The sequence below is a fragment of the Wyeomyia smithii genome, chromosome 1 (genome assembly GCF_029784165.1).
Source record: "Wyeomyia smithii strain HCP4-BCI-WySm-NY-G18 chromosome 1, ASM2978416v1, whole genome shotgun sequence".
NCBI lineage: Eukaryota > Metazoa > Arthropoda > Insecta > Diptera > Culicidae > Wyeomyia > Wyeomyia smithii.
In genome coordinates this window covers 81,620,398-81,868,789 of record NC_073694.1, presented here as the reverse complement: position 1 = coordinate 81,868,789, position 248,392 = coordinate 81,620,398, and the positions used below count along the sequence as shown (strand labels likewise).

Sequence of the window (248,392 nt, the reverse complement as noted above, 5' to 3'; positions counted from 1 at the left end):
AAAAAAATCAACTTTCGAATTTCGTGTAGTGGTAGGAGTCGAAAGTCTCCATGCCAAATTTCAGCTCGATCGGACATCGGGAACACGTGCCTCAAAGCGGTTTTAAGCCTCCCAGCTTAAACATTTAAAAATGTGATATAATCACATACATAAGACAAACGCCAGTGTTACGTATGTCTTATGCATGTGGTTATATTGTCAAAATATCTATTTAGCAGTGTGAAATTAACTTGTTCATAATTAGTAATCAGACTGTTTCGAGCAATATGAATTCAGTCAAATTTAGTCAGATTTGTCGTGGAAACAAAGACATGATGACATAAAACATATTTACATGCACATATGTTCTTACATGGGTACATAAAATTTTGCAGTCCCGTTAGGATAAGCTTTGCCGTGTTGAAAATTTTTGAATATGAAATTTTATTTTAGGGTTTCACACTTTTTTTGTACGGACTCACTGCGGCCAGAATCATTGATCTATCGTAAGATATGCCCGAGTGTCTGCTGTATTCCGCACTTTATTATTAGCGCGTTTTTGAGAAGTGGCATACTTATTATTATTTTATCCGTGCCTGTGTGTAATATGACTTTACCACATACATAAGACATACGTAACACTCAGGAAGAAATCTTCCAAAAAAGTTGGTACAAAATGAACTACTCGAAAGTACCAACCTTTGTAAAAAAACCTCTGTTTGAGTAGTTTATGGAGGTTCTGTACCTGCGCGGCCCTGCATTTGTCTCGTTCCCACTCGAAAAATGCAGCATTGATTTTGTAAACAACTTTTTGACAGTTTCGTTAGGGATTTTGTTGAGGGCTCGAGTAGAGCCGCTATGAAGAAAATTCATTCCGTTCGTTTCGTCGAGCAGTTCATACTGGTGTTGGTACCGGGTGATGTGGGGCAAAGAGTTAGTTTTACGTATGTCTAAGTATGTGACTTTACCCTTTCTATTACACGATTACTGCTCTACTATACCAAGCCTTGTTCCTCATGCCAAATATCGCCACTTATAATCCCCTAGAAAAGTTTTGTTGGGCGTTCTTCTGGCCGATTTAATTGGGTTGTTTGGCTATATCAGCTTTTTTATTTCATCTGAAAAAGCTGCATTTTCTAAGCAAACGTGATTTTCAAAATAAAATCTATCGTTGTCATTCAATTTTTAAATCATGAATTGAAACTGCTCGAAATCTGCCCGAAATCGCTACAATGACAGTTCAACCACATACATAAGACATACTAAGACATACGTAAAACTGGCGTTTTTTTTCTGGTACACGTTGCCCCATAGTACTCCGTACCTCGTCCTGTCCAACTGCTCGACAAATCTAGATAAACATTTCAAAAGGTCCTATCTGCTTTCATCGTTTTTCCGGAGAGTCTTTTCATTTTGGTAATGGTTCAGCTTTAGTAATTCTCCCAAGCGTGGTTTTCGTTCAGAAGGTTAGTGTGATCCCTCCGCTATCAACTTGTGCAAATAACGTGTCATAAAATGTGTTTAATCTGTTGTGGTGATTGAATGAAAGTCATCGATCGAAAAATCGATCAAAGCAGATAGGACCTTTTGAAATGTTTCTCTAGAAATAATGAACGAAATGAATAATTCATTCTATTTTTCTCGGCTTTATCGAGCCCCAATAAAAAATCCATAAAGAACTGTCAAAAAGTTATTTACAAAGCCAATGCAGCATTTTTCGAGTAGGAACGCTCGAGTAGTTCATTTTGTACCAACTTTTTTGGAAGATTTGTTCCTGAGTGTCTTATGTATGTGGTTCACCCATGTACCAACAGGGGCGGACGAACAGAAAACGGCAGCAAACTTAGAGGTTTCTTCATTTGCATTTCTATGAATGTGCGTAATTTAAATTCAAATAACATATTTTAAAGCAAATATTTCTTTGATTGTATGGAACCAAATTCATCATCTAATTTCAAAAACCGTATGTATATTTTGTTCATTGGCCCAGAGAACCATCTATGCAAAATTTTAGCTAAATCGGACATGATTCAGGAGTGCCTCAAAGCGCTCAAAAATCTACCAAGGGAGGAGGAGTACATGAAATTGGAAAAATCGCAACTTTTTTTTTCGATGCCAAATGTCTTAAAAATACTTGAAACGTTGAGATCTAGTGTTATCTCGAACAAATTTTTTTGGTCAAAAATCGACCTTCTGGGACTGTTTTTTGGGCAACCGAGGGCTTAATATGAAATATTCTAAAACTGGCTTCTGGTCATTTGCAAAACTCGTTCCAAACCAGAAATAAAGTATTTTAATGTTGATTAGGTTGAGATACCATTAGGGTGGTTTGTAGCTAACCAAAATAAAAATGAGACAAATCGCGGTCATTTACCTATGGTCGAATCGACCATTTTTGATTTGAATGAAACTTTGCACACGTATTTGGCTCAGCAAACTGAGCATTTTTCACAGATGGAGAGATTTTTTACACCCATGAGTTATATTCTAAAAGGGCGTATGCCCTTTTTTGTTTTATACGAAGCATTGTAGCCCAGAAACCGTTATCACTTAAGCCTGTAGTACACTCTTTGTCTCAAATATTTGACCTTCTGACATAATGGTCAAATTTATTTGACATCATGGTTGTTGCTTGCCCGTGTTTGCCCCATGTTAAAATTGGAGAGAGACAAATAATTATCTTTGACAAAATTTTTATCTGTCAAAAAGTGACAAATATTTGACGCTCGGTCAAAGAGTGTACTACAGGCTTTAACTGCACAATGATTTCACGGTAAAGTAAAATACCGAACTACGTGAAAACTTTTTAGTTTACCGTTGTTCCGTAGAAAAATATTGAAAAATCGGAAACTGAACATGTTTACCGGAATACCGTAAATTTGTTCACCGAAAAAATCCGTAAAACAGAGAATTTACGAGTTCAGTAAACTAAAATACCGAAACTCGGAACCCTGACTTCATTTAACCGAGATTTCGTCGAACAAAAAAGCTCTTACCGAGATTCCGCCAGATGTTATTTAAAACTTAGGGGCAACCCTGCACAGGAGAGTCAGCTGACGCTGATAACTCTCATAGACCTGTGTGATCGAGACCAAAGCCAGTCTGACTCAGACTGTGTGAGTCATGCCTGCGAGTGCGACACAACAACGGAAGGTGCTCCGTAGAGCTAAATTTTTTCGAACTAATTTCTATCTTTAACAACGGCTTTTACCCGTTAACATTCAAGTTCATTAAAGGCAGACAGTATGTGCAGCCGGGGAAGCGAAAAATAAGCGAACTGAAAATATGATACAGATTTGGAAAAATACACCGCATCCAGTTGGGACTTAAACCCGCAATCTCCCTGACTACTTCACTGGTTGCCGGAATACATCCTAAAGTGGCCAAATTTTACCTAATCTGGGTAAAGTACAACATCAAATTTGAAAAATGTTGAGGCCACATATCAATTCGTTGCTATAGTTTTGAACAGTCTCCAGGATACGTTTCTTTCCATAACTTTTAAACCACATGTTTAAACATTATGAAGTACATTGGATAAGGTTTTTAAAAGCAAGTTTATTTTGTCATTTGAATCCTACTTTGTTCAGATCGGTTGTGTAGTTTCTGTGGTAATTAAGTTTCGTGATTTTTACAATTTGATACATAACGGACAAAGTTGAAGTCAGTGTAATTAAATAGGGTTTTATGCGGAACTAGATCTTTTACTTGAAAATCGGTCCAACCATGCTGGAAAAATTGAGTGAACTTAAGCAGTCTTTGGAATATGTTTCTTTTCAAAACGTGATTTCCTTCGTTTATACATATCTTTTAAAAATAATTTAGAAAAAGTTGATTCAGCTAATCTGCCGGTAACCGCAAGTCAGTCCCATCTGTAAAAATATGAAATCGAGAAAACAGCTTCGAAAGATATTTTATTCACGCTCAGTTATCACTTATTTAACATGAAATATTTTGACAATATTTATGCTAAAATATAGTTCGCATACTAGCCTACACTGATTACGTTGTAAAAATCACTGGAATCATTGATTTAATGATAAAAACCTTGAGTGTTACTGACTTGCCGTTACATTCTACATCGAAGAAAAAAGTAACCACAAGTCAGTCACACTGCCATGTTGATGCTATAGTGCGTGTCGACGTGTTGTTATTCGTTGCCGTGGAAATCCGTCAATCCTTCCAGTGCGGAAGTGTATGTTCATGTGAACATTTCCAAAAATGTCGATGTTGAAAAATCTCATGATGCACGGAACCGATGAAACTTCATCTGGTGAGGATTCGGATGAGCTTTCATCGGTTCCGTTCATCATGAGGGACTGCAGTTGGTTCATCCGACAACAAATGTCAAGATGATCAAAATCCGTTTGAGGTTCGAGCATCACCTTTGGCGATATCTTGGAACGATTTCCTAGATTCTGATGGATGCTTTTTCGATACTGAAGATTTTCCAGATAGATCCATTGAGAAGCGAACCAAGAAAAAAAATAGACTTGAACTCATATTAGCAGGAAGCTGCTGCACATTAACTCATCACCATTTCAAACTAAAAATAATCACAATAATTGATAATTGTTACTAGATAACTTATTTTCATATAAACGGTCATATCGAACTTATTTTCCCCACTCCCAAATCCCCATTCATTTTATTTTTTTTAATTGGGACTGACTTTCGGTTATTTTTCCTCTGGGACTGACTTGCGGTTACTTTTGTTGAACAAACCATTATTTTTTATCGGTACATTGTAACCCTTTAATAATGAAACCCTTTGATGATAGCAGCGATACCGAAAGTAGAGCGGCGGGTATGCTAACTAAAATTATAAAAACAAGTATCGCTGCAATGATAACTCCCGCAGATTAGCCTCCTAGCGGACTAATTCTTTGTAAGCCTTAAGCGGTTATAGCGCCACGACTTCAAAATACCGAAATGCTTATCGAACCATAAATTATACCACTCCCAATTAAAGCTTCCGTAGACGGGGTTCGAAACTAGGCAATTTTTCGAAAACAGTAAGTCATCGATAGAACCATTTTTAACAGGAGGCAGAATGAGCTTTCATCTCAACCAATCAGGGCAAGACACGTAAGCCGTTACTTCGTGCCGAGCGAGCCAAAAAAAGGAGCTCTAAATAGATAGCGATAGCGGAGTATCGGTCGATTACGGATAAATCACACACGCGCCAGAATGAGCTTTCGAGTAAAGCGACCAATCAGAGCACGACACATAAAGCGGGACTTCGTGCCGCGCGAGCCAAAGACAGGGCTTCGAGTAGATAACGATAGGAGAACATCGTGCTATTACTTGGGAACCTTTCCAAAAGACAGCCGAGCAAGTGAAGTTAAGCTAAAAGTGGAGATAGATTTTTGAGTGGACGCAACGTGACTAAAAGAAAGAAAAGTTTGTAATTATAAAATTATAAGTGTTTTGACAAGCGAAGTATACCTAACGAGTTTCGAGAAAAGATAAAGTTGCTAGCCACGTGAGGCTACGAAAAGAAGCAAGGAAGTGATATTAATACAGTTAACATAAAAATATAAAGAAACCTTCAGGCGAAGGTTTTTATTTCCCGCTAGAAAAACCCGGGAGTCGACCGGAGTCTTCCCCAGCGCCCGTCGGCAACGTGGAGTACCAGGCGCATCCAGTTCGTCCAACACGTGCGTGGAGTCCACCACGGCCCCGTCGGCAACGCTAACTGCTTGGCGCCCCCATTTTGTTCAACGCGTGCAGCCAACACCGAGGTACACGCTAGACAGCTCCTCGGTGACGACCGGGTGGTAGCTAAGCGTGACTCTTTCGTCGTAGAACCCGCAGCGCAACGTCGTAACAGGTCAGACTTAGAATAATAAGCACGTGCGAAAGTAGGGTGAAAGCAGGGAAAACGTGAATAAACAACTGTACTACCGTGTAGTTTTTCAGTAAGAAACCTACCGTTCCGCTATCGTTCCAATTCCGTAGTTTGTTTCCGCTTTGAGAGTTAGTCGCGTTCCTTACATGACCTGCCCTGAGAGGAGTAGCCGGGCCGGTACAAAACACGCTTCCTCGCAGTACAGACATTTGTCGGTACTGGCGCTTAAGCGAGGAGGTTTCGAAGGGTAGTCGTAGGAGGAGAGCCTATCGTTTTGCGGGCAGAGCGACAATTACCACTGGGTAATCGCGGTCCGACCAGGTTTCGGTACTTTGAGGCGATCCTGAGCGACTGGCAAATCGTTTTGTGCTAGTACAGTAAAGCTGGTGATCCCGTCTGGCGCGGCTTTACTGTTACAACATCTGAAAATACACTCAATGATAGGCCAAAATCCGATGATAACTCAGAATTGACAAAATTACAGATGCGACTGACTTGCGGTTACCGGCAGTAATTCTAAGAAAACTGAGTGAGCTTCGAAGCCTCCGAACACGTTTCTTTTAAAAGCTTTTGAACCACATGTTTAGTCATAAGTTAAGAATTTTCAAGACAGCCCATTCATTCGGCACCAGTTTTGTTTAAATTGGTTGTGTAGTTTCTGAGATAATGAAATTTCGCGATTTGCATATTTTGAAACACGGTGCCTAAACTAAAAATCTGATTACAATGAAATTCAAAAGGGTATTATGAGGCCACTAGACCTTTCATTTGCAACTGATTTCGTGAAAACCTGTCTAACCATTTCTGAGAAAAGTGAGTGAGTTTTAGCAGTCTCTGGTATATGCTTTGCTTTTATAACGTGATTTGACATTTTTATAAATAACAGACAAAGTTATTAACCGATTACAATGAAATTCAATAGCAACCTATGGGACAACTAGGCCTTTCATTCGAGACTAATTTTGTGAATATCGGTCCAGCCATCTCTGGGAAAAATGAGTGAGTTTAAACAGCCTCTGGAAAACATTTCTTTACATAACTTTTGAACCATGGTTCTCTGCTGAAAATTCAACAGCCTGGCAGGATTGCCAATGTGAATAATCCGGAAACCAAAGTAAGAATAAAAACAAATTGCGAATGACCTCTTACATTGTATTAATTAGTTGACCCTAATCCAAAAACAGCAAGAGTTTGTATTTGTATGTTGGTCGATTCATCCGACTATTTAATATAATCTATATGAAAATCTTGAATCTAAAACTATTGCAACATCCCTGACCTTGAGATTATTTTGCCAAAAGCACGTGAGGAAACACTTCCAAAATCGAATAAATCTTCGACCAACGAGTAGGTACGGATGCATGACGTCAGTGGTTCAAAAAAGCCGTACAAGGTCCGATAAGACCTAGTTGTCAGTAAGTTTGACTAACGAAGCAGTCTACTTGGTGCTCGAAAATCAAGGTGAAAAAGCAAAACCGGGGCATCAAGTTCATTGTTCAGCAGCTTGGCTACGAAGGTACGAAGATCGTTGATCTGATCTACGCGTTCAAAAACACATCCATTTATCTGGTAATTAAAAGAAATGGGCGCATGACAACGATGGGATGTTATGACCATACATTTTGCGATGCTTATTGTGAGCTTGTTTCTGTTACACCATTTAGCAAACGTGTCCAACAGTGCTTGCAGACGTTGGCAGTCCTGGACAGAATTCACAACAAGGTAGATCTTCAGATCGTCGGCATATACCAATACGCACCCGGCTCCTAGCAAAATGGCAATGTCATTGAAGCATAAAGCAAACAGCAGTGGACCAAGATTACTGCCCTGAGGGAATTCGGAAGTGTTGCTAAATGTCCGTGAAACTGCGGAATCCAGCTTAATACTCAAGTTACGGCCTAAAAGATACGAGCTCAGCCAAGAGGTTAGTCTTTCAGACATATCGAGTTTAGAAAGCTTATGAAAAGTATTCGATGATCTACTGTGTCAAAAGCGGTCTTAATATCTGTATAAACAGCGTCAATTTGCAATCCAGCTTCCATCTGTGAGATACAGCCCAGCAAACAATTTGGTTGATTAACAGCTTGTTAAGCTGCTATTAGGCGGATTTCAGCTGAACTAAAGCTTAACGAGCTGTTATACAACAAAATTGTTTGTTGGGAGGTGCTTGTGAATTCGATCAAGTTGGTCGACATTGAACGACCCGGCATAAAACCATGCTGATCAACTGAAATATAGCTTCTAGTGCAGTTTAGAATCACACTGTGGACGATGATTTCGAAGAGCTTAGATCCGGCAGAAAGGCTGGTTATTCCTTTATAGTTCCTTACGTCACGTTTGTCTCCCTTCTTGTGCATCGGAAACATGAAAGATTGTTTCCACAGCGCTGGAAACTTTTGTTGTTCAAACGATTTAGTAAAAATCCGACTGAGGGGCACGGCAAGAGCAGCAGCGCAGCGACACAAAATAATAGCTGGAACACCGTCGGGACCAGGAGAGTAGGAGCTTTTCAACTTCTTGGTACCAGCAATGACCATAGCAGGGGTGATTTCGAAAATATCCATGTCAACAGCACCAACAGGTACATCAGCTGCCGCTAATTCAGCTTCAGACTGTGTTGTACAGCCATTGGCAAACACAGAAGAAAAATAATCAGCAAACAATTCGCAAGGTTCCATGACAGTCTGTGCTGCCCAAGAACACACTAGAAGGAATTGAAGAGCTTTTCCTCTTTGAGTTCACAAATGTCCAAAAGCTTTTAGGGTTAGATCGCAAACTGAATTGCGTCCGCAATACATAGGATTTGTAGAGAGAACTATTCAGCCTACGGTACGCATCACTTGCATATTTAAAAGCACGTCTATTGAAGAGTGGTCGTTGTTTGCGGAGCAGTCTCTGTCTTGCATTACGATATCGTTTCAACCTTCGCAGTTCACCATTACCCCAAGCAGGAACTGGAGGAGGTCTAGTTCTCGGCAGATTATCGTCTAACCAACTGCAGATAGCATCGCAAAAACGCAATGTCATATCATCAACGTCCAATTCGTCCAACAAGGCTAACCAATCCAATGCAGAAAAATATACAGCAAGTGCATCAAAGTTGATTCGACGATAGTTAAGAGGTGCCATACCAACAGAAGCCGCAGGAACATCAACGGAACAAGCCGGTATTGGTAGAAGTAACTCCAGTGGCGGGTGGGGAGGATCAACGGGAAGCAGCGGAGCAATAGCTAAATGTACTGAGATTTCTTGTTCTGGCAGGCAGTAAACAAGGTCGAGTATACGCCCCCGATTATTACGCATTGTATTAACTTGTTCAGGTTCAGGAATTCGAATCTATCGATGACGGCAGCACTAGCAACATGAAGCGGAAGAGAACTATCACATTGCACTCCATTCTCTCCATTAAACCAGGAAATTTGCGGCTGGTTGTAATCACCGCAAATGAGAACTCTGTCGTTCAAAGAACCTTCGTCACATAATTCGCACATTGACAAAATATGCTCGTCAATGAATCCAACAATTTTGCTTCTATCGGTAGGAATGTAGACTGCAGTAAGCAAGAACTTCGTGCCTCTTATAACAGCAGAAACACAGACTTGTTCAAGACAACTACCACGGCCTTAATTTATCGCTGAACTACAGAACTTTTGAACAACGGCAATCAGTACTCCACCAAAACTACTTCCGTTGCTATTACTCGCGCTACGATCACATCGATAGACGTTATAAGCAGATCCGAACAGTTGAAGGGAATCGATACAGTAATCTAAACCGGTTTCTGTTAGCATGATTATATCATAATTGCAGTCACTAGATGCAAGCAACAGGTCATCTAGTTTAGTCTTTAAACCTCGCACGTTCTGGTAGTAGGCGTGAATAATATTCGCGTCAATGTCGTGTGTAATAAGTTCCGGTATTGAGTGATTCTGACATGAACTATCGGGCTCAGGAACACTGCTGATAGTCGGTTCGTCGCTGCTAAAACGTGAAAAAGAATCAGGCAGATGGACTGTACTAGGGAGCGAATACTTGCCTGAGAAAGGTCCACGGGAGATCCCATCGCCAACCACAACCGAAGGACCAAGACGACTCTGTTGGCAGGAACAATCTGGAGCTGAGCGAACACGTCGACAAAATGTTTCGGGAAGCAGAACTTGGTTGGGTGGCTCAGGGACTCCCTTAGTACTGTGGGCAGTGCGTCCTGGTGGATAAGCTACGCGAACTAACTCTACTGAGTGAAACACCTCCTCCGTTATGGCAGCGGGTCTAGTTAATTGCTAGACGGAATAGACGAGTTACTACTGACTGCGATTAAAGTGTGCTTATATAAAATATTCTATAATTCTGGATTGGTTGGGTGGCTCAGGGACTCCCTTAGTACTGTGGGCAGTGCGTCCTGGTGGATGAGCTACGCGAACTAACTCTACTGAGTGAAACACCTCCTCCGATATGGCAGCGGGTCTAGTTAATTGCTAGACGGAATAGTCGAGTTACTACTGACTGCGATTAAAGTGTGCTTATATAAAATATTCTATAATTCTGGATTGGTTGGGTGGCTCAGGGACTCTCTTAGTATTGTGGGCAGTGCGTCCTGGTGGATGAGCTACGCGAACTAACTCTACTGAGTGAAACACCTCCTCCGATATGGCAGCGGGTCTAGTTAATTGCTAGACGGAATAGTCGAGTTACTACAGACTGCGATTAAAGTGTGCTTATATAAAATATTCTATAATTCTGGATTTTCTACGTGCCAGTATTCCGTTGAGTGTATATAGTTTCTGAGATATTCTGGTGTCCGCTTCTCTCTGGCGATTGTGGCGTTTCAATTAGTGTTACATCGGGCTCCCCAGTGTTAGGTGCGGGAGGTTGAGTGGTATCATGGTTTCTGCTTGACCGATCAGGACATGTTGAATCTGTCATTCCTGATGGGTTACCTTCGTGAGCGACAGTAAGAGTTTTTCGGCGGAAATTTTCTGGAATAACTGCGCAACCAGTTTTCACTAAGATCCCTCTTCTCACGACTAAATCATTGCTCAGAGTTTCAAACCGCTTTAGATGCGTTGGCCAAATTCCCTTCTCGACAGCATCCATAATCTGTAAAAGTAGTGTAGACACAATTTTCTGTTATTAATCTTGTTAGTATCTTTGTATGAATATACCTCTTGAAGAAGTGGATCTACAACGGTCGCTGCTCGAACCTCCTCTTCTGTTAAGAAGCTCACTTGGTTTGCTTCGATTGAGGCTATCCCCCAAGGGCTCACGTCTTCCTCGAAAGGTTCATCTTGCCCTTCGTACAGCCGCGATTGTTGTAGAAATTTACTGCTATTCTAATTTGGAAAAGAATGTTGCTTATACCATTGCTTACTATGCTTTTATTACAGATTTGGTAGTTGTTGCTTTATTAAACCAAACGAAATGTCGACCGGTGGAGAATATGTTCTTGCCTCCAAATACCATAGCGATTCGAACGAGGTTGATTCCCACGAAGAATGGCCATTGAATGAGACGAGTTGCAATGAGCAAAAGGTACAGATTAGCCCCAAGGCGCACTACAACAAACGCGAAGAGAGACACCGGTGAGAATGCCTCGGCAGGCAGGAAAGCGAGACAATCAATCCACGAAGAAAATCGAGAATACATACATAAAATAGAGGAGATGCAGAGAAGACTGGATTAGTTAGCCAAGGATATGAGCTCATATCAGCTCTGGAGTACAACTAGTTTGCTACCGCTTGACCGCGTTCGCCATGACGACGACAGCTGGAACTGTAGAAGCGACAATCTTGGGCCTTCCTCTAACACCGGAAGCACGCGTTTGGAAAATATCCAGCCTTTTCCCGGTTCATCGATCGTTTCAGATCGCAGCGTCATTGTACAATATCAACGACCCCGTGAAACTAACGCAGACGTTGCACTTGCCCTTGGGGGAGACGCTATAGGGCATAACCAGAGCAACCAATCTCCGTCGGAGCCTCAGAGACCCAAACTGTTACAGTGTATTCATTAAAAACATCGTGAGCTACCTTCAATCCATGGTTGATCTAACCGCTGAACACGACACGTTCTTAAACCTTAAACAAGGGGCCGACGAACCGACAATAACATTCCATGGAGAAGGTGCGCCTCTGTCGGTATAGTTCTGCTGATGAAAATCGGTTTGTTCGTATGCAGCTGCTAAAAGATATGCGGAATAGGGAGGTGGCGAAAACTGCAAGGATGTTCGGATATAATTCTACGGTACCGGCGGGACCCCCTCAAACCTTCGCGGTAGCAAAGGAAAGACCGTCAACAAGCAATCGGTTACAAGGAAAACACCGAAACACTAGTGACACAAGTGGTTGGACGGATTCGTAAGTACGATGCTTCGTATCGCACGAGCAATGCGGTTGCTGCGATGTCTCAGGTATGTGCATACAGAGTGAGATTAAAGAGTAACGCGTGCCAAAGCAACTGTGATGCCACACAGTTATATTTTCTACTCTGTTACTACGATTAAAAATTAACTGATCTACAGAAAACGTCAAAATAGACTGCGTGTACTGTCGGCGATTGGCCCTGACACAAGTAAAAGAAATTTTGACGGCTGTTCGCACCTACCCGAATTCTCATATGCAATAGTCAATTTATGTGAAAACAAAAGCAAAAATATTTCCCTCCTTCACTTTCGCAAGTAAAACCCGAGCCAATATCAACAGAGTCGTCAGGGCCAATTACCGCTCGTAGAAAGCTGGATAAAGAACCGTCAAGCCGACGCATATATAGATATATAGTTAAAAGAAAGATTAAAAAGAAAACATATTACTTACAATATTGAATATTTATTTGTTTTTCGTCCTGATTGACATTGATTTACAACAGTAGGTTAGACTTGTACACACTGCCGGCTTTTGTGCTCTAAATCACCAAACAAATTTTCACGATGTTTATTGATACTATATCTTTCATCGCGCTTCGTTATCCTATTTTAGGTAGTAAAATAACATATCTAACATATCTTTTCCATCTACCTGTAATTTCAGAACATACGGTAGTGTAATATGTCAAACATGGGTCTATTTTTGTGACTGTGTTGCTGTAAGCTAAATTGCAAACCCATTAAGTGGCTTGATATTCCATCTCTTTAATATAAAAAGGCATTTATTCTGACGCGGCTTATACTTTGAAAAAATAAAAAATAAAATGAAACTTTGTTTTAAAAGGCACGTAGTTTAACTCGCATTTTTACAGGAGGAAAAATATAGGATTTTTTATCATCTCTGCATTTTTCATTATATTTTTCAATTGCCCCGAGAACTGTACCTTTGTGTGTTTGTCTTTTTGTCATTGTGCACAACGATGTTTCGAAGCGATGAGTATGTAAACCGTGTAAATTATTGTATTTACAATTATTTTATATAATAATTTTAAACTGTTATATGTTACAGTTTTATACTACAAATATATCTTTCAGATTGCTACCAAAACAGTGTTAAGCAAAAATCTACTGCGCGTGATGGCCTTTGAAACCTTTTTTAGTGTACGCGTGGCCACAATACTATGCTAACTAATTTGTAACATGGCATAACGTCCGATGCTTTTCTTATTCTATCGGCTTTACTTAGAAAACTGTTTTATTTCATTTATTGTTATGCATGTACATTTTCATTTTTACTGTATTTTTAATGTTGTATGCATCAAATATAATTTCATTCCAATCAATACTTTTTAGTTTCTGAATCACATCAATAGCATGTTTTTATTTATTATATAGGTATTTTCGACTACCAGCAATTTCCATATAATTTTAAGTTGACTTAACACGTCCTTCCCGTATTTTTTTAAACATCTCTTACAAATATAAGTGAGCTTTGTTCTGTTTATCAGAAGTTAAACTGAATTCACCATGAATGTAACTCCTCAGGTTGAAGAACACTGGGAGTTGTTATTGGCTGTTGTCATGGTGTCCGACCAGTCTTTTCATGAATTTTTTTTTTCAAGATTCAAAATTATTTAGTTTATATCTCTGATAATTTTATCCTCTGATTTTTAGTACACATCAGTAGAAACAACTTGCAAAAAAAATTGTAATTTTGAAATATATATATAAACACACACACATATCATCCCCTTGATGCTAGAACTAGATAACTCGAAATTTGTCGATTTTGAGTTAAGTATGGCATCATATTTATCGCGTCGAGCTTTATAACATATCCTAAAATCATCGAAACACGAAAAAATGTTATTTATCAATTACAAAACTAGTCATCGCAATGTAGAACAAGTATGCTCTGTGGTAAAACTAAATAATTCGACTCTTTGTAAATTTGTTCGTTGCTACAACAGGCCTGAATTGATATGAATGCGTTTCATAAAATATGAAATCATCATCACCAAAATAAGTCAAATTTCAAAAATCGTTTTTCTCAAAACGTCAATTTTCGAGCTATCTAGTTCTAGCATATATATATATAAATATATATATATATATATATATATATATATATATATATATATATATATATATATATATATATATATATATATATATATATATATATATATATATATATATATATATATATATAAACGTTAAATTTATTCAGAAACCTCGTATCAGAAGAAGTAATGAATCTGTACGAGCAATCAATTATAAACAAGATTGATGGAAGGGCCCGCGATACCATTTGCGTAAACGGTAACCCAACAACCTTTGAAGGTGTTGCCGAAATTCTGGAAAGTGTTAATGGCGACAAAAGTGACATCGCTACGTATCAGACGCAGCTCTGGTCACTGAAAATGAATGACAACAGCGCCTAAAGCGAAGTCGCTATATATATAATATATATATATATATATATATATATATATATATATATATATATATATATATATATATATATATATATATATATATATATATATATATATATATATATATATATATATATATATATATATATATATATATATATATATATATATATATATATATATATATATATATATATATATATATATATATATATATATATATATATATATATATATATATATATATATATATATATATATATATATATATATATATATATATATATATATATATATATATATATATATATATATATATATATATATATATAAACGTTAAATTTATTCAGAAACCTCGTATCAGAAGAAGTAATGAATCTGTACGAGCAATCAATTATAAACAAGATTGATGGAAGGGCCCGCGATACCATTTGCGTAAACGGTAACCCAACAACCTTTGAAGGTGTTGCCGAAATTCTGGAAAGTGTTAATGGCGACAAAAGTGACATCGCTACGTATCAGACGCAGCTCTGGTCACTGAAAATGAATGACAACATTCTGGTCACTGAAAATGAATGACAACAGCGCCTAAAGCGACGTCGCTAGCATCTGTTTCCAAAATGAATTTTTTATTGAAATCTGGATATTTCAATATTGGATCTGTTGTCAAAAGATGTTTACAATCATTAAAACAACTGACAAACTCTTCATCATGGATAATTTTTGCATCTTTTTTCAAGCATTTTGTAAGAGGCTTGGTCAATTTCGCGAAGTCTCGAATAAATTTTCTATAATAACCAAGAATTCCTAAAAAACCCTTGATCTGTGTGGTGGTTTTCGGTATTGGCCAGTTTAGGATTTTTTCAATTTTGTTTGGGTTGGTTCTTATACCTTCTTGGGTAACTATATGCCCTAAAAATTCACATTCTGTTTTTAAAAACTCGCATTTATCGAGTTGGACTTTCAAATTCGATTTTATAAGTCTTTCCAACACCTTGTTAAGGTTTTCCAAGTGTTGCTGGAGAGAACTGCCAAAAATGATGATGTCGTCTAAGTAGACAAGGCAACATCTTCCAATTAAATCTCCGAGGATATGATTCATGGCACGTTGAAACGTTGCCGGTGCGTTCTTTAACCCAAAGGGCATTCTGATGAATTCAAAATGTCCCTTGTCTGTACTAAACGCGGTTTTTTGTCTGTCAGTTTTTTCAACTTCAATCTGGTGGAAACCAGATTTTAAATCAATTGTAGTAAAATAGACACTTCTTCCTAATTTGTCTAAAATTTCATCGATGTTCGGGATGGGAAATTTGTCGTCGACTGTCTTCTCATTCAGTTTTCTATAGTCGACCACGATTCTTCATTTTTTCTTGCCACTTGCATCGGACTTTTTTGGAACAATCCATATAGGAGAGGTCCAAGGAGAGATAGAATGCTGGATAATGCCGTCAGCTAGCATCTCATTAATTTGCCTTTCTACTTCTGCTTTGTGGATGTTGGGATGTCTGTATGTTTTGGTGTGTATAGGAAGATCGTCTTTTGTTTTGATACTATGCTTAATAGCAGTAGTGCAAGAGAGTTTTTCATCTTCACGATGAATGATATTGGAATTCAGCCGGAGTATTTTAAGAAGTTTTTCCTTTTCTTCCATATTCAAATGCTGTGTTCGTATAAGGTTTTACAGATTATCTAATTGATTTGAGCGTTCAGAGCACACTGTAGAACTCGAATGATTTATCTCAATTAATTCAGAGACTGGCAATGTTTCGGCTGGAGTTTTCCAAAAAAATGTTACGGAGTCGCCTAAATTTGAGGCAAGAGCGCTAATGTAGCCATTTTTCGCCTGGTATAAGCCAGAGGGTACGATAGCATCTCTAATTTTGCTGTCTTTTCGTAAAAATACGTTACCGTTTTTTTGAGAGACTGGTATTTTAATAATTGTAGCTGTGTGTGCACTCAAAGTTACTTCTGGTGGTCCCATTTGTCTGACTTGTAAATTAATGGTTTTCTGCGGGAGTATTAATTTGTGGTTTGTTACGTCAAGTAAAGCTTCTAGCTCTGAAAGCGTTTCGTACCCGAGAATACCATCAAAAAATTTATGAAATTTAAACAAATAGAATGCAACATTTTTTCCGAGACCAAAAATTTTTGTTATAAATTTAAATTCAGTTCTATGTTTACCTTTATTATTTTGAGTGGTGAGTGGTTCACATGGTGTTCTTTTGGAAGTTGGAATAAGATCCGGGGAAATAAAGTTCTTATTTGACCCACTGTCTATTAGAATTTCAGCTGTTTTCCCGTGGGATAAAGTTATTGTGACGAAGGGGAGACCGTTAACAGCGTTTATTTCAGAATTTTGTCTGTAATTGCCACCTGAAAATTTGACTCTTCTACTTCGCTGTCGGAATCATCGCTATTGATAACTTCTGTGTCATTTTCCTCTTCATTTTGAGCATCGTGATTGTAGATTCTATTTTGGCGTGATCTAATTGACGGATCAACTTCCATCGGTGTCACTTTTTGTCTGTCTGATTGAGCTTTGAATCTTTGTGAGCCACTAGCGTTTTTATTGGAATCCTCCTGTGGTTTAGAATTTTGTCTGTTATGTTCTGAATTATTCCCAAAATTATTTTTTGAAATTTGTTTGCCAGATTGGGGAGTTTCAGTAGATTTCCTGGTATTTTCTGCGTTCTGGAATTTACACAAGAACGCATAAGCTGTTTCAACGTCAGAAAGCTGAGCAGCTTGTGCATGTCCAAAATAGTATCTGTTTAGACCGTTTATGAAGGCGGCTAAACATTCTTTTTCTAGGAAATGATTTATTCCTTCCCAATGCCTTTCGTAAATTTGCTCCCTTCTAGCGAGACCCTTCATATTTTGGAGAATCTCTTTTGTTTTTTTGTAGTGAAGATGAATGTTGTCATTCATTTTCAGTGACCAGAGCTGCGTCTGATACGTAGCGATGTCACTTTTGTCGCCATTAACACTTTCCAGAATTTCGGCAACACCTTCAAAGGTTGTTGGGTTACCGTTTACGCAAATGGTATCGCGGGCCCTTCCATCAATCTTGTTTATAATTGATTGCTCGTACAGATTCATTACTTCTTCTGATACGAGGTTTCTGAATAAATTTAACGTTTATATATATATATATATATATATATATATATATATATATATATATATATATATATATATATATATATATATATATATATATATAATATATATATATATATATATACATATATATATAAAGATATATATATATATATATATATATATATATATATATATATATATATATATATATATATATATATATATATATATATATATATATATATATATATAAACGTTAAATTTATTCAGAAACCTCGTATCAGAAGAAGTAATGAATCTGTACGAGCAATCAATTATAAACAAGATTGATGGAAGGGCCCGCGATACCATTTGCGTAAACGGTAACCCAACAACCTTTGAAGGTGTTGCCGAAATTCTGGAAAGTGTTAATGGCGACAAAAGTGACATCGCTACGTATCAGACGCAGCTCTGGTCACTGAAAATGAATGACAACATTCATCTTCACTACAAAAAAACAAAAGAGATTCTCCAAAATATGAAGGGTCTCGCTAGAAGGGAGCAAATTTACGAAAGGCATTGGGAAGGAATAAATCATTTCCTAGAAAAAGAATGTTTAGCCGCCTTCATAAACGGTCTAAACAGATACTATTTTGGACATGCACAAGCTGCTCAGCTTTCTGACGTTGAAACAGCTTATGCGTTCTTGTGTAAATTCCAGAACGCAGAAAATACCAGGAAATCTACTGAAACTCCCCAATATGGCAAACAAATTTCAAAAAATAATTTTGGGAATAATTCAGAACATAACAGACAAAATTCTAAACCACAGGAGGATTCCAATAAAAACGCTAGTGGCTCACAAAGATTCAAAGCTCAATCAGACAGACAAAAAGTGACACCGATGGAAGTTGATCCGTCAATTAGATCACGCCAAAATAGAATCTACAATCACGATGCTCAAAATGAAGAGGAAAATGACACAGAAGTTATCAATAGTGATGATTCCGACAGCGAAGTAGAAGAGTCAAATTTTCAGGTGGCAATTACAGACAAAATTCTGAAATAAACGCTGTTAACGGTCTCCCCTTCGTCACAATAACTTTATCCCACGGGAAAACAGCTAAAATTCTAATAGACAGTGGGTCAAATAAGAACTTTATTTCCCCGGATCTTATTCCAACTTCCAAAAGAACACCATGTGAACCACTCACCACTCAAAATAATAAAGGTAAACATAGAACTGAATTTAAATTTATAACAAAAATTTTTGGTCTCGGAAAAAATGTTGCATTCTATTTGTTTAAATTTCATAAATTTTTTGATGGTATTCTCGGGTACGAAACGCTTTCAGAGCTAGAAGCTTTACTTGACGTAACAAACCACAAATTAATACTCCCGCAGAAAACCATTAATTTACAAGTCAGACAAATGGGACCACCAGAAGTAACTTTGAGTGCACACACAGCTACAATTATTAAAATACCAGTCTCTCAAAAAAACGGTAACGTATTTTTACGAAAAGACAGCAAAATTAGAGATGCTATCGTACCCTCTGGCTTATACCAGGCGAAAAATGGCTACATTAGCGCTCTTGCCTCAAATTTAGGCGACTCCGTAACATTTTTTTGGAAAACTCCAGTCGAAACATTGCCAGTCTCTGAATTAATTGAGATAAATCATTCGAGTTCTACAGTGTGCTCTGAACGCTCAAATCAATTAGATAATCTGTAAAACCTTATACGAACACAGCATTTGAATATGGAAGAAAAGGAAAAACTTCTTAAAATACTCCGGCTGAATTCCAATATCATTCATCGTGAAGATGAAAAACTCTCTTGCACTACTGCTATTAAGCATAGTATCAAAACAAAAGACGATCTTCCTATACACACCAAAACATACAGACATCCCAACATCCACAAAGCAGAAGTAGAAAGGCAAATTAATGAGATGCTAGCTGACGGCATTATCCAGCATTCTATCTCTCCTTGGACCTCTCCTATATGGATTGTTCCAAAAAAGTCCGATGCAAGTGGCAAGAAAAAATGGAGAATCGTGGTCGACTATAGAAAACTGAATGAGAAGACAGTCGACGACAAATTTCCCATCCCGAACATCGATGAAATTTTAGACAAATTAGGAAGAAGTGTCTATTTTACTACAATTGATTTAAAATCTGGTTTCCACCAGATTGAAGTTGAAAAAATTGACAGACAAAAAACCGCGTTTAGTACAGACAAGGGACATTTTGAATTCATCAGAATGCCCTTTGGGTTAAAGAACGCACCGGCAACGTTTCAACGTGCCATGAATCATATCCTCGGAGATTTAATTGGAAGATGTTGCCTTGTCTACTTAGACGACATCATCATTTTTGGCAGTTCTCTCCAGCAACACTTGGAAAACCTTAACAAGGTGTTGGAAAGACTTATAAAATCGAATTTGAAAGTCCAACTCGATAAATGCGAGTTTTTAAAAACAGAATGTGAATTTTTAGGGCATATAGTTACCCAAGAAGGTATAAGACCCAACCCAAACAAAATTGAAAAAATCCTAAACTGGCCAATACCGAAAACCACCACACAGATCAAGGGTTTTTTAGGAATTCTTGGTTATTATAGAAAATTTATTCGAGACTTCGCGAAATTGACCAAGCCTCTTACAAAATGCTTGAAAAAAGATGCAAAAATTATCCATGATGAAGAGTTTGTCAGTTGTTTTAATGATTGTAAACATCTTTTGACAACAGATCCAATATTGAAATATCCAGATTTCAATAAAAAATTCATTTTGGAAACAGATGCTAGCGACTTCGCTTTAGGCGCTGTTTTATCCCAAAAATTTGAAGACGGCAAGGAACACCCTATTGCCTATGCATCTAGGACGTTAAATGAAACTGAGTGTAATTATTCGGCTACAGAGAAAGAACTTCTCGCAATTGTGTGGGCAACGAAACATTTCAGGCCTTACATTTTTGGCACTCATTTCGAGATCCGAACTGACCACAAACCTTTGGTGTGGTTAAGACAGAAAAATGATTTGAACAGAAGGCTACTTCATTGGAAATTAGCCCTCGAAGAGTTAGAATTTGATATCAAATATAAGAAAGGTACCCTAAACGGAAACGCAGATGCAATCTCTCGAATAACTTTAGAATCAGAAAAAATCGAACTTAATGCCAATTCAGCGACAGACGATGACATGACTCAACATTCAGCGGACACAGACGACAATGACTTTATTCCATCAACAGAAAGACCTCTGAACGAATTTAGGAACCAACTAATTCTCGAAGAAAGTAACGAAGACAGTAGACAATCTGAAACCATTTTTAGAAATTATCACAGAATTACAATCAGGAAAATGAACTGCGGACCTGCAGTACTGATAAATATTTTGAAAGAATACACATCTACGAAACACACTACTGGACTTTATTGCAACGAACGAATCTTAGGAAATTTACAAACAATTTACAAAAATTATTTCTCAAGAGCGAAGACTTTAAAAATATTCTGGACTCAAAAATTGTTACAAGACGTAACCGACGATTTAGAACAAGACCAGATCATACAGAATCAGCATAATGGAAACCACCGAGGAATAAACGAAACCAAGTCCCATATCTCACGAACTTATTTTTTCCCTGGTATGAAAGAAAAAATCACTAGATTTATAAATATATGTAAACTCTGTCAGAAATCGAAATATGAGAGACACCCGTATAAACAGAAATACCAACTTACAGAAATTCCCTCAAAACCATTGCAGATCGTGCATATGGATATATTCATAATAAACAACAAAAACTATCTTACGGTATGTGACAAATTCTCCAAAATGTCAATGGCTATTCCTTTAAAATCACGAAATGTTATACACATATTAAAGGCATTAACACATTTCTTTTCTAATTTAGGAAAACCTTCTCTTTTAGTAATGGACCAGGAAGCTTCATTTACTTCAACAGCCGTTGAAGAGTTCTTAGAGGAAAATAACGTACAGTACCATTATACCAGCGTGGGTCAGTCTTCCTCAAATGGAACTATAGAAATAGTTCACAGGACCTTGAGAGAGCTTCACAACATACTATCCAATAAGGAATCCACGAAAAATCTGACCGAAACTGCGAAAATAAACCTGGCAGTATCAATCTATAACGATTCGATCCACTCACAAACGAAATTGACACCCAAGGAATTATTTTTTGGTATAAAAGATGGAGACTCAGTCCCAACAGACCTTGACGAAAGGATAAGACAAAAGGAAGCTCTATACAGGATCTATGCAGCCAAGCAAATAGAGGACAAAAAGAGATTTTTGGCCAAAGCAAACAAAAATAGAGAAGACCCCGATCGTTTCCATGAAAACGAGACAGTTTACGAGCGAAAAAGGAACAATCTAAAACACGAAGAGCGATACAAAGAAAACAAGATCATGGAAAACAAAGAGACTAATGTTTTAGACACAAATAATAGGAAAATTCACAAGTCTAAATTTAAAAGAAAACGAAAAACTTAACTTTTTACTAATACCAATTTTATAATCTCATTTTAGCAACACCAAAATGACCAAGACGATCAACCCTTCCATAATCATCATCATCATCATATCCATTGGAATTCCTTTCATCTGTACTTTCAACCCCAACCCTACACAACACCTAGAGATAACAGACCTAAACAATCACCCTGGACTATTCGCTTTGAGAATCGGTAAAGTATTCATTAAGGAGGGCTACCATACCCTTATCCATGAATTTAAGCTATTTGCATTCCATACTATTCTAAAGCAATACGAGACAACCATAAATGAATTAGAACAAAACCCACAAGTTAGTGAAATTACCGAACTCTTAAAACAAAAGGTTAGGCAAGCTAAAGTAGTATTTCAAAATTTGACTCCAAGACAAAGACATAAACGAAGTATTGAAATTTTAGGATCGATAGTGAAATCCATAACAGGAAATCTAGATAGCCAAGATTTTATAACTTTGAGCAATCAAATTAATACGTTGAAGAATTCAAATAACGTTTTAATTACAGAAGATAATGAACAAGTGAAGATTAACGATCTTTTTGAAAAACGACTAAATAATTTGACAAAACAAGCATTTAATCAAGCGATAGAAGTTGACAGATTCATTAGACAGGCTAGACTAAATTTAGATAGGGCAATAGACTGGCAACACATGCTACATCTTCAGAACATCATTTTTAATATGGACAACGTCCGCTATCAACTAGAAACCATCTTCGAGTCCATTCAACTTTCCAGGCTGGGCGTAATATCAAAAGCATTACTATACCCCACTGAATTGGATTTTGCAACAGAACTCTTAACCTCACAAGGCATTGAAATCAGTAGTTATGATCAGACTTACGAGTATTTAGAACCTTCAGCCTTCCATAATGGTTCATCTATCATACTCGCGGTAAAAATCCCAAAATTTAAAATCGGAAATTATCAACTACTCCGAGTTGAAACCGTCCCAATTGACCAAAAAGTCATACAGGTCAATGGAACGTACGCTATAATCAGCGAGTCGGAATCATCTCTAACAAACGAGAAATGCATTCAAATCGAGAAAAACATTTTATGCAACAGTCAAAACTTGGTTAACGTTACGAAAAACCAATGCTATCATCAATTATTGCGGGGAAACCCTGGCAGATGTCCATTTATCAGCAATAGCTTCAAAGAACCAGAAATAAGAGTCTTAGAAAACAATGGCATTCTATTAACGAACGTCATAAAACCAATAACACTCCAAAACAGTTGTGGCTACGGACCAAAGAACCTAACAGGATCGTTCTTCATTACATTTTTCAACTGTTCCATTAACATTGGAGGTACCCACTACGATAGCAAGACACTTAGGTTCGAAACTAAATTGGACGTTATCCCACTTCATTTCGTCGAAGTCAACAAAACCTCAACAAAGACGGACCCGGTGGAAGAAATGCAATTATTGCAAACAAATGACCGGCACAGAATCAACCTTTTGGAGACTACTAATCATCAATACAATTCGATTAATCTTGGGAGCCTTATCATATTATCCTTGATCATAATTACTATTTACATTTGCATAAGTAGAAAAATACGAGGTATTAGAGATTTCATCCATATCCAGACACCTAGCAGCACATCATAACAAGTTGACCCGAGACGTCTCAATCTAAGGCGAGGGAAGTTATGGACATTACTGTACACCAACACCGGACGCACCATTCCTGACACAGCAAATCCTTGCACATGGCATTTCTGATGCAACAACTGGACGCCCGACATTCCTGACGCAGCAAGTGAACGACCGGCATCCAGAACGACTCCAGCATAGCAACACGGCGACATCGACAACTCCACCAACGGACGTTGTACCCCTGATACCCCTGACGCAGCAGAACCGAGCTGGTAGCAGCAACGACGACAACGACAGCAGCGACGGCAGCAGAGCGGAGCCAACAATCCTTACGCAGCAGTAATCCAGTCCATCGATGAGTAGGGAACTTATATTAATTTTTCAGGAGCTTCAGTTCCAGTGAAACGTTTGAAGTGTGTAGAGGTTGTTCTCGTCTTAGGACGTAAGTAGTTTAAAATACTTAGTAAAAATCAATGTGTTAAGAATCCAAGTGTTTTTTTGAAAAACCTTAGAAGGAAAGAACTTACATAAGTATATATATAAAAATCGAAGCCAATCTACACTGACATTTGAAGCACATATTTATCATTCTCGTATTTTAACAACAATATACCAAGTACAACGGTAACATTCAATATAACCATATAGAATACGTTACATTTGAAAAAGAGGTTTTTCATTATCACTCTCAGCATTGAGATTACGTTTTAATTGATTCGGAAACCATATTAATTTTGTTGGAATCTGAAAACGGATACTTCTTATTCGAAAGCAAACAGTCTTGCGAATTTATTTTTTTCGAACAAAAATCACTCAACAAATCTCTTTAGAAACTTTTTGTTGGAATCGTAAATCGGATACTTCTTATTTGAAAGCAAATGGTCTTGCGTGTTCAAATTTTTGAGTAAAAATCGCTCAACAAATCTCTTAAAAAATACAAAAAACATTGAAAAGTTTTTCTAGTGAACGCGACCTATTTCAGACATGTTAATCGGTGTGCGCATTCATTTTGTTGAACATGCTGTGGTACATAATAAAATAGCCGTCGGCTGAAACCAGTAAAACCCATTCTAGAAAAAAAATCAGTGAAAACGTAATTTATAGCGGAATCTTGACGATTGCATGGTTATATTTTCTTGAGCTTGGACTTAAGATATAAATAATAAAAGCTTGAAAACCTGCATACTTAATAAAATGTTCGCACGTTTGCAGATTCTGCCGACAAAAATGCACATCAAATTTCATTGGAAATGGATCCTGGCGATGGTTATCTGAGCGTAAATTCTACCTGCAGATACTTCAGTAACTTTGATTCCTGGCCCTCAGTAGTGAAACAATTCTTGAAAAGTTGAATTTTTCTTGTTGTTAGTGTGTTGAGATAAATCTATGAAACCACCTACAAACAGCGCTTGATTTTAACGAGGAATAATAAAGGTTTTATTTGAAGTAAGTGATCAAAATTATGGTCGCCATCCTAGATTTCAGCTTGAGCGTGAGAGTTTGATCAACTGCACATTTCATAATTGCTACTCCGTGATGGATATTGGCCTTGGCCCCTGACACAATAAAAGAGATTTTTAAGGCTGTTCGTATCTACGCGAGTTCTCATATGCAATTGTCGAATTTTGTGTGGAAACAAAAGCAGAAATTTTCCCATCCTTTTTTTTGTTAGGGAATTAGAATTACGTTGTCCATTGATGTAAACTTTTGTAATATATCCCAGTCAATTGCTATACGTGTCCCCTTACCCTTCCATCCCTTTACTTTTGCAAGTAAAAACCAAACTAATATCAACAAAGTCGTCGGAGCCAATGAGCTAGTGAAGTTGCACAAAGAACCACGGCGCCGGCTACGCTCTTACGATCTTAGGTAAAGAAAGAAGGAAGTGTTACAATCATTGTTGCCATAGACTAAGCTTACTTTGCCACCGTAGCAAGTGAAGCATTTTTGACCTCTTACCCTTCGCTCTACATGCTTATCAGAGATGCCAGATATACAGACAAATCTGTATTATACAGACTTTCTGTGTTGCAATACAGACACGCATAAGCCTACAGATTTTATACAGACATTTAGTATAATACAGATATTACACAGATATCTGATATTCTACATAATGGTTTTACCAGTATACACAAAAAAACGAACACAGAAACCAAAAGTCACTGTAGCCGTTGCTGGAAAAAGTGAACTAGGAACTGAACACTTTGCTGAACATATTAATCTTGCGTTTTTGAGAGTGAAATCATGACAACGGGAATCGAGTCAGGCTTTCGGGGTTTTTATCGGCCCCGTGGGCACTAATCTGCCTGTTTCGCCCCCAGTAACAAACAGCTGATTGTCTCGATCGATTGCCATGCAGGTTATATTGGTGAAAAGACCGTTTGTTCCATTCGGAGCAATATCCAACGTTGAAGAATTGCTTAAAATGTCCCAAACCTTGAAGGTACTATTTTTATAACCGCGAGACTTCTGCCATCATGTATCAGTTTAGCTACATTACGACGAACGACGATTTTTATCACGGGAAAGACTCTTACTTCTATGTGTTACTTAGATTTAAAAGATAAATTAGTTATCGATTAATCTACCAACTATGATAGCCTCGAAAAAGAACAATCAAAACAAGCAATAAAACAAAACAATCTGACAGGTCGACAAATAATTAGGTATCAATGTATCGGTAACTTTTTTTCGCAGCGGTATACAGACTTATACAGACATTTTTATGGATTATACAGACTTGCCAAAAAAAAGTCTGGTATCTCTGATGCTTATATACAGATTGTACAGCTCTTTTTCAGCCTCGTTAATTGTCCTGCCAGCAATTGGGTTGTTTAGCTATTCACGGATTTCTGATTTTTATGTATCAGCTAAAACAGTGTAATTTTCTGAGATAAGCGTAATTTTTTTAAATTTTGTATCATTGTCCTTAAACTTTTAAATGAAAAAAAAAATCGCTACAATGACAGTTGGTATATGGGCGAACTGTCATTGTAGCGAATTCGAGCAGTTTTAATTCCTGAATTAAAAATTAAATGACAACGATAGAAAATTTTTGAAAATCAAGTTTTGTTTAGAAAATGTAGCTTCTTCAGATGATATAAAAAACTGATATAGCTAAACAACCCAATTATAAGTACATTCATCTTTCTGACATTTTTTAAAATTATGCGAAATGGAAGGGTCAAAGGGGGGGATGGGGGAGCCTGAAATGAATCAATGCGTAAAAATCCTTCTTGACACCGTATCAGGGCTCAACATTTTCGAAACAAAACAATGAAACTGATTATTCCGCGCTGTCACTTCGATTCGAACAGTTTCATTTCCACTTGATTCCTTCCGGTTGCTGTCATCGAATCACTTCATTCGCTCTTTCCCGTCTGTTGTTCGCCGGATCCTTTCAAATGAAACTGATGACTATTTCAATTGACGGAGTGACGGAGAAAGAGACTCTTTCCTTTTCTTCAGCGTCTCAATTGAAACTAGCACCGCATCGCGTCGTTTGATGATAGTTTTCTAATACCGCAAACCACAGTCAAAACGGCAACGGCATCCAATAAATACGTCACACAAATTTCGATCAAAATTTCGGTTTTTTTTTCGCTTTTGATCACTGCGTAACCACTTCGGATTGTGAAACTGGTTTTGATGTTCTCCGTTTCATACCCTTACGGTTTTCTTTTCTCCCTCGTCCATATATTTGCGCAAAGTACTGTGTGAAAACCCCCTGTCTCCGTTACCGCTCATTGCAATTTCCATTGAGAATCGTCATGTGAGAGTGACGGTGATAATCTTTTCTTTCAATTGAAACGGATTTGTATCAGTTTCTAGCCCTTCAGTTGTCAAACTCAAAGCAAGAGCTTTAGAGTAGTTTTCATGTGACTCACGAAGAGCTTGAGAATGATACAAAAGCTTTTCAATTGAAAGTGACGGGTCAAAGCGTCACTATAACCTGATAATTTTCAATTGAAAATGACTTTGTCAGGCTCTGCACCGTATGGTCTGATTTTACTAAGACTCGATCTCATGACCATTCTCTAATCAAATCGGATTCTGTAACCCTCATTGGCCGCCATCTTAATGTCGAATTCGTTTTCGTGGTGTAGCTACACATGGACTACACTTTTCACCCCGAAATTATTTTTCACTTTCCGGACTACACTTTTTCTGTCTCTGACTTCACTTTTTTTGTCCCGGGCTACACCCTAAAGAAGCAGAGTGTACTTTTGGTAGTTTATTTTGGTTCTCGTTCCACGTGGTAAAGTGTCAGGTAAATTTTTTTCAGCACATTTGCGAGATGGTTATATGAAATGGAAATAAGACAAAAAGATAATGGCGATAATGACCAAAACAAAACAAATTGACAGCTTTCTTTATTATTACGCACACCAGTGCAATTACCCTGAAAATATTTTTTTTTAAGCTGAAAAGTTTAGTCCGGGACGGTGTAGCTACACCGCGAAAACGAATTCGAAGTAAATTTCATTATTTTAAAATTCTTTTTTTCCATTTTCGTTACCATCGATTTTAAATTTAGGACCTCTATTGAAAAGCTAAGAAAAAATTATTTAAAATTGGTTTATAAAATTATAAGTAAACAATCAAGTTTAGAGCCTTATTAACAAAAGTCAAATAGACTCGACTCGACCATGTACTTAAAATAAAATGAGTTGTAACTCGTCGGAGATTCTGTTATATGGCCCTTAGTTAACCCTTCTGCTAATATAAACGTTTATCGGTAACAAGGTCATCCTGTGGTGCCGCCTGTGGTAAATATAACCACAGACAGACATCCGAGCTGAGTTATGAACTTGTGTGAAGATTTTTGTAGTAGCAATTCGTAACCAGATAGCGCTATCAGTACACCAGCGAATATATATTGTGGCAATAAGGTCACCATGCGGGGCTAGTGTACAAGTGATTTATAACGCAATACTCTTTTAAAATTCCCACAAAATTTTCGATCAATGTTGATCTTGGACGTCTGTCTGTGATATAACTTTGTAGGTATGTGTGTGCGTATATGTTTACGTGTAATGTGTGTACGAGGGCTACATCCGAACCCTTCTGTATATTCGACACAGACTTCGCATCCAACTATTAGTGTTAGCACAGACAAACAGACGTGCCTCTTCGAAGAAAAATCTTAAAAAATCTTCGTCCTTATTCGAAACGTTACACCCTTGCACCACCATTCGAGTCGTCAACTGGGATTTATCTCATAAATAGCTTAGGATTTTTCCGATTCCCACTGTTTTAAGGCACTATATTGTGCTCTGGTTCGTCCCTTTTTTGGAAACTGCTGCTGTAGTGTCCACATCAAACCTCGTGGAGTATAAGAATCGAGCGCATACGCATATTTTTTTGGTCGATGAAATCGTCATCGAGTGGCACGTTTGTTTGTCTATGGTGTTAGTATAGAACCAATTGCAGGGCTAGCGCTACGATCCTATTGACTATAACTATCTTCCGTAGCTGAGATTCGAGCATACGACAACTGACTTGCGATCTTGCCTCGAGAACAACTGAAAGGTTGTACAATACAGTGAATTTTATATTGGTTCAAAAACCGGCTTATTGAAAGAAAAATTGTGTTGAGTTTCAGAAATTTGTCAGTAAAATCGGGGACGTTAGCCGAAGTTAACACGTACTATCGATTTATTGTCAGCTTGAATAGTGATACAGATATTACAAAAAGAATACCACGCCCATTGTGCTTAGATTCAAAGCACTTTCACATGCAGTGATGCAACATACACAGATTAATCTGTATTTATATAGATTTTCATACAGATATCTGTATATGAGCAATTCCCGCTGAGACTGTCCCACTATTTGCATGATGGTATTCAAAACGACTCAAGTTATGTTTTTTTGGAAGCCCATGTTGAACAAGTAAAGAAACTGCATTTGGTTATTTAAATTGATGGACCCCCGTTAACTAAAAATCGAAACTTTTTAAAAATTTTCGTTTTTCTTCAAAACTTGGCTCACCAAAATTGCTCTAAATCTTATGTTTCTCTATAAAATTACCTAAGCCAACATATCATTATAAAGAGAAAAGATGGGACCTTCTTTGGCAAGTATCGCCATACTGGATTTGTCCGCCATATTGTTTTCGTTCAGGAAAATTGATTTTTGATTAGGTGCACACCCACCTACCTCAAATTTTATTATTCCATTCGAAAGATTATGCTTTTTTACATAAATTATGTGAAAATTAGAGATGTATGTTGGTTTGAATAAAAACAATAATAAAATTACCAAAACCTGTTCGACTCGACCGTTCGAATTTTCGTTAAATCTTCTCTCACTAAAAATGCTGTAACACATGATATTCTTCATAAAATGTTCTCAACCCACCTCTCATCAGAAAGGAGATGAAAAGACTTTCTTTTGCATATATATACAGAGACATGTATATTTATGTCAGTGTGTAAAGTTTTGATTTGATTAATATAGAGGGTAATATTCCCCTTGCGGTGTGAAAGAATGAAGGGAGTGTGTCCTCTGTTTCGTCTGGACGTGCTTAATTCTTGGTTTTAGTTGGCCTGCAGCTTCTTCAAAATTGAGATTACTTACGTACTCGAATTGCATTACAGTAGTGTATTTGATACAAAACAGTCAATGAATTCGATTTCGTAAAATTAACACGATTTAATAATTTTAATAAAATTAAATTTAATAAAATTAACACGATGAAAACTGTACCTATATGGTGCACTTTTGATTGTACCTCTAACCACATCGCGAAGTTAAATTTATTTTTATATTGCAGACCTGCTTCGTTGAATAAAATTATTTTTAATTAAAAGCGAAAGCAAACAGTGTCACAATCGCCTGACAATTTTCAATTGAATATCTTTTGAATCCCCTTTTTAGATGTTTTAGACAACATGCATACATATTGGAAATATTCTATGAAGAATATAATGTGTTACAGCTTTATCAGTGAGGTAAGATTTAGCGAGAAACCAAACGGTTGAGTCGAACGTGTTTTGGTAATTTTATTATTATTTTCGTTTTAGACAACATACATCTCTAATTTTCACATATTTTATGTAGAAAAACATGATCAAACGTAATAATAAAATTAGAGGTAGGTGGGTGGGCACCTATTCAAAAAACAATTTTTCTGAACGAAAACAATATTGCGGCCGAATCCAATATGGCAACTACCCACTTTGATATTTGCAAGAGAAGGCCCTATCTTTTCCCTATCTAATGATTTGTTGGCTTAGGTAATTTCATAAAGGGATTCAAGAGTTAGAGCAATTTTGGTGAGCCAAGTTTTGAAGAAAAACGGAATATATTAAAAAAGTATTGATTTCCAGTTAACAACAACAATTAACAATTTGATCAACCAAATGCAGTTTCTTTACTTGTTCAACATAGGCTTCCAAAAACATTACTTGAATCGTTTTCAATACCATCATGTGAATAGTGGGCCAGTCTCAGCGGGAATTGCTCATATACAGATTACAGATTTTCTGGAAATAATATAGAAATACACAGATTTTTCTGGTTTTCATGAGGTCACGAATTAAACTCCTTGATTTAGTTGGAAAAGGAAAATGAACTCAAATGCTGTTGAGCGTGTTGGAGGGTTTATTATATTTATATGTTACGCGTAAGCGTGTGCATGAATGAGTCGCCGAAATTATGTTAAACAAACTATTTTGCGTTTTTTCTAAAGAGGAACATGTCCAGAAGAACACGGTTATATGGGAAAAAAGCGATGGTGTTATTTTTTCGCTCCCATGCACTTTTCGTGTTTCTTATGGATCCTATAACAACTGTGTAACTTTTCAGATCGATCGGTGAAACGCCCGATTTGCGCCCGATTTTTAAAGTTTCCATAGGATATTATATGGGAAATTTCACTTTTTTAAAACTTATTCTCTATAAATTTCCAGTTGGGTCCTAAAAATATATCGATACATGATAATTGTAGGAAATTTTCCTGGGAAAAACTCTTCTGAAGACCGTAAGGCGCTACAATGCTTGTAGAAACGCTATTCACCCCAAACCGATTGAATGTCTGAAGGACGGCTCACCATTGAATTTTACTAGCAATACTGCTGCAGCATGCTGCTGTTGCAAATTCAACCATGTGATGAGAAATGATATCGCTTAAATTTATCTTGGAGGCTTCCCCGAAGATACTATGAGCAAAAATCACACTTTGAAAATTAATTCCACGCGAAATTATTTCCCATACTTAAGCAAGTCTGCAATAGCAGCAGTGTTGCTGGAAAATTTCAATTGTGAGCCGTCCGTCAGACATTCAATCAGTTTGGGGTGAATAGCTGTTTCTACAAGCATCGTAGCGCCTTTCGGTCTTCAGAAGAGTTTTTCCCAGGAAAATTTCCTACAAATATCATGTATCGATATATTTTTAGGACCCAACTGGGAATTTCTAGAGAATAAGTTTTGTAAAAGTGAATTTTCCCATATAAAATCGTATGGAAACTTTAAAAATCTGGCGCAAAACGGGCGTTTCACCGATCGATCTGAAAAGTTACACAGTTGTTATGGGACCCATAAGGAAAAGTGCATGGGAGGTAACATTTATTTTTTGTCCCACCCTAATGTCCAGTACATATGCAGATTTTAATGCAGATTTTTTGAAATTTCATCAAGGTAACGTTTTCTGAGCTTCGAAGTACAGATGAAAATGTGGCATCACTGCTTACATGTTTACGCACACAAACACGTAAAGACTTAAACACACAATTCAAACTTACACGCACATATGCACATAAAGCCGCATATACCACATGAATGAAAAACGAACTCAGTATTTTTCGATCAGCTGATGTCGATCGCGTGGGATGAGTTGAAAATTACGGATTTGTTACATTAGCATTGTATTAGGTAGGTTATCTTAGGTTGTATTAGCAGGTTGACTTCGTTACTCGTCTAATTTTATAAATGCATCTTGCAAGATTTGTTTGACAGTCTCATATTTGAAATCAGTGGTTGCATACGTAATGAAAAGCGTGCTTTTTCGGTACAACTCAATATGGTGGCCCTCCTAGCTGATCCCGAGATACGATGCTGGCCTGACAAGCCAGTCGTCGTAGGTTCGAGTCTCAGCTCGAGAGAGATCAACCCCAATGGTTTCGCGTCATATTTTTAAGGGCTAACATCTCATCGTATGTGTAAACGAGATAGCACATGACCATCACTTCACATACACCTTTGTATAACAGCTGACAGCGGGCACAAATGAGATTTAGCCCAGGACATGAGTTCATTGTTATTTCATGTTATTCGGTATAGCAGCGGTTCTCAACCTTTTTTTGTCCGCGTACCCCTTGGCGATATTTACAAAATCAATTGTACCTAGGGTTACCATTTGGTCGGGGTTAAAAATCAGGACAACTTTTTCCGGTACAAATCTGATATGAGGTGTTTTCTTTTTGAGGTATCAATAAATAAAACACGTAATTTGAGATTGGACTTCAAAATACGCCAAAACACTCATTTATTTATCTAAGGTATTTCTCAGACGATCCAATTTTGCCACTTTGATTCATTAGGCGTTAATAGATAAAGTTTTACACAGTTTTCTGATTTTTATATATCAGTTAAAAGAGTGCAGTTTCCTGAGCAAAACGTGATTTTTGAAAAATGTTTATCGTTGTCTTTCGATTTCTAAATGGAGAATAACAAACTGCTCGAAATACCTTAAATGACAGTTTTTCCATATACCCGTGCGAAATGTAATTTAGGGTGTTTCGAGCAGTTTTTTTATTCTTCATTTAAAAATCGAAGGAAAACGATAAACATTTTTTTTAAATCACGTTTTGCTAGAAAACGCGGCTTTTTCAAATGATATGTAAAAACTAGTATGCAGCTTTTTACGCACCATAGTGGCGGCCGCTAAAATGCAAAGTAAGTATCAAAAGAGAAATAAATCTGGCAACATATCTAGATAAACATTTCAAAAGGTCCTATTTGCTTTCATCGTTTTTCCGAAGCGTATTTTAATTTCGGTAATGGTTCAACTTTAGTAGCTCTCCCAAGCGTAGTTTTCGTTCAGAAGGCTAGAGTATCCCTCCGCTATCAACTTGTGCAAATAACGTGTCATGAAAGGTGTTTGATGAGTTGTGGTGATTGAATGAAAGTGATCGTTTGAAAAATCTTTTGAAATGTTTATCTAAGTATGTGTCGCCAATTCCTCAGAAATCCCAAAACTGACGTAAGCAGAGAGGTTCGCATAGCTAAATTTCTACGCACATCATAGACAACTTCGAAATCGAAATACGTTTGCCACCAATCATTAACACACAAATTATGCAAAATTCGGACCCTTGAATCGCATGATGGCCACTTACAATCAATACTGCGAAACCATTGACTTTATAATGTCTCGGCATGAACTTAAACACTTTTTTAGCTCAATACGCAATCGCAACGCTTATTGAAAAAAATAGTTTGTAAGTAAACATTGTATTAGAATATTAGAATATTGTATATTGTCTACTTCTGATTGACGAAATGAATAAAGATATAACGAACACGCATTATAGCGACCGCCATTATGATGCGTAAAAAGCTCGATAGCGTTAGGACTTAAAAATCAGATAGTTGAGGGTTGCAACGACTAAACAATTTCTCTCGTCAGAATTCAACCAAAAAAAATCGATCAAAACGAGTCCGTTTCGTACTGGAGTCAAAGTAAAAGTACTGAACAATCTTCAACATTTCTGAACATCTGGCATCATTCAGAAAAATCAGGACAAATGCTATAATATGAAAAATAAATCGGGACGCTCCAAACGGGTCTCAATATCAGAACATGTCCTGCTAAATCAGGACGGATGGTATCCCTAATTGGAATGTTCTCGCTGAGTGGGATTGAGTAGTGGTAGATCATGTTTTCGTAGTCTAATTCAGGTTTCAAATTGAACAATGGTTTGATTGATTGCTACAATCATGTTTTAAGAGTAAGTTTAAACAAAAAAAGAAGTATTATAAAGAAAAATTGCTTTGTCCGCCATTACTGATTTTTCTTTCGCGTATCCCCTAAAAGCTTCCGCGTACCCCAGGTTGAGAACCGCTGCGGTATAGGGTTGTCAATGGCCTGGGAGAAACTGTTAGTGTCAGTAGGATCGTAATGTAAACTAAACAGTTAGCTGCGTGAAGTCTGTGTATAATAAACAAAGCGTTAAGTTTCGAATAGGAATGTAGCACCAAGGTTCCTCTTTTAATATGGCAGCCAAACTAATGATGGTGAATCATGTTTTGATCACCTCAAAAGAAAGCCTTATCATTTCTACCTATAGCAAAGTTAACATCGAGAGTTGATAAAAAAACCCTACTTTTTGGCAATTCCAGCAAAAAAAGTATCCTTTTTTCATTTTCAATCAATTGATTTTAAATTTTGTTCAACTAAGGAAAAATAAACTTTTCGTGGAATTTTTGAAATTAAGCTTTTTCATTTTTTAACATTAGTTGCTAACCTACTCGAATATGCCAAAGGCACATAGTTTCCTACTTGTATCAATTCATAACTCAAAAAATATTTAAATTTAAAATAAAAAAACTGTACTATTACAAACAAAATAACAAGTTACTTGCAACATTATTTCTCTAGTTTAGAAAAAATGTGAAACAGTCCAATATAGATCTGTTGGAAATTGTTGGAAAATGTTGGAAACATGGTAAATTTATGTTGGAGGGCTTATGGGCTAATATCAACTGAAAAAACCAAACTTCGAACGTTACTTTCGTTTTGTTTCGAAAGAAAACTGAATCTTTTGATGGTTAGAAACGTGTTCCTAAAATTTAAAATTGCGAATATTTTAAAATGATTAGGATGTTCCAAAGATGATAATCGTAGAATATTTATTCCGATCATAATAATACCGTAACATAAATTTATGATTTATATTTCCGCATTTTTAATCTCGGGAAATAACGTGATCCAAACCACTAGTCGACGAAAGCGATGCAAATAGCTGCCCTAAAGCTCAAAAAAACGACCTTAAAAACATAAGAGCTTTTGAACAATTTTCATAAATTTTGGTAATTGCTCGCCAGCTTTGCCGCTTCTACGTTTGTTTATCGAAAAACTAATTTGAGTCTCTGAAAAAAGTTATTTTTGCTAGGAGCACAAAAATTCACAAACATGGTTAAAAGGGGACAATCTTTCATTTTTTCCAGTTGAACTTTAGGGCAAAACCTATGTTCACCAGTGTACCTAGAACCTCATCGAACGCGGAATGCGACAGCTGTTTTCCCAATGTCATGTAAATGTAATTACAGAAACCGCGGTTAAATGTAAATTTCTACCTAGAACTGTACAGAACCAACAGCAAAGTGATTATGGACGTAACACGTTACACCCTTACGATGGCATTTCTCTAGTGCATTCATGAAAAATTACCACAAAGTAACAAATAGCAGTACCTATTTTTCACTGAACTTCGCTTTTTCATTTTTCACATCTCCAGCTCAATGCAGAATGAACATGATTTTACTAGTCTAACTTCCTTTGAAAATTTTTGTTTAATATTGTTTTTTTGCCGATATCCAAAAAATAACTAGCAAAAATAAACAGCAAAGGCATTCTGTATCCTTTTCTGGAACATTAAAATCATCAAGTTTTGGTTTGACTCTAAACACAAAGATGATTAAAGAATAGTTTTGATTGAATTCGTTCAAAAGAACATTAAAATTTTCAGCAAACCCAGCAATAAAGCTAAAACAGAACTCTAAAGTTTACAATTCAACTACAACAAGCTCTGTTAAGGATATTGAAGTTTTTGCAGTATAAATCAAAATAACCAAAAAATGGACACCGATATTCAACTAAAAAACGTTGTTATAACTCAACAACAGCTTATAATATTCAGAACAATTCCGAAGAGAGCAAATCGAATCCCAATTATTCTGAACAATCGCCCTATCATCTGAAATGCAGTGATGTTTAATTACCATGAGACATTTTGCCGGAAGGAACCTTGGTTGAATTTTCTACCGAGGATTCTGATGGTACTACTTGTTCATACGTTGTTTCTCCAGCTTCCTCACACATGTCTGGTGCGGACCAGCGTCGTTTTCGAGATAGTGATGCATCGATAATACCATCATCATCAGTATCGTTTGCAAAATTAATAGGCGGTAGTGATGTACTGCTCGTTACAACTCTATTTGCGCTTAAAATGGATGACGGTACTGATGTTGAGGTTATGATTGTGCTCACAGAGGAAGTATATGGAGTCGTTGATGAGGAATTTGGAAGAGTACATCGATTCATAAACATCGCAACCGGTTGATCGTTTGACTCGCGAAAGTTATCCGAATTGGTTCTCGACGACTTGGAATTCAGAAGTTGTGAATCGAATGATGTTTTTGGCTGTAACCGCGTAGGCTCGTAAGGTTTGCTTAAATTGGCAGCAGAAAATGGCATTGAAAAAACCGGCACTGTTGGAAAGCTGCTGAACGGAGGCACTGCGGGTGAACGGGAAGAAAGGGAAGTAACTGATGTTATCGGAACCGAACCGACCAAAGAGGGCGGGAGCGTTTTCCGTGAAAGGTTTTGAGGTAGATACTGCTGTTTCTGTTTTTCGTCCTGGTCGTAGTTATGCTCATTTTTTTCTCTGGTCAATCGCAAATGTTCCGCTGGATAAGAAATCTGATATGAAGTCTGATGTTGCAGGCTTGATTGATGATTACCATTGATATCGTGTTGATGTAACTGTTGCATCGACGATTGATGTTGTTCTATATGTGGCTGAGAGAGTGCCGTATATGATGTGCACGAAGATGAGGAAGAGAAAAGGCCTATTTTTGGTTTATCACGAGAAATAAGAGAGAGACAAATGTCGCCAACTTGTAGCCTTTGGCACTTCAAGCCGAATTGCTGCAGAGACTTATCTGGACTACACGAGGCCCAGCCCTGTCCATATACGAAAAATGGATGCTCTATTGCTGCTTCGATGTCAATCTGCAATTAGAAAACCACAATTTAAGTTTATTAATCATGAAAATACATGTGTTTCGTATGAAGGTTAAAAAAATGAACATAATTTACTATCTCTAACTGTGTTGCAACAAAAGTACGAAGTTTGACTTCGCACTCGCATACAAGTGATCCAACATTATCAAATTGTAAGTTTTATATTCAGGAAGTTTTGAGCGCATGATTCTGTACCTTTCGGTCTATATTACCATCATTTCTTAACGAAATCTTCACAAAACAATAAGCCAGTCATCAAACAATACTCTCTGCCGAGTTAATGCATGATGTACGAAAAGTGTGCAAGCGATTGAGAATAGGTAATTAGAAAGGCCGAGTAATACGTCCTGCGGTGGTGTAGCGGAAACGTTAGAAGTTGTGGGTTCGCGTCCCACCTGCTGTGTGTAGGAGTTATTAATGACCACCTTTCTGTATAACATACGCCCAGCGTGTTGCCCCATGTACGATCGAGCCTGTTGGTGACCACTAACACCACAACGAGCGGCGAACTACCGAAGTAGTTCGCCACCGCCATCATAATTTTGTTTCCTTACTCATTCGTAAAGTTCCACTCTTGTAGAGCAGAAAATAAAACACTTTTTTTCTCGCATACTTTTAATTAGCCGCGCTTTCTTTCTAAAGAAGATATATCACGGACTTTCTCGCTAAACGTTTCCGATTTTTCCTGTAAGTCTCATTATACAACAGGTTATGGTGTCCAGTACGTGAAAACCGCGAAAAATCCGCAAGTGCAGTGAAATTTTGAGCTTGAATATTATTTTCTTTTGTTTGTGAAGACTGTCGATACTACGCGGTTTGAGTCCAGAACAAAATGGTTGATGCCACGAGGGTTTCTTTTCCCAAGCTGAGCCAGCACAATTGGCCGTCCTGGAAACAACGGATGGAATGGCTGCTTGAAAAAGATGAGTTGTGGGCTACTGTCAGTGATGCGAAGCCGGAACCGGTCACGCCGGAGTGGCTGAGTATGGATCGGAAGGCTCGAGCAAACATTGGACTATTCTTGGAAGATAGTCAGTTCAAGTTGGTCAAAAGTGTTACTTCTGCTAAGGAAATGTGGAATGCACTCAAAAAATGGCATGAGAGTGCAACGATGTCCACCGTTGTACATTACATAGGCTTGTGTTGTAGTGCCACTATGAGTGAAAGTGATAGTATGGAGGAGCATTTGAATTCCATGGAAGAACTATTCGATAAGTTGGCCGCCGCCGGACAGAATTTGGACGTACCGTTACAAATTGCGATGATTTTCCGCAGTGTCCCACCGTCGTACCGGTCGCTCGTGCAGAATCTGAAAACTCAGCCGGATGCAAACTGGACAGTCGTGTCAGTTAAAGCAAGTTTGTTAGACGAGTACAATCAGCGCATTGAACGCGGTGAACGGGAAACGCGTGATCTGAAAGCATTGAGATCGGACGCGAGTGGCGAACGGAAAGAAAAGTTGTGTTTCTTTTGTAAACAACCGGGACACTTTAAGAAGGACTGTAAGAAGTGGTTGTCTATGAAAAGTAATTCGAGCAAACGCCGGGATGGAACTTCTAAGAACAAAAGCGCGAGAGACAAACAGCCTCACGGTGCTGCAAGTGCGGTTTGCTTTATGGCGGGCGGTGGTCTATCGGGGTGGATTATCGATAGCGGCGCGACGTGCCATATGACAGGCGACCGGCTGTTTTTTGCGTCACTGGAAAAGTGTGCGGTTTCGAGTGTGACTCTCGCGGACGGCAAGAAGACCAGCGTTCGCGGTACTGGCGATGGTATCGTGTTCGGTGTTAACGGACAAGGTGAAACCGTCGAGATTACACTAAAGAACGTGTTACACGTGCCGGAACTCGATGGAGGACTGATTTCGGTTAGCCAGTTGGTGGCGAAGAAATTTGTTGTAGAGTTCAACGAAGGTACATGTGAAGTGAAAAATCAAGCAGGTGAGACTGTCGTCGTTGGCGATAAGATCGGTTCCCTCTACCGTTTGCGATCGGAACACGGTGTCAGGAAGATCGAGAGCGGTCACGGTAATTGTCAGCATCTGTGGCATAGAAGGATTGGTCACCGTAGCCCCGATGTCTTGCGTATCATGGAGAAGTCTGTAAGTGGATTTAAATTTAACGATTGCGGCATCAGTACTACCTGTGAGTGCTGCCTGAAGGGTAAATCAGCTGTAATGCCGTTCCCTGCCAAACCTGAGAGGCGCACATCACGTCCGTTGGAAATAATTCATACCGATCTATGCGGTCCCATGGAAACCGTTACACCTTCTGGGAACCGCTACATAATGACTTTAATCGATGATTTTAGCCGTTAAACGGTGGTCCATTTGCTTCGGAAGAAAAGCGAGGCTGCCTCCAAGATAAAGCAATATGTTCGTTGGGTAGAAAATATTTTCGGTAGAAAGCCTCTCGCGATTCGCTCTGATGGAGGAGGCAAGTTTCTCAACCGAGAGCTGCAATCATTCTACGAAAGCGAAGGCATAAGGGCACAGTTCACGACACCGTATTCGCCGCAACAAAACGGGGTCGCCGAACGAAAAAATAGATCGCTGCAGGAGATGGCGATTTGTTTGCTGGCGGATGCAAACATGGCAAAGTTATACTGGGGTGAAGCAGTAATGACGGCAGCGTACCTGCAGAACCGGCCACCATCCCGAGTGATTCCAACAACACCGTTTGAGCTGTGGACAAGACGTAAAGCGGACATTAGACATTTTCGTGTTTTCGGCTGCGGAGCCTATGAGCACATTCCTAATATGAAACGGTTTAAGCTAGACCCAAAATCAGTTAAGCTACGTTTCGTCGGATACAGTGAAGACCACAAGGGTTATCGTTTTCTCGACCAAACCACGAATCGGATAACCATCAGTCGAGACGCTCGTTTCCTCGAGCACGGATATAAGTTGAAGCAGCAGCAGCAGGATGTAAGCCCTGGAAACCACGAACAGGAGATTGAGATCTCGTGTAGTCAAATGGAACCGGAAGCAGAACAGCGTAGTGAAAGCAGCTTCGAAGGCTGGGACGATGCGAATGACGGGTCGAATCAAGAGGATTTTATTGGATTTGACACCGAAGTCGAAGCGGAAGAAGCCGAAGATGAAGCAGAACCAGACGACGCAGGCGAAGAGAATCATGAGCTACGTCGTGAAGATCGCAGATCGCGTGGTGTACTGCCAAGGCGGTATAATGATTTCACGGTAGGTGTAGCCGAGTGTTCTCCGGAAGAGCCGGTGACTTACCGGGATGCTATGAAAACTGCTGAATGGAAGAACGCGATGGATGCGGAAATGCAATCACATTTTGAAAACCAAACGTGGGAGTTGATTCAGCTTCAGCAGTGGATATTTAAACTGAAGCGAAATGAAATAGACGAGGTTGTCAAGCATAAGGCGCGCTTGGTGGCCCAAGGATTCAATCAGCGGTTCGGTATAGACTATTTGGCGTTTTTGCTCCAGTTACCCGTTTAGCAACGCTTCGTACAGTTCTAGCAATCGCTGGGAAACGGCAGATGTTTCTGCACCACTTTGACATCAAGACCGCTTACCTCAATGGAACGTTGGAGGAGGAGGTATATATGCGTCAACCTCCCGGGTATGAAGCTACAGGCAAGGAGGCTTTTGTTTGCTGTCTCAAGAAGAGCATTTATGGGCTCAAACAGAGTGCTCGCTGCTGGAATCGCGCGCTGCATCAAGTTCTAACTCGTTTGAAGTTCAAACAGTGCCAGTCCGACCCTTGCTTGTATCTACGAAAAGACGGAGGCAAGACGGTTATTCTGCTGGTGTATGTAGACGACCTACTGGTAGGTTGTAATATTGAGAGCGTTATACGCGCCGTTTATGCCGCCCTTCGTGACGCATTTGAAGCAACCAATCTAGGACCAGTTCGTCAGTTCCTGGGATTGGAAGTTCTGCGCGATAAGGGGTACTACAGTATTCGTTTGACTGGCTATATCGAGACGCTGCTGACCAAGTTTGAGATGAGCGAATGTAACGCATCGAAAACACCTATGGAATCAGGATATATGCGCGAAACCGAAGACAGTGATCAGTTCACGGATACAACAAGATATCGAAGTCTAGTTGGTGGCCTTTTGTACGTCGCAGTAAATGCCAGACCGGACATCGCGGCGTGCGTTTCTATTCTTGGAAGATGCGTAAGTCGACCAACAGAAAAAGATTGGAAAGCTGCTAAACGCGTCGCAAGGTACTTAAAGGGGACCAAACAGTTTCAACTCAAATTCGGACCAGGAAGTGATTGGAATCTTGTCGGATACTCCGACGCCGACTGGGCCGGCGATCAAGTGAGCAGACGGTCTACTACAGGGTTTATATTTTTCTTCGGGCCCGGACCCATTGCATGGGTTAGTCGGCGCCAAACCTGCGTGAGCTTGTCCTCAATGGAGGCCGAGTATGTCTCGCTAAGTCAGGCGGCCCAAGAGCTGATCTGGTTGCGCAGACTGTTCGATGAGCTCGGCGAAGACACTAGCAAGGCGACAACCATATTCGAGGACAACCAGAGTTGTCTTAGTTCCGTGAAAGCAGAGCGTACCAACAAACGGTCAAAACACATTGACACCAAGAAGCATTTTGTGAAGGATCTCTGCGATCAAGGAGATTTGAAGCTCGTCTATTGCCCATCAGATAAAATGATCGCAGACGCACTAACCAAGCCTTTGGGTACCGTGCGTTTCCGAGAAATGCTGGCGCGCATGGGCCTTGGCCAATAATGGTCGGTGCTCATTACGGAGGAGTGTAGGAGTTATTAATGACCACCTTTCTGTATAACATACGCCCAGCGTGTTGCCCCATGTACGATCGAGCCTGTTGGTGACCACTAACACCACAACGAGCGGCGAACTACCGAAGTAGCTCGCCACCGCCATCATAATTTTGTTTCCTTACTCATTCGTAAAGTTCCACTCTTGTATAGCAGACAATAAAACACTTTTTTTCTCGCATACTTTTAATCCGCCGCGCTTTCTTTCTAAAGAAGATATATCACGGACTTTCTCGCTAAACGTTTCCGATTTTTCCTGTAAGTCTCATTATACAACACTGTGGACTATATTATTCGAAAATTTCCAATTACCCATTTCCTCAGCTAGTACATTTCTTTATCGTCAACCCACATTTACTGCTCGTAATCAAAATAAAAATAGCTCGACTTGCATTATAGTCAGTAGAATAAGACACTGGGTACATAAAATTATTTTTTTACAGCCCTCCCAATGCTTCTAAAACTCAAATGATAATTTTTCCGCATAAGCCTAGGGCTTCTTTCCTCAAGCCAAACAATAATCACGTTGTCAAGATGAATGGGGTTATTTTAAGTTGGTCCGACAAGGTTAAGTACTTGGGACTAATTTATGATAAAAAACTTATTTTCAAAGAGCACTTTGAGAGTATACAAGCCAAGTGCATCAAATATACGAGATGTTTATATCCTCTCATTAACAGGAATTCTAAACTTTGTTTAAAGAACAAACTTTTGATTTACAAACAAATTTTTAGACCAACAATACCGATCTGTACCAGCTGTACCGATCTGGTCAAGTTGCTGTTCAACAAGGAAGAAAACGCTCCAAAGGATTCAGAATAAAATTCTGAAAATGATTTTGAAGCGTCCTCCTTGGTTTGGTACACTCGAATTACATAGACTTACTGGTGTTGAACCATTAGAAGCTATGTCAAATAAAATTATTAACAATTTTCGACAAAAATCGTTGCAATCCTCAATTGCTACGATAAGCTCTCTTTATAGCCAATAAGTTAGCAATTAAGTTAGTTGTAAGTTTACTTCCCCTTTTCTGACAAGTAGGTTTAAATCCCTACGAATGATAAGTCCCAATTGCGAAAGCAAACAAATCCTAACAATTAAAATTACAAATTTCTAACAGTGTTGAGAAGTCACCATTTGTGATTGGACACACATACTCATTATTTACTAATATTTATCATAAATACTTAAGCTACTAACAAATCCCCCCTTAAAAAAAAAAAAATTTTTACAGCCCAATCTTAAACAATCATGATTTTTATAGTTTAGACCTTTGTGCACTGTGAGATTTTCAAATAAATCTTCCAACAAATATGATTATCATGAAATATAATATTTGAGATGTGTAGAAAATGTTCAAGAGGTTATTTCATGAAATTGTGTAAACGTGCTTTCCAATGAGTATTTCGTCATTCGAATCGCATGGTGCCTTGTTTCATAATAACGGTCTGTGCAAACTCCGTGAAACGGCATCACCTACGGGGAATTGTTAATCACACCAAATGAAACAAATGCCTATTTTGCTACAAAACAGGGTCTAAAAAGTTTCCAGAGAATATATTCAAAAAACCAATATCAATATATTTAAAATCACATATCAATTGCCTTTTTATTTAATTACTCTTTCACCAGTTCTTTTTCGATACGCTATAGGAGATTTACTTTTCCTCGCTTCAACAAAATGAGAGAATAGAGCTTATACTTACTCTTGATCGGTTGTCGTTGTAGCTAAACGTGATTATCACATTGTTATTACGTGGAGTAATTCTAACCGCAGTCGATTCGGCCAGTCTCAGGTCTGACGACTTCTCGGCCGTTTGTACTAAGTCTTCTGTTCTAACGTCTTCAACTCTTTTGCATTCTCCTGCTAGCTGAATTAATGCACCCTTGGTGAAGTTTGTTGTCGATCCGTGTTCAAATGGTCTATAACAAAAAAATTAACATAGGAAAATTTTAAAATTATTTTTTTGTATATTGTAAACAATCTTTTAAACGCATATCAATTTTATCTCAGCATCATAAGTGTGAAAATCGGAGAGAGGGAAAGAGAGAGAGAGAGAGAGAGAGAGTGGGATAGAGAGAGAAATAACGAGTAATAGAATAGACAACTTTTGCATGTTCTTTTTTACTCAATATTATTACTGATTGTTTTTTAATTCAATCATCTCCAAAAAGCATATACCTGAGTGAGATCCGCACCCACCGCATTCCCCAGTCGAGACCACTAGACACATACTACGCGGTGGTGCAGTTCTACCATTGGATCAGGCCATTTGAGAGTAAGGGAACTTTGCACGTAATATTCGTAATATAGCATGTAGCTAGTAACAAGAGCAGTTGCACTTGGCAAAATAGCTTTCTGTTTATTAAAAACCCAAATTAATCCACCTAGCGGTCAGACCCAGCCTTTCTCATTAAAACTTATTATTTGTCTAAATAGATTTACATGAACACTTCAATTTTCAGAATAAAAATACAACAAACATTTGCTGGAATTATTTATTACTCTAAATAACAAATTTTTGGTAGCCAGCAGTGAAACTATACCGAACATTTAAAACATAACATTCAAACACATATGAACATACATTAACAATTGCAAATAACATGGAATAAATATGTTTCGAATATATGACGCGAAATATTTTTTTAAATCGTGGTATAACCGAAACGTCACTGTAGTCATGTTTAGGTTGGACTCGATTATAAACCATTCGATAAAATATTATTTTAGATTCGATAATTTATAGAAGAATTTTTCTCTATTTCAAATAAAATTTTCTTTTCACAACTTTTAATCACGTGTTCAATCGTTACTACCGTTCATCTGATACCAATATTGTTTAAATCGGTTGTGTGGTTTGTGAGATAATGGAATATCGTGATTTTCACATTTTAATACATTACTGACAAAATTTCAGTCCGATTACAATGAAATTCAATAGGATGCTATGAGGCAGCTAGACCTTTTATTTGACACTAATTTCGTGAAAATTGGTTCAGCCATCTCTGAGAAAAATGAGTGAGTTTGAATAATCTTTGGAATATGTTTCTTTTCAAAGATAGATTCCACATTTTCAAACATAACAGACAAAGTAAAAGTCCGATTGCAAAACAAATCAATAGGGTCTTATGGGGCAACTAGACCTTCCATTTGACACCGATGAAAATCGGTCCAGCCATCTCTGAGAAACATGAGTGAGATTGAAAAGTCTTCAGAACACGTTTCTTTCCATAACTTTTGAATCACATATTCAATCTTTATAAGATTCAAAAGTTAAGGGTTTTTCAGATAGCCCGTTTATTTAAAACCGATTTTGTTTATTCAAATCAATTATAAATGCAGCCATTCAGGCGCTATTCGAGTACTAGAGGAAATCGCCTGCAAAACAGATGCAAACTATTTACTTAACATAGGTTCGGGGTCGTTGGAATAGTGAGGAACACTAGGAAGGGGGATTAAAAACTTTAACTGATTTTTATTCAAGTTTATCACTTTTACAATCTGAAAAGAAGTGCCGACAGATAAAAAGATAGTGAACAAATTGATATACTTATGTTTGTACTTCACATTTCGAGTATTTCGTCTCAATACACAAGCGACTTTATGAACTGGGTAAAATATGTTCCCAGCCTATCTGATTACTAAAGCAGGCATTAGACAGAGCAAATATTTGCTATTTTCAGTACGAATTTTATGTGCACATGATAAAATCCGTACTAAAAATAGCAAATATTTGCTTCGTCTAATACCTGCTTAAGAAGTGGGATATCGTTCACAAAACTGCGTAAACTATGCAAAATCATGATTTTATGCTTAATTTGCTTCTAAACAAAGATGACTAGAACAAGATACCTGATTTCCAGGTTTTTTTTCATACATTTTGCCACGACACCTTCACAACGGTTAGTGCTACCATCTGATGACTGAAATGCGCATAAAACTGGCAGCAAAAATATTTGTTTCAAGTAGTGCTAAAATATAGATTTAATGTTTGGTGTGTTTGGCAAGACGAGTGTTGTAATAAAATACTGAATTAAAAGTGTAATATCAGTGATAATGTTAAAAATCGCATTAATATAATGCGATCAAGCACTAGTGAAAAAATGTATAGGTGTGTGTATAATGGCAACACATGGTTGTCAAGCAACACTCATACGATGCATATTGACGCCGGTGTTTCAATTCAACGAATTTTGCCAGGCGTGATGACACCAGATTAAAGATAAGTGTTCACTTTTTTGAAATATTCTTCATCAGGACTAAAAATGTGTAAGTTAGTTTGCTTTTCTATCAAAAGTGCAATGCTTCGAGGTTACATCATCAAAGGTGTGTTGCTGTGCTGAGCAATTGTTCCTGGGGATGTGCAAACTTCAAAGAACTTTTCTGAACCGGTCATTCACAACTCCGAGCAGGCTAATAGATCATCTCACCGAATCTCTTTAACCTCACTTTTCTGACTGGTAGAGCAACCGTGTGCGTAGTGGAAATGCTGCTCATTTTATAATTGTTCTTAGTCATGGGCGCAACTAAGAAAAATTTCTAGGGGGGCTAGCTTTCATACATTTTATTTAAAAAAAGAGAAAAAAGAAGAGTAAAAATGCGCTTATTTATTAACGCATAAAATAGTGTCGTAACAGTAGAAAAAATCAATTCAATCGGGATTGAATCTCCGTAGATGTATTAAATATCTTGACCACAGCGCACTGTGGGGCTAAATCAAGAAACGGACGGCCAAACTATTGTTTCAAGTCCTATGTTATCCATATCTTCTAGAAAGCTGCTTCGTTTACTGCTGTCCTTCATATGATTTAATGGAATCAGTTACAAATTTCGCCGAACAGAGGGCGGCATACCTAACTTTTGAACGCGACTTGCTAGGCTTTATAGTGCTGGGCAGGATGCATAATCGTACGATCAAGTGACAGGCGATCACTCGTTTTTTTTCCTCACATGTGGTAAAGACGAAGGACGACCGGATATAGAGAAAGGAAGGTTCTACGCACAGCTGGAGAAACTCTACGAAAGCTGCTCGCGTAGAGACATCAAGATCGTCATCGGGGTCTTGAACGCTCAGATCGGTAGGGAAGACGTATACAAGCCAGTGATCGGCCCGCACAGCCTGCACACCATGACGAACGACAACGCCCAGCGATGCGTCAACTTCGCAGCTTCCTGCCAGTCCAAAGTATCTATATTGGCTCGGGCATGACCACTTTCGATCGAGTCTAGTGCGACGAAGCAAAAAGTAGACGATGTACCTGATACAACCTGTAGTCCTCTACCGATACAACGGCGCTTCTAGCGGAGGGCTTCAACTCAAATAGTATGGAGTACAGACGGACGACGGATAATGGCGACAGTGCAAGAACCATGAGCTGTCCGCGCTGCTTGTAGAGAACCCCAAAAGTCAATAGGTTGCGGTGAGCCGGTCACGTCTTAAGGATACCGGACGACAACTCTGTAAAATCACTTCTCGTCAGTAACCCTGCCGGCACAACCAGATCGAAAGAGGCTTGCAAGTGATGAGACGTCTGGAGAACTGGCGAAACACAGCTCAAAATCGAGCAGCACGGCACCAACTTCTTGATACAGCAAGAGCCACTACGGCTCTAGTCTTATTGGTAACGTAAGTTTACTAGGTTTGAGAATCGATACTGGGTGCAGTACAGTCGTCGTTCGATAACTGCAACATGTTTACATTGCAGTTATCGAATGCCGTTCGATAACTGCAACACTTGACACATGCCAAAATTTAGAGGGGGGTCCGTCACTACCATTTTTGTTTTCAATGATGTCGATATGTATTTTTTTAATGGAATAGTGGCAAAACATAGCAGAATACTAAAATAGCCAAGTTTTTCGATCAATTAATTTTATATTCTTATTTCCGCATTATAATTTATTGCGTTTAGTGACTACTTTACATAACTAATATGTAGGCGAAGATAAAGTTCATCACTACAATAGACAATTTGACGAGACATTTCTGAGCTCAATTCATGAATGAATTTTGACAGACAGGTCGGAACCGCTAACATAACGCAAGTAAAAGCAACATCAATATTACCAAGATCCGTGACACCTGTCAGTTCGTAAAATGGTCTATTTAGGTCACAAAATATTGATCTACTATGCACTGCCTCGCTGAGAAGTGAAAGCTAGCCAAACAATGCACAAGGGATATTTTTTTCTCTTATAATAATTACGGAAAGTGGACCACATAACATGGTAATTTTACTTCATTGATAAATAGTGGAGGTCTATAATCTCCCATCTAGAATGCAGAGACAAGTAAACGAAATCGAAAAAAAATCGAGAGAAATGAAAGAGTCCTTTTAAAATATTTCTAGAGATTCAGGAATTTTTATTTTCGAATGCATTGAGAATCCCCCCGCGAGATCTGTCACTTCAATGTCAAATATGACTTTGACATCAGATTTGACGGATTGCGGTCCGATAACTGCAAAGTTGTTGCAGTTATCGGTCTTGCAGTTAAAAAGCGTTGCTGTTGAAAGTCTTGCAATTATCGAACGGCGACTGTGCTAGTTCATAGCCAATGAATGATGACATCTCAATTTGTGCTGATTTCGATGCTCTGATAAGAAGCATGGAATGTATATATATTGAATACATTCTCTGGGAAATTTGAGGGGGGGACTTAAACTTTCTAGGGGGAGCTGAAGCACCCCCCTAGCCCCCCCGTAGTTGCGCATATGGTTCTTATGTACTAGCACCTCACGTACAACAGCATTTTGGTCACAACTGAATTGATCTGCTATAATTGAGAGCAAAACTGCCTTCCATCGCATGAGGAAGTAAAGCCGTTGGCGCCGGTCCGTTGATAAACGGGTCGTGAGTTAGGGTCCTGGGTGTGGAGTCGCCTCCCCGGGCGTCGGTGATTGGCCACAACAGTGGCGGAACTAGACCGACGGAAAATAAGCGAGAATAAAAAAAAAAAAACTGCATTACCCGAAGGTAAACAAAGTTACCAGGAGCTGTAAAACACAAACGCGTGACGTCACCGTGCGATGGTCTATATAGACATTGATTTGCAAGTAAAGTTGCATGATCGTGATGTTTCGGTGAACTTCGGTTTCTGTTGCGATAAAATTTTGTGCGCTTGAAGAACCGTGGTTCAATTAGGACAGCCGCTCGTTCGCTTGCTTTTTTTTTTCAAATGAACCGGTTCGTATGAACGGCTTTGAGCTATTCGCCCATCCCTAGTCGTTCCTTACAAGCAACACATATACGCTAACGGTATTGCATTTCTATTAGAAAGATGTACCATGACGATTGCTGTACTTTGACGTTGTACAATATCTTATTGATTTATGAATTACCCGCAGGTTGATTCAGTAATAACCGCCCGAAGGTTTATCGTTTGGAGTGTACTTGAAATACTTTTCAATTCTAAGTTAAAACATATCCGATAACCTTCTTTGCTATGCATTTTTTCTTTTTCGTGACTTCTCTAGCTTTTGAATATTTTTCTGCTTTCAAGCAAATTATTGATAATTATGTCACATTTCCATAGATGACACGGATTAAAAAAAAACTGAAATCCAATTTTGGCATTTTGAAAATTGATGAGAGTTGTTGTATTGTTACTTATGCTTATATGCTTTTTATCTATTTTTCGGGCTTTGAATGCATGGATGTTGCCAAATTTAAAACTTAATAGGATATCTTTTCCCGCGTCAAAAAAGATAACCGCGTTGTTACTATTTTTGCCCTCGCGCCGATTGCCGTAGCGTGAATTATAATATTGATCACTCTCCCGACAGTCTAACATATATTCTACTCGAAAGTTATGGGACTTTATACCAACTAAAAACCCGAATTTGCAGAACGGATAGTATTTTAGTGTTTGGTGTGTATGGCCATTGATTCCTTCATTATTTTAGTAATTCTCAACATTTGCGACGCCAACTAATTTTTTTATTTTCGTGACGTTTTTCGCGAGATCGTATTGCTCGAAGAAGTATACGAGAGACGTCGTTAGTCGATAGGCTACGCAAAAAGCCAGAAGTCCGGGCGACCGAAATCCTACGGACTTCGCTTCGATATCTTCAATGAGGTCATATTATCTACAGACAAATCAACAACGTGCAATAGTTTTCGATATAAAGAGAGTCACCTCACGAAGAGTTGTCCGACTATTCGAGTTTGTCACAAATTGGTCATAGGTCCGGTATTCTCGCGGTGATGCATCATCAAACAGAATGGGTTTGAATCGCGTAAAGGTTTTTGTGGCGGAAATAATGAACTCGTAGGCGCGATATTTCTCAATATAAACCCGGTATCCGAAATCAGTGCATCGTTTACCAAAACGAACCCTGCTGCATACCTTGCTCTTTCTCCAACATCCCAGTGATTTCTCGTGGAAGTGCAGAGGTGTTCTCGGCTTCCATTAAAGCGAGTATCACGTCAACATATTCCTATACACACTCCTTCATTGACCTGCATTCGGATGCGGCGGGCGCTGGTATTGCCTAATATAGAGATTAAGGTCACTAGTTTGCACACATTGAGGACGCATGTTAGGCCCAAGCATCATCTATTGGTTATCTGTGTAACTACAGCTGATTTGGCAATAACAGAGTAGCAACCGCGGGCGGTCAATCATGCTCATGCTCATGCTCATGTAATAAATTCGTTTCAGTGTTGATTTGAAAAAAAAAAAAATCACAAGGGTTGTATGCAAAGCCACGACCGCAAGGTTGACGTAGAACTACATAAGGTTGTTGCATTACTTGTATTGAACATGTTTAAAATTTTGTGCAAAAGAGGAGTTAAAGTGCTACCGAATTTTAGTTTGCACATACACTGCCGTTCCAAGCATATCTGTCCCATGTTCTATGGAAACCTTATGGACGCTGGGACAGTTATGCTTGGAACGGCAGTACATCAATTAATAGGAATGAAACAAACACTATGCAATGCAAACAAGTTTCTACATTCAAAGTGCATGCAGATTAAAATAACATTTTTCTTTTAAGTCAAACGCAAAACGAGCAAATATTTAATCTTCGATAATTTGTTTGTTGTCCTTATAAGGACTGTTATTGTTCAGTTTCATATCGGATATAAAGTTGATCGCATCTGTGTGCTACCCCGACAGAGGAAACTAGGGTATTTTTCTGATATCGCAGTTGAAAGCTGTTTTCACACTGAAAATTTGACGGCTCATATACTTTGAAAGCCAGCGTTCCAAAATGTTTGTCTATTGTCAAAAATACGACAACTTTTCATTAGAGGAAATGTCGGCTAAAGTACCTACTACTGATGCTTCTCGCTACTGCACAAAGGCAGCTTTTACTAGAGGAAGTGCCGCTGCACCAGCTGGCCCCAATATCGCTGCTGATACCACTGCTGCAGCTGATGCTTTCCGCTGCCACAGCTGCTACTGTTTAGTATGGATTGTTGTAGTCGCTGTCTAGAACTATTATGAGCAGTCTCGGCTGAAACACGCTCTTATACAGGCCAAATAGTACATTTCGAACTACGAGGTCTATAATTCTGTAGACCGTGCTTGGGAAAACAATCATATAATGGCCAATCAGATCCATCGAAATTGACCATTCTCAATGATATAGTTGCTTGTCATATTAGGCTTGATAATTTTTAAGGTTTTTATTATGCAATAACCTAATTTTTATGCAGATAATAAAAACTGCTAGGGTGTTGTGTTTATTACTGAAGGAAAAGATAATTTAGTACGCTCGGAGACATGAAAATGAAGTCAATTTCATTACGGTTCCAACATTTGAAGGTGTAAATTAATTTAAGAGAAAATATCAACTCCTCAATTAGGTATTTATTTCATCCAGAAAAGGACAATTTGCTGTTTAATTTAATTTCAGATAAGATTCCTATCGAATCTTTGCGTTATCACTGATTACGTGAATAAGGCACTTCTTGTGATAGATAACACAGTGAAAAGCTGTTATACTCAGAACTAGACAGCTCATGTATTTTGAACGCTAGCTTCCCAGACCAGAACGTTGGTCTGTTGTCAAAATGAGGCAATTTTTTATTTGATTCATTTACTACTGCCCGGTATCGCACAGAGACAGCATTTCACTAAAGGAATTGCCGCTGTATCAGCTGGCCCTGCTACTATCGATGCTGATATCAGCTGCAACTGCTGTGCTATCCGTTGCCATGCTACAGCTATGGCCGCTATCCGCTGCTATTGGTAGGACTGCTGTTGCCGCTGTCTAGAGCTATTATGAGCGACTTCGGCTTAACAGGCTTATATAGGCCAAATAGCACATTTCAAATTGCAAGGTCTATGATTCTATCGACCGTGCTTGGGAAGCAAACATATAACGACCAATCAGAGGTCGAATTTTTCGTTTTGACAAGGCTTGACCATTTTCAATAGTACAATACTTTGAATAATAAAATTACAATTTTCTGCATTTGGGAAGAATCTTAGAAGATTTTCCAATCTATTGCTGCAAGAACGAAGGAAATCCACCGAGATCTAACCGATTTATTGGACATTATTGTTTACTGCTGTTGGACATATTGTTCACTTTTTTCGGTTGTAGGGTTTCATTTTATATCCCTATGTAGCCGAGTATGTAGCCGAATTTCCTGAGAGACGCAGTTCTACGTCAATACACAAATCTCACAAAATCAGTGTTATTGTGCATGCAGAGAAAAATCGGAGGCGACGAGTTGCTCGTCTGACAAGGATTTTCCAGCGAATTTCGTAGTATTTTAATATAATGTAGTCTTTGATTCAACATAAAATGTCCCAAAATACGCGACTGTAATATTTTCTAATAGTTTTGATTGTTTTTAGTCGCAAAACTATGTCAATTAAAAATCAAAGAACATTGAAACTGCATTATACTGGGCGAGAAATAATCATGCACACGAAACATTGGATACAAATTAAATGTCTGCAGTTATTTTGAGAAGCAACTCTTTCTTAGCCAATACAACACAACATCTGTGACGTACAATGGTTGTCAAATAATGAAATCGCTAAAAATCTTCGCTGGTCTCATAAGCGAATTGGAGAGTAGTGCAGCAGCGACAATATATCGTTGCAAAAACAGCGATAATCTGTGAGAATTTTCATGCGGTGGCAACTTTGACTATAATCCAGCGTTGCCATCACTAAAGTGGTTAATGTCGCAAGTTGTAGAAAGATGACGTCAGCATTCCAAAAGAGTAAGAATTTGAAATCTCACACGCGATTTCTGGAGTTTTTTGTTCTAGCCTGGATGTCTGTTATCTGTGGCAAAATCAATTTATCGTGCATAGTCCGCCAGATGAAAATGAAAACTATATGGCAGCACAGTATAAGAACATCGAAAATCAGATGACCTCACCGTGCAAGGATATTGAAATTTTATGGCAGGACCATACAAGGATATTGAAAAAAATTTCGTTTGCACGCAGCAACATTCGTGTCCTGCAAGAGTCAGGTATCTTATACTAGTCATCTTGCTCTAAGTCAAAATCTAATGCGATGGCATATAATTTTTTTTACATTAAAACGTTATTTGATGCTAGCTGAAAAACGAAATTTACGAAGAAATAATACGTCTCTGATTACAAAATATTAAGAAGTTATTCACACAACTACGTTAAATTTTCGAATTAATTTAATTTTAAGGTTATAGTGTGTAGAAGTCACATGGAAGCCACCACGTGGTTGACTACGAATTTTCATTGGTACAAGACTCGGAAATAGTTAATGCGTTACTTATGAAAACTCTGTCATATATTTTCATCAGCATAACAAACACGAAGATATATTTTCAAAAATTTACAGAATACAATTTTCTTTGATGTTTAGGAAAGATATGTGTGAAACAAAGTATTTTGTCAACAGAAAGCTGAGATATTATTCACAAAACTACATACAAAATCATGACTTTTCATGTTTAATTCACCTTTACCTAAAAATTCAAAGCGATGACATGAGATATTTAATACAATAATCGTTGATGTTCAGAAAAGACATTTGAGGAGAAGTAATAGGTATCTCATTGCTAACACACAATCATAGTTTCGAGAAAAACGCGTTTGAAAATTAGCGTCGAGAATTTCCTTTTTAATTTTCAAGAAAACTTTAAAATTCACGATTTCCAATCCTCATTCAACATTTTTGGGTCTATTATGCATATATTATGAACACGTTGTACAACTTGAAACCTTTTTCTTACTAACTTTAGAAAGAAACTACGATTTGTGCTGCAAAGGCAGTTCTACTCATAACTCTGGATTGTTTGTAAATTTTGAAACGAGGTTTTCTGGGAGAAATTTTTTCAGTATTTGGCATCGTTTGCCATCAAAAACTCAAAAATACAAAATTTTAAGTTGGGCCAGTTTTGCACGAAACCGACGATATGTTTTTTTCTACATTAAAATGTTCGTTAGACATGTGTGGGAAAATAATGGTATCGTGTTAACTAAAACTTGAGTTATTATTGACAAAACCGCGTAAAATAGGCAAAATTTGCAACCCTCGAGGTTGCAATTAACCCAAATTTGTGTGATAAACGCCGAGCGTCTAAAGATATGTTGCTTGTCAGTGTGTAGGAGTTTTGTTTTAATTTTTGTTGTTGTGGCAAGCAACATACTCGCCACTGCATGTTAACTTTAATTCGTAGTTTACTTGTCAGATTTTATTTAAAAGTTTGTGATAAGTGTTTTAGTAGATTGGGTTTAAATTATCGGGGTGAAATGTCTCGCGAGTGAAATAAAATTAGGTCCCGTCTCTCCTCCCGCGGCGAAAAAGTGAAGTGCGTTAACGGCGAAGAAGCCAAGCGCGGTTGTGTTGGTTTGAAGCTGGCTGGCAGGGAAAAAACGTCAAGCGGTTTGTTTTGATGCTACGAGGGCAGATCGCTCTGAACCGCTGAAAAAGAAAGACGCGTTTTGACCGCCGGGAAGAATTTCGCAAAAAAGCTAAGTGCCGAGTTAGCTTCCGCCGTTCCCTGAGTTGTGCTGGAAGAATTACCCAGCTCCGGTGAAAGTGAAATAGTGCGTGTGCTCCAGCGCGCTCATTAAACCGGAGCAAACGACCGCCACCCAGGAGAAAGCGGTGCTTCCCCGGAATCGCGCCACAAAAACCCGCCATTGCTGCGAGGAGGACGGAAGGCTAGAGTTAGGTTTTCTATTTATTTTGTTTTATTTTATTTATTAGTTATTTATTTATTTGTCCTAATTAAATTTTATCTCCACCCAATCTAATCCCTTTTCGGTAAAGTACCCCAGTGCTACGCCGCCCGCCTGGTAAATCGGCCCCGTAAAAGCTGGGGTGGTAAGCAATAACTTACAAATTATGATTTTTTATGTTTAATTTACCTCTAACTGGAGAAACAGATAGTTTAGAAATTTTCGGAAAATACAGTCCTACAACAGGTGGGACTCGCACCCACGCTTTCTAATCTCCGGTCAGATGCGTTTCTTTTTTTTTCAAGGGGGTGAGGGGGTTGTTAGTAGTTTAAGTATTTATGATAAATATTAAAAATAGGGGGGGGGGGTTAATGATTTATTTATGTACTAAAATATCTATTCAGAGTTAGTATTGTGTGTTCTGCCACAAATGGTGACATTTCAACACTATTATATATATTTGTACGCTTTTTAGTATTATTGAATGTTATTAGCTTTCGCAGTTAAGATAATGTAATTGTAGGAAAATTATTAAACCTACTTGTCAAGAAAAAAAAGGAATAAAGGGAATAAAACGAAACTTAAAATAAACTTAAAACTATCTTACTGACTATAAAGTGAGCTAATCGTTGCAATTGAGGATTGCAACGATTTTTGTCGGAATTTGTTGATAATTTGGCTTGACATATTTTCTAATGTTTCTACATTAGTGAGCCTATGTAGCTCGTTCGTGCTAAACCAGGGAGGACGCTTCAAAATCATTTTCAAAAGTTTATTTTGAATCCTTTGAAGTGTCTTCTTCCTGGTTGCACAACAACTTGTCCAGATGGGAACTGCATATAACATTGCTGGCCTAAAAATTTGTTTGTAAATTAACAGTTTATTCTTGAGACAAAGTCTAGAATTCCTGTTGATAAGAAGATATAAACATTTGATGTACTTATTGCACTTTGACTGGATATTTTCAATGTGCTCCTTAAAAGTAAGATTCTTATCATAAATTAGCCCTAAGTATTTAACTTGATCAGACCAATTTAAGACCACACCGTTCATCTTAATAACGTGGTTATGGGTGGGTCTGAGAAATGAAACTCTTGGCTTATGAGGAAAAATAATTAACTGTGTTTTAGAGGCATTAGGGGAAATCTTCCATTTCTGCAAGTATGAAGAAAATATATCTAAACTTTTTTGTAGCCGACTGCATATAACACGAAGGCTTTTTTCTTTTGCGGAAATGCTTGTATCAACACAAAACAGAGATTTCTCACAACCTGGTGGTAAATCAGGAAGATCAGAAGTAAAAATGTTATATAAGATTGGGCCCAAGATACTCCCCTGAGGCACACCAGCTCTAACAGGCAATCTATTAGATTTACCATTTAGATAGTTAACCTGGAGAGTGCGGTCAGTTAAATAACTCTGTATCATTTTTGTAAGGTAAAGCGGAAAACTGAAATTTGACATTTTAGCTATTAAACCTTTATGCCAAACACTTTCGAATGCCTTTTCTATGTCTAGAAGAGCAGCTCCAGTCAAATAGCCTTCAGATTTATTAGTTCGAATCAAATTTGATACTCTAAGTAACTGATGAGTAGTGGAATGCCCATGGCGAAAACCAAACTGCTCATTTGCAAAAATTGAGTTCTCATTAATATGTGTTATCATTCTATTAAGAATTTTTCTTTCAAAAAGTTTGCTAATAGAGGAAAGTAAACTAATTGGTCGATAACTTGATGCCTCAGCTGGATTCTTTTCGGGTTTTAAAATTGGAGTGACTTTGGCTTTTTTCCATTTCGTAGGAAAATGTGCTAGTGCAAAGCATCTGTTAAAAATTTTTACCAAGAAATTTAAAGAGCTTTCGGGAAGTCTTTTGATGAGGATATAGAAAATCCCATCATCTCCTGGTGCTTTCATGTTTTTGAATTTTTTGAGAATAGTTCGCACCTCATTCAAGTTTGTCTCCAATACCTCTTCGGAAAGAAATTCTTGGGTGGTGATCTGAACATACTTTTGGTCTACTTCATTTTCAATAGGACTTACTACGTTCAAATTGGAGTTATGAACACTCTCAAACTGCTAAGCAAGTTTTTGAGATTTTTGTTCATTCGTTAGAAAAATGCAATCACCATCTTTAAGGACTGGAATGGGCTTCGAGGGTTTCTTAAGAACCTTCGAAAGCTTCCAGAAAGGTTTTGAATAATGTTTTAGTTGTTCAACTTCTCTCATGAAATTAACATTTCGCAAGAGAGTGAATCTATGTTTAATTTCCTTTTGTAATTCTTGAAAAATAATTTTCAAAGCAGGATCACGAGATCTTTGGTATTGACGTCTCCGTATGTTCTTTAAACGTATAAGAAGTTGAAGTTCACTGTCAATAATTGGTGCATTAAATTTCACTCTTGCCTTAGGAATTGATAAATTCCGGGCATTGAGTATTAAGCTGCTAAATTTTTCTAATGCTCTGTCAATGTCAGCACTATTTTGTAAAATAATATCATCATTCAAATTTTCCTCGATCGTAGAACGATATCTATCCCAATTAGTCTTGTGATAATTTAACACAGATCTAGTGGGATTTAAAATAGTTTCATGGGAAATAGAAAATGTTATGGGAAGATGATCAGAATCAAAGTCAGCATGAGTTAATAAATCACTGCATGAATGGCTTTGATTTGTTAGAACCAAATCAATTGTAGATGGATTCCTAATAGAAGAATAACATGTAGGACCATTTGGAAATAAAACTGAATAAAATCCAGCCGAGCAATCATTAAACAATATTTTTCCATTGGAATTGCTTTGAGCATTATTCCAAGATCGATGTTTCGCATTAAAATCACCGATGATTAAAATATTATATTTATTTCTTGTGAGTTTTTGCAAATCTCCCTTGAAATAATTTTTTCGCTCACCAGTGCATTGAAAAGGCAAATACACTGCGGCTATAAATAAAATGCCAATACTTGTTTCAATTTCAATTCCCAAACTCTCGATAACTTTGGTTTCAAGATAGGGTAAAACACGATGTTTTATTCGACGGTGGATAACTATTGCAACTCCACCACCGGCAACATCAATTCTATCAAACCTATGAACTATATAATTTGGGTTCTTTTTTAGTTTAATATTTGGCTTTAAAAGCGTTTCAGTCACAACTGCAATATGCACATCGTGGACTGTTAAAAAATTGAAAAATTCATCCTCTTTCGCTTTTAAAGAGCGAGCATTCCAATTTAGAAAATTTACAGCATTATTTAAAATCATTGCTGAATTTCAATTTCATAACAATATTAGTTGTAAATTTTATACGTTCTTGAACAGCCTCGTACATCGAGTTACAGTTCAACAAAACGGACATTAGCAGCAGCATGGATTGTTGCAGGTATTCAATCTTTTCGGGAGTTGGATTACCTAAATCAATACTGGCTGATTTTTCAGCACCAAACACGAATGGTTTGTTACTGTTTGAATTTGAAATATTACCTGAAAGGACACTGGCATATGAACAGCCTGGTGTTGCCTGAACAGGATTATTTTTCTGAAATTTGTTATCTGAATTTGAATTATTACCTACAGACACTCCTGCTAATGAAAGTGCTGGTGATGCCCGAACAGTATTGAAAGTCTTTTGATTACCCACATTGACAACAGGTTGTTTAGAATTCCTACGTTGTCTAGAAGCAATAATTTTTGACCTTACAGGACAATTAAAGAAATTAGATTTGTGATTTCCCCCACAATTTACACATTTTAAACTATTAGTGATCTCTTTCACGGGGCAGATATCTTTCGTGTGACTAGTGTCACCACAAATCATACATTTTGCAGCCATATGGCAGTTTCGAGTTCCATGACCATAGGCTTGACAATTCCGACATTGCGTAAGATTATGGATTCCTCCATGTCTCTTGAAATTTTCCCACTTTATTCGCACGTTGAATAAAACACGTGCTTTTTCTAAACATTTTAAATTATGTACTTTGGTACGATCAAAATGTACTAAGTAATTTTACTGGTGTATTCCAGTTTGAAAATTTTTGGCATTTGCCTTTCGTTTCATCAAAATTACTTGGTTGGGGGCAAAACCAAGTGATTCTGACAAACAATCTTTGATTTCATCAATACTTTGAGCATTTGAGAGACTTTTCAACACAGCCTTAAACGGTCTCTCGTTTTTGGCATCAAAAGAGTAAAATTTATACATCTTTTCAGTCAAATACTGTAAAAGATGTTTATGGCCATCAAAAGATTCGGCCAAAATACGAATTTCGCCTTGGCGACCAATTTGAAAATTAACTTTCACATTCGATAGAAATGATGAAAGTTCTGATCGAAATGCTTTAAAGTTTGCTACAAATACCACAATAGGTGGAACTTTACCCTTCTTCATAACGGCTTTATGCTCAGTATGAGAAGTTTGGAATTCTAGATCCCCAACAGAAGAAAGAATATCATGCCTGTTAGTCGAAATTTCAATGTCTTTTGGAGGAGATGCCTCACGTTTCCTTGAAGCCGCATCAAAGCGACCTTTTTTATTTTTTCCAGACATAACTGGACAACTTCACTACACTTTCACTTCACTATAGAATTTAATTATAAATATCTCAAACCAAATTTATTCACTAAACACTCGTTAACTTTAAAAACAAATTTATTACTTTGTCTTTCAACAGGTAGTCTTTTAAAAAGATTGCCTGTTGAAAGCGAAAAACAAAATTTTAATATCTCTCGGTAGTCTAAGACTTAGCCTCGAGCTGTTGGTAAAATGCGACCGTACTGTAGGACAGTTCAAGTCGATCTGATGATAAATATTACTAAATAATGAGTATGTGTGTCCAATCACAAATGGTGACTTCTCAACACTGTTAGAAAAATTGTAATTTTAATTGTTAGGATTTGTTTGCTTTCGCAATTGGGACTTATCATTCGTAGGGATTTAAACCTACTTTACATGAAAGGAAAGTAAACTTACAACTAACTTAATTGCTAACTTATTGGCTATGAAGAGAGCTTATCGTAGCAATTGAGGATTGCAACGATTTTTGTCGAAAATTGTTAATAATATTATTTGACATTAGAAGCTATGTTTCAACACCAGTAAGTCTATGTAATTCGAGTGTACCAAACCAAGGAGGACGCTTCAAAATCATTTTCAGAATTTTATTCTGAATCCTTTGAAGTGTTTTCTCCCTTGTTAAACAACAATTTGATCAGATCGATACAGCATAAAGCATTGCTGGTCTAAAAATTTGTTCGTAAATCAAAATTTTATTCTTTAAACAAAGTTTGGAATTTCTATCAATGAGAGGATATAAACATCTCGTATATTTGATACACTTTGCTTGTATACTCTCAATGTGCTCTTTGAAAATAAGTTTTTTATCGTAAATTAGTCTCAAGTACTTAACCTTGTTTGGTTTAAAGAAAGGAGCCCTAGTCTCATGGGGAAAAATTATCATTTGAGTTTTAGAAGCATTGGGAGAGATTTTCCACTTTTGCAAGTAGGAAGAAAAAAACCTAAACTTTTCTGCAATCGACTGCATATGACACGAAGACTTTTTCCTTTTACGGAAATGCTTGTGTCGCAGAACAATGACTTTGTGCATCCTGGAGGCAAATTAAGAAGAGCTGAAGTAAATATGTTGTACAGGACTGGACCCAAGACTGAACCTTGAGGCACACCTGCTCTGCCAATAAATCTATCAGATTTTGAATTCTGATAGACAACCTGCAGAGTTCGATCAGTAAGATAATTTTTTAAAATTTTGATTAGGAAAGAGAGTTCGATCAGTAAGATATTTTTTTTTAATTTTGATTAGGAAAATTGGAAAATTAAAAGTTTACAATTTCGCAATCAAACCTTTATGCCAAACACTGTCGAATGCTTGTTCTATGTCTAAAAGAGCAGCTCCAGTGGAATAACCTTCAAATTTATTGGCTCGTATCATATTAGTAACTCTGAGCAATTGATGAGTATTGGAATGCCCATGGCGAAATCCAAACTGTTCATCTGCAAAAATTGAGTTTTCGTTGATGTGTGACATCATTCTGTTAAGAATAATTCTCTCAAACAGTTTACTTTTTGAAGAAAGCAAACTGATTGGTTGATAACTTGAAACCTCAGCTGGATTTTTATCCGGCTTTAAAATTGGAGTTATTTGCATTTTTCCATAATTTGAGAAAATATGCAATTGAAAAATCCTACTAAAAATTCCATTGTTCTCTCAGGGAGATGTTTGATTAATATGTTAAAGATTCCATCGTCACCAGGTGCTCTCATATTTTTGAAATTTTTAATAATTGATTTAATTTCATTCAGGTTAGTTCCAATTATTTCTGTAGGTAAAAAAATCTGGGAAGAAATTAAATCAAATTGATTTCAATTGGACTCACAAAATTCAAATTTATATTATGAACACTCTCAAACTGCTGGGCAAGTCTTTGAGCCTTTTGTTCATTGGATACAAGAAAACGTTCACCATCTTTAAAAACTGGAATAGGCTTTGAAGGTTTTTTAAGAATCTTCGGCAGCTTCCAAAAGGGTTTTGAATATGGTTTCAACTTTAGTGTCAAAATTTTGATTTCTCAAAAGAGTAAATCTATGTTTAATCTCTTTCTGTAAATCTTTATGAACAGTTTTAAAAACAGGGTCACGAGAACGTTGATATTGACGTCTGCGGACATTTTTCGAACGAGTTAGAAGTTGAAGATTTTCGTCAATTATTGGTGAATCAAATTTTACTTGAATTTTACTTTACAGAATAATTTTTGGCATCAATAATTGCACATTTCAATGCTTCCAAAGCGGAATCAATATTCACTTCGTTTTGCAAATCTAGCTCATTATTGAAATTTTTTTCAATATGAGTTTTATATCTTTCCCAATTAGCCTTCTGATAATTAAAAACAGAGCTTATAGGGTTTAGAATTGATTCATGCGATATGGAAAGAGTTATTGTAAGATGGTCAGAATCAAAGTCAGCATGTGTGATCAATTCACTACACACATGACTTTGATCTTTTAGCACCAAATAAATTGTTGATGGATTCCTTACAGAAGAAAAACATGTTGGACTATCCGGAGACAAAATAGAATAGTATCCTGAGGAACAATCATTGAATAAAATTTTTCCATTGGAATTACTTTGAGAATTATTCCATGATCGATGTTTAGCGTTAGAATCGCCGATTATGAAAAATTTTGAACGATTTCTGGTGAGTTTTTGTAAATCACCTTTAAAATAATGTTTGTGCTCGCGTGTGCATTGGAATGGTATATTGGAATGGTATATGCTGCGGCAATATATAAAATCCCAAATTCAGTTTGAACTTCAATTCCCAAAGTTTCAATAACTTTCGTCTCAAGTTGGGGAAGAGCACGATGTTTGATTCGGCGATGAATACCAATTGCAACTCCACCGCCGGAACCCTGCATCCTATGGTCAGATGCGTTTCCGTTACACCATCGCAGGAAGTCATAACTTGACCTTTCTAATTAGCTATTTTGTATCGCTTGCACTCTTTTCGGACATCACGCAATTACTCGACAGAGAGTATTCACATATAGTTGTATTTTTACATATAAGAGTTTGTAGGAAAGACATTTAAGAAAATCTAACAAATAAAAAAAAATCAGATAAATAATGGAAATCTAGGTTATAAAAATTAGGATATTATTCATAAAAGAATGCGAAACATGCAGAATCATGAATGTTAATGGCTCCCAAATTGATTAACAATTCAATTACATCAAATTGTTTGATCAGATGCGTTACTACAAATATTGTAGGATTCGTGATTGATCTAGCTGATAACACAGTGCAACAAAATTAATTTTTGTCTACCTTGGTTCCTATGAATGATTTTTTATGTATTTTGATATAAAAGCAATGTCTCCCAGATGGTCTAACAAGCCCGACGTCGTAGGTTCGAGTCTAGGCTCGGGAGAAACTGTTAGTGTCAGTGGGATCGTAACGCTAGCTCCGCAATTGTCGAGTCCCGAATCGGAATGTAACACCAAGGATTTGCTTTGGGGCTGTTCCTAAACCACGTGGTCATAAAGAGGGGGACGGGGGAGTTTGTCATTAGACTACGAAAGACCACGCACGGGGGTGGGGGGGTTAACGAAATGACCACGTGGTCTTTTTTCATGACTTATAATCCATTGTGTCTACCAATTCAAGAATGAAGCTTTTGCATTTTAGAAAGATAGAATGTACTGAAAGTTTAATAATAAAAATGTAAAAAATTTAAGCGAATTTTTGGCACTTGACAAATGAAAAGACCACGTGGTTAAAGTCGCAAGGAGGAGGGGGGGGATTGGCCAAAAGACCACGAAAGACCACGGGGGGGGGGTACGGGGGGTATAAAAAGTAAACAAAATATGACCACGTGGTTTAGGAACGGCCCCTTTGAACACACCTTAAGGGGCAACAATGGCGCCATCTCGAACTATTCAGAAATCGGAAATTTTCAATGTTTCCCGACGCCATTTTGTTTTAAAGCCAAATATCAAAATCTTAAGAGTTTTGCCACATAATAGCATTTTCTTACCCATCTTTACTACAGATTTTAAATCGGACAAAAATGACCTTAAAACAGGGATTCTACGGAAACAGTTTTGAGATGGTTTCCATGTATTTCACAAAGCAGAATAATATCAAGTATGTAGAGTATTGATCCACTATCCACTAACGTCTTAATGTGGTAGTCAAATTATAACTCATATTGAGGAAAAAAAATCTCAGAAATCGATTGGTAGATACCCATGTAAAATGTCAGTGACTTGCCAACTTCGCCCCATTTCTACAAAAAACAGAAACTAGTTTATCTTGACGTAAGATTAACATATTTAAAATCTGTTAAATGAAATATCAAGAGTGTAAGTGACACTCAGAAACCAAGATCAATAGTGTAAGCGATACTCAAAGATACAAAATGTAAATGCCCTTGACTAACTAATAACCAAGCGAAAATCATGAGAATTTTGAATTGCAACTACTATTCAGTGTTGATGTTAAATGGACCGTACGAAAGGCGACCATTGAAACACCGCTGCCGGAAATATAATACTGACTGTAAACGTCATTTTTAACTCGAAAACCACTCATGATTGCCAAATTGCCGCATAATGTAATTTAGATTACGAAGTTTCAGCTTAAGTATATTTTTATAACCTCACCTAAAAATAGTTGTAGACTTCGTAATTGGAGATTTTCGCCTAGTATCACGATCACAGGTTGGACGCGTCAAAATTCGATGCTTCAATGAGCCTTCTTTTCCTGATGGCACCTTAAATTCGTTATCTTGAGGCATTTGCTCGAGTCGTTGACTATCTACGGATAGCTGATGCGGATGATTACCATGAGGATGAGATGTGATAGAGGATACATGTGGCACTGAATGATGACGCTGGCTGGAAGACGACATTGACGTTGAGGATGGCGTTGTTACAAAAACTGCTGACGAGGAAGGTAGCGAAGAATAAGCATGATGCCCTTGAGACGGCGATCCTGTCACAATAGAACCAGATAAAAGTGGGTGCTGAAGTTGCTGAAAGTGACTAGAGTGCTGATGTAATTGTTTGTGATCTTGTTTATTATCTTTTTCTGGGTGTGTTTGATGTGTGCTGAGATATTTGCTATGCAACGGATGTTCTGGACCACCCGTTAATCCGTTGGGATGGGATCGTTCTCGATCGGTGTAAGTACCTATGAGAGCTGACGACATAGAAGATGGCGGTATTTTCGAATTTCGGTCATCAGCGAGGATTTTTTCCTGAGGTATTTGTGAAATAGAGGTAGCTATTGTGCCATTTTGGCTATTCAAATGAGATAAAGAGGTTGATGGATACATCTTAGTCTTGTTTTCAGTTGAACTAAATGTATTCGGGCCTAAAAAAGACGACGTGGCATATACGTCTCGCTGGCCTGTTAAATATGTTGTCCGGCCCAACATACGTGTATCCAAATGCGTTGCAGAATATCTGTAAAAAATCACATCTAAAATACGTTTTTTATTACATTCACAGTGAACTTACCCAAAAGGATACAATCCATAGTTCAATCCAGCGAAGGAACTGCCATCCAATGGACTGGGAAAAAATGACAAACGAGAGTTGGTGGGTGAGTACAGTTTCCCTATATCAGCTGCAGCCGCAGCAGCGACTGCAACTACTGCAGCTTCCTTTTGCTGTTCTTGATGACGTTGCTGTTGTTGTTGATGTTGTTGGTGCTGCTGGTGCTGAATCTGTTGCTGCTGCGCATGAGCACGAGCTTGCAAAGCACGTTCATGGAGTTCATGATTAAACTGATCCAACTTACTAGCGTTCATTGTTCTGGAACTGAGAGAGTTCGGAAGATTTGGACTAACGGCTAGGTTGACTGGTCCACTCTGAGGTGACTGTGGTGTTTCTGAGTATTTCGTTCGCGTTGATGATAGTAATCCATTTCGAGTTGCTTCGTTATATCTGAAATAAAAATATCCGAAAATATAATGTGTAGACACAAGGACCTAAAATTTCGTTTCCAAAATATAGTCAATTTATAGTTAAATAGAGTTAGTAAAAATAGACCTTTTCGCAAATTATTGAAAAGCCCAGAGAGGTTTTCTCGTTATCAATATGTGAACAGAAGTCTTATTATTAATTATTTGTTTTCTATATAAAGCATGTCATTAGCCTTTCTATGATTACGATATCCAACAGTGTTCATGAAACCCCAAAATTTTTATTACTAGTTTTCATAATAATAAGCTTTTCCATTTGAAATCTAAATTTGTATAGGTAGAATGTTTTTTAGATTTTTTGAAATCATCACATTTTTTGGTTTGGAAAATATTTTAATATGTTTATAAAATCTTCAGTTTTCGTGATTTGTTTTCACTTTCAGAATTATCCCCATATCTAAATAATTTCAATTCCATACATGATTCCCTATTTTTAATGACTGGTCAAAGTTGATAAAAGAATGGTAGATATGAAGTCTATAGCAAATAAAGGTAGGAAATATTCATTATTTACCGTTTTTTAAGATTTATACTAGAACCTACATAACAACATACATGCAAAACTTGTCTTTTATATAAATAGATTGAAATATGCGATCGATATAACACAACTCATTCTTTGACATCAGAGAGATTGGATGAATTGTTTAGATGTTAAATTTAAATTGAAAGAATGCAAACCTTTAATTACTCAACCCACGGAAATGAATCTCATAACCCCAACTTCTGAATTATTGGTCTACTATCAATAAATCTATGTTTGTCGCTGGAGAACCACAAATAATTCACAACAAAGCGTATGTTTATAAAACTGAAAATTTTCAAACCTAATATTGAAATATCTCAAAAACGGATCCAGTTAGAAAGTTAGTCGCCAAAAGCTGATTTGAAATTACTATGAGAATCATATTGCATCATAAGAATTTGATTATTGCATAAAAAGTTTGGAAATAATGTCAAGTTTCAATAAAAAGTTTATTGGTGAGGTAAATTTATTCTTTTTTTTAACTTAATGTATAATTTAGCGTTTTTTTTTTTTAGTTTTTCAAATAACTTGGAGACGAATGCATTCATGAATTAGATTATTTTTAGGTTTTTGATTTGAAATAACCATTTCAATTTTTTGAAATTATTCGAATACAAATAATTGGAAAAAGTCAAAATTGTATATTTTTCTAAAAACTTGACCTTCCATAAAAAATATTTTTCATTTCTCTATCTTGGAGAACCACAAAAAAATCACAACAAAGCGTATATTTATAAAACTGAAAATTTTCAAACATAATATTGAAATATCTCAAAAACCGGATGCAGTTAGAAAGTTAGTCGCCAAGAGCTTCGTGATTTGAAATTACTATGAGAATCATATTGCATCATTAGAATTTGATTATTCAATAAAAAGTTTGGAAATAATGTCAAGTTTCAATAAAAAGTTAATTGGTGAGGTGAATTTAATCTTTCTTTAACTCATTGTATAATTTAGCGTTTTTTTTTTGTTTCTTTCAAATAACTTGGAGACGGATGCATTCATGAATTAGATTATTTTTAGGTTTTTGATTTGAAATAACTATTTCAATTGTTTGAAATTATTCGAATACAGATAATTCGAAAAAGTCGAAATTGAATATTTTTCTTAAAACTTGACCTTCCATAAAAAAGATTTGTCATTTCTCTATACTGGACTACTTGTCAAAAGTTTCATTATGACTTCAAATTTCTTCAAAAAACAAAAACCAAACAAAGTTCAACTCTTTGTTATTTAAATTAAAATTTAACGCTTTTCAAAAATTTAAAAAGGAAAAAAAAATCGGTTGTGTATATATTTTGTGAAGTACTATTGGATCCCTACAATCGGTCCTCTGCAGTTTTTCTGTTCAACTGATGGTTTCTGAGCTTAAACCTATTCCATAGGGGTATACGCCTTTTTTAGAAAATTAGTCCTGAGTCTCAAAAATTCCTCCACCCGGAGAAAATACTCAGTTTACTAACTCAAATACGTATGTAAAATTTCGTTAAAATCTGAAATGATCGATATTCGGCCGTAGGTTATTTGGCATGAAAACGCTTTATAGACATAATTGCTTGATTGCTGTAGAAAAGCTGTCGAAGCAGTTCGATAACGCGCCAGTATCACATGTTGCAGCAGTTTCGCTAAGTGAAAGCATTGCGGAGAGAATGTGAGGACCATCGCTGGGCAATCAATGGTGTCTTCTCGTCGACTCGTAATAGTGTACGCCAGGGGAGATAAATACGCACCTTTGCAGTAGTGCCAGCTCACACAGTTGAATACGCAAAATCGCCTTTTTCAGGCCCCTCTAAAAAACGGAAAACTTATTGTTCAACATCGCATTGGAAGGTGCTATACGGAGGGCTGGTGTGCAGAGAAACGGCACCATCATTACGAAGTCGCACATGCTTCTCGGTTTTGCGGACGATATCGACATCATTGGTATCAACCGTAGAGCTGTGGAAGAGGCATTCGAAGCTCTCAGGAGGAAAGCTGCGAGATTAGGGCTTGTCATAAACTCTGCCAAAACGAAATACATGGTGGCTGGCAGAGTGCGTGGTAGTCCGTCGGAGGTTGGTGCTGCGGTGGTGCTGGATGGGGAAACATTTGAAGTAGTCGACAAATTTATTTACCTGGGAACATTAGTGACATGTGACAACGAGGTTAGCCGTGAGATAAAGAGGCGGATAGCAGCCGCAAACAGGGCCTTTTACGGATTACGTAACCAGCTAAGGTCCCGCAGTCTGCAAATCCGTACTAAACTTGCAGTCTATAATACACTGATTCTTCCGGTGGCTCTCTACGGCCATGAATCATGGACGCTGAAAGAGGCTGATCGGCGAGCTCTTGGTGTTTTTGAGCGTAGGATTTTGCGTTCAATCCTTGGCGGCAAGCTAGAAAATGGTGTTTGGCGCAGACGCATGAACCATGAAGTGTACCAGGCATACAAATCGGCGGATATAGTCAAGCGTATAAAACACGGCAGGCTTCAGTGGGTTGGGCATGTAGCGAGAATGCCGGATGAGCGTCAAGCGAAAGCTATATTTAGCAGGAATCCCGATAGAAGTCGACGACTTCGAGGTAGACCCCGCACTCGTTGGATGTGTGCTGTCGACGGGGATGCACGCGAAATAGGTGTTAGGGGCGATTTGAGGATAGCAGCCCAAGACCGAGGAACATGGCGACGTATTCTGGATTCGGCACTGGATCGATAATCGGTCTGTCGCCTTAAAAGTAAAGTAAGTAAAGTGAGCAACAAAAACGGAGTGTTGCACATTCATGAACTCAGAGAAAAACATAATCATCACAATCCTTAGTCTACTTCAAAGCATGCGTTTGTGCTCTTGGACACCAATCCTCCTTTTTTGCCGATGGGAATTTTGCTTATATTCTTTTTTCATTTTTGTTTTGGGGTAAAAAGGAACACAGAGAAAATTGCGAAGATATTACTGGCGCTTTGTGCTGGACTGACGTACATGATCCCAGAAAACTACTTAAGCTATTTATACATAATTACATTAGTTATAAAGATAATTAAAATACGCAACTAGTCCACCACAGTTTCTAAATAATTTTTGTGTTATCGACAATTTTTTGACGTAGGACTATGTCTAACCGCACTATATCGAGATACAATCTGCGGAAACTAAAACCAAGATGTAGCGTCGGAATGAAAGATTTCAAACGGTAATATTGATGTAACCACATGAAGGATTACAATAATCAATATATCTTGTAAATGAGCAGTTTGGATTTCGCCATGGGCATTCGACTACTCATCAGTTACTTAGAGTAACTGATAAGATTCGTACTAATAGATCTGAAGGTTATTCCACTGGAGCTGCTCTTCTAGACATAGAAAAAGCATTCGACAGTGTTTGGCATGAAGGTTTGATAGCTAAAATGTCCAATTTCCGTTTTCCTCTTTACAACACAAAAATGATACAAAGTTACTAGACAGACCGCACTTTTCAGGTTAACTATTTGAATAGTAAATCTGATAGATTAGAGCTGTTAGAGCTATAAAAATAAGCTATTAGGTGGATTGGAACAGATGGAACTTATAACAGTTTTGAGCACTCGAGCTAAACTTCAAGGAAAACTATTGACATCATGATTCCACTTGCCCCTTTTTAACCTATACGTTATTGAAATTATCGAAAAAATAAGCTAAAATATGATATAACTTTGTAAGGAAAATTCCTGGAGATATATGATCTTTGGCAAAAATGTGTGTTTTGTTTGCCTTAACAATTTTTCCGAACAATACTTTCGTGTAAAATGCAACTAACAAAAGTTAAGTACAAAAAACTTTTGAGTAAGTTCCATGTAATATATTTTATAACTTTGTACCGAAAGAAGATAGGATTTTCATTTGTTCAACAAAGTTTTATATTTTTTATTCTTCTACAACTTTGCTGAACAAACTATTCTTCTATCTCTCAACACAAAAAAGTTAATTTTTTATTTTTAGTATAGTAAGCTTTTCATACTTTTTGATAATTTGCTATTATGCGGGTCATTCATATGAGCAATTGTTCCAAAGACACTTTTAAGCTAGGTTGAAGGTAAAAGGCGCTATGGAATTAAGTTCCACTTTTTGCCTTATTGGACCACTGTGTAACGGTTTCTGGGCTGCAATGCTTCGAATAAAACCTATGCCAATAGGCATACGCCCTTTTAGAATATAACTCATGGGTGTAAAAAATCTCTCCATCTGTGAAAAATGCTCAGTTTGATTAGCCAAATACGTATGCAAAGTTTCATTCAAATCAAAAATGGTCGATATTCGACCATAGGTCATTTGGTGCGATCTTGCTCTATTATTTTTCATAACCTTACTTGTAATTGAACAACACTATGCAAACATGAATTGCTGAGGCTAATGTTGTTTATCCTTCTAGCCCTTCTATATTTGAATATAATTTGAATATTTCAAATATGGCATCTTCGTTGTTTTTTGTATTTTGAAACTGATAATTTTTTTTTCTGATTCTGTTTACTGATAAAATGTTCAAATTGACCTGGATTGAATGTTAACATGTTCATAGAACTCTATGGCAATTTAAAATTTTTTGTGAATATACATTTTTGACTAAAAACTGTAATTGTGTATCGTTATTTTTTCCACGAGCTTGTAATTGCAGGAATTTTTTTATGACATGATAAAGCCATTTTCCACAAGACAAATAAATATAGTAGGAAGATTTTTTCCTACTATATCGTTCGAAAGCTTAATTGCTACTAATAATTGTTGCCAAAATCGAACCATGCCAAATATGAACGGTTCACTTTTCATGTGACCAAAGACGACCTTAACAGTAGATATGGCCACCAATGAACTAGTTTTAGTTCTGAGTCGTTTAGGGTGTCACTTGAAGAATTTAGGCTGACGACCTACATACTTGATATTACCCTCGAGTAATTAGAGACATAGTACTGCTTTGATCATGATCATTATATTACCGGAACAGGTTCCATTCATATCTCAAGAACCGTTCTACCGATTCCGGGCATCCGCTTCGGCTACATAAAGAACCAAAATACTTTTTTTTTGGAGGAGGTAAAATAATCAAGAAAACTAAAAAATGTTTAAACATAATTGCTCGTTTTTGACACCATCGAACCGTGCCAAAAGTTAAACGAGCTCAAATCAAACATAGCCTCAAAAGGAAATATGAAACTATTGCGGTCCTACATCAACTATGCGGTCGTGTCTTAGATACCACCCTCCTACTTTTTTTCCTCATGTCCAAACTCCAAACTTACCTTTAAATATTTGCAAAGGTTGTTTACTTTTCACCTAGTTTTCTCTGTACCGCGTTTTACCAGTATTGTCTGTTACAATTCGGTACTGTAGAGAACCATTTATGTTGCTCTAGTCTAATTTCATTTGTGAGGGACTCCTCCATTCTAGAGGAGGGAGGGGTGTCAAACCACCAAAGAAATATTTTTTGGCTCCAAAAAACCCCACATGCCAAATTTGGTTCCATTTGCTTGATAAGTTCTCGAGTTATATAAAAATTTGTGTTTCATTTGTATGGGAGCCCTCCCTTTCAGCTGAGGGAGAGGCCTCAAACCTTCAACGGCTCCGAAAACTCTGACACACAAATTTTCACTTTTGAACAGTAAGCTGAGCGACGATTTTGTTCATTTTTGCACAAAAAAAAATCAGCGGCAATCTTAGCTACGACAGAGTCAACCCAAAAACACGCAAATATATGGCAAACTGGACCTTTTCCCGTGCCCTGCACAGGATGGTACCATCACCAATCGATTTGTTGACTAATTTTACATCAGAAATGCCATTTGTCAGGTTGCCAGCACAACGGCGTTTATTTAGTGGGAATTTGGGTCCATTTTTTCCCAGTGTGCATTGGTTGACTGAAAAAACACTGGTTCACCGTATGACATCCATCACAAATCACGTTACATAAATATTGGAAATTCTCATTCTACTGCAGGCGGTTCTGATTTAGATCCGAGAAGTTTCTTGCTGTACCTGAATTATTTGAACACAGATTTCGCCGGTATAGTAAAGCAGTAAGCTTGAAATGGAAGCGTAAAACTCACACAAGCACGGATATAAATGATAAGGGTATCACTTACTTCAATAGTGATACTGCCAATAATATGAAGTGCGGAGTACTGAAAACACCTGGGCAATATCATAATAGATCAAAATGTCGCTTGTCGCAGTGAGAAGTCCACACAGGAGAAAACAATTATTATGTAGGTTAGGGATGTTATTATAGGTACGAATTATATAGAAAAAAAAACTAATACGGTGTCATTTTTAAAATTAGTTGAGAAACGCAAGATTACCAAAAAATAACAAATACGCATATTAAAAATTGAATACAAGCATATAAAAGAATCATTATTTTTTTCTTCTGTGTCATCAGCAAGCTGGATCTCCCTGCTGGAAGATGCCTGTCTGTTTACAAGGTATGGGAAAAATTTACCTTCGAATATCATTTGGTCGGCGTGCGACCAGATCGAACCAAGCGCCACTTTTTTGAAAATTGAGTTTTTAACGCCAGTGAATGTTAAAATTGATAATCTAGCTTTCATAAAAAAAACGAAATCATTTGAATAGTTTATAATGGTATTATAACATAAACTCTCTGCAGCAGCTTGCAGGAAACATACGGGGTGGTTAAACTTCGGTCGCCGATTACTCGAAATAATGTTTTTGGCGCTTGGTTCGGTCTAGTCGCACGCCGACCATTTAGAGGTAGGGCTCAAAAGTTTCGTCTTCTTGAGAAAATTTCAAAAGTCCCAGAAAGTCGAGTTTTTCCGAAAAATTTAATATATGACATTTTGAAAAATAAAGGTTTTTTTATTTACATACATACAGATGTATTATGCTGATGTATGTTATGAAAATTGGGTTTTTTGTAACACAATAAACTTTTAAGTAGTTCTGGACATACGTCGGATTACTCGGGAAAATTATGACACTTTTGATTGTCTTTGGACGTTGAAATTCCTAGCTGTTCTAGGACTTTTTCGGGTTGGAAATTTTCTAGACTTCCCTAGGTGGGGACATCCTCATGAGTCTCATGTTAAGTTCACGGTTTACCTGTGCTTTGCTTGCTGAGTTCGGCGGGAATAGCCTTGTTGGGACTGTAGCAATTTAGCTGTGGGCTAGATTGGGTGTTGGCTTAATTCAGATGTGAATAATGTCCAATTGATTGAAAGAAGTAAAATAATTAGAACTTGGTAATCTTGGTCGTAGAACGGCTTAGAAATTTGTGTTTAATTTTTTTTTATTCAGTAATACTGCCGTTTAAGCATTGGAATATTATGGAGGATATTATATCTGTATTGACAAAACCAGTCCGTTGTTTTTTGATTTCTGGTTTAATTGAAGTAATAGCTAATTATCTAATAGATAAATCGTCTACCTCAAATCTTTGTAAGGGTAAGAGGCGGGACCATCATCATCATCATCATCATCGAGACAACACCAGATCTCGACGTTTTACGTCATTTGGATTTTTTCCAGAATTTGATATTAACCGTGCGTCATGCGTTGAACTGTTTGAAACTCTTTTTCGAACAGTAATTTAAATAGACGGTAATCTCGATGCTCACCTAATTTTTAAATGAACCTATCTTCATGCATTTTTTCTAAGTTTTCCAATGGTGGTGTCAAATTTAAAATTGGTGATTACAAACTTCCTCGAAAACATGTTTTCGCTGATATTGGTTGCTGGTTAGTATGGTTGCGAGATCCAAGACGGCGGCCAATTTTTTTTCTGTTTCAAATGAAAGATCATTCTTCTTTACAACGACGTGCTAGTTATAGGGGGTTCAATGACAAATTCAAGAGAGATAGATCAATAAAACGATCAAGAACTGCTCAAAATAAAATTTTTCTAAAAATGTTTGATCCCTTGGTGCCCGAGGGGTCCATCAATATGAACTAACCAAAGTGGCGGTCTCATTTTTATATTGCTTTTTAAAGACTTGTGTCACCAGTGGGACGGTTTCAGCGAGGATTGCTCAATAATACAACAATTGTCTAAACATAGCAATAAATTTAGAACGGGGAGCTTCAATGAACAAATGAATATCAAACATGGACGAAACTCTGTTGAAGACTCGTTGAAGCATTGCACTATTGAAACTGTAATTTGTACGTCGAAATGCTACATGCACTGCAGGTACTATCGGCATAGTTCTGGATGAAGGATTTATAGCAAGCATTTTGATCTGGCGAAAAATGTTTCAACAATCAATCACTCCAAAACGATGAACTAGTGGCTACACGTTGTGATTCACCTGATTCTATCAAGGATTTGGGCAGTCAAAGAAATGCCGAAGAACTAGTTGGAAGGCCTCATTTGCCCTATGTATAAAAAGGGCCATTGACTCGAATGTAGTAATTATTTAGGCATTACGTTGCTCAATTCTGCTCACAAAGTGCTTTTCCGTATCCTGTTCTACAGATTGAAGCTGCTAAGGGAGCCCTTTATCGGCGAATACTAAGCTGCTTTTCGAAATTTACGCTCCTCATTTACTCTGCGAAAAAAAATTAAGTGATGTGGGAGAGGTTCTCAGGCCTTTTAAGAAAGAAGCGGTTAGGTTTTTTTTTTCTATAGGAGCCTATAACCACTGCTACCATTAGTTAGATATATTGTGGTGTACTCCGCGTTATTTTATATACACGGTCAGTTCGTTCCATCACTATGTGTATCAGTGATAGTCGCACCCAGACTTTGCATTTCACCCCAAGAAGGTATGACTTTTCTGATGAAGTTTCTTACCTTCATTAGTTCAGCAGACCATATCTCGTTAGGCGTAAGGATATCTTTTCCAAGAATACGCAGTCTTTGCTGAATTATGCGCTGCATTGGCACAGTAAGTGTTCCGAGGTTTCTACTTCAGAATTACTGAAACAAAATGAGTCATCTGTCAGTTTACCTAATTTTTTTCAGGTGATACTTACTCGGACAGTGCCCAGTCAGTTGGCTAGTTAACGTACTCAGATCATCTTTATTCATACTGAGTAGGTTCCGTGTGATTCTATTACATGGTGTAATGAATAGTTTAGATTGCCTTGCTTTGGAGTAAGCCTTCCAGTTGGCATCAATCATCATTGATTCCTAGTATCTGAGCTCAGATTTTAAACAAAATGAAGATAACCCACAGAATGGCTCCGGCCCGACGAATGCAGTTGAAGAACCAATTCTTGCTAAGAGATTGGCTTTTTCAAGCGGTTAGGTTAGTGGGGTTTATCACAAACTCTGCCAAAACAAAACATATCGTAATTGGCGGGGAGAGTAGAAATTTTAACGGTGTTAGCAACGAGGTGGGGTAAGATGAGGAATAAATTAAGGCGGTTGAGGAATTCGTATATCTTGGTACGTTGTCAGTGGAGTCTTATACCGTCTATGCAGCCTACTAAAGTCCCGTAGTTTGCATATTCGCACGAGGCTAACGCTATACAGAAAAAGGAGCCTTTTACGGACATGAGTAATAATCGAGGAACGCTCGGAGTTTTTGAGCATACAGTGTTGTGTGCGGTGGATTTTATCATGTATACATATCAGGGGGTGTTTTTCGGCTTCGCAGTCTTTCAGCAATAAAACGAATCAATATCGCTCTTTCAACCAACGTTTCGGTGTATATTGCACCTTCTTCAGGAAATTCTGAATTTAGGATACAAGATTTAATAAAAATTACAAAATCACACGAAATTTGGTATAACAAAACTCTTACAGAACATGAATCGTTTTCGTTATACAAGCTTCGGCATCTGCATTCCTGTCTTATTTACTAATTACTATGGTGTCAATCTATAAAATAACATGAAGATATTCAACTGTATTCAACTGTAGCACATGAAACAATAATCTTACATTCAAACCCGCACCAGTTTAAACTTAACAAATTAACTCTGTCACAAACTTTCTTCACTTCTCTTTCAACCGCTGACTTATATTCGATTCAAAATGAAGCGCAAAAGTGTGAATTAACTGTGGGGGAAATACATATGGGTATTAGCTATTAGCTATTACAGTTTGCTATTGGGTTTCGTTTGCTGATTTGAGTGTTCTGTGTTTGCTGATGTATGTGTGTTTGTTAAGGGGGGCCCTACTCTGGAAGGTTGAAAAATAATAAATTTTCGTATTTTTTTTATGTTTAGAGTAATGTGATGTAATCTGTTAATTTAGCAATAAGTTTAACAGCTCTATCAGTTCAACTCTAATTGTGATGGCGAAAACAGTGAAGCTACTCCGTTCAGAAGTATGCGCTGGGTTCCCCGCGTCGAAAACGGATCACGATATCCGTTTTCGACGCGAGCACTTTGTAGACGCCGGATACGTCCGTTGCGAAATCTATAGCATCTTGGCCCTATCAAAAGAAAGCCCGGTCTTGGATGGCCGACGGCCCTGAGCGACAAGAAGCTTCAAAAGGCTACATCGCGGAGGTCGGTGCAACCGGCGCACAGTGTGTCCAAATCGAGAAACGGACGGCAAAACCATTTTTTCAAGTCCTATGTTATCCATATCTTCTAGAAAGTTGCTTCGTTTACTGCTGTCCTTTATATGCTTTAATGGAATGAGTTACCCCGCGCTATAGAGAGCGCCACACCTAACTTTCGAACGTGACTTGCTAGGCGAATAGTTTCTTCTGCAAAATTGTGTAACATTTTATTACAAAACTGTTTGCTGAATATCTTAAACCTCTAGAAATTGAGATTTCATAGCTATATGACGTTTTCCAAAAAGGTTTTTAAAAAGCAGTTTTTCATTCATATGTTCAACTCTAAGGCCCAAAATATGACTGTATAACATTGAGAGTGACGCGGTAAATCAAGATCAAGAATTTCTAGTGATACATTGGTTATTATATACAGTATTCATCTAAGACAAGACGTGACAGCTGGTCACCGTTACATTCAACCAATTTCAACCGGCTGCTGATTGGTTGAATCCGATAACGCAATCGTCACGTAGAAAATACAACGAGGTTATTTTTCACTGTAAAGCAGTGTTGCTGGAGAGTCATAATTTAGCTGTTATAATTGTTCATAAACAATGATGCAAAAGAATGCAAGGTACATGATATTACCGAATAATGTATTTCACTGTTATAACTTTAAAAATGCATTGATTAATCGTTCTTTACTATTTCGGTTGAAGTCCAAGAAACTTAGGAAGAAAAAAATTGGGTACCAAGAAACTTAGGAAGAAAAAAATTGATAGTAGAAGTATGCTTTATTGAACATAAAATAATAAATAAAAATTGAGTATTATTCGCCTATATATATTACATTTTAAATTTGTTTTATTTTCATTGACCTGCAAAAGTTGTTAAAAATAATCATTCTGGCATCAACGGTGTGGAACGTTCAAAAAAATTTCGACGGGGATGCCGACCGTTACGAAAAGAAAAATAAGAAGCCAGGTGTCTTGTCTTAGGTATTCATGAATAAAAACTGGAAAAAAGTGTTTTTAAAGGCTTTTTTATTTGAGCTGAAACTCGAAAAGCCGCAAACGAATCCAGCCTTCTATGAAGCCATCCGAGAGAGTACCCTTCTAACAGAAAGACACAAAACTACACTGCGTTATTTGTAGTTTTGAATATATAACACAAAGGCCGGCGCGTACATTACCTTTCCGTTTCTATGCCCAACAAACAGACACCACAATGGGGCTAAATCTAGAAACAGACGAAGATAGGAAATTTTGAAGTCCAATGTTATCAGTATCTTCTAAAAAGTTGTTTCGTTTACTGTTGTCCTTTATGTGCTTCAATGCAACCAGCTACAATTTTCACCATATAGAGGGCGCCACACCTTACCTTTGAACGTGACTTGATAGACAAATAGTTTCTTCTGCAAAGTTGTGCAGAATTTTATTACAAAACTGTTTGAACCTTTAAAAATTGAGGTTTGTTTTTTTTTTTTTTTTGTAAAAGGTGCTGTATCTCTAAAATCTCTATGGACATACATGTCAGGGAGTGGCAGTCCCGTCCACTGGTCTCAGAGCTGCAGGAAATGACGCAGCGGCAACGGCTGAATAAGAGGGTCAAGGATGGCTTCGACTGGCAGGGTACTCCGTATTTACTTCCCCCTCGAAGGAAGTCAGCTCCAAGGTGAAGTTCATTTTACATTTATTTAACTAGGTGTCTTATGGATATATAAAATACCATTTAATACAAACGAATCTTAAAAAAATGCGATTGAAAAAAATAGGTAAAATGTTAAATAATAACAATAATAATAATAACACTGTGCTACAAATGAAAAAAAAAATGCAAGAACTTCTGAAGTGACCCAGTGTAGGTTGTAGGTCTTGTTGAGTGTAATATTTGCTCATACTAGAAATTTTCCAAACACCCCCAAAATCTGAAGTTACGGTCAAAATACGGTTTTTTGGACCTCAGCGCATATAATATTTTTTAACTCAGTCATTTATTAACCGATTCTCAATATTTAAGCAGTTTTAGAAAGAAGACAAATAGAGCTTTCGAAATATATACAGGTTTGTTCTAATATCAATAAAACATGTTAAGTTATTTGTGTTTATATCTAAATTTTTAGAATTTTTCACGCAATTTTTCAATTTAATTTTAAATTTGCCGTCTATTTTTGTAAGAAACATACCACAAATACACTATAATTTTGAAAGTATATTCAATTCAGAATCAAATGAAAGTAGTTTTGTGGAAATCGGTTGATATTTGGTTAAGTTAAATATTTTTTAAGAAAACCAGAATTTTTGGTTCCGATCGCACAATTATTTCACGGTGCTACAAATGATGAGAAAATGCGAGAGCTTTTGATATGACTTAGTGTGGATTGTAGCTTTAGTCAAGTGTAACTTGCGCGTTTACTTGAAGTTTTTCCACTACCCCGAAAATTATATGTTATGTTCGAACCCTCTTTTTTACTTTAACTCACATTTTTATGTTTAATACGGTTATTTTTCAACCGATTTTTCATATTTTGGCTGTTTTGGAGAGGCGAAAAATAGTAATTTTCAAGTAGGCGAGTTTTTCTTCGGCATATGCTCATTTTTGATATGATAACGGATTCCAATCCACACTGGGCCAGCAATGGAATCTAGCTAATTCAGAAAATTGCATATTGTTTGTTGAATTTAATGTTTCGAATCACAAAATTATAACAAAACACGTGAAACTCAAACAAATTCATCAAAAACTCGTTTTTTCCAAAAAAAAAATTAGAGACAGAAATTTTGTTTCTTCTACGAAGTTACATAAAATTTTCTGATCAAAAACTTTGTCGAAAACTGCACAGCTCTAGCGTGTAAGAATAAAAAGTTTGTGTCGAAGCGCCATCTCTGCGGCCAAATCGCGAACTAAACTCAACGTCAAGTTGAAGTTCTTATTACACTGAGAAACTTTGCTGAAGACTGCAAATAGGTTAGATAGAGTATCAGAGTACTGGACCGTGTATTCTATGCCATAAATACATAGCCATTGTATTTTTACATGAAACCTATGGTTATTTTCAAACTGAAATATCACAAAAACACGAAAAAAAAACATTTCAAAACTTCAAAAAATAAAGATTTTTTGATGGCCAATTTTTAGAAAAAATCATGGTTTGCTAATACTTGCTAACCTACAATACAAAATTATGTTTTTTTTTTTCAAATGTTGTGTAATATTTTCACTTAAGTACTTCAAAAACTTCTGTACTTGGGTGAAAACGACGTAATTATTCAATTTCTATCGAGGAAAAATTTGTAAAAAAATAATTCCAGTGAAAAAATTATCACAATAAAATGTGAAATTCAGACAAATTTTATAAAAACTCGTAGATCTCTAAAACTTGAAGAGTTAGAAATTTTGTATATTCTGTAAAGTTTCATAGAATTTAGAGATCTTCAACTTTGTCGAAAATTGCAAAGCTCTAGCGTGTAAGCGAAAGAAGTTGGCATCGCAACGCCACCTTCGCGGATAAATTCCGAACTAATTCAAACATCCAAGATGCGGCCCTAACTATTCCAAGAAACTTTGGTCAAACCCTGAGAGCGCTAATAATTTCGTTCCGCTAGATTCCATTCCTGGCCCAGTGTGCAATCGAATGCGCTAACATTCGTGAAGAACTGCGTTTTTACGCCCCGCTTCGAGTGCTACGTCAACCTGATTTTTTCTGCAGCTCGAATCACCGCACTCTATATGGAATGAACAACCCATTGAATGTCTGTTGTAATTATTTTAATGATGAGACATATATATATTCGATTTTGGAGTGTCAAAATATCTGTACCAGTGGCGTCGGGTCCACCTGTGCAAAATACCCTATTCCCCAATATCCGGACATATGCAATTATCGAAATAGGATAACCTAAAAAAACAAGTAAGCGTAGTAGCGAAACCCTCCAATTTAAAGCATCGTATATCTACTTTGGTTCGATTTTCTTTTTTCATTTAAGGAGAGAACTTAAATGAATGTTTGGTGCACATGTGACGGAATCAGCCACGCGACGCCTCTGATCTGTATGATATTTATTTATGTGTAAGATGAAAGAATGATAAAAAAAATACATATACCTTTCTTTACAGCACTAGAAAAAAAATCCAAAATTTTGGTTGTCACCCGTTATCTTATATCTTATCTTCTTCTTCTTCTATATACATAAAAATAAGTCGCTGTCCGTATGTAGGGTGGCCACTCATTTTACATTTTCGAGTTGCCGCATTTTTCCCGACTTGTTCCCGCATGATTGCAAGAAATTCCCGATTGTCAAAAACGGTACCTAGGTTATGTTCTATCGACGGTTGAACGTCAATTTTTGAACCTTAAATTGGAAGTAATAGCGCATATCACTTCTACCGAATTTGCTCGGGACATTCTACACAAACAGTTGATTAGTTACATAAAATGCAACTTTTGCCTCTCCATTGTAGACAGGTTAAATATAATTTTTGCGATTTTCTCAAATTTGCAAATCTTCCATTCAGCAGTCAATAATCGTATTAGCTATTTTGTGCATTCATTATGTGTGTCTATCTGTCTTCTCGAAATATGATATAAGCATCGTTTTTATTCAACGCATAACAACCTATTAGGGGAACAACAACAAACAAAACAGCACTTCCGTTGTTCAAATCATCAGCAAAAGTCATGGAAAGTTGAGGGTGAACATAAAACTACTTAACCTAAGAGTAAAAAATATTTTGATTGAATTGATTATTTAGGGAACAAAACTTGTGACATGGCTTTGCGTTATTTATCTCAAATTAAAGATAATGTTATTTTACGTTCAGGAAAAATACTGCGATTTAACTGTACATATTTCGTTTATCACGCGTTACATAGATTCAAAACTTTTCAGATGTGAATTCACAACTTTTTCAGCATTTTGATTTGCATCTCTCTGGTCATCTGCCAATATCTTCAACTTGTTTGCATCCAGCGCTCAAAATGGTCAAGCTGATAAAAAAAGGACATTGGGGACTAACATTTCAAAATAAGTGATTTTAAAACCTAAAAAAATTACCTGGAAATCAGGAGTAAGATCTCAAATTATTATTTTTCAAATTAAAAGTCTTTTACTGCACGAACATGTCTTGCAGAAACCGTTGAAAAGGAAACAAATTTATTTTTCTTTTTTCTTTTAAACTATTCAAGAAAAATAATGTTTCCTGAAATTTTTCCAAATCCTTTTAATTAGGATTTTTTCTAAAGAATTTCAAGTTTTTATTTCTCCATGATCATCAATGTTTAGTTTACGTTATGCACTTTTAAAAAAATATAATAATATTTTTTAAAAATCAGCTCTTTGAAATGTTTAATTTAGAATATTTTTGATACTCAACTACTGCCAACAACTTTGTCGAAAACATCGCACCAATCAAACAAATCATTCTGGTTTCGAAAAAAAATCTTCATAAATTTTACTTTTTCCAGCATCGTGCTCTAAGGCCAGTTGCAAAACAAAAAGCATGTAAAAAGTCGTATGCAGCAACAAATAAAATAAATAAAATGTTTTCTTGAAAAATCTCGCAAACGATTATGGGGTTTTCTAAGAACATTTCTGATTGTATTTACATCAAAAATAGTTTTTTTTACAGTCAAATTGTGTAATTTACAGGAAAAATACGAATTTGAAATATGAACAAAAATTTGTTTTTCAAAAAAACCAAAAACAATATATGCTCTATTTTGTGGCAAGATAGTGATGTTTTTTCAATTAACTGCTCCGTATAGCAAGTTCGTCCCAAACCCAAAATTTCACCAGCATTTCTCCATAAACTTGCAACTTTCTATCCCCAATTCCTGACCAGTTTTCGACCCCGGTTTCAATTCAATTTGCCATCTTGAGAAGTCCCACAGAGTCCATTCAATTTTTATAGATAACACTAGATTTCGACGTTATATTATGCATTAAGTTGAAAATTGGAGTTGTCAACTAAAGGCATTCGATTTTTCTCGCATACCGTACATTATACCTCGGAATATACGTCGGAAGTAATGCGCTGTTTAGGAAATCAGAAGCGCTATACAGCGCACTACTTCCGACGTTAAGTATAATGTACGGTATGAGAGTAAAATTGAATGTCGCTAGTCGACAATTCCAATTTTCAACTTAATACATAATATGCTATTCTAAGACATTTGGTGTCAACATTTATTTCATTTGAAAAGCAGGACTGATAAAAGTAGTCAGCTGGTCAGCGGGTCAAAAAAAGTGAGTTGAAAAACGTGCTTTACAATAAGTATTTCGTCGTTTTTATATCACTTGTTTGTACTTTACAACCTTCAAAAGGGCATTACTCAAAAATGTACCGTACGATGATTTTGAAATTTTGACCAGACATTCTGGACGTCATAACGAATCGAATGGTGTACTCAAATTCTTTGGTGCATTTTTTTTATAATAACGGTCTGTGGGAGCACCGTAATCGACTATGAATGAAGTATATTGGAAATAAATATAAAACATTTTGAAAAAATTAAAATAAACAAAAAAACTCTCCCGACTAACGTTATACAAGTAAGAAGAGTGCAGAACATAAATTTATGACATTACCTAGCTTTGCTTTACTTGCTTACTACTTCCCCTTACTCGTCCAGAACCTTTACATGTTTCGTGTGAATGTCTGTAAACATTTTGAAAAAATTAAAATAAACAAAAAAACTCTCCCGACTAACGTTATACAAGTAAGAAGAGTGCAGAACATAAATTTATGACATTACCTAGCTTTGCTTTACTTGCTTACTACTTCCCACTACTCGTCCAAAACCTTTACATGTTTCGTGTGAATGTCTGTAATCTGTGGATATAGTATGCGATACAACATATAAAGTTGACAGACGATGGGAAGCAGAATTGCGGAAGCATATGAGAGAAAGACACGAAGGAATAGCTAGCGGATAAAAGTTACATTAATGAATGGCCGGTGTGAAAGCAGACGACCGACAGTACACTCTGACGAGCGAGCAAGTCTACACAAGCTCTTCTGTTCGACTGTATTTCAACGTGTAAACTGACTGAGAGGAGAGAACAACCTTGAACTTTTCATTAGGTTTTATTTTCGTACACATTCGCTTCTCCGTAAGTTTGCTGAGTGCTTTTTATAGTGGAATCGATTAAAACCATCTTCAAACTTTGTTGAGGCCGAGTCGAATGAACTGCAGCGAAATTCTGTTGTTATAGTGATACGATTAATTATTTTGTATGTGCAATATGTCATAGAATAACACAAAAAATGTATTGATTATGGAATACAAAATATTTTTTATGCATTATGAGAAAGTTTTATTGAAGCTGATTAAAATAGGTGATATCTCAAAACAAAACATGTCAAAATGTGATTAATATAAACGAACACATAATAAGTTAGGAATGGTTTTATATGCTTTATAAGTAGAAATCATACCGAAACGAGAATGAATTAATTAATAAAGTAGGACAGTTATAATCTTCTGACACGATTTTCGAAGGTATTCATCTTTATTCTTGCTTGCGGCCATATCAGACATTCGTAGGTACGTAAAGATAGATTCGACTGAATTGGAAAATGCTGTTCTCATTTACAAATAAGATAAATGAAGGAGCGTTCGAACGTTGATTCGAATTTCGAATTGATTCGAACGGAAATAAAAATGCGAATTTTCAATACTCTTCTACAATAGCTTAAATACACTAAGGTCGCTTTTTACGCGGGTTTTTTACGCGGATTCCGGAATTTACGCGGTTTTTTTTACGCGGATTCCGGAATTTACGCGGTATTTTTTTTGCCCGGATTTCGGTTTCCCTTCACTCGGAATGCAAAATTGACGATGTTTTTTTTACGCGGATTCCGGAATTTACGTGGTTTTCTTTTACGCGGATTCCGGAATTTACGCGGTTTGTTTACGCGGATTCCGGAATTTACGCGGTTTTTTTTACGCGGATTCCGGAATTTACGCGGCACGTATCCCCCGCGTAAAAACGCGACTTTAGTGTATACAAAATTTGTATGACATGATAATCATATGTACCAATTTGATAATCATATCCCTTGAATAATGTGATAATTTGCGTCGGACATTCGGTTCGAAGTTTGAAATTGAAATTTCGTAGGTGCCGGAATTGGAAGTCTAGTTTCGTGAAATTTCGTACGGAATTTAGCGAAATTCTACGAAAATTCTCTGCAATTTCATTCAGTTTTGAGAAAGTTTTGCGAAGTTAAACAAAATTATTCGAAGTCTCGCACAGCCTCGCTTTTAGTTACGTTTAATTTCTAGAGATAGAGATCAACGAAGCGGAGCATGTAAATGTTATCCGAATTCGGTTCCTCGTTAAAATATGCTCAGCCACTTCTAATTTGAAATGATGTGACGATGTGATTTACTCATCTATCATTTACAATACTCTGTTTACAAGGAAAAATCTCCCACGTTTCGTGAGCACCAACATGAAAGTTTGACCCTAATTGCATGTCATTGAATAAAGGTTAAATATGTCCAGAGACTTGCTGCCGTACTGGCTACGTCTTTCCAACTATTGGAGAACTGGAAAAGATATTTTGGTCCAACATTTACTTAAGAAGCCATAGATGAGGAAAAAAATAGATAGATTTACTTAAGAGACTCAACATGCCTTCATGAATGTTACGTGATAAGGGAAATGTTAGTAAGAAAGGGGAACCCTAAGATACATCTGTTAGATATTGCTGGTCGATAAAATAGGCCGGCCATAAATTGATGTCAGAAAACATAAAATGAGTATAACCTTGAATAAACTGAACTGATTTTCCTGAAAATTGGCGTAGGCCAGGATGTTGTCTTGGCTTGAGCATAAAACTGGAATTTCTTAACAAATATGAATTAATTAACTGTAAATGTAATAAATTTGACTATTTTTTTTCTAGTTGATTGAGAAAATTAAATAACGGATTTGGAAAACATGTCAATGAATACGAAATGTTCCATGTTCAACTGGTATAAAGTGCTTTTTTGGCACTTACTGAGAGTAAGAAATATAACGGTCAAATTAATTTTAAAATTTGGTCATCAAAACAAAACAAAAATTTCAACCAATATTTCATTTTAGACCTCGAATGACACAAGACTAAGAAGTTATACTTAAATTTAGCAAAAGTAATCACGGAGCAGTTTTATTTCAACTATTCATGAGAAGGGTAAAGCTGATCAATGTTACCCCACTGATCAATGATACCCCGTTTTACGGTATTTTTTAATCGAAACGCGGTGTTCAAACAACTTCAAGATTTTTCGAAGCTGCTTTTCTTTGAATACTTGACTGCGTTATCTTGTTCACAAGAAAAATATTGCTTCAATGCGGTTAAAGATTAACTTTTCCGACTTATGAAGAAAAGCATAAGTAGTGGTTCATGAATTATTCGATATCAAAATTTATGAAATTTATTTTTTCGAGTAGTCGGAATTTCTTAACGAAATTCGAAAAGTCGATATTCATTGCCACCCTAATGTTCATTTTTGCCATAATGCAATAATTAGCACACACTCCGTTGTTTTTACTCAATTCTGATTAAGATTAACTCAATTTGGTATTTATACGCAAAATGTCAAAAAGTGACTAATCACGATGGGTAATATCAACTCAGATTTTAACAATTACCATGTTTATTTTGTTTTGAGTTATCGTCCGAAGAACAGTTAGCATCGCTTTTTTTCATTGGCTAGCAGTAAGTATTTGTTCTGTCATTGAAACAACAATTTCCTATTAAATTATATTTCAAACAACATATAACAATATTCCTCAATCATTCCGTCCCGAACGCTCGGCAACTACGGACGCATTGAGTGGTTGTCTCGCTATAAAATCAAAGTTGCTGATTATCACAATCATTCATGATTCATCATCGTCGCTGCTCACTAGTGACTTGGTACTATAGCTGCAGCCTATCGCATCATCAAGTGCGAATAACAGTGCTCAATGAACTGTTTGGGTTTATTTTATTCTTTACTTCTTCTCCTGCTATTGTATCGCACTGAGTTACCACATTCGGCCACCCGAGAAAAAGTTACTCACCAGCAATTCGACTTATGGCCGAACGAAGCGAACGAATCTAATGAGGCGAACGAAGCGTCGGGACAAACCAATGACGTTTACGAGGAAAAAACACCGTTGGTTTTGGTGAGAAGAGATTCGTACAAGACCCAAACAATCGTCACCGCATAGGACGAGCAAGCGAATTCTCTGTTTATCGGATAGGGTATTCGATACATCTGAGAAGGGATGTATTCTTGACAGAATAAATTTTGCGGAATACAGTTTAGGGATTTGTTTAGATATTCGCACGTATGTTTTGAGATGTTTGAAAAAGAAAAAAATACATTTTAGGTTTCTAAAATTTACAATGAATTTAACAAAACTGAAAACATCGGTAAGGCACCGATATTATATTGCCCCTGTGACATCAGCCTATTCCTCCACAACATGCCTCAACTTTGTTTTTAACGCGCCGCAGTTCATCACTGCTAGACTCTTTTTATTTTTACAAACCACAACTACGCAGCACTGTTGGCTGAAGAAAGCTAATCGCTTCGGTTCACCCAGAAAAAAAAAGACCCGAAGAATATGACTGATGCGAATCATTCGATGCAAATGAAGTGAATGATACGAATGATCTGAGTATTGTGAGTGATAAGATTACCACAAAAAAAAACCTTTGTCTTCCACTCCTATTGATCTCATCGGGTCCGAAGTGAGGAAGAGAAAAAAAGCTTCTCATTCGTAAGTCACTCACGATGGCACGGGACGATCAACACGTTCGTTTCATTTATGAGTGCATGCTCTGTTGCCACTGTACTGAGTACTTCTGGTTGCAGACAACGTACTTGGGTGTAATGAAGCGATAATCAGCAACACTGTATAAAATCGCTACTATATAGTAAAAGTCGAAAAAGCATTGTTTACTCGGTCGCGTTTCAAAGAGTGCGAAGTGCGGTGTGAAGATAGACTGATAATCCGCAGTGAAGGTCATCCTGCTATTGTGCTTTAACCGTGTCGCTGCGAAGCTGCCCGTTCCAGCACCGAAAGACTCAGTGATTGTGCTATTGAAGACAACAAAGAAGAAGAGGTACGTGATTCTTTGCCACTGTATTGTTGCGCCAGTTTGAGCGCAATGGATGTGGATCCCTTAGCCCCCGATCCCCCGTCTCCAAACCCGCCCGACCCTGTCCCTCCTGTTCACTCCCTCTCTGTCACTGCTTTAGTCACTGTATAGTGTATGTACCCGCACGAGAAGTGGAGATCGACGGTGTAATAACCGATTCGAGTCTGTCTGTCGAGTGTTATCTGGGAAGAGGCACCGGTTGCTTCAAGAACTCCAATACTGAGGCGAAGATATTGGATTGTAAGCAATTACGGTCTATGTCGCTCGTCAGCGGTAAAAAAGTATACACTCCGTCAGACTCGTTTCGCGTTACGTTGACCGGATCTGCTCTCCCTAGCCACGTCTCGATCAACCGGGTTCGTCTGCTTGTGCGTTTGTATGTGCCCCGTGTTTTGGCACGATTGCACCAATTGCAAGCAGTTAGTTCATACAGCTGCCTACTGCTGCAATAAGGCACGGTGTGGCAAGTATGGGGAGACTCATGCGAATGATTCTTGCAGTGTAAACGCTGAAAAGTGTATTCACTGCGGAGAAAATCTGCATGAGCATTCCACATGCCCGGTGTACATGCAACGCAGAGATAAAATCAAGCGGTCTCTTAACGAGCGCTCAAAGCGCTCTTACGCTGAGATTCTTAAGAAGACCGTGACCACTTCTACCATAACATCGAACCCCTTTGATCTGCTGTCTTCGGATGAAACGAACTCTGACGATCCACCAGCAGAAACGACTTACGCCAATCCTGAGGAATCTAGAAAGAGGGAAAATATTTCCTCTCCTAAGTTTTCCAGGAAAGGCTCTAAGGTTTCTAAGGCCCTAAGATGGAATGAATAATACGAACAAATCTAAAAGTGCTGCGGAAAAGCCGAAACAAACTCCTCCTGGGCTTGCAAATTTAAAGTCCCAAACGGAGTTCCCAGCACTTCCTGGAATATCTAAAACCCCAGTTGTTCCTTTTGACTGGTGATTTTTCTGACATTGTGGACTGGATTTTTGAAACTTTCAATGAACCCGATCCAATTAAAATTTTACTTACAGCATTTCTCCCAACAGTTAGAACATTTTTTAAGCAGTTGACTGCTCAATGGCCCCTCCTTGCAGCGATCGTATCCTTCGATGGCTAATTCATCTGCTGATCTGAAGGATTCTATCTCTGTCTTACAGCGGAATTGTAGAGGTATTTTACCAAAAAGTGATTCATTTAAAGTTTTGATAAATAAAAACAAATGCGATGCATTTTCCCTTTGCGAAACTTGGATCTATCCTTCTGTTCGACGTCGGTACGGTTTGATTGCACATGGAAGGTAATCCTTGATCCTCACGGTAGTGGCCATTTGCCTATTCTAATTTCAATTACTAACAGGTCAACTCGCACGCGACCAATTGATATTCCGTATGACCTCACACGGAATATCAATTGGAAGTTATACGAGCAAATGGTTTTAGAAGCTGTAGACTCGATTTAACATCATCCACCACTTGAATAATATAACCTCCTTGCGGGCTTGATTCTCAACGCCGCGTTGCAAGCCCAAACGAAGAAATATCCCGGCGTAACGATCAAAGAACCGCCACCCACTCCGTGGTGGGACAAAGAGTGCTCCGATGTCTACACGCAAAGATCCGACGCGTATCTGAACTTCCGGGATACAGACAATGCCGACGACTTTAAACGTTTTTCGTAGCTTGATACCAAGTTTAAAAGTTTGGCTAAAGCAAAGAAACGCGGATATTGCCGTCGGTTCGTGAACGAGACGTCGAGGGAGACATCGATGAGCACTCTTTGGAACACAGCCTGAAGAATGCGAAATCGCCCAACGGTCAACGAAAGCGAGGAGTCTTCAAGTAGGTGGATATTTCATTTTGCCAGGAAAGTATGTCAGGACTCTGTTCCTGCGCAAAACTTCGTTCGCGATGCGTCTCCGGGCCACGACGCGATAGAATCACCTTTTACGATGGCAGAATTTTCAGTTGCCCTCCTGTCCTGTAACAATAACGCACCTGGATTAGATAGAATCAAATTCAACTTGTTAAAGAAGCTACCCGGCAATGCCAAGAGGCGCTTGTTGAACTTGTTCAGTAAGTTCCTAGAGCAAAACATTGTATCGCAGGATTGGAGGCAAGTGATTGCCATCCAAAAACCGGGAAACCAGCTTCTGATCACAACTCTTATAGGCCGATTGCAATGCTATTCTATATCCGGTAATTGTATCTGGAAAAAATGATACTACATCGCATAGACCATTGGGTCGAATCAAATGGTCTACTATCAGATACTCAGTTTGGCTTCCGCCGTGCCAAAGGGACGAATGATTGTCTTGCGTTGCTTTCAACAGATATTCAGCTGGCGTATGCACGCAAAGAACAAATGGCGTCAGCGTTCTTGGACTTTAAGGGGGCTTTTGATTCCGTTTCAATTGACATTCTTTCGGGTAAACTCCACCGACAAGGATTTTCACCAATTTTAAACAATTTTTTGCATAATTTGCTGTCCAAAAAGCATATGCATTTTACACATGGTGATTTGCAAGGACCATTGCAAGATACCTTGGACAATTTGTCTGCTTGGGCTTTACAGCTAGGTATTCTCTCCGGAGAAGACTGAAATAGTAGTTTTTTCTGGGAAGCATGAACCTGCTCAGCTCCAGCCACAATTAATGGGTAAAACGATTTTTCAGGTTTTGATACACAAGTATCTTGGTGTCTGGTTCGACTCTAAAGGCACTTGGAGTTGTCACATTAGGTATCCGAAGAAAAAATGTCAACAAAGAGTGAATTTTCTTCGTACAATAACCGGATCATGGTGGGGAGCCCACCCAGGAGACCTTATAAGGCTTTACCAAACAACGATATTGTCTGTGATTGAGTACGGGTGTTTCTACTTCCGCTCCGCAGCAAACACACATTTGATCAAACTGGAGCGAATACAATATCGTTGTTTGCGTATCGCCTTAGGTTGCATGCAGTCGACCCATACGATGAGTCTGGAGGTCTTAGCTGGAGTTCTACCATAAAAAAACCGCTTCTGGAGCCTGTCTTCTCGTATTCTTATCAGATGTGAGGTCTTGAACCGTCCTGTGATTGAAAATTTTGAAAGGGTAATCGAACTCAATTCTCAAACCCATCTTATGACATTGTATTTCAATCACATGTCCCAGAATATTAACCCTTCTTCGAATATTCCGAATCGTGTCAACTTATTAAATACTTCTAATTCTACTGTGTTTTTCGATACATCCATGATAGACGAAACTCGTGGAATCCCGGATCATTTACACGTGCAGCAGATTCCAAAAATTTTTCCAATAAATATCGTAACATCAACTGTGACAACATGTTCTACACTGACGGATCACTTCTCGAGGGGTTCACTGGCTTCGGTATCTTCAATAACAATTTAACCATCTCCCATAAGCACGATAATCCTGCGTCTGTCTACGTCGCAGAATTAGCTGCAATTCAGTACACCCTAGCAAAAAATGACCACGGACCATTATTTCATCTTTACGGACAGTCTCAGCTCTATTGAGGCTCTCCAATCAATGAAAGATGTTGAGCACTCTCCGTATTTCCTGGGGAAAATACGGGAGCATTTGAGTGCTTTATCAGAAAAATCTTCTCAGATTACCTTAGTGTGGGTCCCTTCTCACTGCAATGAAAAAGCGGACTCTTTGGCTAAGGTGGGCGCAACAAACGGTGAAATTTATGAAAGACCAATTGCTTTTAATGAATTTTTTCGCACTTGTACGTCAGAATACGATCATCAGTTGGTGTAGAGGGGAACTGGGAAGGTGGTTACATTCCATTAACTCCAAGGTATCGACGAGCCCGTGGTTTAAGTGGTTAGTTGTAGGTCGAGATTTCATTTGCATGATGTCTCGGCTTATGTCCAATCACTATAGATTTTATGTGCATCTCCGTCGTATTAGGTTCGGGGAAAGTGGTATCTGTGCCTGTGGTGAAGGTTATCACGACATAGAGCACGTTGTTTGGTCATGCCATGTACACCGTGACGCCAGGTCTAAATTAATAATTTCCCTCCGGGCCGAGGGTAGAGGACCATCTGTTCCTGTTCATGATGTCTTGGCGAGTCGTGACCTACCCTACATGTTACTTAATACATTTTCCTGAAATCCATCCATGCTCCAGTCTAGTCCCATTCCTTTCCACCCAGATTCAACAATACCGCAAGAATACGTCGTAGACCTCGATTTTGGAATCAGCAACTGAACCCCACACGAATCCGCCAGGGCCAGAAAACCCGAGGTCTTCCGTGGTATCTTGGCTCAGCGGCACACACTATATGGCTACTTGAACACCAACGAACCATAACCAGCAACTAGACCCCGCACAATACCTACAGGACCCAAGGATTATGAGCCCCTGGCCCAGCTCATAACATCGTGGCTCAGCAGAACAAATCCATACATGCTGCATATTCATGGACATTCGACGATCATCAGACGACCATTCAACTCTGACTGATTGAATAATACATGCTAGTTTTAAGATAGACTTATTTTCAGCTCGTAGTCGGCAGCGAGAATAAAAAATTTGTTTTTAGATTTGAGGTCATCAGATATAATTGGCGCCGTTAAATATTAAATTGTATTTGTGCCGTGTCAAATAAATGATATGTGAAGAAAAAAAAATTCCACAATAAGTTCAGCTAAACGGCAGTATCGTAGAAGGTTTGGAAATATATAAATCAACTCTTATTGGGGGTATTATTGATGAATTCGCTGCAATCACCATGTGCCGCATTCAATGAAACCATCAAGGCAGAAGACACGGTAGTGATTTAAATAACATTTGTAAGATTTCAATGTGAAATAAACATAAGTTTTTGATTGTTTTTAAACTATTTCTCTATTAGGTCATATTTACAAATAAACACAAACATCAAATTCTATCATTTTACTCGAACTGGGTAAACTCTACTCATTTTCATTAATTTCTGGTTCGCATATGCAGAGTAAGTTTTACTCAGTTTTTGACGTACGGAAGCTGTACTCAAAAGTGAGTAATCTCAGTTTTATGATCATACGGTTCGTAAATATTTCATAAAGGGTTGGACTAGTTATTGGAGCCAGAGAATGCGTTTGCTTTAACCCTCGCGGGGTGGCTACTCAAAACTCGAAATAAAAATCCCGGTTTTCTCCCGGTTCGCTCAAATATTTTTCCCGTTTAATTGTACTTCTGAATTATGTATTATGCCACTTTGGCTTCTATTGTTTTAATAGTATGGGCCGTGGCATTCTTCTTCCGGGCCTCTTCATCATGATATGACTGCTCCTTCTTTTTTGCCTTCAACGATTCGGTGACTTGGTGGTATCAATTTTGTGTCTTCCACCGACATCCTGTACTGCATCGTGCACCAAGCGCTGCGCTACAAGTCTTTCCTCTTTTAGATTCATGACTACGCACTCCTAGTTAACGAAGAAACTTCGCTTCAACGTGGCATTGCCATGCGATAGAATCAAAATCTTCTTGATAAACCGATAAAGTGAGAAAAGTTTTTGTCTGAACCAGCTATCAGATCTCTACAAAAAGTATCAAGGCGCTTCTCGCTACGACGGTAGGAAGTCAGCAATGTCTTTGTCGAATGCATACTCAATAGTTGTGAGTATTCTTGGCGACATGTATCAGTTGCAGTTTTCCCGCGAGATTATCTTTGTGAACCATTTGCTCTAGGCGAAATTCGAGCCGTTTGACTGCTACTTTCGGGGAGCTTACCATGGTCAAGTTAGCTTCCAAGAGGAAAATGAACAAAAACAAAAACTGATATTTGCACTGTAGGAAATGAGTTGAATATACCGTCAACCGGGGTGAGATTGCGCCATCCAGCCCCGTGACTTGTCAGCCATCTTTGCCGGGTCAGAAATGGCCGCCAGCTACACCTAAGATGGCAGCCCCATCAGCAAAATGTAGGTATCGCGACCCTGGTAAGGTAGCATACCGAAACCTTTCTTCAACCACGAACAACGAATTTAGAAATACGGAACGGATCAATCGGCAAAGACCTAGGCTACGAACACGGAAAAAGATTAAGGTAAACGATTGGAAATTGGGTACTTGGAACGTCCTATCTCTCAATGAACCGGCGCGGGCTGGCTTGCTTGCTCGAGAACTACAGCGGCAGGGAGTCGAAATCGCAGCGATTTAGAAGGTTCGGTGGCCAAATTCCGGAAAAAGGGAATTCCGTGCAGTAGACCCTATTGCACGCACTTCTTTCAAGTACCACATCTACTACAGTGGCGGCAAAGCAGCGGAACGGGGCGTCGGTTTCGTAGTGCTGGGAAATCAGAAAACAAGAGTCATCCGGTGGAGGCCCGTAGATGACCGTATATACGTGTTGAGGATTAAGGGCAAATTCTTCAACTACAGTTCGATCAACACCTACGCACCGACAAACGACAAATTTTATGAAGTCAAAGATGAGTTCTATGACATGCTTGAGCGAATCTATGACGAGTGCCCAAAACACGACGTAAAAGTCGTCTTCGGAGACGCCAACGCACAGGTTGGGAGGGTGGAATTCTTCCGTCATTGGAAGGTATACCCTCCACTCGTCAACCAATGAAAACGGCCGGAGGCTGATAAACTTTGCCGCGGCCAGAGGAATGGCCAGATGTAGCTCCCATTTTCCAAGTTTGAATATTCGGAAAACACACCTGGAGGCATCCAAATGGAGAAACCTGCTCTCAGATCGATCACGTACTGATTGACGGTCGGCACTTTTCGGATGTTACTGATGTTAGGTCTTCTCGGGGACCAAACATTGACTCTGACCATTGTCTCGTCGTTTGTAAGATTCGCGCACGGTTGTAAACGTGCTGAAATCTCGCACAAAGAGGACGACGCATTTCAACATTCAGCGGTTGAAAGCTGATGGCGTGGCAGCAGAATACGCCAGAGAGCTGGATCAACGGATCGCAGAACAGCAGGAGGAAGGAGTGGAAGACATAAATGGGCTGTGGAGCAGTATCCACGGCACCATCGAAGCGACTGCGAGAGAGGTGGTTGGTACGACGCGTGGATGACAGCCTAATGGCTGGTTTGATGCCGAGTGCCAGGAAGCAACAGATGAGAAGAAACGTGCCAGGAGCCGCATTCTCACTGCGACTACGCTTCAGAACAGAGAGAGGTACAGGGGGGCAAGAGCTGCCGAAAATAGAACCTGCCGTCGGAAGAAGCGCGAGTACGAGGAGCAGGTGCTCGCCAGCGCAGAGGACAGCTATGCTCAAAACGACGTGCGGAGGACGGTATCCCGGCCGAACTTCCAAAAGCGGGAAGCGAGCGGCTGTACTATGCGATCCACCAGATAATACTAAGGATCTGAGCGGATGAACAGATGCCGAACGACTGGTTGGAAGGCCTCATATGCCCTATCTATAATAAGGGTCATCGATTGGATTGTGGCAACTATCGAGGCATAAAGTGCTCTCCCGTATCCTGTTCTTCAGATTGAGACCGTTAACGGAATACTTTGTTGGCGAATACCAGGCTGGTTTTCGACAATGGCGTTCTACGACGGATCAAATCTTCACCCTGCGACAGATCCTCGATAAGTTCCGGGAGAACAACTTACCGACTCACCATCTGTTTGGGGATTCCAGGGCGACATGCGACTCAGTGAGAAGAAACGAGCTGTGGCAGATCATGCTGGAACACGGTTTCCCTACGAAACTAATTAAGCTGAGTCGTATGACGCTGGAGGGATCGAAATCGTGCGTGTGGATAGCTGGCTAGACATCAGCCGCGTTCGTAACGTTGGATGGACTGAAGCAGGGGTATGCGCTCTCCAACTTGCTGTTCAACATCGCTCTTGAAGGTGCAGTACGAAGAGCAAACGTGGGAAGAAACGGTACGATCATCACGAAATCTCACATGCTTCTTGGTTTTGCGGTTTTGCGTTTTGCGGAGGCCTTCGTACCTTTTAAGAGGGAAGCAGCGAAATTGGGACTTGTTATTAACTCTGCCAAAACGAAGTACATGGTAGTTGGCAGAGAGCATGGGAGTCCCCGTGGTGTTGGTGCTGAGGTGGAGATAGATGGGAAACGATTTGAAGTGGTTGACGAATTCGTTTATCTTGGTACGCTTGTGACATGTGACAACGATATGAGCCGTGAATTGAAACGACGAGTTGCAGCTGCGAACAGGGCCTTCTACGCACTACGTCACCACCTAAGGTCCCGTACTTTGCAAACTCGCACAAAACTAGCGCTGTATAGGACGCAGATACTCCCGGTGGCCCTTTACGGACATGAAGCATGGACGCTGAAGGAAGCTGATTGACGAGTGCTCGGAGTTTTTGAGCGTAAAGTTCTGCGCTCGATACTTGGCGGTAAACTAGAAGATGGAGTACGGCGCAGACGCATGAACCACGAGTTGTACCAGGTATACAAACATGCTGATATAAAAACAATATCGCACGCTTAGCCTTGGGGCTAATAGCGGTCTCGATCAACTAGATTAGTTGAGAGAATTCGTTATCGATATTGTTTTTGGCACATTTTGTATGTGTGGGATAAGTACAACGATACACCGTGCCCCAGTGCTGAGCCGAGAAAATTTCCAGCTCGAAAAGATCCTCGACTCGATCGGGAATCGAACCCGATATCACAATCGTGTGTGAGAGCTAGCCGACCGACATCGCTAACCACAGAGCCACGGGGACCACGACATGCTGATATAGTGAAGGTAATACAGCGGGGCAGGCTTCAGTGGACTGGACATCTGGCCAGAATGCCTGACAAGAGAGCCGCCAAAACTCTCTTAAGTAAAGAACCAGCCGTCGACTCCGTGGTGGGCCTCGCACGCGGTGGATGTGCGCGATGGAAGAAGATGCACGATCTGCTGGTGTAAGAGGAGACTGGAGAACGGCTGCCCAAGACAGAAGAAGCTGGACATCTCTAATTCGTTCGGCCCTAGACCGGTGAACGGTCCGTTGGCCAATAAAGTAAAGTAAATGCTAAATTTGGATTGTGTGTCACAATAAGTCTCATTTACCTATAAAACAACTTTTAGCTCAATTTGGAATCAATTTCTGCTTTGGTCTTTTCTTTTATTTTGATTATTCAATAATTAGAACCAAATTTACAATCATTTTGATTTTTTGTTTCAACTGGTTTTCAAAAGTACTTTCCTTTTTTTGTATAGAAAAGGTTCTAACCGGTTCCGGAAAAGTTTTCTAATTCCTTTCATTTTTTATTTTTCTTGTGCGTTTTTAATCTTTTTTTGTTTATTCCCATAACGTGTCACTTAGAGTTATATTCAATTTTTTTCTCTCTAGCTTCTACCGGATTTTTGGAAAGATTTTTTGCATCAACTTTTGTATGATTTCTTCCTACCTTTCAGTGACATTCTAAAGCTTTTTTTAGGTTAATTTCGCAATCTTTGTTGACTGTTCAATCCTTTTTGATCTTTTATTTGATTTTTTCGATCGGTTTACAACTTTGTTAGGAATTATTTTTGTTTTGGCCATTTCGTGGTTTCACGAATTTTTTTAAATTAGTTGTAACTATTTTCTGTTTGGTTTCCAATTCTGTTTTGCTAGAAGTTATTTTAGAGCAGATTTTGAAGTTTATTTATTATTTTGCTCGGGTTAAGAAGTGTTACCAATCAATCAATCAAGAAGTGTTACCAATACCAATCAATATGCTTTATAAAATGTGATACCGTAAACTGGGGAGACTTTGAACAGCGGGGTGACTTTGATCACTCTTCCTCTCTTTTGAAGTTGTGATAAAAAGCGCTCGAAGAGCTTGATATTTGTCGTTATCTTCACTGATTGTGTTTACATATGGGTCATTCCATACGAAGTGACCACGAAAAGGCACAAACTTGGACACGACCATCACAGATTTTGCTCAAAGTTGGGAGAATTATTCATCTACTGTCACTTTGGAAAAATCCCAATTTTGGTGTCGGTTGGAATACCCCCCGCTCTGTGGGACCCCCCTGTTTATTGCAAAGTCACGCATTTTTTGTTACAAACCTCTATTTTCTTTTTCTTACAATTCATAGACGTAAGATGTCCGAAAAATACTGATAGATGATTTTTGAAGAAAATAAACCAAGTAATCCAGAAAAAAAATAAGTTTTGACCGGAAGTGTTGCCAGATAAATTATTTTTGTATTTGAAAACTAAATTTACATTTTGCGGCAAATGCAGCCATATTGATTTTAAATTTGATAATTTCATCGTGTTCTTTGGAAAATTTCACATAAGAGACAACTATCATCCCGAGGTAATATGAGCCAGTCTCGAGATATAACAGTTTTACGAATAAACTCATTTAAGTCGTTTTAGATTGTTCAAATTTGTTAAAGCAGCAAAGTTTTACTCTTTATCCATCAAAGCAATGAAGTGATCAAAGTCACCCCGGAATTATGATTGATGTGAACATTTCAAACCACCTTTAAAAACAGCTGAACTGTTGCTAAACTTTTGAAGTGATGACTGGATCTTGCTCAGTACTCATTTTGAAAATATCAAACAATTTGGTATTCAGTGCATTCTTAAAATATTTAAGATATATTCAAAAAAGTGATCAAAGTCACTTGTGTTGTTTTTCAGTAGTACAATCTACGTTGCCAGTGATACTGCCGGTTGCTGGTTGAATTTATATGTCATGGGACAATATATGCGAGTGCTATTGAAATGTACTCGCATATTTTGTCCCATATTGTTTTTTTTTCAAGTTATGTAACGGAAAATCAATTCCACCCGTGGTTTTTTGTTCTCAACGTTAAACTTGTGGTGCCATGAAACTGTCCTGGTCATTGGTAACTGTTTTAAATAACTGGAAATCAGAAAATTCACGGATAATGTTAAATCGCCGTTTTCACAACATGTTGTTTTACATTATGGGACAGTTATCCGGGTACCGTCATGTCATACGAACGAGTAATCTCTCAAACTTACAAATAACAAACTTCATAACAATTTGATATGCGGCTCAAAAGTTATAAAAAGAAAAGAAAATTTTAAAGACTATTTGAAACTATACCTGCTTTGATCGATATATGTGGCCTGAACATAATTTAAATGTGGTGTCGTACTATTTGAACGTTCCAAGTTCATTGATTCCTTGCGATGTGTTTAAAGTCTGCAAATGCACGACGAATCGGCCATAGGATATGATCAAAGTCAAATAACAAATCGTTTGAAATGATTGGTTTTATCGAAATGACAACATCTTTGACTTTTGGTTTCTGTACATCGCCTTAATCCTGAATATATTCATATTGGGTGGTATTCGGTCATATGCAGCAGATTTTCTGGCATCAATCTGACACCGGAAATACCCATATTGGGAGGTATTTAGTTATTTTGGTTGTTTTCCAGAAACTAAAAGTGGTCGTCTTTAAATTCAAAATTGTGTCTAGGGTCAATGTTTGGTTTCTATGCATCATCTCGATTACGAAAATATCCATATTGAGTATTATTCGGTCATTTTCGACTGTTGCCTAGAAGTTGCCATTGAGCAATTCAAAATGGTGCCTGACGTCAATTGTTCGCTTATTGCATCATTCTAGTTCCAGAGATACTCACATTGGATGGTATTTGGTTATTTTAGGCTGTTTTTCACTAACCGGAAGTCGCCGTCTTGTATTTCAAAATGGTATTTAAGATAATTTCTGGCCTCTGAGCTTCATTCTGGTTGTAGAAACATCCATATTGGGTGTTATTCGATCATTTTCGGCTGTTTCCCAGGAACCGGAAGTCGCCAACCTAGAATCCAAAATGAGGTCTGTGGTCGATTTCAGCTGCTGTGTATCATTCTAGATCCGGAGATACTCATATTGGGTGGTATTTGGCCACTTTGGGCTGTTTTTCAGAAACCGAAAGTCGTCATTTTGGACTTTAAAATTGCCTGTGAAATCAATTTCTGTCATCTGGGCGTGATTCTGATTCCGCAAACATTCCTATTGAATGTTATTGGCTCATTTCCGGCTGTTTCCCAGACACCGGAAGTCACCACCTTAAAATTCAAGATTGTGTCTGTGATCAATTTTTAGCTTCTGTGCATCTGTTTGGTTCCGGAGATACTCATATATAATGGGAATCGTCCATTTCAGGCTGTTTTCCAGAAACCGGAAGTTGCCATCTTACAATTCAAAATGTTGTCTGAAGTCGATTTGTGGCTCCAGTGCATCATTACGATTCCGAAAATACCCATTTTGGGTGGTATTTGGTCGTTTGCCGATGTTTTCCCGAAATGGCGGAAGTCGCCATTTTGGATTTCATAATGGTATCTGTGGTCGATTTGAGCTCCTGTGTATCACAATTTCTGGATATTGAACGTCATACTGGTTAAAGAAACACTCATATTGGCTGGTATTTGGTCATTTTCAGCTTTTTTTCAGAAACCGGAAGTCGCCATCATAGAATTCAAAATGGTATCTGTGGTCGATTTGAGCTCCTGTGTATCATCCTAGATCCGGATATTTTAAGTAAATTCAATTTTCTATCTTCATTACTACATGTACTCCATAAACAAAAATTAAAAATAGCATGACTTTGCTTAGAGTCGAAAAAAGAAAAGTAATAAAGTTTGTGACGTAAGTCGATGTTGCTGCTGGTAGAGATGGCAACTCGCTGGCACGTTTCTATCTCTCACACTGAGAAGTCATGTTGCCTGAGGTCAATTATGGAACATATTTGTTACCACTAAAAACATTCACCTGCCAAATATGGTTCCATTTAGTTGATTAGTTCGCGAAATGTGCAGAAATTTGTGCAGAAACAAGTGCTTCCAGAAGAGGGAGGGGCGTCGAACCATTATGGACATATTTGTTACCTCTAGAAACATTCACATACCAAATTTGGTTGTATTTTCTTAATTGGTTCTTGAGCTGTGCGAAATTTGTTTCATTTGTATGGGATCCCTCCCTTATAGAAAAGGTAGGGGTGTCAAAACATTATGGACATATGTTTTACCACTAAAAACATTTATCTGCCAAATTTGGTTCCATTGAGTTGATTAGTTCTCGAGATATGCAGAAATTTGTGTTTCATTTGTATGGAACCACACCTTTCCAGAAAAAATAGGGGTGTCCAACTGTTATAGACATGTTTGTTACCCCTTGAAACATCCACATGCCAAATTCGGTTCCACTTACTTGGTTTGTTCTTGAGTTGTGCAGAAATTTATGTTTCATTTGTATGGGACCCCTCTCTTTCAGAAGAGGGAGGGGTCTCAAACTATCATAGGAACCTTTATCGGCACCAAAAACCCCTACATACAAATTTTCACGTCGATCGGTTTGGTAGTTTTCGAGCCTATATGGACCAGACAGACAGACCGGACTGCATTGTATAGATCAAAACATCAATTTTTTAGAACCTAAAGAGTGAATATACATTTACTGGATTGAAGCGTTCATGCAAATCTATTTTTACAAATAATAAGTTTGAATGAGAAAGGCTGAGTCTGACCGCTAGGTGGATTAATTTAGGTTTTTTGTCAAAAGATCGAAATTTTCCAAACCTAACTTGAGTACACCGTTAGAATACAAATATTTGAAAAAATTATGACATTTCTCCATCCTACAGGTTCTACCAAAAATAGATAACAAAACAAGCTTTTTTGGAAAAATTGAAAAAAGAAAGGTTTTTTTTTTAATTAAAATTTTGTGCTCATTTAGATTTTGTTTTGCAGTCAAAGTTGTATAATTTAATAAGGCGTTGCTATACCCATGCAATTCATTTTCGGACAATTCACTATGTAATCTTCTCAGTTCCAATGCTTGAAATAAAATGAATGTATTGATACAGTATGCATTTGGCCTAGTGATAAATCAAATAATAAAAAGTTTTGATTTATTTGAAATGTTACCAAAACAATGAACTAGTCAAACCAATAAAATTTGATTTAAAACCAAATTTAAATACAGATATCGCTTTCGAATATTAGTGTAACTATATAACAGTGAAAAAAAGGTTTTGTTGATAGTCACAGCTATTCTCAATTTATTTGTTAACACAATTGTCCATGCATCAGATGCATTCCAAACAAACCAATTTGTTTAATTTCGAAGTTTCGTATTAATCTATATTCAAAACCAGTGAAAACACTCACCTCTGTTGTTTCGGGTGAGGTCGGACAAACTCAGCAACTGACATATCGGCTAGGCTCGGACTTAATAAAGGTAAGCCAGCAGTCGGCAATGGAAGCTGCCCCAGCAACGATGGTGAACCCTTGCCTAGAAACGGATGGGGATAAACCCGGCCCGATCCTAAATTTTCCACAGCTGAAAGCATTAGCCGTATTTCGTCCGATTGCTGCAACTCTGATGCCTCTGATCAATTGACTGTGTCTCCGATAGAAGGGAAGCAAATTTTACAATGCGCTTCGACAGATGAAAGATTGATTTCCATATAAGCGCAAATATCGATTCCCACTCAATACTTAACACGGTTTGCTTTGTTCACTTTTAGATTTATAGAATTCATTACACTAACAAGAACGAAAACATTTGTATACGACGCTTTATCATTCATTCAATTTGTAGCCGGATTCTTAAAAAAATATATCTACTGACGTCGTCAAAAACACTTATTGCACTCTTATTCGCTTTGATCCTCATCGAACTAATCGGATCTGTATTGTTGAATTTCTTAGTTATTTTTTCGTAGCATATACGATATGAACTTCAACACCTCGTGACCTGTTATTGCACTAACGCCCGAAAATGATCGCGTTGCACGTGACTGATTCTGTGTAGTGTAGATTCTCAATGCACGACGATCATCACATCACATACCCAACTTTCAGGTAACCAATCGTATACTATCTGAAACGACAAGAGAGAATTGAAGTACAATAAATTTTCCATACTATCTATAGTGAATACAAATAGTTCAGTAGTCTTCAAGAAATACAGCTGTATAGGTTTAAGTAAAAGCGTGTATCTTATTTAAATGAAAATGTGAAAATGACACAAAATTTGTGTTAGCAATGAATGATAAAATATTCTATACCTACGTATGTTTTATATTGCAGGTACTAAGTTGGCCGAAGTATAAGAGCAACGGGATATCTATTTTGGTAAATTATATCTTAATTAAGCACTTAAAGGAAGAAAAAAACGAGTACAAGACTTACTACAAGTACAGAGCTTTTTCGATTTTATCACGGTCAAAAAAAATTTCACCGTGAATTTGTCGAAACCGTGAATTCAGCGAATTTAAAAAAATGTATTTTTTGTGTTGGGTTTAATTGAAATTTATAATATTTTGAGTAAAATGCAGCACTTTCATAATTCAATGGAATATAAGTTCGGAATACAAAAAAATTGAACAAAAAAAAGTTAGTTCATGATGTTTTTCTCCACAGAAATTTGCAGCACCAATCTGTAGGGCTTTCTTTCTCAACTGCTCGAATAATACGTAAATTTTGCTCCGAAGTCAACGGAATACGTATTTAACGGTTCATTTTTCTCAGAATTATGACACAAATATATTGTAACAGATATGATACTTTGTTGCTCCAGAAAATTGATCAAATAAATTGGGTTAATTGAGTACACTTATACACATGCAATTACACAACGCACAAGTGGAAATGATGTTTCAAATAAACCTTTTTACAACATTATGTTTGATTAAGATTTTTTTAGAAAAAGCGTAATAAAAACAAAACAAAAAGGCGTGAGAAAATCGAGCGAGAGTTTGGCGAGTAGTGATAAAAACGACTATTGATAAAATCGAAAAAGCACTGTATATCTTTTTCGCCCCTTCGAATTAATTTTACTACAGTTGGATCATTTACTAATTTATATTTTAATCTTTTTGTTGACCCGTTTTAATTAGTGCATTTTGCACTGCGTAAATCGAATGATTCCTGGTCCAATGAGTATTAACGTACTATGCAACTCCAAATAAAATATATAAAAATAATTACCTACTATTATTGCTGCCAGGGGGCTTCGTAGTCGCAATGTTACAGACTACATTTTAACAACCTCGTAGTCGTGGATTCGAATCTTAGTAGAACTGATATCATTCGATTTCACCGGACTTAAGCATGGGTTTATTCTCAGGCTTCCCCTAAAACCCTTCCTTAACGTTGAAATTTACAAAACTTCGACTAATATCTCTTGACAAAAATAAGTCCTTCCTACAATAAAACTGAGGAAAACAGAGGGACATTCAGTTGAAACCTCTCCAAGGAATCGTAATTGGCGACAATATTGGCCGGAGGCAGCGAGGCTCGAAGTAAGTGAGCGTGAAAACGGAGAGTGAAAAAGCATACGCACAAGCCCGAATTATAATAAACAAGTTAACTACTCCCAATACCAGAGCCTGACAGTCATTTTCAATTGACAATTATCAGGTTATAATGACGCTTTGACCCGACGCTTTCAATTGAAAAGTTTTTGTATCATTTTTGAGCACTTCGTGAGTCACATGACACACAGTCGAAATCTCTTGCAGTGATTCTGACAACTGAAGGGCTTGGAATTGATACAAACGCTTTTCAATTGAAAGCGGAGATTATCACCATCACTCTCACATGACGAATCTCAATTGAAAATGGCAATGAGCGCTGACGGGGACAGAAGGCTTCCATACAGTACTTCACGCATATATAGGAAAGAGGAAGGAAATATTGATCGGAACATGCGTAACGTATTTATTGGATGCCATTGCCGTTCTAACTACGGCCTGCGATATTAGAAAACTACCATCAAACGACGCGATGCGATGTTAATTTGAATTGAGACGCTTAAGGGGTTATATCTACCAAAAAAAAATTTTTTTTCGCCATTTATTTTTATTGGCCTAATCATGCTAAAACTATCCAAGAATCAAAATCTAGTTTCGCTAAGCATCGCATGTCCGACATTGCGAAAGAGGCTAGGCGCAGCCATACATCAGATGACAAAAAGGAAGAAGTGGGAAATAAAACCCAGGAAGGACAATTTTACTGCGCAGGGATAGCTGACTGAAGGTAAAAAAATTATTAGGGGCTTTGTTATTGCGATTCTTAAGATTTATAGCTTTTTGGAACTTTAAACGCGTTTTTCTCAAAACCATGTTTTCAAAATCGGCGAGCAGTAGAACTGAAAAAGTTTACATCCGATTGACTTGAAATTTTAACTGTAGCTTCTTCATTAGATTATCTAGTGAAGTACACACGATTTTAGCGATTGATTAACAACAACCAAAGTTATAAACAATCAACGTCGATTTTTTTTTGTCGAAACAGAACTTTTTTTTTCAAACCGTTGCCATTTGGGAAGAAAAATTCTAAAAATATAATCATGTGTACTTCACTAGCGACACTTGTGTAGATAATGAAAATTTTTTTGTTTTGGTTATAGTAAAGTTGGGCACGACTTGTACTGCTCGCCGCGGAACAACTTTTAAAAAAGCGGCTCACGGCAATCGCTGCACAGCCGCCATTTTGGACCAAAAATAACAATAACAATATTTTTTCTATTCTTCAAGAGTTGCTCAATCCAATGATATTTTATTTATATACCTTACAACTCAAATGTCCTAAAAAAAATAATGAAAAAGCCTTGCTTTTTTGAGCATTTGGTAGATATAACCCCTTAAGGAAAGGAAAGAGTCTCTCCCTCCGTCACTCTCTCCGTCGATTGAAATAGTCATTAGTTTCATTTGAAATGATCCGAAAGAAGAAAGAAGGAAAGAGAGAAAGAAGTGATTCGTTGATATTAACCGAAAGGAATCAAGGGAAAATAAAACTGTTCGAATCGAAATGACAGCGCGAGTATATCAGCTTCATTGTTTTGTTTGGAAAATGTAGAGCCTTGCCCAATACTGATAACAATAATGTTCTGATCAATGTTTCTGATCGCAGTGATGACCCCACACGGGAATAAAAAGAAAGATGCTGTCCAAAATTAGAAATTTTAGAGGATTTCTACTTTTTCTTATTAATAAATTTGTAATCTTTTCATTAATTAAAAAGCGAAAAAAACTGCTACCCTAAAGCTCGAAATTGCTGCCCTAAAAATATTATAGCTTTCCTGTGAGTTTTGGTGCCCCAGCCATTACCAAAACGCGGCAGCTTATGTGAGAGTTCGTATAGTAATTGCTCACCAGGTTCAAGAGAAAAGTTATTTAAGTCTCGGAAATAATGTTAGTGGCTGGGGGCACCAAATGCACAGGAATGGTTAAAAACCTATAATCTTTATTTTTTTTTAAGTGTTGACCAGTGTTATTAAATTTTAATAATTTTTCCACAATTAACTTCAGATTAATTAACACATCATATTTTTATATGCCATTCCTCACTATAGGCTTGCTTTGTTTTTAATAAACTATTTTTTCAAAAACTTACCAAAAACTTGTCTTCGACAAATAAAACACAGTTAAAATCTTAAATCATTTTCAAAACGCGAATAACCAACAAGTTAGTGATCTTCAAGTTCAGGTAACTCCAATTTCTCTGAATGAATGTACATAACCTACACAACTCAACCGTTATTGCTGTATGCTATTGCGAAAAGATGCTTCATTTCTACATAACGACTTCTTTAGCACTAATAGAGACTACGGTAGTGCCCTAGTAGAAACGATCTTACTCACAATCGCATACGAGCGAGTCATTTCGTCGTTACAACAAACGAATCAACAACTATAGCCGGTTCGTTGATGACTGAGCTAACGCCGGGACAGACACATCCGATAACGGGCCGCACCGTTGTTGGTAAGAAATCAATGCGCAAACTCAATGCTTTGACGTTCGGGAAATATTCGGTGTTGTGTTGTTGATGGGAGACAACACCGGGCTGGGTTGGGCTGGAGTCAATGCTTTCCAAAGACCTAGACCGAGGCCATTCGGCCAGTGGTAGTGGTATGTGGCATTGGGTTGTGTCGAGGCCAATTCGTCCTTGAACACAGTCAAGCAAAACTGACGTCAGGGGAAAGAAAGTTAAGAGGTAAGTGTTTACTCTGGTGCACACCAGCCACCATTTCACAATTCACCTAGCAGCACATAACATCAATCTAGTTCATAACATCATTCGTAAGATTGTAAACAGACTTTTACTGTTCGAGTTGAATCTACACAGTTTTGATTCAAGAGGAATAGAGAGGAGTTTTTTTTTTGTTTGTTAGGGAATTAGAATTACGTTGTCCATTGATATGAACTTTTGTAATAAAAGAGAGGAGTTTAAAAATGGTAGATTTCGGTCTCAGTATGTTATGAACGACCCCTTTTATATTACATTGGTAAAGCAACAGGTTTTTGCTGACTGAAAAGCTTGGTATTCAGACAAGTGGGTATTTTTAGGGCTCCAGACTACATTCGAGTAATTTATATGTGTTGGTGTGGCATGAAGTCTTATAAAGAAGGGCATGGCTTCAACTTATAGCTCGAATGAATGAATGAATGAGCTATCAACATAAAGTTACAGTTTGAGCCAACCAACTGCTTTCAGTTAATACTTTAGTAATACAATAACAATTAAATGCAAAAGCTGAGGCAAAAGAGTGAAAATCTTGCTCAACTATCTTCATAACAAATACGGTAAGACAATTGGTGGGTAAAGTAATGAACAACTTTGTAGTTAACAAAAAAAGGTTGGATGTACTGGTATGAGCACGTCAGTGGGGCTCATAACTTCAGCTTAATGTAGCAAATAACCTTAGTATCATGTGTTTCGATAAATGTTACTGTTAAAATCGAATGAACAGATAAAATTACAAAAAAAAAATTCACAGAAGAAACTGTCATGTAAAAATAGAAATAAAAATCATTTATCTACGTCAAGGGTGGCCTACTCACAACATTTTTCATCACGATAAAGGCATATTCCAAGATGGCTTGACAAAGTAATTTATTTTAATTCTTTTATCACCAATATTTAGTGGTTAATTTGTGAGTTCGAAATCCAATTTGTGGTAATTTGGGGTTATGTGGTTCCCGAGAAATTTTCAAAAAACTGAGTCAAGCCATCTTGAACGTATGTCAATAACTTGTAATAGTCAAATTTTAGTTTGATGAACGTTGTTGAAGTACACTAAAGTTAAATTTGACTAATAAAAGTTATTGAAATATGTTAGAAACCAATACAAAGTGTAGACCGGCCCATAATACTGCTTGGCCCATAATACTGGGATGACTGTATACATCAATCGAAAGCTCTTAATTTTGGGTCACGGAAATGTAATTTTCAAAGTCATAATTACTAGTGTTTGTACAGAAATTTCAATCAACCGGTATATTAGTATTGAACATAAAGAACTCATTTGGTGCAAAATATTGATCAATTGTCAATTTTTTGACGCCAGGCTTGTTACTATAAATGGTTCGATTCCCAAAAAAATGTTTGAAAATTTGTCAATATTCACAGCGCTCCCAGCATATGATAATTAGGGTGGGACAAAAAATAAATTCTAGCTCCCATGCACTTTTCGTGTTTCTTATGTGTCCTATAACAACCGTATAACTTTTCAGATCGATTGGTTAAACTATAATGTTGCTGTAAAAATTCAGACATTCAATCAGTTTGGGGTGAATAACTTTTTCCACAAGCATCGTAGCACCTTACGGTCTTCAGAAGAGTTTTTCCCAGGAAAATTTCCTAGAAATGGCATGTATCGATATATTTTTAAGAGTCAACTGGACATCTCTAGAAAAAAAGTTTTAAAAAAGTGAATTTTCCCATATAAAATCGTATGAAAACATTAAAAATCGGGCGCAAAAATATAGTTCCCCCGATCGATCTGAAAAGTTACACGGTTTTTATAGGACCCATAAGGAACACGAAAAGTGCATGGGAGCGAAAAAAAAACACCATCGCTTTTTTTCCCATATAACCGTGTCCCAGTCTAATGATAATACCGCTTAACGTGAATCGAGTGATGGTATTTTGTGGAACATTTACTTAAGCTACAGAAAAAAATATAGCAGCACCAAAAAGCGACAAAAACACTTTTATTTTTATTTTTGCCAGCTTTTTGTTCTAGGTACTCCTCTGTGCGACGGTGTGACTAGTAGCTTAACAGACCCGCGGGCAGCAGACATCTTTTTTATAACTTTGCACAAAAGTTAGCACATATGCATGGAAAAATAACAGAAGAGCAACATTAAGTTGAATCCCGGCAGCTTATTCGAACATTCAAATATTTCCGAAACATTTCTCAAAATCTAGGTGATGAAAAAGTGATAATTATTGTTTGCAATACCTATTGGTTCTGAAAAATAATCCGTCGAAGTTGGATTGCTTTTCTTTGTAAGTACATTTTTGTTACCGATATCCTTTTTGACAACAAATTTACACATATCCATTCTGCGCCTATTGGGCTACCTATAATAACAAGTGTGTTGGCTAAGTTCCCCGAATCTCGATCTTTACCATATTCCCCACACGCACGCTTAGTATAGCAGTGATAAACACCGCAAACAGCCAACGCCACAAGCGGCCAGCAGCGTCATCAACAAATGAACAAAACGTAGAACTACGTGAACGATACAACACAAATTTCTGTATAAACACTAGTAATTATGACTTAAAAATTACATTTTCGTGAACCACAAATTAAGAGCTTTCGATTGATGTATATATCATCGTTGTCCGATTCATTTGAAGAAAAATCATGTTTCAAGATGGCTTGACTCAGTTTTTTGAAAATTTCTCGGAAACCACTTAACCACAAATTACCACAAATTGGATTTCGAACTCACAAATTAACAAATTGAGCCATCCTGATATATGCATAATAAAGGGTATATTTCTAGTTGTATCAAAAAGGAAGTTTGATAATATTCACATGCTGCTGAAGTTATATAATTATAGCTAAGCTCATGGATGTAATAAATAACTACTGAACCATTTCTGACAAAAATATGATAGAAATTTTTGAAATATGTAAACCTTACGTTTGAAACTTCAGTCGTTCCAAATATTTATGTTATTACCATATATTATTGCATTGGTTTTTCTTAGATATTACAAATATATATACAAATAGATATTATGCAATATTATATTTCCGATGTGATTTCACACCGTGGGGGCATCGCATATCAACTCTTCAGCATATCAAACAGGGTAGGAAACCTATTCCAAGCAGCATATGGAGCCTGCTGAGTATTCAAACGATAGTGTGAGGTGAAATACAAACATAAGCAAATCAATTTGTTTATTATCTTTCTATCAATACTTGTCTTCAAATTGTAAAACTGATTTAGCAAACTCTATCAGTAATCAATTAAAGTTTCCAATCGAGGGACGCTATTTCGATCACACCGAACTTATTTTAAGCAGTCTGCATATTTTTTGCAGGCGATCTTTCGCCTGAGGGACGCTATTTCGATCACGCAATCGAGGGACGCTATTTCGATCACACCGAACTTATTTTAAGCAGTCTGCATATTTTTTGCAGGCGATTTTTCCAGCTAGCTGGCATCCCGCCATGTTTCAAGGGCTAACATCTCAGTGTGTGTATAAACGAGAAAGCATATCACTGCCACTTTTTATACGCATAACATAGCAACATAGCATCTGTCAGTGGGGCCCGCGAATCGTGGATCTATATATATATATATGGGTCATTCTATACGAAGTGACCACGAAAAGGCACAAACTTGGACACGACCATCACAAATTTTGCTCAAAGTTGGGAGAATTATTCACCTACTGTCACTTTGGAAAAATCCCAAATTTGGTGTCGATTGGAATACCCCCCGCTCTGTGGGACCCCCCTGTTTATTGCAAAGTCACGCATTTTTCATTCAAAATTTCTTTTTTTCTTTTTCCTACAATTCATAGTAAACTTCGTAATTAATTTTTTTTTACAATTTATAGACGTAAAACACCCGAAAAATAGTGATAGATGAATTTTGAAGAAAATAAACCAAGGAATCCAGAAAAAATATTATTATTGACCGGAAGTGTTGCCAGATGGATTATTTTTGTATTTTAAAACTAACTTTTTTCGTATCACTTGAAATGACAGGGCGAAAAAAGTAACCGCGCATCACTACGAGGAGAAAGAGAGAGCATTCTCTCTCGGACAATTTGAGTGTCTGAAGCGAAAACCTTTTTGATATTTTGCCTGAGCAAGAAGTCGGTGAATTGGAAGTTACTAGTAATGAAACTATACAAAATGTCAATTCTTTTTAAAAGAAGAACTAACTAACTATTTCTTCTGAATATAATATTTCCAGAAAGGAACTTTTTACGTTTGTTTCTGATGTTAAAGTTACCTACCAAATTGGCCGTAGAGGCGAATGCCACTTATTAGCCGACTCAGTAGAGGGTCGTGATCGTCTTGTTCAGTATTTAATTGACAAGATGTACAATTTTTATACGTACGACACTAAGAACGCCAAGTCGTTCAAGGTTCTCTTGAAAGATCTCACCAACAATTAAACCGTTGATGAGGTCGAAATTGCTTTGACAGAATTACTTGACATAGCCCCTACCCAAGTAATTCTTATGAAACAAAAATACGAGGTGAATATAGTCAGAGAACTGGAGTTTCCCTCGTAAACTATTTAGTTCGTTTTTAACTGTAGTGAGCATGCTTGTCATTCTCCTCAGTATGTGAAATGAGCGGAGAAAAAATTCACCGCGCACTTCCCCCTTTCAGTATGTGCCTGCGTGTAGTAAATGCTTTCACCACACTGCTTCTTTCTCCACTCCGAAGTGTATCAACCAACTTACAGAGAGACAAACACACTTCCAGCTCACCCCACATCTGGTAGAAACAAAAGGGGTGAATCACTCTACAGAGAAAACGCAGAAGTACACCACAGTGTCCACTGACGAGTAGTCCGGAAAGTGAAAAAAACCTACCGGGCAAAAGTGTAGTCCTCGTGTAACTACACCGCGAAAACGAATTCAACCAGGGTAAACTAGACCGGCACGAGCAACGCAGTCTATTTTTTTTCTCCCTTTTCCTCTTCTACCCTGCTATTTTCCATCCCCCCCTTTTCCTCTTCTACCCTGCTATTTTCCCTCCCCCCCCCCTTTCCTCTTCTACCATGCACAAGAAACAAACTGTAAAACGCACCGCAGATAGCTCTCCTGTGGAATTATTGTGCGTGATGTCCATACGTGTGAGAAAGTACACCATAGTTCATTGTCTCGCACGAAAGAGATTTCAGATTTCACCGCGGTGCTTCCAGGAAGCTCACCAGATAAAAATCGTCCGTCGTTCTCTTCTAACATGTTCGTTGATTTGCTCTTTAGTATGAGAGCAGTTGTTTTCGCCAGTCTTGTCCATTTACTCATCTTTGTGTATTTATAAACACATAAATTGCATCACATCAGTTTTTTAGTAGGCATTGTGATGAGCAAGAAAAAAGCACAACCTTATTGAGCGATGCCCATGCGCGTAGGGAGTGTGGAATATAACTAAACACATGAGTAGGCGAGCCAAAGCTGCGTGCTGCTGAGTAAATTTACTGTGTCTGGGCTAAATTTATCATAGACCTGCACTGCCGGTAACCGCAAGTCAGTCCCATCTGTAATTTTGTCAATTTGAGTAAGCATCGTATTTTGACCTAGCTTTGAGTATATTTTCAGATGTACCGATAAAAAATAGTGGTTTGTTCAACAAAGGTGGAAATCAATACCAAGTCGAATTGTCACATTAGGCAAAGTAACCGCAAGTCAGTCCCAGAAGAAAAATAACCGAAAGTCAGTCCCGATTTACAAAAAAACATGCATAATACAACAGTAAAATAAATGGGGAGTAAAAGAGAGTTCGATACGACCGTTTAGATGAAAATAAGTTATCTAGTAATAATTATCAATTATTGGGATAATTTTTTAGTTTGAATTGGTGATGAATTTATGTGGAGCAATTTTCTGCTAATACGAATTCAAGTCAATTTTTTTTCTTGGTTCGCTTCTTCGTGGATCTATCCACAAAATCTTGAGTATCGAAAAAACTTCCATCAGAATCCAGGAAATCGTTCCAAGAAATCTCCAAAGGTGATGCTCGAACCTCAAATGGATTTGGATCATCTTGACATTTGTTGTCGGATGAACCAACTGCAGTTCCGGCTTCAGTTTCTTTATCCGAGTCCTCACCGGATAAGCTTTCATCGGTTCCGTACATCATGAGATTTTCCAACGTCGACATTTCTTAAAAGGTTCTCATGGACATACACTTCCTAACAGCGAAGGATTGTCAGTTTTCCACGGCAACGAATAACAACACGTCAACACGCACTATAGTTTCAACATGGCAATGTGACTGACTTGCGGTTACTTTTCTCTTCGGTGTAGAATGTAACGGCAAGTCAGTCACACTCAAGGTTTTTATCATAAAATCAATTATATCAATGGTTTTTACGACGTAATTAGTGCGGGCTAGTATGCAAACTATATATTAGCATGAATATTGTCAAAATAATTCATCTTAAATAAGTGATAACTGAGCGTAAATGAAATATCTTTCGAAGCTGTTTTCTCGTTTTAACATTTTTACAGATGGGACTGACTTGCGGTTACCGGCAGTGCACCGTGATAGTAAAAAAACTTAGTGAGCATAGCGCAGAGCCCTACGTAAACGCTACAGAACATGTTATTAAGGAAACAGTCAGAAAAGTTTTCCCAGCTAGAATTTTCATCATAGTGCTCTTATCAATGAGCAAGAAATGTGCGCTATCTACATTTTATCAGTTGCAATCGAGAAAGTCTCTCTGCGGGAGCTTTATGCGCTTACTCTTTACAATACAAGCTTTCTGATGTTGCGTATTTTGCTTTCTTCACACAGTGTGCTTTCTTTCAGCGCGCGAAAAAAACAATCAACTCATCCGTTTTTTTCTACATACTTCAGTGTTCTGTGCAAATTATATGAGCCTCTTTGTTTCAGACGATGAGACTGGTTTTCGCAGTGCAAGATGTTCTCCTGCACTCTAGAGATTTCCACGCATATCCACCAAGGCCGTACTTGCATACGATATGACCATGGATCTAATTTCTGTAACATGGACCAAAAATGCCATTATTGTGGAAACTCTCACAAAAAGGACACATGTCCAGTGAAAGAGAGTAAAAATTTTCGGTGCGACAATTGTAACGGTAACCATATGTCCAATTTTCACGAATGCCCCGTTCGTTTAGCCATTGTTAAGGCAAGATAGGGTAAACAAAATTCAATTTTCAATCATTGTTTTCTAGCATGGATAGATTTGGAGAAAATAAAGTTTTCATAAGAACGCGTACATTAGTGACATCAAACTCGTTTTTCTCTAAATCTGTGCATGCTGGAATAAATCTTTCAGCATCTTTGGATTCAGAAGAAGTTACTCTAGAAATATAGAGCTTGAAAATTGAAGAGCTAAGTTGAAGCCTACTGTGGGAGACTGAGAAAATCAGGTTTCCATGAAAATACGTGCTTTAGTGAATTTAAACTAGTTTTTCTCAAAATATTTGCATGCTAAAATAAATATTTCATCGCGTATTGATTCAGGAGACCTTACTTCAAAAATGTAGAGCTTAAAATTTGAAGAACGATTTTCTCATTTGATTTTTTATGAAAATGCGTAGTTTTGTAATTTTGTACTGAAATAATTTGGAAGCTCCAAAATTCACACTTACATACTATATTTCATCTATCTGACATGATTTGATACATGGAGCAATTGATGCGTATGAAAATTCCCAGTGTTTGCTCAATCTGTTTGAAAAATCAGAAAAAAACACAAACATATTTGCGACTCACAAAAACGGGGAGGGGTCCAGAGGGGTGGCATCTTTAACAAAACTTGGAGCAACTATTTCCCTTGAATAAAATTTCAAGTTTTTCCAAATCGGCCGTTCCAGTGCCGAGAACGAGCATTTTCAAAAAACAAGTTCCGTCCCGGGTCTTTACGGGTTAATATGGAGGGTAAACAAAAAGCGGTAGAAAATAAAAATACATTTATTACCCCAGCTAATATTGCTACCGAAAATATTTTTTCTAATGTCAACTGACATTCGGCAGGTAAACTTTCTTTCCTGCAACAGGCAATGGTCGATAGCCTAGTGAACGCCATGTTGCAGGCAAATTCCTTATTTGAAGCAACTCAAATTGGAACAAATTTTACGCTTAAAATTGTTTCTAATTTTAAGTTGAACAATGATTGCGAATAAATCAATCAAAATTTTTTGATTGATTATTATTTTTTTGAATCTTTTGAATTGGAATGCTCACTCATTGAAAGCCAATGAGGATTTTTGATTTTTCAACAGTAAATAATGTGCACAATGCAATTATTACTGAAACCTTTTGTGAAGCCTAACAATAAATTAAAATATGATCCCAATTACGTGGATCATAGATATGACAGAAATCAGGATTCCGGCGGTGGAGTAGCAATTGTTATCCATCGCCGAATCAAACATCGAGCTTTTCCCCATCCTGAGACAAAAGTTATTGAAACTTTGGGAATTGAAGTTCAAACAGGACTTAGGATTTTTTTTATTGCCGCAGCATATTTACCATTCCAATGCACACGCGAGCACAAAAATTATTTTAAAAGTGATTTACAAAAACTCACCAGAAATCGTTTAAAATTTTTCATAATCGGCGATTTTAATACTAAACATCGATCATGGAATAATTCTCAAAGTAATTCCAATGGCAAAATTTTATTCAATGATTGTTACTCAGGATACTATTTTGTCTCCGAATAGTCCTACATGTTTTTCTTCTGTAAGAAATCCATCAACAATTGATTTGGTGCTAACAGATCAAAATCATGTATGTAGTGAATTGATCACACATGCTGACTTTGATTCTGACCATCTCCCAATAACTTTTTCTATAGCACATGAATCAGTTTTAAGCTCTGTATGCTCTGTTTCTAATTATAACAAGGATAAGAGGAAAGATATAAAACTCATATTGAGAGTAATTTCAATAACGAGCTGGATTCGCAAAACGAAGTGAATATAGATTTCGCTTTGGAAGCATTAAAATGTACAACTATTCTCAAGTGAAGGCTCAAGTGAAATTTGATTCACCAATAATTGACGAAAATCTTCAACTTCTAATTCGTTTGAAAAATGTCCGCAGACGTCAATATCTACGTTCTCGTGACCCTATTTTTAAAATTATTTATAAAGATTTACAGAAAGAGATTAAACATAGATTTACCTTTCTGAGAAATCAAAACTTTGAGACTAAAGATGAAAAATTGAAACCATATTCAAAACCCCTTTGGAAACTGTCGAAGATTTTTAAGAAACCTTCAAAGCCTATTCCAGTTTTAAAAGATGGTGAACGTTTTCTTGTATTGTGACTTGCTCAGCAGTTTGAGAGTGTTCATAAATCAAATTTGAATTTTGTGAGTCCAATTGAAAATGAAGCCACACGTCAATTTGATTTTATTTCTTTCCAGATTTTTTTACCTGCAGAAATAATTGAAACTAACTTGAATAAGAATAAATAAATTATTTCAAAAATTCGATGGAATCTTTAACATATCAATCAAACATCCATCTGAGAGCACAATGGAATTTTTACTGAAAATTTCCAGTTGCTGCTTCAAAATTGCATATTTTATGGAAAAATGCAAAAATTACTCCAATTTTAAAGCCGAATAAGAATTTAGCTTTCCCAGCTGGTCCCAAGGTACGATGCTGGCCTAACAAGCCAGTCGTCGTAGGTTCGAGTCTCGGCTCGGGAGAAGACTGTTAGTGTCAGTAGGATTGTAGCGCTAACCCCGCAATTGTCCTGTACCCTAAACAGTTGGCTACGAAGTCTGTGTAATAATAAACAGAAGGTCGAGTTCCAAATCGGAATGTAGCACCAAGGCTTTGCTTTTTTTTTTTAAATCCAGCTAAGGTTTCAAGTTATCGACCAATCAGTTTGCTTTCTTCAATAAGTAAACTGTTTGAGAGAATTATTCTTAACAGAATGATGTCACACATCAACGGAAATTCAATTTTTGCACATGAACAGTTTGGATTTCGCCATGGGCATTCCACTACTCATCAATTGCTCAGAGTTACTAATATGATACGAGCTAACAAATCTGAAGGTTATTCCACTGGAGCTGCTCTTTTAGACATAGAAAAAGCATTCGACAGTGTTTGGTATAAAGGTTTGATTGCGAAATTGCAAACATTTAATTTTCCAATTTTCCTAACCAAAGTTTTAAAAAATTATCTTACTGATCGAACGCTGCAGGATGTCTATCAGAATCCAAAATCGGATAGATTTCCTGTCAGAGAAGGTGTGCCTCAAGGTTCAGTCTTGGGACCAGCCCTGTACAACATATTCGCTTTAGATCTTCCTGATTTGCCTTCAGGATGCACAAAGTCATTGTTCTGCGATGACACAAGCATTTCCGTAAAAGGAAAAAGTCTTCGTGTCATAAAAAAACATAAAATTGAGTACCTAGCAACAATTTCATTTATATTTTTTTTAATGCGAAGTACGCGTACCATTAACCTAGTACATTCTTTGGTATGTATTAATTATTGAGGTTGGATGCGGCATTTTTCTTTATTATATTTTACAAGCCTCGAACCCCCAACGTTCCGATCACTGCTCTTGATCCCTATCCTCAGAGTCATTCTACGATGCTGCATGTCAAAGAATTTTATCAAGTACTGTTGAACGCCTCAAATCGTATGAACCTGTAAATCGTATATCATGTCACTTATTGTCTTCAATGTTGACCCAAATCTATTTAGGGGCCATCCACATACCACGTGGACAGATCTTCTAGGAAATAGATTTTAAAAACCAGGGTTGCTGGAAGGGACATTTTAATTTAAATTATATTTGACATAAAAATGGTATTATTGTTTACTATTCAACGATTTCGTGTTTCATAATAGACGATTTTAACTGTCACGAAAAAGTAAATTATATAAAATTCATTATGCAATCCTTTTACAATTGTTATAGGAGTTCTCATGGAATATGAATATCAACGTGGATCACATAATTTAGAAATCGTACAATTTTGCACTGCAATTAAGTTTACCACTGTAGACAAATCTACTGCGATGAAACCTGATTTTTTGTGTGCATTTATACGAGGAACAATATGCAGTTATATATCACGGACTGTACGTCCCATATATGATGAAAGATAACTTGAACTGGTTATAACAGGAACTTTATACAATTTCGATTGAAACTGGATGTTTATACGATTTTGTATTGCCATTTTTATACGATTTCTGGTTATCTGAGGGGCTTCTTTCCTCAAGCCAAACAATAATCACGTTGTCAAAATGAATGGGGATATTTTAAATTGGTCTAACAAGGTCAAGTACTTGGGACTAATTTAAGATGGAAAACCTATTTTCAAAGAGCACATTGAGAGTATACAAGAAAGTGCATCAAATTTACGAGATGTTTATATCCTCTCATTAACAGGAATTCTAAACTTTGTTTAAAGAACAAGCTTTTGATTTACAAACAAATTTTTAGACCAGCAATGCTGTATGCTGTACCGATCTGGTCAAGTTGCTGTTCAACAAGGAAGAAAACGCTTCAAAGGATTAAGAATAAAATTCTGAAAATGATTTTGAAGCGTTTTTCTTTCACTTGGTACACTCGAATTATATAGACTTACTGGTGTTGAAACATCAGAAGCTATGTCAAATAAAATTATTACCAATTTTCGACAAAAACCGTTGCAATCCTCAATTGCTACGATAAGCTCTCTTCATAGTCAATAATTTAGGAATCAAGTTAGTTGCAAGTTTATTTTCTTTATTTGGCAAGTAGTGTCAGATGTGCATCCCTCGGTGTCGTAACTAGCGCGCCCTATGTATGAGAAGAACGGCAGTATATCTCCCGGTGGTAATATACTGTGGTGAGAGCGATGAATTAGACAGCGGACGTCAGATACATCAGCGGGGTGATTTGGCGATAAAGTAAGATGGTATAAAGTTGAAAACGTGGTATTCTTAGCTAAACTTTGGAATTAAAACTAGTTAAACCTAAATAATTTTATATTGGGTGGTGGTAAAAATTGCTAGTGATTTTGAAACGTGAGGTTAAAGGCCTAATTATATATTATTTAAAACTTGAACCTAATTTATTCATTAAAACTAATCCAAGCTAATATAGTGGCAAGCGCAGATAGCGCATTATTAGAAGAAGATTGAGGTTAAAACTAAACGTAAGCACAAATTATTATAATTAAACATCATACATCTAAAGAAAACTCGTATCCGTAGGAAATTAAAGCGCAATAAACTTCGCAACGAATAAAGTGCTACGATTTTGGAAACTACACAATCGATCTTCATTGTTGTAACAGTGTTGAGAAGTCACCATTTGTGATTGGACACACACACTTATTATTTACTAACATTTATCATAAATACTTAAGCTGCTAACAAACCCCCTATTAAAAAAAGTAGGTACAGTCTCAAATAGGAATGTAGCGGCACCAAGGCTTTGCTAACATTCAACGAAATAAAGAATTGTATGATTTTGGAAATGATATTTTAGGTCACAAAAAAGTGGCTTGTTATCGTTGAAAAATTTTCCAGACGTTTGTAAATGAACCTCGAGAGAGTCTAAACCGAAAAATGGTTTTTTATCACATAAAATAAATTTTTTGTTAAATTATTGCGATTAGTAAGTTGACTAATTATTGTTTCACATGCATTTTTAGATATACACAATCAAGATAAACTAGGATAACTAAAATAAAAAGATTCAATAATGATTCACGGAGCTGAATACTATATTTCTCGAATAATGCGAACCGATAGAATAAATAGAATATTCTTCATGCTGATGATGTACCGTAAAATCCTCAGTCATACCGATACATGAGAAAACCTCCTAACCTTACAGCTACGTGTCTAGAGGTGATGTTTATAAATAGGTTTTCTCAGCTCATATAGAGAAAAACAAACGTTTGATAACATTGCTCGTGGGCTTAGCTCTTTATATTCCTTGTGTGGAAAAGCCCCGGTCTGGGCATCTGGTACTATGTCGATGTACAGGGTTTTCTGTATTGAGCGCGGGCAGCCGTACTGGCACTTTTATTCGATGACAGAAGCCATCAAAACTCTCAATATACGTCTGACGTATAAGCGCACAGCTATTTATATGAACTGTATTTGCTTCAGTTGATTATGATATTGATTCCAGAAATTTTATTGACGCTTGCCTACACGTGGACAAAGCAGTTTATCGCAAAAAAAACTTAAATTATATTTTTTACAAACTTTCTTTATTTCCTGGAAGCTTCATCATGTTTAATTCAAGTTTAATTCATTCAACTTAAACTTTGATACAAAATGCAAATAGCTACAAACTGCTAGCTCAGTCGAACGATGTTGCAAAGTATTTGAAATAATAATTATACGTCTAGTGGTTTTTAGAATTTATTTATAAACCTACTTTCCAAAAATATTATTACATGTGAAGTTTGAGGAACATTTTTTTTTACAAACAGGGACTGTGGTAAGTAATTTGTTTTTTTCCTAAATATAAATTGAATCTTAAAGGTTTCCTGTTTTTGTTTTAAAACCCCCAAGCACAGAACTTAATCTATTGATCCGAAGCATCTATGCCAAAAATAAATACAAATGCAATAAAGGATGAACTCTTTGTATGCGTTATAATACTTAAAACTAAAAAAACCCAAATTAATCTACCTAGCAGTGAGACCCAGCCTTTCTCATTCAAACTTATTATTTTTTTAAATAGATTTACACGAACACTTCAATTTTCAGAAAAAATACACCTTGATAACACTGTATTGTGCTACAAATGAAAAAAAATCCAGAACTCCTATAGTGACCTAGGTTGTAGGTCTTGTTTAGTGTAACATTCGCTCATGCTAAAAATTTTCCAAACGTCCACAAAATCTGAAGTTATGGTCAAAATACGGTTTTTTGGACCTCAGTGCATACAGCTTTTTTTAACTCAGTCATTTCCTGACCGATTTTCAATATTTTAGCAGTTTTGGAAAGAAGATAAACAGAGCTTTCAAAATATATACAGGTACCAATATCACTGAAACATGTTGAGTTATTTGAGTTTAAATCTATTTTTTTTTTTTGGATGTTTTCAAGTAATTTTTCCACTAAACTTGAAGTTTGCCACCTGTTTTGGGCGAAAGATACTAAAAATACATTAAAATTTATTTATATTATTCAATGACAAATCAAACAAAAGTGGTTTTGTGAAAATTGGTAAATTTTTAGCTGAGTTATATATATTTTATGAAAACCAAAATTTTTGGCTTCTATCGCACTGTAGTAAACAGATAAACAGAGCTTTCAAAATATGTACAGATTGGTACTAATATCACTGAAACATGTTGAGTTATTTGAGTTTAAATCTATTTTTTTTAGATTTTTTCATGTAACTTTTCAACTGAACTTGAAATTAGCCACCTGTTTTTGCGAGAAAGATATTACAAATACATAAAATTTTAAAAGTATATTCAATGACAAATCAAACAAAAGTTTTGTGAAAATTGGTGAATAACAACTGACCTCAGGCACCATTTTGAATTGTTAAATGGCAACTTCTAGGAAACAGTCGAAAATGACCGAAAAATACTCAATATGGATATTTCCGAGATGATACATAGAAACCAAACATTGACCCTGGACACCATTTTGAATTTAAAGACGACCACTTTTAGTGGAAAACAACCAAAATAACTAAATACCTCCCAATATGGGTATTTCCGGTGTCAGATTGATGCCAGAAAGTCTGCTGAAAATGACCGAATACCACCCAATATGAATGTATTCAGAATTAAGGCGATGTACAGAAGCCAAAAGTCGAGGATGTTGTCATTTCGATGAAACCAATCATTTCAAACGATTTGTTATTTGACTTTGATCATATCCTATGGCCGATTCGTCGTGCATTTTCAGACTTTGAACACATCGCAAGGAATCAATGAATTTGAAACGTTCGAATAGTACGTTTAAAATAGTACGAATACCACATTTAAATTATGTTGAGGCCACATATATCGATCAAAGCAGGTATAGTTTTAAATAGTCTTTGAATTGGTCCCCGTGGTTCTGTGGTTAGCGATGTCGGTCGGTTAGCTCTCCCGCATGGTTGTGATATCGGGTTCGATTCCCGATCAGGTCAAGGAACTTTTCGAGCTGGAAATTTTCTCGACTCAGCACTGGGGCACGGTGTATCGTTGTACTTATCCTACAACATGCAAAATGTGCCGAAAACAATATCGAAAACGAATTCTCTCAACTAATCTAGCTGATCGAGACCGCATTAGCCCCCCCAGGCTAGCGTGCGATATTGTTGTTTTATTGTTTTGAATTTCTTTTTGCCTTTCTCCTAGAAAGGTATAGCATTCACTGAAAAAACCAAATGTATAAAAGGGCTCCAAAGGGTCGAATCTCGTATATCAATCGACTTAGTTCGACGAGCTGAGCATTTTCTGTACGTGTGTGTGTGTATGTATGTAACGGTCTCCCAATCTCACTCAATTTTCTCAGAGATGGCTGGACCGATTTAAATAAAACTAATTGCAAATAAAAGGTCTAGTTGCCCCATAAGACCCTATAGAATTTTATTGCCATCGGATTTTTAGTTTCGAGGTTATGTATCAAAATGTGAAAATCACAAAACTTCATTATCTCAGAAACTACACAACCGATTTGAACAAAATTGGTATCAAAAGAACGGGCTTGTTTTTTGAACTATTTGTAAAATAATTTTATAAGGATCGGACATGTGGTTCAAAAGTTATGCAAAGAAACGTGTTTCAAAGACTGTTTAAACTCACTCACCTTTCTCAGAGATGGCTGAACCGATTTTCACAAAATTAGTGTCATATGGAAGGTCTTGTTGCCCCATAAAACGCTATTGAATTTTATTGTTATTGGACTTTAACTTTTTCCGTTATGTATAATAATGTGAAATCAGGCTATGAAAAGAAACATGTTTCTAAGACTGCTTGAACTCACCCATTTTTCTCAGAGATGGATAGACCGATTTTCACGAAATAAGTTGCAATAGAAAGGTCTAGTTGCCTGAAAAGACCCTATTGAATTTTATTAAAATCGGACTATAACTTTGTCTGTTATGTATCAGAATGTAAAAGTTATGAAACTCTATTATCTCAGAAACTACACAACCGATTTGAACAAAATAGGTATCAAATGAACGAACTCGTTTGCCAAAAAGGCTGGACTGATTTTAACAATCTTAGTTTTAAATTAAAGGTTTAGTTGCTTCATTGGTACCCATTTCATTTAATAACAACACTGGTTGACAAAATCGAAAAATAAATGCTGCTCTAAAGCTCACAATAGTTGCTCTGAAAAGAAAAAAATCACAGGAATTAAAAAGCTATAATTTTTTATTTTTTCTTAGTTTGACCTTCGGGGCCATACTTGTGTTGACTAGTGTAATCGGAATTGTATTTTAACCATTATGTGTTAAATTGTAAACATATTAAAAGTCTATTCTCTCAAAGATTACACAACTTATTTAAAGAAAACAAGTATCAAACGAACAGGTTGTTCCTCAAACTTACAAAGAAACAAAACCCAAAGTCTGTTTAAAACTAGTTTCTTTGATCAAAGTTCGAATTTAGGAGTCATTATGATAGAAAGACTATTTATTTAATACAAATATTACGTCAAATTTCAAATATTATGCTCCATTTATTCCTTCAAATGCAACATCAATATTCTAGAATCCAAAGAGCCTTTATACCTGTATTTGGTTGTATTTGGCAATTGAAGAATGTTTTGCAGAAACCGGAAGTCGCAAATTCGGATTTCAAAATTAAGTATGGAGTTGATTCCTGGCCTCTGAGCATCTTCGCGGGTACTGAAAAACTCACATTGCGTAATATTTGTCCCTTTTAGACTGGTTTTTAGAAACCGGAAGCTACTGTCTAGAAATTTAAAAGGGCGTTTGAATATGATTTCTGGCCTCCGGGTATCATACCGCTTCCCCGAATCGTATAGAGTTTTCTGACAGCTCTGTCACGCACACTAAACTCGGATTGTTTGCCTAATAAATGACTCTTGCTTAACTCTACCGGGGTTAAGCAAATCGAAAAATATAGTCTCTTTTGAGTTGCTCGGTACTGGAAATCGAATATTTATTTTGTAGGATACTATCCGTAAACAAATCACACAATTCGCGTAGGAATAAATTAAGTTTCAAGTCAGTGAAAGAAAATGAAAATTCCGCAATCAATGCAGGCATTTTGACAGCACATTGCTGGCCTCATTTTCAATCCGACTTATACGGTGTAAAGTGCACCAATACATGCACAATTGGAGAGGTCTATTAGATGATATTTGTCACTATAGGCTGTTAATCGGAAACTGTCGCCATCTTCGCCATCGAAATACCCAGATTAGGTAGTTCGGCAATTTTATGATTTTATGTGGTCATCTGGATTTGAAATGGGGTTTGAGGTCGGATTCTGGCTACTGGGTATAATCCAGGTTTCAAGAACCCATATTGATTGGTATTTGACCATTCATTGGATGCCCCTCAGAAACGATCAGTAATATCAACTGCGTTAAAGAATTCAAATTAATGTATAAGGAACAACATTTAATTATACATTATTTGAAATTAACTGACTAAAGTTGACATAAACAATCTAAATATTTAAACGCAGTATATGAGTTCAAATCGATTATACCACGATCAAAAACAAAATCGCATAATATATTTGAAAGAATTTAATGGTATTTGCATGTATATGTGTTGTAATGTATGTTCATATGTGTGTGAATGTTAAATTTGAAATTTTGGCTTAAATAGTTGTGCTGTTGGCTGACAAAAATTTGTTGTTTAGAATGAATAATAAATCCAGCAGAAATTATCAAGGTGTATTTTTTAAGTGTTGGTGTAAGTCTATTTCAACAAATAATAAGTTCGAATGAGAAATGCTGGGTCTCACCGCTAGGTGGATTAATTTAGGTTTTTTCCATAACTATTGAGCCGCATATCAAGTTGTTATGAAGTTTGTTATTTGTAAGTTCGTGAGATGACTCGTTCGTATGACACTAGTTGTGTTCAAATAAGCCATGTTATCTTTGAGATAATAGACTTTCGTTGTTTTATTAACAATTTTATACATAACGGTTGCTTAAGTTCTTGCATGAAATGGGAATGTATAGGGCAGCCAAACTTTGAAACCACGTGTTCAATCATAATTCATCAGTTAGCCCTTAACTAGCCCGCTCATCTGATAACAATATTGATCAAATCAGTTGTGTAGTTTCTGAGATAATGAAGTTTCGTGATTTTCACATTTCGGTACATTACAGACGAAGTTACAGTTCGATTACAGTAAAATTCAATAGGGTGTAATGAGGCAGCTAGACTTATTAATTGACACTTTTTCTGAGAAAAGTGAGTGAGTCCAAGTAGTCGTCGGAATATGTTCCTTTTCATAGCTGGATTTCACTTTTTCAAACATAACAGGCAAAGTAATAGTTCGATTGCAAAACAAATCAATAGGGTCTTATGGGGTAACTAGACCTTCTATTTGACGATGATTTTATTAAAATCGGTCCAGCCATCTCTGAGAAACATGAGTAAGATTAAACAGTCTTTAGAACACGTGTCGTATCATAACTTTTGAACCACATGTCCAATCTTTATAAAATTCAAAAGTTGAAGGTATTTCAGGTAGCCCGTTCATTTGAAATCAATTTTGTTCAAATCGGTTGTGTAGTTTTTGAGATAATGATGTTTCGTGATTTTTACATTTTGATACAGAACCTCTAAACTAAAAATACGATTACAATAAAATTTAATAGGGTCTTATGGGACAACAAGACCTTTCATTTGCAATTAATTTCATGAAAATCGGTCCAGCCATCTCTGAGAAAAGTGAGTGAGAATAAAAATCTGCACAAACACACACACATACAGAAAATGCTCAGCTCGTCGAGCTGAGTCGAATGATATATGTCATACGGCCCTTTGGAGCACTTTTATACTTTCGGTTTTGCAAGTGATTACTATACCTTTCTAAGAGAAAGGCAAAACCTTCCACCAATTGTGAAAAATACTCGATGCACAATTTTGCTGCCGCATTGACAATGATGTCGTAGTATTGATTGCAATATCGGGATTTTCCTAGTGTTTTTTTAGATCAATATAGATCATGTCACAAAAAAAGGAAAGAGGGGAAATTTGACAATTGGAGAGAGTTTGTTTGCATGGACTTGTGAAACTTTTAGATTGGATTTTTTTCTGGTTGTAAGAAGTTTTTTTATACAGGTACATGGTTTTTCATTTCATTTCGTTTCCAACGGCACTGACTCACTGGGCGATGAATCGAGGAACCTTGTAACAAACTTCCCTGAACTGTCAAGGAGGGTAAGGTTTTTTTGTGTGCAATGATCAATTGAGCTTCATCAATTCTTTAGAAATAAGTGACATTTTCCCTACATACATTGGCAAACTGGTGTAGGATTGTCCGTGTTTCCCTCAACCTGTGAAGCGTCGCATATCGTTGTTGCATTTTTTGCCATATTTTGCCGATAACGTTAGTGGTTGTCAGAGGGCTTTAGGCTTTGGTGAGGAAGTAGGGGAACAACGGGCAAGACGGTCACCCTAAGGAAATCATTCATTATTCTGCTCAAAACACAACATTGCAACCAACGATATTCATAATATTCGACATTGACTAGTGCTTCTCATAAAATAATGCAAACCTTTTCTTTTTAGAGTGATTTTATATAAGTTTTCACTAAAATGAAAACAGTCTCGAAAAACCACTATTTCACAACGTGCATATGAAACGGACCGGCTGTGCTGGTAAGACGCCCCTATGAAAGACTATAGCAAATTTCTTTTCTATACGGAACGACGCGCTGCGCAAAAAAGCACGTGTTTAAGCCTTACCGTCCGCTGCGCAGATGGAATCATTCACATCATCTACATGTAGCATATTTACAGGTTTTAACAACGTTCCTAATGATGATTTTTGTTTCAAATGAGAGTTAATGACTTTAAGTCTTAACTCACGTACTAAGAATGCTGAAAGAAACAATATTAAATGGTGCTATCGTCGTTTTCTCAGACTGCCCATTTTGCGAGCACAACGACTGACCGTCTTGCCCAAGAGGCAACCAATTTTTTGAATCGATGTGATTTCCAAAAAAAATCATATTTTCACTAAACTATCTTCACCCACATGTTTCAAATATGCTTAATTATTCCAATGTCATTGAAAACTATATTTTGCTGAAGTTTTACCGTAGCAGAACCAACATTCGTTGTTTTGCTTTCGTCTTGATTAGACGCAAATTGTTTATCTCCGTTTGATTCGCAAAATAACAATACACGAGTTATCGTACGGTGTTTTTTTTTTGTCGATCAGTTCTTGTGCTGCGCGATAACAATAGCCTGCAGTTTATCGGCAGAAACATCTTCTGCACACTGGTAGGGGCAGGCTACCCCGCCAGTGATCTGATACGCAGCTGATATATCAGCAAGAATAATTCACCCGCACCGCTGTTACCCCGCTAGCAGCACGGACCATCAGCGAGTGGAAGTCAACTACAAGTGCCATCTACAAGGTCGAGTGTAGGATACGGCCACTGTGTCACAATACGAAGCTGGATCGTCATTGTTTGTTCTGCGGAGACACTCGATTAATCCAACTATCAGCCGTGAGGTCGTGACTTAGACGTTCGGTGAAGTATTCACTTTAGAATTTTTATCATTATTATTAATATTATTATTATTATTGTTTTTATTATAATTATTATAATTATTATTGTTATTTTTACTATTATTGTTATAATTATTATTATTATTACTATTATTACTATTGTTATTAGTATTAGTATTACTGTCTTTTTTTATTTTGATCCATTGTAGTTTGAAAAATTGTTTTTAAAATTTAATATCAACTACTTGATCCCCCCACCCCCCCACATTCGAATATTTATCGTTTGTGTGCGGTAGAGCGTAACGCTCCCGCAAAATGGACGACATGCAGGTGCAACTATTCCTGGATGTGGAAACAAATGGGGAAGAGATTGAGATCTCCCCCATCAATTCCCCTCTACCTTCCCCGCTACCTAGCCCCGTACCAAGGGTACCAGCAACACGGGTGAAAGCTCACCCAGATGCTTCGAAAGGTCCGTTCGTAGTTTACTTTAGGCCCATAAAGAAGCCTCTCAACATTATACAAATAGGCAAGGACCTGGCAAAACAGTTTTCGGACGTAACCGAAATTACAAAGGTTAGACCGAACAAACTGCGAGTTGTCGTGAGTAGCTTGAAGCAAGCAAACGCAATTGCTAGCTACGAGCTCTTCACGAGAGAGTACCGCGTGTACATCCCTGCCAAGGACGTGGAGATCGACGGTGTGGTTACCGAAGGAAGCCTCACGGTCGATGACATTTTGCGTCACGGGGTTGGCTGCTCCAAGAACCCCCTGATTCAAGATGTAAAGATACTGGATGTCAAGCAATTGCATTCAGTATCCATCGAAGAAGGGAAGAAGAAATTCATCCCTTCTGATTCCTTCCGTGTAACATTCGCCGGATCCGCACTGCCGAACTACATCTCTTTGGACAGGGTTCGTCTGCCTGTACGCCTGTTCGTACCGCGGGTCATGCATTGCCAAAACTGCAAGCAGTTAGGTCATACAGTCACCTACTGCTGCAACAAGGTACGCTGCAGCAAGTGCGGAGGCAATCATGCTGAGACCGCTTGCAGTGAGGATACTGAAGAGTGTCTTCACTGCGAGGGAACTCGGCATGACCTTTCGGCGTGTCCCGCGTACAAACAGCGCGAGGAAAAAATTAAGGGTCCCCTTAAGGAACGATCAAAGCGCTCTTTTGCAGATATGCTTAAGAAGGCTGAGCCACCCTCGACAGGAAACATCTTTTCCTTTTTGCCAACCGATGAGGGTACATCTGACGATCCCGTCGAAGGGTGTTCTTATGCCTTGCCAGAGGGATCTAGGAAGAGGAGAATGCTCAACTCTCCTAATCTTTCTCGCAAAGGTCGTAAGATAACCCCTAGCGGAATGACCAATAAGACAACACAAAAAGGAAGCGGTGAAGAAAAACCGAAGCAAATGCCCCCCGGTTTTAATTTCAAATCAAACCAGGAGTACCCACCGCTTCCTGGGGCACCAAAAAACCCTCGTGCACCCATTTCTCGATCAGAAGACATAAAAGAAACAGGGTTCATAAAATTCTCTGATATTGTGGACTGGATATTTAAAACATTCAACATACCAGATCCCCTACAAAGTATTCTTCTTGCCCTTCTCCCTACAGTGAAAACCTATTTGAAGCAACTCACAGCAACTTGGCCCCTCATTTCAGCTATCGTATCTTTCGATGACTAATACGTCGAAAGAGGTTAGGAATTTTGTCACTGTGTTACAGTGGAACTGCAGAAGTATCATCCCCAAATTTGATTTATTTTCACATTTGATAAACACATACAATTGTGATGCGTTCGCGCTCTGTGAAACTTTTCTCAATTCAAATGACCAACTTAATTTCCACGATTTCAACATCATTCGTCGAGATCGAGACTCACACGGTGGAGGGGTACTTTTAGGGATCAAAAAGTGCTATTCATTTTTCAGAATCGACCTCCCCTCGATCTCGAGTATTGAAGTTGTTGCCATTCAAACGAATATGAATGGAAAAGACCTTTGCCTTGTTTCATTATATATTCCCCCATCCGCGCGGATTGAACAGAAGCAACTCCTTGATATAGCAGAATTGCTTCCCGCAGGGGAGATTTTAACTCTCACTGTTCGCTATGGGGGTCGCTGTACGACGACAACCGATCTTCTTTAATCTGTAACTTGATCGACGACTTCAATATGACAGTTTTGAATACTAGGGAAGCGACACGTGTACCTAATCCTCCAGCACGTGAAAGCGTGCTTGACCTATCCCTCTGCTCGACATCACTAGCGTTAGATTGCCAGTGTAAAGTAATCAACGATCCCCACGGTAGTGATCATCTTCCAATCGTTATATCAATTGCTAATGGTTCAACTCCCCCGAACCCAATCAATATTTCCTACGACCTTACACTTAATATTGATTGGAAGTGTTATGAGTCTATTACAGCGCAATCTATCGAGACTCACGAGGAACTTCCTCCGGAGGAAGAATACGCGTTCTTAGCTGGCTTGATAATCGACACCGCGACTCAAGCTCAGACGAAACCGATACCCGGGGTAACGATTAGACAGCGCCCTCCCAACCCAAACCCAAGTGGTGGGACAAAGAGTGCTCTGAGCTGTACGCGCGAAGGTCCGCGGCGTATAAGGACTACCGGGAGTACGGCACTATCAACCTGCTTCGAAAGTACGAGGCACTGGACAGGCAGATGAAGAGCTTAGTAAAGGCGAAAAAAACGCGGGTACTGGCGGCGGTTCGTAAACGCGTTGTCGAGGGAAACAGCGATGAGCACTCTTTGGGATACCGCCAGGCGCATGCGGAACCGTGACATTTCGAAAGAAAGTGAGGAGTATTCAGATCGCTGGATACTCGATTTTGCCAAAAAGGTCTGTCCGGACTCTGTACCGGAGCAGAAAGCCTTTAGCGACGCGTTATTAGTAACTACGGAAGAGCCTCCATTTTCGATGTTGGAATTTTCAATGGCTCTCCTGTCGTGCAACAATAAGGCTCCAGGGTTAGATAGAATAAAATTCAACCTGTTGAAGAATCTACCCGACTCTGCAAAAAGACGCTTGTTGAATTTGTTCAACAAGTTCCTTGAGCTAAACATTGTTCCGCGCGACTGGAGGGAGGTAAAAGTCATTGCTATTCAAAAACCCGGAAAACCTGCCTCTGATCACAATTCATATAGGCCGATTGCGATGCTCTCTTGCCTCCGGAAATTAATGAAGAAAATGATCCTCTTACGGTTAGACAAATGGGTCGAAACAAACGGGTTAGATACTCAATTTCGCTTTCGCCGGGGCAAAGGGACGAACGATTGCCTAGCGTTGCTTTCTACTGAAATTCAACTAGCCTTTGCTCGAAAAGAGCAAATGGCTTCTGCGTTCATGGATATTAAGGGGGCTTTTGACTCTGTCTCTGTAGAAGTTTTAAGCGCGAAACTTCATTCGCAGGGACTTTCACCAAATTTGAATAACTTTTTGCTCAATTTGTTGTCAGAAAAGCATATGTATTTCTCACATGGCGATTCAACAACTTCCCGAATTAGTTACATGGGCCTCCCCCAGGGCTCATGTTTAAGTCCTCTCTTATATAATTTTTACGTCAATGACATCGATGAATGTCTTGCAATTAATGCACGCTAAGGCAACTTGCAGACGATAGCGTTGTATCCATTACTGGTAGCGAGGCTAGCGATCTGCAAGGACCATTGCAAGATACCTTAGACAATTTGTCTGAATGGGCTCTTAAGCTGGGTATAGAATTCTCTCCGGAGAAAACTGAGCTGGTCGTTTTTTCTAGGAAGCATAACCCAGCTCAGCTGCAGCTCCTACTAACGGGTAAAACGATCTCTCAGGTTTTAGTCGCTAAATATCTCGGGGTCTGGTTCGACTCTAAATGCACCTGGCCTTGTCATATTAGGTATCAGTCACGAAAATGTCAACAGAGGATTAATTTTCTTCGTACGATTACCGGAACTTGGTGGGGTGCTCACCCAGGAGACCTTCTAAGGTTATACCGAACAACGATATTGTCAGTTCTTGAGTACGGCTGTTTCTGCTTTCGCTCCGCCGCGTACACGCACATTATAAAATTAGAGAGAATACAATATCGTTGTTTGCGTATTGCCTTGGGTTGCATCAAATATCTTAAAATAACAATATAGTTCACTCTCGAATTTCCCATATATTCCCGTGAAGACAGACAGGGAACACCCCCTCTTGTGGTGAAAAAGGTAACTAAACTCATTGCACAGTGGTACAGTAAGGCAATTTAGGCGGACATAGGCTTTTCGTTGCGATTTTGGTTTGCGGTTTAAAGCCATAGTTTTTGTAAAAAGTTGTTTCTTATACATAGTCCTCTATTCATGTGCGAATGAAAATAAGGGGGGTTCTAAAATCAACGAAATAAAACATTCTTAGGCAAACTTGTAGACCAACTAATTCTAAGTAACTTTGTAGAAAAACTTTTTTGTAGACATGAAATTTGGTTTCCAAAAACAGTCTTTTCGCTCTATTTTTTCAATTCAAATTTAAAAACAAAGTTTTCTTCGGTAACTTTAATCAAAAATACGCCAATTTTGACGAAAAAACATTGTCGATATATTATACAGATGAAGAGTTTTCACTATTTCTATTTTAAAAATAGGCCCTTATGATATATTGATGTCTCCGTTTAGGGCAAACATAAATAATATTTTTTGGTATCATTTGATGGAACAAATATTGTATAAATATTGTAAAGAAATACCGAAAGTTGCTTAAAATTAGTTGATCTACAACTGTGCCGATGAATGTATACATTTATTTATGCAAATAAAAAGTTAGTTTTTTCATTTAGTCGATTTCAGGACCACCCTAATTTTCATTTGCACATAAAAAATAGACTACATATAAGAAACAAGTTCTTAGAAAAAAAATTTACTCTAAAACCACAAAATCGCATCGAAAAACTCGTGTCCGCCTACATTGCCTTACTGTATCACTGTGCATTGTTGTTGAATTTCTGTGAGCGTGTGACATTCTCACACACGAAACTGAATTTACTCAATTTCAGATTTAGTTGACTCAATTTCATACTTTCACAGAAAAAAATATGTTGCAGATTTCGTGCGTATATTGTTTGTATGTAAAACTAACGCCATTCCGGGAGTTAAATATTGATAATATAATAGAAGTTGCTTATCGAGGCACGAAGAAGAAATATTCAAATAATCAGGCCACGACGTGTAAATGGTAAACTAATCCCAAGTTGCTATATACGTGGTTCCCTGTGTAACTTCACTAGCTCAGATCCATCACAGGAAGCAACTACGAAATGTGCGGCCGTCAAGCTCAAGCTCAATAATCAGGCCACGATGTGTACAATTAAATGAATATTTCAATTACCTCGTGAAAAAGATAAAGGGAGAAACCGCACAATGGTTGTCAATAGTCGTATATGGTTGTTGTGCAACTTTTAGCTTAGATAACACTTGAATGTTCTATCAATTTAACAATTTAAGTATGGATACATATCATGTTGTAATTGGTTTAAAAGCTTTATTATATTAGATATAAAAGATATTCAACAAAACAAACATAATTAGTGATAACAACTGTTATGCAAAAACTATTATTTAATGTTATAATAAAGATATTCAACAAAACAAACATAATTATTGATAACAACTGTTATGCAAAAACTATTATTTAATGTTTAGTTTTCTTCGTTTTGAAAGTATTTTTTGTTTTTTTTTATCCCTCCGCATTTTTTGCTCTCGAGTTCTAATCTTCGTATTCATCACTTGCAGCTTTGATTTAACCAGCATATTTATGTATTTACTAGCTGACCCGGCAAACTTCATCCCGCCTATTTTTGTGTTTAATTCAATAATTTTCAACATTCCAAATTCATTGATTTCTTGCGATTTGTTTATATCGTTTGAAATTATTGGTTTTATCGTAATGACAACATCCTCGACTTTTGCCTTTAGTACATCACCTCTATTCCGAAAACACTCATGTTAGGTGGTATTCAGTTATTTTCGTTGTTTTCCAGAAACTGAAAGTGGTCATCTTCGAATTCATTATGGTGTCCAGGGTCAATGCTTGGCTTCTTTACATTATTTTGATTACGGAAATATTCATATGCAGTAGTATTCGGCTGTTTCCCAAAAGTTGCCATCTTACAATTCAAAATGGTGTCTGAGGTCAATTTTTAGCTCCATGCATCATTCTGGTTAAAGAAACACTCATATTGGGTGGTATTTGGTCCCTTTAGGCTATTTTTTTTTTGGAGACAATTTCTGGCCCCTGAGCGTCATTCTGGTTTAAGAAACACCAATAATAGCTGTTATTTAGTCATTTTCGGCTGTTCTACAGAAACCGGAAGTCACCATCTTAGAATTCAAAATGTTGTCTGTGGTCGATTCTAGCTCCTGTGTATCATTCTGGTATCGAAACATCTCATATTGGATGGAAATCGGCCGGTTGAAGAAATACCCATATTGGGTGTTATTTGGTTATTTTCAGCAGTTTCCCATTTACCGGAAGTCGTCATTTTACAATTCATAATGTTATCTGAGGTCGATTTATAGCTTCAGTGCATCATAACAATCCCGGAAATACCCATAATGAGTGTTATTTGGTCTTTTGCCACTGTTGTTTAGGAACCGGAAGTCGCCATATTGGATTTCAAAATGGCATTTGAAGACAATTTCTGGCCTCTGAGCATCATTCTGGTTAAAGAAACACCCATATTTGGATGTTTTTGGGTCATTTTCGGCAGTTTTCCAGTCACCAAAAGTCGCCATTTTACTACTCAAAATGTTGTCTGAGGTCGATTAGTGGTTTCAGTACATCATCACGATTTCGGAAATACCCATATTGGATGGTATTTGGTCATATCTCGCTGTTTCTCAGAAACCGGAAGTCGCCATCTTGGATTTCAAAATGGTATTCAGAGACAATTTCTGGCCTCTGAGCGTCATTCTAGTTAAAGAAACATCCATATTGGTGGTATTTGGTCATTTTTATCTTTTTTCCAATCACCGGAAGTCGCCATCTTACAATTCAAAATTTTGTCTGATTTTTCAAAAACCGGAAGTCGCCATCTTGGATTTCAAACTGGCATTTCGAGACAATTTCTGGCCTCTGAGCGTCATTCTAGTTAAAAAAAACCCATATTAGGTGGTATTTGGTCATTTTCGGCAGTTTCCCAGTCACCGGAAGTCGCCATTTTTCAACTCAAAATATTGTCGGAGGTCGACAAACGTACAAACCGTGGAACACCACCCATGGATTGCCTTATGCTTAGGCGAACTTTATTATTATAAAATATTCGGCCGAGCCCACTTCACAATAAAATGTGAATTTTTTTCAGTGTACCCATTAGGGTAATATTATTGTCAAAAGTTGCTCTATTTCGCATGTCGTGTAGAACAAAAGCAGAAGTGGCGCACCTAGCGGTCGAAAAGGTGACTAACGCTTCTGTCATTTTCAATTTGTCTTCATAATTTCACGTAAGTGAACTATATTGGTATTTAATATATTTGGTTGCATGCAGTCAACCCATACGATGAGTCTTGAAGTGCTAGGTATTCTTCCGTTGAAACATCGTTTTTGGAATCTCTCTTACCGGTTACTAATTCGATGCACAGTTATGAACCCATTAGTAATTGAATATTTCGAGAGGTTGGTCGACCTTCAATCTCAATCCAGATTTATGACTTTATATTTTGACTATATGGCTCAAGATATTAATCCTTCTCCATACGATTCCTCCAATGTCGCACTTTTAGATACTTCTAATAATGCTATATTCTTCGACACCACCATAAAACAAGACATTTCTGGTATCCCGGATCAATTGCGCCCCCAAGAGATCCCTAAGATTTTTTCCAATAAGTTTAAACATGCTAGTTATGATAAAAGGTTATACACTGACGGATCTAATCTAGATGAGTCCACTGGCTTCGGTGTGTTCCACGAAAATTTTACCGCCTCCTACAAACTCGATACTCCTGCTTCCGTGTACGTCGCAGAACTTGCTGCTATTCAGTACTCTCTTGGAATCATCGAAACCCTACCCATAGACCACTACTTTATCTTCACAGATAGTCTCAGTGCCATTGAGGCTCTGCGATCGACGAAGCCTGTGAAGCACACCCCGTATTTCCTGGGGAAAATACGGTGGTTTTTAAGTGCTTTAACAGATAAAAATTACCGGGTTACCTTAGCGTGGGTCCCTTCTCATTGCTCGATTCCAGGTAATGAAAAGGCTGACTCTTTAGCTAAGGTGGGTGCTATTGACGGCGATATTTATGAAAGACCAATTGCTTATGATGAATTTTATAGCATTTTGCGTCAGAGAACACTCAACAGTTGGCAATCATCATGGAACTCAGATGAACTGGGACGGTGGCTACATTCCATTTTTCCTAAGGCATCAACGAAAGCATGGTTCAAGGGGTTGGATGTAGGTCGGGACTTCATTCGCGTGATGTCCAGACTTATGTCCAATCACTACACGTTAAACACGCATCTCTTTCGTATAGGGCTTGTAGACAGTAATCACTGCGTTTGTGGCGATGGCTACCATGACATCGAGCATGTTGTTTGGTCGTGTACCGAATACTGTGGTGTTAGGTCCGAGCTTATAGATTCCCTTCGGGCCCGAGGAAATCAATCGAACGTACCCGTTAGAGACATTCTGGGGAGCGGTGATCTCCAGTACATGACACAGCCAGAGGCGTCTCGTCCACCTGTTCAACCTGTTCATAGGACAGGTAGACAATTTCGGAACAATTACTCGAATTATTTCTCATTCGTAGCATGGATCTGACATCATTGAGTTTTCTTGTAACCTTAATGTTATTTCGAACATTCGAACATTTTTTTGATTTTCAATTTATTTCCACCAATTTCAATTTCTATTTATTTCTCCACCGTGAAGAATATAACCTGGCTAAACACACTCTACACTACTCAACCCACCCGCAACACAGCCCACCCGTAATACAACACAACACAACGAGATAAGCAGTAATGACTACCGTTTGTTCAAATCATTTATCTGAACTAGCATTCATTCAAACACTTCTCTGCATTTTCAAGTACTATAGCGTACGCAGCCAGTTATGTACATAAAGCGTGCACCACTACTAATGCGCAGCCTTGCGTAAAAATGACATTTGCGGTTCAAAAATTATGTTGAACCAAGCCGATGGAAACGATACCGCCGACGCCGACCCCCACCATTCTTTGATGTTCGTTCATTGAAATTTGAGAGAGGCCGCGAGAGTACACAGCTCTCAACGCTCAAGCGAGCGTCAGGTCGATGCAAAGCCGAGAGTGCAGCGAAGGGTTTTCATGTATTTCCTCATTGATGACATTATTCTTCACGTGAGGAAAAAAGTGTCGCGCAGCGCTGAGTGCGATACAAATGAAAAATCGAACAAATTCATTCATGGTTATTGTAGATGTAGTGGTGTTTTTTCGTTGATGTGTGGTTTCGATTCAAGCCTTTTTTCTCGATGTTGTTCATTCAATAACTTGAACCATAGTATGGTAACTAGAATGGTATAGTCGGTATAGTACATGTTTGACTGCTCACGTTACGGTTGCTTTTGATTTGTTTGTGACGGCTAAGACTACCATTGCTCCATCTTTCAAATTTCTGTTGCTTTCTTGTGTGAAATTTCAATCTCGTTTAAAGAACGATACGTGGTGAGTAAAGCTTAATTACTTCATCATATTATATTTCAATTAATCATCACAAACTACCATATACCTACTGGAGATTGTTTGCGTGGATTCCCAGATGGACAACGTTATGGATCATTGCATTATTGAGCAAATGCGAAAGCGCCCGTTTGCCGCCAGAACCATGGAAGAAAAAATTAAAGTTATTGGACATCCGGTTCCTCGTCCACCTATGGAACAATTAAAATCCACGTATAAGTTGAAGGGGAAAATTATGTCCCGCAACTTTAATGTGTCATCGTATGACCAGCAATCGGCGAAATGTGTGGATCGGCGAAATTAAATAAACTTTTCTGCTGGCCATGTTTGCTTTTCCGTAGCGCCAATGAAAAAATGTTTGGAGCAAGGAAAGATATAGTGATCTGAATCACCTTTCTGCGTCAATTAAAACGCATTCGAGCTCTAAAGATCACATAAACAATTCACTTGCCTTATCGATGTTCGAGCAAATGAGGATAGACGAAGCACTTTACCATAGCCAGCAGATCGCCCGCAATAAGCATAACGAAGAAGTAACGAAAAACCGGAAGGGTATGCGAACTTTAATTGAGATCACCTGTTTCCTTGGCACTCACGGTCTCGCCTTTCGCGGACATTATGAATGTTCCGATTCCACGAACAGAGGAAATTATAAAGACCTCTGCACGTTGATCGCCGCCAGGGATCCAGCGTTCCAGGATTTTATAAATAATAAAGTTTTCAGCGGAACGTCGGGAGGAATTCAGAACGAGCTTATAGAATGCATTGAAAGCTACATGCTTCAAACAATTAAAAGAGAAGTTCTTGATGCTGAGTTCGTGTCCATTATGATGGATGAATCAACAGATTCGGCTCGGTTATCGCAACTATCTTGTACTCTGCGCTACTTACGACCCGATGGTAAGAAATATTCATAAAATAAATTTTGCAAATATGTTAACAAATAGTTGATTTTTTTTAATTCAACGAGGCTCAAACATTTTTTTGTTCATCAAAATTTTAGGAACACCAGTTGAAAGGCTCGTTAGATTGGCAGACGTTAGCAGTGACAAAACCGCCGCTGCGTTGATGAAATAGCAGCGTATTTTGGTCTTGATGGTGACAAAGTTGTAGCTCAGAGCTATGATGGAGCTGCTGTAATGTCCGGGGACAAATCTGGAGTGCAAACATTGGTGAAGCAACGGTTTCCAAAAGCTGGATATATCCACTGCCGCGCACATGTGCTTAATTTGGTGCTACTTCACTCGTGCACAAATAACAAGAAATCAGCAAGGTTTTTCAACACGATCTCATCACTCGCGGCATTTTTCTCGCAGTCACCTAAACGCAGCGAGACATTAAAGCAATTTATGGAGACCCACATACCAAATGTTTGCAAGACCAAATGGTCGTATAATTCGCGTATGATCAAAATAATTGATTCGAATTATGCAGCGATTAATGAATGTTTAGGTGAGATTTATCTTGGCGACAGTGTCTTTGATGCTGAAACTTGTACAACAGAGGTCTTCACGCATTTATGCTTGAATTCAATACCGTATTCTTGCTCAAACTTTTTGCTAATATTTTTGCACATACAGATGTACTGTATCAAATTTTGCAAACAAAAGAATTGGACGTAGTAGAATGTTTACGTAACGTCAAGGCTTGCCTCGCTTCTATCGAAGAGCTCAAAGCAGAGCATCATTTCTACAGAACGCTTAATGATGCAATTGATGTTTCTGGCTAAACGATCACTGATAGCAACGGTATCAATTATCGTCCCATATATGACTTTATCATTGACAAAATTATTGACGAAATGTCTAAACGATTCAAAGAACTAGATGAATACAAATTCATCATTTTGTTGAATCACGAAAAATTTGCCGAATTCAATGTCACATTCCCTACAAAGAATTTGAAAATACTTATTTCGTACCATTCTAAATTCGATGAAGCGAAGCTGTATAATGAGCTGACCGTTCTTTACTCGCGCGAAGAGTTCAGAGGCAAAAATATATTGTATTTAATTTCGTTTATCCTTGGACAAAACCTGCATCAAACTTTCTCCGAAACGCTTCGGCTGGCCAGAATGATACTGACAATGCCTAATACAACGGTGTCCGTCGAACGAACGTTTTCGGTTCTCCGACGGATCAAAAATTATTTGCGGTCTAAATCGGGGCAGAATCGATTATTTGGTATTATGATGATGGCTGTGGAGAAAGATTTACTCCATGAGATGATGCTGACGCCATTATTTTACGACGATATTATCGACAAGTTTGCGTTAAAAGTAAACCGAAGGATTCCTTTGTTATATAAATAAATGTTGATAAATAAAACTTTTAAAATCTGTTATCGCAATACTGTTGTTTTAATGTTGCAAATGTCGATTGAACAGGTGGCCCACTTGGTCACGCGTCGCCTCTGGATACAGCTATACGGGTTTATGAAAAATGCTGGAATTAAAATTTGATTTTTTTTTATCTATTTGCTAGATTACAATTCCCGTCATAAAATGAATGAAAATGATACACCATGGTGGAGACACTAAAACGAAGACTCGGCTCTTTCATGTTCACGCAGACACCTCAGACCAAAACTGCTCAAATGGAACATCACTGCTTAGCCATGTACAAATAAATGAATCCTGTAACTCAATATAGTTAAAATCAAAATTGTAACTCCCCTCCTCTCACCTTAAATCCCCACTAGCTCGTAGTCGGCCGCGAGATATAAAAAATTGGCCTCCCTCTTTTCCCTGCTAACTTAGAATTAAAAAAAACATGTACTTGGCTCAGTTAAACATAATTTGTATCGTGCCGTGTCAAATAAACTATTTTTTAAATTACCGTAGCAGAAGCTTAAATTCGGCACAGCAAAAACTACATCACATTGCTTTGCTGTTGAGGGTGAGCTTATTTTTATTATTTCTCAAATAACTAACTATTGTTTCAATCTACATAATATCTCGGAACTCCCAGAATGCTGTTTGTATGTAACTGGCATAAATGATTTGTGTTAATTTCAATGGTTTATATAGAAATGAGCAACGGACCATCTTACCCGCCCTGTCCGTGTTGCCCGTTGTTCCCCTAGATGTAAGGGGATGGGGGAAAAACGGACAGGGTTGGTAAGACGGACATGTGACTTGTTCAAACGCTTAGCGATTTTTTTTACAAAATTGCCCCGGCCACCTTTTCACCAAGTTAGTTGATGATTTTCGAACCATCCTTCCAATGTTTACATCTGTCAAATGTGCCAATTAACAAAGTTTGAAAATAGGCTACGAGTTCGCGTGCGGATGTAATTTTTGGTTGTCAGAAAATAAGATTTTTTCTCACAATATCCCACGTTTTTTTCGATGTTGTCTCATTTTTCAGTCATTTAAAACATTCCTGACCTCTATACGTGAAGAGATACAGGTAAAGTATATGGATATTGAAAAACTATGAAAGTTTGAAAATTTTGTGGACGGTCCACCACCAGGGTTGGTAAGATGGACAGTGTTTATAGTATTATTTCTTCAAATTAAGGTATGCCTCGATTGTACCCGTCGAACGTGCACCGAAAGTCTACTGGCCGCTGTTAGACACGAAGTGGACAGGGAAATGTCGGTTCGTGCTTTCGCAGTAAAATACGGCATCCCTACGACCACTTTGAAGAAGCGGATGGCATAAACTGAATTTTGTTTTTTCTTTCTTTTCATTTAAAACTTCTGTCTGAAATTGATAATGGTCCAAGATTTAATCCGCTGCATAATAAACAACTATTGTTGTTTCATGAAACTATTCAGTTTGATAACTAAATATGGAAACAACCTCTGAAAAACTGGTACAGGATGACCCTTCGGAACCCTGTTTCGGGAGTGTGACCAGAACCATCGATAACTCTCAAAATATCCTTCATGTATGATTACGTTTCACGTTTTGCTAATTCATAACATTGAAAAAGCTGAACTCGTCGTTTATTGCTAATTTCCTTAACATCCGTCCGTTTCACTCGCACACTCAAAAAAAAAACGAATTTTGCAATTAATTTTTTATTGTTTTAAAATATAAATAGAAATAGAAATATAGAAAACGATTTTCAATTCCAAAACCAAATACTACGCATCAAAGTGCTTGTGTCAACCTACAATGTAAGGGGTTAAGGTCCCAAAGAATATGTTGTTTCACACATAAAAATTTACTGTTTCCTTAACCTGTCCGCCTTGCCCCCACTCCCCCTATGAACGTAAAGCAAAGCAAAGCCTTGGTGCTACATTCCGATTCGGAACTCGCTCTTCTGTTTATTTATACATAGACTTCGCAGCCGACTGTTTAGTGTACACACGGAAAACAAAATCTACCCAACCGGAGGGTACAAACTACCTGAAATGATGTAAACCTTATACAACTCATGTGTTGGGTAGTTTTGCAATGCGAACGCTGAGTCATTTCAACCTAATTGATTTTACACATGCTTTTACTTAATGAGGGTGTTTTGACGAAAATTCAACATTGAGTAGTTTGAACCCAATATTGGATGAAAAATCAAACTGGTTGAAAAACTCATAACACGCGTGATGAAATTAATTTCGCGTAAGTGGCAGAGATTTCTTTGATATTGGTAGTTTTGGTTTTAAGTTGGTGATTTTAAGTGACGAACGTGCTTCTGTTCTTCTGTTTATAAATAATAACCGTCAAATAGAAAGAAGATTAACATTGAATTGTGAGAATGGAGCTAGAAACGGAGGCGCTTGAAGGGGAAATTAATGAAGCCAGTTACTCCAAATTGGAAGGTACTTGAGAAAGTTTTGAGATAGATTTTATAGATTATTTTTCAATTATCCGCATTTTTACCTAATATTAATTCAATCGAATGAAATTAACTAAAATCTACCCAAAGCATAGTTTAGAAGATTGAACTAAACGTTGGGCATTTTTGACGTATTATTACTCTTAAAGCTATATACCTTCTATTGAATCAATCCGCAACTACACAAAATTGGCTTCCTGCACGGAACGACCCGTTGAGTTAAATCGACATGAAAATGGGTACTTTTCGTTTTCCGTGCAGGACAATTTCGGGGCTAGCACTACGATCCTGCTGATACTAACAGTCTCTCCCAAGCCGAGACTCGAACCTACGACGACTGGCTTGCTAGGTCAGCATCGTACCTCGAGACCATCTGGGAGACTGTATGAATGATCTATTTGGATGACTTTATGCGATCAATGGTTGTAGAGCAAAGTTGTAGTAACTCATTTCAATTCATGTTTCAAGCCGCAGAAAGTAGCACAACAACCACTACTGACATATCATGAACTAGTCTCATATAAATTTTTCTAATATCTATTACATTTCAGCCCAACATAACGCGGACCCTTCGCATTTGTTTTTTCGAAGCTTTTTATTTTTTTTGCACGCCCTATGTTAAAAATTTGAAAATTTCAGCTATGGAATGTAGTCGACCAAAATGTTCTCTACATGTTCTAATACTTCAATGTATTTATAATTCTTTTTTATTTATCCCACATCATATGTACATCACATCCATGCTACATTAATCCAATTGAGTCATGATCATATCACTTATTGAAGTGAATCCCGATCATAGTTGCGAGAGACGGGTTTAACCCGTAAAGACCCGAGACAAAGCTTATTTTTTGAAAATGATCGTTCTCGGCATTGGCACGGTCGATTTGGGAAAACTTGGAATATTATTCAATTGGAATATTTGCAAGTTTTGGTATAGGTACCACCCCTCTGGACCCCTCCCCATTCCCGTGAGATGCAAATATGTCTGTGTTTTTTGCTACTTTTTTCAAACAGATTGAGCAAATGATGACAATTTACATAGGTAATAATTGTTTCATCTATCAAATCATGTCAGGTAGATGAAATATGACAAATAAGAATGAATTTGGAAGTTTTCAGAATATTTCAGTACAAAATCACAAAACTACGTGTTTTTAAAAAAAATTCAAAAAACATTGTCCTCCTTCAAGTTTTTAGTGCTACATTTTTAGAATATGGCTTCCTGCATTCCAACACGATGAAATATTTATTCTAGCATGCACATATTTCGAGAAAAATTGGTTTGAATTCAATAATGTACGAGTTTTTATGAAAAATTGATTTTTAAAAATATATGCATGCTAGAATAAATATTTCATCATGTATGGATTCAGGAAACCTTATTCTAAAAATGTAGAACTAAAAACTGGAAGGACGACAATGTTTTTCGAAATTTGTTAAGAATACGTAGTTTTGTGATTTTGCACTGAAATATTCTGGAAACTTCCAAATTCACTCTTTTTGCCATATTTCATCTACCTGACATGATTTGATACATGGAACAATTGATACCTATGTAAATTCTCATCATTTGCTCAATCTGTTTGAAAAAGCAGCAAAAAAACACAGACATATTTGCATTTCACGGACAAGGGACGGACCAAAACTTAATGCAACTATTCCCCTTGAATAATATTCCAAGTTTTCTCAAATCGACCGCGTTAGTGCTGAGAACGATCATTTTCAAAAAATAAGTTCCGGCTCGGGTCTTTACGGGTTAAACATTAGCATTAAAAATTACCTATTTCACTTTTAAATTTTAGACTTTCAACTCTAATCCTACCTATTTGAGTCAGTTATGTACATACTATAAGCAAGTTGTATAAGTTGAAATCTCTTTTTTATCATCTTTAGATTTGAATTGCGAATACACATCTACTTATACCTCTGGATTTTTTGTAAATTTTAAAACTAGTCTTTGTGAGATAAAATATAACCGTATTTGGCATCGTTCGACATCAAAATTTCAAAATGAAAAAAAAAATCGTGTTGGTGTTGCACGAGACCAACGATTTCCCTACATGACTGTAAAGACGTGGCCTGCTTCGTTATTGGTATATAAAAAACCGGGTCACTGAATGATGCAAAATGAGGAGGAATAACTACTTCCAGTCGTTCTGACAATTGATTCATTGTGCATTTTGAGTGACTCGGATCTATCACGGAACAGCAACCATTGATATGTACAGTCAGAACTAAGCTAATCCAAGCTATACTTGTTTTGGTAAAATTTGCAACCAGACCAGACCTTCTAGTAGTTTTAATGACTTAGTCATAAATCTCAGGTCATGAACCTGCTGAATGTGTACTATATATCTTAAGACATAAAATGATCATACCACTGACAATTTTGAGGAATAATATATTATGGTGAAGCTGAACTATGCAATTCCTTGTACCCAGTTTCCCATGAATACTTCACTAACTAAAACCGAAACACAGTTACTGTGTTCAGAATTTAACACACTCCCCTGTTTTGCTTTGATTGGAATTTATGAACCAAAACTTGTACACCGTTTTTATCCGCAATGTAACCGAACAACAATGGAATAAGGTGGGGGCCTAGTGTAGTTGGTACCATCTCTGCCAACCACGCTTGACGTCTGGGTTCAAATTCCAACGCCGACATAGGTGTCGACATTGGTGTAACTAAGGAAAAATTCTAGGGGTGGGGGGGGGGTCTATATTTTTGCAAAAACGGTCTAGCAAGTTTTTTTTTATTTTTTGTATTTCTTGTGGGATCTGATTTCGGCACTGCAGCAGTAGCTGGAGGAAGCCGACTCAATCTCATTCTGCTCTCATTCTTTTTCATTCCTGGGAAATATTTGTTTTTTGGTGATATGAACCGAAGTCCATAGTTGAATTCACTTACCGGAATCAGCAATTCCTTTAATTGCAATCAGGAGAACAAACTTATAAACGATTCGGGGGAAAATGTCCGCTTCTGGATTTTGACAGCTGTTTGTTGATGGAATCGAAACGCGCGTCAACAAAGGCAGAGGAAGAGATAGAGAGGTAGGGCAAAAAAGAGTAAATGCATATTCAATCACGTCATTATTTTTATTCAACTGTTCCCTTGTTGAAGTAGATTCCCAACTGTTTTGGGGTGGTCGCACAGAACACTAAACCTGATCAAAACTATTTTGAAGTATTTTTGGACTGGAAACGTATCATGGATCAAAAATATAGTAAAATAAATTGTTGTGACTAAAAATTTTATGGAATAACCTACCTTTGAGTGATTTGTTACTTTTTTGATGATGTAGTTCGGATTCAATGGTAGTTTCATTTCTACAATAAATGACTGAGCCTTTATGAATGAAACAGAACTGAGGTTCGGGGTTAACACTGTTTTGATTATTTTTCAATCTGAGCACTCAGAAGGATCTGAAGAGTCACTAGTATTATCATTCCTGTCCGTGTACGAACATTTCACTCGCAACATTTGCATTGCTTCGGACGAAAAAGTTTGACCGTTTTTTTTTGGATTTTGGCCTAGAGCTCGTAATCAAAGGATCCGAATTCAATAGAAACTTGTTTAGAATGTCCATTACATGACAGAGGTATGTTCTTGGAACTAAGTCATAATCACTGCCGAAAGATGAAAAGTTGAAATTTTTCGATGATTTTCACAATGATTTAAATCATGAGTTCGGATTGGTTCGGATGATTTTATACCACCAGTTTGACCAAAAACATACAGGCTTTCATTTGCAATTGACTGTTTACATTGAAACTCATTGATACTTAACTTACCTCATATAATTCGACACATAAAAAATCTCATTCACAGCATTTTTGTGTTTATTAACATGTTCCCTGAAAATATCGAGATTACTCATAAGCCCTTGAAGTTTACAGGTTGATTCAACTAATTTTCTTCGACAATTTCCATAGTTGGTTTGATTATAAATCACTACGTTGCACTTGATTGTTTAAAAGACAGCGAACGATACGGGAGCATCGAAGCAAAGATAACCTGAACAAGATACCTAACTTCCATATTCTTCATAAATTCTGAACACGACCGATTTCCGACGGTTAGTGCAGCCATCTGATGGCTTAAATTCTTATAAAATTAAGATTAAAATGCAGATTAATGATATTGGCATTTTTTGCGCTTAATGCTATTGCCATATTTTTTGCACTTCAAAGTACGAAAAGAAAAGTGTGAAATTGACTGTCAGAGTGGGGGTTTATATTGAGGAGTCATATTTATTTTCAGGTCCCATTCTACCAAAACTTAAAGTTTGATATGTCGCAAGCCAGGTTTCAGAACCATTGTGCATATAGTCAGGTTCACCCGATTTTTGCTTTATTAACCTCGGCAAGAGTGAAAAACTTGGCTGTAGAGCGTGCTCATAGCGGTTATCAGAAAGTTTCTGATGGTACGCTAAATTTTAAATGATGCGCCGACAATTCTTGATTCTTCCGGAAAGCTTCATGTTTTTTTTTTTTTTTAATTTGCAACGTTTATTTTAGCCTCAATTGGCATTTACCATCACAGAGCCGTGTATCATGTTACAAATGTAAAATTATAGTTAATAAAATATGCAATTACAAAATATTATAATCGCAACCAAAAACTTATCCTAAGCATTTCATAATTTTATTTTCGTTCTTTTGAGAAATCTGTGAAATATCTTCATGGCTTCGACATCTTTAAGTCCCAGTAAATCGCGGATAGGCATTTTACTTCTGCTTTTGCTCTCAAGAGAGGTCATGAGTTCAGCTCGGTACTCTGCGTACAATTCACAATCCCAAGTCAAGTGGTCGATGTCCTCGTAGCCTTTGCCGCAAGGACACATGTTGCTTTCCGTGAGTTTTATTCTGTAAAGATGAGAGTTCAAGCAGTAGTGATTCACAATTATGCGGGTCATATCACGTATGAATGTTCTGTCCACATTTAGCAAATGGAACCAGGGTTTCTTGCTAACGTTTGGAAATATGCTAAAACAGTGACGGCTCATTGTATCTTTATCCCATATTTGTTGCCAGTGGTCATAAGCCCTTTTGGTTATTTCTGGGAAAAACTCTGTACATTCAGTATTTCTTTCAAAAATCTCACCCTCCATCGCACCTTTTTTGGCTAGACTGTCAGCATGTTCATTCCCAATTATATGTGAATGAGATGGAACCCAAAGAAACTTCAAATCATATCTTTTATTGATAAGTTCAAATACAAGCTTTCTTAGCTCAAAAATTATGGGGTTTGTCTTACTGTTAACTTTGATACTACGCAAAGCAACAAGAGAGCTAAAGCTGTCTGAACAAATCAAATATTTCTCTGGAGGATAAGTTAGAATTCGTTGACATACAAAATATATCGCTGTAATTTCCGCTACAAAAATTGAACAAGGCTGCTCCAACTGATAGAAACTCTGTTCCCGTAGACTGTGCGCACCAAAGCCCGAGTGTGTTCCAATCACTGAGCCGTCTGTGAATAATATGTTTTCGCTTGCGTATTCAGAGAACTTTTCATTACATAACGCTGGCAAAATTCTGTGAATCATAATTTCAGGAACCTTTATCAACTCTGCATGTATAGACAAATCAATGTTCATAACAAACATTCTTGTGCAATCCTCCAACTCAAAATATTTGATAGAATTACTTTTTCTGGTGGGCAGGCTGAAGCATTCTCGGTAACTTGTTAGAAACTTGGATTCAGGGTTGATCTCAAACAAGCCGTCTAGTTTATGGATTAATTGCGTGTCGTTAACGTGAGCTGTTACAAGGAACCTACAAGCCAACTCATTAAATCTCAAATACAGTGGTAAAACTCCTGCCACTACTTCCAACGACATATTATGGGTCGATCCCATACTTCCGAGACAGATTCGTAGACATCGGTATTGAATTCTTGCTATTTTCAACATGTGGGTATTCGCAGTTGATATGAATACGAAGCAACCATATTCTAAGACGGAAAGAATTGTGGTTTTATAGAGTGTTAGCATTGTAGTGGGATGTGCTCCCCACCAAGAACCCACAATCGAAGTTAGAAAATATATCCGGCGACTACATTTACGTACTAAGTACTGAACATGGATTTTCCAGGTACATCGAGGATCAAACCAAATACCTAAATACTGATAAGAGTAGACCCTTACAATAGAATCACCTTTCATGTTAAGAGAGATGTTCCATTCTGTGTATCTCCTTGTAAATACCATAAACTCCGTTTTTTTACACGAAAAGGAACGCTGTATCGATTGTTTCAGTAATTTTCTATCTCTACCAGATGCCCAAAGGCAAGCATCGTCTGCAAATTGCGTCAGGACACAATCATCTTCGATACATGCATCAATATCAGCTACGTATACATTGTACAGAAAAGGGCTGAGGGTTGACCCTTGAGCTAATCCGAAGTTGCTTGTTCTTTGACACATCTCTTCATTGTTGAGATAAAAATGCATGATTTTTGTTGACAGCATATTGTATATAAAATTAGTTAAGAGTTCTGGTACACCAAAATTTTGCAGTTTAATGCATGATTATCAATAAGAACGTTGTAATAGGCTCCTTGGACATCCACGAACACAGCAACTAGCTCTTGTTTCTGTTCGAAAGCTTTATGCACATCAGTTGTTAAAAGAACTAGACAATCTCGGGTACTTCTACCCTGTCTAAACCCATACTGTGTTTTTGATAAGATGTTACTTCTCTCAGCCTGTATTCTATTGAGCACCATCTTTTCAAGAATTTTTCTTGGACAACTTATCAGACTTATAGGTCGATAAGAATCCACATTCTGTGTCTCCTTACCAGGTTTTAAAATGGATACAACTTTAACATCCCTCCAACAGGTAGAAATTTGATTGCAGGTAATGAAGCTGTGACTGAAACTTCCTTAGCTGCCACAGGGAGGTTTTTTAGCAGGTTAAATTTGATGTTGTCTAATCCCGGAGATAAATTCGAACATTCCGATAGAGCTATCTCCATTTCCAACAGTGTGAATTTTTCTCCAAGGGACAAAGTCGAATGAGGTTGGTTTGTAAAAATTAGTGGGCAGTTTTGGACAAATGCCGGACAAATTTTATCAGCAAAGCCATGTATCCATTCATGACTATGTGATCCTTTCTCACCATCGGAGACAAAAGTGTTGCGCAGTCTCTTTGCGAGAGTCCACAATGTTTTCAAAGTGGTGTTTTGTCGAAAGTACCAACTAGGTTCCTCCAATACTCTCTTTTTTTTGTGTTTGAAGAGTTTTTTTGATTGGGTTTCAAGTTTCTTGTACCCTAAATAATTTTCCTTTGTGCCTTTTTCTTTGTACAAAATATACGCCTCAGATCGTTCTTTTTTTTATTTTTGAGCAATCGGCATCCCACCATAGTGTAGGTGCCCTTCTACGACTGGGTGAGTGAAGTGATTTTGTTTGTGAGTCAACAGCAGATTGTTTAATGTTTAATACAAGACGATCGTACTGTTCCAACCATCCCATTGTTTGGTCAAAGTCTCTCATTTTATTATCCATTGCAGATGAAAAGCTATTCCAATCAATATTCCTACAAAGATCAGCAGGCATATCTACAAACTCAATACTATTAGATCGATAAGTCACCAATATAGGTACATGATCACTATTAGCAAGATCCGGGAGGGTTAACCACGAACAGTTTAATGATAACGATGCTGAACACAAAGACAGTACAAGTACATTCAATTGAAACTCCTCGAATACTTCATACAATAACTGTGAACGGAAATCATCTTTTTCTTCACCCCACGCAGTGCCGTGGGCGTTAAAATCGCCCAAAACAAACATCGGCTGTGGGATTAAGGCAAATAGTTGATAGTTTGCTTATCGACATAGCTTAATGGTGACACATAAACGGAAGCGATTGAGAAGTGAAAGCTTTTTATTTTAACTCGGCAAGCTACAATTTCAATAGGGATCACTATCGGAAGCGAGATTCTGTGAAATTCTAGTTCGGTTGATAGTCCGATTAGTACTCCGCCGTAGCCATCGTTCCTGTCTTGGCGAATGCAGTTAAACCCAGGAACTGAAAATTCTAAGCCTGGTTTCAGCCACGTTTCTCCAATTGTAAATATTTTAGAATCGTGTTCACACAGAAAGCTTTTCAAGTCATCTAATTTTGACATTATGCTACGAGAATTCCACTGGAAAATTGTGAGTCTGTTCGTTTTGCGCTTTTCAGTGAATGTCTTCGATCAGAAAAGCTAGGAGGGGCACTTTTTCAATTATCTTCTTCCAGATTTTTTTGAAAAGGGGAATCAAATTGTGAAACATTGTTACCCATGTGCTGGATAATTGAAATGTGTCAGTTAACAAACCAATCAGGAACTCAAAAGTTACTTTCGAGGAGCTATCGTCAGGACTTTCGGTCGCGCTTTGTACGTTTAACGACAAAACCCTTCCGTTCTGCTTAGGCAAATTAGGAAAATGTGTGGTATCATCTAGATTGGGAGGATTAGATTTTTTCTTCGCTTTCGGAACATTAGAAGCATCATTACTAACACCATCTTTCGCAGTATTAGTAGCAGGGGAGTAACGGCTCGTAACCTTCCACCTTTTGATAGGTACCTTGTAGCTGCAATGAGCTTTAGCTTCCTCAGACACGTCATTGTCCGAATCGTCATCAGACAGACTTTGATAATAATTATCATTAGCGAAGTCTGGTACCACTGACAGCGATTTGATCACCTGTGCATAAGACGATTTTGATCTATTGATGATTTTCTTTTTCAAGGTCTTCACCTTGGATTTGTATTGTGGACATAACCTAACTTCTGCATGAACACCGTTGCAAGCGAAACAAGTGCCTTTCGGAGCCTCACAGGTAGCTTCATCATGTGCTGCTCCGCATTTACCACACTTTTCCTTGTTGTTACCCATTTTAGCGGTATGATTATATTTTTTACACCTTTCGCAAATCATATATTTTTACATATATATTTTTTACACCTTTCGCAAATCAAATCATAAAGGTAAATCATAAGGGGGTAAAAACACGAACCGGAAGGAGCACATGGTCGACCTCAAGATACGCTGGAACTATGGTTCCTTCAAAAGTAATCCTAACGGAACGAGATGGGACAAATGTTTTTGTTGAGTCTGAGACATTTTCTACTAATCTTTGGCATTCGAGAACGCGGACAGGTTTAAGTCTGCCATCTTCAAATTTGCCACTTCCATGTTTAACCCCGTGCTCGAAATTGATTTCGGCTTCTTCAATCACTCCATTGATTTCAACATCCGAACAGGGGATGTACACTCGGTACAATCTGCACAGTAGCTCATTTTTTACTGACTGATTGGCTTCATTAAGGTCAGAAAAAATGATTTTCAGTTTACCATAATTTACCTTCTCAATTAACCTGACGGTCTTGTAAGACTTATTTATTTGTTTATTTATTTTCTGTAATTTATCTGACCCGAGTCTTAATAAATATAACAATGTTTGTCTTAAAAAATATCTTAGTCTTAATAAATATAACAATGTTTGTCTTAATAACAATATAACAATGTTTGTCTTAATAAATATAATAAATAAGACTTGTGAAGTTCCGCGGACACTAATAAAACGTTGATTGGTTCCTCCATTTGTCGAACATAGACAGTATATGGAGCTTTACCAGAAGCAGGGTATTCACGGAGCCGCTTAGTCTGGGGATACTTCAGGACATTTGCCATGAGATCATCCGATATGGGTTTAACTAAAGGTATTGCGTCGGTCGTGGGGCCATTGTCGTGGGATTCCATCTCATCTGACTGGTCTTCTTCAGAACCCCCACTATCGAGGTCCATGATAAGAAAAAAAATTGGTTCACTGTCCTACTATAATGGCCTTTTGCTAAACAATGGACTAAACAATAGAAGCCTGTAATAGGCAATACTTAGCTTTGATAGAGATCACAATAGAAGTTGTTGAAATACTCGCACCGGACGAATAGAATACTCGACTGCACTCGGCAACAACTGAACTGAGACTGAAAGCTTCATGTTTGAGAACTAAAAATTCGTACACATTATCATCATTTTTCGTATGGCAGCACCGTACAGTCGTCCACATGGATACAGAAAAAATTGTTTCACCTTTCAGCAGTCATGGCTTGGCCTTGTCGTCAGTTGATTTTGACGTTAAGTATACATCATATTAACAGTGTATAAATAAGTTCGACTTTTGCTCACGCGCAGCGACAATCATGTCCGATGAATTCTGCAAGAGTCAGGTATCTTGTTCTAGTCATCTTCGAACGAATGCAACAACAGAAAGCCAAAATTTAATCGATTTCAACCAGCTGTAACAAAGGTTAACAATACTTCTGGATGCTCATAGAGTTCTCCAGGCGCGTTTGTATTAGTGTGATGTATTCGATTTTTCTTTGTTAGCTGTAAGAATTTTTTGTCACCTGTGAGAACTGTCAGCTAAAAGAGAAAACTACCGAGTTTGATTCACACTCTCACAAATTTCTATATACAGTGTAAAGCGGGCCGTGTCATAGTGTTCGTGTGTTTTCGCTTGGAGAACTCTTTGGGCTGTCAAAAAATTCAGTAGGTATCACACTTCAAAATGAGATTATGCAGAACATGGTTAATAAACTTTTGCTGTTTTGACTTTTGATCAGGTTTTTACATGATTTACTCCTATGTGCGGTCGATGGAAGAAATTATTATTATTTAGAAATTGAAATTAGAAATGAAAGAAGTCCTCTAGTGTCAACTGTACAATTTTAAAAAGCAAAGCAAAGCAAAGCTACAGAAATCCTATAGGGGGCTATAGCCCTCCTAGCCCTTTTGTAGTTACGCCAATGGGTGTCGATGGTTGTGGGGTGGCGTGATCCACTCACAACCAACCCAAATGATACAATCCTAGCCGACACCGGAAGATTTTCTGAGACGAAAAATCTCTGGGATCACGCTCTCCATCGCATGAGGAAGTAAAGCCATTGGCGCCGGTCCGTTAATAAACGGATCATAAGTTAGGGTCTTGGGTATACGAGAACCGGTGTTTTCTACATGGTATGATCGTTGACGTCCTGGGTGAAGTCGCCTCCCTGGGCGTCGGTGATTGGCACAACAGTGGCGGAACTAGACCGACGCAAAATAAGCGAGAATAAAACAAAAAAATAACAATGGGTTGTACCTGAAGTAACATTATAATGTATTGGTTTCAAAATTTAATATGACTCACGAACTTTCTGGCCTATAAATTAGTGAATTCTTCGTATGCTCTCGATTGGCATGATTTATAAAAGTGAAAGAAATATTCAGGTCTATTGATACGGCATTAATCAAAATTAAATCATATCCACTCGTTATTCATGCTCGGTTTTAACAAACAAGAAAATAGATGTAGTTAAAAGAGTGAGACATTCATTTGTTTGAGGCCGAGAGTGTTTAACAGAAGCGTCAAAATAGCGGAATGTTACTTCTTCTTAAATATACTTTTTGAAAGGGAACGCGATTACCTTCAGAGCGTCAAAACGCATCTAATTAGTCAATATCACTTTTCATAGTCATTAGTCAATTTCACTTTTCATACAGTATGCACTGCCGATCATAGCATGTCTGTCCCACCTGCATTTTCAGCAAGGCGAGAAAAACGCGTTTTTATATGATTTTATAACATTGCTTCTTACGAGATGAGACAATATGATTGGATGTTTTCCAGCAGTTTTTCAGAACAAAGTTGTTGAGCTCATCCATTGTTACGAAACTATGCATTGTTAGATACCATTTACGCGTGATTACTCAATTTTACTGAAAATGCAAATGGGACTGACTTGCTATGCGCGGCAGTGCACTACTTGTACTAGTTCTATGATTGATAATATATTTAGTACAGCTATACAAAGACTTTTTAGTGATCACGGTACGTATTGGATCACACTCAAGGAACACAGCATTCGTTTTTAAAAAAGATAATGTAAGAAAGTACATCATGTCAAAACATTGTAATTAGAACTAAGATAATTAATATATAAAAATTGAAATTTTCTGCAAAATTGCAGCCAGTATCGCATAAAACAAAATTATTGTACTTGGATGCTATGCAATGAAACGTTAGCTTGATCTAATGCATGGGAGAGATTCGCATAGGAAAAGCCACATGTAAAAATTGGATGTTTACGCTACACTTGCACACTTTGCTCCAACGATTGGTATAGAAAAACTAAAAATAGATTGTCGGGATACAATGATGCCAAAAATGCTATAACTGTGAAGCGTACTACCATTGAAGGAAAACATAAATCTTGGTTTGAGTACAGCGGTGTAAAACAGTTTCTCACGATTCCGTTCAAATTGAAACAGTACATAATAAAATATTTGTGTATTTGTTTTACCATCGGCCATATTACTATTTTCTTTTTTTTCTTCATCTATAGTTTATTTGACACGGCACAAATACAATTCAATGTTTAACGGCGCCAATTATATCTGGTAGCTTACTTTCTAAAGTATCTTAATAACTAAAAGCAAATTTTTTATCCTCGCTGCCGACTACGAGCTGAAACTAAATCTAACTTAAAGCTAGAATATTTTGCATTAAAAGCACAGGTTTGCTGTTTGATGGTTTTCATTGCCATAGGTAAGCAGCATATTAAATTTGTTCCGCTGCTGGGCCAAGATATTACGGACTGGCATATTGGGTTGTTTCCATCGGGCCTTGAGAGTATCGTGCGGGTCTGATTGCTGTTTCCGGATCCGGGGTCTCAACGTGTTCTTGTCGTTTGGTTGGATGTAGGCGGAAGGGGATAGGACTAAAATGGGGCGTGGATGGATTTCAGGAAAACGTATATAAGGGACATGTAGGATAGGTCACGGCTCGCCAAGACATCACGAACAGGAACAGCCGGCTGCCTACCTTCGGCCTGCAGGGAAGCTATTAATCTAGACCTGGCGTCACGGTGTACAGGGCATGACCAAACAACGTGCTCTATGTCGTGATAACCTTCACCACAGGCACAGATACCACTCTCCCCGAGCCCAACACGACGGAGATGCGCTCAAATCTATAGTGATTGGACATAAGCCGGGACATCACGCAAATGAAATCCCGACCTACATCCAACCCCTTGAACCACGGGTTCGTCGATACCTTGGGGATTATGGAATGTAACCACCTTCCCAGTTCCCCCTTGGTCCAAGAATTTTGCCAACTGATGATCGTATTCTGACGTACAAATGCGAAAAATTCATTAAAGGCAATTGGTCTTTCATAAATATCACCGTTTGTTGCGCCCACCTCAGCCAAAGAGTCCGCTTTCTCATTACCCGGTATCGAGCAGTGAGAAGGGACCCACGCTAAGGTAATCTGATACGATTTTTCGGATAAAGCACTCAGATGTTCCCGTATTTTCCCCAGGAAATACGGAGAGTGCTTAACATCTTTCATCGATCGGAGAGCCTCAATGGAACTGAGACTGTCCGTAAAGATGAAATAATGGTCCGTGGGCATTTTTTCGATAATCCCTAGGGTGTACTGAATTGCAGCTAATTCTGCGACGTAAACAGAAGCAGGATTATCGAGCTTATGGGAGACGGTTAAATTGTTATTGAAGATACCGAAGCCAGTGGACCCATCAAGAAGTGATCCGTCAGTGTAGTACATATTGTCGCAGTTGATGTTTCGATATTTATTGGAAAAAAATTTTAGGGATCTGCTGCACGCGTAAATGATCCGGGATTCCACGAGTTTCTTCTATCATGGATGTATCGAAAAACACAGTAGAATCAGAAGTATTTGATAAGTCGACACGATTTGGAATATTCAAAGAAGGGTTAATATTTTGGGACATGTGATTGAAATACAATGTCATAAAACGGGTTTGAGAATTAAGTTCGATTAACCTTTCAAAATTTTCAATCACGGGACGGTTAAAGACCTCACATTTGATTAGAATACGAGAAGACAGGCTCCAGAAGCGGTTTTTCAATGGTAGTACTCCAGCTAAGATCTCCAAACTCATCGTATGGGTCGATTGCATGCAACCCAAGGTGATACGCAAACAACGATATTGTATTCGCTCCAGTTTGATCAAATGTGTGTTTGCTGCGGAGCGGAAGCAGAAACACCCGTACTCAATAACAGACAGTATCGTTGTTTGGTAAAGCCTTATAAGGTCTCCTGGGTGGGCTCCCCACCATAGTCCGGTTATTGTACGAAGAAAATTCACTCTTTGTTGACATTTTTTCATCCAGATACCTCACGTGACAACCCCAGGTGCCTTTAGAGTCGAACCAGACACCAAGATATTTGTGTACCAAAACCTGAGAAATCGTTTTACCCATTAATTGTGTTTGAAGCTGAGCAGGTTCATGCTTCCTAGAAAAAACTACTATCTCAGTCTTCTCCGGAGAGAATTCGATACCTAGCTGTAAAGCCCAAGCAGACAAATTGTCCAAGGTATCTTGCAATGGTCCTTGCAAATCGGCAGCTTTGGCTCCTGTAACAGAGATTACACTGTCGTCTGCAAGTTGTCTTATCATGCATGAATTTGCCAGACATTCGTCGATGTCATTTACATAAAAGTTGTAAAGAAGGGGGCTTAAACGTGAGCCCTGGGGAAGACCCATGTAGCTAATGCGAAAAGTTGCCAAATCGCCGTGCGTAAAATGCATGTGCTTTTCGGACAACAAATTGTGCAAAAAATTGTTCAAAATTGGAGAAAATCCTTATCGGTGAAGTTTACCCGAAAGAATGTCAATAGAAACGGAATCAAAAGCCCCCTTAATGTCCAAGAACGCAGACGCCATTTGTTCTTTGCGAGCATACGCCAGCTGAATATCTGTTGAAAGCAACGCAAGACAATCATTCGTCCCTTTGGCACGGCGGAAGCCAAATTGAGTATCTGATAGTAGACCATTTGATTCGACCCAATGGTCTAAACGACAGAGTATCATTTTTTCCATCAATTTCCGGATACAGGATAGCATTGCAATCGGCCTATAAGAGTTGTGATCAGAAGCTGGTTTCCCTGGTTTTTGGATGGCGATCACCTTCACTTGCCTCCAATCCTGCGGTACAATGTTTTGCTCCAGGAACTTATTGAACAAGTTCAACAGGCGCTCTCTTGGCATTGCCGGGTAGATTCTTCAACAAGTTTAATTTTATTCTATCTAACCCAGGCGCGTTATTGTTACAGGACAGGAGGGCAACTGAAAATTCTCCCATCGTAAAAGGCGATTCTATCGCGTCGTGGCCCGGAGACGCATCGCGAACATTGTTTTGCTCAGGAACAGAGTCCGGACATACTTTCCTGGCAAAATCAAATATCCACTGACTTGAAGACTCCTCGCTTTCGTTGACCGTTATGCGATTCCGCATTCTTCGGGCTGTGTTCCAAAGAGTGCTCATCGATGTCTCCCTCGACGTCTCGTTCACGAACCGACGCCAATATCCGCGTTTCTTTGCTTTAGCCAAACTTTTAAGCTTGGTATCAAGCTCCGAATACCGTAAATAGTCGCCAGGTATACCTTCCTTCTGGTAGGCCAAAAACGCGTCGGATCTTTGCGTGTAGACATCGGAGCACTCTTGGTCCCACCACGGAGTGGGAGGCGGTTCTTTGATCGTTACGCCAGGATATTTCTTCGTTTGGGCTTGCAACGCGGCGTCGAGAATCAAGCCCGCGAGGAGGTTGTATTCTTCAAGTGGTGGATGATGTTGAATCGAATAGAACGCTTTCGAAATCATTTCCTCGTATAGCTTCCAATCGACATTCCGTGTGAGGTCATACGGAATGTCAACTGGTCGCATGCGAGTTGACCCGTTATAAATTGAAATAAGAATAGGCAAATGGTCGCTACCGTGAGGATCGAGGATTACCTTCCATGTGCAATCCAACCGTAGCGACTTCGAACATAAGGATAGATCCAAAGCGCTTGGGCGCGCTGGAGGTTTCGGGATACGTGTCATTTCACCGTTGTTTAAAATAGTCATGTCGAAGTCATCGCAAAGGTTATAGATTAAAGAGGAGCGGTTATCATTGTAAGGGGAACCCCAAGCCACACCATGAGTGTTGAAGTCTCCCAAAATCAAACGTGGCGAGGGAAGAAGTTCTATTAAATCAAAGAGCAGCCGTTGCCCAACCTGTGCTCTGGGAGGAATATATATTGAGGCAATACAAAGCTCTTTACCTTGTATTGTCATTTGACATGCGACAACTTCGATGCCTGGAATCGAGGGGAGGTTAATACGATAGAAAGAATAGCACTTTTTAATCCCTAAAAGTACTCCTCCATATGGGGTGTCTCGATCAAGGCGAATAATAATAAAATCATGGAAGTTGAGATCAATATTTGAAGTAAGCCAAGTTTCACAAAGGGAAAATGCATCGCATTTGTTTTTATTTATCAAAACTTTAAACGAATCAATTTTTGGTAAAATACTTCTACAATTCCACTGTAAGACAGAGATAGAATCCTTCATATACGCAGTTGAATCAGGCATCGAAGGATACAATCGCTGCAAGGAGGGGCCATTGGGCAGTCAACTGCTTCAAAAATGATCTAACTGTTGGGAGGAATGCTGTAAGAAAAATTTTAATTGGATCGGGTACATTGAAATTTTCAAAAATCCAGTCCACAATGTCGGAAAATTTCACTAATCCAGAGTTTGTTTCATCAACTGGATGTGCAAAAGGAACAACTGGGGTTTCAGATGTTCCTGGCAGTGCTGGGAACTCCTTCTGGGACTTTAAATTTGCAAGCCCAGGAGGAGTTTGCTTCGGTTTTTCCGCTGCACTGTTTGGTTTGTTCGTACTTTTCATTACACTTTGGGAAATCTTAGGACCTTTACGGGGAAGTTTAGGAGAAGAAACATTTTTCCTCTTCCTAGACTCCCCAGGATTGGCATAAGATGTTCCCGCTGATGAATCGTCAGAATCGGTTTCATCAGAGGACAACAGATCAAAGGGGTTCGATGTTATGGTATAAGTGGTCACGGTCTTCTTCAGCATCTCAGCATAAGAACGCTTTGAACGCTCCTTAAGCGACCGCTTGATTTTATCTCTGCGCTGCATGTACACCGGGCATGTGGAGAGCTCATGCTGGTTTTCCCCACAGTGAATACATTTTTCAGCATTAACACTGCAAGAATCTTCCGCATGAGTCTCCCCACACTTGCTACATCGTGCCTTATTGCAGCAGTAGGCGGCTGTGTGGCCTAACTGCTTGCAATTGGTGCAATTCATAACACGGGGTACATACAATCGCACAGGCAGACGAACCCGGTCGATCGAGACGTGGCTAGGGAGAGCAGATCCGGCAAACGTAACGCGAAACGAGTCTGACGGAGTGTAAACTTTTTTACCGCCGACGAGAGACATGAACCGCAATTGCTTACAATCCAAAATCTTCGCCTGTGTTTCGGTATTTTTGAAGCAACCGGTTGCGCCTTTTAGGTTACACTCGACAGACAGACTCGAATCGGTTATGACACCGTCGATCTTCACGTCTCGTGCGGGTATGTAAACGCGATACTCGCGTGTGAAGAGCTCAGAGCAAGCGATAGCATTGGCCTGTGCCAGATCACTGACCACGACACGGAGCTTGTTAGGTCGGACCTTGGAAATTTCGGTCACGGCCTTGTACTCCTTCGTCAGGTCTTTAGAAATTTGCAGTATGTTTAATCGCTTTGAATTCACTCCTGCCTTTGGACGAAAATAAACAGTATAGCTGCCCTGTTGAGATCCGTCCGGGTAAAGCCTGGGGCGAGGGGGGACTGGAAAATGAACAGGGGAGGGGGTAACAGAAGGGTCAGGGTCAGGGGGGTTCAGGGATGGTGGCACGGGAGGCGAGGGATCTATATCCATCGCGCTAAATGTAGCGCACTAGCGCACTAGCGCCGACAAGAACACGTACCTATTTACTTCTTCCTTCCAGCAGTGGTTGTCCGATCGTTCGAAGCTGCACCCAAAGTAGCCAGCAGCACCAGTACAGCAGCACCAATACAGCCACCAGCAGTGAGCCGGGTGTGAGATCACTCAGCACAGCGACACGACTCGACTGTAAACTGATGGCCTTGAATTAGAAAGATCTATTCACTGTGCACAGATCAAAACTGCAGCTGGTATTTTGTAACTTTAATAGATTTGGACTACTATCAACATGCACATCATATAATATTCTAGTGGACAGGCCTAAAGGGGCCATCCACATACCACGTGGACAGATTTTTAACGATTTTGACAATGTTTTTTTCTAAGTCATTTTATTTCAAAGTCAAACATCAAAAAACTTTATAATATTGAGTATGTATAGCAATAATGGGTCCACTTCCATGTAAATCTGGTAGTCAGTTCAGTCTATTATCTTAATGATTACATGAATTAATAAAAAATAGGGTTCTGTCTGCATCATCAAACTTACAAATAATTGATTTCATATTTGTTTAATATGTGGTTCAAAAGTTGTTGAAAGATCTTTACTGTACGACCACTTCCAGGGTCTCAGCAGGCGTTGGGAAAAGTGACACTCAGTATTTAGACGGTGTGCCTATCTATCTCTTAGCGATTTTGTTGAAGTTTTCGGAGTTTGAATCAAAGCCGAATTCTGAATTCTCATTATTTTCATATACAAAACATGTTTAAATTTATATAATTAGCACCTAATTGCAATAACAATAAAATAACCAACATGCTAAACCTTCAAGATCGGTGAGATATTTCGTTTTCCGTTGATTTTGTATTGCGAGAAGTAACATCAAAGGTTAAGTGTTCGAAATTTGATGCAGTACGATAATTCGATTTTTATAGTAGTGTTCAAAGTTTGAATCAAAACGGTACACACCCACAAAGTTTCATTGAATTCTGAGAGAGTGCTGCCCTCATCTGGTCGATATGACGTGAAATGCGTCAATTATGTAATTTACTCTGTACACAGCGTCTTTTTGGAAAATCACACATATGTACTCGAGCTCATCACAAAATTTAATCATTGGTACATATAAGGTTACATTACTAGTCAATAGAAACTGGTGTAGTAGCAATAGCAAGAGTCACATGATTAAAAGCATATTGCATTTGTGTTAACGATGTTGATACCTTTGAAAAAGTTTCCATATAAGCTGAACTAAATACCAGAATAGCATTGCACTGTATATCTATCGTAACTATCCATTCGTCAGCTAATGCAAACATATACATACATCAGACAACCGTATTAGTATTACAAAATTATTAGTATGCAAGTCTTGCTCTCTTCCAGGAACAAATAACAGTAGCCGTTTGAATAAATGGCTGATTAATGAGTATAACTCCAACAAATTGTGCGTTTGTTTCAAGCTAGACATGACTTACATGAGTACAAAAGAAACAAGATTTCTGACCGAATCCACGCTTGCAGCACATTTTCCGCTCACTAATTAGACCAATGAAACGAGCTCTGACTTCAAATTATTTTTATTCCAATTGAAACTTATTCGTAATGAATATGCAAATGAAGTTTTTCTCATTACAGATTATATCACACAATAACACCAGCTTAACGTAATGTGAGATTCATTTTACCAAAGCAGTTAGTAACAATGATGTAGTAAAAACATGTGTACAGGGCCCTTGAAGTTATATCTAACCGATTGTTCACGCGAGATGTCAAATGAATCTATAAAAATTTCGGTTAAATTTTACATACTGTTAAAAATCATTTTCGATTTGGTTGTAATGTGAGACACTTTATCATAACATATAACAGGCAAAACATCGATACACGAATGACTTGAACCAAAATCTAATTGGTTGCTCTCGCGGGATCTCGAATAAATCCAAAGAATCTTTAACGATTTGGATAAACTTTGCGTACTGCCTGCAATCTTCTTCTTTCTTTGTTCTTGTCCTTTAAGCATAAAAAATTGCTGACACAATTTTATCAATACGTTCGACAATACGACGTGAAGTTCACGTTATTTGCGATTGTAGATTCTTTTCTCTACATCCAGTAAAAAAATCACCAGGGTTGCATACATAGCCACGACTGCAAGGTTGACGTTGAACCCCATAAGGTTGTTTGTTGCATTACTTTTATTGAATGTTTAAAATTTTGTGCAAAAAAGAAGTTCAAGTGCTATCGAGTTGTAGTTTGCACATACAACACTGAACAGGAATGAAACAAACACTTTACAACGCAAATAAGTTTCAACCGTCAAATTGCATGCAGATGAAAAAAATATTTTGCTTTTAATTCCAACGCAAAACGAGAAAATAATAAATCTTTTATAATTTGTTTGTTGTCCTTATAAGAACTGTTGTTTTTAAATTTCATAGCGGATTTAATGTTGATCGCATCTGTGTGAATTCTAAGATGGCGACTTCCGGTATTGGGTGTTATTCGATCATTTTCGGCTGTTTCCCAGGAACATGTGATTCCAGAAGAGGGAGGGCCGTCGAACCATTATGGACATATTTGTTACCTCTTAAAACATTCAACCAGAATGACGCTCAGAGGCCAGAAATTATCTTAAATACCATTTTAAAATCCAAATGGCGGCTTCCGGTTTGCGAAAAACAGCCAAAAATAACCAAATACCATCTAATATGAGTATCTCTGGAACCAGAATGATGCAATGAGCTAACAATTGACCTCAGGCACCATTTTGAATTGCTAAATGGCAACTTTAGGAAACAGTCGAAAAAGACCGAATAATACTCAATATGGATATTTCCGTAATCGAGATGATGCATAGAAACCAAACATTGACCCTGGACACTATTTTGAATTTAAGGACGACCGCTTTAAGTTTCTGGAAAACAACCAAAATAACTGATTACCTCCCAATATGGGTATTTCCGGTGTCAGATTGATGCCAGAAAATCTACTGAAAATGACCGAATACCACTCAATATGAATATATATTCAGAATTAAGGCGATGTACAGAAGCCAAAAGTAGAGGATGTTGTTATTTCGATAAAACCAATCATTTCAAACGATTTGCTATTTGACTTTGATCATATCCTATGGCCGATTCGTCGTGCATTGTCTGACTTTAAACACATCGCAAAGAATTAATGAATTTGGAACATTCGATACGATAATACGTACGTACGATACTGTGGTGGATACGGCCCCTTTTAAGATAAGCAAAAGAAAGTAATATAAACTTAAGTAGTGTAAACACTGTGATCAGCATAAACGCTATCACGCCACCCGCGCGAGGAACGGGCGACGGCGATTATGCTGAGCACAGCATTAAAGGTCACGTATCGATCTGCGATCGTGCGGCCTGTATAGGCTAAGAAATAGAAATAATAAAGCATTATTGAATCGACCGTACACTCGAGAGGCTCGAGTTCTCTTTTAATAACCGAAACCCACACAAACACATATATACAACCACCAACATTTCATGGCGATCCTGCCAGGAGGCGATCCTATGATGGTGTATCGGTTCGGCGTCGCTTTACTGAAAACTTTGAACCCAGTTATGAAGTGTTTGAAATTGTGCAACAAAGATATACAAATGTAAAATGTTCAAAACAGTGAACAATAACCCGAAGAGCAGTAGAAAATGAGCAGTATCAGTCAGTGGAATTGTGCAACGTAAAGTTAACGATGAGGCGATCAGAAGATTCCAGGTTCCTCGAATGAACCAGAAAAGACCAAATGCACCAATAGAAGAGGCCACAGTGAGTGTTAACGATATAGATCCCATAGAGCCGCAATTTCTAGTGCATTTCTTGTGCAATATTGCCGTCATCATCTAACACAATTAAGAGACACTTTGTACGACCATATCAAACAACGATCATTTATGCCGGAAGAGGCCGAAGCATACTTGAAACTTTCGGAACACCTGTACCACCTAGCTACAAATGCAGCCATCGGATATAGCGCACCAACGACAACTTTCAACGCTCTGGCAGCGCTATACGATGAAATAGATACAGTGCTGTTGTGGAATAATATGGGAAATCACTGAAATATACAATGGATATATATATATATATATATATATATATATATATATATATATATATATATATATATATATATATATATATATATATATATATATATATATATATATATATATATATATATATATATATATGTATTTTCCTAGTATCAAAAACACTCTATACTTATTATGACCATTCCTGTCTGAAAGATATATATATAAAAAAATATAAAATATATATATAAAAAATTTTTGAAGCTGGTGACACTCTGAACAAGTTGCTAGCTAGTTTAAAGAAATATAAGAATTTGACAGCGCCGACTAGGCATAAAAAGATTAAAGCGGTATACGATCTATTACGAGAAATCAAGCAGATAACAGTAACCGCTGAAGGAACCGCCGACTATATTGTCATTAGAAAAAGATACAAAAAATTAAAAACAATAGCCATTGAGTGTTTGACCTTGTTAAAGGGAGACTTAAATTTAACGATTACAGAAAACGACCCAAGAGACAAAGGAGACGAAGACGACGACAAAGAAAGTAATTTAAGCGAAATAAGCCAAAAAACGATCACAATGGCTCATAAAATTGATTTGGGAGTGGCTATCCGAGTCGTTGATAAATACGACGGGGATGCTGCTTCTCTCCAGTCTTGGTTGGACAACGTGGATGTCCTACGAGCTGATGACCCGGAAGTACCGGAAGTCAGCTTTATTACCTTTCTCAAATCCCGATTAGTGGGTGCTGCACGCGGATCCCTCGAAGGAGTCCAAACCCTTGCGGTAGCGAAAGCCACACTTAAAGAGAAGTTTGCTGTCCAGCTCACCCCCATAGCGGTGGAGGCTGAATTGCGATCGTTAAAGCAGAGGAGTGGTAGAACTGTTACCGAATTTGGCAGTGAAATTGAAAAACTAGCCACGAAACTGGCAGCTGCATGGGTTTCCAAAGGCCCCCCATTTACTACCGAAGCTTCCGCTAGGCCAGTGGTGGAGCCTATAGCCGTACACACCTTTATAAATGGTTTAAGAGACAAATCGGCAGCTTATTTAGTAAAGTCCAGAAATCCAAAGACTTTGACTTTGGCTATTTCTGATGCATTGGAGGTTCAACCTCAATCATCGACGGAGCCAGCATTCTGGGCTCAGGGAAACAGAGTTCCCCATTTCAGTAATCATTTTAGTAACCGAAACCCAGGCCGTAGAGGAGGCCGCAGATTCAATAATAATAACCGTGGTTATCGTCATAATAACAATAATCAACGAAATTATAACCAAGGTTATTGCAATAACAACCATGGTTACGATAACCACAACCCTGGATATTTTAATAACAATCAAGGATACAATTATAATAATCGAAGCAATCGACGTAACTTCAACAATAACCACAACAATCTTAATAATAACTATCCTAATAATAACTACCAAAATAATAATAACAACAATAACAATGGAAACAATGCTCCTCGGAATAACAACAACCTCAACAATAATAATAAATCCTAGAGACGAAATGCAAATGTGGCGGAGGAACCACAAGAGCAACAACCCCGAGCAGAAGCAAATGTAAGAGAGTTTTTTCGTGAGTAATTTTAGCGGCGAGAGAGCTCTAAGATTGAATTTCAAAATAGATAACACTAATTTTCTTTTAGTAGTGGACAGTGGAGCTTCATGCTGTCTACTCGATAAGCGTCATTTAACGAAAAATTTAAATTCATATCTTGACACATCACGGGTAATTGAAGTAAGTGGTGTAAATGGAGTAACCACTACACTAGGTACAATAGATACTTTTACAGAATATAATGGCTACATGTACCCGATTACGTTTCACATTATGGATGAGCTACCATCCAATGTCATAGGTTTAATTGGAACCAACTTTTTGAAAAAGTTTGGAGCAAAGATAAATTTTGAAAATTCTAAAATGACATTAAGAATCCCCCGATTTGAGGAAAATTTCAAAATTCCTCCACGAACTGAAGTGATTGCTTTTGTTGAAACTTGTTTCTCAGAACAAATGGTTATTCTAAATCAGGAGATACAACCACAAGTATACATTGCAGGAGCAATTGTAAAACCTGAAAAAGGAAAAATTCCTGTTAGGATACTGAACATAATAAATAAAGCTGTGAAGGTTGATAATTTAAAACCTCAAGCAAAACCTTTAAAAAATTATTATATACTTGAGATTGACGGTGCATCAAAATATAATGTTGCTAGAGCGAAAGAACTTTTATCAGAATTAAAACTGACTGAAATCCATGACAAGGACAGACCAGTGATAGAAAGATTGTGCATAAAATATAACGACATTTTTTGTTTGAAAGATGACAAATTAACAGTGACGAAAATTTATCAACCCTCGCTTACTGTTAAGCCAGATACACATCCTGTATATACCAGACCATATAAATTACCACAAGCTCACAAGGAAGAAGTCCAGAGACAAGTAGACAAAATGTTGAGCGAAAATATCATTGAGAACGCTATTTCTGAGTGGAATAGTCCTTTATTACTGGTTCCCAAGAAATCAGCTCAGGATGAAAGAAAATGGAGGTTGGTCATAGACTACCGCAAATTGAATAACGCATTGCAAGATGATAAGTTTCCACTTCCTAACATAGAAGAAGTGATTGAGTCGCTAGCAGGAGCGAAATATTTTTCTCATTTGGATCTTTCACAAGGATATTACCAATGTGAACTGAAGCCAGAAGATAGACCAATTACCGCTTTTGGTACCAGCGGAGGACAATATCAAATGACACGTCTTCCTATGGGATTAAAAGTGAGTCCTTCAACATTTTCAAGATTAATGACCGTAGCCATGTCAGGCCTTAATATGGAGAGATGTCTTGTTTATTTAGATGATATTATTGTTTTCGGAAAGACTCTGGAAGAGCACAATAGAAACCTTTCAGATGTTTTCGAACGTTTACGTAAAACAAATTTAAAACTCAATCCGCAAAAATGCAATTTTCTTAAAACCGAATTGTTGTATTTAGGACATTTGGTATCTGTAGAAGGAGTAAAACCCGATCCTTCAAAAATTGAAATAATAAAACAATGGAGTAGTCCACGAAGCGCAGATGAGGTAAAAAGGTTCGTTGCTTTTGCGAACTATTACCGTAAGCACATTAAGGATTTTGCGAAACTTTGTAGTCCTTAAGATAAATTAACTCGAAAAAATGAAGATTTTAAATGGACGGAGGAGTGTGAACGATCCTTTCAATACTTGAAGGAGTGTTTCATGAATCCACCAGTCCTCGATTACCCGAATTTTTCGGAGAGTAATATTTTTACCTTGCACACAGATGCATCGGAAAAGGCTTTAGGAGCAGTATTAAGTAATCAAAACACTAGACCTGAACTGAATTACAGCACTATCGAGAAGGAGTTATTAGGCGTCGTATGGGCAATACGCCATTTCAGACCATATTTATATGGCAGGAAATTTGAAATTTTTACAGACCATCGCCCATTAGTTTATTTATTAACACTAAATGATCCTTCAAGCCGATTAACCAAGTTCCGTTTGGCTCTAGAGGAATATAAGTTATATACAAAAAGGGCTCGGAAAACGTAGTAGCGGACGCGTTATCACGTATTTCGATCGAAGATCTTAAGGCTCTAACACCAACAGGTACAGCTTTTATTTGTACCAGAAGTCAAACCGCGAAACAGAAAATACAGTCTGATACATCGGTTAAGATTGATACACCGAATAATTATATTGAAATTAAAATTGGATCCATGAAGAAAAATGAAGCGCTAGAAGCTCAATTAGAGCAGGGTATTATTTGTATCGACCCTAATACGACATTGACTCACCTACGGGGAGTAATGAACCGATTAGTGGATCTTATCAAAGAAACCAAAATAAAAGGCCTAATCGTTAAAAATACGATTGAAAATAAAAAATTAAAGGACAAAATAGAAGTCCTCGATATAAAAGGCATGCCGCCTATAATTATATTAGGCAGAAATACTCGTCAAATAGACGATAGAAATGAACAAAAAATTATTATAAACGATTTCCATGTATTGCCAACTGCAGGGCATGCAGGAATAAGAAGAACAATTAATACTATAAAACAACGATATCATTGGAAAACCTTAGATAGCGATGTTGTTTCATTTATAAAGAGATGTACACATTGTCAGAGAAACAAGAGCCATTACACTAAACAACCAATGCAGCTTACAAGCACAGCTAGTCAAGCTTTCGAAAAAATATTTCTGGATATGGTAGGTCCATTATTGCCGGACGCAGAAGGTAACCAGTATATACTGACTACTCAATGTGATCTGACGAAATTTGTGACCGCAACACCTATTATGGACAAGACAACAGATGCCGTGGCCAAAGCGTGTGTTGAAAATGTCATTTTGAATTATTATGTACCAGCACAGGTTCTAACAGATAGAGGTACCGAATTTATGTCTACTGTATTTGAAAAAATATGTAAACTATTACAGGTGAAGAAGCTGAATTCCACAGCTTACCACCATCAAACAATCGGAGCGTTGGAAAATTCGCATAAAGTTCTTGAAAATTTTCTACGCATACAAACGAACAACTCTTATGGAAGTTGGTCTGCCTGGATACCGTTTTACAAATTTGCCTATAATACAACGGTACATAGTGCAACAGGTAAGACTCCGTTCGAATTGCTTTTCGGAAGACTTTGCACCCTTCCTTCAAATCTAACTGGACAATACCAAACAGACCCAATATATAACATTGACGACTATACGAGTATTTTGAAATACAAGCTACAAGTTTCTCAAAGAGAAGCTAGGGAGAATCTTCTCAAAGTAAAGGCAGATAGAGTTTCAAAATATAATCAAAACGCCAAAGACACAAATTTTACAAAAGGAACATTGGTCCTCGTGAAGACCGAAAAGGGACCTAAATTAGAAACAAAATATAACGGACCATATGAAATTTTAGAAGATATGGGATCAAATGTAAAGATAGCAATTAAAAATAATAAAGATATAGACATAGTTCATAAGGACAGAATAAGAGAATTTTTAAAGTAAAAAAAAAAAAAAAAAAAAAAGAGAGAGAAGAACCTACATTCAGTTTTTCAGAAAGATAAGAAGATGAAACCAGAGTAGTTTATAATGATTATTTCCATGAATATTTTATATAAATGTTATTCTTATGCATAAACATTTTATACAGAAATATTTTTATATAAAAACATTTGATACAAAAACATTTTTATACAAATTTTAATATATGTATATGTACGTGTGTGTGTGTATATGTGTATATGTATATATATATATATATATATATATATATATATATATATATATATATATATATATATATATATATATATATATATATATATATATATATATATATATATATATATATGTATGTATATGTGTGTATGTATATGTATATATATGTATCTCCATCATTATATATTATATTAGAGTAATAATTATAAATTCAAACTATAATTTTTTTTTATCCACCAATTTCAATTTGTATTATTGATTTTCACTTCATATGTTTTATTCCTAATTTCAATTCAAACATTATATAGATTTAAAAATAAGAACTTAAGGCTAATTTTTAAATTCATTAAGAAAGGGCGTGCGGTGGATACGGCCCCTTTTAAGATAAGCAAAAGAAAGTAATATAAACTTAAGTAGTGTAAACACTGTGATCAGCATAAACGCTATCAGTGCGTCTTGAACTGTCCTACAAATCAGACGTTTTTTCGGTTGCTTGTGGACTGGTCTTTGACTGCCCATAGCTTCAAAGTTTGTGTTTTGTCAGTGTGTCTTTTAAAGACTACCTGAAAGTTATTTCCCATCAGTCTTTCTCAAGACTACCTACTTTTGAATTTAACATTTGTTTTAACTTTTTTCGTATCACCTGAAATGGCTGGACGGAGAAAAAACCTCGCATCGCTGCGGGGAGGAAAAGAGAGGCATCTCTTTCTGACACATCGAGTGTCTGTAGTGACAATCCTTTTGATATTTTGCCTGAGCAAGAAGCTGGTGAAATGGAAGTTACCAATAATGAAACTATACAAAATATAAAATCTTTAAAAAAGGAGAAAGTTCCACCTATTGTGGTAACTATTTCTTCTGAATTTAATATATTCAAAAAGGAACTTTCAACGTTTGTTCCTGACGTTAAAGTTACCTATCAAATTGGCCGTAGAGGTGAATGCCGCTTATTAGCCGACTCAGTAAAGGGTCGTGATCGTCTTGTTGAGTATTTAACTGACAAGATGTACAAATTTTTTACATATGACACCAAGAACGCCAAGCCGTTCAAGGTTGTCTTGAAAGGTCTCACCAACGATCAAACCGTTGATGAGATCAAACTTACTTTAACAGAATTACTTGGCATAGCCCCTACCCAAGTAATTCTAATGAAACAAAAATCACGAGGCGAAAACAGTCAGAGAACTGGAATTTCCCTTGTTAATTATTTAATTCATTTTAACCGCAATGAGGTTAACAACTTAAAATTTTTTGAAAAAGCACATGCTTTGTATAATGTGCGTGTAAAGTGGGAATCTTATAGGAAGTATGGCGGAGGTGAAAAGCATATCACCCAATGCCGTACTTGCCAACGTTATGGCCATGGTTCCAAATTCTGTAACATGGACCAAAAATGTCTTAATTGTGGAGACTCTTCTCACAAAAAGGACACATGTCCTGTGAAAGAGAGTAAAAATTTTCGCTGTGCGAATTGTAACGGCAACCATATGTCAAATTTTTATCAATGCCCAGTCCGTTTAGCAATTGTTAAGGCAAGGCAAGGTAAACAAAATTCAATTTCTCAATTAAAACCAACTTCAAAACAAAATTCTCCAAGCGTACCAGTGACGCATAGTTTACCTACTCCTTTGCATACCCGTTTAACTTATGCACAGGTTACAGGTAGTTCGAACATTATACCGCCTAGTGTTGGTAGTTCGAAAATGACCGTTAATATGGGTAAGCAAAACACGCTAGAAAATAATTGTACACCTATTACTCCAGCTAATATTGCTGCCGAAAATATTTTTTCTAATGTCAACTGCCTGGGGCCTATTACGGCAGGTAAACTTTCTTTTTTGCAACAGGCAATGTTCGATCTTATGAACGCCATGTTGCAGGCAAAATCAATGTTTGAAGCCATTCAAATAAGCACAAATTTTACTATTAAAATTGTTTCTAATTTAAAAGTTAGCAATGATTTTAAATAAAACAATTAAAATATTAAATTGGAATGCTCGCTCATTGAAGGCCAATGAGAATGAGCTTTTTAATTTTTTAACAGTAAATAATGTGCATATTGCAATTATTACTGAAACATTTTTGAAACCTAACATAAAATTAAAATATGATCCCAATTACGTGGTTCATAGATATGATAGGATTCAGGGTTCCGGCGGTGGAGTTGCAATTGTTATTCATCGCCGAATCGAACATCGTGCTCTTCCCCATCTTGAGACGAAAGTTATTGAAACTTTGGGAATTGAAGTTCAAACTGAACTTGGGATTTTATTTATTGCCGCAGCATATTTACCATTTCAATGCACACGCGAGCTCAAAAATTATTTTAAAGGTGATTTACAAAAACTCACCAGAAATCGTTCGAAATTTTTCATAATCGGCGATTTTAACGCTAAACATCGTTCATGGAATAATTCTCAAAGTAATTCCAATGGCAAAATTTTATTCAATGATTGTTCTTCAGGATACTATTCTATTTTGTCTCCGAATAGTCCTACATGCTTTTCTTCTGTAAGAAACCCTTCAACAATTGATTTGGTGCTGACAGATCAAAGTCATGTATGTAGTGATTTGATCACACATGCTGACTTTGATTCTGACCATCTTCCAATAACTTTTTCTTTATCACATGAATCAGTTTTAAACCCTATGAGCTCTGTTTTTAATTATAACAAAGCTAATTGGGAAAGATACAAAAATTATATTGAGAGAAATTTCAATAATGAGCTTGATTTGCAAAACGAAGTGAATATTGATTCCGCTTTGGAAGCATTAAAATGTGCAATTGTTGATGCCAGGAATTATTCTGTTCCAAAGGCTCAAGTGAAATTTGATTCACCAATAATTGACGAAAATCTTCAACTTCTAATTCGTTTGAAAAATGTCCGCAGACGTCAATATCAACGTTCTCGTGACCCTGTTTTTAAAACTATTTATAAAGATTTACAGAAAGAGATTAAACAAAGATTTACTCTTCTGAGAAATCAAAATTTTGAGACTAAAGTTGAAAAATTGAAACCATATTCAAAACCATTTTGGAAGCTGTCGAAGATTCTTAAGAAACCTTCAAAGCCTATTCCAGTTTTAAAAGATGGTGAACGTTTTCTTGTATCCAATGAACAAAAGGCTCAAAGACTTGCTCAGCAGTTTGAGAGTGTTCATAACTCAAATTTGAATTTTGTGAGTCCAATTGAAAATGAAGTCACACGTCAATTTGATTTAATTTCTTCCCAGAATTTTTTACCTGCAGAAATAATTGAAACTAACTTGAATGAGATTAAATCAATTATTAAAAATTTCAAAAATATGAAAGCACCTGGTGACGATGGAATCTTTAATATACTAATCGAACATCTCCCTGAGAGCACAATGGAATTTTTAGTGAAAATTTTCAATTGCTGCTTCAAAATTGCATATTTTCCCAAACTATGGAAAAATGCAAAAATTACTCCCATTTTAAAACCGGATAAGAACCCAGCTGAAGTTTCAAGTTATCGACCAATCAGTTTGCTTTCTTCAATAAGTAAACTGTTTGAGAGAGTTATTCTTAACAGAATGATGTCACACATCAACGAAAATTCAATTTTTGCAAATGAACAGTTTGGATTTCGCCATGGGCATTCCACAACTCATCAATTGCTCAGAGTTACTAATATGATACGAGCTAACAAATCTGAAGGTTATTCCACTGGAGCTGCTCTTTTAGACATAGAAAAAGCATTCGACAGTGTTTGGCATAAAGGTTTGATTGCGAAATTGCAAACTTTGATTTTCCAATTTTCCTAATCAAAATTTTAAAAAATTATCTTACTGATCGAACTCTGCAGGTTGTCTATCAGAATTCAAAATCTGATAGATTTCCTGTCAGAGCAGGTGTGCCTCAAGGTTCAGTCTTGGGTCCAGTCCTGTACAACATATTCACTTCAGATCTTCCTGATTTGCCTCCAGGATGCACAAAGTCATTGTTCTGCGATGACACAAGCATTTCCGTAAAAGGAAAAAGTCTTCGTGTCATATGCAGTCGATTGCAGAAAAGATTAGATATTTTTTCTTCCTACTTGCAAAAGTGGAAAATCTCTCCCAATGCTTCTAAAACTCAAATGATAATTTTTCCGCATAAGCCTAGGGCTTCTTTCCTCAAGCCAAACAATAATCACGTTGTCAAGATGAATGGGGTTATTTTAAGTTGGTCCGACAAGGTTAAGTACTTGGGACTAATTTATGATAAAAAACTTATTTTCAAAGAGCACATTGAGAGTATACAAGCCAAGTGCATCAAATATACGAGATGTTTATATCCTCTCATTAACAGGAATTCTAAACTTTGTTCAAAGAACAAACTTTTGATTTACAAACAAATTTTTAGACCAGCAATGCTTTATGCTGTACCGATCTGGTCAAGTTGCTGTTCAACAAGGAAGAAAACGCTCCAAAGGATTCAGGATAAAATTCTGAAAATGATTTTGAAGCGTCCTCCTTGGTTTGGTACACTCGAATTACATAGACTTACTGGTGTTGAACCATTAGAAGCTATGTCAAATAAAATTATTAACAATTTTCGACAAAAATCGTTGCAATCCTCAATTGCTACGATAAGCTCTCTTTATAGCCAATAAGTTAGCAATTAAGTTAGTTGTAAGTTTACTTCCCCTTTTCTGACAAGTAGGTTTAAATCCCTACGAATGATAAGTCCTAATTGCGAAAGCAAACAAATCCTAACAATTAAAATTACAAATTTCTAACAGTGTTGAGAAGTCACCATTTGTGATTGGACACACATACTCATTATTTACTAATATTTATCATAAATACTTAAGCTACTAACAAATCCCCCCTTAAAAAAAAAAAAAAGCATAAACGCTATCACGCCACCCGCGCGAGGAACGGGCGACGGCGATTATGCTAAGCACAGCATTAAAGGTCACGTATCGATCTGCGATCGTGCGGCCTGTATAGGCTAAGAAATAGAAATAATAAAGCATTATTGAATCGGCCGTACACTCGAGAGGTTTGAGTTCTCTTTTAATAACCGAAACCCACACAAACACATATATACAACCACCAACATTTCAATACGTACGATAACAAACAATATCGCACGCTTAGCCTTGGGGCTGATAGCGGTCTCGATCAACTAGATTAGTTGAGAGAATTCGTTATCGATATTGTTTTTTTGGCACATTTTGCATGCGTAGGATAAGTACAACGATACACCGTGCCTCAGTGCTGAGTCGAGAAAATTTCCAGCTCGAAAAGATCCTCGACTCGATCGAGAATCGAACCCGATATCACAACCGTATGGAGAGCTAGCCGACCGACATCGCTAACCACAGAGCCACGGGGACCACAACAAATAGTACGATACCACATTTGAATTATGTTGAGGCCACATATTTCGATCAAAGCAGGTATAGTTTTAAAAAGTCTTTGAATTTCTGTTTTTCCATAACTTTTGAGCCACATATCAAATTGTTATGAAGTTTGTCATTTGTAAGTTTGAGAGATGACTCGTTCGTATGACACTAGTTATGTTCAAATAAGTCATGTAATCTTTGAGATAATAGACATTCGTTGTTTTATTAACAATTTAACACATAACGGTTGCTTAAGTTCGATTATAATCAAATGAAATGGGAACGTATAGGGCAGCCAAACCTTGAAACCACGTGTTCAATCATAATTCATCAGTTAACCCTTAACTAGCCCGTCATCTGATAATAGTATTGATCAAATCGGATGTGTAGTTTCTGAGATAATGAAGTTTCGTGATTTTCATATTTCGGTACATTACAGATGAAGTTGCAGTTCGATTACAGTAAAACTCAATAGGGTGTTATGAGGCAGCTAAACTTATTATTTGACACTTATTTTGTTGAAATCAGATCAGCCATCTCTGAGAAAAGTGAGTGAGTCTAAGTAGTCGTCGGAATATGTTCCTTTTCATAGCTGTATTTCACATTTTTAAACATAACAGGCAAAGTAATAGTCCGATTGCAAAACAAATCAATAGGGTCTTATGGGGCAACTAGTCCTTCCATTTGACACTGATTTTATTAAAATCGGTCCAGGCATCTCTGAGAAACATGAGTGAGATTAAACAGTCTTCAGAACACGTTTCTTTTCATAACTTTTGAACGACTAATTTAATCTTTATAAAATTCAAAAGTCAAGGGTTTTTCAGGTAGCCCGTTCATTTGAAACCAATTTTGTTCAAATCGGTGGTGTAGTTTCTGAGATAATAATGTTTCATGACTTTTACATTTTGATACATAACCTCTAAACTAAAAATCCTACTACAATAAAATTTAATAGGGTCTTATGGGACAACAAGACCTTTCATTTGCAATTGATTTCATGAAAATCGGTCCAGCCATCTCTGAGAAAAGTGAGTGAGGATAAAAATCTGCACATACACACACACATACACACACACACACACACATACAGAAAATGCTCAGCTATTCGAGCTGAGTCGAGTGATATATGCCAATCGGCCCTTTGGAGCACTTTTATACTTTCGGTTTTGCAAGTGATTGCTATACCTTTCTAGGAGAAAGGCAAAAATAGATTAAAAAAAGATTAAAAAAAAGGTAAAAAGCAGCGCCCTCATATTGTTTAAAACTGTATAATGAATATAAACGTGGGCATCAAATGGTAAGTTGACAAGCTGGAGTGCTGAACGCCGCCTACAAGGTACTCTCCCAAATACTCTGCCTTCGACTATCACCATTTGCGAAGCAGTTCGTGGGGCACTACCGGGCGGGATTCATGGGTGCCCGTGTCAAGACGGATCAGATATTCGCGGTTCGGCAGGTTATGCAGAAATGTCGCGAATAAAACGTGCCCACACATCATTTTTTCATCGATTCTAACTCGGCGTGCAACCGAATCGATCGGGACCAGCTATGGCAAATTATGCACGACTATATGTCACAATATATCAAAAAATTGGTCGCAGTGACGAAAATACCCAACACGGAAAAATACTACAAGGTATACAGCCCTAGGGTTGTATGAAATGGTGACGTGGGGCTAAACACTGTATTAGGGGATTTTTTGTTACAAAATATACAGATTAGGGGATTTTTTGTTACAAAATATACAGGGGATTTTTTGTTACAAAATATACAGAGTCTATAGACAGAGTCAATGTGTTTGCTCAACGACTGTACGTATTTTTATTTTCAGCCTTACCTCGAAATCGAATTTTCGAAATATATTCAGCAGCAATCGAAAGAATATCGTTTATATTTGGCGATATTATGCCTGTAGTAATTTTTGTGCAATCAACATGTATTTGACAAGGCACAAGCGTATCGTGCTTGTTGAAGAAGAACCAAGAATTTCTCGTAATGCGTCGAAGTCAGAATTGACTCTATATCCTCAAAAACCAAATCCCATAATAAATACGTTACCATAATGAATAGTTTTGTCTTATTTAACTCCTATTAAATCAAATCTATAATATGGACCTTACTTCCAAAATAATATGGAAGCCCCTGAAAAATATGTTAAACAAAATTATCAACAGGTTCCAGCAAAAAATCGTAGCAATCAACAATTCCATTTTTGTTTTTTGCTTGACAAATTTCTTTGGTGAATATCGAAGATAAAATTAAATAAAGATCCGTTGCAAAATCTTACAATTTTTGTTGAGTAATTTATGGTAATCATATTTATGAGATAAACTTTCAATCACCATCAACAGCAGCATTGCAGTTTTTCCTCGATTGCACACGAATAGAAATGTACGAACAAAAGTGTACCACTGCAATACGAATAGTACCGCTGCAGTACGAATAGTACCGCTGCAGTACGATTAATAGCGCTTCAGTACGAATAGAAGTGTACTGCTGAAATGTACGAATAGAAGAGTACCACTGCACTCATAGACGACGAGAGACCAACGGCTCTTCACGCCTCTGGTACTGTTGCTTTTACCGGCATGTTTGCTTTCAAGACATCAGTTTTTATTTGGTTCTGAAAGCAGGTATAGAAATTGTTCAAAAATGGGGATTGTTTCAAACTTTCCGGAAATTTTTTACCTTCGAGACATCACAATAGTCTAAGCTCATGGAAGCAAAAATAAATTGACCTATTGGGATGGGGAGACTCTGTCAATTTTTATTTCGATATTGATACAGAGAATATCCAGGGAACGGATGGTGTCCATTCACGTCGTCTGTGCTAGGAATACTCGCATGTAATTGGTTCATTATTCGCGTAAATTTGTCATTGAAACTTTTTATCAATTTTACCGCTTAACAATGAAATTGGAGTGATAACTAACATATTACAAAATTGTTCAACATTTTATTTATCCAGCAACATATTGGTTATTGTTATCCATCATGTGGTTATGCTTTTATTAACGTTTGAAATCTGACGCAACATTTGCCAGTTTCATTTCAAATTTTACAGAATGCATCCCAGTATAGTAAACAAAGACGTAGTCCCACGTCAAAAAATGCACGACTAAGGATTCCCGGAAAAACTGACGCGGTTGGTCAAAGCGACGATGGATCGAATGATGTGTGTAGTTCGAGTATCGGGGGCACTCTCGGGCCCTTTCGAAACCCGAAGAGGTCTAAGGCAAGCCGATGGTCTCTCGTGCCTACTGTTTAACATTGCCCTGGAAGGTGTCATTGGAAGAGCGGGGATTAACACGAGTGGTACGATATTCCAAAAGTCGGTTCAACTGTTTGGTTTCGCCGATGATATCGACATTGTGGCTCGGACCTTTGTGTAAAATGCGGATACGTTCATTGGACTAAAGGCTGAAGCCAAACGGATTGGACTGGTCATCAAGGCATCGAAGACGAAGTACATGAAAGGAAGGGGTTCATGAGAAGACAGTGCTAACCTCCCACCTTGAGTTCAAGTTGGTGGTGATGAAATCGAGGTGATCGATGAGCTTGTGTATCTGAGCTCACTGGTAGTGGTAACTGCCGAAAACGATACCAGCAGAAAAATTCAACAGCGTATTATGGCAGGAAACCGTGCATACTTTGGTCTCCGGAGGACGCTCCGATCGAGTAGAATTCGTCGCCGCACCATCTACATCTACAAGACGCTGATCAGACCGGTAGTCCTCTACGGGCATGAGACATGGACTATGCTTGTGGAGGACCAACGCGCCCTTGCGGTCTTCGAACGGAAGGTGTTGCGTACCATCTTCGGTGGACTGCAGATGGAGAACGGAGTGTGGAGAAGGCGAATGAACCACGAACTGCAGGAGCTGCTTGGGGAGCCATCTATCGTTCACACCGCTAAGATTGGTAGGTCGAGGTGGGCTGGGCATGTTGTAAGGATGTCGGACGACAGACCGGTAAAGATGGTTCTTGAAACCAATCTGTCGGGGACGAGACGGAGAGGTGCACAGCGGGCAAGGTGGATCGATCAGGTGGAAGACGACCTGTGGACCCTACGCAGACTGCAGAGCTGGCGAGCTGCAGCCATGGACCGAGTGGAATGGAGATGACTCTTACGTACAGCGAAGGTCACTCCACGGCTGGGAGGTAAAAAATATAAACGTACTCAATCATTGATGATGAAATAAATTATCACCTGCGAGCTGAACAAAGACACATTAAAAGGCCGTATTTTTCTTTTTTTTAAGAAGTAGATGGCGATGCTTCCGCGGAACACGTAACTACCTTTTCATAAGGAGTTGAAACAAGAGTTTATCTGCCATACGACACAAAATATATAAATTGAAGTTTTTAAACTGTGAAATCATCAATTCAATGCTATGCTATGTTGATGCCGCTATATCATTGAAATCCAGCCCAAAAAGCAACAACACGTAACTACCTTTTCATAAGGAGTTGAAACAAGAGTTTATCTGCCATACGACACAAAAAATATAAATTGAAGTTTTTCAACTGTGAAATCATCAATTCAATGCAATGCTATGTTGATGCCGCTATATCATTGAAAATCCAGCCCAAAAAGCAACAATTTCTGTCGAGATACTTCTCAAAGGGTTCCTAGTTATCTATTTAACAAGAACCTGTTTTCGATTCCCGTACAACGGTTTATAACGGTTTTCCTTATAACGACAAACATCAAATATACTGATATTATTAGAACTCCATTCAAATTTGCTTTTTGTGTTTGATTCCCTAACTTACGAGTTCCTTATAACGGTTTTTCTTATAATGACAAACATCAAGTATACTGATATTATTAGAACTCCATTCAAATTTACTTTTTGTGTATGTTTAATAAAACTTTTTTTTAAATTCATAATTCCTTTTTTTCGCTAATTGCGATAAGTAGGTATATTTGTACGACTTTCGATAAAAAAAAATCCAGATTGAAGAATCATAGAAGAACTTTCCATTCCCTTGTTTTTAAAAATATTCTATTCCAATCACGTTATTTAAGTGGTCAGTTAGAAATAAAAAACTAAGTAATCAACTTCCTAAATGTACCTATTTTCGAGACATTTTTAATTTGGGTTCAGACAATTTTGAAATTATTTGTGAAAATACAACTTTTTCTTAAGTTATTCTTGATTCGAGATATTTTTAATTTAAATATAAAACATATGTTATTCGCCAGCAACTACTATTTACTGCAGCGGTTTTCAACCTTTTTGTGTCCGCGTACTCCATGGCGATATTTTCCAAATCAATTTTACTCCCTGGTTTGGAATGTTCTCGCAGAGTGGGAGAATGGAATGTTAGATCATGTTGTCTAGTTGTCAAGTTTCAAACTGAGCTATGGTTTGTGGTTGGCTACAGTCATGTTTTGAGAGCAAGTTTGAACAACAAATGAAATATTATAAAGAAAAATTGCTTTGTCCGCCCTTACTGATTTTTCTTTCGCGTACCCCTAAGGGTACGCGCACCCCTAAGGGTACGCGTACCCCAGGTTGAGAACCGCCAATTTACAGTAATTTGTGATCAATTTTACACATGTGAGCGTAACTTAAATCTTTTGAACAAAGCGCTTCGACATACCGTTGTAATCTAGAGACATTTGCGACCAGTCGACAACGGATGATAAATTTGTATATAAGATCATTTTAGTGGAAAGTTGAAAAAATTCACTTTAATTTTACTTAGGCCACCTAGACGAGATAAACGAACTATGATTTAAAGAATAGAAAATAAAAAAAGCACGTGTTTCATTCAACGTGCGAACCAATTTCAAGAAACATCGAGGAATCCTTAATCTCACGCAATGGTGGAATTATTAAGCCTATGGTCATAGAGCTCGCAACTGTCATATGGCAGCAAAACGTATGATTTGTGATGAATCTTCTCACAAAAAGGACATCTGTCTTGTGAAAGAGACTGGGTAAACACAAATCTATTTTTTTATTATCCTGTTAGGCGTCGTACACAAATTACAAAACGCTAAAAATCTAGATTTCAGACCCTCCCTACATAACAATAAGTAACGCAACCTACCTCCTCCAAACTTTTTGACCCCCCCCCCCCAATATTTTTTCCGAGAAGCAACCTATCATTTTGCCCCCTCAATAATTCTACATATTTGGTGTCTCTTTTTTCGTTTTCTTGATAGTCTTATTTGTTATTTTCAAACTTCACAACCCTCACGCCTTTTTGCAAAATTGTGGTCTATGATAGTTACTATCGAAACTGCCATTCCAATCACTTAAAGTCAAGACGTATCGCACGCAAAATGTTTAAGTAATATATTACTAGAGTCAGATAAATCAGATTTTTTCGTAGTTCTTTTACTATCGCCCCCCCCCCCCCCCAAAAACTCTATGAAGTCGGCGCCTATGGTTCCAATGGAAAAATATTGTTAACGATCAATCGGCTAAATTTTATTCAGTTTTATCTACGAATAGCCCTACATGTTTTTCTTTTGTTAGGAAACCATCTATTTTTAGATATACAAAAGGAAATCAAACATAGATTCAATCTCTTGCGAAACAAAAAAAATTGAGTTAAGTTGAATAACTAAAATCATATTGAAATCTTTTCTGGAAGCTCCCGAAGGTTCTTAAGAAACCTTTGAAGCATATTCCAGTACTCAACAATGGTGACCGCATTTTGCGTACGACTCAACAACCTGCTCAGTTTGAGAGCGTTCATAATTTCAATTGAAACCTAAGAAGTCCTATTGAAAACTAAGTATCACAAAAATATAATCGAATCACCTCTCAAGAATTTCTTTCTGAAGAAACAGATTTGAATAAAGTAAAGTTATTATCCAAACACTCTAGAAACACGAAAGCACCAGGAGATGGTTTGATTTTCTCGGCGAGAATTTTTAACAGATGCTTTGAGTTAGCATTAACCATTCCTGTGACTTTTGATAAATGAATTTTCCATAAGCCAGTAGAAGCGACGAACCTGGCGAGCAATTACTCTGCCGCACTTTAACGCACTTCTGCATACAGTAGAAGCAACAAAATTCACAGGAATGGTTGGAAAGCTGTAATCTTTTCAGGGCAACTATTTTGTGCTTCGGGCAACATTTTTCACTTGTGTCGACTAGTTTAATTCAAATATTGATGAGGAATCAATTTCTACAACTGAGCAGTTTAGTTTTACAATGGATATACGACTACTCATCAGTTACATAGAGTAACTGATATGTTTCAAAATAATAAATCTGAAGGTTATTCCACTGGAGCTGCGTGGTGGTGGTCTTCTAGACATAGAAAAAATGTTCGACAGTGTTTGGCAGAAAGGTTTAATAGCTTAAATGTCATATTTCAGTGGTTCTCTTCGCATCACCAAAAAATTACAAAGTATCGCGCACTGTTCAGGTTAACCCGAAACATTCCAATTGCATCATTTAACACACTGAACATTGATTTAAAATGATTCCTGAAATTCAAATGACATTTCCGTCATTTGGCAATACTTTTATGAGCACCAATAAATGCCGACGGAAAAATTCACATTAAGTTAGTTTAGTTTGGTAAGTGGACGCAGTAGTTCTCCAAAATTGAAAAAAGTAAAATATTCAGAGGAAATTCTGAGTTGATTCAGTTCAAATATTCAAATAGGAAATCTGATAAATTGCCTTTTAGAGCGAGTGTACCACAAGAAAGTAACTTGGGACCAATGTTATATAATATTCCTACTTCTCATCTTCCTGATTTGCCACCACGATTTGAGAAATCTCTGTTTTTTTTTAAGATACAAGCATTTCCGTAAAAGGAAAAAGTACAGACTGAAACCCAACTTCATTAACACAAAAAACGATTAATTCAAATTTCCAATCTAATAATAGTCAGTCTGGGGCGCTATCATGCAATCTCACAATAATTTTGTAGTTCCCAATTTTACACATACTTGTACTTTAGTGCCAATGTCGAAATACACAGCTTATCGCGTACACGGCAGCATATGATGCTAGTGTTGCTATCGTGAAGTGTCATGTCTGTTAGTCTGTACCTTCGTGTTAGTTATTGAGTTTCATGTCATTTGAAAATACGTTTTAAGTGCCGCTTGGTCAATTCGCAATTAGAAATAACTCTCCAATTTGATATATCTACTCGAAAAAAAAACTGGTTGTAGTTTTGGAGGATTCTTTAGGTTCTATAATAATTTTTACGAAAAACGGCAATGTTGAGACATTGACAAATGAAAATACTATTGGTTTGTGTGAACAAAATGAAAATACTATTCATGTTGATATTTCTACACTGCATAACTGTCACAAGCATATTATACTACACCAGATTCACTCATTTTGCTTTGATGATGACAGCAGTTTATACAAGCAACATAAATACGATCAAATTACTTGCAAACACAAGTTCGATCCGATTCGAGCGCCGAACGTTGTCTACTTTTCTGCAATGTTTTCTGTTGATCGACTGTGAAACGTTTTGTGAGTTGTTCTACTAAATTCACTGCGTTAGCAATATGTAGAACCCAACGGTGGAATTGTCCATATTCATTTTTAAAGAGCCTATAGAACAAACTGGACAATATCCGCAAAAAGTAATTTGTGGGTGACTTCATGGCAATAAATAATGTTTCATATATACTATTGGAACGATCTAAAAAATCTAAGATTGAGAAACAAATTAAAGCAATGCAACGTTAATAAGTGTCATTTTGAAGGAATTAAAACGGCGCTTAAATGCAATGCGATTATTCGACTTTCTTGATAGTTATTGTTTCAATATTGTTTTGATCTAATCCATGTAAAACATATTTTTTCACGTTGATCGTTCGATGAGCTTCGATTTTTGAATTAAAAGCTTAGTTACAGTATATTTAACATTTTTTATCACAAGAAAAGAAAGGAAGTACAGTCAGTCAAAATTAGAATCGACGATTGGGTATCGTGTATAGGGTATACGGTAACGCTAATTTGTCATGGCTAATTATTATTTTTTAGCTGTATTCCAAATCAACCCCATGTCACGAAAAAACTAAAAATATCTCACATTCAAATGATTAACAATGTGTAATGTTCCTCATTAGATATACAATTAACTGTAAAAAGTCAATAATGGCGATCTAATCATCTTCATTGCAGTAGACACGAAAGCATATAGTTGGCGCCATCTTATTATAGCATTTAATATCAAAACTACAATGCCATGTGCTTCCTCTGTAACTTGCAATTTCATAAGTTAAAAACTCGCACACGACTTTCACGTAAAGGAGACTACGATTTCTCCTCTTTTAAAATTACTTTTTCCATCTCTTTCGTTTATCAACTCATTCTTCATCATTCTAGAGCGTATGGTTTTTAATGTAGAGGCAATAACCAACCTTTTCAACTTATATAGCATCTTTTCGGTATAATGGAAAAAATTCGTTGAAATGTATCAAATACTTATGCATCATGGCGTTCTTGGAACCATTGACGTATTATTGGCAAAATAAATCCAAAATAAGCCATTGCATGGCTCACGTTATTAGCTGACATTAGTTGCAACCACCCTACATAGCAAAAGGAATCTGCCTCGGTCATGTCATGAAACGAGCCATCCAGGTCGCTGCTCGACGCGACGACTCGCGCACTTGAAAGGACGTACAAACTAAAAGAGAATGCAGAAACAAAAAATCTCTTTTTAAACGAACGAATAGAGAACAAGACAAACTGCAACCGCCAACTCAAGACCAGCGGGTATATTCCCTAGTAAGATGAAGTGATTCAACCAAGAATTCCAGAAGAATACGATAAAGCGTAAAAAAAATTACGTTGAGAAAAAAACTACAACCATCACCGAACAAAAATACGATGTGTAGTGTACACAAACGATTCGTTTTTTATTGGCTCGAAGTTGTGAAACCGGTTTCATTAGCCCAGTATTGATGACCAACCGGCACCAAGCAGAAAGAATTTGTGTATATTATGAGACGTGCACACGAGATGCTAGAAATAAAAGAAAAAACTGTACTAACGCCAGTTTCCTCAGATTTAGCACTTCGATAGAATTTAGTAAAATAAATAAGGACATACTGGTTAATAAGGGATCATTCAAATTTCAAGATATTGACAACGCCCATAATTGTATATAGAGTAGGGAAAGAACCAAAGTCACCACGCAAAAAATGCGATTGATTCATAATTTTCTTACCGGTTTTTGAATTCTTTGAGAATGTGACAAGATAAGTACTGTCGCTCTACAATTATGGATCAGTCAACGTGTTGTCTGAATGTTCAAAAATAAATATAAAATCGGAGAAGCAATCAATCACCAATGCTTTACTCTCTACCTCTGTGTTCTGATGTGTACTTTCGCTCAACAGTTAGTTTCACTGCAGTTGATGTGTGAAAATCGGTTGGAAAGAAAAATATCACTTATATAGCGTTCTATAAAACCGTCAAAATACATCGAAAAAGTTATTTTAGTGTTGTAAAAGCTTGATAATAAGTTGGAAAGTAATAAAAATTGTCAAAATATGGTCTGACCCACAATATGCAACATTATTACAATTATGGGTCACTTCGAATTATGCACCGGGTAGAATTATTATTTTATTCGACATTTGCAGATTTAAATCATTTTAATCGCATAAACAAGGTTACGACTGAGTTAAAAAAAATACCATGGCTAATGAAAATTGCTCAGTTTCGTGAGAATAAACGTATTTTCGTAAGAGTGGCCCATAATTGTAGCTGACCCATAATTGTAGAGGGACTGTAAACGGATAAACAAGGTAAGGGGCCGTTCAATATAACGTAAGCATATTTTTCCATTTTTTCAAACCCCCCTCCCCCCCTTATAAGACATCGTAAGATTTTTTGATACCCCCCCCTCCCCCTAGTAATCTTACTATATTTACTATATATAGATTTTTATCATAGTTTCATCATCCTGAAGCAAGCACAATACTTCGTTTCCTCTTCTGTCCTTAATTCGAGTTAATCGTTCTTCCGTAATTTTCTTTTTATGAATTTTACCATCCACACTTTCATGAACATGGTTATTTGAACAGCTGCATTAACAATGTTTATCTTACGGAAGATAATCAATTCACCCCCCTCCCTCCCCTGGAGATGACGTAAGAAAATTGCACAACCCCCTCCCCCCTATTTGCTTACGTAATTATTGAACGGCCCCTTAGACCGTTGATTTTGTAGTGGACTGTTAACTCGACTAAAACTATTGAAATTCATGAACCGCTTTATCGACACGAACTTTTTATTTACCAGGAATGTTGACAAAAAATAGCGATTACAATTCTAGTACCTCGGGAGGTTTTAAAACGCAATTTTTTGGAATATGATTGAAAGGCACGAATTATGCCTATATTAGAAACCAATATCTAATGCGCAAGCCTCCAGTCAATACAAAATGAATTTTTTGTTCCCTAGCCGCAGCCACCAGATGCAACACGCGACAATGTGATATTGTTGCGTGGCTGAGAGTGCAGCATTTTTGCTTTCCGCTTCCACCCGACACGAAAATTTTTTTTTTGATTGTTCTCCTTCCAAGCCGCAATCCAGAAAGCAACACGATCATAAGCGACAACTTTGGGGCATTTTGTGCACCTGCAGAAGGCCGTGTACAGCTGTAAGACTCCTCTCGCTGCCGTGTCCAAATAAAAATCTATCTTTCTAAACGCTGTCGTTTGTATCAAGGTGCCCTGAAATATTTAAATATAAGGAGTGGCTGCGAAGAGGTGATAATTAAAGACAGTATGTTGAAGAAGGCAAGCTTTAAGCGACCATCAGAGGTCGCAATCTGCGTTTCAACAAAGCTTGACAATTTTAAATAGTACAATAGTTAGCATAACCAAATTACAATTTTCTGCATATGGCCGGATGCGTGGATACTTTTTCGAACGGCTGCAACAAGAACGAAGAAAATCCATTCAAACTTAGCGACTTACGAGCATTTAATAAGGAAAAAAATTGTCCCATTTCCCGTTTTTAAATTTTCATTTTACACGAGGACGTAATTTCCTGAGACGTACTTCTACGTTAAAAAAGGGAGCCACTTACAATACGGGCATGAAATAAACATCACTAAGCGAGGTAATATTATTTTTATCCAACTGTGATTAAAACCCGTTGCACATGCGCTGTAGTGTTATGTTTATCACAACCAGATAATACTTCACCTGTCAATCAAGACACTGGTATTCAAATCCGTTAAGTGGTAGCAAGATTATAAGCAAATGAAAATATTATATCATCTGTTATCGCTCCAGCATACGAACAGAAAGCGAACTCTGAGAAAAAGAGAGGGAGTGCTATCTGATAAAGTGTTGCCACCCATGCGAAAAATTTTTAGAATCTATACAAAAGAAGAGGGTTTCGAAAATATTTATTTTTGTTCTGCGTAATCAATAGACGTTCCATAAATAATTTATAATATAAAAGAAAGGAACCTAATAAAATTTTCTTATATAAATAAGGAGAAAATAAAAAAGAAACGAATTAATCCACCTAGCGGTGAGACCCAGCCTTTCTCATTCGAACTTATTATTTGTTGAAATAGATTCACACGAACACTTCTATTTTTAGAAATAAAATCACCTTGAAAATTTTTGCTGGATTTATTTTTCACTCTAATTAACGAGTTTCTGGTAGCCACACCTATACCGAAAATACAAAACCTAACATTCGCAGACATAAGGGCATTCAATTAACAGATACACATGCAAATATCATGAAATAAATATGTGACGGAATACATCCTAAAACAGCCTAATCCGGATATTTCGAAAGTGACCATATATCATCCATTGTGAGTATTGCGGAAGCGTTACACTAATAGGACAGAAATCAACTCAGGACGCCATTTTAACTTTCTATATATTAGTTTCCGATTTCTGGAAAACAACCTAACAGGGACAAACATTACCCAATGTTTTTCAGGAACCGGGATGAAGCTTGTATGCCGGGAGTGAACGCCATACTTCATTTTGAAACCCGATTTTGCACAGCCTTAAATTGTCAAATACAATCCACTGAAGGTATATCCACTCTTTGGGTCCTAGAATACTAATGTTATATATGAAGTAAAATTTTAAGTACAGAATATGAAATTTGACGTAATGTTTGTGCTAAAGAAGAAGTGAAATGATAGAAACTACTTTTAATTTCGAACACTTCAGTCCCGCGCAACGCCGGGAACGTTGAAATAGTACAACATCAAATTTGAATTATGTTAAGCCCACATATTTTGATCGCAGCTACAATTTTAAACAGTGACCGGGTTACATTTCTATCCTTGACTTTTGAACCACATTTTTAAACATTGTGAAATTCATTGGTTAAGGGTTTTAAAGACAAGCCCGTTCATTTGAATCCAACTATGTTCAGATCGGTTGTGAAGTTTCTGTGGTAGTTAAGTTTCGTGATTTTTACAATTTGGTACACGAGAAAAATAAAGTTCAATAACAGTGTAATTAAATAGCGTATTATGCTGCAGAAAGATCTTTTATCGGACTGTTTTTTTGAAAAAATTAAATGAGCTTAAGCAGTCTTAGGAATATGTCTCTTTTGAAACGTGATTACCCTTTCTACACATAACGGACGAAGTTATAGTCCAATTACGATAAAATTCAATAGGGTTTTTTGGGGTAACAAGACCTTTGATACGACACTAATTTTGAAAAATTGATTCAGCTTTCTCTAAGAAAATGAATGAGTTTTAACAGCCTCCGGAACACGTTTCTTTTAATAACTTTTGAACCACATGTTCAATCATTATAAAAAAATTAGTCACGGATTTTCAACACAACCCGTTCATTTGACACCAGTTTTGTTAAAATCGGTTGTGTAGTTTTTGAGATAATGATGACTTTTCACTTGCAAATGATTTTGTGAAAATCGGTCTCACCATCCCTGAGAAAAGTGAGTTTAAGCTGGCTTTGGTATATGCTTTGCTTTTATAACGTGATTTCACATTTTTATAAATAACGGACAAAGTTACCAACCGATTCCAATGAATTTCAATAGATACCTATAGGATAACTAGACCTTTCATTCGAGACTAATTTTGTGAAAATCGGTCCAGCCATTTCTGGGAAAAATGGATGAGTTTGAACAGCCTCTGAATAACATATCTTTACATAACTTTTGAACAATATGTTAAATCGTTACAAAATTTATAGATTAAGGGTTTTGGAGACAGCCCGTTCATTTGACATCAATTTTTTTCAAATCGGTTGTGTCGTTTCTGAGATAATGATGTTTCATGATTTTCACACTTTGATACATAACCTCTAAACTAAAAATCCGATTACAATGAAATTCAATATGGGGCAACTAGACCTTCCATTTGGAATTTATTTCATGGAAATCGGTTAAGCCATCTCTGAAAAAAGCAAGTGAGTAAAAAAGTTGAACACACACACACACACACACACAGTCGAGTCGAGTGATAAACGACATTCCACCCTTTGGAGCACTTTAATATCTTCGGTTTTGCAAGTGATTGCTATACCTTTCTAGGAGAAAGGCAAACATGGTTCATAGACCACTCTGTTCCGCAACGGCTAAACTATGATTCGAGAAGTAAATCGCTTATAAGCACTTTTGAAAAACGATGTAGAAAAAAAAAACACACTTTCATGTGAAACTATCTAAGAATTGACATACATGTAGATAAAACACATACATTATCAACAAATATTGTGGTTCATGAATGTTATGAATGCCTTAATTTCAGTGTTTGATAATTGGGTGATTCATTAAATAAATTCTACAACCATTCGCATCGGCGAAAATAATTCATCATTTCAGTGAAAACCATTCACCAGACAACATGTGTTTAAAATCTAAAATCAAACATATGAAATTCACTCATTCCGTCCCGAACGCTCGGCAATAACGGACGCATTAAGTGGTTGTCTCGCTATAAAACCGATATTGTGTAGAAAAAATCGAAAAAGGCATTGCTTACCCGGTCGCGTTTCAAAGAGTGCGAAGTGCGGTGTGAAGATAAGCTGATAATCCGCAGTGAAGGTCATCCTGCTATTGTGCTTTAGTGGTGTCGCTGCGCAGCTGCCCGTTCCAGCACCGAAAGACTCGGTGATTGTTCTATTGAAGGAAACAAAGAAGAAGAGGTACGTGTTTCTTTGCCACTGTACTGTTGCGCTAGTTTGAGCGCAATGGATGTGGATCCCTTAGCCCCCGATCCCCCGTCTCCAAACCCACCCGACCCTGTCCCTCCTGTTCACCCCCCCTCTGTCCCTGCTTTAGTCAATCCTCGTCCCAGGCTTTACCCAGACGGATCAACGGGTCCACTGGTTCTCTACATGAGGCCCAAACCAGGAGGAAAATCACTGAACACGCTACAAATCGCGAAAGATCTGACGTCACGATACAAGGCCGTGACCGAAATCGCAAAAGTCAGACCAAACAAGCTCCGTGTCGTGGTCAATGATCTGGATCAAGCCAACGATATAGCTTGCTCCGAGCTCTTTACACGCGAGTATCGCGTGTATGTACCCGCACGAGACGTGGAGATCGACGGTGTGATAACCGATTCGAGTCTGTCTGTCGAGTGTATCCTGAGCGCAACTGGTTGCTTCAAGAATTTCAATACTGAGGCGAAGATATTGGACTGCAAGCAATTACGGTCTATGTCGCTCGTCTCCGGTAAAAAAGTATACACTCCGTCAGACTCGTTTCGCGTTACGTTTGCCGGATCTGCTCTCCCTAGCCACGTCTCGATTAACCGGGTTCGTCTGCCTGTGCGTTTGTATGTGCACCGTGTTATGAATTGCACCAATTGCAAGCAGTTACGTCATACAGCTGCCTACTGCTGCAATAAGGCACGGTGTGGCAAGTGTGGGGAGACTCATGCGGAAGATTCTTGCAGTGTAAACGCTGAAAAGTGTATTCGCTGCGGGGAAAATCTGCATGAGCTTTCCACATGCCCGGTGTACATACAACGCAGAGATAAAATTAAACGGTCTCTTAAATCGGTCTTCTTACGCTGAAATTCTTAAGAAGACCTTGACCACTTCTACCATAACATCGAACCCCTTTGATCTGCTGTCTTCGGATGAAACGGACTCTGACGATCCACCAGCAGAAACGTCCTACGCCAATCCTGGAGAATCTAGAAAGAGGAAAAATATTTCCTCTCCTAAGCTTCCCAGGAAAGGACCTAAGGTTTCTCAAGATGGAATGAATAATACGAACAAATCTAAAAGTGCTGCGGAAAAACCGAAGCAAACTCCTCCTGGGCTTGCAAATTTAAAGTCTCAGAAGGAGTTCCCAGAACTTCCTGGAACATCTAAAACCCCAGTTGTTCCTTTTGCACATCCAGTTGATAAATCAAATGCTGGACTGGTCAATTTTTTTGACATTGTGGACTGGATTTTTGAAACTTTCAATGTATCCGATCCAATTAAAATTTTTCTCACAGCATTTCTCCCAACAGTTAGATCATTTTTGAAGCAGTTGACTGCCCAATGGCCCCTCCTTGCAGCGATTGTATCCTTCGATGCCTAATTCAACTGCGTATATGCAGGATTCTATCTCTGTCTTACAGTGGAATTGTAGAAGTATTTTACCAAAAATTGATTCGTTTAGAGTATTGATAAATAAAAACAAATGCGATGCATTTTCCCTTTGTGAAACTTGGCTTACTTCAAATATTGATCTCAACTTCCATGATTTTAATATTATTCGGCTTGATCGAGACACCCCATATGGGGGAGTACTTTTAGGGATTAAAAAGTGCTATTCTTTCTATCGTATTAACCTCCCCTCGATTCCAGGCATCGAAGTTGTCGCATGTCAAATGACAATACAAGGTAAAGAGCTTTGTATTGCCTCAATATATATTCCTCCCAGAGCACAGGTTGGGCAACGGCTGCTCTTTGATTTAATAGAACTTCTTCCCTCGCCACGTTTGATTTTGGGAGACTACAACTCTCATGATGTGGCTTGGGGTTCCCCTTACAATGATAACCGCTCCTCTTTAATCTACAACCTTTGCGATGACTTCGACATGACTATTTTAAACAACGGTGAAATGACACGTATCCCGAAACCTCCAGCGCGCCCAAGCGCTTTGGATCTATCCTTATGTTCGACGTCGCTACGGTTGGATTGCACATAGAAGGTAATCCTCGATCCTCACGGTAGCGACCATTTGCCTATTCTTATTTCAATTACTAACGGGTTAACTCGCATTCGACCAATTGACATTCCGTATGACCTCACACGGAATGTCGATTGGAAGTTATACGAGGAAATGATTTCAAAAGCGGTCGAGTCGATTCAACATCATCCACCACTTGAAAAATACAACCTCCTCGCGGCTTGATTCTCGACGTCGCGTTGCAAGCCCAAACGAAGAAATATCCCGGCGTAACGATCAAAGAACGGCCTCCCACTCCGTGGTGGGACCAAGAGTGGTCCTATGTCTACACGCAAAGATCCGACCCGTTTTTGGCCTTCCGGAAGGGAGGTATACCTGGCGACTATATACGGTATTCGGAGCTTGATACCAAGCTTAAAAGCTTGGCTAAAGCAAAGAAACGCGGATATTGGCGTCGGTTCGTAAACGAGACGTCGAGGGAGACATCGATGAGCACCCTTTGGAACACAGCCCGAAGAATGCGGAATCGCGTAACGGTCAACGAAAGCGAAGAGTCTTCAAGTCGATGGATATTTGATTTTGCCAGGAAAGTATGTCGGGACTCTGTTCTTCACTAAACTTCACCGACAAGGATTTTCGCCAATTTTGAACAATTTTTTGCACAATTTGTTGTCCGAAAAGCACATGCATTTTACGCACGGCGATTTGGCAACTTTTCGAATTAGCTACATGGGTCTTCCCCAGGGCTCATGTTTAAGCCCCCTTCTTTACAATTTTTATATAAATGACATCGACGAATGTCTGGCAAATTCATGCACGATAAGACAACTTGCAGACGACAGCGTGGTCTCTGTTACAGGAGCAAAAGCTGCCGATTTGCAAGGACCATTGCAAGATACCTTGGACAATTCGTCTGCTTGGGCTTTACAGCTAGGTATCGAATTCTCTCCGGAGAAGACTGAGATAGTAGTTTTTTCTAGGAAGCATGAACCTGCTCAGCTTCAAACACAATTAATGGGTAAAACGATTTCTCTGGTTTTGGTACACAAATATCTTGGTGTCTGGTTCGACTCTAAAGGCACACGGGGTTGTCACGTGAGGTATCTGATGAAAAAATGTCAACAAAGAGTGAATTTTCTTCGTACAATCACCGGACAATGGTGGGGAGCCCATCCAAGAGACCTTATAAGGCTTTACCAAACAACGATATTGTCTGTTATTGAGTACGGGTGTTTCTGCTTCCGCTCCGCAGCAAACACACATTTGATCAAACTGGAGCGAATACAATATCGTTGTTTGCGTATCGCCTTGGGTTGCATGCAATCGACCCATACGATGAGTTTGGAGGTCTTATCTGGAGTTCTATCATTGAAAAACCGCTTCTGGAGCCTGTCTTCTCGTATTCTTATCAAATGTGAGGTCTTGAACCGTCCTGTGATTGAAAATTTTGAGAGGTTAATCGAACTTAATTCTCAAACCCGTTTTATGACATTGTATTTCAATCACATGTCCCAAAATATTAACCCTTCTTCGAATATTCCAATTCGTGTCAACTTATCAAATACTTCTGATTCTACTGTGTTTTTCGATGCATCCATGATAGAAGAATCTCGTGGAATCCCGGATCATTTACGCGTGCAGCAGATCCCCAAAATATTTTCCAATAAATATCGAAACATCAACTGGGACAATATGTTCTACACTGACGGATCACTTCTCGATGGGTCCACTGGCTTCGGTATCTTCAATAACAATTTAACCGTCTCCCATAAGCTCGATAATCCTGCTTCTGTTTACGTCGCAGAATTAGCTGCAATTCAGTACACCCTAGGGATTATCGAAAAAATGCCCACGGACCATTATTTCATCTTTACGGACAGTCTCAGCTCCATTGAGGCTCTCCGATCGATGAAAGATGTTAAGCACTCTCCGTATTTCCTGGGGAAAATACGGGAACATCTGAGTGCTTTATCCGAAAAATCGTATCAGATTACCTTAGCGTGGGTCCCTTCTCACTGCTCGATACCGGGTAATGAGAAAGCGGACTCTTTGGCTAAGGTGGGCGCAACAAACGGTGACATTTATGAAAGACCAATTGCTTTCAATGAGTTTTTCGCACTTGTACGTCAGAATACGATCATCAGTTGGCAAAATTCTTGGACTAGAGGGGAACTGGGAAGGTGGTTACATTCCATTATCTCCAAGGTATCGACGAGCCCGTGGTTCAAGGGGTTGGATGTAGGTCGAGATTTCATTTGCGTGATGTCTCGGCTTATGTCCAATCACTATAGATTTGATACGCATCTCCGTCGTATTGGGCTCGGGGAAAGTGGTATCTGTGCCTGTGGTGAAGGTTATCACGACATAGAGCACGTTGTTTGGTCATGCCCTGTACACCGTGACGCCAGGTCTAAATTAATAACTTCCCTCCGGGCCGAGGGTAGAGGACCAGCTGTTCCTGTTCGTGATGTCTTGGCGAGTCGTGACCTACCCTACATGTCCCTTATATACATTTTCCTGAAATCCATCCACGCCCCAGTCTAGTCCCATTCCTTTCCATCCACATTCAACAAAACGGCAAGAACACGTCATAGACCTCGATTTTGGAATCAGCAACTGAACCCCACACGAATCCGCTAGGACCTGAGAACCCGAGGCCTTTCGCGATATCTTGGCTTGAACAACAGCGAACAACAACAACGAACCATAACCAGCAACTGAACCCCGCACAATACTTCCAGGCCCCGAGGATTACATGCCCCTGTCCCAGCTCATGACATCGTGGCTTAGCAGAACAAATCCATACATGCTGCATATCCATGGCCATTCGACGATCATCAGACGACCATTCAACTACAAAACATTGATTGAAAAATAAATGCTAGTTTTAAGATAGACTTAATTTCAGCTCGTAGTCTGCAGCGAGGATAAAAAATTTGCTTAAAGAATTTAAGTCATCAGCGGTTATCATTGTAAGGGGAACCCCAAGCCACACCATGAGAGTTGTAGTCTCCCAAAATCAAACGTGGCGAGGGAAGAAGTTCTAATAAATCAAAGAGCAGCCGTTGCCCAACCTGTGCTCTGGGAGGAATATATATTGAGGCAATACAAAGCTCTTTACCTTGTATTGTCATTTGACATGCGACAACTTCGATGCCTGGAATCGAGGGGAGGTTAATACGATAGAAAGAATAGCACTTTTTAATCCCTAAAAGTACTCCCCCATGAAAAAATGTCAACAAAGAGTGAATTTTCTTCATACAATCACCGGACAATGGTGGGGAGCCCATCCAAGAGACCTTATAAGGCTTTACCAAACAACGATATTGTCTGTTATTGAGTACGGGTGTTTCTGCTTCCGCTCCGCAGCAAACACACATTTGATCAAACTGGAGCGAATACAATATCGTTGTTTGCGTATCGCCTTGGGTTGCATGCAATCGACCCATACGATGAGTTTGGAGGTCTTATCTGGAGTTCTATCATTGAAAAACCGCTTCTGGAGCCTGTCTTCTCGTATTCTTATCAAATGTGAGGTCTTGAACCGTCCTGTGATTGAAAATTTTGAGAGGTTAATCGAACTTAATTCTCAAACCCGTTTTATGACATTGTATTTCAATCACATGTCCCAAAATATTAACCCTTCTTCGAATATTCCAATTCGTGTCAACCTATCAAATACTTCTGATTCTACTGTGTTTTTCGATACATCCATGATAGAAGAAACTCGTGGAATCCCGGATCATTTACGCGTGCAGCAGATCCCCAAAATATTTTCCAATAAATATCGAAACATCAACTGCGACAATATGTTCTACACTGACGAATCACTTCTCGATGGGTCCACTGGCTTCGGTATCTTCAATAACAATTTAACCGTCTCCCATAAGCTCGATAATCCTGCTTCTGTTTACGTCGCAGAATTAGCTGCAATTCAGTACACCCTAGGGATTATCGAAAAAATGCCCACGGACCATTATTTCATCTTTACGGACAGTCTCAGCTCCATTGAGGCTCTCCGATCGATGAAAGATGTTAAGCACTCTCCGTATTTCCTGGGGAAAATACGGGAATATCTGAGTGCTTTATCCGAAAAATCGTATCAGATTACCTTAGCGTGGGTCCCTTCTCACTGCTCGATACCGGGTAATGAGAAAGCGGACTCTTTGGCTAAGGTGGGCGCAACAAACGGTGACATTTATGAAAGACCAATTGCTTTCAATGAGTTTTTCGCACTTGTACGTCAGAATACGATCATCAGTTGGCAAAATTCTTGGACTAGAGGGGAACTGGGAAGGTGGTTACATTCCATTATCTCCAAGGTATCGACGAACGCGTGGTTCAAGGGGTTGGATGTAGGTCGAGATTTCATTTGCGTGATGTCGCGGCTTATGTCCAATCACTATAGATTTGATACGCATCTCCGTCGTATTGGGCTCGGGGAAAGTGGTATCTGTGCCTGTGGTGAAGGTTATCACGACATAGAGCACGTTGTTTGGTCATGCCCTGTACACCGTGACGCCAGGTCTAAATTAATAACTTCCCTCCGGGCCGAGGGTAGAGGACCAGCTGTTCCTGTTCGTGATGTCTTGGCGAGTCGTGACCTACCCTACATGTCCCTTATATACATTTTCCTGAAATCCATCCACGCCCCAGTCTAGTCCCATTCCTTTCCATCCACATTCAACAAAACGGCAAGAACACGTCATAGACCTCGATTTTGGAATCAGCAACTGAACCCCACACGAATCCGCTAGGACCTGAGAACCCGAGGCCTTTCGCGATATCTTGGCTTGAACAACAGCGAACAACAACAACGAACCATAACCAGCAACTGAACCCCGCACAATACTTCCAGGCCCCGAGGATTACATGCCCCTGTCCCAGCTCATGACATCGTGGCTTAGCAGAACAAATCCATACATGCTGCATATCCATGGCCATTCGACGATCATCAGACGACCATTCAACTACAAAACATTGATTGAAAAATATATGCTAGTTTTAAGATAGACTTAATTTCAGCTCGTAGTCTGCAGCGAGGATAAAAAATTTGCTTAAAGAATTTAAGTCATCAGATATAATTGGCGCCGTTAAACATTAAATTGTATTTGTGCCGTGTCAAATAAAAGATAGGTGAAGAAAAAAAATATGAAATTCAAAGGAATGAATGAACAAATGACCGACTTTAATTTACTGCACAGCCATTTTTGTTCAACTCAAGGCAGATTGTCGCGCTTCTTACAAATGTTATCATATTGACTTTCGAAGAACTTACGCTATTGTTAATGCTACGATAAAACTATTTTCAAAATCGAAGATGCGCCTTAAATGTTTAACACATACAGTGCCTCCACAGTTATGGGTCAGCTACAATTATGGGTCACTTTTACGCAAATACGTCTTTTCTTACGAAACAGAACAATTTTCATTAGCAGTGGTATTATTTGTAACTCACTTGAAACCTCATTATACGATTAAAATGATTTCAAGTTGAAAATGTTCCAAAAAATTATAACTCTGCTCGGTGCAATAAGTGAAGTGACCCATAATTGGAGTAATGTTACATTTTGCGGTGCACAATTATGGGTCAGTCCATATTTTGGTTATTTTTATTACTTTTACGTGATAATGCATCAAGACTGAATAAAATAACTTATTATCGAGCTTTCACAACAATGAAGTAACTTGCGTAATGTATTCAGACGATATTATAGACTAAATAAATGATGTTGAATGCCAAAAGTGACCCATAATTGTGTCTTTTGCTATTTAAGTGATATTTTTCTCACAGATCGACTTGAACTGTCTTACAGTACGGTCGCATTTTACCAACAGCTCGAGGCTAAGTCTTAGACTACCGAGAGTTATTGAAATTTTGTTTTTCGCTTTCAACAGGCAATCTTCTTGAAAGACTACCTGTTGAAACGCAAAGTAATAAATTTGTTTTTACCGTTAACGAGTGTTTAGTGAGTAAATTTGGTTTGAGATATTTATAATTAAATTCTATGCGGCTTCAAGGAAACGTGAGGCATCTCCTCCAAGTGACACTGAAATTTCGACTAACAGGTATGATATTCTTTCTTTCGTTGGGGATCAAGAAATCCAAACTTCTCATACTGAGCATAAAGCCGTTATGAAGAAGGTTAAAGTTCCACCTATTGTGGTATTTGTAGCAAATTTTAATGCATTTTGATCAGAGCTTTCATCGTTTCTGTCGGATGTGAAAGTTAATTTTCAAATTGGCCGCCAAGGCGAAATTCGTATTTTGGCCGAATCTCTTGATGGCCATAAACATCTTTTACAGTATTTGACTGAAAAGATGTATAAATTTTATTCTTTTGATGCCAAAAACGAGAGACCGTTTAAGGCTGTTTTGAAAGGTCTTTCAAATGACCATACTATTGAGGAAATTAAAGAACGTTTGTCAAAATCACTTGGTTTTGCTCCCAACCAAGTAATTTTGATGAAACGAAAGGCAAATGCCAAAATTAATCAAACTGGAATACACCAGGAAAATTACTTAGTACATTTTGATCGTACCAAAGTAAATAATTTGAAATGTTTGGAAAAAGCACGTGTTTTATTTAACGTGCGAATAAAGTGGGAAAATTTCTAAAGACATGGAGAAATCCATAATCTTACTCAATGTCGGAATTGTCAAGCCTATGGTCATGGAACTCGAAACTGCCATATGGCAGCAAAATGTATGATTTGTGGTGACACTGGTCACACGAAAGATATCTGCCCCGTGAAAGAGACCACTAATAGTTTAAAATGTGTAAATTGTGGGGGAAATCACAAATCTAATTTCTTTAATTGTCCTGTAAGGTCAAAAATTATTGCTTCCAGACAACGTAGGAATTCTAAGCAACCTGTTGTCAATGTGGGTATACAAAAGACTTTCAATACTGTTCAGGCATCACCAGCACTTTCATTAGCAGGTGTGTCTGTAGGTAATAATTTAAATTCAGATAACAAATTTCAGACAAAAAATCCTGTTCAGGCAACACCAGGCTGTTCATATGCCAGTGTCCTTACAGGTAATATTTCAAATTCAAACAGTAACAAAACATTCGTGTTTGGTGCTGAAAAGTCAGCCAGTATTGATTTAGGTAGTCCAACTCCAGAAAAGATTGAATACCCACAACAATCCATGCTGAAGCTAATGTCCGTGTTGTTGAACTGTAACTCGATGTACGAGGCTGTTCAAGAAGGTATAAAATTTACAACTAATGTTGTTATGAAATTGAAATTCAGCAATGATTTTAAATATGAGAGAAGTTGAACAACTAAAACCTTATTCAAAAGCTTTCTGGAAACTTTCGAAAGTTCTTAAGAAACCTTCGAAGCCCATTCCAGTCCTTAAAGATGGTGATTGCATTTTTCTAACGAATGAACAAAAATCTCAAAAACTTGCTCAGCAGTTTGAGAGCGTTCATAACTCCAATTTGAACGTAGTAAGTCCTATTGAAAATGAAGTAAACCAAAAGTATGATCAGATCACCACCCAAGAATTTCTTTCTGAAGAGGTATTGGAGACAAACTTGACTGAGGTGCGAACTATTCTCAAAAAATTCAAAAACATGAAAGCACCAGGAGATGATGGGATTTTTTATATCCTTATTAAAAGACTTCCCGAAAACTCTTTAAATTTTTTGGTAAAAATTTTCAACAGATGCTTTGCACTAGCACATTTTCCTACGAAATGGAAAAATGCCAAAGTCACTCCAATTTTAAAACCCGAAAAGAATCCAGCTGAGGCATCAAGTTATCGACCAATTAGTTTACTTTCCTCTGTTAGCAAACTTTTTGAAAGAATAATTCTTAATAGAATGATAACACATATTAATGAGAACTCAATTTTTGCAAATGAGCAGTTTGGTTTTCGCCATGGGCATTCCACTACTCATCAGTTACTTAGAGTAACAAATATGATTCGAACTAATAAATCTGAAGGCTATTCGACTGGAGCAGCTCTACTAGATATAGAAAAGGCATTCGACAGTGTTTGGCATAAAGGTTTAATAGCGAAAATGTCAAATTTCAGTTTTCCGCTTTACCTTACAAAAATGATTCAAAGTTATTTAACTGACCGCACTCTTCAGGTTAACTATCTAAATGGTAAATCTAATAGATTGCCTGTTAGAGCTGGTGTGCCTCAGGGGAGTATCTTGGGCCCAATCTTATATAACAGTTTTACTTCTGATCTTCCTGATTTACCACCAGGCTGTGAGAAATCTCTGTTTTGTGACGATACAAGCATTTCCGCAAAAGGAAAAAGCCTTCGTGTTATATGCAGTCGGCTACAAAAAAGTTTAGATATATTTTCTTCATACTTGCAGAAATGGAAGATTTCCCCTAATGCTTCTAAAACAGTTAATTATTTTTCCTCATAAGCCAAGAGTTTCATTTCTCAAACCCACCCATAACCACGTTATTAAGATGAACGGTGTGGTCTTAAATTGGTCTGATCAAGTTAAATACTTAGGGCTAATTTATGATAAGAATCTTACCTTCAAGGAGCACATTGAAAATATCCAGTCAAAGTGCAATAAGTATATCAAATGTTTATATCCTCTTATCAACAGGAATTCTAGACTTTGTCTCAAGAATAAACTGTTAATTTACAAACAAATTTTTAGGCCATAATGTTATATGCAGTTCCCATCTGGACAAGTTGTTGTACAACCAGGAAGAAGACACTTCAAAAGATTCAGAATAAACTTTTGAAAATGATTTTGAAGCGTCCTCCCTGGTTTAGCACGAACGAGCTACATAGGCTCACTAATGTAGAAACATTAGAAAATATGTCGAGCCAAATTATCAACAAATTCCGACAAAAATCGTTGCAATCCTCAATTGCAACGATTAGCTCACTTTATAGTCAGTAAGATAGTTTTAAGTTTATTTTAAGTTTTGTTTTATTCCTTTTTTTTCTCCTTGACAAGTAGGTTTGATAATTTTCCTACAATTACATTAACTTAACTGCGAAAGCTAATAACATTCAATAATATAAAAAAGAGTACAAATACATATATATATATATATATATATATATATATATATATATATATATATATATATATATATATATATATATATATATATATATATATATATATATATATATATATATATATATATATATATATATATATATATATATATATATATATATAATAGTGTTGAAATGTTACCATTTGTGGCAGAACACACAATAATAATTCTGAATAGATATTAGTACATAAATAAATCATTAACCCCCCCCCCCCCCTATTAAAAAAAAAGTGATATTTTTCTTCCCAACCGATTTACACGCATCAATTGCAGTGAAACTAATTTTTGATCGAAAACACACATCGGAACACAGAGATAAATAGTAAAACATTCGTAGTTGATAATATTTGCGGTTTAATATCCATTTTTGAACATTCAGACAACACGTTGCCATGATTGTAGAGGGACTGTACTGTGTGCATCCAGAAATTTTGCAGTTATATACGCTTTTTACGCCAAAATAGATTAACACATAATAAAAGATGTTAAATATGTACTATATCTGTGGACTCGAAATATTTGATGAATTTTATTGAACGTCAGAAGTTGGTCATCCTGTAAATACAGCAGGAATAATTCTACTACGCTGAGCATGTCTACCGCTTTTCTGAGCAAATTAAAGCGTAGAGTGAGACAGACAAACCTGATACGATGTGGATAACAGAAATGGGTAGCTTAAATCACTTAAGCAGCCGACCCAATGAGTAGTCGTGATGACATACACACTCCATAACATTTCCGACATCATGCCGAAGTGAGTCCGGTTCTCTCTGCTCTTTCCATGGATGGATTAATCTCTTCAGTTTTGCCCTAAGATGAAGAGAAGGTGCATTCCACATTTGCGAATGAGCCACAGAAAGCAAACAAGCGAATAGGGAAGGAATGCTGCTTGGTTCGCTGATCTGACGACGTTGGTAGTATGATCAAGTGAATCACATTCACTTGACTGCACTGGGATCATACCAATTAGCAAGTTAAATTTAATATTAAAGTTATAGCTATTAACAATTCCTTTGCCATAAATAATGATAACAGTTTTTTTGCACCAAATAAAATTAAATATCCTATAAACTTTCCTCAGAATGCTATGATGCGCAAACAAATGTGGCCGCTGTCTTTACTGAGTTATGAATTTTATGCTATATGATTTTATGCTGTAAGACAAAAAAAAACATCGACTGGATTATTTCGAGTTCTTTTTCGGACATTACTGCGCTTTTGAGTCAATCATCGCGCCCGAGGATGCGTCCTCTACCAGCGTCTTACTTGTGTGGAGGGAGGAGGGGTGATCCTAAACAGATGCAAACTGCTTAAAAGGTTCGGGGTGATTGGAATAACGTCCCTCGATAGGGAACTTTAATTGATCATTGCTAAAGTTTGCTAAATCAGAATCAAGTGCTGGCAGAGAAAAAGATAGAGAACAAATCGATATACTCGTGTTTGTATTTCACCTTACAGATTTCAAGTACTTCGTCTCAATTAGTGTTCGACATCGGACCGGGTAGGGTCCGGTAAAAGTCCGGTCCGGTCCGGTCCGAAGTCCGATCGGACCGGAACCTTAGAAGTCCGATTATTTTCCGGACCGGACCGGAACGGAGCCATCCGGACTTCGGAACGGATCGGGTTATGCTTTCCGGACTACGGACATTTTCGGTGAAAAAAAAAAATTATTCAATTTAGGTCATAAAACGCAGCAAGTTGTTCATCCTTTTTTATTTTCTTCGCTGTTTTTATTAAAAGTCAACCGATATGGCCTTGCTCGCCTTTTCAACCTGTAATATATGCTTTTATTGATCACATGGTTCTTATAAATTAGAAAGACATTGATTGTTACATTTTTTTGCTATTTCAATTTTGCTCCTGCTATCACTTCGAAACTGGTGAACAATTGATAGACTCGCACAACTTGTTCTGAGTTTGTGCTTAATTCAGGGTGGTCAGCGAACCGGGAAAACCTGGAAAACCGGGAAAAGCCGGGAATTCGAAAATTAACCGGGAAAAATCCGGGAATTTCAATACTAAACCGGGAAGTTTATCATGTTCATTTTGAACATTATTATTCATTTACACATGCTTGGGATCTGTTGTATTAGTTCAACGCGCTATACATTTTCTGCCATCTCACAAACATTGGAAGGCTCAAGGAACCATTTAGTTGGCCTCGGGGTAAGATGCTGGAGTAACAAGCCAGTCGTCATATGAGCCGTTGCGGAACAGAGTGGTCTATGTGCCATCGAGCAAAATTTTCACGAGAAGGATGTGCCGTGTCAAATAAACACTATTAAATAAAAAAAAAGAAATTTTCGAAAAATCTCTGGATAAAATTCTGTTAAACGGATTCTTTTAAACGAAATGTTCTAATTTAAAGGTTATGAAGTGAATTAACATGGGAATACATGAAATCAACAATTTCTTTGGGAAATAAGTGATTTTATCTCATCAATGTACATAGACCACTCTGACTTCACTCTGATATATATATATATATATATATATATATATATATATATATATATATATATATATATATATATATATATATATATATATATATATATATATATATATATATATATATATATATATATATATATATATATATATATATATATATATATATATATATATATATATATATATATATATATATTCACTGGAATCCTCGAATCGTTTCGGAATAGAGTGGTCTATGTACACAAACCAGGTAATTGACAAAGAAAATGATGGTAAATCGTATAAAATGGCTAGTGTCACATGCTATATGATACATATAGCATGTCACATGTAAGATGTCACATGTTACATTACATGTAACACAAGATGTTATATATTACAAAATATCTTACATGTTACAGTTTTCGTGTTGAATCACGTGTAACATGTTAGGGAACATCCATAAATTAAGTAGCTTTTTTTAGGCTTTTTTTGACACCCCCCTCCCCCATCGTAGCATTTCGTCACAAAATCAAGACCCCCCTCTAGATAATTACGTAGCTATATAACAACCCCCCCCCCCCCCAACATAATATTTTTTTTTGCGAATTTTATTATCAAAAACATACCTTGTGTCATAAATGAACAACAAAAGACAAGGAAGTAATAAAAATAACCCTAAACATACAAAACAGCCATAAAAAAGAACAATCAGAAAAAATCCAAATTTTTTTCCTAGTTTAATATTTGCTACGTAGCTTGGCTTGACCCCCCATCCTTCCCCTCGTCACCTTTCGTCACAAAACTGCAAACCCCCTCCTCCCCCCTCGAATGCTACGTCATTTATGAATGATCCCTTACATTTCACGTGTGGCATGTACAAAACAAGTGGCATGTTCCTTATCACGTGTAATATGCTACTTGTTTCGTGTTACATGATAGTATTACACCGATTAATGTACATAGACCACTCTGTTCCGAAACAGAATGGCCATTCTATTTCGGACGAAATTTCAACACGGTATAAATCAGCTATAAAGTTCGATTTTTCGAAATTTTCTTAATTTCCCAACTTCAGCTTCTTGAGTAGATGCGGTTTATGCAAAAAAACTCATTTTCGAAAAAATGGTCTTTAGACCACTCTGTTCCGCAACGCCTCATATGTTAGAATCTCGGCTAAGAGAGACGACCGTTAGAGTCAATAGGATCCTAGCGCTAGCCCCGCAATTGTTCTGTACACTAACAGTTGGCTGCGATTGTTTTTCTCTAATTTGTCTCCCTTCTCATTCGCACTGATTAGGGCTTCAACAGTGAGTGGCGATCAAACATCAAAACAATCACCACTTTACAGGATCAACGTCTAATGTCATTTATGTTTGAGTTTGTTCCAAAGTTATGTACCGAATTATTCATAATTGATGTAAAAATATTCTTTAAAAAGAAACAAGATTTGAATCTTAGGTTACAAATCGCCAACAAAAACTTACAAAGCCCTGGGAAGGTTAAAACTTTATATTACTCAAAATATGCAATACACTTTATGTTAACTATGCATATAGTTGATTAGTAATGAGAGTTTAAAGTTCATTGTTTGAGGTCCGCTTGAGAAAATGTCTTGAGGCCAGAAATTTCGGAAATTGATTTTAAAGAATTTGCGTTTCAAAGACCATAGTTTTCTACAGGCTTAAAAATGCAAAGCCTGTCTTGTGTGTTTTTTGCTCAAATTGCTTGCTTACTCCTCCAAAATCAGGAAGACATATTTTCCGAATGAAAAAGTTAAAAAACTATAAGAGCCATAGCGAAAGTTATTCGCCTTAAATAAACCTGGAACAATACCACGTAAGGATGACAGTGGTATCAAATTAAACCTTTCTATATTGTCAAGGTAATAGCTGAGCCTCAAGAGATCCTTAAGAAAACGGAACAAATATTTTGAACGACAGAAATACACACAATTGTTCATAATTCAGCTCACAATTGCCATGAAACGTTCACAGAGACTAGAAAAAGATAAAAAATATGTTCAAATGTTTCTAAAGTTCTTCGATAAGAGTCAGCAATCAGATTTTAATTTAAAGTCAGTGATGCACCAAAAACATGAAAAAAATTCAATTATATTATAAAAGTAATAAATTAATTTTTTTTAAGTAGATTTTTGTTGAAAATTCTGAAATTTAGAAAACGGATTCAGAAAACACAAATCTCGCATCTTATTTAGCTCAAGAAGGTAAAAATTGTTTCTAAGTAGCAATTAAATTGCATTGAAGCCTGAAAAAAACTAATAATATCAATTTAAAATCAACTTCAAAACTGAATGTTGAAAAGTGTGTGAATACGAGAAAATTGGTAATATTTAGGTTGAAAATGCAAAAATTTATTCTTTATATTTATATTTATTCTTAAACAAATTTAAAATTGCCAGAAACGGCTATCATTGCAGATTCAGGCAAGGCGAAAAACTCATCAATTCAATTCAATAACAAATTTAAAGTCAGTTCAATTTAAAATTAGGTTTTGAAAGAGAAAAGGAACTCAGAAATGGGAAATTTAGCTAAAAAAATTGCTAAATTTTAATCTGACGAGAAATCAGAAAAAGAAACCCTAGAAAAAATTCCAAATTAAATTTGAAAAGATCCACAATCATATTTGAAATTCAATTTAAAATTAGTGGAAAATGAATTTTTATATTTTATTTTTAAATAAGCACTTTGAACAAGGCCAAAATTCGTAATAAAACTTAAAAACAATTAATGAAATTTCACAAAGCTTGAAATGATAGAAAATGATTTCAAAGATTTGTCGTTTCCGGAGCTCAACAGCAGCCAAAACAACTTTGAATTAAATTCCAAATTTGTAAAAATATATGGATTAAAGGTTTGAAAAAGCATGAAAATTTTGAGAGAATAACTTTTTCTGCACGTTACATGTTTCGAAAAGCCCCAAGTGTACCCTTTCTGCTAGACACAAGATAATACCAGATAATACCTCGTTTAGGATATACACAATGGGCCGAGTTGCATTCCTTAGCCATGAAAAGTCGAAAAATAAACAGCAAATAGATGTTGGCCGAAGAAGTTAACCCTGTTTCAAGTTTTGAAATGAAATAATAATATTAAAAACAAGATTCTCTCACAAATTTATTTTGTCAATAAAATAACGTGGTTGAACATATATATTTATGCGTTTTTAAACCGGGAAAATCATCAATTTCTGACCGGGGAAAAAACCGGGAATTTGAAATTGTAACTCTGCTGGCCACCCTGTTAATTGAATGCCAACGGCTAAATTGGTGGAAGGTGAGTTATAATATACATAATTTCATTTATGATATTATTTACTTTCTTTTCATCGTTCATGACAATTCTGCAAGATTTTCGAGCCTGTCGTTAATGGCAAGGACGTCCTGTGTGTTTCTGCGTCGAGTGTTATACTCGAAAACAAATTTTCTTCGAGACGGGATCTCGTCACATCACGCAGAAACAGACTAAGTAGGAAAAGAATCCGGCAGCTACTTTTACTAAAATATTGGCTCAAATAGATGTTACCAAAACTAGGAAAATTGTAGAACCAGCCTTTTTTGTTACTACACTCCAAATTTTTCAATTAGAAAAAAAATATAATAAAAAATAGAAAAACAAATTGCAAAATTAAGTTTGAATTGTTCTGATTTAGTCAAACACCAGGGTGGCCACTGATTTTACATTTTCGAGTTCCCGCATTTTTCCCGACTTTTTCCCGCATGATTGCAAGAAATTCCCGATTGTCAAAAATGGTAACTAGGTTATGTTCTATCGACGGTTTAACCTTAAAATTGGAAGTAATAGCGCATATAACTTTTTCCGAGCAGTCAATAATCGTGTTAGCTATTTCGTGCCTTCATTATGTTGGTCTATCTGTCTTCTTAAAATATGATATAAGCACCGTTTTTATTCAACGCATAACAACCTATTAGGAGAACAACAACAAACAAAACAGCACTTTGCATACATTTTTTTTCTCGTTGTTCAAATCATCGGAAAAAGTCCTGGGAAGTTAAGGGTGAACATAAAACTACTTAACCTAAAAGTAAAAAATATTTTTATTGAATTGATTATTTAGGGAACAAAACTTGTAACATGGATTTGCGTTTTTTTTTCTCAAATTAAAGATAATGTTATTTTACGTTCAGGAAAAATACTGCGATTTACCTGTATTTCGTTGATCATGCGTTGCAAAGATTCAAAACTTTTCAAAAGTGAATTCACAACTTTTTCGGCATTTTGATTTGCTAGTCCATCAAAGTTGCATCTCTCTGGTCATCTGCCAACATCTTCAACTTGTTTGCATCCAACGCTCAAAATGGTCAAGCTGAAAAAAAAATGATATTGGGGACTAACATTTCAAAATAAGTGATTTCGAAACTTAAAAAATAACCTGGGAATCAGAAAAAAGATCTTAAATCATTGTTTTTTAAATTAAAAGTCTTTTACTGCACGAACATGTCTTGCAGAAACCGAAACCGTTGAAAAGGAAACAAATTCGTGTTCAAATAATCAACGTTGTAACATTTGGCAACTTAGAATTCGAAAAATAAGCTTTTTGAGATCCTAAATCATTTTTTTAAATAGAACTATTATCTACAGCATTGCCGGAAACATCACACCAATCAAGCTAATTATTTTGGCTTCTAGAATATTTAAAGTATTTTTGTTTATTGGCCACAACCAGCAGTCAGCTGTTTAGTGCACGGGACGATTGCAGGGCTAGCGCGACAATCCTGCAGACACTAACAGTCTCTCTCGAGCCGAGACACAAACCTACGACGACTGACTAGTTAGGCCAGCATCGTACCCTAAAATCAGTTGCAAAACAAAAAGCATGTAAAAAGTCGTATGCAACAACAAATAAAATAAATAAACGATTATGCTGTTTTCTAAGAACATTTCTGATTGTATTTACATCAAAAATAGTTTTTTTACAGTCAAATTGTGTGATTTACAGAAAAATACGAATTTGAAAAATGTACAAAAATTAGTTTTTCAAAAAATTCCAAAATAATGTTTGCTCTATTTTGTGGCAAGTTTGTAATGTTTTTTCAATTACTTGCTCCGCATAGCAAGTTCGTCCCTAACCCAAAATCCCACCAGCATTGAGTCTCTAAGCGGAAATAGTAGCTAGTTTCGCTAGAGTTCGCCAAATATTCCTTCAAAAAGACTAGCTGAAATAAAAATCTATTTGAAAAACTGGAGAATCAGAACTGTGTGCCACTTATTTTATCCTCAATTTGTTTATTCAAATAACTACTAATAACTAGTGATGTTAGTAAGATTGTACAGTGAAACTTATTTTGTATTGCTCTTAGAAAATGAAAGTTTCTATTGTACATATGAGAATTTATATGATTGATTCTCGCACTAAAAATGTTTTCTCGATATACTGGCAACTTTCATTCCCAGACTCCGGACCGATTTTCTACCCCGGTTTCAATTCGCTTTACCATCTTGAGAAGTCCCACAGAGGCCATTCAATTTTTTTAGATAACAAAAGATTTCGACGTTTTACGCTTTTCTAAGACATTTGGTGTCAACATTTATTTAATTTGAAAAGCAGGACTGATAAAAGTAGTCAGCTGGTCAGCGGGTCAAAAAAAGTAAGTTTAGTGACTTATACGACGCGACGCGGGACAAAACACAACACTTATCGTTCTTACTACATTTAACATTTTTAAAATTTTTACCTTAAAACTCGACCGGTTTCGGGCGTAATACGCCCGAAACCGGTCGAGTATTACGCCCGAAACCGGTCGAGTTTTAAGGTAAAATTTTTAAAAATCTTAAATGTAGTAAGAACGATAAGTGTTGTGTTTTGTCCCGCGTCGCGTCGTATGAGTGATGTTAGTTCTTACGTTGCACGAAAATACCAAATATTGAAGTTTAGTGACTTTTTGGTTAAAAAATTGACTGCTGAAGAAAAATGTGACTTTTCAGGGACCAACTTGCAGTCCTGCACTTACAACTTCTCCATCATTTGTTATTGCATCATACACAATACTTTGAAAAAATCTTGGTAACAAAATCCCGATTAAATAAAAAATTCCCGACTTTTTCCCGATGTAATTCAATTCCCGACTTTTTCCCGCATTTCCCGTTTTCCCGATTGAGTGGCCACCCTGCAAACACTTTCCAACATGCATAAAAGTCTTTATGATAATTTTTTCACTAAAATAACGTTATCGAAAAAACTGGTAACTTTTGTTCCCGGACTTCGGACCGGACTCCGGACCGGAACCGGAACGAAGCCAATCGGACCGGACCCAAATCGGACCGGAACGAGCTAGTTCCGATTTTTTACCGGACCGGACCGGACCAGAACGCGGACCCAACGTTTTCGTTCCGATGTTGAACACTAGTCTCAATACACAGGCGGCTCCTAAAGCTGTTCAAAATATGTTCTCTACCCTAGTTTGTGCGGGAATTCCGCCACCTCACGACCATCGACATCTATTTCGACGTTGGACTTCGAAAACAAGCCACCGGTCGCAGTAAGAATTAGGAATCCTATAATACTGAAAATCATCTACAGGAAAAATTTTAATAAGTTTTCTACCCCTCCATTATTAACAAAATGCATTACTAGAATCAAAGTTAGTATATAAATTTGATGTGAGCAATATAATCCAAAAATATTCATAGAAACTTTTTACTTGATATATTACAAATCTAAATTTGCCAACTTTTTGTTTTTAAGTAATGGTCTTGTTGTTTATTTTTTTATTATTATTGATGCTAAAAAAATATTTTTTTGTCCTCGACAAAGTTGTGGAAAATAATTCTGTACTTCCAAAAAAAATCTACACTGTAAAAAATATTTAAAAAAAATTTTTTAAGGTTTTTTTTTACTTTTCGTTCAATAATGTTTTAACAATTATCAAGGTTTAGCTAACATGTTGCAGGTTTCATAAAAAAAGATTCTTAAAAAAATGAGCCTTTTCAAATGATTAATTTATGATAATTCATTTTAATTTTAATAACCTTCTAGCTGGTCTCGAGGTACGATGCTGGTCGAAAGGGCGAAAGGAACTGTTAGTATCAATAGTATCGTAGCTCTTGCCCCGCAATATTTATGCTTATTAATAGTTGGCTGCAAAGTCTTCGGTCAATAAACAGAAAGGTTAAGTTTCGACAGCGAAATGTCTCCCTTAAATGTTTATTTAGTGTATATGTTACAAGCGTCACGCGGTAACAATGAAAATCAGTGTTTGTAGTTTCCAAAATCGTAGCACTTCATTCATTGCGAAGTTTTAAGCGCTTTAATTTCATGTAGATCCAAGTTTTCTTTAGATGTAACGCCACAATTTTCATTCTGTGCCGAACACGCATCAGTACTGGACGTGTTTGGTGATCGGTCCGATAGAGTATAAAACAAAAGACGTGTGAACAAGTGTTGGCATTGTTTGCCTGGTCGAGTGAAATAAATCCGGGTTCAAGGTCGTTCCTTTGTGCAACTGTTTCGCATCGTGACTGCCAGCTGGTGCGTAAGCCGATTTGGCTGCTGGCTGGATTGTGCTACAGCAGTGGACGAGACACAAACGAGGAAAAAGAAGAAGCCATCAGTGTCAGCGAGTCGTATCGCTGTGTGGAGTGATCTCACACCTGGCTCGCTGTTGGTGGCTGTTTGGTGCTGCTGTATTGGTGCTGCTGGCTGTAACGGCTGCTACTTCGAACGATCGGACAACCAACCTTACTGGAAGGGAGAAATAAAAAGGTACGTGTTCTTGTCAGCGCTAGTGCGCTAAACATAGCGCGATGGATGTAGATCCCTCGCCTCCCGCGCCACCATCTCCGAACCCCTCTGACCCTGACCCTTCTGTTACCCCCTCCCCTGTTCATTCTTCAGTCCCCCCTCGCCCCAGGCTTTACCCAGACGGAGCCCAGGGCAGCTATACTGTTTATTTTCGGCCAAAGGCAGGACCGAAATCGAAAAAGTTGAACCTCTTGCAGATTTCTAAAGACCTGACGAAGGAGTACAAGGGCGTGACCGAAATTTCCAAGGTCCGGCCTAACAAGCTCCGTGTCGTGGTCGGTAACCTGAAAGAGGCCAACGATATAGCTTGCTCTGAGCTCTTCACACGCGAGTATCGCGTTTACATACCCGCACGAGACGTGGAGATCGACGGTGTCATAACCGATTCGAGTCTGTCCGTCGAGTGTATACTGCAAAGTGCCAAAGGGTGCTTTAAGAACAAAACGTGTCCCGAAGTAAAGGTGCTCGACTGCAAGCAATTGCGGTCAGCATCGATCATCGGTGGCAAAACAGTATACACTCCGTCAGACTCGTTTCGAGTTACGTTCGCCGGGTCTGCACTACCAAGCCACGTCTCGATCCACCGGGTTCGTCTCCCTGTGAGGCTCTACGTGCCCCGCGTCATGAACTGCCTGAATTGCAAGCAGTTAGGCCATACAGCCGCCTACTGCTGCAATAAGGCACGTTGTGGCAAGTGTGGGGAGTCTCATGCGGAAGATTCTTGCAGTGTTAACGCTGAAAAGTGTATTCACTGCGGAGAAAATCTGCATGAGCTCTCGACATGTGCGGTGTACATGCAGCGCAGGGATAAAATAAAACGGTCTCTCAAAGAGCGTTCAAAGCGTTCCTACGCTGACATGCTGAAGAAGACCGTTACCACTTCTCCCGTTACTTCGAACCCCTTCGATCTGTTGCCCTCTGAGGAAACCGATTCTGACGATTCACCAGCGGGAGCATCTTACGCCAATCCTGGGGAGTCTAGAAAGAGGAAAAGTGTTTCCTCTCCTAAACTTCCCAGAAAAGGTCCTAAGATTTCTCAAAGTGAAATGAAGGTTACAAACAAACCAAACAGTGCTGCGGAAAAACCGAAGCAAACTCCTCCTGGGCTGGCAAATTTAAAGTCCCAGAAGGAGTTCCCAGCACTGCCAGGAACATCTAAAACCCCAGTTGCTCCTTTTACACTCCCAGTTGATGAAACAAACTCTGGATTAGTGAAATTTTCTGACATTGTGGACTGGATTTTTGAAACTTTCAATGTACCCGATCCAATTAAAAATTTTCTTACAGCATTCCTCCCAACAGTTAGATCATTTTTGAAGCAGTTGACTGCCCAATGGCCTCTCCTTGCAGCGATTGTATCCTTCGATGCCTAATTCAACTGCGTATATGAAGGATTCTATCTCTGTCTTACAGTGGAATTGTAGAAGTATTTTACCAAAAATTGATTCGTTTAAAGTTTTGATAAATAAAAACAAATGCGATGCATTTTCCCTTTGTGAAACTTGGCTTACTTCAAATATTGATCTCAACTTCCATGATTTTAATATTATTCGCCTTGATCGAGACACCCCATATGGAGGAGTACTTTTAGGGATTAAAAAGTGCTATTCTTTCTATCGTATTAACCTCCCCTCGATTCCAGGCATCGAAGTTGTCGCATGTCAAATGACAATACAAGGTAAAGAGCTTTGTATTGCCTCAATATATATTCCCCCCAGAGCACAGGTTGGGCAACGGCTGCTCTTTGATTTAATAGAACTTCTTCCCTCGCCACGTTTGATTTTGGGAGACTTCAACTCTCATGGCGTGGCTTGGGGTTCCCCATACAATGATAACCGCTCCTCTTTAATCTATAACCTTTGCGATGACTTCGACATGACTATTTTAAACAACGGTGAAATGACACGTATCCCGAAACCTCCAGCGCGCCCAAGCGCTTTGGATCTATCCTTATGTTCGACGTCGCTACGGTTGGATTGCACATGGAAGGTAATCCTCGATCCTCACGGTAGCGACCATCCGCCTATTCTTATTTTAATTACCAACGGGTCAACTCGCATGCGACCAATTGACATTCCGTATGACCTCACACGAAATGTCGATTGGAAGTTATACGAGGAAATGATTTCAAAAGCGGTCGAGTCGATTCAACATCATTCACCACTTGAAGAATACAACCTCCTCGCGGGCTTGATTCTCGACGCCGCGTTGCAAGCCCAAACGAAGAAATATCCCGGCGTAACGATCAAAGAACGGCCTCCCACTCCGTGGTGGGACCAAGAGTGCTCCGATGTCTACACGCAAAGATCCGACGCGTTTAAGGCCTACCAGACGGGAGGTATACCTGGCGACTATTTACGGTATTCGGAGCTTGATACCAAGCTTAAAAGCTTGGCTAAAGCAAAGAAACGTGGATATTGGCGTCGGTTCGTGAACGAGACGTCGAGGGAGACATCGATGAGCACTCTTTGGAACACAGCCCGAAGAATGCGGAATCGCGTAACGGTCAACGAAAGCGAGGAGTCTTCAAGTAGGTGGATATTTGATTTTGCCAGGAAAGTATGTCCGGACTCTGTTCCTGAGCAAAATATTGTTCGCGATGCGTCTCCGGGCCACGACGCGATAGAATCACCTTTTACGATGGCAGAACTTTCAGTTGCCCTCCTGTCCTGTAACAATAACGCGCCTGGATTAGATAGAATCAAATTCAACTTGTTGAAGAATCTACCCGGCAATGCCAAGAGGCGCTTGTTGAACTTGTTCAATAAGTTCCTGGAGCAAAACATTGTACCGCAGGATTGGAGGCAAGTGAAGGTGATCGCCATCCAAAAACCAGGGAAACCAGCTTCTAATCACAACTCTTATAGGCCGATTGCAATGCTATCCTGTATCCGGAAATTGATGGAAAAAATGATACTCCGTCGTTTAGACCACTGGGTCGAATCAAATGGTCTACTATCAGAAACTCAATTTGGCTTCCGCCGTGCCAAAGGGACGAATGATTGTCTTGCGTTGCTTTCAACAGATATTCAGCTGGCGTATGCTCGTAAAGAACAAATGGCGTCTGCGTTCTTGGACATTAAGGGGGCTTTTGATTCCGTTTCTATTGACATTCTTTCGGGTAAACTTCACCGACAAGGATTTTCTCCAATTTTGAACAATTTTTTGCACAACTTGTTGTCCGAAAAGCACATGCATTTTACGCATGGCGATTTGGCAACTTTTCGCATTAGCTACATGGGTCTTCCCCAGGGCTCATGTTTAAGCCCCCTTCTTTACAACTTTTATGTAAATGACATCGACGAATGTCTGGCAAATTCATGCACGATAAGACAACTTGCAGACGACAGTGTAATCTCTGTTACAGGAGCCAAAGCTGCCGATTTGCAAGGACCATTGCAAGATACCTTGGACAATTTGTCTGCTTGGGCTTTACAGCTAGGTATCGAATTCTCTCCGGAGAAGACTGAGATAGTAGTTTTTTCTAGGAAGCATGAACCTGCTCAGCTTCAAACACAATTAATGGGTAAAACGATTTCTCAGGTTTTGGTACACAAATATCTTGGTGTCTGGTTCGACTCTAAAGGCACCTGGGGTTGTCACGTGAGGTATCTGATGAAAAAATGTCAACAAAGAGTGAATTTTCTTCGTACAATAACCGGACAATGGTGGGGAGCCCATCCAGGAGACCTTATAAGGCTTTACCAAACAACGATATTGTCTGTTATTGAATACGGGTGTTTCTGCTTCCGCTCCGCAGCAAACACACATTTGATCAAACTGGAGCGAATACAATATCGTTGTTTGCGTATCGCCTTAGGTTGCATGCAGTCGACCCATACGATGAGTTTGGAGGTTTTAGCTGGAGTACTACCATTGAAAAACCGCTTCTGGAGCCTGTCTTCTCGTATTCTAATCAAATGTGAGGTCTTGAACCGTCCCGTGATTGAAAATTTTGAAAGGTTAATCGAACTTAATTCTCAAACCCGTTTTATGACATTGTATTTCAATCACATGTCCCAAAATATTAACCCTTCTTCGAATATTCCAAATCGTGTCGACTTATCAAATACTTCTGATTCTACTGTGTTTTTCGATACATCCATGATAGAAGAAACTCGTGGAATCCCGGATCATTTACGCGTGCAGCAGATCCCTAAAATTTTTTCCAATAAATATCGAAACATCAACTGCGACAATATGTACTACACTGACGGATCACTTCTTGATGGGTCCACTGGCTTCGGTATCTTCAATAACAATTTAACCGTCTCCCATAAGCTCGATAATCCTGCTTCTGTTTACGTCGCAGAATTAGCTGCAATTCAGTACACCCTAGGGATTATCGAAAAAATGCCCACGGACCATTATTTCATCTTTACGGACAGTCTCAGTTCCATTGAGGCTCTCCGATCGATGAAAGATGTTAAGCACTCTCCGTATTTCCTGGGGAAAATACGGGAACATCTGAGTGCTTTATCCGAAAAATCTACTCAGATTACCTTAGCGTGGGTCCCTTCGGACTCTTTGGCTAAGGTGGGCGCAACAAACGGTGATATTTATGAAAGACCAATTGCCTTTAATGAATTTTTCGCACTTGTACGTCAGAATACGATCATCAGTTGGCAAAATGCTTGGACCAGAGGGGAATTGGGAAGGTGGTTACATTCCATAATCCCCAAAGTATCGACGAACCCGTGGTTCAAGGGGTTGGATGTAGGTCGGGATTTCATTTGCGTGATGTCCCGGCTTATGTCCAATCACTATAGATTTGACGCGCTCCTCCGTCGTGTTGGGCTCGGGGAAAGTGGTATCTGTGCCTGTGGTGAAGGTTATCACGACATAGAGCATGTGGTTTGGTCATGCCCTGTACACCGTGACGCCAGGTCTAAATTAATAGCTTCCCTGCAGGCCGAGGGTAGACAGCCGGCTGTTCCTGTTCGTGATGTCTTGGCGAGCCGTGACCTATCCTACATGTCCCTTATATACGTTTTCCTGAAATCCATCCACGCCCCAGTCTAGTCCCGTTCCCCTCCGTCTACACCCAACAAAACGACAAGAACACGTTTGAACCTTAAGCACAAAACCAGCAACCAGACCCCGCACAACAGAACCAGGACCCAAGGACTACGAGCCTCTGTCCCAACTCACGACATCGTGGCTCAGCAGAACGAATCCATACATGCCATTCGACGATTATCAGACGACCATTGAACAACAAAACACTGATTGGAAATCCCATGCTAGTTTTAAGTTAGACTTAATTTCAGCTCGTAGTCGGCAGCGAGGATAAAAAATTTGCTTTAGTTTTTAAGTCATCAGATATAATTGGCGCCGTTAAACATTAAATTGTATTTGTGCCGTGTCAAATAAATGTTATGTGAAGAAAAAAAAAAACGCCACAATTTTAATCCACATAATTAATCCTTTTGTCTCACGTTTTTAAATCACTTGTAACTTGTATCACCACCCTGTATGTTTCTATTTAGGTTTAACTAGTATTAAGTTTAAAGTTTAGCTCAGTATAATAGTACCACGTTTTCAACTGTATATCATCTAACTTTATCTCATGAAAATGACCAAATGACTCCGCTAATGTGCTGACGTCCGCTATCCAAAAGTTCGCTGCCACCATAGTATACCACCGCCGAGAGATATACTGCCGTTATTCTCACACCTAGGGCGTGCTAGTTACGAAACCGAGGGGTGCTCACTTGACAGTATATTTTCCTTTGGAAGACAAAACTACTATCTACAACTTTATTGAGATTATCACACTAATCAAATAAACCGTCCTAAGGAAGCTGCGTAGCCGCGATGTTACAGAGTTTGCTTTGTCAAGTGGATGGTCGTGGGTTCGAATCTTAGAAGAATCAGACCATTCGATGTCAAAAAGGGCTTTAAACATGGGTTTATTCTCGGGCTCCCCACCATCCTACAAACAGTTTTGTTGGATTACGGTTTGTTAAGCTATAGTTCAGCCGAAATCCACTGAGAAATAGCTTGTTAAGCTGTAAATCAACAAAACTGTTTGCTGGGCAGTTACCCTTCCTTTACGCTGAAATCTACAATACTTTTGCGTGACTTCCTCTTGACAAAAATAAGTCCCTCTTACCAATAAAACTGGCCAGAAGGACGCACGATGAAACTTCTCCAGGGAATTATAATTTTGTTGCTCGGTATAGGTGAACAGTAAGCGTGTAAAAGGAAGAGTAGCACATTACACACAAGCACTGATAAAAATAATAATAATAAGCATGCCACTTCTCAACAGAGGTATTGCTAATAATAGAAGTGCGGGATACAGCAGACACCCGGGCATATCTCACAATAGATCAACAATTCTGGTCGCAGTGAGGGAGTCCATTAAAAAAACAAACCGTCCTAGCTTTAAAATATGTTTAAGCATCAATACCACTTAACAGTGGCGTTGGGTCCACATTGTGCATTGCACAGGTACCCTATTCCCCAATATCCGGGGGCATATGCAATTATCGAAATATAATAACCTATAAAAACAAGTAAGTGTACTATCGAAACCCTCCAATTTAAAGCATCGTATTCTACTTTGGTTTGATTTTCTCCTTTCATTTAAGGAGAGAACTCAAATGAATGTTTGGTGCACATGTGACGAAATCAGCCACGCGACGCCTCTGCCATTTATACACAAGACCTTTCAAAAATGAGCCTTGGTTATTTTGCTCGGCATTGCTCAGGACGATTCAATTTCGATCATAAATTAACAACTAAACGACTAATCACTTCTGAAATGAAATAACCGTTTAAAAAATATATAAAACCAGTTATTACATGTAATCAATTTTCAATAACTTTCGCGTGAACCACTCATTAATATCGTTGCACTCTTGTCCCTCGTTCTGATCAATATATCGATGAAATTTGGAGATTAGGAGGCTGGAATGACTTCATAATGATGTGTCTTGTGTATGAATAGATAGTTTAAATCACTTGGGGCCAAGTTGATTCTTGGGATGCACACAACATCACCTCCCTGCAATTCCATGCAACAAGAAGTAACTGTTCAATCGAAAATTTTTGATCTGGTTGAAACCTTGCACAGATGTTCCTATGGTCTAAAGATGTCATTCGGTACTATTAGCGAGAGCAATAAATATATAAAATGTTCATATCCTCTAATCAATAGAAATTCTAGACTTTGTCTCAAGAATAAACTGTTAATTAACAAATATTTAGACCAGCAATATTCTATGCAGTCCGCATCTGAACAAGTTTTTGTACAACCAGGATTCAGAATAAACTTTTGAAAAGAATATTGAAGCGTCCTTGCTGGTTTAGAACGAATGAACTACATAGGCTTACTAATGTGGAAACATTAGAAAATATGCCAATCCAAACTATCAATAAGTTCAATAAGACAAAAATCGTTGTGTGTGTGTGTGTGTGTTTGTGTGCGTGTTTCTGTGTTTGTGTGTGTGTGCAACTTTTTTTTCTCACTCACTTTTCTCAGAGATGGCTGGACTGATTTTCATGAAATTAATTGCAAATGGAAGGTCTAGTTGCGCCATAGGTTGCTATTGAATTTCGTGGTAATCGGATTTTTAGTTCATAGGTTTACATAACCACAAAATGTAAAAATCACGAAACATCAATATCTCAGAAACCACACAACCGATTTCAAATGAACGGGCTGTGTCCAAAATCCTTAACTTATAAATTTCGTAATAATTAAACATACAGTTCAGAAGTTATGTAAAGAAACGTTATCAAGAGGTTGTATAAACTCCTCTTTTTTCTCCGAGACGGCTGAATCGACTCTCGTTTTTTCTCCGAGATGGCTGAACCAATTTCCATAAAATTAGTGTCAAATGAGAGGTCTAGTTGCCCCATAAGTTGTTATTGAATTCCATTTTAATCGAACTATTACTTTGTCCGTTATTTATGAAAATGTGAAATCACAATAATCACGTCATAAAAAGAAACATACACCAAAAACCTAAATTAATCCACCTAGCGGTCAGACCCAGCCTTTCTCATTCAAACTTATTATTTGTAAAAATAGATTTACATGAACGCTTCAATCCAATAAATGTGTATTCACTTTTTGGGTTCTAAAATAATGATGTTCTAATAGAAGTATAAAATATGAAATTTGACGTAATGTAAATGCTCAAGAAATAGCGAAATAAAAGAAATGACTCTTAATTTCGAACAATTCAATCACGAGCGATACCGGGAACATTCAAATGGTACAATACCACATTTAAATTATATTGTGGCCACATACATATATTGATCAAACCAGGTATAGTTTTAAATAGCCTTTGAATTTCTTTTCTTTCCATAACTTTTGAACCACATTTCAAATTGTTATGAAGTTTGTTATTTGTAAGTTTGAGAGATGACTCGTTCGTATGACACTAGTTGTGTTCAAATAAGACGTGTAATCTTTGAGATAATGAAATTTCGTTGTTTTAGTAACAATTTAATACATAACGGTTGCTTAGTTCGATTATAATCAAATGAAATGGGAACGTATAGGGCAGCCAAACTTTGAAACCACGTGTTAAATCATAATTCATCAGTTAACCCTTAACTAGCCCGTTCATTTGATAATACTATTGATCAAATCGGTTGTGTACTTTCTGAGATAGTGAAGTTTTGTGATTTTCACAATTCGGTACATTACAGACGAAGTTACAGTACTTTTACAGTAAATTTCAAAAGGGTGTTATGAGTCAGCTAGACCTTTCATTTGACACTAATTTCGTAAAATTGGTTCAACCATCTCTGAGAAAAGTGAGTGAGTTTATGTATTCTTCGGAATATGTTTCTTTTCATAGCTAGATTTCACATTTTTAAACATAACAGGCAAACTAATAGTCCGATTGAAAAAAATCAATAGGGTCTTATGGGGTAACTAGACCTTTCATATGACACTGATTTTGTGAAAATAGGTCCAGCAATCTCTGAGAAACATGAGTGAAAGTAAACAGTCTTCAGAAGACGTTTCTTTTCAGAATTTTTGAACCGCATGTTCAATCTATATAAAATTCAAAAGTTAAGGGTTTTTGAGATAGCCCGTTCATTTGATACCAATTTTATTGAAATCGGTTGTGTGGTTTCTGAGATATTGATGTTTCGTGATTTTTACATTTTTAAACATAACCTCTGAAATAAAAATCCAATTACAATTTTACAATTTAATAGGGTCTTATGAGGCAACTAAAACTTTCATTCGCATATAATTTCATTAAAATCGGTCCAGCCATCTCTGAGAAAAGTGAGTGAAAATAAAAATCTGCACACACACACACAGACACACACACATACAGAAAATGCTCAGCTCGTCGAACAGAGTCGAGTGATATATGCCATTCGGCCCTTTTGAGCACTTTCATATCTTCGGTTTTGCAAGTGATTGCTATACCTTTCTATGAGAAAGGCAAAAAGTTAAAAAAATTATTGATTAGGAGTAAAATATTCGTGCTGAAGAAATAGCGAGATAAAAGAAATGACTTTGAATTTCGTACACTTCAATCACGAGCAATACCGGGAACGTACGAATAGCACAATACAAAATTCAAAGTTTGTTGAGGCCATATGTTTTCATCAAAGCAGTTACAGTTTTAAATAGTCTTTGAATTTCGTTTCTTTTCATAATTTTTGAACCACATATCAAATTGCTATGAAATTTCTTACTTGTGAGTTTGAGAGACAACCCGTTCAAATGACACTAGATATGTTCAAATAAGTCGTGTGATCTTTGACATAATAGACTTTCGTTGTTTTCATAATTTAATACATAACGGTTGGTATAAAAATACGATTATAGTCAAATAAAATGGGAACCTATAGCGAGGGCGACTCGTCCATAGGTGCAACCTGTGCAATGCACATGGGGACGTCGGGCAAAAAATGAATCTAAAATCCAAATTCATGCTGTTATTTTCTTATTTTTTAGTTTCATTTTTAAATAGTAACAAAGGGAATTACTATCATTCCGTTTCGAACGCTCGACGAAAACGGACGCATTAAGTGGTTGTCTCGCTATAAAGTCGCTACTGTGTGAAGAAGAAAAGAAGCATTGCTTACTCGGTCGTGTTTCAAAGAGTGCGAAGTGCGGTGTAAAGACAAACTGATAATCCGAAGGTCATCCTGCTATTGTGCTATAGCTGTGCCGCTGCGAAGCTGCCCGTTCCAGCACCGAAAGACTAGGTGATTGTGCTATTGAAGACAACAAAAAAGAGGTACGTGATTCTTTGCCACTGTACTGTTGCGCTAGTTTGAGCGCAATGGATGTGGATCCCTTAGCCCCCGATCCCCCGTCTCCAAACCCACCCGACCCTGTCCCTCCTGTTCACCCCCCCTCTGTCCCTGCTTTAGTCAATCCTCGTCCCAGGCTTTACCCAGACGGATCAACGGGTCCACTGGTTCTCTACATGAGGCCCAAACCAGGAGGAAAATCACTGAACACGCTACGAATCGCGAAAGATCTGACGTCACGATACAAGGCCGTGACCGAAATCGCAAAAGTCAGACCAAACACTCCGTGTCGTGGTCAATGATCTGGATCAGGCCAACGATATAGCTCGCTCTGAGCTCTTTACACGCGAGTATCGCGTGTATGTACCTGCATGAGACGTGGAGATCGACGGTGTAATAACCGATTCGAGTCTGACTGTTGAGTGTATTCTGGGAAGCGGCGTCGGCTGCTTCAAAAAATCCACTACCGAGGCGAAAGTATTGGATGTTAAGCAATTACGATCCATGTCGCTCGTCTCCGGTAAAAAAGTATACACTCCGTTAGACTCGTTTCGCGTTACGTTTGCCGGATCTGCACTCCCTAGCCACGTTTCTATCAACCAGGTTCGTCTGCCTGTGCGTTTGTATGTGCCCCGTGTTATGAATTGCACCAATTGCAAGCAGTTAGGCCATACAGCTGCCTACTGCTGCAATAAGGCACGGTGTGGCAAGTGTGGGGAGACTCATGCGGAAGATTCTTGCAGTGTAAACGCTGAAAAGTGTATTCACTGCGGGGAAAATCTGCATGAGCTTTCCGCATGCCCGGCGTACATGCAACGCAGAGATAAAATTAAACGGTCTCTTAAGGAGCGCTCAAAGCGTTCTTACGCTGAGATTCTTAAGAAGACCGTGACCACTTCTACCATAACATCGAACCCCTTTGATCTGTTGTCTTCAGATGAAACCGACTCTGACGAACCACTAGAGGGAACTTCTTTTGCCTGTCTTGGGGAGACTAGAAAGAGGAAAAATCTTTCCTCTCCTAAGCTTCCCAGGAAAGGACCTAAGGTTTCTCAAGATGGAATGAATAATACGAACAAATCTAAAAGTGCTGCGGAAAAGCCGAAGCAAACTCCTCCTGGGCTTGCAAATTTAAAGTCCCAGAAGGAGTTCCCAGCACTTCCTGGAACATCTAAAACCCCAGTTGTTCCTTTTGCACACCCAGATAATCAAATAAACTCTGGATTGATGAATTTTTCTAACATCGTGGACTGGATTTTTGAAAACTTCAATATACCTGATCCAATTAAAAATTTCCTCGCAGTACTTCTCCCAACAGTTAGATCATTTTTGAAGCAGTTGACTGCCCAATGGCCCCTCCTTGCAGCGATTGTATCCTTCGATGCCTAATTCAACTGCGTATATGAAGGATTCTCTCTCTGTCTTACAGTGGAATTGTAGAAGTATTTTACCAAAAATTGATTCACTTAAAGTTTTGATAAATAAAAACAAATGCGATGCATTTTCCTTTGTGAAACTTGGCTTACTTCAAATATTGATCTTAACTTCCATGATTTTAATATTATTCGCCTTGATCGAGACACCCCATATGGAGGAGTACTTCTAGGGATTAAAAAGTGCTATTCTTTCTATCGTATTAACCTCCCCTCGATTCCAGGCATCGAAGTTGTCGCATGTCAAATGACAATACAAGGTAAAGAGCTTTGTATTGCCTCAATATATATTCCTCCCAGAGCACAGGTTGGGCCGCTCTTTGATTTAATAGAACTACTTCCCTCGCCACGTTTGATTTTGGGAGACTTCAACTCTCATGGTGTGGCTTGGGGTTCCCCTTACAATGATAACCGCTCCTCTTTAATCTATAACCTTTGCGATGACTTCGACATGACTATTTTAAACAACGGCGAAATGACACGTATCCCGAAACCTCCAGCGCGCCCAAGCGCTTTGGATCTATCCTTATGTTCGACGTCGCTACGGTTAGATTGCACATGGAAGGTAATCCTCGATCCTCACGGTAGCGACCATTTGCCTATTCTTATTTTAATTACTAACGGGTTGACTCGCATTCGACCAATTGACATTCCGTATGACCTCACACGGAATGTCGATTGGAAGTTATACGAGGAAATGATTTCAAAAGCGGTCGAGTCGATTCAACATCATCCACCACTTGAAGAATACAACCTCCTCGCGAGCTTGATTCTCGACGCCGCGTTGCAAGCCCAAACGAAGAAATACCCTGGCGTAACGATCAAAGAACCGCCTCCCACTCCGTGGTGGGACAAAGAGTGCTCCGATGCCTACACGCGAAGATCCGACGCGTATCTGACCTTCCGGGATACAGACTATGCCGACGACTTTAAACGTTATTCGGAGCTTGATACCAAGTTTAAAAGCTTGACTAAGGCAAAGAAACGCGGATATTGGCGTCGGTTCGTAAACGAGACGTCGAGGGAGACATCAATGATCACTCTTTGGAACACAGCCCGAAGAATGCGGATTCGCGTAACGGTCAACGAAAGCGAGGAGTCTTCAAGTAGGTGGATATTTGATTTTGCCAGGAAAGTATGTCCGGACTCTGTTCCTGCGCAAAACCTTGTTCGCGATACGTCTCCGGGCCACGACGCGATAGAATCACCTTTTACGATGGCAGAATTTTCAGTTGCCCTCCTGTCCTGCAACAATAACGCGCCTGGGTTAGATAGAATAAAATTAAACTTGTTGAAGAATTTACCCGGCAATGCCAAGAGAGCGCCTGTTGAACTTGTTCAATAAGTTCCTGGAGCAAAACATTGTACCGCAGGATTGGAGGCAAGTGAAGGTGATCGCCATCCAAAAACCAGGGAAACCAGCTTCTGATCACAACTCTTATAGGCCGATTGCAATGCTATCCTGTATCCGGAAATTGATGGAAAAAATGATACTCCGTCGCTTAGACCACTGGGTCGAATCAAATGGTCTGCTATCAGATACTCAGTTTGGCTTCCGCCGTGCCAAAGGGACGAATGATTGTCTTGCGTTGCTTTCAACAGATATTCAGCTGGCGTATGCTCGCAAAGAACAAATGGCGTCTGCGTTCTTGGACATTAAGGGGGCTTTTGATTCCGTTTCTATTGACATTCTTTCGGGTAAACTTCACCGACAAGGATTTTCTCCAATTTTAAACAATTTTTTGCACAATTTGTTGTCCGAAAAGCATATGCATTTTGCGCATGGTGATTTGGCAACTTTTCGAATTAGCTACATGGGTCTTCCCCAGGGCTCATGTTTAAGCCCCCTTCTTTACAATTTTTATGTAAATGACATCGACGAATGTCTGGCAAATTCATGCACGATAAGACAACTTGCCGACGACAGCGTGGTCTCTGTTACAGGAGCCAAAGCTGCCGATTTGCAAGGACCATTGCAAGATACCTTGGACAATTTGTCTGCTTGGGCTCTACAGCTAGGTATCGAATTCTCTCCGGAGAAGACTGAGATAGTAGTTTTTTCTAGGAAGCATGAACCTGCTCAGCTCCAAGCACAATTAATGAGTAAAACGATCTCTCAGGTTTTGGTGCATAAGTATCTTGGTGTCTGGTTCGACTCTAAGGGCACCTGGGGTTGCCATGTTAGGTATCTGATGAAGAAAAGTCAGCAAAGAGTAAATTTTCTTCGTACAATAACCGGATCATGGTGGGGAGCCCACCCAGGAGACCTTATAAGGCTTTACCAAACAACGATATTGTCTGTAATTGAGTACGGATGTTTCTGCTTCCGCTCCGCAGCAAACACACATTTGATCAAACTGGAGCGAATACAATATCGTTGTTTGCGTATCGCCTTAGGTTGCATGCAATCGATCCATACGATGAGTTTGGAGGTCTTAGCCGGAGTTCTACCGTTGAAAAACCGCTTCTGGAGCCTGTCTTCTCGTATTCTTATCAAATGTGAGGTCTTGAACCGTCCTGTGATTGAAAATTTTGAAAGGTTAATCGAACTCAATTCTCAAACCCGTTTTATGACATTGTATTTCAATCACATGTCCCAAAATATTAACCCTTCTTTGAATATTCCAAATCGTGTCGACTTATCAAATACTTCTGATTCTACTGTGTTTTTCGATACATCCATGATAGAAGAAACTCGTGGAATCCCGGATCATTTACGCGTGCAGCAGATCCCTAAAATTTTTTTCCAATAAATATCGAAACATCAACTGCAACAATATGTTCTACACTGACGGATCACTTCTCGATGGGTCCACTGGCTTCGGTGTCTTCAATAACAATTTAACCGTCTCCCAAGAGCTCGATAATCCTGCTTCTGTTTACGTCGCAGAATTAGCTGCAATTCAGTACACCCTAGGGATTATCGAAAAAATGCCCACGGACCATTATTTCATTTTTACGGACAGTCTCAGTTCTATTGAGGCTCTTCGATCGATGAAAGATGTTAAGCACTCTCCGTATTGCCTGGGGAAAATACGGGAACATCTGAATGCTTTATCCGAAAAATCGTTTCAGATTACCTTAGCGTGGGTCCCTTCTCACTGCTCGATACCGGGCAATGAGAAAGCGGACTCTTTGGCTAAGGTGGGCGCATCAAACGGTGAAATTTATGAAAGACCAATTGCTTTTAATGAGTTTTTCGCACTTGTACGTCAGAATACGATCATCAGTTGGCAAAATTCTTGGACCAGAGGGGAACTGGGAAGGTGGTTACATTCCATTATACCCAAGGTATCGACGAATCCGTGGTTCAAGGGGTTGGATGTAGGTCGAGATTTCATTTGCGTGATGTCTCGGCTTATGTCCAATCACTATAGATTTGATACGCATCTCCGTCGTATTGGGCTCGGGGAAAGTGGTATCTGTGCCTGTGGTGAAGGTTATCACGACATAGAGCACGTTGTTTGGTCATGCCCTGTACACCGTGACGCCAGGTCTAAATTAATAACTTCCCTCCGGGCCGAGGGTAGAGAACTAGCTGTCCCTGTTCGTGATGTCTTGGCGAGTCGCGACCTACCCTACATGTCCCTTATATACATTTTCCTGAAGTCCATCCATGCCCAAGTCTAGTCCCATTCCTTTCCACCCACATTCAACAAAACGGCAAGAACACGTCGTAGACCTTGATTTTGGAACCAGCAATTGAACCTCATACGAACTCGCCAGGAAAACCCGAGGCCTTTCTTTATATCTTGGCTCAGCGGCACACACCATTTGGCAACTTGAACACCAGCGAACAACAACAACGAACCAAAACCAGCAACTAGACCCCGCACAATACCCTCAGAACCCGAGGATTACAAGCCCCTGTCCCAGCTAATGACATCGTGGCTTAGCAGAACAAATCCATACATGCTGCATATTCATTCGATGATCATCAGACGACCATTCAACTACAAAACACTGATTGAATAATACATGCTAGTTTTAAGATAGACTTAATTTCAGCTCGTAGTCGGCAGCGAGGATAAAAAATTTGCTTATAGATTTTAAGTCATCCGATATAATTGGCGCCGTTAAACATTGAATTGTATTTGTGCCGTGTCAAATAAATAATTTGTGAAGAAAAAAAAAGGGAATTACTTGCTTTTATTCGCGGATAAAATTGTAGTTACTTCCCCAAACTCTGATTTTCAGAGTTTCTAGTTGAACAGGTAGGTTCAACAGCCACGAGTCGCCCTTGACCTATAGGAAAGCCAAACTTTTCATTTGACACTAAGATTGTTGAATTTAGTCCAGCCATTTCTGGGAAAACGAGTGAATTTGAAAAGTCACCGGAACATGTTTCTTTTCACAATTTTTGAACCACGTGTTTAATCACTATAAAATTCATCAATTAACCTTTCTGAGATAATGAAGTTTCGTGATTTTCATATTTTGATACATTACAGACAAAGTAACAGACCGATTACATTGAAATTCAATAGGGTGTTATGAGGCAGCTAGACCTTTCATTTGACACTAATTTCGTGGAAATCGGGTCAGCCATCTCTGAGAAAAGTGAGTGAGTTTGAGTAGTCTCGGAATATGTTTTTTTTTTTTCAAAGCTGGATTTCACATTTTCAAACATAACAGGCAAAGTAATTGTCCTATTGCAAAAAAAATCAATAGGGTCTTATAGGGTAATTAGACCTTCCAAATGAAACTGATTTTGTGGAAATCGGTTCAGCCATCGCTGAGAAACATGAGTGAGATTAAACACTCTCCAGAACACGTTTCTTTAAATAACTTCTGAACCACACGTTTAATCTTCATGAAACTCAAAAGTTAAGGGTTTTTTAAATAGCTCGTTCATTTAAAACCAATTTTGTTAAAATCGGTTGAGTAGTTTCTGAGATAATGTTTCGTGATTTTCACATTTTTAAACATAACCTCTAAACTAAAAATTCGATTGCAATGAAATTCAATAGGGTCTTATGGGGCAACCAGACCTTTCATTTGCAATTAATTTCATGAAGATCGGTCCAGCAATCTCTGAGAATGATCTATACCACAATATATCTAACTAATGGTAGCAGTGGTCATAGGCTCCTACAGGAAAAAAATCTCTGAGAAAATCGAGTGAGATTGGGAGAGCGTTACACACACATACACACACACATACATAAAATGCTCAGCTCGTCGAACTAAGTCGATTGATATACGAGATTCGACCCTTTGGAGCACTTTTATACCTTTGTTTTTTCCAGTGATTGCTATACCGTTCTAGGAGAAAGGCAAAACTGCTTAAACTCACTCACTTTTCTCAGAGATGGTTGGATCGACTTTCACAAAATTAGTGTCAAATGAAAAGACCAGCTAACCCATAAGACACTATTTAATTACACTGTAATCAGACTGTACCTTTGTCCGTTATGTACCAAAATGTGAAAATCACAGAACTTCATTACCACAACCTATCTGAACCAAAATTGAATCAAAGGAGCGAGCCACCTTCAAAACCCGTAACCAATTAATTTCATAATGATTGGACATGTGGTTCGAAAGTTATGAAAGGTAATATACTCCAAAGACTTTTTAAACTCACTCACTTTTCTCTGAGATGGCTGGATCGATTTCGGCGTTCTTAGAGTCGAATAAAAGGTCTAGTTGTCCCAAAGATTCTGAATTATTTTCATTACAGTCAGACTTTTACTCCAACCATTAAGTATCAAGATTTAAAAATAACTGAAGTCTCTTATTTCAAAGAATACATAACTTATTTGAACAAACAGGTCTCTCATGAGCATACAATTCAACTGTGCTAATGAGGCTGGGTAGTCTATGTGGCCAGTCAGTAATTTGGCAGCAAAAACGGCTTGTGCAATTGGCGGCGAAGCTCTAAAGGTTGAATACCGAGAAGTCGGCAACGGCCCTTGTACGAGGTTCAGTGGATCTCGCCAAGGGAGATGATGAAGAGCATAGCGTACGATTTTATTTTTTTTGTGTCATTTCCATTCTGTTGGACTAGTTTGCATGGTAAGGGGTCCATATCAAAGAATAAGATTGCACAGGATTGATCGCAATAAGGCATAGTAAAGTGCTTTAAAACATAACGGGTCACGAAATTCATTGGCAAACTTGAATATGAATCCCAATTGTCGGTTAGCCATGGCGATAATGTTGGTATAGTGGTTTTTGAAGCTCAACTCGCTATTCAAGTGTATTCCAAGATCCCTCTTGCACTGCACACGGAGAAGGTGCTGTGATGATATGGAATAGTCAAATTCGATAGGCCACGCTTTCTATTAAAAGCGATTAGACTGCATTTTTTCATGCTCAACGTTAACATGTTTGTTGCACACCAATTAACAGATGTATTCAGATGCTCTTGCAGCTCCAAACAATCACGCAGGCAATTTATAATTTTAAATATTTTTGTATCATTATCATAAAACATTCGACATTCAATAGTAATAGTGAAGCGTCGTTTATAAAAATTAAGGAAAAGAGTAGCGGGCCCACGTTGCTACCTTGAGGAACTCCTGATAAATTAGAAAAAAAAACGATTCGAAACCGCCAAACCTATTTTCACACACACACTTCGATTAGTCAGGTAAGACTTAAACCAGCATACGGATTCCGATGAAACACCTTGTCGCTCTTATTTGTTAAGCAGTATTTCGTGGTCTACCCGATCAAAGGCTGCATTCAGGTCTAGATAAATTGCGTCGGTTTGGAAGCTAGATGCCTACAATCGTATAAGTGAAAGTGAAAGTAAGCTTATCATTTATATCCGTGCTTTGTGTGAGTTTTATCCTTCCGTTACAAGCTTATCACACTACTATACCGAGCCTCTTTCCATCCTACCAACAATTCCCTGAAGAGAACTATCATACGTTACTCAGACCAGTTGTATTATAAGAAGGACTTAATTTTTGTTAGAAGGAAGTCAACAGAGGTACTGTAGGATTCAGCTTGAAGAAAGTGTATGTAGTGGGGAGCCTAGCAAAAAACCCATGTTAAAGTTCATTGACAACCAAATGGCTCGATACTACTTACATTCGAACCAATGACCACCCTAACCATGAGCTTGTCAATGCAGATTCTGTAATCTTGCGGCTGCAGAGCTCCGTAGCTCAATAGATACTCCCAAGGTTAGATTTCTGTTAGCACAAAAAACTATGTGCTGCTGTGGAGCTGTGTGTGTAAAAAAACACTAAAAAAATTTTTTTACTAAAAAACCCAAATCAATCCACTTAGCGGTCAGACCCAGCCTTTCTCATTCTAATGTAATCTTTGTGATAATGGACTTGTGTTGTTTCTACAATTTAATACATAACGGTTGCTTAAAATCGAGTATAATCAAATGAAATGTGAACGTATAGCGCAGCCTATCTTTGAAACCACGTGTTCCATCATATTCCATCAGTCAACCCTAAACTGGCCCGCTCATTTGATATCAATATCGTTTTAATCGGTTGCGTAGTTTCTAAGATAATGAAGTTTCGTGATTTTCACATTTCGGTACATTACGAAGCGTCAGTCCGACTACAGTAATTATTACAGTTATGAAGCAAACTTTTTATTTTTCAGCTTTCTCTGAGCAAGGTGAGTGAGTTTAAGTATTCTTCGGAATATGTTTCTTACATAGCTAGATTTCACATTTTTAAACATAACAGGCAAAGTAAGAGTCCGATTGCAAAACAAATTAATAGGGTCTCATAGGGCAACTAGACCTTTCATTATTCAATTTTATGAAAATCGGTCCAGCCGTCTCTGAGAAAAGAAGTGAGAATAAAATTCTGCACATACACACACACACACACACACACACACACACACACAGAGAAAATGCTCAGCTCGTCGAACTGAGTCGAGTGTTGTAGGCCATTCGGCCCTTTGGAGCACTTTTATATCTTTGGGTTTTACAAGTGATTCCTATACCTTTCTAAGAGAAAGGCAAAAATCGCTTATAAAAACGAGTTGACTTACAACTCACCTCCAAATTAACAAACAAAAACAAATAAAAATTCGATTATATACATGCGTTAACAAAAAATTATCCTGTTTCGGCGGGATTGATATTCAATGATTCAAGTGAAAATATTGGTTTCATGTTCAACGTAAACAACAAAACAATAAATGTACTGTAAAAAGTAATGATATAGACAACACGACATCCATAAAACTATCGTAATCATAGCTCAAACATTCAAATAATGAATATTGTGTTTTTTGGAGACACGGTTTTGTATAAATTTGGTTGCCAAGAGTTTTAGATTTTAAATTATCGTTAGAATCATCTTGCATCATTGGAATTTGATTATTGTCAAAAATGATTAAATTAAAAAATTGTACTACATATCTCCAAACTTTGGACCAAAGGTTTCAAAATAAAAATACCAATGTTTCAACGGAAAAATCAACTCTTGTTTGTATTTTCATGAAATTTAATTTTTGTTTTCTAATTTTCTGAGCTTTTATTCGGAGAACTTAAAAACGGATGCATGTAAAAAGTAATTTATTATAACCTTTTGTATTTAAAATTACTATCATTTACAACCAACAGTTTCTAAGCTGCAACACTTTGAATAAAACCCATGCAAAAATGCAAACGCCCTCTTAGAAAATTACCTTTGAGTATGAAAAATACCTCCTCCCACAGAAGATACTTAGTTTCCTAAGTCAAGCACGTGTGCGATGTTTCTTTCAATAATTGATTGAATTTTTCAAATCATTTGGCGTGGTTTTACCCAACAGCCATAACTACTAAAATCGAGTCTGGACCAGAAGTTACGCAAGTGGTTTAAAAGATTAATACGCAGAGCACAGCGAGCAATACGAAATTCTAATTTTCTATTTTGTATACATAAGTCAAAAGCGTAATCATTCCAAATTTACACCTACTTACTTATGAGTCAGCAAAGCAAATATAAGAGTCAATTGTTGTAAATAAATGCATTATACGCGAATAGATAATCAATACTGTGCTGTATAAATTCGATCCTTCAACAGCTTTAAGTCATCCTTTGTAATCGCATTTGAAACATTTTTTTATACATTGCACTGACAAACGAGTGTGAATGCTTCATCCAATTTTTTCAACGCAAGCAAGTTCAAATCTCTGAAACACAAAACAAAGCCCAACCTAGCTAGCGGTTGAATCATTGAAAAGCACCGATTCAGCATAGTACTAACTGTACAGTCAATCAGGATCAAGCAACAGATAGATAGAAACGTATAAACAAGCATATGCTAAAATGCAAAACGGAATAAGAATCAAAAGTGTGTTAATAAAAAACTCTATAAATAAATCAGAGCGCTTGACGACTACATCCATTATTTCAAACGATGACATTTGTATTGAACTGTTGTGTTCTTGATTGTGTTGTTATTGTTACTATTACTGGAGTTGTAAACACACGATGTTCGAAAGCGCATCAGCATGCTGTGTAAATTGAATTTGTCGGATCGTATCAAGATGATGGGAGTGTTACAAGTTTACCGTACCTACTACTGAGTCTTACTAACACAAATAAATCAGAGTTATCTGAAAAGATTTATATTGCAATAAAATTCAGGGAAAGCTTTTCCATCAAACAAAAATTTGAGTTTTGTTATATGGGAACGAATCTTAACCGCGAAGTAAAACTCAAGTTTATCAGCATTGTGGTAGCAATATTCTCTTTATATTAGTACAAAGACATCAAATAGACATGGGACGTTGCATGTACAAATTTCGACTGTGAAGTGTAGTTTCGAATATTATTGTGCGCAAACACATCAATTTGTGTTAGTCTGTCAGTTATTTACTATTGTGTTAGTCTTTCAGTTTTTGTACTAACTAGGGTCGTACGGAAACTGACAATCTATGCTGATAGGTTCATCAAAGCACAACTTGTTTGGTTTTCATAATTCATCTGTGAAGTTTCATTAATTCAGATGTACTTAAATACACACAAGGACAAATATAAGCTTACGTACGCTCATTTCAAGATGGCTTGACAAAGTATTATTTTTTCAATTCTTTTAGCACCAATATTTAGTGGTTAAATTGTGGTTTCGAATTCCAATTTGTGGTAATTTGTGGTTGAGTAATTTCTGAGAAATTTTCAGAAAACTGAGTCAAGCCATCTCTGAAAATGATTTCGGAGAGATATGCGGTGAGCCAAACGAACAAGAAAGGTAACACCACATTGAGAGGTATTGCAATCAGGTACAAAAAAGAACGTGTTCATCTCTATACGATTTTTTGTTCTATTGCTAATGAATGAGTGATTTTTACCCGGAGTTCAACAAACCTTGTGTATAGGTAACAAAATAAGTGAAGGTGTATAAAATTAAACATAAGCATAAAATATATCACCTTAACAGTTTTTGCGAAGCACTTCACTATTCTTAAGGACCTTCACCGTCACCACCGATTATACAAGTCGAATGTTAGTCAACCTTGCGCTTTGAGAAGAGATCTGGCACCTCTGACATATGAAACCCAGTTGCCGATTTGGCGATTTTTTTCACCGCGAATCGCTTCCTCTGAGTATTTCTAGGTGAAACAGTATGTAAACAGCAGGGATACTATATGTGCAGATTTGCTGCGAAATGCAAATGTTGATCAAATAGCAGATATTTGTAGTTGACAAGCCTCCGTGTGTTTTACGTAAATTTCCTCAAAATAAGTGAAGTTTTACGTAGACATGCGAGCGTAATTTCCTCGATCTTCGGTCGAATCATTTCCGGAAATGTAGTTTTGCCGTTTACCGATTGTTTGAAAAAAAAACCTAAATTAATACACCTAGGGGTGTGATCTGGTCTTTCTCATACAAAATCTATTATATGTTAAAATCTATTAGCACATACGTTTCAACTCTTGGAATAAATTACAGCTTGATAATAATAAAGAACATTTTTTTGTTTCGATATATATAATAATATTTTGGTAACCAATTACGCAACTGTATTCGACTGTTGGGTATTTTATAAACCGGAATGATGCCTAGAGATCGGAAATGGGCCTTAGAACTGTAGGGAACGGTTGAAAAGCATGGTAAATGCCCAAAGGTGTGAGTCCTGACTAGAATTAAAATTCGATATTTTCTCGTCTCAGGAATATGCTACTACAACTACCCCCTGAATAATAAAACAAAAAAGCTTTCAACGGCAGCGACAACTGTATGTCGTATACAGTAAGGTCGCTTTTTACGCGGGTTGCTTTCCTCCATTACTCAAAAACGGTACAAGATATCGACCTCATTTCAATCACGTTTTCCGTTTTAGGCCACGAGTGATCATATATCAGTTTTAAAAAAAAAATCACAATTTTTGGTGTAAATACTCAAAATTTAAAATATTGAATTTTGGTCCCTAGATTGGCCACTATCATATTCAAACGAGGTTTTAACGTTTTAGGACGGTTTTCTTTGTTAAATTTGCAACTCAAAAAAGTCGTTTTTTACGCGGACCCATACAAATTTGGAACGCATCCCCCGCGTAAAAAACGACCTTAGTGTATATGAACGACTGTCGATATGTTCTAGATAACCCACTAGCACTAACATCGGCAGGTGCCAGTACTATGCTCATCCAACGCCGTGTACGGTCGGTGTAGACAACAAGAGGTAAACAATGTTCAAAAATTTAAATAAAAGTTTTTTACTTATTTTAATATGAACTATGCCTACAAAAACTACATTTTCGTGAACCACAAATTAAGAGCTTCCGATTGATGTATATATCATCGTTGTCCGATTCATTTGAAGCGAAATCATTTTCAGAGATGGCTTGACTCAGTTTTCTGAAAATTTCTCAGAAATTACTCAACCACAAATTACCACAAATTGGATTTAGAAACCACAAATTAACCACTAAATATTGGTGCTAAAAGAATTAAAAAAAATACTTTGTCAAGCCATCTTGAAATGAGCCTTACGTACAAGCAATATTAAGTCTTGTAGCCAGTTTAACTAACCAATCATCGTTCTTTAGAATCTCTGTTGGAAGAAACAGTTATAATCAATTTAAGAGTTTATTTATAACCACAAAAGACAATCATTTCTGTCGCAGTGGGACTTCTGCCTAATGCTCTCTAAACGGTGGCCATGGTTCTGAATTTGTTTATATAACGACTGAAACAGTTAATTTAACGGGTTTATCGGCTTAATCAGTCCGAGTATACTAGCAAAAACGATTTGTTTTTTTCTTATTCCGACAGTTTCGGTGAAATAAAGTCACCGAAACTGTCGGAATAAGAAAAAAACAAATCGTTTTTGCTAGTATACTCGGACTGGTTAAGCCGATTAACCTGTTAAAAAAAAGCTCTCTAAACGTTTACAAGAAAGTTTGATGTGAGGGAGTATGCAGATCAATCGCTTTTATGTTTGACGTACGCGGATTTTCAAACCGTTTTGAAATACCATAAATTGAAAAGGTACTTTAACCATAACAAACGCCAATAAATGGATTTTCCACAAGATACCTTATACGATTAATTCATAGTTGTAAAACGAGACATCGATCAAAATTGATAAAATTGCTGAGGAAGTAATAATGATAGAATTAAACAGCATATTCACGCCAAATAAAAAATGGTTATACAGTAAAGTCTTTTTCTACACGGGAGATGCGTTCCAAGTGTGTATGGGATAAAAAAAGACTTTTTAGAGTTGCGAATATGACGAAGAAAACCGTTTTAAAGTATTTGAACCTTGTTTGAATGTGATAGTGGTCAACCTAGAGAACACAATTCAAAATTTTAAATTTTCAGTATTTACACCAAAAATTATGATTTTTTTCGAAAACGGATATATGATTACCTTTTGCCTAAAACGGAAAAAGTTACTTGTACCGTTTTTGAGTAATTAAGACAAACAACCCGCGTGTAAAACAACTGTACTGTTTCTAAACTAATCCACAGAAACTTTTATACTTTATTTACCATAATATTCCTCTTATAAGTAACTTTTCAAAATGGTGTATTTATAAGTTGTCTGATTTTTAGCAATTATTTTCTTTTCAACTAACTATAAAATGATCGATATTGACTTGAATTTATTGTTTAATTTTGCTGATTATTCTGAATCATTGAATATATGGCGATTTTTTTTACTTTGTTGGAGGTAGTTTGAAGTACTCCAGACAAAAGTGTTGATAATATTCATTTGAAGGTCGTCAAAAGCAAGGTTGATTGGCTTTTCGCAAAACGTGCGCCATGGATCAGCGAAAACGCACCAACCCAGACCAGTTAAGATTGTAAGAGTGCCACGGTAAGCGCAGAATCACAAACGTAACTTGCGGACAAAGATGAAAAATTAAGCTTCTAAGCTTTATCTTCAAATATTGTTCTTTTTTGCTAAATCGCAACTCAAACCTTCGCGGTTTTGTTTTTTATCTGCCTTATTTATTGTTTCTCTGATATAAATAGTACAGAATTTATAATAAAAATTGAGTTCTTACCAATATGCGAGAACAAATCTTCAACTGTTTATTTATTGTTTGCTGACAGAAAAATCCCCTGCAGATTGAAATTTTATTGTAGTTGATTAGAAACAACTTTTTCATCAATTTTAAAGTTTCAACAAAATTAAAGTGAAGATGAACAGATATATGTCCAACTAAGATTTAGGGTACCTATTTGTTATGAATTGAATATTTTTAACAATTTCGTATGTAGGGTTTGTTTTGACTCTGTTTTAGTAACGTTCATTGATAAATATATTTTTATCGCAACAATTGGAGCTTGTCTTGTGTTATCACATAACTCTTATCAGTATCATTGAAAACTGATGAAGCGAACGCTGATTAAAAGGCAAAACGTGTATGAGTACTGTAGAAGGAGAAAAAAAAAATTGGCTAAGATTATTCGTTTGAGGGAACCATGGATTAGATAAAAATCGACCCAGAATTTCTGGGTTGCGATTGTGTTATGAAGATGTTAATATTATGAAGTCAAAGACTTGAATTAAATTGAATTTTAATTCAAATTGTATCATCATGCCTATAGGTTGTTGTACTTACCAATAAAGGCATATAAACTCAATTCTTCGGTTGTCCAGCAACAAACAAGAATTCAACTTTTGATTTTACAAAATATCGATTTTTTAAACCTTATCGCTGCTTCTATCAACATCCGTAAGCTTAAAACAATTATACACTAAAGCTATTGAAATAAACATTGCGGCTTTGCTATCTCCCGTTCCCGCTTGAAAGATGCAACAATTCTGTGCACTCACACCTCTGAACACGATCGTGAATTTCGTACTTCTAATTTTTTATTCCCGGTTTCACTCACACTACTGCATAGATACTACTAAGTATTCTTAACGAAACGTACTAGATTTCGCATTATATTCCTCGTTACTATTCACTGTAATTCATAGTTCCGCACACTGTCACAAACTGGTACTAGTATAACTATCATTTATCTTCACTCTACTCAATTTGTGAATCTGATGATAAAATCAGCAATTTTTGGTAGTAGACTATGCTTATTACCTTTTAACAAAGGTACCTTATATTATCCAATATAGTTCACTTTACTTTTTCAGAGTTATTACGGTTCAACAGTAGTATATCTACTGAACAATCCACTGCCCACGCCTGCTATGCAAAAATTCGAATCAAACAACTCGCACACGCTCGCAGGTCAGTTGTCGGTAAACGACTGAACTGAATGTGGCGAAGAATTCCATCCTCGATTACTCTCTTTCACTGTCTCTGCTGACTCTGTCAATTTCTTATTACACATACAAACACCTTCAAACACCCATAAGCGATTGTACAAAGAACCATTCAATCCTGTTTTCATAGCGAATTGAGCGGCATGCTAAGCTGTGTGTAGTAAATGGATGAGAAAAGTCAACGTGTAAAATATCACTATACACCACAGTAACAACTCGAAAAGCGCATACCACACAATATTATATGAGTGGTTCGCGGAAAGAAGAATCGAGGAAGAATTAGAGGAAGAACAAAACCGCTGACTAAATACCGTCAAGTTGCATAACTTTGGTGCTTTAAAAACTGATATTGGTATTATTAAAATTTTAATATTGTTTACAAAAGGCTACTACACAAAATTGTCGTGAAATTTTCTCGTTTCGAAATGTTGAAAACACATTTTCGTTTATGTTTCATATTATGCACTCAATATGTCTGCATCAATAAAGTAATTCACTACTAGACAGACTGGATATAGGTATGTATGTAATACAATTTTAAGAAAAAAAGAAAATTTAAACAAGAGTGATATCTTACTTTTTGATCGAATCGTTACATCACGTTCTGCATCATATATATCAGTTCAAGCTTAAGATTGCTACATTGCAGCCTTTTTTTAATAATAGTGTATTAAATTTCATTAAACATAGCAACAACATTGGGTTTAAATCTATGTTAGTAATTGTTTTATAGCAATCATTTGTTGCCAATGGTTCAATAACATATGGCCATATTTTTACAATAAAAAAATGCAAGTGTATTGATGAACAAAAGAAATAATAGTTCGGATTTCAAAAAAGCGATACGCATCAACTTATTGATACATCACAACAAAACGTACCTAATACAGCGACCAATCCTCGTAAATTACGTAATGTTTCCACACTAAGGTTTTTCTAGTCTAACTTGATACTTTTAATCTATTGTAATGCAATTAAAATTGCCGTCATGTCAGATGAATCTGAATTTTACAAAATTTCTGATTGCGCACCAGACAAATAAGCAAAGTTTAAGTATGGATTAACACTCCGCTGTCGGAAGGTGATTTTACTATTTATTTAACACATACTTTTCAGTCAACTATAAGTGTACAGATTGATGGGTTAGGCGGCATCCATGAATTACATAACGCTGCTAGAGGCAGAGGCGAAATACTTTTGAAATATTAATTCTGGAGTACTTTGTGATAAGGTCGTGCGTCTAAACGTAAACAAATCGAACAATAAAAACAATATCGCCCGCTTAGCCTTGGGGCTAATAGCGGTCTCGATCAACTAGATTAGTTGAGAGAATTCGTTATAGGTATTGTTTTTGGCACATTTTGTGTGTGTAGGATAAGTACAACGATACACCGTACCCCAGTGCTGAGTCGAGAAAATTTCCAGCTCGAAAAGATCCTCGACTCGATCAGGAATCGAACCCGATATCACAACCGTGTGGGAGAGCTAGCCGACCGACATCGCTAACCACAAAGCCACGGGACCACGTAAACAAAACGAGTGAGAGTTATATCCCTTGTGATTCACAAGCACAAATGGTCGGTGTTAAGTCAGACTGGACCAAGTGACATTTTGGTTATTTCGAGAGAAACAAGTTTGAAGTTTACTAAGTTTACTCTGTGAATGTTGAAGATTTCAATATTCCTACAAGCTAGAGTTACTCTTTGACTGTATCATGTAATGTGACAATCAAAAAAGTAGGAGGGTGGTATTCAAGACACGACCGCATGACGTTGACTACCGTATTCTTATATTCCATTGAAGAGGGAATTGTAGAGGGAATTGCAACGCTTCTTTTACAAAACTTCTGTAACAAAATTTCGAGGCACCAAAAGGTACCAGTTGCCGATTATTCTCGTTTACTGGTTAGTCCGTCCAGAATTCCAGCCATTTTAGTATTTTGCAGTAGCCATTTATTACTAACAGCCACCAGCATAACGGGTGAAACCGGCACGAGATGACCGGTACTATTTTGTCTTTCCTCCTTTCAGCTGCTAACACCTAGCGCTGTCGTGAAATTAACATCAACACAAACATGCATTTTTGCATGTTTTTTTTCCGCTAGCAGCAGCATTTTGTAAAACAGAAAATTCAACTAACCGCTTCTATTATAAAACTGCGAGGCACCAAAAGGTACCAGTTGCCGATTATTCTCGTTTACTGGTAGTCCGTCCACAATTCCAGCCATTTTAGTATTTTGCAGTAGCTATTTATTACTAACAGCCACCAGCATAACAGGTGGAACCGGCACGAGATGACCGGTACTATTTTGTTTTTCCTCCTTTTTGCTGCTAACACCGAGCGTCCGTATGTATCCGGTACGGTTTAATAATGAAATTGATGGGGTGAAATTTTTTCTTGGATTCAATATTCTTTATTTTTCTTACGGTATTTTCATTATACATTTGTTTTTTGAACATTGTGAGAGATTCAATTTTATCAACTTTTCAACTCTGATGTTTTTAATGTACTATAAGTGTTACTACTTTTTCCTTTTCTACGTACATGATTTACATTTTAATGCTAGGCATTAGAGTTTTAATTATTAAATAAATATACCTAGCTACTTATAAATAAAGCTCACGAATGAGCACCGCACTAGAGTTAAGTGCATTGTTTTTAGTGTTTTCAGCGTGTGCAGAGATTATGTTTTCGGTCATGTCGATACCAGCTATTTGATGCACTTCTGATGTTCGGGTTCCGAAGGGCACGTTCAAGATCATTTTCAGGAACTTGTTCTGGATCCGTTGAATCTTTTGCAGGTGGGTTCTCGCGCAGGTCCTCCAAATCGACGAGGCGTATAGAAGCATCGGCAGGATGACCTGTTTGTATACCGTCAATTTATTCACGACGGATAATTTCGATTTTCGGTTGATTAGCGGGTACAACTTCTTCATTAGCACTAAGCTTTTCGTTACTGTTTGTTCAATGTGGGGGCGATAAAGTAGCTTATGATCATAGGTCAAACCAAGGTAGCGAACATTTGACGACCAGGGAATATCCACATTGTTCAACCGAATCTTTGTTGTCGGCACCAAACGTTGACTATTCCGATGTGGAAAGAATATGGTCTGAGTTTTTGCTGCATTCACACAAATTTTCCATGAGGTGAGGTAATTCACGAAGACGTTAAGCCCAGTTTGCAGCTTTTTAACTATTTGGTTGATCTGTCTGCCCTCGTACATAATGGCGGTATCATCAGCAAACAGCGACAGGATGCCTCCATTGGGTAGTTCAGGAATATCTGATGTGAATAAGTTGTACAGAACAGGACCAAGGATGCTGCCCTGTGGAACACCAGCTCCTACGTCGTATGTGTCAGACAGGCCACCCAGCACACAGACCTGAGATTTGCGCAGCGTAAGATAGTTTTGCACAATCTTCACTAGATAAACGGGATAGTTGTAGCGCTGTAGCTTATAGATAAGCCCGTCGTGCCACACGTTGTCGAATGCTTTTTCTATGTCCAGGCAGGCCATGGCAGTTGTTTTAGATAGCTCCTTGTTTCGATTGATGAGTTTTGTTACTCTCTGCAGTTGATATGTTGTTGAATGGCCTCTGCGAAAACCGAACTGTTCGTCCAGGAATATGTTGTTCACTTCTGCGTGGCACAGAATACGGCTGTAGATGCATCGTTCGAATACCTTGCTGAGGGCAGAAAGCAGACTGATGGGACGGTAGCTTTTGGGGCATGTGGGATCCTTTCCTAGTTTCAAAATGGGAATCACTTTCGCCAGTTTCCACTTTGTTGGAAAGTACGCTAATTCAAGGCATCGGTTGAACACTTTTTCCACCACAGACAAGGCTGTTGGTCCAAGGTTTTTGAGCACAAGGTTGAACACTCCGTCAAATCCGGGAGCCTTCATGTTCCGAGAGAATTTAATGTTGTTTTGTACCTCGTCCACTGTTATCCGCTGATCAGGTGGTAAGATATTCGGTGTGCGGGCCAGAATTACTATCGATTCACTGACAGCTGGTTCGATTCCACTCACAATATCACGACCAAGATTGTGGGAAGCGGCAAAATGCTGAGAGATAGCACAAGCCTTTTCGCGGGAAGTTAGCAAAGTTTCACTATTCACTATTAATGGCGGAATGGGTTTTGGTTTGTTCTTCAACACTTTGGCCACACGCCAAAATGGCCGTGAGCAGTTGGGCAAATTACGTACCGCTGCAGCTGAACCCAATTTGCACGATGGTAATTTCTTCTTTGTTGAACTTGACGCCGCTCTACGTTAGCACCAATCTCAGCGATGACCGAAGATGATCCGAGGAGAGCTCTGTTATGGTTTTCGGAATCGAAAATCGATCGGTGATGTTGGTCAGAAAAATGTCAAGCTTAGAGCCTACACCACCAGGAGAGATGTAAGTTGGCAATTCCGGATGAGCGGGATAGTAATATCCAGCTTCGGAATCTTCTACGATGATGTTACCATTTGAGTTGCACCTGGAGTCACCCCAAGCGGAGTGGCGAGCATTGAGATCACCTGTGATGACGAAATTGCCTCCTCTTCTAGACAGCTTTTGGATGTCGTTCTTCAATTTCACCGTGGTTCCATTTGCCCGACGAGACTACTTCGGACAATAGACCGCAATAAATGTGAGTGGTCCATCAGTGGTGGTAATTTCGATTCCTACAGCTTCGACAAAGGTTGTGTTGAAACTCGGTAGTGATTTGTATGGTAGTCCTCTCCTTATGGCGATTGCAACCCCACCCCCAGCTGAGGTTGTGCGGTCCAGTCTGACTACCGAGTGTTCCGGCAGGCAGAAGTTTATGTTCGGCTTCAAATGTGTTTCGGTTATTGCAGCGACATCGATGTGGTGTGTGTTCAGAAAATGTAGAAGTTCTAACTTCTTGTTGGCCACAGAGCGGGCATTCCAGTTAAGGATTCGAAAGAATGGATCCATGACGGTAGTAAAAAGTCATCATGACCGCAATCTGTTCCTGGTTGGTGCGACAAGCCTTTGTTTGCTGATCGAGTTTAAGAAACAGCGTAGCTAGCTGTTCCATCGAATACAAATTGCTACCTGCTGTGGGCATGCTGGCAGCCTGTTCATAACTCAAAAATCCGGGGGGGTCCCGGCTAGGAACACCACCAGTTGGAGGAGGTGGAAACGGCAACGTACTTGAAGTCGCTGGCGGGGTTGGTGTAACGCTAGGTTGTACACTTTTTCTATTTGACGGTCGCTGGCGATTGGCAATTTCACTTCGAATTTTGATAAATTCTGCTCGTTTTGGACAGGAACGGCTGTTCGTAGCATGCTCTTTGTCACAGTTGAGACACTTGATTTGTTCGGCTTCCTCAACAAGACAATCCACTGTTCGATGCGGACCTGCACATTTCATGCAGCGACTCTTGATGTGGCAATTCTTTGTGCCATGTCCATAGTTCAAGCAATTGGAACACTGCGTGACACCGCGATGAAACGGTTTGTATCGCTCCCATTGCACGATGATGTTGAATAGGGCGGTGATTGTTTTCACTGTGCTCAGTGTAGTTGAACCTCTGGTCAGGTGGATCAGGTATAACTGATCACGATACTTGATGGCTTTGTTGTGTCTTATCATTTTGTATACTGCTTCCACTTCTAGACCGCAAGCGACAAGCTCCGTTTTTAACTCGTCCAGTTCCAATTCCGGTAAACCACGCAGTACAACTTTGAACATTTGTAGCTGCAATATCGTGAGTAAAATACTCCGCTTTTGTTTGCTTCAGGTAAGCCTCTACTGCCTTGTAATGTGGGGTGGATGGAACGACGATTTTGTAGCCGTCCGTGTATAGCCTCAGGGTAGCTATCAGCCCTTTGCTGATAAGTTCATTGAGTGTTGCCTTAGTCCAGGCGGGAAACCTTTTACGTAGAAAGGCGGCATTTTCTCCTTCTTTTCCGTTTTCTCGGTAGTTTGGTCAGCCAGCGATGCAAACTTGTTAGCAGCTAGTATCTTCTTGGCGATTCCATCATCCTTTTCAGCAGGGTCACGAGGACGCTTATTATTTTGCTCCTTACTGGAACCCGTTTTTCCCATTTCGTTGGGACACGACAACGTACTGTTGTATAACGAATGCGATAGGTAAAATAAACGAATGCGATAGGTAAACTAAAACTTTCAGTTGTCGTAACAAACACGTCTGTACACACCAAGCGTGAGACGAAGAATGATGCTGATGGGGTGAAATGTTCGAACGATACGTTTTATACCAAGGCTTCGTCAGATAATTAGAAAGAAGGAGGGGCTACATAGATGATGGAATGGTAGAAACAAATGTTTCTTGAAAGCTGCGCCGGCCGCTGTCGTAATATTAACACCAACACAAACATGCATTTTTGCAAGGTTTTTTCCGCTAGCAGCAGCATTTGGTAAAACAGAAAATTCAATTAGCCGCTTCTGTACCAAAATTTCGAGGCACCAAAAGGTGCCAGTTGCCAAATATATTGTTGTTTTTTGGTTAGTCCGTCCAGAATTCCAGCCATTTTAGTATTTTGCAGTAGCTATTTACTACCAACAGCCACCAGCATAACGGGTGAAACCGGCACGAGATGACCGGTACTATTTTGTCTTACCTTCTTTCAGTTGCTAACACCTAGCGCTGTCGTGAAATTAACATCAACACAAACATGCATTTTTGCAAGGTTTTGACGTTGACTAACGTCTATATCGAAGTTAGGCCCCTGAATTTGAAAATCTAGTAATTCAACCAGGGAAAACCAGGGAAAAGTGGTCAGGTTTTGAGCGCTTATTTTGCAGTCATCTATAATCAGGTTTTCGAGGTTTTGGCATAAATCGATCAGAAATTCTTTTACGGTTAAATTTATGTAACAAAAACAAACTATTTTTTGAGATACACTATTGAAAAATTGGTAATCAGTATCGATTGTCTAAATCATACCGCGCAGCCAATCACTACCTCTCTTTCCAAGCACAGTCGACACTAACGGATACAATCGATCTGACTTTGTTGTTATTGTTGTTGTCACTTTCTGTTTCCGATGTTTATGCTGCTGCTAGCGGAAAAAACCTTGCAAATATGCATCTTTTTGTTGGTGTTAATTTTACGACAGCGGCCAGCGCCCCATCATTTTAATTCCAAAACCGCACCAGTGACATGCGGACGCTAGGTGATAGCAGCTGAAAGGAGGAAAGACAAAAGAGTACCGGTCATCTCGTGCCGGTTTCACCCGTAATGCTAGTGGCTTTTAGTAGTAAATGGCTACTGCAAAACACTTAAATGGCTGGAGTTCTGGACGGACTAACCAGAAAACAACAATATAATCGGCAACTGGCATCTTTTGGTGCTTCGAATTTTTGGTACAGAAGCGGCTAATTGAATTTTCTGTTTTACCAAATGCTGCTGCTAGCGAAAAAAACCTTGCAAAAATGAATGTTTGTGTTGGTGTTAATATTACGACAGCGGCCGGCGCAGCTTTCAAGAAACATTTGTCTCTACCATTTCATCATCTATGTAGCCCCTCCTTCTTCTAATTATCTGACGAAGCCTTGGTATAAAACGTATCGTTCGAACATTTCACTCCATCAGTTTCATTACTAAACCGTACCGGTTACATACGGACGCTCTCTTTAAAGAATTCTGGACGGACTAACTAAAAACAAGGATATATTCGGCAACTGGCACCTTTTGGTGCCTCGAAATTGTGTAATAGAAGCGGCTAATTGAAATTTCTGTTTTACAAAATGCTGCTGCTGGCGGATGAAACTTTGCAAAAATGTATGTTTGTGTTGGTGTTAATATTACGACAAGCGGCCGGCGCAGCTTTCAAGAAACATTTGTCTCTACCATTCCATCATCTATGTAGCCCCTCCTTCTTTCTAATTATCTAACGAAGCATTGGTATAAAACGTATCGTTCGAACATTTCACCCCATCAGTTTCATTACTGAACCGTACCGGTTACATACAGACGCTATCTCGAAAGAATTCTGGACGGACTAACTAAAAACAAGGATATATTCCGCAACTGGCACCTTATGGTGCCTCGAAATTGTGTAATAGAAGCGGCTAATTGAATTTTCTGTTTTACAAAATGCTGCTGCTGGCGGATAAAACCTTGCAAAAATGCATGTTTGTGTTGGTGTTAATATTACGACAAGCGGCCGGCGCAGCTTTCAAGAAACATTTGTCTCTACCATTTCATCATCTATGTGGCCCCTCCTTCTTTCTAATTATCTAACGAAGCCTTGGTATAAAACATATCGTTCGAACATTTCACCCCATCAGTTTCATTACTAAACCGTACCGGTTACATACGGACGCTATCTTGAAAGAATTCTGGACGGACTAACTAAAAACAAGGATATATTCGGCAACTGGCACCTTTTGGTGCCTCGAAATTGTGTAATAGAAGCGGCTAATTGAATTTTCTGTTTTACAAAATGCTGCTGCTGGCGGATGAAACTTTGCAAAAATGTATGTTTGTGTTGGTGTTAATATTACGACAAGCGGCCGGCGCAGCTTTCAAGAAACATTTGTCTCTACCATTCCATCATCTATGTAGCCCCTCCTTCTTTCTAATTATCTAACGAAGCATTGGTATAAAACGTATCGTTCGAACATTTCACCCCATCAGTTTCATTACTGAACCGTACCGGTTACATACAGACGCTATCTCGAAAGAATTCTGGACGGACTAACTAAAAACAAGAAACCGCAACTCCGCAACTGGCACCTTATGGTGCCTCGAAATTGTGTAATAGAAGCGGCTAATTGAATTTTCTGTTTTACAAAATGCTGCTGCTGGCGGATAAAACCTTGCAAAAATGCATGTTTGTGTTGGTGTTAATATTACGACAAGCGGCCGGCGCAGCTTTCAAGAAACATTTGTCTCTACCATTTCATCATCTATGTGGCCCCTCCTTCTTTCTAATTATCTAACGAAGCCTTGGTATAAAACATATCGTTCGAACATTTCACCCCATCAGTTTCATTACTAAACCGTACCGGTTACATACGGACGCTATCTTGAAAGAATTCTGGACGGACTAACTAAAAACAAGGATATATTCGGCAACTGGCACCTTTTGGTGCCTCGAAATTGTGTAATAGAAGCGGCTAATTGAATTTTCTGTTTTACAAAATGCTGCTGCTGGCGGATAAAACCTTGCAAATATGCATCTTTTTGTTGGTGTTAATTTTACGACAGCGGTCGGCGCCCCAGCATTTTGATTCCAAAACCGCACCAGTGACATGTGGACGCTAGGTGTTAGCAGCTGAAAGAAGGAAAGACAAAAGAGTACCGGTCATCTCGTGCCGGTTTCACCCGTAATGCTGGTGGCTGTAAGTAATACATGGCTACTGCAATATACTAAAATATTACGACAGCAGCCGGCGCAGCTTTCGAGAAAAATTTTTCCTTACCATTCCATCATGTACTTAGCTCCGCCTTCTTTCAAATTATCTGACGAAGCCTTGGTATAAAACGTACCGTTCGAACATTTCTCCCCATCATTTTGATTCCAAAACCGCACCAGTGACATACGGACGATACGGATTTTTGTAATAAAGGTTTACAGCTATAGTAATTTGCTAGCAGTTTCGTCTAGTGCTAAAACGAATATATTGAGAATCTTCGCAATGTCTCGACACATGAACATGATCTATAAGCGCAGTTCTCGGAATACATCGAATTTGTTAATTCTAATGTTTGTCTTGTCATTTCAAACTACGAACAAATGCTTTTCTAATTCGAATACCTGGGAAGTGGGGATGCCAATATAAATAAGGTTTCATCCATATATGTCATTCATATTATTTATTGATTATCGTTCAAAGCGCTCTAATAGAGCGCACTGTTAGATGAAAAATATAGAGTCCTACGTCATGCGGTCGGGTCTTTAATACCACCCTCCTACTATTTTAAATACATGAAGTTATATGCTGGGCTGGACCTAACCTAGCATGAGCTTTATCTATTTAATGTCAAACAATTTTTAAATTTAAAATTTTTGCTTGAATCGTTCTGGTCTCCAATTTCAGATAGTTTCGTTGAGTTTGCTTTTTGCTTAGATAGGAAAATTTTACCCAATGCGCTAAATTAAATGATTGTCTTGGTAGTGCAGTTACGAACAAAGGTTTGATTCGAATATGTAAGAAATGACAGCGATTAAATAAGAGAGATCCATTCTTCTAGTATATCTTATTATTTATAACGTTTTAACGTCTCAGCAATCAAAAATGCACTGTTAGATAAAATTGCAACAAATACTGGAGTTGTAATTCCTAGTACTATTTGTTTTAATGGAATATAGGAATACGGTAGTCAACGTCATTCGGTCGTGTCTTGAATACCACCCTCCTACTATTTCTCCGCTAGAAGCAGCAATTGTAAAACATAAAATTCAACTAACCGCTTCTATTATAAAACTGCGAGGCACCAAAAATTGCCAGTTGCCGATTTCTTGTTTACTGGTTTTCGTCCAGAATTCCAGCCATTTTAGTATTTTGCAGTAGCCACCAGCATTACGGGTGAAACCGGCACGAGATGACCGGTACTATTTTGTTTTTCCTCCTTTTAGCTGCTAACACCGAGCGTCCGTATGTATCCGGTACGGTTTATTAATGAAACTGATGGGGTGAAATGTTCGAACGATACGTTTTATACCAAGGCTTCGTCAGATAATTAGAAAGAAGGAGGGGCTACATAGATGATGGAATGGTAGAGACAAATGTTTCTTGAAGCT

The 248,392-nt window shown here is 37.9% G+C and overlaps 1 protein-coding gene and 1 long non-coding RNA gene across 6 annotated transcripts; both read right to left on the bottom strand.

Moving 5' to 3' along the window:
• Nucleotides 1–5,517: 5,517 nt before the first annotated feature.
• On the bottom strand, nucleotides 5,518–14,629 carry LOC129719210 (uncharacterized). Its single transcript, XR_008727143.1, has 2 exons — nucleotides 10,993–14,629; nucleotides 5,518–10,927 (listed from the first exon to the last, which is right to left on the bottom strand). It is a non-coding gene; the product is annotated as an uncharacterized LOC129719210 (long non-coding RNA).
• A 4,591-nt stretch (nucleotides 14,630–19,220) lies between these two features.
• Nucleotides 19,221–237,632, bottom strand: LOC129719195 (uncharacterized). 5 transcript variants are annotated; one of them, XM_055670702.1, is made up of 8 exons: nucleotides 237,000–237,632; nucleotides 207,732–207,891; nucleotides 102,439–103,153; nucleotides 65,792–66,220; nucleotides 64,934–65,737; nucleotides 44,315–44,531; nucleotides 37,548–37,818; nucleotides 19,221–37,493 (listed from the first exon to the last, which is right to left on the bottom strand). In XM_055670702.1, the coding sequence occupies exons 3-8, from the start codon at nucleotides 102,618–102,620 to the stop codon at nucleotides 36,799–36,801; spliced, it is 2,598 nt and encodes an 865-aa protein (XP_055526677.1). In that variant the 5' UTR covers nucleotides 102,621–103,153; nucleotides 207,732–207,891; nucleotides 237,000–237,632; the 3' UTR covers nucleotides 19,221–36,798. The 5 variants fall into 5 exon arrangements, with proteins under 5 accessions (XP_055526677.1, XP_055526678.1, XP_055526674.1 ...); XM_055670703.1 differs by having other exon boundaries at nucleotides 19,221–37,818; nucleotides 64,934–65,264; nucleotides 65,463–65,737; XM_055670699.1 differs by having other exon boundaries at nucleotides 19,221–37,818.
• Nucleotides 237,633–248,392: the final 10,760 nt, after the last annotated feature.

Coding starts and splice junctions, on each gene's coding strand:
- LOC129719195 (XM_055670699.1), bottom strand. CDS start 102,620: ATGCTTTCAGCTGTGGAAAATTTAGGATCGGGCCGGGTTTATCCCCAT. Junction 65,738..65,791: donor TATGGATTGTATCCTTTTGG/GTAAGTTCACTG, acceptor GATTTTTTACAG/ATATTCTGCAACGCATTTGG. Junction 44,532..64,933: donor AAGTCTACAACTATTTTTAG/GTGAGGTTATAA, acceptor TTTTTGTTATAG/ACCATTTGAACACGGATCGA.